Source organism: Onychostruthus taczanowskii, unplaced genomic scaffold, assembly GCF_017590055.1.
Source record: "Onychostruthus taczanowskii isolate IOZ18803 unplaced genomic scaffold, ASM1759005v1 scaffold30, whole genome shotgun sequence".
Classification (NCBI taxonomy): Eukaryota; Metazoa; Chordata; class Aves; order Passeriformes; family Passeridae; genus Onychostruthus; species Onychostruthus taczanowskii.
This window is the reverse complement of record NW_024500350.1, coordinates 6,601,512-6,885,921: the sequence shown is the minus strand read 5'-3', so window position 1 is coordinate 6,885,921 and position 284,410 is coordinate 6,601,512. Positions and strand designations below refer to the sequence as shown.

Here is a 284,410-nt window from a genome sequence, read left to right as displayed (position 1 = left end):
ACTGGAGGGGTTGTGTAGCTACATCAAGCCTTGTGTCCCAGTGGGTCACCATGAGGGTCTCTTTGCTTTGTTGTCTCCATCTAGGGATGTTTCAGCTCAGCAGAAGAACCAATATTTGAAAATATTTGCTCTTACCTCAGCACAGCAGCATGAGGCAGGAAAATCTACAGTGGGAGTTACGGAGGATTGAAGGACTAACAGCCACAAGGGAAAGGAAAAGGACTGATTCTCATCCTGAAAACCATGAAAGCCAAAAGGAGCAGTATCCATGGTGGGATTCCCTCCAAAGAGCAGCACAGCATCTCTCAAGCTCTTCCATTTCCACCTCTTTGTGGTGAGATGTCCTCAAGTTTGTCTGGCAATATGCTACCATGAGTAGGGATGGTGGAACCAGAGGTTCATCCTGATGAACCTAAATCCTGGTGTTTGCTGCCTCTCCAGGCAGAAGTATTTGTTTTTTGAAGACACCCTACGAAGAACAACTCAATTGCCATCAGGAAAATGTTATTTTTTTTCCCTCCAGACTTCACAATTTTTCAATTCCTTCAATTCTTCAGGAGAAAAGAGAGGTCTGAGTAGAGGTCTGAGTGTTCAGTGAGAGGGCAGCTGGCCTGTGTGGGATCAGCTCTGTGCTGATGCTGCTGTTCACAATCATGACTGAGATAAAGATTTTCTGTCCATTCAGCTTCAAAACACTCCAAAAGTCTTTTCTTGGAAAGAGCTGATTTTTGAAGGCAACCAGTGCAATCTGTGCATGGCTCTGATGACAGCAGACACCAGATCTCCATCAGCCACTCAAAGGATTTTCGCAAGAGCAGTAAGAGGTCAGATGTTCTCACTGGCTGTGCTGAAGGATGTTCTTCTGCAAGAGCCCAAAATCCCCAGGGAACAGACACAGAAGGAAATCCCCAACAGTGGGAGAAGCCTCAGCTGGCATTCACACTTGGATCAGCTGTCAAAGGATCCAAAACTCCATCAAAACCCACTCTTCTTGGGAAAACCTTTCCCTTCTAACTTCCAGAGTGTGGGATTTGTGTGGGAACTGCAGCATACTTCAATTTGAAGCTTGGTTTCAAGCAAAGGAGATGTGGAAGCCCTACAGACTGGGAAGAGAGAAAGCAAATAAAAAAGCATCGATTTTGATACATTTTTACTAAAAATAATCATGTTTTAAACTCCAATTGCCAGAGTTTTGGGCATTGGCTCACGGCTTGTGAATGCCTGGGACAGGCAGAAACCAAGGCAATCCCGTAAGGGAAGGGGATTGTTACCGTAGGAGCTGAGTAACTCCTGATTGGCACTGGAACTGCAGAAGTGTCACATAGCAGGAGCTGCTGCTGAGAAAATTTATGGACTCTCAGGAATCACAGATTCATTCGAGAATCCGACAATTTGTAGACAGCCGTCAAACAAAAAAAAAAGAAAAAGAAAAAAAAGCTGCAAAAACCGAGTCCAAAGTCTCCGGATCAGCAAAGGATATGCACAAAATTCCCTTTCATGTTATTATTGGACTGGGCCAGACGTCCAGACACACCGAGTTACTCAAGCTCGCTGTCAGCTCCGCCGTAAATTTATTTGGAATTTCAGGGCTACCTCAGAGGGGCAATATTGGCTTAAGGCGTTTCCATTTCAGGACCTTGTCCCACAGCAGACTGGTATAATTCTTTTTTTTTCTTGCCCAGTTTTGAGCTTTCTGAATGACTTTAGCTTCCCAAATCTTTATTGGCCACATATTCCTCTCCCAGCCTGCTCCAGCTCCGCATTGCTGCGATGCAGAGCCTGACTATTAAGTCAGACTTAACACCAGTCTGCTGTCAGTGGATGCTACTGTGCTATTTATAAACCCTCTGCTACACACAGGTATTTATGGCACTGAGTAGGGTCAGGAAGAACAAAAAATAAAAGAGGGGAAAAAAAAGAAGAAAAAACGTTCACTCCATTTTTATTAGCCCAATTCACAGCCAACCATATGGCCACAAACTGGGAGCCGCCAGCTCAGACAACTGGAGCAGCAGCGCTCCCTGAACCCTGCAAAACCCATTAGATTGTGTTAAATATGTGGATATTTATCTCTGTGCCGAGAGAGGGGTGCCAGATATTTAATAAATGATAACGAGTTCCTCCCTGAGCCCCCTGTGTTGGCCTTGTCCCTGATCCCAAGCCAGAACAGGAGGTCCTTTGCTGCCTGTGCCTCCTGTGGAGCTGCTGCCACTTCCCTGCCATTGGGCTCTTCCCCAAAAGGTTTGTTTGCTGGAATAAATCATCCTGCTGGAGATACACACTCCTGAGTGGAACAGGAAGGATGTGCAGCTGTGCCTGCAAGTGCTACTGGAGGGGAGACTGAGTCCCCCAAGCCCTCTGCTAACCATGGGATATATTTCAGAGATTATTTCATTTTGTTTTTCCTATGCGTTGTTGGGTGGTTTCTCTCCTGTGGACAGTTCCCAAAGGTAATTTGAAAAAAAAAAAAATTTATTTTAGATTTGTAAAGACTGAGGGTTTAGCCACCCACACAGATAATATTGTGCACAACCAACAGGAACTCAGATGTTTGAGGCTCAATCCATGTCCCAGCAAACCGCACATCTCCCAAGGACCTGTCCCACATCCTTAGGTTGATGGTGCCCAAAAGCTCTGATGAAGTTTTGTGGAGATCCAAGCTCTCATCCCAGATGGGAGACAGACCCTTGAGTGCCATCCCAGGAACCTCCTGCCTCTTGGAACATCTTCTGGGCTCAGGCCTTCCAAGGTGCCCATAAAGATCCTCCTCCCAGGGCTGCTTTGGGTCCCTGCCGAGCCCCGCAGGCACTCCTGGCATGGATGTTGCCTCCTTCCTGTGGCTTTCCCAAGGTCATCCCCATTCTTTTTGCATCAGTTCCCTATCTCTAAGATTAAGGTTCCTCATACCGATCTCCCCCAGAGCCTGAGTGAGGTTTAATTAATAATCCTGGCCTCTGAGGGAGTAACAAAGAGGCGGAAGGACTGGGGGAGGGAGCAGCAGTGGTAGGAAACACATGGTCACAGAGCTGAGCCACGGGCAGAAATTCCCATCAGGGAACAATGCTGCACCAGCTGGGACAGGAGAAGGTGACCTCAGGGCTTTGCCTCTCCATCGCCTCCAGCCCATTGTTCTATTGTGTCTTTCGTAGGGAGTTCAAGGGAATAAACAGCATTTTCCAAGCTGGCTTCGCCTCCGGGATGGTTTTCTCCCCTGCTGGATTTATATGAGGGAAGAAATCCAATGTTGATGCACTCAGCACCTGCCAGGGTGCAGGTTCAGCCTGGGGGTTTAGAGAGGTCCTTACCCTCTCCCCAAATGTCCTCATGTCTTGTGCTGGAAGGACACAGGAGAGAGCCAATCCCACTGAAATGAAGGTTTCTGTTCACAAAGATTCCCCAGGGATCTTCGGCCCCAACACCCCCAAACGAGGGGGATGATGGAGAGTGCAGCTCCTCTGCACCACAGCCATGGCTGAGGCACCCTCCGAGCCTGCTGGTGGTGGCAACAAGCCCAGGGATGGAGAGGAACCATTGTGCTCCTTCCCTACTTATACCCGGAGCGATTCATGTCCCCCCAACCCAGTCCCAAAGTTCCCTGATTATACTCAAGCTTTAATCTCCTTCCCGGCTGTTATTTTTGTGCCTCCTTTTGTGCTGGCTTTTCAGAGCTCCAGAAACAAAGCTCTGCAGGGACGTGGTGCAGAGAAGTCCTTTGTCACCCACAGTGGAGCAGCACCTTGGGATGAGAGCTGGGAATGGTGTCTGCACCATGTCAGAGGAGACACACAGGGAAGCCACCAAGGTTCAGTGACGGCAGAGATTGCAAGGACTTGAACCCCAAGCCATCCTGGAGGACTCAATAGCTTATTTTAAACATGTTATTTATCCCACATCCCTGTGCTATTAATCCCCTATCCATAAATACGAATTTTATGGACACCACCTCCTTGTCAGAGTGCAACAACAGACAATTTGGCAACTGAGAATAATTAAAATATGGATGTGGAAAGGAGCTTAACTCCAAAAAAAAAGGCAACAGAGGAAACCAGGAAACATGAAAGTGATCAGCAAGGAGGGAGAGTGGAAGTGGGGAGGCCCAGGGGCAGGGAAGTGAGGGGAAGGAGAAAATGGGAGCTGGTCAGAGCAGCGTTAGATGAGCCTTTCCAAGCAAAGGTTCTGCCAGCCAAAACAGCAGCAAGTCTGAAATTGGTTAGGGATTGTTTATTTATTCATACCACAGGATGTAAACTAATATAGTTAAATTCCCCCGGGAAAATAGAGCTGACTCTTTTTTTTTTTTTTTGTATGTTCAAGAATAAATTCTTCCTTCTTTCCCCTTTTTTATGAAGTTTGAGAGACTCCAAAGAACATTGAAAGAGTTATTACAGAATTCCTGCTTCTTGAGGGATGAGAAGCAAGTTGTCCAGTGGAAGAGTGAGTGGTTGTACCTTTGATATTCAGTTGTAGGACATCGATGATGCCTCATGGTTCATGTTCAGGAATGACTTTTCCACTCTGAACCACTTCATTTATTTAAGGGTTTGCTGGGCAATAGATGTGGCTGATATTTATCTGAAATAAATCCCTCTGTGCAGCAGGTTCTGCACTCTCAGGTTGAAATGTAGTTTTAGTAGGAGTTAATTGGAGAATTAATATTTACCTTCTTGGCTGCAGTTTGGAAGTGTTGAAGGTTTCACCTCCCCGATACAAAACGAAAATGAAAACAAGCTCCCAAATCACCCACTTAGGATAATCTGAATGGAACTTTATAGAAAATACAAATCCTTGAGGAGAAAATATCCCAGGACCTGCAGTTGAAAAACAAGGTTTGCAGGGTTGTGGAGGATAACCCCCCCCCACCAAGCCAGGCATTCCTCTGGCCCTGCATCCCCAACCAAAAGAAAAACTAAAAAAACTACATTTAATTGACCAAAATCCTGATTGTCTTTTCAGACACCCTTTCTTGATGTGGTTGGAGATTGGAACCCTTTTGGAAAGCAACTTGACATTTCATAGCTTAGATATTTCCTCCATCGCTTTTGACTCTCGGGCCTCAATTATTTCCACCAGGAGAGCGTTTGCCAAGCGGATGAAATTGGAAGCCGAGTGGATGTTATAAAACCCAGGTAGCTCCAGCCCCTGTGCGTGATGCTGCCTGGTGTGTTTTCTTCATTTGACTTCTCCTGACTCATTCCAAGGCTGAGCATGGCACGGGCTGTGCTCCGCAGGGAACGGAGCTCCCTCGGCATCTCCGCGCTCCTGCACACACGTGGTCAGGTGTTGGCTGGGCCTTCATTCCTGAGCTGGAAAATTTCTTATGGTTTTTGCAGGGACAAATTATCCTTCCCGGTTGTGGAGGGAAAGGAGGGGAACCATCCTGTCCTTCAACAGTTTTTGATGGAAATTGTGCTCCTGTGCCAAACGATCGCTGAAAACATTTTTAAAGGACATTTATGGGGAAAATGTTGCAATTCTCTGGCTTTTTGTGCTCTGTTTGGTTCTGCGTGGGGATGGAAAATGGTAAACTTTGAATTGACTGCAGCCACCCTGTTTTACAGCTCAGAAAAACACCTCGTGCTGTCCCACGTACGGGACATGACTGCACCAACAGAACCGGAGCTGCAGGAGCTCAGGAATCTGAGAGTTTGGCTCTGGTGGTGCTGCTCAAATATGATGGACTCTAAACTTACACTCTGAGGGGATCCTTATTTCTACCAGTGCTTAGCCTGGGACTGAGGAAGGTGAGGAATTGTCTGGTGAGAAGGAAAAACCAGCTGAACCCTCTGCTAACTCTCAAAATAGGAGATGACACAGGACCACTTCTCAGAGCAGCAGCTCTGTGCTGTCCCCACTGCCTGACCATGTCAAACTGATCCTTAAATATAAAATGCAGCTCCAAATTCACTGCAGTGGATATTTAAGAAGCCAGTGGCATTGAATGGTTGTGTGGTTCCCACCAGGAGTGGGGTGGAGATATCTGGGGACAAAGCTCATCCCACCTGCCCAGGGATCCGACATCTCCTGTTGCTGTGCATCCCACAGCATCCCACCCAAAATCATCTGGAATAACAAGATGCAGATGCCCTGGAGCAACTGTGATTTGTTTGGATCTGGCAGAGCTGATTACAGGATTGAAGGGCCCAGGGAGGAGCGAGGTCTGTGCTCTCTCCTAGGGGACTCCAGCCAAAGGCACAAGGAGTGATTTGTCTCTGCCAGCACTCAAAACTTGAGGACGTTTCTGTAGGAAGTGACAGTGGCAAAACATCCTCTGGAGCATGTAAACAGTTTTTCCTTATTCAGGATGGTCAAAATAAAAAGGGAGCTGTGTAAACATCTCCGGGCTGTCCCTGCTCCTCTCTCACTCCGAGCTGGGGAGCAGAAAGCTCTGCTCAGGAGCCAGAACATGCTGCAACTTCCTCCTGATCCACGATCCAGCACAAATACAAAACCAAATCATGTTTCCACGTAATCAATCCATGTTCTTAGAGAGGAAAAGAGCCCTTAGCAGCCGAGCAGGAGACCTTGGAGTATAATAGAGCTGTCCAAGTGCACAGGTGTGCCAAAGTGCTTCACCAACAGTGTGTGAGAAAGTATTCACATTGTTCCCAAACCATGGGAAAAACATATCCTGTTCCCATTTCTGCGCCGTGCCACTGCTGAGGCTCTGTGTATTCTGTGAGTTGTCTCCTTGCAGCCATCCCTGCCTGGAGATGAACTTTCCTTGATTTCCGAGCATTGTGCCGTGCCCAGCCCAGCACAGGTGTCCTTGTGCTGCTCCAACAGGGAACCACAGCTGTGCCAACTACAGCACTGGGCTCCTTCTTTTGGGCTGACTTGGATCAGGAGAAATAGAGGAAGACGCTTTTTGTGCTGCTCTTGAACTCTTCCCTGTCCCTTTCCCACGTGGATGCTTTGATGTGTGGATTTTCCAGCGCCGTTCCTGAGCTGCAGAGGGAATGAAGATCTTCAGATGGGGAAAGAGGGAAATGAGAAAAACCAGGATAAACTCTGAGTGTAGGAAATTTGGATGTTGTGGTCACATTTAAATGAACAACATCACGAGGGAAACAGAGAAGTGACTGTGGAGGAGAATGACAGACATTTATTGTTTAATCATCCTGAAGTGCTTTAATGTTTTTGGCTAAAGTGAGAGTGCATCAGCAATTTCCACTTGAAATATTTTGGAGATACAAGTGGCTTTCCTTTTCATCAAGAAAAGACTCGTGCAACTATTTTGATTCAAAGCACCTCATAAAAGAACAACAACCAGGAAGCAAAATATGTTTTTACTCTGAGGATGTTAAAAATCACATAATTTTGACATTTCAACCAGACTGTGGGATGGGCAGCTCCTTCCTTCGTGCAAAGGACATGGGAATAGCAGCAAGGAAATTCTACCTCAGAGTCATCTGAAAATGCCCAGGAGCTTTTTGGCAGTCCAAGATGTGCCTTTCTTGATAAGAATAATAAATTTAGAACCAAAGTATTGAAGCAGCATTTGAGTTTGAACAAATGAACTGCCTAAGCTGTAATTAAAGAAGTTTTTAGCTTCAGTTCAACCCACTGAGAGCTTCCAGCCTTTGAATTTCCCATAAGGAAAGTGAGGATACACCAGACAGGCAAAAAACCTGGAGTTTTCACAGTCTGCTTCCAGAATTGCTACAGTGGCATCACAGGAGCACCCAGCAGAACTGACGGGAGCTGTGCTAGCTCTGAGCTCAGGGCTCTTTGCTGTGGCATTGTCCACATGCCACAGGAAGTTTCCTCTCAGCTGGAGGGCAGGGGCAGAGGCCAGGTGACATCCCCAGCAGTGTGGGGACAGATCCAGCACGGGGGGGTGAGCACCAGAGTGGCCTGGCAGGAGTTTTGATGGACTGCTGTGAGATGTGACAGCAGATTTATCATAACCCGAGCCCCAGGTGGGGCCAGCAGAGAGTGGCTCTCCCTTCCTGCCTGAGGAAAAGCTTCTCCCAGCACTCAGCAGCCAGTCCTGGCCTGACTCGGGTTTCACCATTCAGATATGGAAGGCACAAGGAGGTGCAGCCTAGGCAGAGTTCACTGGAAGTTAAGGACACTCAAGTCATTAATTAATGCCCACCAATGCCAGAACTTCCTTAATTTTACAGAGATTGCAAAAATATCGTAGCAAATTAAACCTGGGTATGAATTAGAGCCCTTTTTGTAGAGCTGCTGGGGCAGTTGGTGACATTACAGAGCTGATCCAAGAGACGTTTCTATATCACAGGAATATTTTCCAGACACTGTGTTTTCCACTCCAAACCTGCAAGAGAAAAATTCAATAGAAATTCTGTCATTTGAAATTCAATAGAAAAATTATTTTTCTATTGATCATTCACTTCCAGTGACCCAACTGGGGAATGTGTGATGACCCAGCAACCCTTGTTTTCAAACAGAAATCACTCCTTTGGGCTGTCGGTTTGCAGACAACCATCACAAAACCCTGAGCAAGAGCTGACCCTGGACAGTGAGGTGATGATGGTCATCACCATCACCACTGAATCCCAGAATGGTTGGAAAGGACCTTAAGGCTCATCTCATTCCAACCCCTGCCATGGGCAGAGACACCTTCCACTATCCCAGAGTGCTCAGAGCCACATCCAGCCTGGCTTTAGACAGTTGCAGGAATATTTTATTTTTCAGGACTGTTCTTCAGATGGAAGATCTCCCATTCCCAGGCTTGACCCTTGAATAAACCCAGGCTTAGGAAAGGGGTTTTTTTGCAAGGACAATTGTTACAAACACTGGGGACAACTGAGAGCAGAGGGCTCAGTGTCCCCTCAGAGCAGAGCTCAAACCCCATGGTCTTACAGCCCCAAAGAATCCACCACCAGCCACCCTGCAGGTAACTCCCTGCCCTGGAAGGCTCCAGGATCTCAAATCCTCTGGCTGGAGAGCTGACACTGCTCAGCTCCCCCTCCCAGCAGAGTGGCAGAGTAGGGTGACAGGACCAAAACCCACCCTCAGCACCATCAGTGCAAACAGGGAAGTGCTTTGTCCCCATGACCCTGTTTTCAACCACAGGCCATTGCATAACAAGCCTTTTAAAAATAAGACTTCTTTTAAAACACCCTTTTTTCTTTTTATTTTACATTATGAGAGGCTAAGTGGAAGCAGCAATTTTTTTTTTTTTGCTGTATTTTGCTTTAAACCAATGAAACTTAATGTTTATAGCAGTCTAGGAGCTGGAAACCCAACTTGAGAAACACTTAATGTTTAGATCTACTTTGTGGTTGGAAAAAACAACTTTTTAAACGCTCCAGCAAGTGGAAACAGCCACCCCTTGTAAACAAATCTTTAGCATTAAGATATTTCTTAGCAGCGGAAAACCTTAAGTGCAGGGAGACGTTTTTGTGAGGCATTTCAAAGTGATCAGAGGCCGCTGGCAGAGCCACGCTCTGTCAGCAGGGACGTCAATGATCGATGCAGATGAAAGAGTTTCCATCCAGGATGCTTGCTGGATGTTTGTTTCCCAGTCCTTTACTGTATTACACACATCACTCACATCCACCTCGGGCTCCACTTCCAGCCCACGTTGCTCCAGTTTCGTGTTTTGGGGTCAGGGAAGTTAAACCAACACAAACAGCAAGGAGTCGGGCAGCAGGATGAGAAATATTGGTTGTTTTCTGCAAGTACAGTAAAATTTCCCAGCCGTGAGATAAAGGCTGCCAGATATTCCAGCAGTGACCTTGGAAAAAATAATACAACAACCTGCTCAGGCCATGTTTTGCCTCCAAAACCTCGTTTCAACCCTAGTCATGTGCTCTGGAGCTGCTGCCCTGCCCGTGGGTTGAAGTTCCCTGAGCTCAGCTGTGTATGGGAAGAATTTTTCCCCAAAGAAACAGTGTGGAAGTCCCATCACCAGACAGTTAAATGCATCAGACTGGCTGCCAGCAGGAAGGATGAACTCAGAGGTCTTTGCCATCCTTTGGGGTGGAAATCTGCTGCCTGGATGGGGCAGGGCCACTTCCTTGGGGAATGCTCCTGTTGGGAGCAGCTGGGATGGGACAGCACCCAGGGCTGCCCTCCTGCTGCCCCACCATGCCCTGGGTCTCCTTCTCCCTAAAGTAGCCAAAAATTGGGAAAAGCTCCCATTGATCTTTTTGCACAGCCACCAGTCACAGAAGTGGCCAAAATCTGGGAAGAGGTTGGTGTTCCCTTCTCCGAAAAGCAGCCAAAAGAGTGGGAAAAGATCCTGTTAAGGTAGGAATCCTTGCACAGCTACCACTCCCAAAAATGGCCAAGAACTGGGAAAAGCTTCTGTTGAGCTGGGAATCTTTGCCTAGCCAGCAGTCGCAAACCAGCCAAAAACTGGGAAGAGATTGGTGTCCTCTTCTCCCAAAAGCAGCCAAAACGTGGGAAAAGCTCCTCTTCCGGTGGAATTTTTGCACAGACAGCACTTCCAAAACTGGCCAAGAACTGGGAAAAGCTCCTGTTGAGGTGGGAAGTTTTGCACAGCCACCACTCATGAAATCAGCTAAAAACTGGGAAAATCTCCCATTGAAGTGAGAATTTTGCACAGCCAGCACTTCCAAAAGTGACCAAAAACTGGGAAGGACCTCTGTGGAGGTGGGAATCTTCGCACATCCACCACTCACAAAATCAGCCAAAAACTGGGAAGAGATTGGTGTCTCCTCCTCCCAAAAGCAGCCAAAAATTGGGAAAAGGCCCTGTTGAGGTGGGAATTTGGCTGAGCCACCACTTCCAAGCATGGGACGAGGTGGGATTTAGGAACTGCAGTCCCAGCACCAAAGGGATGCTGTGGCAGCGAGGTGTCCATGTGTACCTCACCCAAAGGATGTGTCTATGTGTCCCTCACCCGAAACGAGGTGCCTGTGTGTTCCTCACCCAAATGAGGTGTCTGTGTGTCACTCACCCCAAGGAGGTGTCCATGTGTTCGTCACCCAAATGAGGTGTCTGTGTGTCCCTTATTCCAACAAGGTGTCCATGTGTCCCTCACCCCAAGGAGATGTCTGTGTGTCCCTCACCCCAAGGAGGTGTCTGTGTGTCCCTCACTCCAACGAAGTGCCCGTGTGTCCCTCACCCCAAGGAGGTGTCCGTGTGTCCCTCACCCCAAGGAGGTGCCCGGTGCCAGGCGCTGCTGGTGAGGCTGGGAGAGGAGCGGTGTCCAGCGCTCTGCTCCTGCTGCCTCATTTCCTTCGAAACAATTGGAGCTTTGATCCCGTTCTGTGAGCCAGGACCCGCCGCTGTTCTCACTGGGCGCCCTCGGCAGGGCTAAAAAAAACCCCCTGAGGCACCAACAATGAGGAGGAGAAGCCGCTGCCGCTGACTCAGCCCCTGCCCCAGGTTAGGTAATTTCCTTGCATAAATCTCTTTTCAAGGAGGGCTTTAAACAGACCTTAACCAGGACCAGACTTCTCTCCCCTGAATTTGATCCTGAGGAAATACCTGATAATAAACAAATACCTTGCTGGGATCCTCAACCTTGCCAGGAATGACAGTTGATTTAAAAATCACTTTTCTTTTTTTTTTTTTTTTTTCATTTTTCCCCTTTCTGTTTTCTCACTTTATCCTGTTAAAAAAAATAACTCCAAGGAAATTGTAACCATCCAAGGCTAGGAAGGTGTTGCAGAACAAACAAGCCCCAGCAAGGGCAGTATCCGTGGTGGGATCTCATTTCAGGGCTGCATGTCCTCACTTTCCAAACACCTCCACTGCTGCCTCATGTTGGATTTCCATTTGGATTTGGACCAGCATTTGGGCATTTCCAAGATCATTTTAAAGACAACAAGGCTCATCAAGCTGCAGTGATGCATCCTGTGGGAAGCTTGGGTACCTGGGACTACTCCTTGGCTGCCCTTGAGTCTGATTTTCTAAGAAAATACATCTGAAAATCAAACTCAAGGTGTGCAAAGGGTTTTTATCAGCTGGACAGAATCCCTCTGTGATTCCAGTTTGTCTCCCTGAATTCCCCCAGTAATTTCCCATGGAAAAAGGGAAATTTCCTGCCCCAAACCTCTGTCCCAGCTCACTCCTACTCTGGCCAGTTTCAGGGAAGGGTTGAGTTATTGACCCCCATTTTTTGTGTTGTTGCTACAGTTTGTAAATTCTCAGAATATGAGACTAAGTAGACTTGGGATTATCACCATAATGACCCAATAATTTATGGAAAATCTGTTTATAGTTGGTGGCCAGCAGGGAACAGCTGAAAAGAGGAAAATACAAGGTGCAGGGAATGTGGCCGTCATTCCAGTCCTGCTCCATCTGTTCCCAGCTCAATCCCTCGAGCAGGTGAGGAGGGGAATTGCCACAGGTGAGGTCAGTTATCCATAGGCATGTGGATGTGTGGGGTTTTTACATCCCTGAGGAGTTTTCCTGGCTAGAAAAAGCTTCAGGCAAGTTCTTAATCTGTGGCTTTTCCACGAGGTATAAAGATATCAGTGCCTTCTAGTTGCTGCAGTTTTGGGGGTCTTTTAGATTCCTTTTTTTTCTGGTGATAAAAGGTGAAGTTTAATTGTTTTTTATCCATAGTTTAGGGATTTTTTTTAGTAGAGAGAAAATTTTCTGGACCTCATGTGAAAGCTGATGATGTTCATGACCCTCTTGGAAAAGCAGGCTCTTGCAAAAGAGCCTCCACTGGGGAAATGCTTCAGGAACTTGTTCTGGGATACCTGAACTGTGTCATGTGCAGTCGTGTCCATCAGCAAGGCACAACTTACATCACCTGCCAGGAACTCAGCCTTCATCTGCAGATCAGAAAATTGCCTAAATCTGTGATTTAATTGAGTCAAGTGTTCAGTTCTGACTTCCTGTGCTTAACCCTTGGATCACTCCTGGCGTTTCATGTCACAGCCGTGTCCGTGTCAGTGTCTGGGAGATACAGTTTCCTCCAACAAATGGTTTATTATTCTCTATAAGGGATTAACAGAGGTGTTTAAACCCCTGTGGTTGTATCTGCTTTGAGGATTAAGGGGATTTTGGAGCAGTGATATCACTGGGCTTCAATGCAATTTATGTGGTGGTAAAAAGACATGAAACTGGAAGGTGATGTCAGAGTGGTGTTGGGATGGGTGGGGGTGTGGGGTCTGTCTGAATCCTGTCCAGAAGTGATCCCACTATCAGGGAGGAGGAATTGGACTCTCTTTGATTTAAATCAAGCTCCCTTTGTAAATATCCACACCAGGGCCTTGACATTCAGCGGAGTTAGCAAGTTGTTCACACTGGATGGGAGAGGTAAAACCTCCCTGGCACAAACTCTGTTATGTTTCTATCAAAGATCCAGCCTTTATCCTTTGATTTGCCTCTGTCAAAAAAGATAAACCCCACATTTCTCAGATCAGTTTAATTCCCACCAGTATTTATGTATCTAAGAAGTTTCCCTGACAGTACATAAAATTAAAAGAAGAATCATTTAGGAAAAAACATATCAGTAATGTAATCCCTCATTTGGGTCTGTGCCTCAATTACATCTATTTCATTCTGACTTTCTGCCCAGGTTCCAGTGGAAAATTCTTCTTTTTTCCATTTGAAAAAAAACACCCCACTTCTTTCTCTGAAGGCAACCAAACCAGCAGAGCTTTTCTTTCTCTCTCCCTGTTTTATCCAACTCTGACACCACGGTTTTTACTTAATTCCCTTTCTCTCCTAATCTAGTTTTATACCCTCCGGTGGGGACAAAGATGCTCTTAGTGTTGTTTTAAGTTGATCGCAGCCAATTCCAGATTTTTTTTTTTCCCCCTTTCTTTGTTCACCAAAGCTCTGGGCTCAAACGTGCTGGTTTAGGAGTTGTTTGCAGTCATGGCCAGGTCTTTCCATCCTAAATTAATGTTGAGTTCAAAATGAAGTTTGTGCTTTTGAGTTTTGCCTCTTAGATGTGACAGCACAACTCTCAACAATTACTTTGCTCCCTGAGCAAGGAAACACCCAGGTTTAAAAGAACAACCACTTGCATTTCTTCTTTAATGCTTCCAAAACAAAAGAAAAAAAAAGCCGTGTTTGGATTGATTACTGTGGATGTCTCCCATAATCATTAAAAGCAGTTTGAAAGCCAAGAAAGCTCTAAGTAATTGCTGCAGGGCTGCCAGGTCTTGTCTGTGCTGAGTGAGAGGAGAGCTCGGGGTGCCTGCACTGGGTGATCTGAGCAGAGCTCGGGGGTGCTGCGAGGAAAAGCTCCACCACACCCTTTCATCCCCTCCAAAACAAACATGAAAGCAAGAAGAAGTGGATAGCTCTGCTATTGCTTTTCATTGTGCCTTTTTGAAGATGTGATATACGAAGATTTCCTGTAATTACACGCAATAGCTGGAGGGGAAACAGCAGGGGAAGACAGCAAATGAAAGTCAGAAAAATTAATTCATTTAAATCTGTCACTAAGGCCTGCATGAGCCAACCTGTAAATAACTCCACAGCTGAAGGAACTTTGTTTGCATAACTCAGCTCAAACCCCACAAAGCTGAGGGACCGAGGACTTTTCCCTTCACTCCTTGCACACGAAATGCTGTTTGAGCCACTAATATTCTGCAAAGCTTCCTCTGCACAGAGCTGAGGAGATGAAACAGCTCTCTGTGCCAGCCTAAGATTAGCACCAGAGAGATTTGGGCTCTCAAGTGCCTCATCCCCTCACAACAGGGTTCCTAAACCACACCCAGAAAACACAGGAGCCACAGGGATGGGGAGGCATCTTTATTAGGGTTGATTCAACTTTGTAGAATGAATTGTTTTATTGACGCTTCAGCAAAACATACAGAAGCAATGGATACAAATGCAACTCCAGATACAAATGCAACTCCAGATACAAATGCAACTGCAGAAACAATCCATATACACACCAGTAAAAGTCGAGACAGAGCATCCATTTACATCCAGAGCAATACATGGAAGTGCAAATACAGACCAGTACAGGGCATTACAAGCCAAATACAGGTGAACACAATGTCATTTTTGGCTGCTGAGCACCAGTTAATGACATCAGTGGTTCCTGGGACATTTCACAAAGCCAAGCAGAGCACCTTTGGTTCAGGAGATGAATCAGCACTCCCTCCTCCCTCCCAGCACCTCCACCTCAATCATCCCACCAGGATGGCTGGAGGAGGCTGTTCAGGAGCTGGTGGACCTCGAACTTTGCCACAACCATCTGCAGATGGCAGAGAATGGGAGTGGGAGAGAGGCAAAGTGGCTCCCTGGTAGCCACAGTGACCGTGTGGAGTGTTGGGGGTGGCAGTGCCACCATGGCTGGGCTGGGGACACCCCATGGGCCACGTGCCACCTTTGTGAGGTCAGGGTGTTGGTGCTCCTGGTGGGAAAGGGTGGGGAGAGCTCAGCAGGAGCAGATCCAGAGCCCTGTGCCACTGCTGGGCAGGGCAGCGGGTGTCACTCCTCTGCCACCATGGGCTATGCAGAGGGGTGGGCACCTCCAGAGGCTGCTGCCTGTCGTAGTTGAGACAGTCACAAGACAAAGCAACACACTCCATTTTCAGAAGGCGCAGACCTGCTTTTATTCTAGCATGCATGCTTTTTATGCATTCTTACAAAGCTCATACATTTTGCTCATTGGTCACCAGAGACAAACAAAGTGCTCATTGGAACAGGCAGGTGCAGGTTTCTCTTATTTCTCCTTTCTTTCTCCCTTGGTTTCTGTGTCAATTACCTTGGTAGGAAATTCTTCCAGGGTTAAACACAGATCCTCTTATCAAACTCCTCTCTGGCTCACAGAAGTGGCTGCAAAACCTCTTCCACAGCTGCCACCCACCCTGATGAGCTGTTGGATGGCTCCTCTCAATCCCATCTCTGCTCTGCATGGGCTGCAGCCCCAGGCACAGGATCAGCCCGTGGACAAACACAGGAGCTCCCTGAGGAGCAGAGCCCCTCCTGTCCCTGTGGCATGTGGCTCCTGCAGGCTCTCCAGCACCTTCTGATCATCACACAGCTGGTGCTGGATGCCTTCAGAAGGTGGGAACACAATGACAACAGGGGACATCAGCTGGTGATCCCTGTGGGTCCCTTCCTGCCCAGGATATTCCATGGTTGGGGCATCCACCGGAGCAAAGAGGTGACTTTTGGGTCAAAGAAAATGCAACCCAGAGAACAGGAGGCATGGGAGGACAGAAGGGCAATGTCACTGATTTTTGATAACCACTTTGAAGGGCTCCAGCATCCATTGCTGTTTCACAGCAGGATTTCAAAAAATCCTCACAGGAAGTTTAGGTACAGGAGGAACAGCCAGAGCCAATTTCTCTGGTATTTATCCCATGGAAAAGGCTGCTAATGCCTCATATCCTGGGAGCCTGAGCTGATCCCAGCTGGCCCAGCTTGTCTGGAGGCGTTTCTGCAAGCCTGACCTATTAATTTTTATTTATTGTTATTTCACCACAAATCCATCCCTGTCTCCTGCGAGAAGGAGGCATTTGGGCAGCCAGCACACAGGGAATGGAGAAATTCCATGGCATCTGTTTTCAGATGGGCCAGGCAGAGGTTCTTTGCTGTCAGCTTTCACTTTATTAGGTATCACCAGGAAAAATAACTTAGAAATTATAATTCAACTAAGAAATTATAATTCAACTGAAGCTCAGCCCACCAGCAGCAAAATTTCAAATATCCAGATTCTCCTGTAGATTTAGAAAAAGAAGTTAAAGGCCCTGTTTCCTTTAGTGAACATTTTAAAATCTCTAAATCTCTTGGATTTTTAATTCCAGAATAACACCTGAAGTACAGGGACAATTCTCTATTTTAATCTCAACAGTTCCAAGCACAGATTTGTTCTGGGAAAATCTGAGAGGCTGCCTCAGGCTCAGATAAGTGATGGGGAGTTGGCAACTTTGTCCTGCTAAATTCATCCTCCAAACTCAACCCAGCCATGGAGACCCCATAAATTTTGATGGGGCTGATGAGAACCAGGGGATGTTTCATAGCAAGAGGAATTCTGACTCCAACACTTCACCTCCAGGAGACAAAGAGCAGTGTCCTAAGAATAGTCCCAAAATTTTCCATCATTTAAGGATCATGTCAGCTCTGCTCAAATAGGAATAAACTTTTTAGGGTTTTTGGGGTTTTTTTGTGTCCTAAATATGTTTGACCAAATATATGTTGACAACAGCAGTGCTGCACTCACTGCAAGATTATTTCTGCTGATAAAACTCTAAAATCTTCCCCACATAAAATCTTCTGCAAGTTTGACTTCTAATGGAAAAAAAAAAGCCAGCATATTCCTAAATTTATTAAGAGATTCCTGAGTTTCTGACTGGCTTTTTGCAGGGTTAAAGGTTGATCAATATTTTAGACAACCTAAAGCCCATTTCATCTTGAGTGTGTTTGGAATGACGAGTTCCAGAGTTAATGTGGGGTGAGGGTGAAGCTGGAAAGCTGCAAGTGAAGTTCAGCTTGTTATTAGAGGGCTGAAAATATATGGAGGGAAAATCTATCATCTTCATTTTCCACATGATTTCAAAGAAAAAGAAAAAGAAACCACTTAGAGTTAAAGCTCTGAAAAAAAGATCACCTCTAATTCCAGAAGTTATGGGCCTATAAATCAGTCAAATAATACAGACCTGGCCACCAGAAAAATACATCTTTGAGCAGCAATAACTGAGAAGGGAGATTCTCTTATTTGAGGGTTGTTCATAATTCACTCTAATTGGTGGGAAAGTGAGAGCTGAGACAACTTCATTCATTCACAATTGCTGATGCTATTATTTCAGAATAAAAATAGTGGCTTTGATGAAAACCATCTGGTGTCAACAGGAGCCATCACTGGTCAAGCACTAGCTTGGGGCAGGGGGATGGTGTTTGGAACTGAAAGCTTGGGGTGTTCCAGCTCAGGTGTAAATCCCATTTTTAATAAGAATTGTGGTGTGAAGAGTCTCTTCAAGCGGCTTTGCCTGATTTTTGTGTTTTTACAGAGTTTTGAGGCCTTGGTCATGATACATTTTTGTGCTGTGGGTGACCAGGAGACAGGGCTGTGAGGAGGAGCTCCTGAAACTCCATGTGGAAATAAAGTCTTCCCAGCTGGAGTATCTTGAGCTGGATGATGAGTTTTAGAAGGGGATTTCAGCAGGGCTGGCAGGAGGGTGGCACTTTGTTAACCACTCCAGGGTCTGCTCAGCCTCCAGGATCCAGAGGAAAAAAAAGCCAGAGCTCCTTTCTCTGTGCTCTGAATGTCTCTGGAGAGCAGTGTGGGACATTCTCTGGGACTGACTGTGAGATCACAAGTTTTAAAAAGCCCTTTTTCAGAGGTTCCTGGGCTGCAGCACTCACCTGATTCTCCTCAAAAGTTCAGATCAAACCTCTCCCAAATCAAATCTTTCCCCGAGCATCCACCGGGCCTTGGAGGGGAGGGGGCTGCTCATTGACACTTTGGGTTTTCATCCACAGCCAAAGCAGGAAAAAAAGGGAACAAAACATATTAAAAAAAAAAAAAAATCCTTGCACGTGGTTTTTGTGGGAGCAGCTGGAGCCTGGGGGAGCCCATCCCAGTGGGATCCCAGTTGTGACTGGGAGCACTGAGGTCCTGGCGTGGGTGTGGGGTGTTTGTGTGAGCTCAGACCCTGCTCCCCAGCCCTGGGGGCCTGTCTGTCAGCACTGCCGTCCCATGTGTGTCCCCACATCAAAGCCCTGATGCCTTCCTACTCAGGGAAAACTAATTTCTCACTGCATGCTCTTTATTTTAGCATGTTTTTGGTGTTTGAATGACTCCTTTTCTACTTGGAGAAAGCCTGAGGGGGCTGGTTTGTCTTATCAGGAAATGAGAATGAATTTACTCGGGTGCTGTCTCATCACTGGTTCATTTTCACTCCACGGTGCCCCAGAGCAAGGGCTGAGGCTGCTGATGGAGCTGGGACAAAGCTGCTGCTCTGGGAAAGGTTCTGCTGAACTCTGCGGGGATAGAGGGACTTGTAAGGGGGTTGTTGTTGCTAGAAATGGACTCATTTTAGACAAAAAGTAGCAAAGAGTCCCAGATTTAAATATCCCAAATCAGATTGTGCTTTTAAAAAGTTTGTTCACACTCTCCTTCCCTGGCCTTTTGGAGAGATGAGGCTGGGCTGTTTGAGTGGCTGAAATTTTCAGTGGCTGCCTCACAGAATGCCTGGAGATCCCCACGGAGAGCCTTTAGGACTCTTCCCTGCTTGTGGATCCTCATGGATTTACAAACTGTTCCTGATTCATTAGACATTAGCAGTGCCAAAAGAGATCCCCAAAGTTATGGAATCATGGACTGGTTTGGGTTGGAAGGGACCATAAAGCCCATCTCATTTCACCCCTGCCATAGCAGGGACACCTTCCACCATCCCAAGCTCCTCCAAGCCCTGGCCTTGGACACTTGCAGGGATCAGGGACCCCCAAACGTGGCCCCCCTACAGATTTTAGACTGAAAACTGAAGTTACAGCAACACCAGCCCTTACTGAGCAGCAGGAGGAAACCTACAAAGTCCAGCTTTATCCAGTTTTATTTTCCTTTGGGCTCAGGTGTGCAGGCTCCCCGTGTTCCTGAGCATCACTGCCTGTCCCCAGTGATGTCACAGAGAGTGACAACAGCCAGCCCTGCACTGCCAGGGCTCTCCAACGTGGGTAAACTCAGCACCAGCTTAGTCACAGACACTAGAGCAGCCTTTCAGAAGGATTCCATTTCGTGTTCAGGAGTGAATCACAGCAGAGATAATATCCGAAGCAATTTCAGCTGGAAGGGCAGCAATGAGTGGCCATGGGCAGGGACAGACAGAAACACTTCCCCTGCTCCGCAGCTCTGCATCAGTGTTTGCTGGGTTATTTGCACAAATATGTGCAAATTTTGGTTTATTCCAAAGGGAAAGGCAGCAGCCACCCTTGGGGACAGGACTGGAGCCTCAACATGAGGGGTCTCAGGCAGAGGGGCAGGGTGGCTTCATCCAGCTCTCCATGTGCCTGAAGACATTCCATTCACAGGGAACACTGGGAATGCTGCAGTTCTTAACTTGCACATTTGTTCTTTTCTTATAAGGACTCAGAAAAATGGCTCCTCAACCATTCATCCCTCTCCATCCAGGGATAAAGCTGTAGGGGGTTTTTGGTGTACACCCACAGACCCCTGACCTGGTATCAGTTACTAAATCTGCAGGACCATCAACTTCTGGAGTTAAAAATGCAGGAAATTTGAAAGTTGCCAAATCTGTCCAAGTTTAATTCAGTTTTTTCCCGTGCACTATAGTGATAAGGACCTTAAAGAGCAGCCTGAAATCTTCCAGCTTGAGATAGAGGCTCTGCCATAAGACTTTAGAGAAAGATGGGAAAAAAAGGAGGGAAAAAAGTGAGAATGAGCCAGGGGATGAGGGAGTTAAGGGACCTGCAGCTTGAGCTGCTCTCGAGGGAGACAGGAAAGCTGCAGAGATTTGGCAATGAGCACAGATCCCAAAAATTAGCTCATAGTACATAATTATCCTCCAAGCTGCTCCTGGTGCCAACATCTTAATATCTGTGATTGTTGTGTTTTGAAGTCATGTCGGAAACCCAGAGTTTCAATCAATTGCATTCCCATGCCCAGGAGCTCCATGTCACTGCCCGTTCCACAATAAAACCTACCTGGCATTGTGTAGGGAATGAGTAACAATTCCTGTGCTGAAAGGGAAGAGGGAGAAACACCAAGAACTCTCTCAGGCGCTGAAGTCACCGGGAGCTGGCGGGGCTGGCACAGCTCAGAGCCCATGAGTCAGTCCCTTGGCTCCTCTGCCAGCCTCGTCCTGCCACTGCCACCCCACGGCCTCCCACGGCCACTCTGAGCGCTGCCCAGCCCCTAAACTGCTCCAGAAATGTCCACAGGGTTTGTGTGGAGCTGCTCAACTCCTAAATTCTTCAAAAATGTGTCCATAGGTTTGTATGGAGCTGCTCAATTCCTAAATTCTTCAAAAATGTGTCCATAGGTTTGTATGGAGCTGCTCACCTCCTAAATTCTTCAAAAATGTGTCCACAGGGTTTGTGTGAAGCTGCTCAATTCCTAAATTCCTCAAAAGTGTCCACAGGGTTTGTGTGAAGATGCTCAACTCCTAAATTCCTCAAAAGTGTCCACAGGGTTTGTGTGAAACTGCTCAACTCCTAAACTGCTCCAAAAAGGATCTGTGGGGTTTGTGTGGAGCTACAAACCTGTTAATGACCCCAAAAGTGTCTGTGGGGTTTGTGTGGAGCTTCCCAACTCCTAAAGTGCTCCAAAAAGTGTCTGTGGCATTTGTTGACTTGCAGCTTCCCACCAGGAGTGCACACACCTCCTCTAAGTCCCTTTTCCAGTGCTCATTGGAGCCATTTGTTCCTAAAAGGTTTGTAGCACAGATCCCCTCCAAACCCCAGGATTCCAACCAGCAGAGGGTACAGGCAGCCACTGCCACGCACTGCAATGCCCAAGGCCATAAAAAGAGGTTTTAGGGCAAAAAAAAAAGTGCAGGAGGGATTAATCCCCCTGTGATGGCATTGGGAGCAAACACTGGCTCATCCCAGCTTTCCTCCAGGCCCCTGCATGCAACAACCACAAACGAACAGAGCAAGTTTGGTGGCAAAATAAAAGGGAATTTTTCCATGGCACTGAGCTGGAGGTTAAAGACATTTTGCCTGCAGAGAGGTGCTGGTGACACCAAGAGCTCCCTGAGAGCCCTGGTGGGGCTGGGGCTCTGTTGAGGTCCCTCCAAGCCCCAGAGCCTCCAGGCAGCGTGGTGGCAGCTGAGCGTGTGGTCATTAATGGCAGGACATGCCTTGGGATTGAGGATTTCTTATTTTTTGTGAAGTTCCTGTTTACAGGTTGACTGGATTTCCCCAGTGTTTGAACTCCTTCCTCGTGCCTTCCCTCCGCTGCTGCTGGCACTGAGGGAGAATTCAAAAGCTTCCTCTGAGCAAATCTCTTTATTTAAACGAGCTGCTGCTGTGCCCTGCAGGCACAAACCCGACAATAAATGTCATTTTGTTGAAGGGAGGATGCAGAAAATGACAATAAATGTCATTTTGTTGAAGGGAGGATGCAGGAAAAGACCTCTGGAGGCTGGGGTCTTCTCCTGCTGCAGCAGGGCAAAATTGCTGTGCAGAACAAGAATTTGGAGACATGATTTCTTTTTCCACAAGAGAAGGAGGCTGAGCATGAGTGAGAATCTGGCTCCAGCTCCTGGTACTGCACACTCGACCTCAGACCTCCCAAAAATTCCCCAAAACTCCCCCACCCCAAACTCTTGTGAGCAGTGTAGGGAGGGAGGAGGTGGCAGCTCTGGGTTTTGTTGGGTTTTTTTGTTGGTTTTTTTTTTTTTTTTTTCTTTTCCTGCATTTAATTAGAGCCAAATCTCCAAACAGGACATTTTTTGGATCAGACCTGAAGTGTTTATTTCGCTGACCAAAACCTGGACCGGCTGTCCGTGGTATGTGTGGCATCTCACTTATTTACTCACGGAGTAAATCTGTTGATATTCCAACAGATACCGCCACAGAAGCGGGAAGTCACGATGTTCTGCAAGCTAATTAATCAATCCCTTTGCTCTGTTAGCATCCTTGAAGGAATTCTGAGGCAGCCCCAAAGCTCTGATCTTCCACAAGAATCTTCCACTAATCTTCGCCAAACCTCCCCAGCCCCAAACTCTTGTGGGCAGTGGAGGGAGGGAGGAGGTGGCAGTTCTGGGGTGGGTTTTTTGGGTTTTTTTTTGGTTTGTTTTTTTTTTTTTTTGTTTTGTTTTGTTCTGTTTTGTTTTTGTTTTTGTTTTTGTTTTTCCTGCATTTAATTAGAGCACAGCCAAATCTCCAAAGAGGACATTTTTTAATTATATTTACATTGCTCCATTAACTAATTACTCATGGTTTGGGGGTTCAGGGAGGTCCTGTAGCTCCTGCACCTGCCCCAGGCACTGCTCTGAGCAGGGCAGGGAGGGTTTCTGGGGTGGAAAAGGGTTTCTGAGGTGGGAAAGGGTTTCTGGGGTGGAAAGGTCTATTCTGTGCTTGTTGCACTTGTCACTTGGGTTTGAAGCAGTTTGAAGGTGGCTGGATGAGCTTGGGAAGTTGAAGAGGTTCAGCAGTGAGGAGGAGAAAACAGTTTGAGTAAATGGTGATGCCTCAGGATTTCAGCTGTGATATTTTTCATGTATTTGTAACCCTGCAATTTTTCAGGAGGAGAAAACAGTTTGAGTAAATGGTGATGCCTCAGGATTTCAGCTGTGGTATTTTTCATGTAATTGTAACACTGCAATTTTTCAATGTATAACTTTAAACTCGCTGTACAGTGTGAGCTGCTGCTTTCCCATTTTGGGCAGACACAACAATTCCTCTCCAGGCCTGGCAATCAAGGACACCTCACTGCCTCAGGCCTGAGAGATGGAAACAAAAGTGAGTTGGGGGAGAAAACTTGGGGTAAATGACTTCATTAGCTGAAGCTGTAATTGGAAGATGAACCCCCAACATGCAAATGGACCAAAAAAGTGTCAAAACCTGTGACCCCTTGTCCATTTTGGGTGGGCTTTGTCTGCTCTAAATGTACCTGAAGGCCCTTCAACAAATAGAACTGCTTTTTATTCCCTTAATTTTGTCTGGCTTCAGTCCCAAAAAGGCATCAATGGAGCCTTGAAAAAATCCTTTATGCCAAATCCTTTATAAAACTCTTATGTGGGAGGGTGGCAGGTAGGGCTGGCTGGGTGCTGTGCAGGCCAGGAAGGCAAGGCAGGGCACTTTGTGGGGAGCTTTGCTGGCTTTGCCGTGTCCACAGGATCACAGCATTGTCTCACCCCGTGCAGAAAGCCACCAGCCTGAGCTGCCTGTCCCAGCACCCCATGAGAGGGTGGATTTGGGGTGAAGCCCAGCTGTGCCCCAGTGCTCGGGGCCTGGCTGATCCCTGGCAGCAGAGCTGCTCTGAGGCCACGCTGTGCCCTGCCTGCACAGGGGGACAAGCAGCCTGTCCCCACAGCCCCTGGTGGCCCTTCCAGTGTCACAGGGTGGGACAGGCCCTCACTATCACATCCAAAAATATCCTACAGACCTCCAGAGCCTCGGTGACTTCACAGGAGCCACCACAACGCCCGGGGTCTAAATCCTTGCCTCTCAAAAGCTCTGTCCTTCACAAATGAACACGCTTTTGTTTGCTCCATGCATTTCCAAGAACCGTTTCTGTTCAATGGAGGGTTGAGTGGTGCTTCAGTTTATTTTTACTGAGTGGCTCCAAGCCCTGGAGTGGCTCAAGCCTGTTGTGTGTTTGTCCTTCCTCGATGCCATCGGGGCAGCAGATGCTTTGCAAAGAGCTTTAAAGACTTTTATCCGCTGCCACAGAGGAGTTTGAAAGCTGCAGAGGCCAGGCAGGGCTTGAAGAACATCCTGTGCCATTGTATCCCCTTTATCTTTTCCTGGGGTTCATCTTTATACCCACTGCTTCCCCCAGTTCAAGTTGTTTGAACTTTGGCTGTGAAGAGCAAAGCCAGGGCAGTGGGAGGGCAGAGCTCAGGGCCAGCTTTTATATTTTTCATCTATTTGTAATCCTGCAATTCTTCAGTGTGCAACTCTAAACTCCATGTACAGTGTGAGCTGCTGCTTTCCCGTTTTGGGCAGACACAACAATTCCTCTCCAGGCCTGGCAGTCAAGGGCCCCTCACTGCCTCAGGCCTGAGAGATGGAAACAAAAGTGAGTTGGGGGGGAAAACTTGGGGTAAATTACTTCATTAGCTCCAGTCACCCTCTGGGAAGTGTCCAGGTTGTCACAGTACTGTCCCCCAGCTGTGCCCTGGCTGTTTCCTCTCTGGCTGCCCAGCACCCTCATGGCCTCTGGAAAAGGGGCTTCTCTAGGGGGGAAAGGTGGTACAGAGATCCTTGAAAGAAGGGGGACTTTTAATCCCAGAGAAAATAAAATCCATCCAGTTGTGTGTCACTCTTTTCCTCCCCTTCTCCTCTCTTGTCCCTCCCCAATTATTTTCTGTCTGATGACTTCACAGGGAAGGCCCTGATGAGTTTTATTTGTCACTCCCAGACCTTTATTGACGGCAGGACTGGTGGATTAATGAACAGCACTGGTGAGTCCAGGCTCCACAAGATCTCATCAGTTTGCTGTTTCCCAGCAGATTTATCCCATTGATTCGTGTTTGCCTGGGGACAGGGAGAGCTGGGCCAGACCCCAGAGCCATGTGGGAATGGGAGGTGCTGGTTTCACTGGGACAGACAGAGGACAGCTATGCCCAGGGATGTTCCAGCAGCTGGGCTTGGGGTCCTGGAGGAAATGGAGCTGTTTGGAGGAAAATCCACATGGGATAAGCAGCTTTCCCTGGTGAACGGAAGAGTTAATCCAGCACTGACATCCCTGCTCCTGTAAAGCAGCTCTGGGTGCTGCAGATTGTTGGGAGCCTCCTTCAGTGACAGCAAAGTCCAGTGAGTGAATGAATGAATGAATGAATGAATGAATGAATGAATATAGCTTTTTTATTTGCTGTGTGTGCCCGTGGGCTTGCTTAGATAACACCCACATTTTCAGTTATATTCCTCATCCACACAATGAAACTTTAAGCCAGGCTTGGTGGAACTGCTCCGTCCAGGACAGGGATGTCTGAGGTTTGCTCTTTTTTAATTCCCTGAAGTGAAACCAAGTTATTTGGTCTATTATTTATTTTGGTTTATTATTGATTCTGTTATTTGGTTTTGGGTATCTGTCCATCCTGGTCAAGATGCCCCTCTGGAGATGGAGCCCAGCCCCTGGTGAGATGTTTGCAACTCCGAGTCAGCAGGGAAGCACCCAAAAAGCTGAATTTGCAGCCATTAAAAGGCCATGGGGAATCTTCAAAACAGGAAAAACAAAAGAAAAAAAAAGGGAAAAAAGTGGGCACTAAACTGGAGCAAAGCCTGGCTTAGGTCTGAGGAGCCAGGAGCTCCTGCCCAGCACCACCGTGCAGATGGGAACAGTGCAGAATTTTTTTCCTGCTAAGGGCCATGTGAAAAGCTTGATTTTTATTCTGCCAAAGACAGGATGGGAATCCTCTTATGAGGATTAAACGTTCAGGGAAAATAAGATAGTTCTTTTCTAAGAAAAGCTGTGCACTTGGCTTGTAATGCAGGTAATTAGCTATAAAACACCAGGCAGCTAATTCCACTGCCTGGGTGAGGAGCAGACAGAGGCAAATTTGGTGAATTTGCTGTGATTTGAGTTCAATCTCTCATACCTAACTCTTGATTAAGTTCGATTTTCCTGATAGGATTATCAGTTTAGCCCTTTATTCTGCTCCTGTACAATCTTTCCCAAACTGCTCAGCTCCTGATCCTGTGCATCACTTGCTGGTCAGCACAGAACATACTTTTGGCCAGAGGCCAATGCCTTTTCCCAATGACATGGGGGAAATTTGGATTTCACCTCGATTACAGAATCTCTGATTCGTTGCATAATGGAGATTTGATCCTCTCCTGGAGTCAGCTGAGCAATTTCCAAGGGATTACAGCTGGATCCCCCACTTCTTTGATTCTGCTTCCAAGACAGAGTGGACTTTTATGGGGTATAAAATCCAAACACCAGCTCTATCCTTTGGATTTTGCTGCACAATCCTTCCTGTGTGTCGGTGGAAGTGCTCTGCGAGGGGTGTGGAGCCTGTGGTGCCTTTTTGGGGATGGTAAAACCATGGTGAAGGGAGGTGACACAGTGCCCTGAAAACCAAGAGACAAGGCCCAGCAGAGCGTGGTGGCTCCTGTGAACGCTGCCCCACTTCGCTTCCTGCAGACATCACCTCCAGAGGTGGCAGATGGCCTTGCCAAGACACCCTGGGTGACAAGGACAGATCTCCTGTGGGAGGAGGAGGAGGAGGAGCAAGGCGTGCTTGCTCTGAGCCTGGAAGTGCTGAAACCATCTCATGCAAACGACATTGTGCACTAATTTATGTTAATTAGCTTATCAGCCGTGCTTCCACCTCTCCTCCAGAGGCAAGAACAGCAGGGACAGGTGCAGGGTGGGGTTTGGGAGGGGTCTGGATGTGCCGTCCCTTCACAGCCCCACGGGGTGCTGAGGAGGTTCTGTCCCTCTGCATTCTGCGGATCAAACCCTTGGGAGCAGAAATCCGATTTTTCACAGACCAAGTCACTTCTGGAAACTGGGGAAGCTAGGGGTTTTTTTTTCAAGGAATGGTGTCTGAAATGAGGCTGCCTCGCCAAGGGACGTGTTCCTAGCTCATCCTAACTCCAGGCCAGCGCACCTTATCCCATCCCTGCCCTGCTGCCCTGAGCTTTTCCCAAGGTGGATCCAGAGGGGTTGTGTAACACAGCGGAGCTCCAAGGTTAAGAGGAAGTGCCAAGCTAAAAAACTCCTCTGAGAACACCAAAGTCCATCAAGCACTTAACGGGCAAGTCCATACAACCCTGGAAGTGAAAGCTTCCTCCTAATCTGTGCCATGATTCCCTGAGTGCCCATCCCTCTGGCAGCCACTGGCGTCACACGGCCACCGATCAGTCACCAGGAAGAGCTGAGCACTTGCTGCAGATACACAAACGATGACAGCAGATGCCCACAGTGCCTTTGATCCCTGCTCTGTGTTTAGTTTAGGGAGTTTATTCCTCGGCTCAGTGGCACTGGGGAGGCCTGGCTGCTGCTGGTGGTGACAGAGGAGCTATGGGCGCGCAGCCCGTCCCAAGGACACGCACTAAATAACAAGAGACTGTGCTGAAAACATTTCCTGCCTCAGCTCAGGGCTCTGGGAGTGACTGTCTGGGAGTCATTTGGAGGAACTCTACAAGCAAGTGCAGAATCAGCGTGTAACTCCTCCAGACTCGGTTTGTATTTCAGTTCCCAGCAGACACTCTCATCTCCCGGGAAATTTGCAGTCTGCACAGAGAATGTGGCACAGTGAGAAGGTTTCCAAGGAATATCCTGCCATTCAGCAGCTCCTCAGTGCATCTATTCAGCCAGCAGCCAAACCACCCCTCCAAACCCACAACTGGGGGTCTGAGTGTCTCTAAGAGCCCTCATGGACTCCCCACCCCAGGTTTAAAGCAATCACTCAGCTCTCAGTTCAGCAATTCTAGCTGAGCTACACATTTCCAGGTTGGCAAAATGAGGTGCTTAGCCGAGATTTGCTCTGCATGGGTGTCTCATCTACATCTATACACACACACAAATTTACCAGCTTCCATGTGCTAAATGCTTTCTAAACTCTTGCCTGACAAGGAGCTGGCTGGCTGAGCTGCGAGCAGGATTCCTGTCTGATGGCTGCTTGGTGTGTGCCAACAGCTCCCTCTGGGTTTTTTGTCCAAGATTTACTTCAGTCTCAGAGAAAAAAAAAAAAAAAAAAAAAAAAAAAAAAAAAAAAAAAAAAAAAAAAAAAAAAAAAAAATCGAGCAGTGCCTTTGTTCCCAGTAGAATTTTTGGCAGCGAGAGCCCCGAGCATGACCCATCGGGGCTGCTCGGTCTTTACATCAGCCCTCGGGGCCAGCACAACCTGGGGAGATGAGATGAGCTCTGTAATGGAAACTGCCGTGCCTTTGTCTCTGGGAAAGCAGCAAGTGTCAGTCTTTGGGGCACAGAGGTTTTTTGGGAAGGTTTTTTGCATCCCGAGCGGAGATTCCTGCAGCTTTCCAGGGCTCCATGGAGCCTCCAGTTGCATAACCCTGACAGTCTGTGCTGGAAGGCTCTTCAAATTCCCCCTCTCCTGCTAAACACAAAGCATCAATGACCTCAGTCCTTGGCTGTCCCATCCATCTCCAGCAGCAAATGTTAGAGGGAAGAGCATCTCGGAACCCCTCCCATAATTTATGAACTACCACAGCTGATTTTACAGCTACTAAAACACAGCAAAGCTCCAAACAACAGCTGGGTGAGCTGACTGAGTGGGGAAAGGGAGCCAAAAGTAGGAGGCACATGGATTTGGACAGAGGTGAGCACCAGGCAGAGGCTGAGCTGCAGTCCTGCAGGCCAGATTTGAGGGCTGACACATTTATGCTGAATTTCACCAGCTAAGGATCTGGTACTGTGGGTTTTTTACAGCCACCAGTGTTGATAGAATCAGATCTCTGATAAGAAGTGGCTGCTCCATGTCTTTGTTCATTGGAACTGGAAAGAAAGAGCTGACCAGTCTGGAAAAATTCTGTGGAGTCTGGTAGAAATGGGACTGAGCTGCCATGGAAATTTAATAGAGTCATATGCAGAAATTACTGTAAATAGTTGTAGAATTTAATAAGTGCTTTTATGCTTCCTGTTGGGTTATTTTTAACACTCTGGTAGAATTCCATAGTGGGATATGGTTATGTATTAAATTTTAACAGTTGTTTAAAAAAAGAAGCTGTTGAACAGTATCATTTTCTATTAGGTTACACAGGATGCCTCCATTAGGAGTGCTTTTCTGCTTCCAAACAAAGCCTGAACAGATTTGAACACTGTACATGAGCAAAATAATCCCAGCTCAGGGAAGATATTAATGAAATCCAGGCTGAAAATATGTGCAGGAAGCTGCTGTAATGTTTCTATTTCCAACTTCAGTTCACACAGGTGAATTGAAGAGCAAAATAAGGTTCACCACATCCTAATTGTATTTGGGGGCACTGTCAAACCCCTGAACTCTGAGATTTCCCTTAAGGAAATCTTTTTGATTCCTATCTTCTTTTGTGATCAAGGAGAAGTTTTCCTGCAATTTGAGCAGGCTGGATACATTTCATGCCTTTTTTAATCTAACCCAATATGGTCCAGATGAAAATCCTTCATGAAGTTCAGTGATGAAACTGGGTAATCTTTCACCCTGTAGGATTTATCCTCCAGGAAAACATCTGAGTCTGCTGTGAAGATGTCCATGGCTTCTGTCCCCTGGTTGTGTGATTAATCACTGTGGTTTCTGCAGGACTAACATGGTCATGTCTCATTAGCTCCCCTTGGCCACCACACATTCATTAGTCAGGCATCATCAGACCAGCTCTGGTTTTAAGGACTGCAGGAGGTTTGCACAAATCCTGCCCAACTTCTCCCAGAGTGCTGGGGAATGGTGGTGGAGTTCAAGTCCCTGTGGGAAAGGGGTGAATTGTTCTCTTCACGCTCATTAGCTGAGCGTGCCAGGATGAAGAAACACTGAGGAGGATGTGGTCAGCTGCAGGGGTCATGGGAGCTGATCCCAGTGTTTGGGGTGGTGGATTCTGCCAGCATTCAGGCAGAAGAAGATTTGCTGATGAAAGAGGAAAACTAAGGAGAAAATGTCCAGGTGGAGGTGTCACCATGTCATAGTTGAGACAATCAAAATACAAAGCAACGCACTCCATTTTCAGAAGGCTTCAAACCTGGTTTTATTCTTGCATGCATGCTTTTTATGCATTCTCACCAAACTCATAAATTTATGCTTTACTCATTGGTCAGGAAAGACAAACAAAGTGCTCATTGGAACAGGCAGGTGCAGGTTTCTCTTATTTCTCCTTCTTTCTTTCTTGGTTTCTGTGTCAACGACCTTGGTAGGAAATTCTTCCAGGGGTAAACACGGATCCTCTTATCAAACTCCTCTCTGGCTCACAGAAGTGACTGCAAAACCTCTCCACACCACCACACCTTCAAGGTGTCACCACCCTGTCCCTGAGCCTTGACACATCAGGAGCTGAGTTTCTCTTCCACGGGAACTTCTACTTTGGGATGTGGATTTCTGAGCTGGCTCCTCCCAGCCATTCCCAGGCCATGCTCACGTGCCCTGGGCAGGTTTGGTGCCTGAGCTGGAGGTTCTTTAGGCTGGAAAGGAGAGGACATCACATGAGAGATGGGCAAGTGCAGGGATGTGTGACCAGAGTTTTGACTTCTCCAGGGAGCTGCTGCAGTGCCGTGGGCCATGCAGACATTTTTACGGCTGCAGATCCTGTCTCCATTCATTCCTCATGTTGGGACTATTCCTTCTGACTCCACTTCCTTATCTAAACACGTTGTGTGCTGACCAATCCAGACAGGGTGTTCTCTTTTTTTAGCTCCAGAAGGAAAGGCTCATGAAATGCATTGCCAGTCTAAATCATTCCATGACTTGCCTACATTTCAAATTAACTGGAGGAATATCAACAAACACAATGGCAATTCCTTTCCAATTCCATCTCCTTCAGCCAGTCTTTAACCCACTTATCAGACACTTGTTATTACAGAAATAATCAGGAGAAGAAAATACACCAGTGCTGAATCAACACTACTGGGCTTTTTTTCCCCCCATTTTTCTTCCTCTTTTTTTTGTACTCGTGTAACTCCCTGGGTTTCTGTTGGACACACACCAGCCTGGAATTGCAAAAACACAGCTGGCTAGAAACATCACATCTTATTACAGGTTATCAATTCTTCTGTGCAATAAACACATCTGACAATTAGCAGGGAATTGATGAGTGACTCAGATTACAGGAGACTATTTTTTCCTATTTTATGCCTAACAGAGAGGCTTGCAATACAGGCTGGATTTGCAGAAAATGCAAAATGCTGCTAAAGCCATTAGCATTTCTTATAACCAAAATGACAAATGGTCTTTACATTAATCTCAAATAACTTCTTTAAAGCAAGGATCAGGAAAGAATTTTCCTCAGAAGGATATTGCTGCTCAAATGTAGAAGGGCTTCCATGGGGCTTTCTCACCTTCTGTGGGATTGATGGGCTTGAAAAAACCACTGGTCTGACTTCCTTTGCTGATCCTTCTGCTAAAGAAAATCATAATATTGCAAAGTCTGCATAGACAAAAGACTGAACCACGCTGTGACTCAGAGTGTCCAGTAAACCCTTTGGAGTAATAGTGCAATAATTCAGATTTAATTTGTTCAGCTCCATGTCTTGCTGCAATTAAACTGGGCTACTGTGGCCAGCTGGCTTTTTTCAATTCCAGCCCTTTATTTGGTGGGGGAAGATGCCAATGCCAATCACAACTCTAGAAAAGTCTGGAAAATAAGTTCTGAAGGAGGTTTTTGAGGAGGAAACTGTTTCTTCCCTCTTCCCAAAGGTGAGACCTCCGCTCACTGCAATCACAGTGAGTTCTATCACAGAACTTGAGTATTTGATTTTTTCTGTGGGTTTGGGCTGGTTTGGGGGGACTTTTTTTGGGTATTTTTTCTAACCAAGAGGTTTTTTCTCTTCATGCAAGCTAAAAATTTTTCCACTCACAACCTTGTCCTAACTTTGTTTTTCAAGTGCATTTTTCCCCTCGTTTTAGTGCCCTCTGTCCCCAGCTGGGGCAGAGATTTGCTGTGGCCATGGGAGAAAAGGGTGCAGGTGACACTGACGAAAGAAAACAGCAGAAGAAGTAAATTTGGTTTGACCAGCAGCAGGGTGCAGGTGACACTGACGAAAGAAAACAGCAGAAGAAGGTTTGACCAGCAGTATGAAAATGCCCCACACATCCGTTAGTGAGTGAAACAGATTTTTCTGGCAACTCTCCCAGTTCAAAATTGAGCTGGGTGGGGATTGGTTGGGTTGTTTTGCCCATACTTTGGAAGAAGAGCAGTTTGGGATTATGGAGGTTTGCTGATCACAGTGTGAACAAGGGAATACTCAGAGGGAGGGTCAGAGGGGTGGTGCCATAGCTGGGTGGGCACAGGGCTCAGGTCTGGTCAGGAAGCTCAAGCTGCAGCTTTAGGATGTTGCTGGTGGGGGTAAAAAGTCACTGCCTCTGCTCATCAATGCTAAATGTGCTGGTTCTCCTTGAGACTTCAGGGTGTGTTTCACACTCCAGCAGGAGAGATGCAGTCTTGGGTTTCCTGCTGTCGGGATGACCCGAGAGTCCCTTTTTCCCAACCTGCCGGCTGAAGAAAGAGTCGGGATTCTTCAGCTCACTTTCACAAGGTTGTTTATTATCTATTATCTAAAATATTTTCTCTCAGACCCACAGAGGTCTGATCTGCTGGTCTGTCAAGGACACACTGCCTGCTCCTGGGCTAGTGTCTATATTTTATACTATGAGTTACGTATACTTTATTTATCAGTATTTTCCAATACCTATTGTCTATGTTAGGCTGTCTACTTCTACTTCAGGCCTGTCTAAATGTGCCACCATCACCAAGAAGGTGGAGGCTAGGAAGAAGAAGGAAGAAGCATAGAACAATTCCCATATCCCTCCATCTTGTCTCCTAGACCCCCTATAATAAAATCCCCAAAACTCCATTTTTCACCAGGTGATTAATTCATTATTACTCTACTTAAACTTCTGTGACTTGTGATTCTTCATACAAGGTTGGCAATTTGCTCCATGGGTTAAGATCGAAATCCCAAGTATCTCTGGCTTCCTTCCAGGGGCACATATCACCCAGGGCACCCAGAGAGGTGTCCTGGGTTCCAACATGCAGCCCAATTTCCCCACAGATTCCCATCCCTGGAAGTGTTCAAGGCCAGGCTGGTTGGGGTCCTGAGCAGCCTGACCCAGTCAGTCCATCCCTTAATCCCTTAACAAGGCAGTGCTTCCAACGCAAACCATTCCATGATTAATGAGTTATTCTCACATTTCTAAGCCTGGTTTGTGTTTCCTTCAAGGTAACATTCAGAAGCTTAAAAGAAGATGCCTTGGTTTGCATTTGCCACAGATGCAGAAAACCAGGGGGGAAAAAAGCACATGTGGAGATTTCCTACAGCTCAGCTGATGCACAGCCACTTGTTAAATCCCGGGAACTTGAAATCTCTTCCTGGCAAATGAATTACAGCTCTGCCTGGGCTGGCAGGGCTTTAGCAGAACACAATGGCACTTCAGAGCACTTAGTGAGGGTTCATTAAAAAATAGATCCAAATTATATCATGCAGGAAGTACGTAGGATGGAACAAAGAGGAGTGGGTGAAAAGCAGAGGTTCCCAAATCGATGTGTTTTGGGAAAATCATCTCCAGGTTCCAATCACCATGTCAGCTGAATCGTTTGAGCTGCCTTTGTGTGCAAAATCATGCAGGAAATCCCAACAAAGCAGAATTTCTCGTAAGACTTCTGGTGCATCAGCCCTGTGGGCCGAGCCAGAAGGAAACCACAAAAACAACTGCTCTCTTTGCTGCGTGGCTACTGCGAGTCCCAGGTGGAAGCTGAAGATGAAATGTGTGTGTGAGAGTGTCCAAACACTGCAGGGCTTTCCAAAACCCTCCCTCTGGATGGAGAAACAAGCACATGACAGGGGCAAAGGGTCCATCTCTAAATTATGCATTGTTCTCTCTTCAGCTTGGCTGGAACTGACCCAGTGACTTCACTTATTTAAGAATATTTTCAAACATTTCCTATAGGTCTTGGATCAGGTATCACTCTGGAACATCTTTAAGGAAACTTTAGAGCTTTTATACACTTCCTTGAACAATGGATTCATTTCTTCGTTGTTGCTGTGAAAGGGGTTTCTGCTGAATCTGAAATGTATAAACAGTGAGAAAAATTGGCTCTAAAAGGTCTTTAAAGGTAATTTATATTCAAGGCATTGGTTAAGGAGTCGAATTGGCCCATCCACACCTTTTAGAGGACTGAAATAATAAAGGTTAAAGACCAACAACAGTAATACAAGATGGATATTTAAGTCACAACTAAATGTTATTGGTGTCTTCTGAATGTTTGGTGCACATAAATTAACAGTTGGACTCAGTGATCGTAAAGCTTTTTTCCAGCCTAAAGGATTCTCTGATTTTCAGCTCTCTCTCTCTCTCTCTTACAGGATTGTCTCAAAAAGTCACAGCCTTCCCCTCCTGGGTGGTTTCTGGGCACACTTGAGGTTTTCCCATCACCAAGGAAGGAAATCTCACCCACTGACATCAGGGATTCTCTGTCCCAGGGGAAAGCAGAGAGGGCAACACCAAAACCCTCAATTCTCCTGCCCGTGGTGTTCCCACCACTGAGGAGGCTAGGGGTAAGCAGAGCTCCCAGCAAGGTGTCTCAGCACCACAATTTCCCCTTTTTGCAGTCACTTCTCCCTTTTCTGAATCCTGGTAAAGTCCTTGGCAAAGGAGCACAACACCCTGGAAGAGTTTTTGGCAAAAGCTCCAGTAGAAGAGTTAATTTTCTGGGAGTGAAGGGTGTTCTAATTTGCCTACTACCTCTTTAACTGGATGAGTTTCCAACTAGGAAATGTTCTTGGTACAAATTATGTATGTAATTTTTTAAATTTCCTAAAATCCTCCTGGGAAATAATTTTCTCAGGTCTCCTCAGCAATGTTTTTTATCCTATTTTCACCAGATTATGAAAAAGAGAGATGCCTGCAATTTCTGGTTTCTTTAGGGGCAAATTTAATCTCTTTTGTGAAGTTTATAAACTTCCCAAGTCTGTTTTAAGTCCTACCCTGTAGTCTTTAAAAAATTTACTAATTCTCATCTACCAGCAGCATTTCTTGGAGAGAGGAATCAAAAATTCCCAAGCACAAGAGGAAAAATGAATAAGAATAAAGAGCTTTTTACAGATGAAAAGCGGGGAAGTAGCACAAAAATTGGATAGGGTTAAAAAAAGGTGTTCATGCCAAGGATCTTGTCTTGTTGTCTTCCTCTGCAAAATCTCCAGAAAACTGCTGGCACCACATGAAACTCGCCGTGAGGCCGCGGCCGAAAGCGACGAGGCTCCGCTGAAATCCAAGTCCTGCTCCAGTTTTTTTTCCAGGGTTTGTGAGAGCGATTTCCCTTCCACCTGCTGAGCAAACAGGATAGCAGTAAAATATTTCCTCTGAGTGACTCACAAATCTGTCGGAGGTGATGAGGCCCGTTGGGAGCTGGATGATGTCTTAAATAACGATTTGCTTTTCTCCTCCTGGCCAGCGGCGCTCGCCGGGCTGGTAACACAAGCTGCATTCCCAGGCTGTGCAAAAGCAGGGAACCAGGGAATGTTCTGTTGTTGGTTGCTTTGCTCTCAGGTTTACAGCAGGCATCTGCAGCTCGGTGGGATTTGGGTTGCACAAAAACAAAAAAAATCAGGGGGAAGACTGCAGGAGTTTAATGATGTGCTGCTTTTACAGCCTGAAAATATTATCTGAATTAATAGCCCAAAATTCCTGCTAGGAATGGGCTCTGCTGCATGGAACATGGGGTTTATCTGCTCAAAAGCTATTTTAGTGGGGGTTGTTTTACCATTTCAAGGTACTGAGGGATGAAGGCTCCCCAGCTCTGGGAGCAGGCACTTTGGAAGTACGTGATCCAATCTATTCCCAAAGGGAAAATCAAGGGTTTGTGTGGCCCAGCAGAGCTCATCCCATGTCATCCTTGGGGCAGCTCCTCTCTGACTGTCAGACCAAGCTGCTCCTCCTGCTGACAGCCACAAACCCAGGAGGCTCCAGCAAACCTCACCCGGAGCCCTTTTATTTTTATTTCACTTCCATAAAGGCAAGACACCAACGGAAGATTAAAGTGAATTATTGTGTGCTATGGGTTTCGGAAACATCCTTCTGCTTCCTTCCTAGGTCATGCTCAGCCCTGTGGGTTGGGACTGCAGGCTCTGCTCCCATTCCCAGCCCGAGCCCTTCCCATTCCCATCACTGCTCTTCCCAATGTGTCTCCCAGTGCGTTTCCAAGGGGAAATTATTAACTCCAGCCATCTATAGAAAGAAATTCTTCCTATTTAAAGATACCCCCGACAAAGCTGAGTGGGAAAAAATGGCTGCAATTGAAATAGGCTGCATTTTTCCCAAGAAGTTTTTGTGTTTTCCATGAAGGATAAAGAGAAGTTTCTGCAGAATATTTGCAATCGTGCTCCCATAATTGCTTTTTGAAATTAATATATCCACTGCTTCTCCACTTGAAATTAAATCTCATGTATCCAATGGAAATATTGATTTCTAAACAGTCGGAGTGCGAAATTAAAGCATGAACTGGAGGTGTAGTGAATTAAAGAAAAGGGTTATTTAGTTACACAGTAATTAATATTTGGACTTGTATTTAACTGGTGATCTGAAAACAAGGTGACACTTATGAAGATTCAGGCTGAAAACAATTTGGGTTTATTTTCTTTTGTTTCAGAAATGTATTGAGGACTGAAATGTTTATATCCTTCTCATTTTCCACTCTTGCTGAAGCATTTAAACCAAGGTGAAACAAGAAAAGAAACAGCATAGGCAAATTTCAGAGCACAAGATTAATTACAAGGCATCTGTAGCTTTTTTTTCCCCATTCTCTAATAATCTACCCTGGACTATTTTGGTGTAGTTTTCCCTATGCCAGCAGATTCCCACTGAATTTACCCAAAGACATCTGAGTTCTTAACTCACCACTGGCCTCAAGCTGCCTGGGAGCCAAATGGAACCAGTTCTTTGCCAGTGGGGCCAGGTTTGTTAACAAACTTTAACAGTGAGATCCTGCTTTTTCTTTCCCTGAAATCATCATTTTACCAATGGTTGGACTTGGTGGTCTCAAAGATTCTTTTCTGACCTAGTTAATTCCGAGATTCTGTGATAACACCTCCAGGAGGTTTTTTGGGTTTTTTTGGTGGTTTTTTTTTTTTTTTCCAGGCATCTCTTTGGGGGATATTCAGGGGAAAGGCTCCAAATCCACAGCAGGAGGTTTCAAAGTTGATTCCCATCTTGAGGCACTTGCAAAGTTAATGTCAGGGATGAAGCTGTTCCCATTCACATGCAGACAAACCTTTCCCACCCTAGAAACAAAAAGAAATGTTTTCAGTTTGCATATTTTCAGCTTCCATGGCATGGAAGGTGAATGTAATGGGGGAAAAGATGAAAACTGAACGAATTCCTACCAGGAACAGCTGAAGCTGTCAGGATCTGGGCTGGGGAGGATGCTCCAGCTGACAAGTGAGGCTGCAGAACTACAAAGATTTATTGTGCTCCAAAACAATTCCTGTGCTTGCTGAGCAGAACTGCTGCCCCGAAGTAGCTGCTCTCAGAAATATTTTCCATCGTGAGCTCCAAGTGCCTTTTCTTGCCCAGATTCCATCAGTACAAAAAGCCCCAGGATTTATGTGCCTGTCACTTACCTTGGGGGGTGACCTGATGGCCCGAGGTACAGGTTTTGTGGGGACAAGAGTGAAGGGGTGCAGAGAAATTGGGGGAATTGAGGTAATTGGGGGAATTGAGGACTGGCCCATCCTCATGAGAGCAGAGATGCCCAGGTGTGGGGGGCATCAACCCCACCAGGTTTTTTTCAGACAACTAAAGGCAATTTCAGCAATTTTACATCACCTCCTACACTTGATAATAGCCTAAAACCAGCAGATTTTGGGTAATGATGGGGAGACTCAAAATCCTCATTCTCTTTTCAAATGCAGGTGCCCAAAATGAATGAGAGACAATTTCAGCTTCAGAACAAAACTATTTATTTATTGTCAGGCAGCTCCTGACCTGCAGCTCAGCAGCTGGAGCTGATGCACCTAAAAGCCATCACTACCTTGTTGATGGGGATACTTAAAAGTGAAATTAACCTTATCTGACTTCAGGGTGTCTCAAAGCTAAATGAGTAATCCTGGGCTCATGCCCTGGCCTCCTTTTATATTCACTGAAGAAAACCAGACATCACCAAAATTTCCTTGTGTGCACGAGTCTGAGGATGAGACAAAAAATCTGGGCTATAAAGGGAGCACAGATAACAAGCCCAGACTGTTCCAGTGGCCTATTTATAGGATTTCAGGGACAAATCAGGGAAATTACATTGTTGTGGCAGTAGAAAACTCCAAATAATGTCTTTGTCCCACTGGCCATCACCTCCTCCTGCTGACAGAGGTGGCCTGGAGAGGACAGGAGGGACAGTGACAGAGGATGGCATGGAAATGAGCCAAGGGACAAATGGCAGAGGCTGCTGTGATGAACAGGGCTCGGAAACTCATGAATGGCAAAGGAAAATGTGGCTGCATTAGAGATAAATGAGTGTCAGGAGAGCTGAAATTGCAGGGGGAGAGTGAAGGTCCCTGCCTGGAGGGGGGCACAGGAGCAGGAGCTCGATGGAGCAGGTGCAGAGGAAGATGTGGGGCAATCAGAGAGGGGGAGGAGAAGCTAAAATAGCTTTGTTTAGGCTAGGAAAAGCAGGAAAAGACTAGGAAAAGCAGGAAAAGGCTAGGAAAGGGATTGCTTGCTAAAAATAGCCCAGGTAAACCCCCAGGGAAGGGAGAGAGTTATTTAAGCTAGAGGACAATGTTGGCCCCAAATCAAACTGGTTGTGAGTAAATAGAGGGGGGAAACATGCAGAGGTTTCTGAGCATCACAGGAAAGATGTTCTGAAGCAACTTTCCAGTCCCAGCAGGAACCTGAGCACTTCTAAATCTGTCAGAGCAGGAAACGGATCTCTGTGCCAGGATAACTTCAGATCTCCATTCACATTACTCAGGCTTGATTTAATCTTGATTTTGTCAATGACAAATTTTTGCCCTGAGTGGGAAAATGGGAGTGGACAAAGCTTGTGAGGCTGTGGTTGAGAGCTTGTCTGAGGGCAGCTCCATTCCTATGGATGGGAAAAGGGCTGGCATAACTGGGACATCCAAAAGTGACATCCTACACCTTTCTACGTCTCCTCATTACTGCCTAACTCTGTTAATTGGTTGGGGGTTTTTTTGTTATCTAACCTTATCTCCCTCCCCGCAGTTTAAGTAGATCAAATAGATCATTAGATTAATATTGGCTAATAGACCTTTGCAAAAATTGTGATTTTTTTTTTTGTTGTTGTTGTTGTGTTTTGGTTTGTTTTGTTTTGTTTTGGGTTTTTTGGGGGTTTTTTTGTTATCTAACCTTATCTCCCTCCCCGCAGTTTAAGTAGATCATTAGATTAATATGGGCTAATAGACCTTTGCAAAAATTGTGATTTTTTTTTTTTGTTTTTTTTGCCTGGCTAAAAATGCCATGAAATCTCCTTGGGAGAAACTTCAGTCAGCAAAGAAACAACACAAAAGCAACACTGGGTTGAATATGAAACTTCAGCAAATGGGGAAACTGAGGAAACAGGGTTCAGTTTTCGTGTGCTTTAATTATCCCTTTCACATAGCCATAAATGGAGGAATTTGATAGTGACACAGGAAAAAGCTACATTCCCACAAAACCTTTGGTGCACATGTTCCAGCAGCAGTGGGTGAGGATAAACCAGGGTGGTCTCTCATTTTGGGATTAGGCTCATATGGGATTTTGGCTTGGCTCTGAACCCAGTGAAATGTCCTATTCTAGACCAGTTTGCAGAGAGTTGCATTCCCAGTGTTACAGAGTTTTGCCAAACTGTTTCCTATTTAAATCTTTATACCTGAGGGAAATGGTGCAAGACTGACACTCAGCCCTTAAATTGTTAGTACTCCAGGAACAGAATTTTCTTGCCATATAGAAGAGATTTCACCCTGTGGCCCAGTAACCAATAAGTGATTTTACTAAAAATACTTCCATTTAAATAGGAATTCTAGAGGAGAGAGAAATGTGTCATTTCCTTTTTATTCTGTTTCTTGTTCAAAAGATCAGATTCACACTACCTGAAACTTCTAATTTAATCAGAGTAACCTTGAGTCATTCACCACTGAATTGACCAAAGTGCAGCAAAGCAAGAAAAAAGCTTTTTCCCAGCTGAAAATGAGTGAAGTGTCCATCTCAGCCCCTCTAATCAAGGGCAGGCTAGGCTGGCAGCACTGAGAGGAGGAAGCAGCCAGGTTTTGTCCATTAATGCAGTCTATGACCCCAGTGATGAAGAGCAATAACCCTGTCATCCTAATTAGGAGTGTCTGAAGTTTTAGCTTTCATATTTGCCCCATTCTGTACTGCTCTGGTAACTCTGAACTCCATATAAAGTGTCAGCAAGTTCTCCTCACAGCTCAGGCACACAGAACAATCCTTTTCCAGCTCAGAACCAAGGACACCGCTGCAGCTTCAGCCCAAAAAGACTCTGAACTCCATATAAAGTGTCAGCAGCTCTCCTCACAGCTCAGTCACACAGAACAATCCTTTTCCAGCCCCAGAACCAAGGACACCGCTGCAGCTTCAGCCCAAAAAGTGCAAACAACAAAAAAGCCCAAAAGGCCCAAAAAGTGCAAACAGGGAATTGAGGAGAGCAACCTGGAGGATGGGACTGCAGAACCTGGAGCTGTGATTGGACAATTAACCCCAATATGGAAATGGACCAAAACTTATAAAATTGTGAAAATTCGTGACTCTGAGTCCATCTTGGACCTGGGTGTAGCCCTGGCTGGGCTCTTGTGCTGCCCAAGGTGGATCCTTTGAGGCCTTTTTATAAATCCCTGCTTTATTCCTTTAACTCTGTCCAGCCTCTGTTCTAGGTAACCTCTCAAGACTGAGGCCTTTTTATAAATCCCTGCTTTATTCCTTTAACTCTGTCCACCCTCTGTTCTAGGTAACCTCTCAAGATATCAGGAGGGCAAAGAGAACCTGTGTCAAGTTTATCATCACCATCATCTTCTTCTTCTTCTTCCCTCATGCTTCACCCTGAACCTTCACTCCCAAACACCCCACGACAGGTGATTATCAAGGGCTGATGAACAGCCTCTCTCCTCTGGAAATTCTGTGTTTAACACGAGCTCATGGCGTGTCCCAGCAGTTGCCCTGGGAGCCCTCTCCATCTGCCACATCCTAAGAAAACCCATTTGTGAGAGCAGGAGCCGAGTGAACTTGGCCACAGTTCTCAGCCAGTGCAGGAGAGCATTGCCAAACGGGGAGAAAAGTGCATCTGATTCTCCTGCTAAGGCGTCCAAGGAGGGCCACAAAATTATAGCTCCAACTATAAACAGAATGAGTACATTTTGTTCATTTTCCTGTTCTCTGCCTAATCGATGCAATATGAAGAGCTGCTATCAGTGCAGAGTTATACAATCAGATGGCAGCAATAAAAAGGAACGTTAGCAAGTCTGGGCTATCATGGGAGGTTGACTGCAGGAAGCAGTTATAAAACAAGGCCCTTTAGATCTGTTTAGATGAGAACATCAGATTCGTGACAAAGTCATTCTGATGTCTGCCTGCCCACTTAATACTCAGCTAATGGACATCTGCATGGAGATTTACAGGGGCTGCCTGGCCCAGGAACAGTGCTGAGGGTTGTGGATGCACAGACAGGGCTCTTTGTGCACCTTAAACAAGACATGCCTTACATCCAGCAATAAAACCTCCATATATCCATGAGTTCCTGTTATCTCTACAATATATCATGTGCAGAACTGGATAATTGTTGTCTGGTTTATTGTTTCTTGTTCTCTGAGACTCCTGGAAGGTTTTATTGGGGTTTTAGCACAAATCAGAGTGCAGATTCACAGACTTGCAAGTCTGTGGCATGAGGAACACAGTAGGAACACTGTAGAGGGATAAAGCACAAGCTGGGCACCTCCAGCAGCTGTCAGCAAGGAGCCTTTGCTGCAGTCTTTTGTTCTTTGGTAGCTGAAAAGTTCCCGGTTCTTTGATGCTCCTCAGACTGGTTTTCTTCTCTTCCAGCCACCACTCCACTGGTATCTGCACAATGCACTTGGAAAACCCAGGGACTATCAAAAATGAGAGCTGTAAGGCTTTAAAAACAAACAGACATTTCACCTGTCTCCAATCAGCCCCTTCTCAGGGCTTGGCTTTGATTTCCCCAGTGCAAAAAAAGAAACGGAGAGGATTTTAATTTCCTTGGCTCCCCAGAGCAGCATGAATGAGGCTGCAGCCTTGCACTGGCCTTGTGTTATTAATGGGCTCCATGCTTGCAAATGTCTCATTCAATATATTTGCTCCAAGTGCTTCCAAAAAAAGGGGGGAAAAAAAGAAGAAAGCAAACCTCAGGTTTCTGGGCCTAATGTATGTGACCTGACAGCATGAATACATTAGATCTTCCCCAGAAACACACAATTCCAGACTGTGCACTGGATCTCCAGCCTTTTTATCTTCATCTCAGCTCTAATCAATGTGCTGGCAACGAGCCCTATTTTCCTGCCAGTCCAGCTCAGGCTTTGTCTCCCTCTGACAGAGTATGACATTCCTGCTTCCAGAGTGCCTGCGAGCTGGGAATGAGTCTGAGCTCCCCGTTCAGGCATCCCCAGCACCTTTCCAGCAGGAGTGATTGCTTTTCTGCCCAGTTTCTTGGCTCCCCCAGCCCTGTGCAGGCACCAGGAGCTGTGGCTCTGCTGAGGGCTCTGAGGATCTCATCCATCATTCCCCATTCCTAAAGAAGGGCCTGAAATCCAAACCCCAGACCTATGAGCTCTCAGTTGTCTTCTTAAAGTTCAGGCAGGTGGTGGCATTTTCCCACTCCATGTCTGGTTTTCCCTTCCCAAGCTCTGGTTATCTGTAAGCCTTTCAGATCCTAAAAGGAAGAGCTGGTTTATATTATGGGCCTGGACAGTGTCTAACCCAGGAGGGCCCCACTTTGATTAGGGTCCCTTGTGACCACCGTAATACAAGCCCTGCTAATAAAATGCATTTGAATCAGAAAAAAAAAAAAAAAAAAAAATGCAGTGATGCTCCTTTTCCTGTTAGTTCCTAACTTGGGAAGGCCTGGGGGAGGTGGGATTTTCAGCCAGAGGTGAGCTGGCCCGACTTGACCCATCCCAAGCCTTTGAGTTGTCCTTGCAGTGCTGCAAGATGAGCTTAGCAAGAGCTGAGCTCATCTGTGCAAAGCCTTCTGTGCACATCCAAATGTGCCACATATTTGCCTTCCCAAAGCTGGACCTGCTTCTGTTAACAGCAATTAATCACTTTACAGCCAGTCTTTTATTATTATGAAGGCAGCAGATGTGTTTCCATTAATAGGTTCCCGAGTGAGCCTTATCCAGCATCGCTGATACTTTAATGAAGAAGATTATGTGGCCTAAACAGACTTTTCATTTGCAGCATCCTCCCATTTCTATCTACACTTCCCACTGAGCAAACAAACCTGAGTGGGAATCTTGTTTCGGGCTCAGTTTCAGCACAGAAGATAAACTTGCTGCCAAATAATAAAATGTGTCCTCTGGTTTAATGTGATTTGTAAGAGCTAAACCTTGCCCTGCTCTGCTGGCAGGGCTCTGAAACCAAACATCAAGCACAGAGATGTCTGCACCCTGCTGTGGGGACTCAGAGCTCTCTGCTGCCCCAATTAACCCCAAAATCTGAGCCAGGAGAGGGCAGGCACTTGGCTCCCCAGGGATGTGTCTGTCTCCACAATATGGGAATTTTTCAAGCATGCTGGTTGCCGTTAAAAACTCATCACTTCTGACAGTGGCTCAGACCTAGGAAGTTGTTGGGTGCTTATAAAATAGTCCCTAATTAATGACAGCAATCATGAGGGTCACCAAGGAGTACCATGGGAGGTTTCTCAGGCCAAGAGGATGTTTTATGTTTTCCAGCATTTTTCCTTTGCAAGGTCAGACTCTGCAATTGCTTTTGCTCCCCTAAACCATTTCTAGAACCAGATCCCTTCATCCCACATGGCTTCTTCACCCATTTGTTGCTCAGCATTCTCTTTAACTTATTGAATTTTCATCTTTAACTTGGATACTAAAAGCAGAAATAAAGAGGCTACACTGCTCCTTAGTAAATAGAGGAGGCAGTCCCTTGTGCAACACAGAAAAAATCCTGTGCATTTCAAACAAGTGCTCTGGGATTCCAAAGGAACACCTCCATTGTATAAATGTATAATTTTAAAATCCAGAAGGATCATTACATAAATTCTATAGATCTGCCCCTGCTCTGTGCAATAAAGGATATTAAAGCATGTCATGTCTGCAGGAGGGAGCTCAGCCCCTCAGGGTGGAGGATTTATCTGCTGGACAGTGACAAAGTGGCCTCCGTCCCAAAGGCAAGGTGGCAGTGCAGCCACAGTGAAATCCCAGGGGATTGTTCAGCTCAGCAGCAGCTTTTGGGTCCCTGCACCAAATGCTTGAGGTCTGACAGAATGGAAAAAGGATGAACTTTCCTTCACACCCACATCCAAACAACTGTACCATGAACAAACAGAGATAACGAGGCGACGACTGCCCCCCAGCCTTGTCTCTTTAAACCAAACCAAAACAAAGCGCTGCCTTTTTAATTTGAGCCCAATTAATTTGAATAAAGTGAGGAAATCACATCTGGGCTGTGGCTGCTCCAGAGCTCCTAACCACAGCCTGCGTGAGGTTATGTCAAGGACTTGCTTGTCAGCTTTGCTTTAACTCACATATGGGACCAGGGAGGAAAGAAAACCCAAGAGTTTTTACTTTCTGCAGTAAAAGCCAAACTAACATAAAATGAGATTAATGGCAACAGCAGTGACTGCTTTCATTTCCCAGTGAACTGTCTCAATAGTACCAGTAATCAAGATCAGGTTGGCTTTCATTCTTTTTTTTTTCTTTCTTTCTTTCTTTCTTTCTATTTTTTTTTTTTTTTTGGATAAAAAAACAACTTTTCATCAGAGAAAAGAAAAAGAGATACTTAAAATACATAGACACATCTGTTCTCCCATATTAACAACATTACGTCTTTCTCCATGTGATGCATAATGAATCATCTCAGTGTGTTTTGCTTTATAGTTTTTTACAAATCCAATTCCTTGTGACTTTTACTGTAATAATAATATTTTCCAATTCAACAGTACCTTTCATTTTGAGTTTCTCAGCACTAATGAGAAGAGAAGTGTGCTGAACCTATTGAAACAGCTTGAAAAAAGGAGGCACAGCTGTAATTACCAGAAATTGAATTTGTCTCCTAATGGGGAGAATAGAAAAGCACTTACAGCTCTTTTTCTTAGGCAGACATATAATTTTCACTGCACCCTGCTCAAAGGAGCCGGTGTTGTCAGCTCCCTTTGGAATGCTTGGAAACACAAGGCTTGGAGCACCTTACAATTTGATTTTTTTTTGTTACTTCTTAAGATTTAAATTACATGGATCATGCATTATGGGCAGATCATACTTCTCATTCAAGCCACTGCTGGATCTGTGTGATAAGCAAGGGGCAGAAGTTCTGCTTCCATCCACCCATGGAACCATCCATGGAACCATCCATGGAACCATCCATCCATTCCTCTATCCATCCATCATCCATCCATCCATCCATCATCCATCCATCCATCATCCATCCATCCATCCATCCATGGAACCATCCATGGAATCATCCATGGAACCATCCATCCATCCATCCATCCATCCATCCATCCATCCATCCATCATCCATCCCTCCATCCATCATCCATCCATCCATCCATCTCTCCATCCATCCATCCCTCCATCCATCATCCATCCATCCATCATCCATCCACCCATCATCCATCCATCCATCCATCCATCCATCCATCCATCCATCCATCCATCCATCCCATCCATCCATCCATCCATCCACATCCATCCATCCATCCATCCATCCATCCATCCATCCATCATCCATCCACCCATCATCCATCCATCCATCCATCCTTTGTGGAGATGGTGTTGAGGCACAGAAATGAAAATCCAACATCTCCTCCCTGCTCTGCTGCCCTTTGGATGCCCTCAGGCACCACATTTGCCTTCATGGCCTTGCTCAGAACAGCTCTGGGTTTTCCTGATGCTCCTCATGGACCAAAATTACATCCATTTTTTCTTTTCCTTCCCCATGGCCACTTGGGAAAGGTGATCTGAGATCACTTTTCCCCAGTGAATTTGTTAAACTGAGCCAATCTCCAATTCAAACATGCAGGTTTAGAGGAGATTGATACTCCTAAGGAGGTACCAAACCATATCTGAACCCTTCCAGCCTGTGAGAAACCTCAAAACTTGGGCACATACGTGGGGTTTATAGGAATTGTTAACCTCATTTGGCAGCAGTAATTAACATTTCTTTGAAAGACAGAGATCCTGAGACATCAGACAATGTGTCTGAAATGCTGCTTGAGGACAAAAGTCTTGTTTGTGTTTGCTACCAAAATCCAACAGAAGCAAAGGAATGTTTTCCACAGCAAGGAATGGGAATGATGGCTCTTTTTTAAAATAAAAAAAAATCAAAAGAGAGAAGAAAGAGCAAAAATTCTTGATTCAATTAAGTTCTTAGTCATGTAAATAGTTGGGAGTTTCCACAAAGTAATGTCTTTATAGCAGGATGTCAATGCAGTGTATAATTAAAATGTAAAAAATGTAGGAAGTTGGCCAAGCCTTTGATTACAAACAAGATTTTCCTAACCCACCCATGACTTGGCATTTTGATCCCAAAATTTATCAACAGGAAAAGGTGATGATTTCTTTTTCTGGACTGAAATGGAAAATAAGTTAGCTTGTAGAGAAATAAATCTCGTTCACAAACTTTATTTGCTCACTACAAAAGCTTTTAGCATTTGATCACACTTTAGAAGGAGAAGGATTTTCTGGAAAGGGGGTTTGTTTTCTTTGATTGGTTGCTTTATATAATACCTGCTTTCTATTGTATAATATGAAAGGCAATGGAAGGCAAAGAGCTTTTACATAACAACCATTTAATTAGAGTAATTTAATTCAACTTTACTGTGCTGTACCAAAATGATAACAAGACTTTGGCAGCAAACATCAGCGTTGAGCACAGAGGAATCCCAAAATATCATGGAACACTCCCCAGTGCTTTAACCAGCACCCCTAACAACTTCATTCTCAAACTTTGGACAGCTTTGTTATTATTTACACTCTGCACTAAACTGGAAATTTAATAAAATCCTTGACAGGAGGTGGTTGAATGGGTTGATAAATGTAGTTTTATGTTATTATATAAATGCAGGATCATCAAGCAGGGTCAAACAGTGGGAACACCACAATGTCCCACCCAGAAACTCTAAGTCCAGAGCTTTTCCACAGATTTGAAGCACTGAATGAGGATGAATTTTAAAATTCAATGTTGTCTTTTCCTTTATTACCTTTACCCTTGCATTAAAGCAGCCATTAATTGGAATATTGTAAGCTGCAAATCTTCTTGCTCAAAATAGAAAGGGTGAGCAGCAAGGAAAAGTTTTTTAAACTCCATATTTTGTTTATTGTACAGCTCCTTTTGTTATGGTCAGGTCTTAGGGAATTGCAGAAAGACAAATCCTTTTCTGAGCTCTCCAGTGTCCTTTCACCATGGACCTCCTGCCAAAAAATACCTTTTGCCAGCATTTGCTACTCAACCCCCTTTGAGCTACAAGCTGGGCAAAGAGAGACAATCGATAATAAAATCTACCCAGAGATCAACAGCTCGGCCAGCTGGGGAATCAATCCTCCCAATGGTCACTCCTGCTTCCCCAGTTGGGTTCTGCCACATGAAGGAAAGAGGAAAAGTTGGGCACAAATCTCACCCTCCTCACTGCAGAGTGGGAAGTTCAGCACCCCTAAAATGCCCCAAATTTATTTCAAATTTGAGCCTCCAAATCTGTCATCTCCAGTGCAGAGTCTCAACTCAATGTCTTGTTGATCATGTATTTTGCTTTGTAGCACTCTGTGGAGTCCAGGCTTTACATTTTAAGCATAAATAGGTAAGATCAGTAAAAGTTCACATAGCATGTGGTCCCCGATTAGTCATTCCCAAACAGTTGGGGCTACAGATTTTCTCAACCAGGTGTCTTTAGTACAAGGCACATTCCTCTCTCTTTTTCTCGCTGTGATTGCAACGCTCGAATTTTGCAAAACACAAGCTGTGCAATTTCATCAGAATTTATTTGGTACGAGGCAGCTGAAAAGCAGCATTATGCCAAGAAAATGCAAGGAGAGAAGAATTCACAAGTCATATATTGTGCAGCTACACTTCTCAAAGGGTATTTGTGTGTTTTAGTGGAGCACCAAGCATGTTCGTGTCTTTTATGACAGAATAAAGCATTCAGCAGCCCATGATACAACTATTCAGACTGCTGGCAGCAACCAGCCAGTTTCCACTTCTTTGAGTGCAAGATTCAGGGTGTGGAAACTTTCTACTTCCTTGGAAACTCTTCTGAAAATGGGTTTTCACTCAATTCAGCCTCTAAGTGTTTAAGAGGTGACTGAAATTCTGAAAGTGGACGGGCTGTTTTAGTGCCATTGGCAACCTCGGGAAGTTTCTCACTATGTGAAGGGAAAGGAGGGGAGAAAAGTGGGGGAGAAATCTGTGTTATTAAAAAATCTAACTCAGGATTTTCAGTGAGTGCCTTCTCTCCCTCTCCTTCTCTCCCTTTGAAAAGCAGGAGGTGAAAATAGCAGGATACTTTTCACTTCCATGTATTATTCACCCTCTGCATCAAAATTTCTACCCCTGCACTTGGAGCTCCACTTTCTGCTGTTGCTCAGAGCTGCTGATTCAGTGAGATTGGCCCAATGCTTGATTTAACACAAAAAATTACACTTGAGAAAATTCCCACCACCATCCAAGCAGCAGGGAAGATTTTGCCGAAATATACGTCATGACTTGAAGGATATTCCCAAAGAAAGCAGTGATGGGACATCCTTAATGGACCTGGGGTAGAAAATCCCCCTGGATGGGACTGATTTCACCCAAGTTTATAAATTTAAAGTTAATACCTATTTACAGCCTGTTGCAAAGCTCTGGAGTGGCTGATGGTGGGAGCTGGCTGTGTCAGAGGGTGATTCATGCCCGATGGGGTGAATCACCCTCTGGATGCTCCTGCCATTCCCTGCAGCCACGGGCGGAGCTGGGATGATCTGGGCTGGCTCTGGAATGCTCTGCTGGGTGGGCTGGGAGCTGGCACAGCCTCGTCTCCCCACACTCCCTGGTGTGAGAGCAGGAGGAGCTGGGTGCTTGCTGGTGTGTCATAGAGCAAAGAGGTGACCCAGAAATAACAGAGATGGAGAGCGATGGAATATCCTGAGCTGGCAGGACCCACAGGATCATTGATCCAGCTCCTGGCCCTGCACAGACACCCCAAACACTCCTGGAGCTCCAGCACCTCGGGGCTGTGCCCATTCCCTGGGAGCCTGGACAGTGCCCAGCACCCTCTGGGGGAAGAACCTTTTCTGACATCCATCCCAACCCTCCTGACACTTACTATTCTCCCTGATAACAGAGAAAACTCGTGAAACCCGTGTTCAAACCCGTTTCTCTGTTGCTTCACTTACAGCTGGCTGGAGAAAGCTTCTATCAGTGACTTGATCTATTTTTGTGTAGTATTCAACAAGATGGTCATAAGCCTGTATGAACTTTCTGCCAGGATAAAATAGTCCAATTTGTATCTCCACTTCACTTTTGTCTCTACATATTGTCCTGATCTCACAATTTTTTTTCCACTCCACTTTTAGATCACAGCATTCCTTACCTTTGGGCAACCTTCATTATACAAGAAAAAAATAGGACTAAACAAACTAACCTTGGGGCGATTAAAGAAATAACTCTATTCCCAATGGAAATATCTGAAATTCCTCAGCAATACCATGAGAAACGAGTCTTGAATGTGATCTGATTTCAGAGGATGATTCATGGTTTCTGACTCAAGAGAAGTTGTTGATTGCAGTTTAGGTGTCTCATCCTAAACAAAGAGATACTTTTTATTTTGGTACTTTCTAACTAAACAAATTCTTTTTTCTTTCCATGTTGTCAATATATTGTGAATATTCATAGCTGAGGAATAACACATGGAAAATTCACATTTCTCACCGAGCAGCCAAAGGAGACGAGGCAGGACCTAAAGCACTGGGGGGAGTTTGCCATGAAGCTCTTCCTGGGTGGATTTAGGGACAGCAAAGCCTCTCAGCTGCACGCTCTGACCTTTGCTTTGTGTTTGCTACATCATGTTTTGCTGTTGTTGCTGTTTTCATGGAAGTTCTTGGAACAGCCTGTGCATTTCTCAGGGCAAGGCTCCTGCACGTGCCATGACAGAGCATTCCCAGCATCCATGGAAGGGACAGGGCCAGGACAGAGCATTCCCAGTGTCCATGGAAGGAATGGGGCTGCTCTTCTACCCTCGGGGAAGTTCTTCTTGGTCCTCCCGGGGATTTATTCACCCACTGGCAGGCCTGTGTGAGGAGCTGGGTGTGTGGCTGGGTCACTCCTCCCTCAATGCCAGTGCTGTGTTTGCATTCCAATTCCCACATGCCCATCAGCTGACAGATTTCCAAGAGATTTTCTTCTTGTTTGGTCATTACACGGACTTCCTTCATCGCAATTCCATCCAGCTGTTGGTGGGACTTGTGTCTTTTGGTGTGAGTGTGGCCATACAGAGTGAGCAGAAAGCAAATGCAAACTTAATCCTGCATTTATCCATTTATCCTAATTCCCATTTTTTCCTGCAGATTTCCAGCAGTGGATGGAAATGAGAGGGAATTGGTTTGTCCTTTGTGTGGTGGCCCTGCCACAATGGGGACAAACCTCATGAGCCACCTCTGAGCTCAGGCACCCAAAGCAGAGGGAGCCTGTCTAAGCTGAGCTGTGCTGAGTTTTAAAGCAAACTGGGAGCCTGGGATGGCTCTGCCTTGCTGCTGGGAGGGAACAAGGATATTAAATTGTGAATATTTCACCATTGTTATCTACAACAGCACAGCCACGCTCACTGGTGTCAGAACGCCGCAGCAGGAGGAAAGACTTTTGAATTATTAATTCCTGAGGGCTAATTAATAGGAAGGATGCTGGGAAAGCCAGCAAGCAGAAGTTCAAAGCCTGCATGTTTGTAGCAGTGAGCAGCCATAACCTGGCCTGGGATTTCAGGCAGCCAATGACACCCTTTGACATCACAGTCACATCCAAACAATGCTCCAATAATGACACAAACACACCAACCTGGCACTGCAGAGCCTTTGTTAGCAGCCGGAGACAGATAAAAGAATTTGATTTATAATGGATTTAAAAAAAAAAAAAAACAAAACAAAAAAAAAAAAAAAAAAAAAAAAAAAAAAACCCCCAAAAAAAAAACCACCAAAAAAAAAAAAAAAAAAAAAAAAAAAAAAAAAAAAAAAAAAAAAAAAAAAAACCCCAAAAACAAACAAAAAGAGAAATAAAACAAAAGCTTCTTGCCGGCTGTTGCATCTCCCTGAGCCAATTCAGTGCACGACACAGAGAAGATTGCCCAGGCTGAATTTCTGATTTCAGACTTGTCTTTTTTCTGACATTTGCAGCTGAAATCCAGTTGAAGATGCTGTTTCCCCAAGGCAGAGATGTTGCTGCAGTTATTCCCTTTTGAGCCCTGTGCTGGTTCTCTGCCTCCCAGCACAGCTCACCCTGCCCAAGCCGTGTCCTGCCTGCAGCATCCCCTGGCTGCTGGGCCTGCAGCTCACCTGCTGAGGGATGGGCTGATGGGATCCCCATCCCCACACTTCCCAACATCCCTCTGCCAGCCCTGAGAGGGACAAAAGCACAGCAGCTGCCAACTGGCCTCACGTTTGGAGGGCTGACATCCAGTTGGCACCCAGCGGTTCCTCACGCTGGAACAGGAAGAGAACTCCCTGCTGCAATCACCCTCCAGTTTCTGCTGTTTACCCCAGGAATAAACTCATTGCTGCTGTAAAACCCCCTCCCATCGGGTCCAGGAGGAAAGCATGGAAGGCAGGAGTGTCAGCCAGTTGGTCAGTGGCCAAATCACTGGCCAGTGGCCAACTGGCATCCCATGTTTTACTCTCAGTGGAGGAGGCCTCGTGGGCCTGGCTGCAGATCACCTGCCTGGCATTTCCTCCTGTTTATCCTACAAAAACCCCAAATGTCACACCCTGAACCAGTGTTTCCTTGGTGGCCTAGCAGAAATGTGGTAACCAGGACAGTTCTTCATTCTCCCACTGAATAAAGTAAATTTATTTGAGAGTTAGGAGCAGGGCCTGAAGGGAAATTCCAGCAAGCTGGAGAAGGATCATTCCCATGGAGATGCACAGGGGACATCTCTCAGTGACTCAGCCCAAAATGTCACCTGCCACTGTATATCTTGAGCCTTTTTCCTTCTTCTTCTCTATTTGCTTGCAGGGAACGTGGCAGGGGATGGTCCCAGCCCTGGGTGTGTGCTGGGGGTTCACCAGCCAAAGAGAAAAAATCTTGCAGCTCTTCATCCCTACCTTGGCTTTGCTGCCACGGATTGTCCCTGAATCCTTTTGGGAAGGGGCAGACTGGTTGGTGAGCCCAGCTGGGAGCAGAATCCTGCATCCCTCGCAGCTCTCCAGCACTCTTACACCCATCCCATGCAGGGCAGGCAGCCTGGATGGAGCCAGCCCTTCTCTGCAGGAGGATCCTGAGGGCTGTCTCTTAATTGCAATGCACTCCATAATCACTCCTCTATTTCTGTCTTTCCAAATCCTGCTAGCAGTGTCAAAGCCCGTTTTGGGCATGGCAGTAAACACCATTTGTTTTTCCCTCTCAGTGTTGCTGTCCCAGCAAAGAGGAGTGACAAGGGTGAGTCACCATGGCATCTGCCAAAACATCCTGGGAAAAGTGTTTGTCTGGAAAGAAGAGGAACCTTGACCCAGGGGAGGTGACAGGATCCTTCAGAGCCTCTCCAAACCCGTAGGAATGGAATATTCCAGCACGGGTGGACGGTGATAAGCAGCAGAAAGCAGCTCAGTCCCGAGCTGTGGAGTGCTCCACTCCTGTCTGGCAGATATTAGCAGCTGTATCAGGTTGCATGTCTGACTTTTCCTCTTTTTCCATGAGGAATAAGCTCAGCAGCTCAGGTCCCCACGCTCAGCCCAGCTCTAGGCTCAGCTTTACCCTGGGGCTGCCCCACAGAGGGGTCCCTGTGCCCCTGGCCCTGGTCCCATTTGTCCCACATGTCGGTGTGACAGGTGAGTAATGCCATGGTTAACTCTCACAATTAAAAGGCAAATATTATGTATTTATTAAGAGAAGTTTTATAGATTTATAGTTGTGTTTTACCCCTACACCACCTCGCCCCCACCTTGTGTTGTTATTATGGGGTGGCCTGGGTTTGGGACTTTTGGGAGGGCAACAGCTGACCTCCAATCAAAGTGATCTCCACCAGTGGACAGTGAAGGAGGAGTCAATTGCCCCAATTTTGGGGGGGGGGCTAAAGGGTTAAAAGGTGAAACCTCCATTGTGTGGATGAGCACATGGTGGGGAAAATCCTCTGCTCCCAGCACTTCTCTATTCAGTCTTCTGTTGTATTATTTTGATAAAACTTTTCAATATTTAGAAGTGAGTATCATTTCTCACATGTGGGACAGCAAAGGGCTCACAGAGGGGGCTGTGGGCAGTAGAGTGGCTCCTGGTGCAGTGGGAAGGATGCAGCAGGGCTGCTCTGGGGTTAGAGGCCAGCTGGAGAGGTCTCTGTGTAAAACAATGTGGAAAAGTGCAAGGATTCACCAGTTCTGTTTCTATAGAACATTTCAGCCCTTTATCAGCAGCCTTTCAGAGCTGGGGTGATTGTGAGGTAGGCAAAGGAGGGGAGGGCAAAGCCACAGCTCCTAAACCCTCACCCTGTGCACGCACCCCCAGCACATCCTGGACAGGGACACAGAAACCTTGAAACTGGGAAAAAGTAACTAGGAAAATAAACATTTTAACAAATCCTAATTTCCCAACTCCATTAACCCTAAAAATGCCTCTGCCTCCTTGTCTCACTTGTTCTTAAGGCTTGCAAACATTTCCACCTGATACTTTCTCTTCATCAGATGTCTGTGTTCCACTTAACCCCCCCAGGACCTGTGTGCAGGACTGGGAAGGGTAATAGCAAACAGATTACATACTTAGCAATAGACTAAGCACAATTAGGCCTCACATTCCTCTCACTCCTATAAATAACTCTCAGTTTCCTCTCCATGTCTGCAAATTTCATTAGTATGATGGAAAGAAAAGAGAAACACACACACACACACCCCAAAATTGCTTTTCTTGCAAAGCCCAGAGTTGATCTCTCAATCAAAGGTTTTGTTCAGCCTGGGGGAGGAAGGGGGGAGTTAAACCCACACCCCCACCAAGCCTTGGGCCACGTGCTCCTGGCCATGAAGGGAAAATTCTCTGCAGATGGCTGAGGAATTCACCTGCAAGAAATAACAGAGAGAAAAAAAATCCCCCTCTTTGCTGGGCTGTGCGTGTGCAACCTGCAGCTTGGGGCATCATCACCCCTGCTTGTCCTTGATCCCAGAAGAGTCAGTATTATTCCCAGGCCAAAGCCATCCCTCAAACACCTCCAAGTGTTTCCTCTTTGAGGTCTCTGCCTGAATGGGAGTGTTCCCACTGGTGGGTTCAGGTTGAATTTCAACAAGTAAAGACGGAAAATGGAGAGGATCCTAAAACAGTGAAATTGTGAATTTTATTCTCTATAAAGGACACAGCAGTTCACTGAACAGTCAAGGTTTTCAGGTCTTCATCATCTTCCCTTCCCTCAGTAGAGACCCCCTGAGTAACCTCTGAGTGCAGGTAAGTACAGGCTGCAATTGCAGGGGGGCCAAAATTCTTCTGTCCATGGGACCTCAGCTAAGTTATTAAGGAACAATTCTTATTAACTGCAGGGAGAAAAAAGAAAAGAAAAGAAAAGAAAAGAAAAGAAAAGAAAAGAAAAGAAAAGAAAAGAAAAGAAAAGAAAAGAAAAGAAAAGAAAAGAAAAGAAAAGAAAAGGCTCAGACAGGAGTGTAAAAACCCTTGAAAACTTGCTGTGGTCAGCACTGTGATTGAATTGATAAAAGAAGTTGGAGGTGTTTCCCTGGGTCTCAGGGCTGGACTGGCTGCTTTGTCCAGGGTAGCTTCAGATTTGGCAAAATCCGAGGTGCAAGGTAGCCTGGGCAAAAGGAGCTCTGGCACCTGGAAGTGTGAGAATGTGGGAACTCAGGGGATGTGTCCCAGGAAAGGGTACCTGAAACTCTGCTCTGACACAAATCTCAATTGTAAATGGCTCTTGTAATGTTTGGCACGAGAAAGAATTGGAGAGTTACACCAGGAAAAAGCTCTTGAAAGGCAAAATTGGTATTTTCAGCTCCCACTGTGCAAGGATGAGCTGGGTGGAGTTGTGCCCATGTCAGCCACTGCCACCTGTGCCACACCATCCCTGCCCTGCAGCAAGAAGTGACAGCAGGGGCACAGCCAATGCCACCACGCCCTCAGCCTGCATCTGCTAATCTGGCTCTGCTCTTCTGGGCATCCTCCTCCCTAAGGCATGGCAGAGGTGGGAAAGAAATGAGGTGCTGAGGGATTTTTCCCCTTGACAGCAGAGACATCTCTATTTTAATTTCTATCTCTTCTCAGCTCATGTTAGTATTTCCAAGTATGGTGCATAAATAATAAAACCCATGGAGTTCAATTAATTATTTGCTCTTTTTTTCTAGAAAAGGTTTTTTCCCTTTCTTTCCCCTCCCTTCCCACACCCTTCTACTTTCATCTTCTAAATAAAGACCCTATAAGAAATGATGGGCAGTAATGAAACAAAGTGATAAAGTAAACCTCAGAAGAGAAAGAATTGGCTATTGCAGCAGCCTTTTTACACTTGCAGGGCCAATAGGAAAAAACAAGGCCTGTCAGACATGTAAAGCAATCCAGGAGACATTAAAAGAACCTGCACCAGCTGAATGTAAGGCTCAGACAATTGCCTAAGTCTGTGTTTAGGTGCTGAATTGTGGGCACCCCAAGCACCTGTAGGGAGATGTTGATAGACCCTTCATGGTGTGTCAGTGTTTGAATTTAGGGCTCCTCCTGAAGCCAGTGCCAGCCCCCAGAGCAGGGCAGTTACTCACTGATCTTCTCCCATTTTGGTCTCTCACGTCAGAGCCTCAGAGACCCAATTTACTCCTGGTGCTGTTATCTGCCTCAGATGGGGAGAATTTCATTAAATTCCTAACAAAGTGAAATAATTGCCTGGCTTTTCTTGCCGCCCTCAGCCCATTGTTGTTTTAGTCTCCAGTGGCTGGAGGATGTGAAGATGGAAAGATCCAGATGAATCTAAGGAGTTAAAGGTTTGGGAGAGCCCATTGTTCTGACTCGACATTTAATGAGTTCTACCCCAACCCATTACTTTGCCTCATCTCTTCATTGCTATCAGCAGAAAAGTGTCTGCAAATAATCGTGTCCCTGTCCTACAGCCCATAATGAGTTCATCCCCATGCAAAAGAACTGTTATCTCTGACAAAAAAAAAGCCAAATTGCTGCCTGCCTTTAGTGTGAAGTCCCAATCAACAGCGTTTAGTAAATGAATCACATGGGAAGCCACACTCCCAATATCTTCTTGTTATTATTAGAATGGAGGAGAAGAATTGAAGATAAAGTTTGATTCTACACAATAGGAAATTATTATAGAGAGGGAGAGGGGCCGGCCTGCTATAGAGATAGAGCCAGGTTGGATGAGGAAACACTTTATATTTCCTCTCCCTCGAGATCTGGGTGCACCTCCCCCAGATTGGCTGGAAAGAAACAGGTTTGAAGTTGTCACTCAACACTCATGGAGAGGAGCCCTCCCTTTTCCAGATGGAATGCTCGCTGATACTGTATTTCATCATGGAATGGGCTGAAAGGAATCCTACAAGTCATCTTGTAGGGTAGAACAGGAGCTATTGTCTCAAGTGCCTTCAATCCAGACCCAGAGAAACCAATAGAGTGACCTGAACCATTTCCTGAGCTCTGGTGGCCGCAGCTCCATTCTCACATGTGGGGAAAGGGCTTGCCCAAGGTCCCTTTGGCAGGAGCTGCCAAAGCCACCACCTTCCTGAGAGCATCTTACTCTGGAAAGGGATGGATAGCTCAGGGTACACCCGACGCTCACGCTGCCGATGGTGAGTGCTGGTTGATGGAAAAAAGAGCAGGAGAGGTTCTTGGCATGGAGTTCCAGCTGTAGTTTATTGCCCCCACACACTGAAGAGTGCAGGAACACAGAAGCAGTGACACAGGAGGGTTACATGGGTTTATATGGGACAAGGGAGGTGGAGCATCTGGTCTGAGGCCAATGGGTAAAGGGAGCAGAGGTGGGGTTATAGGGTAACAACCAACTGGGATCCAGGGGAGGAGCTATCAGCTGACGAGTGTCTGCAAATAATCCTGTCCAGGTCTTACAGTCCCTGCAGGTAGGGAATGCAGACTGAAAGCAGGAGTGGGGAACCTTCCAGAACTGGGGAGGAGAAAAGAGATGATGTAACTGGGGTTATTAGCATAAAAGTACAAGGAAATGTGGGACACCTTCCAGAACTGGGGAGGAGAAAAGAGATGATGTAACTGGGGTTATTAGCATAATAACGGGTAACTGGTGTTATTAACATAAAAGTACAAGGAAATGTGGGAGAGCATCTCTTTGGGTCACATTATCCTAAAGGTGTGTGTCTTCCCATGGCATCCCTGCCTCAGCATCTCCTTTGGAATCCAGGGATGCAGCAGGTCCCAACTCCTGCTGACCACTGCTGGGAGTGCTTTTCTCTTTGCCTGTTTTTGGGAAGCATGAAATGGCAAAAACAGCCAAGGGTCTGTCCACAGACAGTGGACAGAGTTGGGAAATACAGGACTATTTCTCCTAGAAAAAAAAAAAAGTGAATTTCTGTTGTGAAGGATGTGATCCCTGTCACTGAACTGAGTCATCATCATTGTCCCCGCCCTGGGGCATCCCCTGTGTGTGGCACACGTGTGGTCCTTGTCATCTCCCATGAGGATGATGTTGGAGTTTAGGGATACTTTAGGAGCACAAAACACTTCCTTGTGAAGTCTTAATCTGCCTCTGCCTCGAGCACTGCAATCAATACAAAGGAAAATAATACTTTTGTTTTACTAATCTTCTGTAGGCTTGGTAAAATATATAATAGGTTCCATTAAGGCCGAGTTAGTTAATTACTAGGTAGGAAATCCAATATCTTCTCAGGGTTATTTTCCAGTTGTCATTTTGCAAGAGAATTTTTGCTTTGACGTCATTACGAGACAAAAAACACTCTGTGGACAAAAGAAACCACAAATCAGGGGGGAAATACATCAATATTGTTTTTCTTATAGCCTGCCACTCATTGGGTGGAATTTTGTGCAATATTGTGAGCCTGCCTCTGGCAAAGCTCCGTTTCCAACCCAAATGTGCAATAATAGGAGACAGCTCACGGAGCCATTCCTGGAAAAGCTTTGCAGACTTTGCAGGTCCTTTCAGGGCCACCTTCAGGTGCTGAACAGCGCCTCAAGGATCACTTCTTGTTGAGGAAAAAATAAAAATATACATGGAAATTTTCATGTTGGAATTCAACATCAGCATTTAATTAATTTTCTGTAAATTCCATTGCATCCCCACACAGGTGTAAATCAGTTCCATGTCCTTCCTTGGTTAACAAGGATATTACCATTACCAGGATGCCATCCTTAGAGCAGAGAGGTAATTATGCTCATTAATATTAATCTGATCACCCACTGCATCTATTTTCCTGCTTCAGCAGGAGCTGAATTAAAATGCAAACTGACTTTAGCAAGGTTTCTAATCTGATTAATTACTATCCAATTTATTTACATACAAAGCCATAAAAGCACCCATCAAACAAAAATACCTGGTCATTTGTTCTGCATGGTTTTGTGGAAGTGCTGACTGTAAAAGTTCCTGCTAAAAAAAATCCACTATTCTGTTGAAATCTGCAAGGCTGAGGTGGAAGTTAAATATAATTTAATGTTGGGGTTTTTTTTTTCCTCTGGAATTTTGTTTTGGAAGAGAACCTGAGGGAAAAAATTCTGACAATGTCAAAATATTCTGTTTTGACTATTTCAGAACAAAATGTTTAGAGTTTCCTGTTCAGGATGGATTTTGTTTTGAATTTTTTGGTTTAGTTGTATTTTTTATAATAAATACATTATATTGTATTATAGAAGGAAAAGTTCAAGAGCCATAATGAAAATAAATGGTTTTATCTGCAGAAAACATTTTCTGGAGTGTTTCTGTGGAAAAACGTGATTTTGGAGCTTTGCACAGAGTCTGGTTTGCAACAAAAGCTGGAGGCTGCGTTGGCCTTGAAGGACTCAGCAGGGAGAACCCGGCCTCATCTTTCACAGTCCTGCTGAAGGACCCACCAGATCATTTTTGTCAGACTCCCAGCTCGGGTTCAAAGCTGCAGGTGCTGTTTTATGAAGGGTAAATTGATGGAGAGTGGCACGTTTGCTTGGCTTCCTTTTCCCACCAGATTCCTTCAGACTTACAGGCAACGATGACAAATGATGAAGGAATAAACAAAGTTTGTGCACTTGTCCACAGCCCCATCATGGATGGGATCCTTCACCAGCCTGTCAGGCATTTGTGACACAGCTCAGGGATAAGGGAATTCCCTCCCAAGGAGACACATTACAATTACAACAGCTTTTCAAGAGCATTAATAGAATCATGGAATGGTTTGGGTTGGAAGATACCTCAAAATTCATCTCATTCCATCCAGCTGGAGCACCTTGGAGCTGTGGAGCTGCGTGGGATGAGCTCCAGGCACCTTCTCTGCAGACCTGCCCAGAATCCCTGGTTTATTTCCTGGGAAATGCAATCAGCTTCTCCCATGCTGGCAGGAGCGAGCTTCAGCCTCAAACTGGAAACCTCCCAGGCTGCGTGGGATGAGCTCCAGGCACCTTCTCTGCAGCCCTGCCCAGAATCCCTGGTTTATTTCTTGGGAAATGCAATCAGCTGTGAATCTGAGGCTTCTCCCACGCTGGCAGGAGCGAGCTTTAGCCTCAAACTGGAAACCTCCCAATGAAGCTTCCAGCTGGGTTGGTTCTTTCCCCGTGGAATTCTCCCTGTGCAAAGCTCTCTCCCCTCAGATGGAGCTGTGTGGATGTAGATGTCAGGAAAATTAATCCACAAACACCAGAGGTTTATGTCCAAAAAGGAGACAGAGGAGTCCTGTAACTTTATTCAAATAAAGGGAGAGGCCATAGGGCATAGTCTGGGAATTTTTGGAGGATGCAGCCTCCTTTTTATCCCAATTTCCCAGCCACATTTCCCTCTCTCTTTCCCCACTGGGTGAGGTACTGGAGAGGTTCAGACTTCCCAAAACACCTGATCTCAGAGATTCCCCTCTAATGTATAACCCTCCCTTTTCATTTCTAATTCTTATGGAATTTAGGGTTTTCCCCATTGTTTCTTTCATCTTTCAATATCCCATTTCATTCATCAGCAGACCTACAGTTTGTAAAGGCAAATATCTTTTTCCATTCATCGATCAGTGGAATCCTTCCCACTGTTTCTTTTCTCTCTCCGTGCTGGTTTTATCTACCAGCAGATCCACAGCTGGTTTGTAAAGACAAATCTGTCATTCCTCTCATGGATAACTCACAGGAATCGCTATTTTGAGTTTTGTGCCCAAGAAGACATAATTTCAGTTTGCTTCAAGGAGTACTGAGCACCTTCAGGGATCTGTCTCTCTATGGGACACTGATGGGCTCCCCAGGAATGCTGCTGCTCCCTGGATCCCTCTGCAAGGAACTCTGGGGCAGTTGATGAAATTCCTTCTTGTTTTTGGCAGAGTCGGGCTCAGGCCGAGCCCCTGCACCTCAAACACACAGCCCATCCCCCCTGAGCCCCTGCTGAGGGTTCATCCATCAGCCCCACATCCCATCCTGTGCCCCACATCCCATCCTGTACCCCACATCTCATCCCTGAGCCCCACATCCCATCCCCAAGCCCCACATCCCATCCCTGAGCCCCACATCCCATCTTGTGCCCCACATCCCATCCCTGAGCCCCACATCCCATCCCTCATCCCCAAATCCCATCCATTAACCCCACATCCCATCCCTGAGCCCCACATCCCATCCCTCATCCCCAAATCCCATCCATTAACCCCACATCCCATCCCCAAGTCCCAAATCCCATCCATTAACCCCACATCCCATCCCTCAACCCCAAATACCATCCATTAACCCCACATCCCATCCCTCATCCCCAAATCCCATCCATTAACCCCACATCCCATCCCTCAGCCCCACATCCCATCTCTCAACCCCACATCCCATCCCTCAACCCCAAATCCCATCCATTAACCCCACATCCCATCCCTCATCCCCAAATCCCATCCATTAACCCCACATCCCATCCCTCAGCCCCACATCCCATCTCTCAGCCCCTCATCCCTGAACACCTCCACCTGCTCAAAGCCACCCCAGACCTCTGGGGAATCCCTTTGATTTGGGATTGCCTCCATCCCCTCGGAGTCTGGGGTTGCCTTTGCAGCACCCTTCTGTCATCTCCTCTCTTGCAGCCTCGTCGCCTCAATGGGACTGAATCCTGAGAGGGAAACATTTGGGAATTGTTATTTTGGGCTGATTTGTTCAGCTGTGGCCTCAAGAGCTGCCACAGAGCTGCCCCCTCTGTGTAGTTGGGTTGAGGAGGGTTTGCCACATTCCACATTTCTTTAAATGATTCCGTAAATAGGTGTCAACCCCCACATAGCTTTCATAAGAAAAGAAAAACATGTTTCAACACCGGGGTTTTTTCTTCTTTCTCGATTATTTTAATGTATTTTCCCTCAAAATTACAAAACAAACAAACAAAACAGCACAGTAGTTTCAAACACTTCATCAGGAAGACATTAAATCATCAGTTCATTCAGGTTGGTAAATAATGGGGAATTACAATTTGAATTTTGTGCCCAGCAAGACATAATTTTAATTTGTTTAAAGGAGTCCTGAGCACCTTCATTTTCCAAGAGCATTTCTGAAAAGTCAGGCCTGAGAGAGGTCAGCCTGGATTTCCAAAATTCAAGAAATCTAAATGAGAAACCAGCTTAAATCGTTGGTGTGCAACGCCTCAGGCACCTTCCCTGCTCCTCTTCTTATTTCCCGGAGCTCAAACTTGAGTGGAGCTCATTATCTGCCTTAATCACCCATAGAATCACAGAATCCTTTTAAAAGGCAGAACCAGCAAACAAAAGCAGCTGGAAAGAAGATTTCAGGCATCATAAAATGCTGAAATTACCAACGGTTTTCAATAAAGCTGTCTTGATTTAGGATTTCTCTTTCAAAAAACTGCACATTTTGATTATTCCTGGGATATATTTAAAAAAAAACAAAACAAAACAAACCAGCCCAAACAACCGATCTTGATGGTATTTTTGTCAAATATTTCCATTCTTTTTCCAAAGGAAATGGTTGATTTTATAACTGCAGATGCCTCTTGGTGAGCTGTTCAAGAAAAATCCCAAGATTTTTCCATTCATTAGCCAATCCAGGCTCACTCTTGCATCCACAGAAAGGTGTTGCCATCATAAAAGTGGGCCACAGTGTTTGCATTTTTATGATGTTTTCATAATTAGCAACTTTCTTCTCTGTCCCTCTGGTGACTAATTAAAAAGCAGCTGATCTTCGATGGAAACTTTAAGAACATCCTGTTTTGAGATTATTCTGCTGCTGTGGCCCATATTTTCTGCTTTTTTTAAAGCTGAGGATAATTCTACAAAAAATAAGCTCGTTGTTGTGTCAGGTGGGACGTGGTGCTGATGAATTCTGGTGCTGTCATGTTCTGCATGGCGCCCTCATCAGATGTCAAAGTTGCACCAGAATTTCTGCACTCAGGACATCTCTGTGCATGAAAAAGTGAAACAAATTATCCAGGTGTGGAAAATACAGCTCTGAGGACACCCCATACCTGACAGGCTGGCTAAAATAACAGCAAGAGATGGGGATTTTTTGGTGTTCCCTCATTTGTGGGGATTAATCTGAAATAAAAATGTTTCCACCAAGAGGTGCCTCTTGTTTTCCAAGCCTGGAGGCTCCAGCAGGACCCCCCAGTCCTGCATGATGCCAAGAACCCCAAATATCTCATGAGGTTCCTCTGAGGTGAGACAAACCTGCTTCTCACCTCGTACCCATGGTCATCATCATCATCACCATCTTCATCATCAGACCCTCTTGCATTTGAGAGGAATGACAGATTTGTCTTTACAAACCAGCTGTGGATCTGCTGGTAGATAAAACCAGCACGGAGAGAGAAAAGAAACAGTGGGAAGGATTCCACTGATCGATGAATGGAAAAAAAGATATTTGCTTTTACAAACCGTAGATCTGCTGATAAATGAAGTGGGATATTGAAAGATGAAAGAAACAATGGGGGAAACCCTAAATTCCATAAGAATTAAAATTTAAAAGGGAGGGTTGTACATTAGAGGGAAGTCTTCATATCAGGTGTTTTGGGAAGTCTGAACCTCTCAAGTACTTCATCCAGTGGGGAAAGAGAGAGGGAAATGTGGATGGGAAATTGGGAGAAAAAGGAGGCTGCATCCTCCAAAAACTGGAGACCCCAGGGGAATGCCCCATGGCCTCTCCCTTTATTTGAATAAAGGAAAAGGACCACTCTGTCTCCTTTTTGGACATAAACCTCTGGTGTTTGTGGATTAATTTTCCTGACACATTGGATCCAGTGGGAACTGGGGTTGAAGGCCCTCTCCAGAGGAGCCTTTCTGCCACCTCAGGTTGTAATTTACATCCCTAACTCCAGCCCTGCAGCGCAGACCTGATGGAAGCTGCTCATCCCCAGACCCCACATCCCTGGAGAGGATCCCTGTTTGGTGGGAAATGAGAGGAATTTGTCATAAATTTGGATGCCCTCCATAGAAACACTTCCACAGTGTTATAAATGCATATTATAATACTGACTTTTTGCAACTATTAAAATACATTTTACATGTGTTATCGGGAAAATTAATCCATAAAAATCAGAGGTTTATATCCAAAAAGGAGACAGAGAAATCCTTTTACTTTATTCAAATAAAGGGAGAGGCCATGGGGCATTCCCCTGGGGTCTCTCCAATTTTTGGAGAACACAGCCTCCTTTTTATCCCAATTTCCCAGCCACATTTCCCTCTCTCCCTATTGGCTGAGGTACTTGAGAGGTACAGACTTTCCAAAATACCTGATCCCAGAGATTCCCCTCTAATGTATAACCCTCCCTTTTCATTTTAATTCTTGTGGAATTTAGGGTTTTCCCCATTGTTTCTTTCATCTTTCAATGTCCAAATTCATTTTTCAGCCAATCTACAGTTTATTTGTAAAAGCAAATATCTTTTCCATTCATCAATCAGTGGAATCCTTCCCACCGTTTATCTCTCAGTGCTGGTTTTATCTGCCAGCATATCCACAGCTGGTTTGTAAAAACAAATCTGTCATTCCTCTCAATGTGGAGTTAAAGTAACTTTGTTCTAAAGATATAGATTTTATTTCTGTTGTTAATTAGGCTTAGACATAATAGTAAAATAGCTGATATAAGTGTTAAAATACCTGCTTGGATGAGATAACATCCAATAAACATGAAGAAAACACCTACTACAGATACAGCAACTATCAGCACTCCCCATGTGAAGAGAGTGTGGGCCAAAACTAAAACTGATAATAAAAAAACCACGAAAACCACAACCAAAAAATACACATACTCTAAAAAAGCAGACCCAAAGAAGAACCATACTAAACAGTTCCTAGAATACATAAGCTAGTTAAAAAAAAAAAGTTTACTATTCGTAAGATCTATGAATATGCAACGGGCTGATGTAAAAGAAGAAATAGTTAAGGGGTGTCTCTGAAGATGTGTGCTCTTGGCTGAGTGCCAAGATGCACCTGGCTGTAATAACCTTTACTCTATAATCCTTATCTCCTATTATCCTTTATGAAACTTTTTTAAATTTTCACAAGAGAATAAACATGTTTTGCACACATGGGAATGAGAGGAGGGCTGGTGGATCCATCTGTGAGGAGCAGGGGGAATTTGTGCTTTCTGCTCTGCCTGGGTTCGGCTTTCACAGCTCCACCGCCTGCCAAAACGACAACAAAACCAAACAAACCACCCCCAAAGAAGTTGTGGGATCACTCCCGAGTCCTTGGGCTGGGAGGTAACTCAGTATTAAAGGAAGAACCCAAAACTGACAGGTCCCACCCACAGCCCTTTGCCTTTTCTGTCCTCGTGGATTGTTCACTCCCCAGAGCTGATGGCATTCCCAGGTTACACGTGATGCTAAATTGCTCCAAAACAGAGTTAATGTCACCTTTTAGCTCTGCAATTCTCCTGCAATTCACCCCTTGGAGCTGGGACTGTCTGTCTGTCTGCCAGGCAGAAAACAAGACGTGGGCAGAGAGTTTGTTTTTCCCACTGGGTGACAAATTTCGAGACTTCACCACTTCTCCTTCGCTCTGCTCGCTCCTCCAGCTATTTTTGGATTCTCTGGTGTGGCTGTTGCTGCTTTCTGGCCAAAGCTGCTTTGCAAATGACCATTTCCCCGTGTGTTTGCTGAGTGTAAACATCTTGCAAAACAGAACTTCTGCTTCCAGCAGCTCTGAGGAGCAGCAGAGGAAAGGGGAGTTGCTCAGAGCCCGGCTGGTCTTGTAATAACAGCAAAGAGATTCTCAAATTAGAAATCTGGCTGCAAGATTTCAGTGTCTCGGGCTACTGGAGCCGTCAATGAGTGAGGAAATAAAGAAGAGATGGAAAAAATAAGTCCTGCAGACACACAAGAAACACTTCAGAACTGCACTGAGCATCGTGGTGGGATATTTCCTGTTTTATAGGGTAAGGAAACGTTGGTATCCCCCTTTAGCAGCCCCATGGGGAGGGGTATCCCAAATTCACACTGCTGGGCTGCTGATAAAACAAAAAAGAAGTCTCAGTTCAGTCCTTCTTTGCAGCCAGCCTGGATTTTCTGGATCTGCAACACCAGCACTGCCTTTGCCCAAACATCTCACCTCTCCCACCTGCAAGGGCAGGGTTTGCTTTCCTGCCTTTGCAACCACTTTCAGAGAATACTTAAAAATACTTAGAATTTAAAAATAAAAGCCAGGTTCTGCCAAAAAACCAGGTGTCCCCTCATTAATTCCCCATCACAGGGATTTTACAGCAAGTGACGGGACAATGAACACATGGGAAAACACAGCGCTCTGATCCTGCATTGTTTCTTATATTTTTATATCGATAAACACTGACTCACCTTCAACAACGTAATCCAGAGACAATCAAGGGAAGTACGTGGGGAATCTCGTGATCTTTGCTGACTTTGTTTTGTTTACGACCCCAAAACACCACAAAAGACAAATCCATGAGTGTGTCCCGTGTCTGCAAAACGTGGGCTACAAATGGGAAAGAGATGAAAAACCAGGGAGAGCCTCTTCCTTGACACTGGAGCTGCAAATGTTGTGGGGCTGGAGTTCAGCATCTCAATCCTGCACGCACTGTCCATTTTTTGTGGCTATGACTTCTTTCAGAGAGTGAAAAAAATACATGTTTTTCCCATTTGTCTTTTTCTTTCCCACCAAAATGCTGTGTCTCATCTGAAATGCTGGGAAAATGCTTTTCTGACTTTTAAAGGAAAAGTTATGGAATCAGCTCCAAAGGGCCCAGCCGTGTTCACAACTGATCAGCATCAAAAGGAACATTCTTCTCATTGCACTGCTTGCTGTAAAGGCACCAATATTCCAAATTTTCAGTGGATCTCTGGGCATTAAGAATGTGTCCTGAACAGCATTTTGATAAAAATCAACAGAGAAATGACACTAAAAATACTGTGCAGCCACATGTCCTGAGAAAACGGTGATGGGATCTCAAGCTTCACACCCTGATGGCTTTTGCAGGGAATCAGGGAGGATGTCCTGAGCTGCCAGACCAGCAAAGGTCAGGAGATCATCTCTACAAAGTGTAGACACAGGCAGGGATGCCCTACATGGCAAATCCTTCCTTGCAGAAGTATTGCTGGATATGAAAACTCTCCTACACCCCCAAAAAATCAGTGGGAATTTCTTGTTATTCTCACTGAGAGCTGGATATTACCTAAAGCTCCCCAAAAATAATTAGAAGTGTTCTCATTAAAAAGGAAAGAGGGAAAAAGGCATAGCTTGTCCCATGGGCTCTGTGGCTTGTATGCTGTGTGAAATCTGCCAGGATTTCATCTCTTCAGAGCCTTCAGTGGAGCTCAGATTCCCACATTCCCACGAGGCTCAGGGGGATGAGATGGAAGCACTTGGACACCCCAGCCAAGACTGACTGGGCAGCTCTGAGGGGGATTTTTGTGACAACAAGGCCTGGACGAGATGTGGTGATGGGGAAGAGTCAGAGCAGGGGCTCCCAGCACTTTTTGTTGCAAAGCAAAGCCTGGGCAGGGGCTGGGTCTGATCCCTGTGCCCAATCCATGAACTCCATAAAGTGCTCCATGTGCCCTGTGACCCAAGTGCCAGTGGAAACTGCAGCCAGCTCTTGGTTCTCCTCTTTCCTGGAATATTGTCCCTGCTCAGGGCCTGCCTCTCCTTGCCCAGGTAGAGGAAGGACCCCAGTGAACCCATGGAGGTTTACCTGCTCTCAGACTACAGCTCAGCTGCAAAAGCAGAGCCCTCACCGCCCCTGTGGCAGATGTTTTTCTGTTCCTACTTTTACCTGCTCTTCCAAGAAAAGTCACTTCTCTCTTTCTCTTAATTTTCCTTTCATCACGCACAAACATCCCACCCAAATTTCTCTATGTCTCTTTTTCTTTTATTTTCTTTCTTTTTTCTTAGTTACCACACAACAAAAACGTTTCTCTTCCACTGATTTTGTCACTCAGGCAGAGCAAACCATCGCTCCTCAGTGCATCCCCCAAAAGCCAGAGTGGAGTGACTCAGGCAGGGTTTTATTCAAACCATTTGTCCTGTGGTCAGAGCAGATTAAAGGCAGATCAGGTTGCCCTGGGAGCAATGCTGGGACAGTGAGAGTGAGAGATGTTGGCACTTGCTCCTCAAACCACAGGCAGCTCGCGTGACTGCGGCTTCCTCTGGCCTCTCCTGCCTCCTGGAAGTGCCATTTCCATGTGGGAGCACCTGTGTGCCCCTGGGATGGGGCAGCAGAGTGTCCCTGGTCACAGGTGAGTGCGGGGCACTGCTGTGTGATGACCCCAGGGTGGCCACTGCACTGCAGGGATGGTCAGGGCACTGCAGGGATGGTCATTAAAGATCAGGGATGGTCATTAAAGATCAGGGATGGCCACTGCACTGCAGGGATGGTCACTACAGGTCAGGGGTGGCCACTACAGGTCAGGAATGGTCAATGCACATCAGAGGTGACCACTGCACACCAGGGGTGGTCAATGAAGACCAGGGATGGTCACTGCACACCAGGGATGGTCAGTGCATACCAGGGATGGTCACTGCACATCAGAGATGACCACTGCATGTCAGTGATGGCCACTTCACACCAGGGATGGCCACTACACACCAAGACAGGCAGGTCAGAAGGAGGAAAGGCTTAAAAAGCACATTCAGCTCCCTCCCCATTCTGGGGTACCTACAGTTTTCTTGCCCTGCCTCATCAGCAGAAGGGTTGACTCAGTCTGAGAGTGTGGGTCAGGCCCACCAAAGGTTTTGGGGTGAAAATCCAAAGCCTCCTGGAAGATCTGAAAGAAAGTTCATGTGATGAGCTGGCTGTTCTGTGCAGAGAGGTCCCTGCTGGACCACGAGGATTGGAGAAGGATCCAGCAGGGTTTAAATTGATTTAATAATTCCTGTTACAGTGTCACCCCATGCACTCGGTGCAGACATGGAGGGAGGTGAAAGACAGTAAACCCCAAACCTCTGGAGCTTCTCCTGACCTTGATTTCACACTCTGGAGTGCTCAGGGCTGGTCCTGAGCCCTCTGCTCAGCTCCCAGCACCCCGAGCCAGGTTCCTCTGTGCCAGGAGATTGCACCACGGAGCAGCCTGGGGATGGAGCTGGCTCAGAAAGAGCCCAGCAGCAAAAGAACATTTGGTTTAATTTTGAGGAGCATCATTTCCCTGATCTGGCTCACAGCATGTGCCAGCACTGGAGGAGCAGGAGCTGCTGCAAAGGCAGGGAACCGGGCAGGGAAACACCTTTTGCTGCCATCCCTGCAGGTACCCACAGCCTCCCCGAGCTCCAGGAGCTTTAACTTCATTTAGAAATTTAATTTAGGGCTTTATTAGCTCTAAACAAAGCATTTAAAGCCCTGAGTCTGGCAGCAGATGGTCAGGGTCTCTTCTGGCTCTCACTGAAACACAACGCATAAAACCACAGAAAGAGAATAAACACAAACCTGCAGTGGGAATTGCTACAACTTGTCCCTTTTTTGTGGCTAGAAAGGACATTTCTAGGGGTTTATATATGTTTTAATCTATTTATATCACACTGGAGCCTGGCTACCTAAGTCCAGGCAGTGCTTATGCCATGCACCAGAGATTTATACAAAACCTTTCTCCCAGACTGACCAATCCAGCAACTCATATAAACAATCACTTCCCCCATATTAGAAAAAGATGTTGAAGGCTTTGATTAAGTGCCTCATCTTCCTGAATCCCCCCTTTAGATCCAGGGCATGGGGTTGCAGTCTGGGATGCATTCTGTTAATGCCAAATCAACTCATTACCCAAATCCTTTGAGAAACAAAGCCTGGCAGCTTTGCCTGGACTTTTATTATGGATTACAACTCTTGTGATCAGTTAATCCAAGAAATTACTCAGTTCTTCCAGTTGACAAAGTCAAAATATGATTGCTCTTCAAAGAATGCAAACTCGGAGGAATTAATCTCTTCATCTCGGGGATTTAATCATTTTTCACTAATTTCATACCAAAATATTGCCATGTGTGGGCTCTATAAATCTGTCTCACCCTGTTAGCAGTTACTTTCCCCAGATGCTTTGAACTTTGAGAAAAAGTTGCTTAACCAAAAAAACCACAGCTGCCACATGTTGTAATTTCCTCTTTGGGGGCATCTGGTGCTGTCTTTGCAGAAGTTCTGCCAAATTTTCCCCAGGACTTTTTCTCTATTTGTTGTATTTCTCAGTATCTTTGGGATTTCTCCATATCTTTGGGATTTTATCCCAGAACACAAAGCTGTGTTGTCAGCACCTTCCCAGCCCCCCTCCCCCGAAAGATGCAGTTGCATAAACTCAGGTCTAGATTCAACATTTAGCAAAGAAATTAGATTTCCCAGCCCTTTGAACTCTCCTGGACCTGTTTTCCAATGATTATTGGGTGTTTGTCTTTTTGCCTGACCAACATCGGTGTCAACTTCGGGCAAAACGGGGGGGGAGAGGTGGGGGGGGAAGGGAGGGAGGGAGGAAAAACTTCAGTGAGACAATAAATTAACAAGAAAAAGAATAAAAGGTCATGATGTCAAATTTACCTTCATGTTCCAGTGCCCAAAATTTCCCCTTGTGCCTGTGAAGCGTTTCTCCCGACTTCAAAGGCATTATTTTGGGAGGTGAGTAGGACTTGGCCCCAATTCCTGATGACAAACATGGACATTCCTTGGGTGACCTCTCAGCCCAACACTTCAAAGGTTTTGCTGGAGTTGCACCTACAAAGAATTTGTCTGGAGAGGCACAAAAGCTTCTCCATTGTAGAAGCTGCAGGCACCTGCCAAAATACACAAAGCAACAAGCAGGAGGTGGGGGAAGATCCCTGGGCTCTCAAAAAGGGGTCTTTGAGGTGGAAAGGAGGGGAATTCCCACTGGGAAAAGCAATGTGGGAGCCCTCTGGAGCTCCCAGCTGCCATGGGAAGTGGGTATCTGGAAAAGGCCCTGGAGATGGGTTGAGATCCCATATGGAGATTGGGAACAGTGATTATGGGGTCCTGATGGCTTTGGGGTCTCCAATGTGCACTGGGAATGCTGCAGGAGCCAGGGAGGTGCACTGGAAGGTGCTGCCTCCCTCTAACTCCCTTTAACTCCTTAAACTCCTTTTAACTCTCCAGGAGAGTTCAAAGAGCTGGGAAATGTATTTTCCTTGCTAAATGTTGAATCTAGAGCTGAGTTTATGCAATTGCATCTTTCAGGGGGGTTGGGAAGCTGCTGAGAACATGGCTTTCTTTTGTGGGATAAAATCCCAAAGATATGGAGAAATCCCAAAGATACTGAGAAATACAACAAATAGAGAAAAAGTCCTGGGGAAAATTTGGCAGAACTTCTTCAAAGACAGCCTCCCTCTGAAATCATCACCATGAAAATCTCCCCAGAAGTTGGTGTTGCAAAGCATAATTTGCACGAACAAATTCCTTGGGAATTCTGGGAGCTCCTCACCACAAACTGCTCCTCCTCCCTAGCACTCAGCACTGCTGGAGGCTCACAGGTGCTCCAGAGGTCACTGCTCTGCTCTCTCCAGCCCAGAAGTCTCCCTGATTTTGGGGAAAGAGGAAAAGTTTGGCAGGAAAGGCTCTCCAGCACCACCATGGGCTCCTCAGGTGAGTCCCAGCATCTCCTGCTTGGCCTCGGGCAGCATGTGCCCAGGTGGGACCCCATAACAGGAGAGGTGACACAAAGCACTGCGCTCCCACCCAAACCAGCTCAACTGCTCTGATGTCTTGAGAAGGCTGAGCTGGAGCAGAGGCTGGACAGAGCTACAGAATAAAGCAGGGATTTATTCAAAGGATCTCCTCCATGGATCCACCTTGGGCAGTACAAGAGCCCAGCCAGGGCTGCCCCCAAGATGAACCAAAATGGTCCCAAAATGCATGAGCGCTCACGGGGTCTCTCCCTGGGATCAGCTCTGCTCCATTTGCACATTGCAGTTCATTGTCCAATTCCAACTTTAGCCCATCCAGTCCCATCCTGCTTGTTTTTCTCTCTCCAGCCCACGTTGTTTGTGCTCTTAGGCTGAGATTTGGATCATTTGTCCTTGGTGCCCAGCTGGAGCAGGAATTGTTTTGTCTCCCTGCTCTGTGCAGAGAGCTCACCATCCCCTGATGTGAGCCCAGACCCACACACTAAACAGCACAGAACCTGAAAAATAGAAAAGCTGAACCTGAGGCTTCAGCTCCATCTCTTGTGTAGATTGCAGTAAGAAATTTGTTTAAATAACTCCCCATTTCCAGGTACCAGGTACCAACCTGTAGCAAGGTGCTGTTTCCAAGGAAATTACAGCACAGTTCAAGCTCCAGCAGGAATCTTGACTCATTGTTTTCCAATTGCTCTTGGGGAGCTCTTTTACTGTGTGCCCATCTAAAAGTTTATTCTCCTCCTGACTAATATGAGCAGCGAGTGACTGATTTTATTTGGCAGACATTGCTCATTTCTCCCATTGCTGTTTTTTTTTTAAACTGGCTTTTTTGGGGGTTGTTGTTTCTTTTTTCAACACAGATAAAACGAGCTGAGTCTGAATTTCGTTTTGCTTTCTGCAGCTTGGTTTTAAGTGGAAATCTTGTCATCATTGCTCTCCCCTGAAGACACTGAGAGAGGAGCATGAGTAAGCTGAGTTTATCACCTCCTTCCTGCAGAGCAGACGTGGCTCAGGTTGTCAGAACACGGAGAACTGGGAGATAAAACATCAGCCTAAAAGTAAATGTTTGATTTTTCCTCTTAGATTACACTGAAAGGAATCATTCTAAAAAAATACCAACCAAAAAAACAAAAACAAAAAACCAACAAATAAAAAACAAATTTGGTCTAAAATCTGCCATGGATCAAGAGGAATTTTCAGGAATGTGAACATGCAGGGCTGAAGGGATGGAAGAGGAGCAATCCTGGTTGGCTGTGGTCCTTCTCTCCTCCTCCTCACACACCAGGGGAGCCACCACTCACCCCACGCCACAACCAACTCCAGGAGTAACAGAGGATGGATCTACATTCCATAGGATCCCAGAATACCCTGTGCTGGGGTGGACCCTCAAGTCCAGCTCCTGGCCCTGCACAGACCCCCCAACAACCCCCCCCCCCGTGCCTGAGGCATTGCCCCAGCATTTTCCTTGGAGTTCCAGTTGTTTTCCACCTTCCTTGGTTTTATGGCCTTGCCTGGGGTTGTTCCTCTCTCCCATCAAGGCTCGTGGGCAGGGTTTGTAGTGTCTGTGCTATTTAGGGCTTGGATGGAAATTCCCATTAGGCACAGAGGGAATTGTGAAACATCTCCAGGTCCCCTGGGAGTGGCTCTCAGCACAATCCCAGGTTCAGTGCCTGTGGTGGTTCTGCTCTGGGAGCAGTGCAATATCCTGTCGGAATGGCAGCAGGACAGCTTTGCAAACACATCATCTCATGGAATTCCAGCGGGAAATCTGAAAAGGAAAGAAGGGAAGAAAGGCCAACCCAAGCTCCAGGAGGTCAGCACCACCAAGAGCTGCACCCTTCACAAGTAATTCCTTAGCAGTGTCCCTGATTTCCTTCATTAATGATCCATTTGACTGCAATTTGCAGGAGCAGAACTTGGTAATAGAATTAATCTTTGACTGTAAAGGAACTGCTGTGAGGCTGAGAAAAATTCACCTTCTGGAAAGTGCTTTGTCTTGTAATGGGCTGCTCTGCTCATATGTGCTCTAATTCCAGTGTAAAGAGGAAAACCATTTGGAAGGGAATGTTATTCCTCAGGGCTCCCTGTTGGAATTCATGTCACTGCAGAAGTTATTATTGTAATAAAAAGTAAAAATGAGTTCTCAAAATACACTCGAGCCTATTATTCAGGACAGCCTGGAAGCAGAACCTTAATGTTAAGCACATGCATGGATCAGTCTGAAGTCAAAGCAAGGGGATGGATTGAGGGGAGCTCTTTTCCTGACTCAGGACTCCACACTGATCCTCCAGATAATATAAAAAGAGAGGCATGAGCTCATGGGGAAAAAAAATCCTGATCATATTAAATCAGTGGTAAATTGCCCTTTACCATATTGCAGCCCAGTTTAGGACAGTGTAAATGATTGTGTTTGTTTATTTTTTGGTTTTAGAACCATTTCTGGGCCAGCTGTGAAGCCAGGCATGCACAGGGGCACTGCACCCCTACACCCCATCCCACTGCATTTCCAAAGGGATTCAGCTCCACCTTTAACATTTGGTTGATTTTCCTCTTCTTTGGGTGAAGGTTCCTCCAGTCCCTCTTGCTCTGATGGTTAAAAAACTTCCCCACTGCACCCAGGGTCAGTTTTGCCCTCTCCCATAGTTTACAGATCCTCCCATTATTTGTAGGTTCATCCAGATGTTCTTTTACATCTTTAGAGCCTTCAGTGCACAGGGATGAGCCAAAGCAGCCTCTCCTGTTTTCCTGTTAGGGAGGAGATCCATGTCCCACTGACATAAGTGACCTCAAGGGGAGCATGAGAATCCCTGACATTTAAGGAGCAAATGGAGGGAAAGCAGAAATGCAGAATATGTGGCAAATATGGACTGAAATTCTGGAATTTCAAATCAGATTGTTCAGCAGATTTCCAAAGTGAAGCAGTAACTCCTGCAAAACATGTTAACAAACCCTCTGTATGGCATTCCTCATTTAAAAAAACACCAAAACAAAACTCATTCTGGGGTCGGCACTATGTATCTGGTCTTTTATTTGGTTCAATTTCCAGCAGCCTGAATTCAGGGGGGAAAATTGTAGCATTTTGAGAAGATTTCCCAGTTGTGGAGAGCTGTGAAGAGCCAGCCTGGTGTGCAGGGACAGCTGGTGCCACCCAGGCCAGGAGAGCTGCTCTGATAAACCCAGCAGGCAAATTTCTGTAATTAACAATGAAAAGACAATAACATCCACAAGATATGCCTATGCAAACTTATTCAAGGCTTATTAAACTATGTATAAATTAAAGCTGATTTATAATTATATATAAATTAAAATAGCTGATCTCTAAGTGAGATCTGGAAATTGAGATGCAAAGTAGAGGCTGACAGCAGTTTTCCTTTTGATTTTTAAACACAGGGGGGTTTTTAATCCTTCCCCACAAAGTCAAAAAAGCCACCACCCCACATCTGCACCTGCCAGATCTGTAGGATCCACGACCTGTCCTGCTTTATCCTCAGATCCACTGTGCACCAACCATGGACAGTGCCAGGAACACAGCTCAAAGAGGAATTTCTCCTCCTCCCCATCTTCTCAAGGCTCACTAAAAGAACTTCATCAGGGAAAAGTCAGGAGTGAAGTGTCCTTCCTTCCTCCCCTGCAACTTGTCGAGACACTTGAAGGAATTTTAGGAAGGCAAACTCACTCTGAGCATCAGCCTGGCGGAGGCGGAGAGCTGCCAAGTTATTATTGCAGCATTTTGTTATTATTTAATAGGAAGCATCCCAGACATCTTAACAAACAGGAGTCCCTTGCGGCTCTTCTGCTCAGGATTCCTTGGATCCTGTGACTCAGCACTTTATCCTCACAGAAATGGTGTGAAAAATACGACTGGAAGTTGCTTCCTGTGAGTCAGCACTTTATCCTCCCAGAAATAGTGTGGAAAATACGACTGGAAGAGGCAACAAGCAGCATTCATAGATGAGAAGAGCTGGGGGCACTCGTCAGGAAAGCCTTGGTGGGTCCTGTGGGGCTCCCAGACCTGTGGGATTGTCCTTTCCAACACAAAATTATCCATCCCACTGCCCACAGGAAAGATGCTGCTCCCACTCCGGGTGACCAGGATAACAAATCCTCCTGGAGGGGGGCTCCAATGCTTTCCCCAACCTCCTCATGGTGGCCACATGAGGGCTGCAGACTGGTTTCACACCAGCATTTGCTGACAGCAAAATATAATGGAAAACATTTCCGTGCAACAGTGCCGACCACATCCTAATTGGCATTTTGTGTAACCACCCCCGGGATCATCAGATTCCAATTTAGCAAAACCAATCAGTGGTGCTCCAGGGGTGGCACTGCTGCCCTCCCTGGCCCCCAGAGCTTGTCCCTGTCCAGCCCTTGGGTTGGAAGCCTCGTGGTGGTGGCCCAGGGACAGGTCTTGTGGCTGGATCCCAAGGAAAGGGAAAAGAAGGAATTACAATTCAGTTCAGTCCACTGCAGTTGGCCATCCCTGGGGTGTCAGTGGGTGTTGGGAAGCCTGGAAGTCTCTTGGAGACTCTTCAAGAGCAGCTGGGCCTGGGATCCTTGGACTTTCCATCTTAGATCATCCACAGGATGATCTATGGAATCATAGAATCATGGAACAGTTTGGGCTGGAAGAAACCTTAAAAAATATCTTGTGCCACCCACCCTGCCAGGGGCAGAGGCACCTTCTACTGTCCCAGGCTGCTCCAAGCCCTGCCCAACCTGGCCTTGGACATTCCAGGGAATGTCCACATTCCCTGCAGCAGCCACAGCTTCTCTGGGCAACCTCAGGGCCTCCCCAGCCTCCCAGGTAAGGTGGAAAAAAGGAAGGGGACAGGACGACCTGGCTCTGGGGACAGGAGGACACGCCCTGGCAGTGTCACTGCCCATCCCAGCATCTCAACCACCACTAAAATCCCACCAGAGATGTTCCTCTCACAGACAACCAAAGGGAGAGCTCAGCTGGTCCTTTGTGAGTGTCCTCAAAAAAAAAAAAAATTTCAAACTCCAGGAGCCTCCTCTTTCTCCCAAATACTTGCTAGAGAAGTACACAGAAAAACAGAATTGAATGAAATGATTTCTCACACCTTATGAATATTGAAATATGAATATTTACATCACACTTCAGCTTTGAAACTTCTGAGCCATTTCTATCTAAACACCATTTTTGGCATAAAATACTGGGCATTTTCTACCTTGTTTTTTGTTTTATCTTTGCAATAGCACCCAACTGTAAAAACCTTCATTGTAATGCAAATCAGGGATGGATGAAGCAGCAGAGAAACTTTTGCTCTCTTTTTGAGGACTTTTGTCCCAACTTTTGCTCCCTTTTGCTGGCTGGAATAGGCAAGGAGGCACTTTGAGTCCCACTGGTGTTTTTCCCAAGCATTCCCAGAATTATCCCTCAGCCTTCTGCTCCGTGTTCTGAGATTCAGAAGCAAAAAAAATGACAATACAGGAAGTTTTGGTGGATTTTCCTTCTGTTGAGCTGTTGTGGGTCTGCTGTGCTCCTCCTGAGCTCTCGAAGAGCCCGAGAGGTTCATTTTCTTCCCTCCTCTCCAGTTCTGCCTCTCTATTCCAATCCAGGGCATAAAAACACAACCAGTCACACCAGAGAAACATTAAAAAAAAATCCAGGATCCCTCACTGGGGCCACAGGAGGAGCTGGAGCTGGAGCAGGACAGAGCGTGCAGCCACCAGCCAGGGTGAGAAAGTAGGTCCAAGGTGATCAGAGTGAAAAACAAACCCTCCACGTCCCATCCCATGCCATGCCACGCTGGGGTTGTTGTTTTCTCCTTGGAGGTTGCTCAGGAAGTTTGCAGCAGGATACGCCGCTGACCTCTGCTCCGCTCGCGAGTCGCGGTAACGCCGCGCTCACCTTCTCTCCCACCACAAACAGAACGTTTCCTCCCTGGGAATCTGGCTCTGCCTGCAGGTTTCCTGTGCTGGGCAGCAGTTTAACCCTTTGGGATGTCCCATGTCCCAGCTGGTCCAGTGGGATCCCTTAGGGAAGAAGCTTTGATTGGGACATATTGGCTGACGGGAATGCTGTCCTCAGTTATCTGAGCTTTGTGGAGAGGAGGAAGGAATAAATGGTGAAAAATAAAAGTTGTCTGCTTTTGTTTTTAAAATTAGTCAAAATTCAGGTCTTTGTGGGGTGCTCTGCTCTTGCCATGACCAAAGAGTCCAGAATATTGGAGAATGCATTCCAAAAACATGGAGACTCTACCATGTGGATGGTCCAAAATCCCAAAAAAACTCTCTTCCTGGTGAGGAATCCTCTGGAAGGAGCACAAGTGAGTCTGTGGGAAAGCCCCGGCTTTGTCCCAAGAGATGCTCTGTCCAATGTGCTTATTTCAGCCCCAAATAAGCTTTGTATTAACGATGAACAGCTTGGAAGGTGGAATTCCCATCCTACAGGTACATTCCAGCCCCAAACATCTCCTGGAAAGGAGGCAGGAGTTATTCTTGCCCTCCACCTCTGCAGCACTTGCCCTCGCTGGGTCCATCCAGGGATGGATGGTTGGAAGAAGCAGTGGGACAGCCCAATCCCGGGGACTCTGGTGGTTCCTACTTGGTTTAATTCCACTTTGTAGCTTGGGTGGGGCATGGGGGACACAACAGCAGCTCGAAAACAGGCTCTGGAAAGAGCGACTCACTTGCTGAGCCATTGAGGATGTTGTTTATATGTGAGATCCTGTTTTCTTCCTTCAGCAAAGTGCTTCTCCTCCCAGGTGCATCTCCCGTGGCTCCCCGGGGCGAGAGCAGCTTCCTGCCGGAGTGACCCCGTGGGAGAGGCCGGGATCAGCCAGGGCAACAAGCCCCTTGTCCAGGGGAGAAGACCCCCACCAAGGGTGTTGGGCTGACCAATGTGAGGTGATAAACAAAGCCCCCCTCACCTCCATAGTGGGGAGAGCAGGACCTGGGTTGAGCACGGTGTTTTTTGGGGCTCTGGAATCCTTCAGACTCCCTGGCAACGGCTCCAAGTGTTGGGGGAGCTCAAGGTGGAAGGGGCCATCACCACCACAAAATCCAACACTGCCTGGGCAGCCCTTGGAAAGCCCTCAGGATCCAGGTGTGCAGTGGGATTTTCCAGAGAACACCTCAAAATGACAGAAGAGAGGACACTCTCCAGCACACACCTGCAGGAGCTGCTCTGCACAGTGGGGGTGGCAAGGAAGAAGAAGGAAGATGCTGACTCAGGGGGACAGACCAAAAAAATGGGATATTCCTGATTATACTCCAAGAGTTTGGAGAGGAGGCATGAGCTCAGGGAGGCTGTAGTGACACACACGAGGACATGGTGGTGTCACCATCCCAAGGGTGTCCAGTGATACCCTGGGGGGATACCCAAAAATTTCCCCCACCTTCAGCACCTCCCACTTGCTGGAGACACTGCCTGGTCTAGCACGTTCCTGGTTACAGGAGGGGAGGACAGGGCCTGGCAGAGCAGCAGCTGCCAACATGGGAATGTTTGAACAAGGAGCGAAACCTCATTTAAACAAATAAATAAACAAGCTGACATCCTCCGGGCCCAGGTTTATGATAATAAAAACAGAGCACACAGCTTGTGGGAGGAAAATACATCGTGTATTTTCACATCTCCCGCTTCCTCCGAGACCGTCGCAAGAATTTCCTCCGAGTCCATCGCTTCCTCCTGACATTTCTGAGCTCACAAATCCCTATCTGAGCCCTAGTGCCCTCTCCTTGGCGAGTGACGCAGGAAGAAGAGCCTTTGAAGGATCTCTGTCAGGCAGATTTTCATGGCTTTGAGGTGCTGGAGGCAGGACATAGAAAAAGCAGAGCTGGGGATGGGCACCCAGCACGTCCCGGCCTGGGGGTGTCTCCTTTTTCCAGCCCTGGAGGTCTGTGCAGAGCAGCACTGGGCAGTTTCATTTACCCACATGATGGTGTCCCCCAGCCAGTCTTCCTGTTGAATTCCAAGGAATTTTGTGTGGAATCATCATGGAATGCTTTGGGTTGGAAGAGATTTAAAGCTTCTTGTTTCAGGGTGGGGGCACCTCCTACTAGACCAGGTTGCTCACAGAGGTTCTGAAAAAAAGAAGCTGCAACTGGGACCTGCACCTGCACCTGGAGCTGAACCAATTCCATCTTTATTTTTAAATAAAATCCTCTCTTCCAGTTTGCAGTGGAGGAATGGACAGAGACATCTCCCACACTGATAATGTGGGGTGTAATCAGGAACTGAGTGCAAAGCCGTGGTTTAGGAATGGGCAAAATTAGGCAAGAAATTTGCAGGTGTCACAAATAAACCCTGGGAGAGTTTAGTGTTATTTCTGTGTGATTGTGCTTAAAATGCTTTCAAAAATGGCGGTGAAGCATTTTCCTGGTGTTCAGATCTTTGAGCAGTGCTCAGTTGTTTGCACTAAGTTGTGAATGAGCTTGGGAAACTAAATCTAAGAATTCAGTAAACAGGTTATGGAGATGGGAGCTGGGATATCCTGGAAAGCCCCAGCTGCCCTGAAAAGGAAAAATAAAAAGGGAAAAAAAATGTGAAAAAAAAAAGTCACAAGTGCATTCCAGAGTCTTTTAAATGAAGGTCAAGTTGCCCCAACTCTGGCTGCAGCCAAGGCAATTTTTTTCCTAAGGATCAGATAATTTAGGCACCTCTGCCCTAAAGCAGTGACCTCCAGCTGTCCCCAGGGGCCATGTCCCCAGGGCAGTGCCATCCACACCTCAACAGCCCCGAACCTGAGAGTGAGCCCCAGCAGCACTATCACGGGGGAAAAAATAAAGTCACCTTGGGAAGAGAATGCTTCCCATTTTTTGGCTCTCAGAGGTGTCAAAGGAAGCAATCTGACGTCGAAGGGCCGGAAAAAAACAGCTCCTTGGCTGATGTTGGTGCTGCACGGCGAGGTCACTCCACAAGCTATCAGTGGCTTAAAAATAAATGCAGCGTGGAGGCTGCCATTCAGCCATATCCTGTATCCGAAAGCTGCAAGCAGGAAGAAACTGGAATGACCTTCCCTCCCCCCCGCCCCATTCCCATGGTTTTTTTTTTCTTTTCCATGCTCCTGGCTGTAAATCACTGAAATTTCTGCGCTCCTGGCTGTAAATCACTGAAATTTCTGCGTTGCAGAGGTTGAAAGCAGCCCAGGGAAGGGCTGCCGTGGGTGGTGCCAGGCTGTGTGTCCCCTCCCGGGTGTCCTGCACGGGGGTGGGAGCAGGCACGGAGCTGTGGCAGGGAGATGTGACAGGGGACGTGCTCCCAGGTGTCCCCAGGGGGTTGCTGCGTGCAGTTTGTGTGTTGTCTGCTTGGACACCTGGGCTGGAGGCCGAGCTGAGCCTGCACGACAGCTCTGGGCACGGATGGAGGGCGGTGCTGGGGTCACCATCCCTCGATGGTTAGAGAAATGTGTGGATGTGGCACTGGGGGACAGGGCTTAGATGTGGCCTTGGCAGTGCTGGGTGAGTGGTTGGACACAATAATCTGAATATCTTTTCCCACCCAGTGATTCTGTGATTTGATGATGATGATGGTGATGGTGACCAGGCCCACACCCCTTTGCTGCCTGCAGGGCGAGTTCTCAGACACGCACAGGGGAAAAGAGAAATTCCTCTGTGGAATATATTTAGTAGCTTCTCCAGCAGATTAAAAAGACATCACAAACCCATCAGTATTGTCCCAATGTAGCCAGTCCAGGCAGGAGTCACTCACACAGAGGATGAGACGTGGGAGGTGAAGCTGCTGGGGACACAGGCGATGCTCCCTTGCTCCAGGAGCAGCTCAAGAAATGCTGCAGCAGCTGCAGATCTGGCCCTGTTCACTCCTGGTCTGTGTAATTCACCTTTTTTACTCTCCTCCCTCCTCCAACTTCCATCAGGGATGGGAAGGAAGCCCTGAACGAGGAAGCTGGGGCCGGCAGGGGTAGGAGCAGACCCCTCTGGGAAAGGAGCTCCCAGACAGAGGTGTAAGATTTTGGGTACTTTAAACAGTCCTTGGCCAGGTGATCCTCACCTGAGAAGACCCCAGGGTCCCATTTCTGCTCCATCACCCAGGAGATTTTGGAAGAAGCCCCACAGCCAAACTGGGAGCTCTGTGGGAATGGGGTGCCCAAGCTCTCTCCTTGCAGTAAAATCAGAAATACTGTTTTTTTGCCCTGCACTTCCAGGCTTAGTGAGGCTTCCCCAGTTAATGCGAGGGATGTCCATGACAGGGATTATCGGGGGAGCCTGGCCATGCTGAAAAGTTGACACCAGCATTACCAGCATTACCAAACTGTTGGAGGCTTCTCCCCACCACAGCAGCACAGCTGGGGTTTTATTGAATCAGGGCTGTTAAAACTCCTGCTGTCCCTTCTGCACCCTGCTCTGGTCCTTTCCAAACCCTGTCAGTCCTTTTTGCACCCAGCAGCAATGATGAGAATCACCAAGGTAAAACTCCGTGGGCAGAAAATCAGCTTATGAAACCCGTTTACATTTTCTCCTGAGAAACTTCAGAACACAGGAAAGAATCGACACCCAAACAGAGAAAGAAAGAGGAAGAAGATTTATGTCTCCTCTGCTGAGAGGATCAAAACCAGCCGTGATGTAATCTGTGATGGAGCCCACAATCCCCTTTTGATGTCTGCAGGAAGGAAAGAAGATGCTGAGAACTTTCTCAGCTCTCTGGACGTTATTTCCACATCCAAGGTCAGGAGGTGATGGAAAGAAAAATAAAGTCCCACTGGGAAATGAGGAGTTGAAAGAGCCCTTTCCTCCCCTGGGGCTGCTGGGCAGGGGCAGAGCTGTGCCCAGGGGTGGTGGGATGGGTGGGTGAGTGGTGGGATGAGTGGGAACCACAACCCCATTCCCAGCAGTGCCAGTGGCTGTGCAATACCTGCACAGTTGAGGAGCCTTCAAACAGCTGTGGAAGTTCACAGAGGGATTTGGGAAAGCAAAATGTTGTGGCCACAGGTTGACCTGAGTGTCCCCTCCCAGAAGAGTGTGTGATCCCACCACGCCACTCCCAGGGAACCCCTAAATTTAGACCCACCAGCTGTGAGAGGCATGAGAGGTATTTAGGGGCTATAATTTTAGACAAAGCATAATAGTGAGATATATTTAATTGTGTTCTGTGGGGTGCTGAGCCATGCCAAGTATTTTCCATGGTTATTCCTGTAGATCTTGACATGAATGAGCAGCAGCCACGGCGATCCCTGGGCAGAGCCTGCAGCACGAGGGACGGGGGGCAAAGCTGAATTTTGCATTTCACCCCAGCTGGGCTTTGTGAGGGAAGCACTCAGGAATCCACTGGAGCAAGGAAAAGAAAAATCCCCCTGCAAAGGCCAGGTGTGAATCCCCAGCAAGGCTTCAGCCCCAGCTCTTCCCAAATCCCCCACCCCTGCAGGATGAGCAGGGCAGGCATTGGAGTGGTCAGAGCTCCCCAAACCCAACTTCCCGAGCTGTCCCAATTCCCTCCTCTTGTCCACCTCCCTTCTTCTTTTCATCTTCTTGCATTTCAGAAGGGAGAGGAGGAGAAGGAGGAAGGGAAGGGTAATTTTGACTGATGATGAGGAAACAATTTGGTGTAACTCGAGCCAGTTTTTTGTCAAACACTCAGCACCCAGCATCATTTTCCCCAGCCTGGGGAGGCTCATCTTACCCTACTACCTGGAGGGTGTTTAACCTCCCTCCATCCCCCCAGCAGGTCAGAGTTTTCCAGACATCGAAGGAAAGGGGAAATTTGTGTTTTGGGTTGGTTTTTTTCTCATTTGTCTGTTTTCCAACACCACTTGTCCCCTCTGCCTCGGAGTACTTGTGCTGACAGGAGAAGACCAAAGTGGAGAGAGGAAAAGGCTGGAGAGCTACAGCTGCACTGGAGGGACTTGATGCAGCTCTAGGAATGGATTTAATAAAAGACAGGACAGAGGGATCAGAGATCAAGAGCTGGTCCAGCCCACAGGGTAAGAAAACTCCCTTTTTGGTCTCATTTTGGCATCTGTGGCCCCTCTGGTTCAGCTCCAATGCTCCCCTTTCGCTCAGAGGTGCTTTAGTCCCCCAGCATCTTCTCAGTGATGATGCCCAAGGGTGGAAGCTCCCCCAGCCCCACTCTGGCCATCCCCAGGCCTCACTCCATGTTCAGAGCTGGATGGGAACAGTCTTGGCTGATAAAATCTCATCCAGGAAGGTCTGGACCGAAAGGTGAAGCAGCTCAGAGGAAGGACAGCAGGAAGATAAGAGTCACTGCCAGCTCCTGAGTCACAGGTCCAGGCAAGATGATTGCCTGCATTATGAATAACACCCCTTCCTTGGCTGACTAAAAAAGGATTAATTTTTAAAAACCCAACTGATTTTTATTATTAATGTTCTACCTGGGTGCCTCACGCTTGCAAATAAAATGAATTTGCGTTGGTTTCACATTTATCTTCAAGTGGTTTCACATCAAGTGTTACAGAGATAAAAAGTGGCCTGTAAAGAAAACAGAAGTTTTTAATATGTTTGCCATCAGATGGTTTCATGGGCATGTTATTTTCAACCCATAGAATCTTATTATTTTCAGGTTTTATGTCTGATGCCTGTTTAAAATACAAAAATTTGGAATTTGTTTGGGTTTTTTTATGATTTGGGACAAATAGAAGTACACAACATCTGGTAAAGTTGTGTGAGCATGTGGTTCCAACCTGCCTCAGAGCAGTTGCAAGTGTGTTCTGAATATTTATCAGGTATTCTAACCCAATTATTCCCTACTAGTCAATAAAAAAGGAATTATCCCAACAGCTTCCCTGTCACGCATGGGATCACAGCAAAATTAGGAAGTAAGAGCCCATGGTTAATCACTCCAAATGCTTCCTGGGTGTTTTACAAGGCACCTTTTCCAGGCAGAAATGACATCCTGGATCCTCCGGGCCAAGGAAAAGGTGACAGGACCACACCAGTGTCACCTTCCCGCAGCGCTGGGAGGGGCACGAGCCTGCCACGCTCCCCAGCCCGTGCTCCTGTGTCACAGAAACCTCTGGGAAGGGACACAGCCAAGAGGATTTAGGACCTGAACGACTTCTGCAGGTCTGGGCAGACGTGCTCCTGTCTCACAGCCAACAGGCAGGAAAATTGAACCCGAACCCCTCGCGCTAATCCCGCTACGGAAAAAGGGTTTGAGCAGGGAAAGCAGAGAGGGGATGGGCTGAGCGTTTAACTGGAGCACAGGGCCAGCAGAGATGGTGCCTTTTTGAGCTACCTAAAAACAGAAGCCAGACAAAATTCAGAAAATAAAAAGCAGTTTTATTTATTGAAGGGCCTTCAGGTACATTTAGGGCAGACAAAGCCCACGCAAAATGGACACGGGGTCACAGGTTTTGACACTTTTATAAGTTTGGTCCATTTGCATGTTGGGGGTTCATCTTCCAATTACAGCTTCAGCTAATTAAGTCATTTACCCCAGGTTTTCCCCCCCAACTCACTTTTGTTTCCATCTCTCAGGCCTGAGGCAGTGAGGTGTCCTTGATTGCCAGGCCTGGAGAGGAATTGTTGTGTCTGCCCAAAATGGGAGAGCAGCAGCTCACACTGTAAATGGAGTTTAGAGTCATACACTGCGGAATTACAGGATTACAAATAGATGAAAAAATATAAAAGGCAGAACCCTAAGGCATCAGGGATGACCTGGACAACGGCACATTTGCCCTGCAGGGCCCAGGGGGTGACAGCAGTGCCAGGCAAGGCCGCGGTTCCGAGGAGGTGCGGGGGGAGCCCTGCAGGACAGCGCTGGGGGCTGAGGGCTCCTTGTCCCCGTGGGCTGCTGCGGTGGCTGTGAGAGCAGCCCCTCTGTCATCACCCAGCTCCGTTTGCTCGGGCTGCTCCCTTTCCTGCCCCAGCCCCATCCCGGGGCGCTGGGATCGCTGTCAGAGCCGCTGCTGGCCCGGGGGCCTCTGCTCAGACCCCTTCCAAGCACAATAAAAGCCTCGACCACCAGCCCCAGAAGTCTCTCCTAATTAAAGGCTTTAGGGATGGATGTTCCAAGAGCCGCCGAGCTCCGGTGGAAGCGGGACAATGTAAACACCTCGGGAAACGCCTCGGGTTCCAGATGAGCTCCCCACACAAACCCCCGACCCACCAGAGCAGAGCAGCAGGGAAGGCCGTGCATTGGCCCTTGTGCTGCTCAGACACCAGAGAAGTGGAAAAACTCCTTCATTCCTGATTATTCCTGATCAGCAGAGGTCCAGAAATTTGGCAGCTGGGAGCTTTTTTCCCTCAGCTTTTGTATGTGTCTATTACTGTTATTCATTCCCCTCCTGAGGCACCAAACTCCTTGCTGTAGGATGGGTTATAACACCTAAAAAGCAAAAGCTGTTCTTGCCCTGTGGGCAGCAGGGATTGGAAATATTTGATCTACCTTTTCAGTGATGTCCAGGGATTTTCCTCTCTGAGGGAGGCTGTGCCCTTGGGCATCAGGGGTAATCCATGACATTATGGTCCATCAGAGAACACTGAGGCTGGTTTTACACTCATTAATTAAACCTCACGTGCTGCCTGGGGGGTGGATACAGGCAATCCACCTCAAATTAACCTGGAAAAGGTGAATTGGACCTCAAAGATGCCCTTCCATTCCTGCCCAGCTCCCCGATAAGCTGGGACCAGGTTGTTCCTGCTGGTGCCATTCCCTCAAATCTGTCACAGACCACACAGGGGAATCAAGTGAGCAACACCAAAAAAAACCCCTCCTGCCTATATCCATCATCTCCTGCTTCCCTTCTTGCTTTTCTTAGCATCCAGAAGAAAGAAAGGAAAAAAAAATTTAAAGGCAACCTGAAACCACTCCACACTCCCAATGAGAAAATAAAAATGGATGTTGCAGGCTCATGTGTTCTATACGTTTCCAAATATTTCCATCTGCTCCTGAAATTTCCATTAGGAGTTGCCAAAAACTCTTACAGAATTGTTAACACGATGGTAAATTTAGATTCTTTTTATGGAGAGACGTTTCCCCACCCTCATAAAAGTCTGGTATCAATTTGTCCTGTCACTGATAAGCCAGAGAGGTATTGCTGGATTTGCCCTTTTGCTCCCTAGGATGGGATCAGGGAGGAGAGGCAGCACCCACATTTTGGGTCTGGGTCTGTCCCCTCCATCCTCCTGGTGTCAGCACGGAAATACCTTCCAAGGAAACCACCATCCCCAGCTGCTCACCCCACGGATTGTTCTTCAGTTTGGAAGCTCCCAAAGGAAGGTTGGAGGCTGTTGAGGTGTCCTGCCCATCCACAGCAAGAGCCTGATTAAAATCTTGGTGTCAGGTTTCAGATCCTGATTGAAATCTTGGTTTTAAGCAGCAGGTTTCAAACCCAGATTAAAATCTTGGCGGTAAGGAGCAGGTTTCACGCTCAGAAGGATGCAGGGCAGGAGTGAGGAGTGACTGGACAAAGGGAATGGCTTCAGACCCACAGAGAGTAGGGTTAGATGGGATACTGGGGAGGAATTCCTCCCTGTGAGGGTGGTGAGGGGCTGGGATGGATTTCTCAGAGCTGTGGCTGCCCCTGCATCCCTGGCAGTGTCCAAGGCCAGGCTGGAGAGGGCTGGGAGCAGCCTGGGATGGTGGAAGGTGTGGGTGGAACTGGGTGATCTTTAAGGTCTCCTCCAACCCAGGTGAGTCTATGAGGGCATCACTCAGGGGTGATGGAAACCCTCAAAAAAACCTCAGGGTGAGGTGAAGAAAGCAGGGAGAGGTCTCAGCATGCAGGGAACACTCTCATGAATATTTCCAGTTGCTGTGACACATCCAGAGCTGGACTGCTTCACCAAGTTTGCTTCAAACACTTGTTTTTTCAGTGAAACAGGGCATTGTCTCCTGTCAGAAAGGGCCTTTTTGGCCCTCTTGTGCATGCTCCACCTGGGGAATTACCAATGGCATCACTCAGGGCTGACCAAGCTGTTGCTGGAGTTCCTGAGGAGAGCACAGCGAGTGCTCTGCAACATTATTTTAAAGCACCCACTCCCTGCCACCATTTAATAATAATCCTGTTCCCACAGAAGAGCAAATTAGGGCCATTTTCCAGAGGAGAGAGTAAAGATTCAGAGCCCACACAAAAAGGCAGAAAGCACCAGTCCCTCTGGGCTGATGTGGAGAATCCATGGAGCCTGAGCCTTTCCCAACCTCTTTTTGTTCCTCCAGACAACCTTGTGTCTCAGCCAGGTGAAATGCCTGCTCTGCCCGAGCTCCTGGGTGTAATCAGATCATTTTCCTGACCTCCTGGCAGAGCTGCCCCATTTCCAAAAGCATTTCTCCACATGGAAAGAGATTTTTCTCCCCTCCAGTATTCCCAGGCTGTTGTGCCAGGCTGTCCCCTCCATCTCCCAGGATTAAAAATGCTGCCCCAGGGCTGAGAAGAAAACCCCAGCAGAAAATCCCCTCAGAGATGCCTTTAGGTATGAGAAAGCCCAGCTGAAGTGGGATTGCTGCATGGACATTGTGAAGGCTCTCTAAAACACTCAGGGATGTTATAAATCACCACCCAATTAATTAATCTGAGTTTTACTCTGCCTTGAAGAAGGAGGGAGAGCTGCCAGTCTGGATTCTTTCTCCTGGGGGAACAGCACAACAATGGGGTTAGGGAAGGGGAATTAAAATGCCTAATTTCTTTTTTTTTTCCACTTTTAGGATGCATTTTGCCCATCTCCCAGGTGATTTCTCCACTCAGCTCCTGGCACCACACGAATTCCAGGGCTGGGGACAGGCTGGGAGGGTGACACGGAGAAAGGAGCCCTTCCCACTGAGAGGAAACCCACCTGATATGCCTAATTTCTTGGAGATTTTTTGGGTTGGTTTTTTTTTTGGTTTTTTTTTTTTTTTTTTTTTTGGTCAGGGTTGGGATTAAATGTGCTAGAGGGTATTTCTTGTTTGGATTTAGATGTTTTTCAGTTTTTATCTATATTACAGGTTCACAAATTATGAGTTCTACAGTACTTCACTCTAACAAATTAAATGGAGTTCCATCTTTCTCTCTACAAGTTTTTTTAAGGATAAACTGTCCAATTAAGAAATTACACTTACATTATTTTTACTTTTAACTGAATAATTAACTACTTGTGTATTGCAATATGGAGTTTTTTATCTAATTACATAACACTAAACTGACGAAGAAGAAGGTGAAAAAGAAGGTGAAGAAAAAAGAGTAGCTTCGGCTTTAAAATTTCTATCTTGCCTTATATATATAATATAATATAATATAATATAATATAATATAATATAATATAATATAATATAATATAATATATTAATATATATATCTATAATATTTTATATATGTATATATTACTCTATTCTAAAAGCTTAAACCCTAAGTTTTCTACTATGTGGTATTGCACACTTCTATTCAAACTCCACAGTTATAATCCCAGTTCTATAATTTAGGGTGGCCCGTGCTGGCAGGGGGAGCTGCTGGAGCAGCTGCTGTGGTTGGTCTGCGCATCCCGGCCGCTTGCTCCACAGCACCTCCAGCCCCCTCCTCCTCCTCCTCCTCCCGGCGCCCGGGGCTCTCAGGCAGAGACATCAGGAATAAATGTATTGCCACCTGCAGCCTGCTCGGGAAAGAGCTGCTGGAATCAGCCCTGCAGGCTGCTCTGACAACCTGCTGCTTCCAGATCCCTCGGATTGTCAGGGATGATGGGCATCAACGGGTTTCATCGTTGTAGGAGTTAATTATTTTGTTTTATTTCTAATTTTGATCCGTGCCCAGAGATGCGAGCTCGGGGGAAACAGGGGAGTTTCCATCTGGTGATGTTATTTACAAGCTGGGGTGGTGTTATTCAAACCTCAGTGTAAAAAAATGGGGTTAAGATCTCCCTTGATTTTAATGTTCCTTTTTATTTTGAGATCAAAACTTCCTTGTTTTCAGTGTTAAATTCACCCGGGATCCACAGCAGCCTCCTCAGCTCTGCAAAGATGGGAGTGAGTGTGTTTATATGTATTTTAAGTAATTTTACCTTTTAAAAATGTAATGTTATGAAATATTAACAGTTAAAGTATCAGTGACTGTGCTCTTAGCCAGATCTGCTTTGTTGGTTTTTTTAATACATGTAGGAAAAAAAAATCTTATTTGCCTGAAGAACACGTCAGAACTTGAACAGATGGGAGTTTTTACCAAAAGGAGACTGTTTTGTTCAGACATCATTCCCTTTCCAAAACCTCAAGTAAAGTTTTATATCTTTCAGCAAATCTTGGAGTGGGATTATAAATTCAAAATAAAAATACAGAAATTTCCTATGGTGAGCTTATAAATGCCAGTTTACAACATTTTCTGGTGTCTTAATGAGAGCCATGTGACCAAAGCTATATATTCTAGGAAATAGCCAAAAGGCACATATGCTTTTACAAGCCCATTTTTAAATGTAGAGGACTGATTTTCACAGTTTTAACACAAGAGGTTATTATCCTTTTTTAATTAAAAAATTACTGGGTTATTCTGGGGGGTTTTTTTCCATTTTCAACAAGCTCTGCACTGCCAAAGAGAATCGAGTCCTGTCTCCAGAGACCCAGTGCAGTGCAGGGATGCTGATATTCCCCTGGCAGATTCCAAAATCCCAAAGTCACCCATTTTCCATGCTGATATTCCCCTGGCATCTCCCCAAATCTCAAAGTCATCCATTTGCTGTGCTGATTTACCCCTGGCAGCTCCCAAAATCCCAAAATCACCCGTTTTCCCCAGGCAGATCCCAAAAACGTCACCCACTTTCCCCTCAGTGTTGCTTTGGTTGTGTGAATGTAACACCAATGACGATTTTGTACTGCAGCATCATTAAACCATATTTATTTTACTTAAACCCTGCAAAATAAGACAGTGACCCTAATGGAACATAATGGTGTCAGTGGGGGAAGACTCGGGGCTGTTCCTAAACCTCTCCAGCTGTAAACTGTCAGTTTTGGTGTCACAGCAGGGCTGAGCTCTCTGCTCCTCACAGCCCCCAGCCCCATTTCTGCTGTCAATAGGGATGTTTGTCCCTATTGAATGCCCCGTGATGGGTTGTAGCCTCCAGCCATCCTCCCTCCCCATCCCCAGCTCTGGGAAAACCAGATGAGGCCAGGCACTAAAAGGGTGGGAGGCTCCTCTGGCTGAAGACACAGAGGTTCCCTGTTGTTGGAGTTCTGGCTGCTGAGAATTGGAGACTTTGTGTGCTGCCAGGCACTGACCCCCAAGAGAACACTGCACTGACCTGAGGCCATGGAGAAGCTTCCAGAATGGAATGATGGAACCGGGATTATGGGTGTGGAGTTTGGATAGAAGTGTGTGATATCACAGGGTGGAAAACTTGGAGTTTGGGGTTTAGAATATAGTAATAGATATAAGGCAAGATGGAGGTTTTAGGGCAGAGGCTGCTCCTTCTTCTTGTCCTTCTTCTTCACCTTCTTCTTCCTTCTTCATCTTCTTCCTCCTTCTTCTCCATGGGCTTGGGTGGTTTTGTGTACTTGGACAGAAAAGTCCACATTGTGGACTTCAAGTGATCAGTTATTGGGTTAAAAGTGAAAGTAATTTAGGTGTCACTTCTTAATTGGACCGTTTAGCCTTAAAAGACCTTGTAACAAGAGATTGTTGGCCTTGTTAGTGAAGAACTGCAGAACTCACTGCCTGTGAGACTGTAACCAACACCCTGTAATATTTCCAGTGGAGCTTCCAGGGCACACAGGGCACACCCCAGTGGGGTCCCAGAGGGGGTTCTGTGTCTTTATGTCCTAAATGTCAGCTTCAGATTCAACTAAACCCATCAGCTGCCAGCACTAAGGTTGAGCAGGAGGAAACTCACTGGGTCAGGCTGAGCAGAGGTGCAGGAATGTCTCTCAGCCCAGGATGGCTCCTTGCTGGATTGGCTCTGACTGGGATGGAGTTGACTTTTTATTCCCAGTGGCCACTCTGGGGCTGTGTTTGGGGTTTGTGCTGAACACAGGGTTGATAACCTGGAGATGTTATTGTTGAGCTGTGCTTGCAGTCGAGGTTTTTTCTGCTCCTCACCCCTCCAGTGAGGAGGCTGGGGGGGCACAAGGAGCTGGGAAGGGACACGGCCAGGACAGCTGACCCCAAGTGACCCCAGGGACATCTCTGGCCATCCCAGGCCATCCATGTCAGGCTCAGGGGATAAAGGAGGAGGAAGGGAGGACATTTGGAGTGATTGCCTTTGTCCTCCTGTCCTGGGGATGGCTGGGCCCCTGCCTGCCATGGGAAGTGGGGAATTAATTCCTTGTTCTGCTTTGCTTGCATGTGTGACTTTTGCTCTAATTATTAATCCGTCTTTATCTCAGCCCAAGTTTTCTCAGTTTTACCCCTCTGGTTCTCTCTCTGGTTCCCTGTGGGGCCGAGCTGCTGGGGCTGGGGTTAAACCACCTCATCTGGAAGGAGCCACAGCTGGAATCTGTGCTGGCGCCTGGAGTCTCTGAGTGGACCACGAGATCAGCACGTGACCCCCAGACTGTCCATAGGAGCCTTCAGTGGCACCAATTTAATCGTTAAATATTTGCATGTTTCCAGTTAAAACTGAGCCCAGGAGACTCTGCAAGCCTGGGATGGGCCATGGATGTGTCCTGTGCTCCCCTCCAGCACTGCCTGGTGGGCCAGGGAAGCTCTGGCTGTGCAAGAGTTAAGGGCTGGGGGTTGGGAATTAATTAACATCTTCCATCTTCATCTGATCTCAGGTGGATACTTAATGTTTTTGTCTGCAGAGGTTTATTTTCCTCCAGATTGATTGGATGAATTGTGTTCCCAGAGATCAGAGAGTTCAGATGGCAGAGGATCCTCTTACCAGAAGATGAAAGCCAACATAATCAACTGCACAACTTCAAAACATGCAGCTTGTTCTTGTTGGCTGTGCCTAAGTTTTCCCTGCAGAGAAGCTGTCGACAATGATTTGATATCAATCCAGTAACAATCCCTGGTTTCTAATAATAATTTGCACTTCAGTAGAAATGTTCATGTGAGGCTCTGAGAGCATTTAGCAGATGGTCATTAGTGAAGCTCCCCAGTTCTCCTGCGAGGAAGAGATAACAATTATGAGCCTTGTTTTACAGATAGTGACATCGAGGTGAGGCACTGAAAGGTGAAATAACTCTCCTAATTTTCCATAATGAGCCAGTGGCAACAGATCCATGAATGAAACCCAGGCATCCTGCTGCGATCACTCCACAAACCCTATATCCTTATCTTTCACAGGAAAACGTGGTCAAAGAGATGAGCCTGGAAAGCCAAAAGCAAATGACTCAAAGGCAGGATTCATGACACATTTCTGGAAATAAGGAATTAGGTCTGGGTCAATAAATAACTGGGAAACCAGGGGGACGCAATCCGAGAGGCATGTGAAACGAGGATGGATGGAAAAGAAAGAAGATAATGGAAGGGAGGGGAAGGAAAACAGAGCAGCTCTGACTTTTTATTTCCATTCTTGGTTTCAATCAGCCTTGTAAAATTAAAGGTTAGGCTCTGAGAGAAAGGAGAAAGCTCTATCTGCTCCCGTGGGGATACATCCAATGGGTGAGGCTTCAAACTGCCTGTAACAAAACCCTCTGATGGCTCCTCACCCTGCAGCCAGGTGCCAGCTGTGGGGACATTGCTTGTGTTTCGGTACCTCAGAGGCCATGGGGAGGGCAGGGAAACGGGGCTAGAGCTCTGGGAACAGCGACTGGAGCTCTGGGAACAGCGGCTGGAGCTCTGGGAACAGCGGCTCTGCCCCGCGGCATCACCCACCAAACCGCGGCGGGGCTGGAGAGCGCTGCGGGCTCAGCCTGGCTGGAGGTGCGAGGGCTGGAGCTCTGGAGCTAATTTTAGCTTCCACCTGCACCGGCTTTGCCTTTCTCAGCCAGCAGGGCTGCCCTGCCAGCGCTGAGGGACTGGCTGGTGCCCCGAGCCGCCCCGCGCACACGCCGAGGGGAACGCGGCCCGACTGTGCAGTTTATAAAACAGCCAAGTGGAAGCCAAAAGACTTGAGTCTAATCCCTCCAGTTAAGTCATCTAGATTCCTTCTCGCCACCAGCCATCTGATCTCAATCAGCAAATCTTGGCCTTCCTCTCCTGACCCAGCGAGCGCGGTGCTGAGGCCTGAAGTAATCTGCATGCAAAATGCTTTAGTAATGATTCCTCCAGGAGGGGCTGCTTTGATTGTTATTTCCCAAAAGCCCTCCAATATGAAAGGGGGAGGCAAACAACAAAGGTGGCTTGGTAATGTTTGCCATCAATAATTTGTCAATGCTCTGTAATGTTCCTCCATTTATTTTCAGTGCCTGTGGATTATAGAAGCCTATTGAAAGAGACCTATTTGTATGCATGCCTTAGAAGCAATCACTGGGTATTAAATGGGATGTGCTTTCAGTCTGAAGGTGCTTCCAATTGTCTATTAGTGGGATTCAGCAAGTAAATGAAATGGAATTAAACATCTGTGTCTTTAACATCAATAAACTGCATCACCTTTGGGTGCAGTGTATGTTTCAAAAACGTTGCAGGATCTTCACAGATTTATAAACTCACAGAATGGTTTGGGTTGGGAGGGACCTTAAAGATCATCCAGTCCAGGGACACCTTCCACTAATCCCATGTGGCTCCAAGCCCTGTCCAGCCTGGCCTTGGGGACTTCCAGGGATCCAGGGGCAGCCACAGCTGCTCTGGGCATCCTGTGCCAGGGCCTCACCACCCTCATAGGGAGGAATTCCTTCCGAAAATCCCATCTAACCCTACTGTCTGTGAGTCTGAAGCCATTCCCACTTGTCTAATCACTAATATTGATTTCACCATCCCTCCAAGCACTTCCAGCACCTGAGAGCCAGAACTGGAACCAAAAGTGTGCTGGAGTGGTAACACCAGGAAAATATGGGAGAGCAGCAGTGATGTCTAACGGGCAGGATCTTGACTGGAAAGACTTGGAGAACCTCAGCCACGAACACACCCATGGGTGCTCGTGTTGCAGGTGTCCCTCAGGGACACAAGAGCTTGGTGGAAGCTGCTCAAAGGCAGCTGGTTGGTGTGAGAACTGGGATGGGGATTCTGGAATGCTCATTAGCATATTTGCACTCTGGAACCCAATCCTAGTGCCCATCCAGGAGGGCTCCCAAAGGAGAGGAGAAAAGAGAAGATGAAGAAGGGCACTTCTGTTCAGCCCCAAGGACCCCAACTTTCCCTCTTCTCTTCCTCACACCTCAATTTTCTCTGTTCTTTTCCTCACTTCCCTGTGATGTTAGTTGGGATAACGCAGGAATGACTTCACAATTTCATACATGGAACAGGCAGGGGAGGCAGAGGAAACAGGATCTGCCATTTTCAACCCAGATAATCGCATTACAAAGCCCAGCACGGTTTTCATTATTGTGCCGTGTTCAATCAACCTCCATCCCAAAGGTGCACACGGATCTCAGGCTATTCCAGACTTTGGCAGCTGCTTCACTGTACTTGCTCCTTTTTATTTATTTTTATTTTTTTTTCCATCTTGGGGCTTTTAAATTGATGGGAGGCTGAAGGCAAGAGCTGATGCATTGTAGATGACAACAAAAGAGGCTCCATAAAATTGCTTTTGGCATCTCGTGTGCGTTCCGTCTACATCTTATAAATTACTGCTGCATTACAGCGATAAAAATAGGTTAGTATTTGGAATTGATTACAGTGAGATAAAGCCCTAATAAAAAAAAAAGCACTGATGCATAAATATTCTGAGCATACAGGGGTAATTTGATTTGATAAAATAAAAATATGGCTCTTAATTTCTTCCTTTTAAACAGAACACACACGCACGTGCAGCGCAGGGAGAGCTTCAGCAGCTGTTCAGTTCAGGATTCTCAGAAATGGGTCTGTGCCTCTTGCAACTCTTCCCTTCAGACATTTTTATGGCAATCTCTGCATCACCAGCATTCCCACTGCTGGGTTATAGTATTCCTGCTGCAATCCCAAAGTGTTCAGCCCAGGCTCTGTGCTTCTTCCAGGTGATGAACATTGATTTTCCTCACACCTCAACTTTTCCTGCACTCTTCCTCCCTTCCATGTGACATTAGTTGCGACAATGCAGGAATTACTTCACGATTTCATACATCAAACAGGCAGGGGAGGCAGAGGGAACAGCATCTGCCATTTCATCAACACAAATAATTGCCTTACAAAGCTGCATTTAAAACCTGTGCCCGTCAAAGCTTTTTATTAACCAGGCTGGTTCTGTGGAGTTCACTGTGCAGCACATCAGCTCTGCAGCCAGTGCTCTCGCCCTCACTGGGACTGCAGGATCAGCAGAGGGAGCTGGGATATTGTTTTCTGAGTTCTAACATAAATGGAAGGATAATTTTATTTACACGAGGAGGAGGGAAGCGGCGATTCATGTTTCAGCACGACCAGCCCAACACGCTTCACTCCAGCAAAGCGGTTTGGCTCACACAATAAACCCAGGGAGAACACTGGCCTTGCATCAGGACAAAAGCACGGCCTGAGAGCCATCCTGGAAAGAAAGGCAGGTAACAGCAATGGGGCTGGCAGGGGAATGCAGGATGCAGGACCTGGGGAATCGCAGCAAAGCAGCACATCTGTTCTGCAGCCCAGCAGCTGTGCCCAACCCTTGGGCCACACTGCCGGGAGGTGCTGAGCCTCCAACCCAGCAGAGCCCAGCCCCAGAGCGATGCTGGGCATGGGGCTGGGTCCCCTTGAACCCCTGGAAAAGCTGATTTTTGGGAGGGTTGGGGGCAGGAAGCCGCTGCTGCCGTCCCTCCGGGCCGTGCCTTTGATGTGGGCTGGACGGGATGTGGCTGCGCCTGCTCCCGCCAGCCCGAGCAGGGAAAGGGAAACCAGCGGCAGCAGGGCTGACAATTATCCTTGTCGAGCAGCTTGAGCATTCCTGAGCTTTCAGTAATGTATGATAAGCTGTTGGGAGTAAGATGATCCCCAAAAACCTCCCATGGGAACGGCAAAAGCAGCCCAACACAACTGGTAGCACTTCCACTGAGGGAAACACAGGTAGGCTGAGAGAACGTTACTTTTAAATTTCATTTATTTATTTTTGTGTACATTTCCCGTAATTCGACTGACATACCATTGCTATAAAGATGCCCTGCTCTTTGAATATTTCCATCCAAGACCACTAGTTTCAAGTGTGGTTATGAAAAGTCACGGCAAACATATGACTGGAAAGAGGTGGTTGGTTTTTGACTTCCAGGCAGTTGTTTGAAGCATTTCAGAGATGCACACGATATTCAGCAGAACACACGCACGCACAGTGCTGGGTTACACACACGCACACGCACACACACATCTGGAAAACTGTTACAGTGGTTGAAGTCTCCAAAAAGGTGTACTGTCCCCTCTCAGCAGCAGTGAAAAACCTCTGAGTATCCTGAGAAATCAAATCAAAGCACAGTAAAGAGGAGTAACTTATCCCATCAGAAGGGTTTGGGGTTGTTTGGGGATTTTTTTTCAAGCAAAATGTATTTTGCCGATCTGATTGAAGTGAAGAGGGTGGGGAAAAAGAATCTGTGGCAGTGAAGGTTAAAGAATACCAGTGCAGCACGGATCCTAAAAGCATCTCATTAAAGCAACACCATGGAGTAAAAGCCTCTCAAACGTTACACACACAGTCCTGCTGTCACTCTGCTACCCCTGCTCATCTCCAGGGCACAAGGAACAGCACTGAGATGGGTGAAGGCAGCACAGGGAAGTGTTGCAGGTGGATCCAGGGGGAGGAGACGTGCAGCTGTGCAGGTGGGCAGCCAGGTGACCACGGAGGGACTCTGGAGCACAGGGACACGTCTGTGAGCTTGGCATGTCTGCACCTGGCTGGGAACGGGAGCTCGGAGTGCCCATCCCACACAGGGCAGCTCCACACCCTGGGCAAAGCCCACAGGACACTGCCAACCAGCCAGTGCCACCTCAGACCCATGCCAGTGCCACCTCACACCCTCCAAGCTGCTCTGCCTGCCCAACCACCCTCCCCAAGGCTGTGACTCGGGTGCTGCCTCAGGCTGTGGTGCTTTGGAGTCTCACAAGGAAAGAGTTCCCTCGACAAGGCTGAAAACTGAAAATCACCCACGTTGCACTGTGCTGCCTTTAACCCAACACCAGCTCTGCCTCTGCTCACTGCTTGCACCCCAGGGCTCTCCTGAGGGGCTGGAGCTGCCCCGTGGCCTGGCTGAGAGAGGGGTTGTGTGAGGTGACAGAGCCCTGCAGAGGAAACCAGCAAAGCCTGAGACAACACAAACAAACACCAAGCAATTAAAAAAAGGATGGGAGATGTGGTCTGATGTACTTCTGCCAAGAAATAAATATTTTACACTGCCTTTTTTTTTTTTCTAAAAGCACTTGCATTGTGTTTTTGTAAATCTCAAAATGGTTGAGTAACTCCCTGCACACCCCCAAGCACAACACATGCACACACACACACACACACACACACACCTCACACCCTCTAATGCACACAATTCCAGCTTTGTAGAGCTACTGGATTTACTTTGAGACAAGTTTCTTGTGCATTTGGACAATTTACTTTGAGACAAGTTATTTGCAAGAAGGCAAAGTTCATGCATGGCTTTGACAGCTCCACTTTCTCATAAATGGTTTTTGAAAAGCAGAAAGCAAATGAGGGCCAAAGCTCCATTTAAAGTTCACCTCGGATGCCTGAAAAGCATTTATACCCACATCCTTCTGAGGTCCCTGCTTTATGAACTTCTAATCAATTCCACATTCTGCTACCCAACGTTTCTTATACGTTGGGGAAAGAAAACAAACCAGGAAAAAAAAAGCAGAAAAAAAGAGAAAAACCCAGAAAAAGCAGCGTGAGCTGTCTGAAAACAGCTGCACCACAGCGCCCAGGCTGCCAGGGAAGGGCTTGAGTCACCCTCCCTGGAAGGGCTTAAAATGTGTGGATGTGGCAATTGGGGACATGGGTTAGTGGTGGCCTTGGCAGTGCTGAGTTTTTGGTTGGACTCGATGATTTTAAAGGTTTTTCTACCCTAAATGACTCTGTGGCTCTCTGATTCTGTTATTCTTTATCAGAAAGGCTGGGGAGGATTTTGAAGCTCCTTTCCAAGGGGAGAAAGGGAATAATAAGAACAAAAGCTGATGGGTTTTGAGCCCCCAGTCCTGATTCTCTCCCACACTTCAGGGATTCCCCTCAACATCCCCTAGAGAGCAGGACCTGCAGATGGATTTCTCCATTATTTCTGCAGGACACGTATCCTCCATCCCCAGAGGTGACACCTGGCTGTCCCCAGCCCTGCCTTGGCCCATCCTGACCACCCAGGGCTCAGCAAACTCCATAGAAATCTGACAGAGAAAAGCCTGGCATGAGCCTTGGACAAACCAAGTTTGTCACCAAGCAGATTTTAATTTCCAGGTGGAAAGTGGTTGTTTTCTCAGAATTCAGGGTGGTTTTAATGATGTGACACAGAGCATTTTACCAGCTAAACTGAACCCTGGTGCTACTCAATCCCCTCTCAAAGGAACAAGAAACCCACCTCGTGCTTCCCTCCTAAAAACATAAAAGTGAGCAGGTTTCTTCAGAAACCAGCAAGATGTTAAAAGAAAACTCAAAAAATACAATGTTTTAAAAACAAGATTCCTTATCCCCATCCCTAATTCTAGAGCAAACCAGGACACTAAAAGAAAAATAATCTAAGTTGCTATAAATATAATTTAAAATCATAATTAGGTGTGTACTGCCATCCCAGCTGGTAGGAGATACCACAGGGATTCCACATGGCTCTAGGGCAGGCTGGGAGATACCTTCAGCACCTCTTGGATAGTACCAGAAAGGGATAAATAATAAATAAGAAGAACATGAGAAAGAATAATCAGCCTTCCATGGGGATGGAAAAGCACAGACTTTCACAGTCAAGCAACCAAATGATGTTAGTGTTAAAAAAAATCCTAAAAATAAAGTAAAATAATGATTGCATTACAGGAGGTTGGAAAGTCTTCTCCTTCCTAACATGTTCATGTGCCCTCTTCAACACCAGAGACCACTGGGATCTGGGTGCTTTTCCATTTTTTTGCTCATATTTTGGTGTTTGGGGTTTTTTTTCCTAGCCAAAATGATGTAGAAATATTCTTGTTACAGGTTTCCCACCATCTCAATAAAAAGCAGACTTCACACTTTAAGACAGAAAGTGTAGAAACCCCATATATTGATGATAAACATGGATCTTTGCCAATAAAACTGTAAATCCTAACATTTAAGATTCTGGACAATTTTAGAGTTGTTTAGGGTTTTTTCCCCTACAAGAAATCACAAATTTTACTCCAACACATTTCCAGCTTACAAGAGGCTCCATTTAGCAGCTTCCCCTCATTGTATTGCTATTAAAAAATGCAGAATTCCAGCTCTTTTGGATGTTGTGACTATTTCCAGCAGCCCTGGCACAGGGACAGCTCTCACCAAGCACAAACCACTCAATTTACCAAAATAAAAACAGCGGCAGAGCCCTGGAAATTCACTTTACACATGGATTTTAAAGGGAATATTCAGAGCCAAATCCTGGGTTGGGGGATACTGGATTTTGAGCCCCAGCCTGCGAGAAGCCCCCCAAAAGGCAGAGTCCATGCTGTAGGTGTTTATGCAAGATTTGTGATTAAATTTGGGCTCAGTATGGATGGGGAGATCTGCAGCTGTACCTGGATTTAGGAAAATTCGATCCTGGCTCAACAGCTCTGACAGAGACTGGGATTTATCTTTAAACACAACTTTTTCTGGCTTTTACCAGGCACTTAATCCACATCTCTTCACCCTGGCTGTGCAAATCAAGGACACCTGGCCCTTCCTGACTTTTCACAGTATCCATCCTGAAAAAAAACCAAACCCTTAAAGATGCTGAAGGTTTTTGGGTGTTCTGGGACACCCCGAGATGGCTGAAGGCTCTCCTAGAGGGAAAAATCCCGAGATCTGGCAGAACCCAACACCTCCTTCCCACAATTCCTGGGGAAAATGTGTCTGTGTGAGTTTTTGGAGGCCATGGATACTCCAGGCTGCTCTTCCAGCCTCCAGACATTGGCCCCTCTCACTGAATTTATCTCCATCAACCTCCTGGAACAACTTGGTGTGTCAGGTCACAGCCTTTTGGAAAGATCACGGCCTGCTCTCATTATTTCCTCAAAAAGAATCATTATCTAAGGGCAAAACCAGACTGAATTCAAGCCTGAATTATTCCTGGAAGATAAACCAAGCAGCAGCTTTCCTGATGGGTTCAGGAATACTTGGGGTGTGTTTAGTCTTGATTCAAAAATTACACCACTGCGAGTTTCCTGGATTTAGCTAAGCCCAAAAGCGAAAGTACCAGATCAAAATACTCCGAAATAAAACTCCTAGGAAGGGTTTTCAGGTCTGGCCAACACCAGAGAGCTTTGGAAATGACCAAAAGACGTCTGAGCTTTTGAGATTTCCATCTCCACTTCCAAGCTTCTCCCGCCTTATCCCCGCAGAACCTCATGGCCGCTGGACGCTCGCCCCGTCCTTCAAACACCAGGAGGCTCCCGAGGAAGAGATTGTGGCTCATCCTGGCTGCTGGCTGGGCTGGGACACCTCAGAGCAGGGCTGCTGCAGCTCCAGAGCTGCCCAGCATTCCCAAAGGACAGCAAATGCAGGGACAAACTCCTGCAGGGTGGCTGTGCAGCTGTGGAATTTGGGAGCAGGGAACTGGAGAGGACAGGCAGCTCCTTCCTCCCCCAAAGCACTCCATGGACTGCAGGCCCCTTCCCCTTCCTGCTGGCTGCCAGTAAAATCCCATGAAAATAAAAAGATGAGAAATATTTTGACATGAAAATAAAAACATGAAGGTGTCCACAGAGGCCCAGAGCTCTCCAGCATCCCAGGGCTGCTCTGAAGGACTCATCACAACCATCCTGCAGCCCCAGCTGCTCCCTGGCTGTCCTTGGTGAACACCCTCCTCCTGCTGCCCTGAAAATGGGCTATTTTCAGCATTAAGCTGTTGAGACCACCTTGAAAGCCTCTCCTCTCTTCTGTCAGCTCCAGAGCCTCTCCCAGGCTTTTCCCTTTTTTTAAGGCCACGCAGCAGCAGCGTGCCTTGGTCACCTGCAGGTTTTTCCCTGTGGGTTTCTTTTGGGTTTTAGATTCTGCTCCCCTTGCTGGAGCTGGGGATGAGTGGGACCCAGTGCCCACAAATGTGGGCCTGAGGGAAGATGTGGGAGGGCAAGGGCAGCCAGGCTGCTCAGGCTGTGTCCTGCCTCTCCTGCTCCTCCCTGGCAGAGTGGACTGACAGCAGCTGCCCATCAGAGCACTCAATTTGTCCCCATGCCATTAAATCCACCCTTAAAGTTCACTGCACTGTGAGAGTCCTTTCCTTTTATCCAGCAATGGACCTTTGTGCCTGCAGCACTGCACCAGCAGCTCCTGGCTGTGTTTATTCATCTGCAAACACCTCAAACTGAGATGCAGCTTTTTCTGGCCCTATTTATTGCCAAAAGCCACTGTTTGTATGGAGTGGGGTTATGTGAAGGAGCAGAGTCCTTTCAGCCTTCAACAGAGCTGCCACTCCTCCAGCCACGATCCAGGAGGGAATCACCCAGCTCTGCAGAGCACAGGGCAAATTTCACATTCTCCATCTGCTCCAGCAAAGGCTGAGCTGAAATATTAATGAGGAGATCTGCTCCCTTCACACCAGAAACAATCTGGGTTTTATAGCCCGGGCAGAGGCCAGAGGAGCAGGCAAAGCTCTGGGATCCATCCTCTGCTGCTGCTTGAGGGCTTTGAAGAAAACAAGGAGCCTGGGGGCAGGACACAGAGTATGAAATGTGGATATCTGGTGTGTTCTGTGTGTTCTGTCCAGCCTTCCACTCCCCAGGCTCAGCCCCCTCCTCTGGCCATGGCCAGAGCAGAGAGAGGAGCATGCTCTAACATCAACAACCATAACATGGCAATAAAGATTAATGAGCAAAACTTGCCATTTTATGTCTAATCCATGGGGATTTGTGATAATTAATCTTTATTAGTGTGTAATAACTGTTTAGACACTAAGGACAGATTCTCAGCTGGACAAAACTGGCCTTCCTCCAGCCAAGCCAATGGAGCAGTGCCAGTTTACACCCTCCACGACCCCAGCTCTACATGAGCCATCCCATCTGTAGCAATCACAGCACTGACAGTATTTCCCCAGCAGCAGGGGCACAGAAGTGAAGGCAACTATTTGTCTTTCCCTGTATCCCAAAAAAAGAGAGCTGCATGTGTCCAGGAAGCTCAACAATAGACATGTCAATAAACACTAGGAAATTCAATGAAAAAGCAACAGCAACAAAAGGAACCCCAAGGAGCAGGGAAGTGGATGGTTTCAGAGGCAAGACTATAAGATCTGGTTTGGCAGGAGCGTAACTAAGAGGGATCTTTGGCATGTGAAAGAGTGAAAGCACCAAGACAGACTCCCAGAGTTCCTCTAACAGGAACAAGATGGAAGGGAAAAAAAAAAAAAAAAAAAAAAAGGAGCATCTTGGCTGGCTTTTCTGAGAGAGGAGTTTGGGGGTTGTTTTGAATAAGAAAGACTTATTAAACACGGGAGCTGGTGGGAATCTTGTGTGAACCACACCAGACCAGCCACTGAAGCAATGCTGTGTTGACCAAGCAGGATTTCCTCTTCCAGAACGTGGAGGGAAGAAGGGAAAAGTGCAGGTACACACATGGCTGGCAGCAAGCATGGAGAAATCCCAGTGGAGGCTGTGCCCTCAGCCCCTGGCAGCCCCTTCCCACCTGGACAAGGTGCAGCAGCACTGCCCCAGCAGCACCTGCTCAACAGCAGGGTTGAGAATTGAGATTTTTTTAGAGATTTTTTCAAGTAGGGACCCACACCTGCCTCCAGAAATGAAGTTTCACCTCTTTAACAAGTCAGAGTTGCCTCTTGTCACTGCTAAACTCATCAAAAGTCAGGGAAAACCAGAGAAATACAGTACAGAGATATGTGTGTCAAGGTTTGTACACCTGGAAGAACTCCAGGAAAGATGGGCATTGCACCCAGTGCAGCAGCATGAACCTGGTGTTTAAAAACAGTAGCCAGAAAATGCCCTCCAACTCCTCTTTCAGATTTAAGGGTCCAAAGGGCTCTTGGGGACCCAGAAAACACTTTTCACACCAGTGACACTTCAGAGCTCCAGCCATGGCAAGGCCTGCAGCACCCTGGGGATTGCAGGGGCTGTACCGGGGGAAGAGGAGGATGGACATCACACCTGGGGATCCCTGGGGATGGGCTGTGCCTCCTGATAAGCTGTGGCAGCCTGGAGGGGCCCTCCTTGCCCTGCAAACCCACCCACAGCTGGGCCAGCCCACAGCCCAGTGCTGAGCTCCCAGCAGCTTTGCTCTCTCTCTGCTCCCTGGCTTTGGGGTTCTTTCAGGTTTATGGCATTTGAGACCTGCTTCTCTAAAAATCCCAGTTTGGGGCAATCCTAAGCCCTGTGCTGTGTGAACACAGAAAACCTTTGGGAAGAACATCCCTAAGCCTCAACCCCTGGGCTGTTCAGGGGGCCAGGCTCTCAGGAAAGGTTTCCCAGAGCATGTCTGGCCAAACAAAGATCTGAGCAGCAACCAAAGGCTTTTCATCTTCACGGAGGTGCCAATTAAACAGCAGAGAGGAGAGCCTGACTCATCCTGCAGGTCTGCAGGGCTTTGAGGCACACAGGAATCCCTGGCTCTCCTCCCTGAGCTGAAGCCACCAAGCTCAGGCTTCTCTCTAAGGAATTCCTGGGTCAGGCCAAGCTCTGTGTCCACCACGAGGGATGCAGGGACAGCACTGGGCACCTCTCACAGCATTTCCCATGCTCAGACAGCTCCACACTTACTCTGGGCTGACACAAACGACTTGAAAAGGAACAAAGTCATGGAGAAGGAGCAGGGAAGGGGAGGGATTTGCTGCGTGCCCTGTTGTAATGTCATTAAAACAAAGGGATTAGAGCAGAAAGCAGAAAAGCGAGGCCTGTGTGGAGGCAGGGAGGAACCTTTCAGAGGGTTACTAGCTGCAGACAACACTGCCATTAATTCTCTATTGGAAAACGCTGGTGACATTAATATCTGCTATTAATACTGAGCCTTGACAGTGTCTCATAAATTCAACCTGTCAATTACAATGGCACTGAAATGAAGGTGCTCTGAGGTCAAGGAGATGCGGTGTCCAAATGAGACTTATATTGCAGGGGAAAAGCAGCAAAAACAATCTTGAACAAAAGCATCAGATCCATATGTAGGAAAACCAAAGGGTGGTTTTAAATGTCATGTTTTTCAAAGTGAGAATTGATGCTGGAACCAAGTCTATAAACTGGCTGGCTGGACTTTCAGCTGCAGCTGAGGACAATCAATCAAAACAGCTCTGTGACTCTGAGAAAGCGAGAGAGAGAAAACACACACACACACACCATGGAATATGAGAGGGCAGATCATGAGCCATGCGAGGCCTCTTAAAATTACACTGTGAAGTAAAACATCCTCGTGTTTCACCCGCCACAAAATATAACCTGAAAGGTTCCCCTGGGCACAGGGTGAGACATGGAGCTTGTCCTGCCCCGAGGGCTGGGCAAGGGGAACCTCCTCCCCAAACCTGCACGAGCTGTGAATGGCACCCTGATTCCTGCTAGCCCTGCTCTGCAGCCGAGGGCACAGGGATTGATAAATCCCACAAATGCTCCCCTGTCTGCCACTGCCAGCCCAGGGCAGAGCTGCAGCACCACAGGCTGTGGTGGCAGTGACAGTGACAGCCCAGGCACTGGCGGTGTCTTTGTGCGCCTCTCTGAAGTGTTGGCATGTCCCCAGCATGTCCCCAGCACGGGAGGTGCCACCAGCCCACAGCCCTGCTCTGAACACTGCCCTGCCAGGGGATCCCTTCCCAAAATCCCCTCAGACTGTTCCACCCTGCACCAGCAGAGCCTGGAGCTGCTAACCTGGCACAGCAGGGTGAGATGACATCTTGCACAGGGTAAATGACATCTGCATATGGTCAGTGACACCTGCACAGGGTCAGTGGCATCCTGTACAGGTTCAGTGACACCTGCACAGGTTCAGTGGCATCCTGTACAGGTTCAGTGACACCTGCACACAATCAGTGACACCTGCACAGGGTCAGTGACATCCTGTACAGGTTCAGCACTGCAGAGCAGGGTTCAGTGACACCTGCACAAGGTCAGTGACACCTGCACAGGGTCAGTGACATTGGCACAGGGTCAGTTGACACCTGCACAGGTTCAGCACTGCAGAGCAGGGCGTGTTTCTGGTCAGACCTGGCTCTGAGGGGCCGTGGCCAAGCGAGGGGTGGGGACGGAAGCGCGTGGTGCAGGGGCACGAGGCACTTGTGCAGCCTCCCCAGAACGCACAGGCAGGCCCCGTGGCAGGGCTGGGGGAAGGAGCCACGGGCAAAGGCAGAGGAGCTCAGGCAGCTGGGCAGGTGTGGCTCAAAGCAGCGTTAATGTGGAGCCAGCGGCCTCGCTCCGGGCTCAGCAACACTCACCGTGCCCCCTGCTCCAGACACCGACTGACCCGAGGGCAGAGGGATCTCCAGCTCCTCTCCCACCTCACCAGCCCCCTTCTCCTGCCCCTGGCTTGCAGCTTGTCCCCAGGGACCCAGCCAGCAGCAAGGGGCTCCTGGGCAGGGTGGGCTGTGGTGTCCCTGTGTGGTTTCCCAGGCTGCAGGTCCCACCTGCAGCCCAGGGCAGAGCCCAGTGCTGCTGGCTGCCTGCAGCATCCCAGCTGGGGCTGGACACAGCCCAACCCACATGCCAGCACGGGCTCCTGGCAGCGCTGGCACTCCCAGACCCTGTGGGCAAGCACGGAGGGATTGCTGCCAAAGCAGTGCCAGGAGCCCTGGAAACCAGCACTAAACCGTGCCATTTGTCACAGGTGTCACACCGTGCATCCTGTGATCCTGGCTCACCCCGAGGAGCAGAGAGGAGCTCCCGTGGAGGCCCAAAGCAGCTCATCCCCAGCCCAAGGCAGCCTCGGGCACTGCAACGCTGCTGGGCAGGTGGGCACTGACCAGGGCAGCCTCCTCCTCTTCTTTGTGCAACTCCTCTGGCAGCCTCCTTCCTTCCCTCCGGGCCTTTTGTCCCAGACATTGTCCCAAACACTGTCCCAGTGACTCCCAGAGCTCCCAGCCTGCCTCTCCAGCAGGGCAGGGGGTGGGACAGGGCTGGGAAGCTCCAGACTTGGAGCTTGGTGTCTGGAGAAGAGGTGACCACAGGGGACACCAGGGCCTTCCTCCCTGACACAGCTGAGCTGCAAGTCTTCTTATCAATTCCTTTTATGATGCACATTAAATATATTCCACATCAGGGACACTTCTCCTCTCCTCTCTCCTCTCCTCGGACACCTTTTCCCCAGCAAAGCCTTACAAGTGCTGCTTGCTGTGGCCTCATTTTGCATCATCATCATCATCATCACCACGCACTCATCCTCATATAAAACAGAAATCTATTCCATCAAGCACTTAACATAAATATTAAAATAATGGAAGGGACAAAATATAAATCTACATACAACTTCATGACTACCATAGCACCTATTACCATGACAAAGCAAATTCTGGTTCAAGGGGAAGGGAAGGGGGATGAGGAGCAAGTTAGGAAGAGGAACCTTGACGGTCATTAAATATGTAAATCACTCTTTCAAAAAAAAATTTTTTTGTTGTTGTTTTGTTTTTTGTTTTAAGGTTACCAACCTTATTAAAATTCATTCCACTAACCAGCTCGTTCTATGTCACTATGGATACCAAAGAACCCTTTAAAAAAACTCGGGCGAGGCGGGGGTTTCTCAGAATAAAACCACACCAAAACAAAACAAAACAAAACACGGCAACTTTCTGTTGGTGCTTCCATGACAAGTCCTGCCACGTGCCCCTCCCCTGCACCCACCAGTCCACAGAAGGGCAATTCTTTTCCAAGTCCAGTTCTCAGTCTCCCAGGATGAGCTTGACAAAAGAGGCGACGTCTGTCTCTTTGGATTCGTGCAGGGTGAAGAAAGGATGTTGCTGGGAAAGCAAAGAGAGAAAAACCAGCAAAGTTTATTATTCACCACACTGTGTAAAAAAGCTTTTCAGACAACACTCTAGATAGTGAAGAAGGTTTTCTCCTTAGCATCATAATATTGGGTTTTTACAGCTGAGGCAAGTGGGGGAGCACAAGAGCTGCTCCATGAACCCCTCTGGATTCCCCCCTGGCCCTGCCTCGGCTGGGAGGGCTGAGTGGGCAGCTCTGGAGGCAAGGGGAAGGCTTAGAAAACCCTCTCCATGTGCCCCAAAACACTCCCCAGACCATGGTTACCCTTCCAGCAGGAGCAGGGCAAACCTTGCTGGCTGCAGTGGTTTTCCCTCAGCTCTATCTGTGTATTTACCCTCTGGTGACTCCTGAGCCTCATTTCCTCCCTGAACTGCCCCTCCCCGCAGCAGAAGAGGCTCCTTCACCCCAGCCACCACACAGGAAAGCCATCCCAACTGGAAAACCATCCCCACTTGTGTGTTTAACTGCTTCATCCTGACCAACGTGGGGACACAGCCTGCCAGAAAACCCTGCTGACATTTCAGCACCAATGGAAAAATACGGGTGAGGAGGAAAAACACAACCAAATCCCCCCCAGAGCAACAAAACCCCTCTCAACCAGGACCAGCAATTCAGTTTGGTTGGTTCAGACACACACCAAGCTGAGACCCCATCTGAAAACCCTCAAAACCCTGCTTGATACCCACTGTCCTGGCAGATAATTGGATTTATTTGTATGGAGGGTGTCAGAGAGACCCAAAAGGCAGCCAGGGCCCTGCAGGGCTCACAGTGATTGCTGCTCTGTACAAGGGTTTGATTTCCAACCCTCTCATTTCAAGTCAGATTTTTAAAGGTAATTGGGGGTTTCCAGGGTTTTTCCAAGCTGCCCCTCAGCTCAGTTCCTGAGCTGTTTCTTGGCAGTGGCCAAGAGAAGGGAGAAGAAGAGCAAAGAAAAGAGATTTTTCAAGGTGGGCTTGAGTGGAAAGTCACCCAGGGAATAAGATGAGGCAGCTCAGAGTGGCTGGGAAGCGATCCAAAGACACACCAGTAAGGAAGAGGAAACACAATTATGTGGGAAACAGGGCTGGAATGGGCTGAGGCAAAAATCCAGACAAAACTTAAGGTCTCCCTAGGTCAGACAGTCACAGGAATTGAAGTGTCCTGAATAACTCCGAGGTGACCCCAATGTCTCGTTATTATCCCAGCACGACGTCCCTGCTTTCACACCCCACTGAAGTGACACCCAAAGCACAGCTGCAGTGACACTCAAAGATGTGCCAGGGGTGGCAGCAATGCCCTCCAGCCCTGTGCCCCAGGGTAGCCAAGGCCTGAGGCGGGCCCAGAGCCCTGTGCCAGGCAGGGTGTGCAGACCACCGCTCCTGCAGTAGTTTCATGCTCCACTTCACCTGGGGCAGGGGGTTTTTAAATGAAATTAAGCTCCCCTATCAGCTTTCCTGATGCTCAAGATAGCACAGAGTCACATTTTCCATGAGAAACCTCAATTCCACAGGAAAGCAAGGGAGCAGTCTTGGTCTAAATGACAAGTCCAATCCTGCACCACAACTTAATGCTGTAAGAGAGAGGAAAAAACCCCAACAGAACAGCAATCCTCAACCACAGGACCTCACAACATCCATGTCAGCCATAAAATACCACAGCATTGAGGTACTCTGCAGGGGTGATCCAAGAAGCTAATTCAATAGAAATGCACTCCCTTGCCAATGGGTATTAATGCTGCAGCAGACAGAGCTGCTTCAGTGAACCTCTCTTGATAAAAGGCCATTTGGCAAAGTTCAGAAGTTTGCTTAAAATATACAGATGGATTTATTCAATAATATAGCCCCCAAAAAATAAAGTTTTGTAAAAAAAGCCATAAATCTCAGGCCTCTCTTTGTTTGAAACCAGTCTGGGGGCAAGCTGTCTGTCAATCAGATTTATTTATAGTTTAATTGCATTACAGGGCCCAGCACCAAATGCCATGGGAATTATTCACTGCTTACAACTCAGGGTCATGGATTTCCAGCATGACTTGCAGGTAAAAATCACCTTAAACCTGCACCTTCTCACCTCTGAGCAGGAGGTGTGAGGTGGTGGTGGGTCTGACCCTCTGGTGGCAGAATGTATATCCCAAAAATTGTGGGGTAGGGAATATGAGTGCCTAAAGAAATCCCTCAGCAGTTTCCACCCTTAATCCAGGTGATCTTGATAACCCTGGACAGGGGTGGGAATGCAGGGTCAGGATCCTCAGAAATACAAATTTAGGCACCTTCCTGCCTTTAGAAAGCTGTGAATTGTGTGAGAGTAAAAAAGGATTAAATGTCTCCAGGAGTGAAGCACCAACTTCCTGAGCTCTCCTGCTTTTTGCCAGCTTTTAGGAGCACCAGGATCAATACCCGAAGGTCAGGGGAGAGAGAGGGACCATGAAGCTGTGGAGCCCAAGCAGAAAAATCTGTTCTTGCCAGCTGCAGCCCAGAGCTCTGGCTGGGCACAGAGCAGTGCCCTGCATTTCCCCTGTCACAAACCTTTATTGGTATTTTCCTCCTTGGTTACTCCTCAGTTATCCCTCCCAGTAAACAGTCTCTAGGCAGCAGATGAAATTCAATAACCGGAATTATTAGTCACAGACTCGTCCCTGTCCCCAGCATCCAGGAATTACTCTGCCCAAAAATCCTCCTCTCCAAAGCCCCGCTGGCCACTGGGCTCCTGCAGCTCTTGTGGAGCATCTGGGGCACTGAGGTGTTTGAGTTGATCACACAAACCCCAGAGGAGGATTTGAGCCTCTCTGATTCTTCACAGCCTCATTCTTGTCCATAACCTGCTTTAACATGTATTTTCTCCCTTGATTTCCAAAAAAGGTGGAAAAGCACCTGGCTGGGATTTCAAAGAGCATGTCTGATTTGCAGCCACCCTCCCAGGATTCTGAAGCGTCACAGTTCTCCCATGTGGTATGAAAAAAGAGATGCAAAGCATTCCAAAACACCATCACTATTGGAATCTCTGCCTTGAGCACCTCACTGTGACCCTTTCCAGCTCTGAACACAGTGCTTGATGCAGCCACACTCACCATAAGCTCTGGGTATGTTGGCCGTTCTTTGGAATTCTTCTTCAAGCTTTAATTGGGAAAAAAGAAAAAAAAAATTAGAATTTACATTCTGTCTGCAATTTAAGTAAGACCATAAAATTACACCATGACAAAAGTAAGGTTTAAAGACTCTTCAGAATAAGTTCAGCTACTCCTCCAAACTGAGGAAACAATTTAGGTCTTGAGGACAGCGACAGCCAACAGTGCTGGGTACAAGAGCTCAAGGTCCACCAAGAGACCTGGAGCCACCAAATCACCACTTAAACCACTGCCTCTTGCTGGGGACCAGGTACAACTGGGAGTTTGGGTGCTCTCCAACAGGCCAGTGACTCAGGGAAGGGATTCTGCCTGGGAGCAGTGACTGAGTGGCTGCAGAGCACGTGTCCAACTGTTTGTTTATCACCGTGCTGTTATCAGCGGGGACGGTTCCATGGGACATCCTTTTTTTCTCCTCTCCTACAACAGATGGCCCTGGAGGGTTGTAGCTGGAAGTTATTTTGGTTTCCCTCCAGCAGAAAATAGCTTTTTAAAAGACAGGACGTAATCTCTACTCACTTCCTGGCAGTGTATTTAGGGGAAAGAAACTTGGAGCAACTTGAAAAGATCTTCACACACGTACGCGGCTGTGGCGGGGAAAAGGTGTCACACTGAGCAAAACAAAAGTGAGAACCTCTGCTGGGATTTGCTGGGGCCCAGAGGAAGCAGAGGACACACACTGAATAGATATTTCCTGCTTGCTGTGTGTAGAGGGCTCGTGTTTAGTGTCATGTTGTGAATGAACAGAGGAACCTGGGGCCCATACGTGCCAATATCGCCGGCCCGAAGGTACGGGATGTGTCACATCCTCCCAGCTCAGGAGCAGCCCCAGCCCAGATGACAAGGTGAATTTGAAGGTTAGCTGTATCCAGATTTGGTGCAATTCTCTTAATTTAGACCCTCTACAAAACCAATTCATCCCCAGGTTACTAATAGCAGGAAATATGGTGATAAATTACTGAAATCTATGCAAATTTTCAGGAATGAAGAGTTATATTGGGATCTGATCCTGACTCAGATATTCCAGAGACCTTCCTGCAGTGCCTACAGCTGATCAGACTTCAGGCAGCAGATGGATAAACACAGTCCTAAGCCAGGCTTGATACAGAGTGGCTGTGACCTGGTTCCGTGTCAGAAGGAATTCCCAGACCCCAATAACACCGAACTGGTGCAAAGTTCACCATTCCAAGTCCATGCCATTCTGCTGGCAGTCAGGGATCTCCAGTGACCCTGGAGGACAGGATTTGCAAAGACAGGAATCACCATGTGCTCCCCAGCGTGGCTGTGGATGGAAATCCTAAAGCAGCCACAGCCTGACTGCAAGACACAGGGCTTGGAAAAGCAAATCCCCCAGGGAGGAACAGCCTGCCTGGCACAAGCAGGGAAACAGCAGAGCCAGCAGCACTGTGTGCAGGAACAGCAGCTGCTCCAAAGCCTCAGCGTGGGCTTGGCAAGAACGGGGGGCATCTTGGGAAAGGGTTTTTCTAAGGCAGCTCCCACCCCTCCCAGAGCCAGGGCACAGTGGGCATGGCAGGTATTCCCCAGCGTGGGTCAGGAGCTGAGCAGCTGGACCACAGGGACATGAAAACATGTTTGAACAAGACTCTGAAGAATCTAAACGTGGGTATTGAGAGTCCCCAGGCAGGAGCAGCTGACAGTCCTCTTCCTGGGGCACGGCAGAGCCCTGGCCCCAGTGCTGGCAGCTCAGAGCAGTCTCACATTTCTGTTTGTCCATCTGCCAGCCTTTGTGGCCACCACGCAGAGCCAGCAGCCACCTGCCAGCCTGGCAGGCGCGTGGGTGGCACTGCAGTGCCCGCCTGGAACACCCAACCCTGCAGGGAAGCTGGAGGGAGCCTGTGAGGGCAGGGGCTGCCTGAGCTCTCTGTGCAGCCTGCAGACAGCAGCAGGGCTGCTCCAGCCCTTTCCTACAGCACAGCCAAATGCTCCTGCTGCTTCCAGCTCCCAGGGCTGGGGAAAGCACAGCAGCAGCCCCAGGGACCTGGGAGAGGGACATAGACTGGTCAGAGGGGGCCACCATGGGGCAAAACCTGCCCTCAGAGCCCTGCCCCCTGCAGGCAGTTTGGGGCCATTGGGATGGGGCTGTGTGTGACACAGTTTGTGATAATTGGGGTTGGGCTGTATGTAGCACACAGTTTGGGGTCACTGGGATGGGGCTGTGTGTGGCACACAGTTTGGGGTCACTGGGATGGGGCTGTGGCCCAGCCTCATCCCCAGTGGGTGCAGCAGTGAGAAGCAGGTGAGCAGCACTGCCAGCAATGAGCCATGGAGTGCCCAGGTGTGCTGAGCAACCACCAAAGGGCACAGAGAGCACACAGGGCAATGCATGAACATGAGGGGTATAAAAGGTTGGGCTAAAGAACAAGAAGGGTGGATGACTGAAGCTTTCTGGTGTTACTCTGTATGGGTTGAAGCTTTCTGAAGTTGTATGGTGACACTGTGTGTTTTGAGGCTGTTTCCAATGTGACAAGTGCTGTGACATCCCCCAGACAGGATGCAGCCATTCCACACCCTGCTGCCCCTCCACACTCAGGGCCATGAGCTGTCTGGCTGCACCTGCTCACAGCACCCCTGTGCTGCTGGCATGGGAGCAATCAGGGCCAGGAGCCTCCTAAACCCTGTGTGTCCCCTCCAAGAGCCCAGCCTGCCGCTCAGACAGACCCCCAGCTGACACCAGCACTGCTGTGTGTCACCTGCACAGCGCTCAGTGAGGGCACAGGAAATGTTCTGCCCAAAACTGGAGCTCAGAGCTGCCTGTGGAGACGTGGTGAAGGTGAAGGGCCAGGGAGAGAGGGAAAAGAGGGGAAATGTTACCATTGCGAGGTAAAATCGACGAACTCTGCTGAGAACCTCTCTGCTGGGAGCTGTGGCGAGGGCTCCTCCACCACCTGCTTGAGCTGCTGGAAGGGCGTGCCCCAGGAGTCGTAGGGAAAGCGCAGGATGGCCAGCTCGATCTGCAACACACAGCCCACGCCTCAGGAGAGGGGGACACCCCACAGCCACCCCACGGGTTTGGGATGGCCCTGTGCACACCCAGGGTGTGGTTTTGTAGGCTCCACACAAATGGGGTTGGTCAGCCTGGAGATGGGAACGTTCCTAAGAGACCTTAGAGCCCCTTGCAGTGCCTAAAGGGGGATTCCAGAAAGGAAGGAGAGGGACTTTTTACATGGGAAAGCAGTGATGGAACAAGGGGGATTGGTTTTGAACTAAAAGAGAAGAGAGATCCATTAGATATTAGGAGAGAAATCTTCCTTGTGAGGGTGGGGAGGCACAGGGTGCCCAGAGAAGCTGTGGCTGCCCCTGGATCTCTGGAAGTGCCCAAGGCAAGGTTGGACAGGACCTGGAGTACCCTGGGGTAGTAGAAGGGTGTTGCTGCCCATGGCAGGGGATGGAATGAAATGGTCTTTAAGGCCCCTTCCAACCCAAACCATTCTGGGATTCTAGGATTTCCTCACCCCACCTGGCCACAGCATATTGCTTATCCTCCCCCAGCAAACAGGAGAGGCTGGAGGAGCCCCAGCCAGCTCCACAGGCAATCCCTGTCACCCCCGTGCCAGAATCCCCTGGGAAAGGCTGGCAGCCCACCCTGCACAGGGTAACTGGACTTTGGATTCCCCCAAAGCACTGCCTGGGAGCCACCCCCATCCCTGCTTTCCCGAGGGGGCCTCTGTGGATGGCTGAGTGCTGGGAATGCAACCTGCTCCATCATGCCTTAGCCCATGCTGCCATCTCCCGGCAGCTGCAGCCTCCACATCCCTCAGCAGCCAGGAGCCGACAAAGCAGCTCCCTCCAATGCTTCCCTTCCACCCTGGGGCACCTTCCTGAGCCCTTCCCCTTCCTACTCCGTGCCACCAGTATCGCTGTGGGGAGGAGAATGAACCCATGAGCCACACCAAGCCCTCGTGGTGGCCCTGGCAGCCCCCATGTGACCCTACCATGATGATCCCCAGGTGACAGCCCTGGCAGCCCCAGGTGACCCCCCCATGGTGATCCCCAAGTGACAGCCCTGGCAGCCCCAGGTGACCCTACCATGGTGATCCCCAGGTGAGCCCTGGCAGCCCCAGGTAACAGCCCTGGCAGCCCCAGGTGACAGCCCTGGCAGCCCCAGGTGACCCTACCATGGTGATCCCCAGGTGAGCCCTGGCAGCCCCAGGTAACAGCCCTGGCAGCCCCAGGTGACAGCCCTGGCAGCCCCAGGTGACCCTCCCATGGTGATCCCCAGGTGACAGCCTGGCAGCCCCAGGTGACCCTACCATGGTGATCCCCAGGCTCCAGATGTCGGATTTGACGCTGTATCCCTTCTGGTTCAGCTCTGGGTTAATTCTCTCAGGCTGCCAACAGAGACAAAGGAGGGTGAGGAGCAGGGATGCCCCCAGTGCCCTGCCCACGCCCAGGGTGGGTCTCTCAGGGTGGCAGCCCAGCCCCCTTAGCCCACACAGCCATGTCACCCTCCTGGTTGTGCTGGTTCCCCATCCTCACCAGGAAGGGCAGGCAGTGAAATGTGTCACCAGAAAGTGGCACCTGCACCACGGGCTGGGGTGGTGGAGCTGACCTGGCACAGCAGGCACAAAGGGGATGACAAGCCTCAGCTCTCCAGGACTGTTTTCACCATGCTCGAGTGCCCCACGAAGGGTGAATCCTGCACAGCAGCTCCCAGGAGCAGCCCGAGGCACACAGTCCCTGGGTGTTTTTCCTCCCCGTGCTAAGCACTACTGTCCCCACGGGGCAAATGGGAACCAGGCAATGGGGAGCAGTTCCAGAACCCTCCCCAAGGTCACAGGCAGGCAAGCAGGCAGCAGGAAGGCGTGCCCAGATGTGACCTGAGCCATGAGATCAGATCAGATCTGCCTCCCCTCCCAATGGGATTGCATCCCTTCACTTCAGGGCCACCCAAAGGAATCCCCAGGATAGGTGCTGGAGGCTGATCCTTCCCCCCAGGCTCATGTTCCTCTGGCTGCTCCCCACACTTCAGCTTCTCAACTTACAGCCATGTAGGGTTTGCATCCTGCATCCATGGTTTTAGCAACAGAGTCAACGAGGTAACCGCTAATCCCAAAATCGCACATTTTCACCTGCCCCTGCGTATTGATCAACACGTTAGAGGGCTTTACATCTGCAAAAGGAACACAGAGCACAGTCACTGTCACATGGGGTGCGGGGCCAAGGCACAAGCAGCCACAAAGGGTTCAGCAGCAGAGGGCACAAGGAGCTCAGCAGAGCCCAGTGCTCCGGGTGTGCCAAAAACCCACTGGCTACAGCTGTGGGGTGTGCAGGTGACAGCCTCAGGGGCCTGTGGTGTGCAGGTGACAGCCTCAGGGGCCTGTGGTGTGCAGGTGACAGCCTAGTGGGCCTGTGGTGTGCAGGTGACAGCCTAGTGGGCCTGTGGTGTGCAGGTGACAGCCTAGTGGGCCTGTGGTGTGCAGGTGACAGCTTCATAGGCCTGTCATGTGCAGGTGACAGCCTCAGGGGCCTGTTGTGTGCAGGTGACAGCCTTAGGGGCCTGTTGTGTGTCTGCCAGTGCCCCTTCACTCACACAGCCCCTCCCTGATCCAGGGCAGCAGCAGGAGGTAACTCTGCGTGTCACCATCACATGCCACTGCTCAGGGAATGGCCACGGACACCAGGGAGCTCACAGGGAGCAGCTCCACAGGGCTGGGGGTGGTTCTGTGGGGTGGTTCTGGGGGGTGATTCTACAGGATGATCCTGTGGGGTAATTCTAAGGGGTGATTCTGCAAGGTGATCCTGTGGGGGTGATCCTGGGGGGTGATCCCATGGGGTGATCCTGTGGGGTGTCTGCAAAGGGCTGGAGCTCTGGCAAGGCCCCACAGGTCTGGAGTCATGCCAACAAAAGGAAAAACCCATGGGGGAAGGATGTGGGGCAGGAAAGGGTGAAAGGGCTGAAGGGGAAGGAGAGAGCAGTAAACTGAGACACGGATCAAAGGTTCAGAAACCTTTGGCCTCTGATTTTAAGGACACAAAGCCCGACTGCAGTGTGAGCAGCAGCAGGAGAGTGGGAGCTGCACACCCCATGGAAATCAGGCCAGAGTCTCATCTCTCTATTGCTGCCAGATTTATCACTTCCCATCGTGGCTCTACAAATCCCTGGTGTGCTCATCAGGCTCGTGAGGGCCCCCAGCAGAAAGGGGAATTAAGGCACCCAGAGATGCCAGGAGGTGATACCCAGGGTAGCATGGAGGTGTTCTCCTGCAGAGCAGGGAACTGCTCTCTGAAATTCCAGCACAGGTGACCCTGCTTTCTCTGGAATGCTCCAAAGGGAGCAATTCTTTCCCTGCTGCCACCCAGAAACAACAGGTCACTTCCTGAAGATCCTGTGTCTCTACATGATAAAGAATTAAATGGAAGAGCTGAAACACCCTTTGAAGGATGCCAGAAGCTGTGTTTGAGCCCTGCTTATTAGAACTGTGGGTTTACAGCTCGTTAACATCTGCTCCCTAATCAGCGTTCTGCAATCAGGTATCCAAAATCCTCACCCATCTGTCACTACGCTGAAGTAAGACAATTTTCAGTGGAAATCAAACCAGTACACACAGAAACCCAGCAGCCAAGAAGGGCTTTCCACCTCCTGTAAGTGAGACAGAAGGCAGAAACTCAAGCCTCAGCCACAGGAAGAACACACCAGTGCCACTGCCTGCTCCAGCTGAACTCTGCTGCTTCCCAGGCACTCACACACCCCAGGGAGGGCTCCTCCCTCCTCGTGACAAATTGAAAATGACCCTTTAAAAATAAAGGTGTCAAGCAGCAACTGCAGATTTGCTTCTGAGTGTGTTCACGGCAGCTTTGAGACCCTCCAGAGGGGAAAACATCAGAAGAGTTTAAGGAGGGAATTTATGATTTCATTTGAGGCTGGTTTAGGTGTCAGACTGCTCTGCTGCACTGGTGCTCAGGGAAGCCCGTGGAAGGGGTGAGGATGGCTGGAGCAGTGCAGGAGGATGAGGCTGGCAGGGAGATCCCTTGTGGAGTTCTAGATATAGAACTTATACACTTTGTATATATAAAACTTTATATATATTACTATATTCTAAAACCTTAAACTCTAAGTTTTCCACCCTGTGATATTACACACTTCTCTTCAAACTCCACACCCACAATCCCAGTTCAACCATTCCATTTTGGAAGCCTTTGGAAGCTTCTCCAGGGCCTCAGGTCAGTGCAGTGTTCTCCTGGGGGTCAGTGCCTGGCAGCACACAAAGTCTCCAATTCTCAGCAGCCACCAGGGTTCCAACATCCCCTCCCACTGCACATCAGCACAGAGCCATGGAGCTGGGGAACAAACTTGGGCACAGCCTGCTCTGAGGCTTTCCAAAGTCAGTGGAAAAAAACTGAATTTCCCCCAGCTGATGAAGCACACCAGGGGGTTAGGGTTCAGATTATGGGTTGGGTAAAGCCCTTCCTCTGCCAGCCCCTCCTCCTCCCCTTCAGGGAAACACTGGGAGCAGCAGGCAGATTTTAAGGAGCAAACAGCAACTATCTCCTCTGCATGGGTTTTGCTGAAAGTCATGAGATGCTGCGGAGTATTTCTGCTGTCAAAGGCTGACTTTATCTGGGGTATTTTGGGAGCCCTTGGCAGGCTGAGAGCAGGGCAGTGTGTGCCTGGCACTCACCTCGATGGATCACGGAGAGCTTACTATGGAGATGTTCTAGTGCTTTCACAATCTGAAACAACAAATCCAGAGTCAATCACAGCTGGCAGCACCACAAGGAGGAGGAAGTGATACCTGGCTTCACCCCAGACCCATCAGGAGGGCAGGAAAACCACATCCCATGAGTCCTGCACCTTGCCAGCAGCCTGAGGTGTTGGTGGGTACCCAGAGATCTTCCTGGGGGCTCCAGCACCCTGATGAGAAGGGGAGGGAGCTGCAGGAGCCTCCCCACACCCCACACTGGGCCAGCTCTCCATCATGGGTATGGATGTGCTCATTGATGGCTTATAAACAACACCACTTCAGACCAGGCATGGAAATGGCCACATGGGCTGGCACATGGACCACCCTCTTCCTGGTGCCCACACAGCAGGGAGCTCAGGTCAGGTAGGAGCTGGCTTAGAAGAGAAAGCCCTTTCCCTGCCCTCCTCACCCTGCTGCTACTCACAGAGACTGCGATTTTCCCCAGGATGTCCTCGGGAATCGTCAGGCCTTTGTCAATGACATGTTTGTAGAATTTGTCCAGTGAGGTATCCATCAGCTCCATGCAAATCCACACATCTCCCTGGAGAGTAAAGCAAGCAGATATCCAGATATTTGAACAAAACATCTCTTCTTCCAGCCTCCTTTTCCTTTGTCCCTTTCCTTTCCTCTTTCCCCTTCCCTTTTTTTTTTTGTTTTTTAAAACCCATTCAAAGCTGTCCTGAGCCCTCTTTTCCCTGCTCTGGAATTCAGTGCTGTGCACATTCCCTACCATTTAGGGCGTCCTCTTCCCAAAGCAGAGCCATGGTGATTTAGGAGCCCAGAAAGTTATCAGGAACTGAGGCTCCCAAAGCCCAGCCAGGAAAAGTTCAGCTCTGCAGAGCTGTGCTTAAAGCTCTTCAATAAATCCTCCTTTTCAGAGCTTTCCACGTGGATGAAACCAAGCCAGGGCAATTTTAACGCTATGGGACCAGGCTGTGACCAGGCTGTCCCACAGCCACAGTAAGTGACACATCCTTAGGCCAGGACTAAAACCTCCGTGTCCAGGTGGAAATTAAACCCCTGGCACCTGCAGGAAGTGCAGGAGTGGGAATTCAGCCCCAGGAAGTCTCACCTCTCGGAAGAGTGCCCCATAAAAGGTGACAGTGAAGGGACAATCCACTGTCCTCATGGAGATATCCAGGTCCATCAGCAGCCTCTTCTGCTCCTGGCTGTTCACCGTGGCTCGGATCCGCTGCAAGACAGAGCAGGTCAGGGCTGGCTGCCCCAGGGCCTTGGCACCACACCTGGGCCCTCCCAGCACCCCTCATGCCACCCCTCTGTCACCACCTTTGTCACAGGCACATCCCCAGCCCAGCACCCACAGGGTATTTACAAGGGTATTTATGGTTTTGACCTGTCACATTCATATTTTCTGAAAAATCCCTTCACCCAGGATTTTTCTCCTGGGAAGCTGAGAAGCCTCAGAGAAAAAGGAAAACAACTCTTATCTCATTTGCTTCACCTGTGTTTTGCTCCTTTGGAATGTGGTTGGAGATTGTTTACCCACAGGTGATTGTTCCATTGGTTTTTGGTGTGAATTATTATTGTTTAATAGCTAATCAGGGCCAAGCTGTGTCAGACTCTGGAGAGAGTCACGAGTTTGCATTATTATCTTTTTAGCATTGTGTAAGTATCCTTTCTGCATTCTTCAGTATAGTATAATATAGTATTCTTTAATATACTATAGTATCATAAAATAATAAATTAGCCTTCTAAGAACATAAAGTCAGATTCATGATTCCTTCCTGCCACGAGGGTCCCCGCAAATACAATAATGACCCAATCCTTCAATATTTCGTCTTATGGACTCATGCTGCAGTGTGAGCTTTCTTAGTCAATCATGTTATGACATACAAACCTACAGTACTGCATTCTAAACCCATTGTTCACTTTTGTAACTACTTTTATTTTTTCTGTATCTTAAACTCTAAAACTCTAAACTTTCTTCTTCTGAACTTAATGTGTCTCTGCTTCAAACTATAAATCCACATTATCGCTTCTAGTACTCAAGTTTGGAAGCCTTTTCCAAGCTGTCAGATCAAATCCTGGGTTTAATTTTAAGTTTTGGTGCGTGAGCACTCAGGGGTGTTCTCACCACTGGTGGTTTTGCTCTTGCCTGCAAACACCACTCTTTGTGCAAGAGCCAAAAGAAAGAAGTGGCTTGGGAGAGGAGAAAGGAGCACAAAATCAGATTCTGAGCTGGTGGGAAGCTGGGATTTTTGGAGTGCAGTTCTGTTCCATCAGCAGGTTTTGGGCACAAGAGAGGGCTCCAGAGCCCGTGGGTTCCCCATGGCTTTGGAAAAGGGGCATTTCCCAGTGTCCCAGGAAGAGATGTCCTTGGTGTGAAATACCTGGAGACCCTTGGCTGCCAAACACGTCTCCAGGGCAGACACAGGTCACACACACCTTCCAGGCTCCCAAAGCCACCCGAGGTCACTTATGGGCCAGAATCAAACTGCTCAGCACCACAGAGAGCCTGAGTGCTCCTACCACGCCCTGCTGAGATCCTCCATCCCTTCAGAGAGGCCTTTGGCAGTTTGGTGAACCCCGAAGCAAACAAAAAGACCAAATGTAGAGCACAGGGGTCCTGGGACCTGGCCCAGCCAGCACCCACAGCAAAATCTACCCACAAGTGAGGAGCAAAGAGTTTGCTCAGAGCTTCCAGATCTTTTTCTCCTCCTCTGAAAGGAAACTAAAATTCAGCCAAGCAAAAACTGGTCCTTCCCAAACTACAGTTTTTCCCATGACCATTTCCCTAATCTCCAAATTTATGAGTCTAAGCTGTTGTTATGAAAACTTTTCATGATAGTATCTACAAGCCTGCCATGAGTCAAGATCCCACTGCGGCAGGCAAAATGTGAAAATCCCAACACAAACTTCCTGTTCCAAGGAGACTGAGAAAGTCCCAGATGAAGAAGAGTCTCTTGTGCAATTAGATATATTCTTCTTTATAATTATGAAAGGAATCTGAGGGGCTACAGCAGAAAAAATACATAAATTTAAATGTATATTTTTAAAATTACGGTGTATTGAATCCTAGGCAAACAGGAATATTGTGAATAGCAGGCAAAATGTGAAAATCCCAACACAAGCTTCCTGTTCCAAGGAGACTGAAAAAGTCCCAGATGAAGAAGAATCTCTTGTGCAATTTGATTTATTCTTCTTTATAATTATGAAGAGAATCTGAGGGGCTACAGCAGAAAATAATATATAAATTTATATGTATGTATATTTAACACGTGTAATTTATATGTAATTTATATGTATGTGTATATTTTAAAAATTATGGTGGTTTTGCTCTTGCCTGCAAACACCACTCTTTGTGCAAGAGCCAAAAGAAAGAAGTGGCTTGGGAGAGGAGAAAGGAGCACAAAATCAGATTCTGAGCTGGTGGGAAGCTGGGATTTTTGGAGTGCAGTTCTGTTCCATCAGCAGGTTTTGGGCACAAGAGAGGGCTCCAGAGCCCGTGGGTTCCCCATGGCTTTGGAAAAGGGGCATTTCCCAGTGTCCCAGTCTCCTACAGCACTAGAAATGATGCTGTATTGGATCCTAGGCAATCAGGAGTATTGTTGAAAAGGTGAACAATGTGTTTGATGCACCACAGCGCTGGAGCACCCCGCTTTTAAACCACTCCCCTTTTCTTGGTCCAACACCCCAAACCTCCCCGTGTGGCAAGAGGATGAGGAAAGCAGAAAATGTCAGCAAGGGAACAAGGGGGATCCAAGAGTGCCCAGCACCCCAGAAAGGCCAGAAGCCCCCGAGGCTCACTGTACCTTCACTGCCATGATCTGCCCGCTGGGCACGTGCCGCATCTTCTCCACCACCCCGTACGCACCTCGTCCCAGCTCGGAGATGGGCTCCAGGTCATCGGCCTTCACCTCAAAGTTCTGTGGGACAAAAGGCAGCAGTGGCCCTGGGGGTTTGTGCTGTGCTGTGCTGTGACCCCCAGTGCAGCCCTGCTGTCCCCAAGCACAGCCCTGCTGTCCCCAGTGCATCCCTGCTGTCCCCAGTGCATTCCTAAAGGCAGCAGTGGCCCTGGGGGTTTGTGCTGTGCTGTGCTGTGACACCCAGTGCAGCCCTGCTGCCCCCAGTGCATCCCTGCTGTCCCTCATTACAGCCCTGCTGTCCCCAGTGCAGTCCTGCTGTCCCCAGTGCATCCCTGCTGTCCCCAAGCACAGCCCTGCTGTCCCCCAGTGCATCCCTGCTGTCCCCAGTGCAGCCCTGCTGGCACATCCTCTCCCCGCTGTGCATCCCCTCCCCAGCTGGGATAAATTCCCAGCCTTGGCAGTTTATATAGATATAAATTACATCTATTATATAAATAATAAATAGTAAATTTAAAAAATATTCAATAGTTATATAATTTATATAATATATTAATATATCTATATACCATTTTATATTTATATTTTAAAATAATGTAATATTTAATAGACAAATTATATTTTATATATTACATATCTATTATGTGTATCACATATTAAATAATAATATGCAGTATAGTTATATAATTTCTATAATATATATAATTTTATATTCATATTTATTTAATATTTATATATTTTAAATAATATAATACTTAATAGATATATTATACAGATAACATATATATTATATAAATAATAAAATAACAAATAAATAATATTCAATACTGTTATAATTTACATACATATTTATATATCTATATACATTTTATATTTATATTACATGTATATATCTTAAATACTATATTATTTAATAGATAAATTATATATATCACATATTTTAAATAAATAAGTAAATATGTATACATACATATGCATATATCCATATATATATATATATATATATATATAAAATGCAGGGAGGATCAGCCAGCACCATGGGTGGGGGCTGTGAGCTCTGAGGGGACGTGGCCTGTGGCCTGTGTCACAAAATGCCAGCCCCAGCAGGGGAAGGGTGGCAGGGACAACGCCGGGGCCATCTGGTGCCTCTGTGCTGAGGAGCATCCCGAGCAGGGCAGGCCCTGCAGGACCCTTCCTTCATGGGATGGTCTGTCCCAGCCTCAGCCCGGTGCCATGGAGTCATGGAGTCATGGAATCATGGATCATAGAGTGCTCTGAGCTGCCATGGAATCGGGGATCACAGAGTGCTCTGAGCTGCCATGGAATCATGGATCACAGAGTGCTCTGAGCTGCCATGGAATCGTGGCTCACAGGATCACAGAGTGGTCTGAGCTGGGATCATGGGATGGTTTGTGTGAGAGGGACCTTAAAGATAATCTCACTTCATCTTCCTGCCATGGCAGGGACACCTTCCACTGTCCCAGGGTGATCCCAGCCCTGTCCAGCCTGGCCTTGGGCACTGCCAGGGATCCAGGGGCAGCCCCAGCTGTGCCAGGGCCTCCCCACCCTTTCAGGAAAGAATTTCCTCCTAATATCCATCTAACCCTACTCTTTTTCTTTTGAATCCATTTCCTCTTGTCCTGTCACTCCAGGCTCTTCTCTTGTCCCTCCCAGCCACCCTCAGCTGGCAGCACTTTCAGCTCTCCATCCTATGAGGGCTGGGATAGAAAACACCACAGCAGCTTCTCCCCAGGGAATCACCTTCAGTCTTATTCCGTTTTATTTTATTTCCATCCTCTTCTGCCCCCAAACAATCACGGAAACATCTCCAGGTATTTAAAAGCTTATTTCTCCAGACCTGCAGATGGGCCAAATACCAGCTGGATTTTCAAATCAGGGAGAATTTCTTTTGTCCATCATCATTTTCTCCTACCTTTACAAAAGAGATCATTTGTATGGCCCCTGCATCCCTGCCCTTCTCCTTTCTGCCACAATATTGTGCAGCCACGCTGATAATAATGATAATAATTATTATTATTTTTCGATGTTTCAAGCCTGCCTCTGCCACTATCCCCAGCCACTCTGCTTGCTGCAAGCACAACCCCATCACTCAGTCCCCAGCAGTGGGTGAGGATGAACTGATTCCCAGGGAAAAATCACACATGGCTTCTTGCTGGCACAGCAGAAAAAACCCTGCAGCCTACACTGAGGCAGCTGGGGATGCCACAGAGAGCAGGGAGACACTCTGGGAATGTGCACAAGGAGCCCTGAGTACCATTTTGGAGTCCCAGCAGAGATTTGGGCATCTCTGAGAGCCTGACCTGTTCACCAGGAGCCTCTCCAAAAACAGTGCTCTCCTCAAACCAGCAGCAGAGCTTAAAGGAACAGGAGGGAAAGTGGCTTTCCCTTGGGATTGGGGCAGTGTGGGAATGCTGGTGCCCACCCTAAAGGAGCCTGGCTGGATAAACAGGTCACAGATCCATGGGAAATGCAAACCAAGGCGTGCCAGTCCCTGGGAGACAGCCACAGAGCTGTGCCTGGAGAGCAGCCTGGGCTCTGGGGCTGTCACTGGGGTTTGGGGTTCCCTCTGGGGCTGTCAGTGGAGTTCCTCTCTAGGGGGTATGACTGGGGTTCCCTTTGGGGCTGTCAGTGGGGTTTGAGGTTCTCTTTGGGGCTGTCAGTGGGGTTTGAGGTTCCCTCTGGGGCTGTCAGTGGGGTTTGAGGTTCCCTTTGGGGCTGTCACTGGGGTTTGGGGTTCCCTCTGGGGCTGTCAGTGGAGTTCCTCTCTAGGGGGTATGACTGGGGTTCCCTTTGGGGCTGTCAGTGGGGTTTGAGGTTCTCTTTGGGGCTGTCAGTGGGGTTTGAGGTTCCCTTTGGGGCTGTCACTGGGGTTTGGGGTTCCCTCTGGGGCTGTCACTGGGGTTCAGTGCACCATCACTCTGCACCATCCAGCCTGGCCTCACTGCTCCTGCCTGGAGCCTTTTGGGAGCCCTGGAGCCTTCCCTCATCCCTGGGACAGCAGGGGACAGGTGATTTTCTTGGAGCAGGAATTTGCTCTGCCTCCCTACTGCACCATGTTTCCACCTCCCAGCCCCTGCTGCAAATACAAAATCCAAAATGAAAGGAAAGCCTCCAAAATCAGGCATTTTAAACCACAACTGGATTAGCACTTCACTGCATAAATTACCTCACTGACACCAAGGCCTATCTTTTGCACTTCATACATTTATTGTCCAGCTTTAAAGTGCTTTTTGAATTCTGCTCTACCTTTTCCTCCTATCAAAATAGCTGTCCTGGGGTTTGATTTTTTCCCTGATATGTTTTTAATCCAGGTGGATTGGTTTCCATGCTGCCAGAATGATTTGTTTCCAGAGCAGGAACATGTACCCTGAGTTCAGCTCCTTAGGAGATGACTTTCAACATTAACAAAGAGAAATATTTTGGGTGAAGGCCTTAAATCAGCAAAGGAACTGCAGAGGAGAGTAAAACAACCCTGTCAGCAACCCCCTTGCTCGATAATGATAATTTCCAGGGGATTAGCTGCACCTCAGTGCAGCAAGGAAGGAATTTCCATGGTGGAAAATATGAAGGGAGCCCACGTGCCATGGGAGGCAGAGGGTGAGTGCTGGGGGCACACTCAGCAGGGCAGTGCCAACAGCAGCTCCAGCTGCCCACGGGGCCACGCTGGGCTCCCACCCACACAGCCCTGGCTGCAGGAGCACAAACACCAGGTGCCACTTTGATTTTTCTGCCTGCACGTGGCTCACAAGCCCCCAGAGCTCAGGAGCTCCCAAGGTGGATCTTCTCAGCTTTTATTCCTCCAGCAACTGCTTTTTCTTTCAGGTAAAATGGCCTGTTAATGTTAATTGTAACAGCTGGTATTTAATTCTCTGCCTTTTTTAGGGGGGTTGAAGTGAAGCAATCCCACAAGCAGCCAGCCCAGGGTGGTCTCTGGTCCAAGAGGTCTCTCAGTCTTACCTCCTCACCAATAGAGATGCAGGCTTTGGAGTCCAGATCTCTGGGTGGCCTGCCCAAAAAAAAAAAAGGAAAATATTTGAAATATTCCTACAAAGGTCAATTTTCCAACCCCCAAGCCATGCCCTCACACCTTCCCTGCAGCCCTGAGCAGCCTCCTGGCTCTGCAGGATCAACAGATCCACAGTCACCCTTAAAAAAAGGAAAAAAGTGACTGGAATTGGCATTTCTCACACCCAGCCTGCTCCTGCAGGATCCCAGAGGGATTCACTGTGAAATCAAGGCAGGTGGCAAGCACCAAATCTCTGCCAGCCTGCAGGAAAAGTGGATTAAATGGGCAGGAAGATCCAAACCTGCTGTAAATCATCACCTCAGTCACACAGCACAGGTTGACAGGCTAAAAACACTCAGTCCACAGAAGCAAAGAAGGCCAAGCAGGCTGGAGTTGCACAAAGGGCCTTAAAAACAGACATTCCTTCTGCAAGACTGAGTAGGGAAGGGGATGAGGAAGGGGATGAGGTAGGTAGGGAAGGGGATGAGTTTCATGCCTTGACCAAATGCCTGCTGCTCAAACTGGTGGCCAAAGTGTCACACCAGTGGAAACTGGGGGTCCATTCTGGTTTTTATCTTTTTTTTTAAATATTTTTCTTCTGCTCTTTATCTTTTTATCTTTTACTGCATCACCCAGCAGCACATGAGGCTGAATGATGAATCTCAGATGGGGCTGAGACCCCCTGGAAAATCAAGGGTTGTGAAATTATCACAGAATCCCAGAATAATTTGGGTTGGACATTAAATATAATTTAATTTAATTCCACTCCCTGCCATGGGTAGGGACAACTTCCACTATCCCAGGGTGCTCCAAGCTCCATCCAGCCTGGCCCCTGCCAGGTGCCAGCCAAGGCTGGGAGGCAGCTGGGCTTCGTGGTTTGCTTTTCATTCTGCCCCAGCGCTTGCAGACTTACGTGGAGCTTGTCTGTGGTTGCTCAAATGCTTCTTTAGGAATTTTCAGCCCAGGGTTTCTCTTCTTGCCTGTGAAACAAGAGAGAGGCAGAGTTAAAGAAAGGCACTTTTTGGTTGTTGTTGTTGTTGTTTGGTATGATTTGTTTGGGGTTAATTTGCAAAACACAGCTTGTCTATATTTGTTGAGCTCATTTAACAGAAATGCCCAGCCAGGCTGGTGGGGCAGACTCAGGGCACAGAGTTCAAACATAAAGTGCCTTTGTTCAGCAGGGTTCATTAAAACCTGCAAGCTCTGCCTGCCAGCTTGGTCCAGAAAACGGGCAAGAGCTCTGGCAAAGGCAGGCCAGGAGAACATGCAAAGGGAAAGGTATTTCTCCTTCTACACACACAGGATCCCTTCAAACACTTCTCAGATTTAAAACCATTCCAGATACAGAACTTCAAACCCTGGCAGGAAGAAACATCTTCTGAAAATTGCATCTGAAGGTGCAGATTGTGATTCTGTTTAACTGCACGTTTCATCTCCTGGTCACTCAAGTTATGCAAACCCAGCAAAAATAAAGCAAAATTCAAGTTTGGAGGCTTCAGAGGCATTTGTTTCTATTCACACTGACCAGCCAAGCTTTTCTGAGCTGGATGCAGCTCAAGATCCGAGGCAGCTCAGCTGCAGCTCTCCTGGAAAGGGGCTCCAAAGCAGCAGCCACGAGAGCCAGGCAGAGCAGAGAAACACAAGAAGCTTTTTAGGACTGCACAGATCCAGCCCCATTTCAGCATGGGAGAAAACAACCTGGAAACATCACTCCTGGCACCAAACCCCAAGGGAAACATCTGCCTGCTTGGCTGGGTAAGAAAATCCCTGTTCATCCCCCCAAAAAAGGCACAAACATCTAACTGAGATATTCAGCATTTTAAGTCTAACAATTTCTATTAAATACTCTTTTTTTTTTAAGCAGGAGTTTTACTCTCTGTTCCCAACCCTCTCTCTCAAACTTCACCTATACATGTGTGAATTTTTTTTTCCTTTTGACACATCAATAGATGCCTGTGCATCCCAGTGCCACAGGGGTGCTGGATCAAAGGGCAGGCACCCAGGATGGAAAATGACCTGTATGAATCAATTAATCAATTCAGATTAGCTTTTTTTTTTTTTTTTTTTTTTTTTAGTGTTTTGGTTTTGGAGTTATTTTGTTGCTGTTGTTGTTGTTGGGGTTTTTTTTGTTTTTTTTTTTTTTTTTTTCTTTTAGTGTTTTGGTTTTGGAGTTATTTTGTTGCTGTTGTTGGTGTTGGGGTTTTTTTTGTTTTGTTTTTGTTTGGGGTTTTTTTTAAGTTTGTTTTTTTTTTTGTTTGGGTTTGGGGTTTTGGTGGTTTGGTTTTTTGGGTTTTTTTTTATTTTTAGTGGGTTTTTGATGGTTTTTTTTAGTATTTTTTTTCTTCATCTGCTCCAAAAGATGGGATCTTGCTCTCTCCTTTTGATAAAGTCATGCTAGGATGGGGCAGGCTGCAAGAACCCAGCTGACACCTCATGGGAACAGCATTTATTGGAAACCCCTGCACACTCACTGCTGGGATTAGAAATCAACAGAGCTGTGAATGCACACAGGAAAAAAAATGGGAAAAAAAATGCCAGTTCTCTGCTCCCAGGAGCTCCCAAGTTCACACAGGAAAAGCAAAATAAAAGCAGCAAGGTCATGGAGAGCACAAAGCACAGCTCTGAGTTTTCCCAAAAAGTAAAAGCTGGTGTGTAGGGAAGCAAAAATGATTCTAAAAACCAGTGGAGGAATTCCTACAGCGAGCAGAGCAGCTCTTTGACCCTTTTCATTCCATTTTTTTGGCTGTATCCAGGAGGTAGAAGTGAGGAGCTCCAGATTCCCTCTCCAACCCAAGCTGTGCCAGGTGCACCTCAGACCTGTGGGATGTTAAATGGGAGGGCTGTTCTGGATGCTGGCACGTTAGCCAAAAAAAGGAATCAAAAATACAGGTCTGGCAGTGCAGGCAAACAAATTCCCTGCTCCTCTGGCATTTCCCAGGCTGCCATCCCAGCCACCTCACTGCATCCTCAAGGAAACGACACAGGCACAGGAAAAGCATCTTCAAACTGATTTTGCACGTGGAAAAGAAGACACAAAAATCCACCAAAGTGCCTAGGGAGGAACTGACTGCTTCTTTTAGGGCTGAACTGTCCCTGTGAACACTCAGCAGCTCCTCCTGGCAAACCCCAAGGATTCATTCTGTTGCAGTCACACTGGCATGACCAAAATCCAACAAGAAACAGGCACAAATTTGCTCTGTTATTCCCTTTTTTCCATTTTATCCTCCAAGCTTTGCTTGCACCACCCCGTGTGCTGTCCCTGAGGCTCAGGAACCTGCTGGGGGAGGGAGAAAATGAACCAGCTGGAAATGAAGGTGATTTGAACTGGACCCAGAACAGGCTGTGCAGCGTTGAATCTTATCTTGGTTCACGAGTGGTGTCAGCAGAACCAGGGAGCAAAAAGCAAACCCAAATAAACATTAAAAGCCTTTCTTCCTAGGGAAATAAAATCTGCATTTTGGGCAGTTTATTTTCCTTGTCTCCTCTTCACAGAACACAATATTTTGAAGCTTTGCCATTTTTTTGAAGCACAATCTGTCCATGCCTTGGAGCTGCCAAGGCACAGGCAGAGTTTAACATTCTTTGGGGTTTTCTTTTCAAGAAAGCAGAAAGCAACAACAGTAGCTTGAATAAGACATGGATTTCATGATGGCACCAGGAGGAGGATTGGGAAATGGGAATTGCCATGGCCAGGACTTGCACCTGCAGCAGAGGTGTGTGGATAGAGGGGGGGATGTGCTAGCTTTGTGGTTATTTAATAATTCTGGGCTGAAATCAGGCAATTTCATGGCTTTTAACTGGATCAGGCCAAATTTCTGAGCTCCTTTTGTTCCAACATGCAAAGCACTCATCTCTCCGAGCCTCTGGGGCCAAGGTCTGTGAGTGGTTTGCAGGAAGCAGCAGCAATCCTGAGCATGGCACTGCTTTAAAACCAAAATAAGCAGCAGAACCACCCCAGCAGGCTGCAGGAACCAGGATCTCCCTTCACTCCAGCATTAAGTCCAGCTCACACCACTGACTTTCTCCTCAAACAAACACACTTTAAATGCTTTTTTTTTTAAAAGGAAAAGAATAATTGGAAGTCTCAAGATCAGTTCTGTTCAATAGGAATTGCCAAGCAAGTGTCTGTCAAAATAAAATCCCCCAGTTTGCCAGAGCAGACATCGGCTTGGGGAGTATTAAAATCATCTGCACAGGAGCTCCAAACGTGGGGGCAGCTTAATAACACACAAAATTGGATGGTACCTGTTCCATGCACCAGAAAACCAGCATTTTCCAGAGTGTTTTTATGAATCATTACTATTTTTAGCTTTGTTTCCTGGACAAAACCACCGTGTGTGTTTATCTGCCGGTCTGTGTCGCTTGTGGCCCCTGTCAGCCCCATCTGACACAGAAACTGAGCTTTTGGAGATTGCAAATCTGAGAAAAGCAGGTGATTCAATGAAGGAGTCCCCAGCTCAGGGATTGAAAGATAAAAGCCACCCATGGCAGGCACCAGGTGCTCCAGGTGCTTCAGACACAGAAATAACAGCACAGGGCTCCAGCCTGGGGCACAACCCAGCACTGCAGAGCGGATTTACTGCAATCCCCTGGGATCTGCAAATAAGGAAAGCCCCAGTGAACCACCACACTCAGCTCCAAGTCTAAATGTGGCTCCTTCTGCAGAAGGTTCTGCTGGTGGCTCAGCAGATGGGATCGTGCATCTGCTCCCCAGCACCCAAAAAAAATGAATTTTCTGTGTAAACAACCCCTGGAGCCTTGCTGGCCCCTGAGCCTTCAAGCTAAAGCTCATTTGAGAGCTCTCCCTGCAATTTGGCACATGGAGACATCCACAAGCACTTGACTCAAAAGCCAAGTTTTAAGAATAATTGAGGCAGAAACAACCAAGCCTGGTTTACAGTGATGCTGGGAGACATCTCCAGAATCCAGTTTTGATAAACAAAACTTCCAGGTTATCTGACATTAAGCAGAAGCTTAAATCTACTTTATTTTAGCAAAAGACAAAAAACCTCGCAGTAAATACTGAGGTATTGGTGAAGCTTAAATCTACTTTATTTTAGAAAAAAAAAAAAAAAACAAACACTCACAGTAAATACTGAACCTGGTGCTGAAGAAGGTGCCACCTTTACAAAGCAAGTTTCCTACCAGTTCTTTCCTGCAAGTTCCCTCTCAGGATGAGAGGAAACAGCCTCAAGTTGTGCCTGGAGAGGTTCAGATTAGAAATGAGGAGGAATTTCTTCACCCAAAGGGTGGCCAAGCACTGGGAGAGGACCCAGGGCAGTGGTGGCATCACCATCCCTGAACAGATGTGGCACGTGGGGATGTGGTTTAGTGGTGGCCTTGGAAGTGCTGGGTTAATGTTTGCATTCAGTGAGCTTGGAGAGCTTTCCCACCCTTAAAGATTCCCTGATTTTGGGTTCTGATGCCAGCACTTGGCTGCAGCATCCCTGGGAGCTCCCGTGGCCCAGCACCGACCCCACGGCTCCTGCAGGGCCCAACCAACCCCGAGAAGCAAACCAAGGCTGAGAGCAAAACTGCAACAGGAAAAAGAAACCCTGACCCAATGAAAACACATCAAACACTTCCCTGTGAAGGTCTTAAAGCCAGTTCCTGAGGGAGGGGAGAAAGGACAATTCCAAGGGGCTCCTTAACCTCTTCCCACTGACAGAGCACAGGGATGGATGCTGTTAACCCCCCTCAATTAAATAGCAATATTGAAAAAGGAAACTTCAACATTTCACAGTGAAAAGAACAGAGAATAACAAAGAAAGGGAAGACAGAGGAATTTGCTGCCCACATGGGCTGTAACAGAAAATAAACTTTGACTTCTGAAGGAAAATCCCAGTCTCCAGACTTTTCACTGCAGTCAAAACCTTTTTATGATATAATCCAAAATAAATGGTTCCTTGCCACAAAAAGCTCCTATTTCCTTCAAAGGATATTAACTAGTTCTGTTTTCACCACAATTTATTATTAAAAATGTGTTCAATAGCCATGTAGCAACATTTCCTTTCAAACAACACTCTTAGGCTTATAACTTGCTGGTAAAATTTCACAGGCAGGAAATGCCTCTTTCTCCCATTTTTAAGGAGATAAAAGTGGCTCATTTACGATTCCTGTCTCTCCCAAGGATTTTTTTGTGTGATTTCTTGGAAGGTTTTGAAAGCTAAATGATCTGGTTTTCCCCTATCAACTGTACTCTTTATGTGAGCAAACTCCCACCCCAAAAATGAGGGCAACCTGGGGATGTTTGGTGGGTTTCCATGGAAGAAAAGTGAGTTTTGGCAGCTCATGGGCAGCTCCCAAGGCTCCACAGCCAAAGTCTGGCCTGATCCTGAAGTGCCACTTTGCAGAGGGACAGGACCCACGGCCATGGCTCAGGGGCAAAACTCCCAACACAGATGGTTCTGGCAAAACCAAGGAATTAAGAATATTTCTTTTGTGTCCCAGCCACCCTGGAAATGCTGAGCAGGAGAGAGCTCCTCATGCAAAGCCTTGGTGTGCAAGTGCAAAGGGCTTCTTTCATCCACAGCTCTGCTCCAGCCCACATTTCAGCAACAATGGTGGTGTGATGCTGCCAAAGAGAATTTTAAGCCTTGCAGGACACCTGGAAATATCCAAATCTCTGAGAAATTACTGGACACAAACTCTGAGATAGGACAGAGAAGGTCACCTGGAGCAACTGCTACTGTAGGTGTAGCAACCTTGTATTTAAAAATATTTTGAAAAAATGACCAAAGAAGTGAAAAAATATTTTTAACAAGTATTACAAATAATCTCATGGGTTCATTATTTATATTTGTGAATTGTTATGGCTGTCACACAGACCATCCTGGCACAGTCTGAGGGCTGGGGATGGATTTGTCCTTCTCCTTCACTCCTGTCACCACTCCCCAGTGCTCAAGGTTTGAAGCCTTTAATCCTGCCCAGGTCTCTCCCCCAAGGAATTAAATTCTCCTCCCCCACGTGGGGACATCCCAGCCCAGTGTGAGAGGAGCATTCCTGGTGTCCCCACAGTCAAACACTGCCCACTCCAGACTAAACAAGGCCCATGAGCACAGCCCAGGGCTCCCTGCCCAGCTGAAAAATTAAAATACACAGAGATAACAAAGTCTATTCTCAATGAGTGGGCCTGAGGAGAAGCCCTGCTGCTGGAGCTGTACCAGGACTCCTCCTGGCTCCACTCCAGCTGAAATGGAACGAGGAGAAGCCCTGCTGCTGGAGCTGTACCAGGACTCCTGGCTCCACTCCAGCTGAAGTGGAAATCCACCCTCAAAGAGAACACAAAAGGGGGTGCATTCCTCAAGCAGCCACTTGTGGTGGGTTTTGCAGCCACATCCCCACGTGTCCCCCCCATGTGGCATCTCCACAGTGGTTCCTGCACCACCACCTTCCTCCCACAGGCTCCAAATGGGTGAAACCCTTTGAAATTTGCCCTCTGGGCAGCCCAAGTATGGAACCAGGCAATGGATTTTGGATTAAAATGCCTGTGGGATGGAGCTGCAGGTGACAGGGAGGCGGGTGCTGGTGACAGTGGTTTGGTGACCATGGTGAGGAGGCACGAGGGAAGTTCTCTCACCCCTTCTGCCCCCGTGGTGGGTTGTGTGCCAAGCCAGGTGTTCATGTAAGCACCAATGATACAGAAAAGAAGTCTGAAAATCTGCTTTAGGAACCCTCATTAAGCCACAAAAAGAATTTAATATGTAAGAGATGTTTAAAAGCTGTAGAAGTTTCAACCAAAAGCCAAGGGATGGGATGAGGTGGATTTGTGCTTTATTTTTCTCCTTGAAACCTGAGGATGCTGCTCTCTCCTTAGCCCTGCCAGAAAGTGGCCAAGTGCCACTGGCTGCTCTTCCATCACTGCAACTGGATGTGTTGGAAGCAAATGGAGATGCTCCAGGGATGATGGTGCAGGACAGGGACATTTCCTACACCTCCTTTATCTGTGTCTTGCCTCAAGGCTGTTTGCGACAACTCCTTGGAAACGGCAAACTTGAGATGTGTTTCCTTAACAACATTTCTGGGCTGCCTGGGGAATGGAGCTGAGCCTGCCACGGTCCTGGGCCAAGGTGGCTCCCAGCTCCAGGCTTTCCTCCTCTGCTTTGGATGCCATGGAGCTGCTGGCACAGCTGGTGGCCGCTGGCACATCCAGCTCTGAGCACATCACGGCCCCACGGTGTCCACACTGCAACTCACACCTCAGTGTCTGAATTAAAGCACTATTTATTTTCCTTTCTGTCTTTAGGAGTCATATTTTGGGTCAGGCAGCAGGAAAGGCAAGAGCATTTACATGGCTGTGGTGAATTTTTCCAACATGTACCAGAAGGAGAGCACAGCAGGAAACCCTGGAACATTGGCACACCACAGGAGCAGAGGATGCTGCACTGGCATCCCATTTAAATTCCCAAGGCTCCTGAAGGGAAGAGCACAGCCTGGCACAGCCTGGGCACAGCTGCCCCACTGACCATGCACCAGCTGATCCCCAACTCCCCACGACACCATCAGCACCCACAGGGAATGTGGGGATGCAAGGCACTGTCCTGTCCCAAGGGTGGCCATGCCCAGCCCCTGTGTCCCAGCACCCAGATGTGTCCAATACCCAGATGTGTCCCAGCATCTGTCTGTGTACCAGCACCCAGATGTGTCCCAGCATCCAGATGTGCACCAGCACCCATCCCTGTCCCCAGCACCCACCCCTGTCCCCAGCACCCATCCCTGTCCCAGCACCCATCCCTGTCCCAGCACCCTTTCCTGTCCCAGCACCCATCCCTGTCCCACCACCCTTCTCTGTCCCAGCACCCACCCCTGTCCCCAGCACCCAGCCATGTCCCAGCACCCAGCCATGTCCCAGCACCATTCCCTGTCCCAGCACCCTTTCCTGTCCCAGCACCCATCCCTGTCCCAGCACCCATCCCTGTCCCAGCACCCTTTCCTGTCCCAGCACCCATCCCTGCCCAGCTCCAGCTCTTGCCCCGGGGTTTCTCCGTCGCAGGGCTGAACTCGCTGCTCTGACTCAACTCTGCAAGCTGTAATAAACTCGGGGCAGGAGAGGCTCCAAACCAAAATAGCAGGGCTGTGCAGGGAGGTGAGGTGCACCCGCTGAACCGGGGCAGGCTTGAGCAATGCCAGGGTTATTTGTGTCCCAGGCCCGGGTCAGCCCTGCTGAGGCACCCACACCGCCGAGACAAAGATCTGCAGCTTTGCTGCCAGGTAAAATCACAAGGTCAGGGCTTTGTGCCTGTCTCAGCCCAGCCTCCAGCAGGAGAAGCTCCGAACAGCAGCAGAAGAAAACGCTGGAACAAGGCAGAGCAGGGAGCTCTGCAATACGGACTCCAGCAGACTTAATCTGTGGCTCCTGCAGTGCAGACACGGACAGAAATGTCACCAAACTCAGCAAATATCAGGACCTATTTGCCACCTTTCAGCAACCTCTGTATTTCAGTAATTCAATTTTGAAGGTAATTTCCTGATTCAGGCTAATCTCTCTTACTCTGCCCATTTTCCTCTTAACACACCCTGCAAAAGGGCTGCAGGCTGCTGGGTTACTCATGACAATACTGAAACCAGAGGATGCAATTTCTTCTTGTTTATCTGCACATTTTGGTTAGGAGAGGCTGTCTGTCCCCCTGATAAGACTGCATTTCCAAATCTCAGAGGAGTTCAGACCTGCTGAGTGCAAAGCGGAAGAGCCACTTTAGATAGAGATCAGAGGTGGGATCCTGTGCTAAGACATGCCCTGGAGGGGGGCTGCAGGGACCCTGGGGAGGGGACAGGCAGCTGATACAGCTTTGGGACAATTCTGGAACTCCCCACCAAACAGACCTGAGCCTCCCCACAGCTCCTGCAGGGAGCTCTGGGACAATCACAGGCTGGAGCAACCATCCAGCAGGTTTTGTGGGACACCAGCACCCAGGGCCAGTGTGCAGATGAAGGCTGCTTGTCTGATGGAGATGATCCTGCAGGTGTGGGTGTTAAGGATCCTCTGTGTCCTGGAGAAGTCACTGACACCTCACTGAGCTGTTCCATGGGCTCCCACACTGTCCTGGATATCCCAGCTCCATGGATTCCACTTCCCAGCTGGGCTCTGCCCCATTTCCTCTACCCCACTGCAGTGCTGGCCTGCAGGAAAACCAACAGGAGAGGAAGCGGGGCCCTCAGTGCCCATTTCCACACTCAGAGATCAGCAGAGAGCAGCCACATGCTCACTCCTCATACCAATGGAGAGGTGACAACAAACAGCTTTGCCAGACAATGTCACTTCCCACTTAATGTCCCTTTCCAGACAATGTCCCTTCCCAGCCCAGTCACTTCCAGTCTGTGCAGGGCACAGCGTGGGGCCACCCGTCCTGCTCCTGCTGAGCTGCTGCCAGCACCACGCTGGCACCTGCAGATGTGCCAAGGCCAGAGGGAGCCCTGCCCTGACACCCTGCCCTGGCAGGCAGCCTGGGCATCAGCCAGCTTCCCTCCAGACAGCAGCCCAAAATCCGTGGTCCCCTAGGTGCTGATGGGAGACAGGAGAGCTTTGCCCGCCTCCAGCTTTCAGCATAGGCCACAGGAAATGGGAATATGAAAATCCCTTTTACAACACTTTGGCTGAACCCACTTGGCGTGTGCATCCAGCTCCAATGGCCTGGGGGAAAGGGCACAGCTCCCCCCAAACCTCTGTGCACACAGTGGCATCATCACCCTGCAGGAGCAGCACCTGATCCCAGGGAATTCCACCCACCAAGGGCAAGGCTGACCCCAGCAGCAGCCCTGGGGATCCCACACACCCTCCTCCCAGCTGGTGCAAGTGGAATGTTCAGCTCTCTCCTGGTTCACCCAGCAGCTCTGTGAGGAGCAGGCAGTGCCTCGGATCCATGGGATGGAGATGGGAAGAGGTGGTGGTGCACAGGATGGAGCACCAGGATGAGCACACACAAATTTCAGCCCTGATGACCCCAGGCATGGCCATGGGTGACATGGAGAATCACAAATATCCCCATGGGAAGGGACCCACAAGGATCTCACCAACTCCCAGAGCTGCACAAGCCTTGTCTGTGTGTCCCCTCTGCCTGGTGTGTGCAATGAGGAATTCAGGCAAAACCACCTCTGCTGCTGTGGGCTCTGAGTCACATCCACCAGAGAAAAGGACTTCCATGGATGAGGATTTCAGCAGCTGCCAAAGGATGCAGCCCACAAAATGCAGAATTCCATGCTTTGTCCATGCACCCTCCCATCTCCACCAGCCTGACAGGCATCAGGACCAAAGCCTCTCACTCCCTCTCACCTTCCTTTGCTTGTTTTTCCACCCAGCAACTTGACTTCACATGTGGCCCAAGCCTCCCTTCCACTCCTCCCATCACACCATCTCAAACGCCCTCAAATCCTAAAAATCACTCACAGCTGCACCACAGGGAAGCTGCAAGAAACAGAGGCAAGGTGCAGGGAAATCCTGTGGGGTCCAAGAGATGCCCTCCTAGAAGACTTGGTTTTCTGCTCCTCGGGGTCACTGGAGCTGGCTGCATCCCTGGAGGCTTCCAGCAGTGGCATGGCCACATCCTCTGCTGCTCTGGGAAAGATGTTAGAGGGATCGAGATCCCATGAGGCAACAGAGGCCACTGGAGCCTCATGGGAGAAATCCCAGCACTGGAGCTCCGGGCAGTGAGCTCCCCCAGTCAGCAGCACACCATCAATCACAAATCACAGCCCCATTTTCCCTCTGCCAAGGCCCACTGGCTTCCCTGCCTCCCCATCCCAGAGCCTGCTTTCTTCACTGTTTATCTCAAACCAGGCAGTCCACAGGAGCTGCAGGCCAGGGAAGCTGTCAGAAAGGAGCATCCAGCCCTGGCCAGGCTTTTTTTACAAGGAACTTTTCATTTTGCTGCCACTTTGTTTTCAGCCCTCGCCTGTCTTCTTGCAGTGGGAGTTTGCTGGAATCAAAACTGGAGAAAAGCTCTTGGAATTCACCCTGGGAACAAAAGGGCTTTTGTGCAGGAGGATTTGGAGGACGAGGCTGCTTTCACTGCCCTACCTCCATGTCTGTCTCCCTGTGCCAAAGAGCACCTGGCCCTGGCAGAGCAGGGGCTGGGCACAGGGCACACCTCCCACACCTCCAGCAGTGCCAGTGCAGCACAGAGGGCCAAGAGCTTCCCAAATATTCCTGCATCGTGCCTCACCCAAGCCTTTGTGCCTCTGGCAGCAGGCAGGGAGGGCTCTGCTCCCCAGGGCAGCAGCAGCAGCACCCTAAGAAGTCTCCCAGGGGACCCTGCCATGCCAGTGGGTGCTCCCCATCAGCCCCATGGATGAGGGGATGAAGCTCCCAGACCAGGATGTGAGCTCAGGGGATGCTGAGGGCTCACCCACGAGCTGGGCATCACTCCCAGTACTGCACTTGCTATTTTATATTTCCCCTTACCCACCAAGATTTCACCTCTGAACACCACTGTGAGTGACCACAGGACTCTGACCAATTCCCACACGAATCCTGAGCAGACAGCAGCAATTGTCCTGTATTTAACACAAAAGCAGATGCTCCATCTGCCTCAGCCACAAGAGCAGCAGGATTTGCCTTAAATCCATGAGACCCAGCCCAGCTACAAACACTTCTGCACTTCCCAAACCCACTGCTCCCAACAGTGAAGCATCCACCTCATTCAATTATAAATATCCTGAGTTGGAAGGGACCCACATCAAGTTCAACTCCTTTCCCCACTGCCATGTGGAGCATCAAACCCCAATTTTCTCAGGGTGACAAGATGCACTCACATCAGACACCCACAGACACAATTTAGCCCAAGCTCTCTCTCCAGTTCCAATATTGCTTTTCAGGTTTTTAACATGCTTGGTTCAGCTGGGATTTTCTCCCAGCAGATCTTGCAAAGGGATTTTGAAGCAGCCCAGTGAGAGCTCTGCAGCAGAGAACACACAAGAGACAGCAAGTCATGTCCTCCCAATAAAGTGACACAAGTGGGCAGATTTTTTTTTCTCTCTACATATTTCCACAGGGATCAAAGCCCATCAGGTCACATCTCTAAAGCAGAAGCTGAACATACAAACCTCCCTTTAGGAGCCTTTCTGCCAAAGCCTCCACAGAACTCCCCATGTGAGGTTTGAGGCTGCAGTTTCACTTACACATTCCCAAAAAGGAGACTGCTTTCCATGAGCAGATAAGCAGAATTGGGAAAAAAGGAAAGCTCAGCTTTGCCTCTGTCCCAGCTGCAGGGCAGCCAGCCTGGCAGTGCCAGCACCACTTCCCAAGGAGCCAGGGCCTGCTGGAGCTGCCAGCCGGGGGAAATGCAAATGCCTTTGGAAAAGGAAGGTGACATTGGCACCCACTCGCTGCTGCAGGCACAGCTGGGAGCGTGCTGGGCCTTGCTGCTGCTCACATCAAAGCTCAGCCTAAGCTCATGCTCCCCTTTAGGCTGGCTTAAGTGCCAGGCTGAGCAGGATCAGTGTAAAGGCAGTGCCAGACTCCTGGCTTGGCTGCAGCACCTGGTTACAGCTTTCAGCCCCAAAGGGACAGTCTGACACCCTGTCACAGTCATATGTTCTAGAAAAATCCCTTTGCCCAGGATTCCTCTCCTGGGAAGATGAGAAGCCTCAGAGAAAAAAAAAGAAAACAATATTATCTCATTTACTTCTCCTGTGTTTTGCTACTTTAGAATGTAGTTTAAAATTGTTAATCCAACAAGTAATTGTTTCACTGATTTCATGTGCATTGCTTTTACTTATTGGCCAATTGGGACCAAGCAGTGTCAGACTCTAGAGAAAGAGTCACAAGACTCATTAGTATCCTTTAACCTTCTATAAGTATCCTTTCTGTATTCTTTAGTATAGTTTAGTATTCATTAATGTAATATAATGTATTCATTAATATAATATAATAAATTAATAAATTAACCTTCTAAAAACATAAAATCAGATTCATCATTCCTTCCTTCACCTGGAAACCCCACGAATACAATAACACCCCACACAGGGACATGGTGGCTCCTCATCACCCTCCTGATGCTGCCAGTGGCACCCACTGGCAAAGCCCCATGGGCAGGTGCTGAGCCTAAAGGGGTCAGGAGGATTAAACCTGGGAGAAGCAGGGCTTGGATATCACAAGGGTGTGACTGGGTCAGGAAGGGCTCGCCTGGGGAGCTCAGCCAACAGCCCCTCTGGGCTGTCACTGTCCCCAGAGAGCATGCACACAGATTTATGCTCCAGCTCCTAATGCAGCCCCATTCCCCCCAGAGATGCTTCTGCTCACTGAGCACCTTCCCTGTGGAATCTCTGTCCTGGTGCCATCACCTACAGCAGGCTGGAATTAAATCCAATCAGGGCAATGTGAGGTACAGTTTTATTTCTGTTACTAGGGGCTCCAGACAGCCACAGAGCCTTGTTTTACCCAGCACAGATTGGGTTTGTTCAGCATATTGTAAATTTGGACATTTCAACTGCTCTGCCAGCAGATATCTCCTGTTGATGCTCTGCATGTAAAACTTGGGTGTTAAAATTTTCTGCCCATGAGTAAAGATACCTTGGGATAAAATGGGAGAAAACTGCCCATTGACTTGGTCATTCTTTGAGTTATTAAATATCAATAACTTTTAGAGCCAAATGGGAATTCCCATGGAAACAGAGGAATGTGCCACAAGCTATTTCTTTATTGAGCATCTTCACCTTCTGCAGAAGGCCCTGATGAACAGGAGGGCTGTGACAATCCACGTGCAGGTCAGAAATTAGGTGGCAACTCTGCCCAGAGTTTTCCAGAGGAACACCACAACACCAGCAGCTCTGGCATGGTAGGAAAGGATCTGCTTCCTTGCATTCTGTTATTGGGAATTCTGGCAAAGCTTCAGCCAAATATTGTGATTAAGTTTCAACATGTGAAGGTCAAGGCTTTGATTATCCTGCCTTTGTGCCACACCATCACACAGCTCTCTTGCTATTCTTTAAGGATGCAAGAGCTTACTTGCTTATTCTTATATCTCAGTTATTAAAGAACCATATTTAATAACTGGGATATAAAAATAAGCAAGTAAGCTCTTGCTTACTTTTTAGTAAGCAATTTTAACCTTTTTTTAAAGCAAATTTATAGTTCTGACCAGTGCAGAGGGGAGGAACCAACTCCTGCTCCCTCTGCTGGCAATGCCTCCAGCAAACGTGTAGGTCCTACTTAAAAAACCCCTGGGAACACCATCGCTGGGGAAAGCCACGGGAACTGCAGGAAAACCAAAGGTGTGACCCCTCTGTGTCCCCTCTGTGTCCCAGCCCAGCTCTGGGCGCTGCCCCAGCACAGGGAGCCCCTGGCAAGCACTGCCCTCCTGCTCCTGGCACTGCTCAGCGTGCCCAGGGCTGCTCTGGAGCCCAGGGGCACAGAGAGCCAAGGACTGCAGCTGCTCCACACCAGCACCGGGTCTGGGCACTGCCAACACCCGGGCAGGGCAGCTGGCACAGGGGGAGGCTCCAGGAGCTCCGGGCTGAGCAGGGCAAGGTGGATGCAGCTTCCAGGGAAGCTCCTTCAAGTTCAAACCTGTTTAAGCCAGAGGTCAGAGAGCATGACCTGCCAGCCACCTCCTTCGCTGTTTTTCCACTCAGCAACTTGGCTTCACACGTAGCCAAAGCCTCCCTTCCACTCCTGCCAACACACCACCTCAAATGCCCTCAAATCCTAAAAACAACCAGAGCTGGAAGGGACCATCAGGAACCTTGATCAGGATCATCCTGTCCAGCTCCTGGCTCTGCACAGACGCCCCAACAATCCCACCCTGTCCCTGAGAGCAGTGTCCAAACTCGCCAGTAGCTCTGGCAACCTCAGTCTGTGCCGATCCCTGGGGAGCCTGGGCAGTGCCCAGCACCCTCTGGGGGAAGGACCTGTTCCTAAAATCCATCCCAATGCCCTGGCACAGCTCCAGCACTGCCTGGTCCTGTCCCTGTCCCATAGAGCAGAGGCTGGAGCTGCACCCAGGGAAGAAACTGGAATTGCTGAGATCTCTCCTCAGCCTCCTCCAGGCTGAGGAAGGCACATTTGCTTGTCTGGCATATAAAGAACACAAGCCATTTATAAAGAACAAAAGCCTTTCCCCAGGTTTTATCATGCAATTTTATCTCAATTTGGAAAACACACTGAAGAAATGCATGACAGCACAGCACTGTGACAGACTTGTGACAGCAAGTCTTGTCCTCCCAATAAAGTGACACAAATGGGCAGATGTTTTTTCTCTCCACATATTTCCACATGGATCAAAGCCCATCAGGTCACATCTCTAAAGCAGAAGCTGAACATACAAACCTCCCTTTAGGAGCCTTTCTGCCAAAGCCTCCACAGAACTCCCCATGTGAGGTTTGAGGCTGCAGTTTCACTTACACACTCCCAAAAAGGAGACTGCTTTCCATGAGCAGATAAGCAGAATTGGGAAAAAAAGGAAAGCAGAAACAGGGAGAAAAAAGGAACCAAGAGAAGCAAGATAACATAAATCATCAACACAGATCCATTATGTCCATCCCACTTAGCAACCAGGACAAAATACATCCCAACCTTGTAAATTCTTTTATGGGTGTGCTCAACCCCAACCAAGCACATTCAGTCCCACTGAGTCCTGCAAAAAGACTCAGATGTTCTGAGTTTGCCACGTGCACTTTCAGGATGAAGATATGAAAAAAAATCCTATTTAGCCTCTCCATTAAGGGAAAAGAAAAAAATTCTTCAGCCCTTACTGTTCTAAACAGGGCCCTCCTCTGCATCAGCCCTGAGTGAACCGCAGGATTGCTCCTGCCTTTCTGCTGTGGCAATGCCATTTTAAAAAACCTTTTTAAAAACCTTTTGAAAGCAAACTGCTGGAAAAGCAACCCCCTTGGCAGGAGATGCTCACACAGGATGGACCCTAAATGAGATTATCCGAGGTAAAGCGAGGCTGGAAACGCTGGCATTGTTCTGGCTCTGTGCAGGAAGAGCCAGAGGAGAAATTCTCTCCTACTGCAGGAAGCTGTTCCAGCCCCTTATCAGACAGAAAGCTCCTGATTTCTTGCGGGGGAAGTACCAAATGTTTTTGAGGGGAAGGAAAAAAAAAAGAAAGGGAAAAAAAAAAAAAATAAAGGCATGCCTGGCTGTAAAGGAAGCTGCCTGATGACATGAATGGAGCTGAAGTCACGCTGAGAGGAAGCCTGAGGTGCTGCCCAGCTCAGGTGGCTCTGAGCAAGCGGACATTGCCAGGCCACATTCCCTTGCCGTCACCACACAGGGACCTGCAGGGGTGCAAGCCCTGGCCTCCTTCTCCCTGCCAACAATGTGAATTCAGCCTTGTCTCACTTCACAGAATCACAGAATGAACCAGGCTGGAAAAGGCCTTTGAGCTCATTAAGTCCAAGCCATGACCCAACACCTCCTCATCAACTAAACCATGGCACTGAGTGCCACGTCCAGGGACAGTGACCCCACCACCTCCCAGGGCAGGTGATTCCAGTGCCCAAGCACTCTTTCAGTGAAGAATTTTTTCAATTTTTGCCTCCAGAAATCAACTTGTTTCTCATCATGTCCGAATGCAGCATCTGTGTCACCCTCCCCAGCTGCCAGGGGCTATTTTGGGCTCTCCCTCCAGTTCTGATGCTGCTGTCGGGGGCTGCTTTGGGATGTGGGATGTCCTTCCCTGCAAAGCACAATCTGCTGTTTTGGTTCATTTATAAAACTGATTGCTTGGCAGGCATCCAAAGTTTTCTGTAGATATATCCCAGAGTTTTATTAGCAATGAACAAATTGCTGGTGTCCTTGGGAAAGGTAAGGAAGTCAGAGCCTGTGTTATTTGCCTTTGTGTTTTCTAGAGGGTCTCTCCCAAAGGGTAATTCCATGACACAGAGCAGAGCACTCTGGCTGCACAATGACCTGTAGATATGATGGCTGTCTTGGCATATTCCATAGATACCTAAAAAACTTAGATTTTAACTCTGTTCGCTATTTTATGCCTTATTTCAGCCAAGAACTCCATGTCTCAGCCTGGTTTCTCCTGGAAGATTGTTAAGGGATTGTGGTTTTCATCTCTTAGGAGTTAAAAAGCAGAAAAACACTTTGGAACAGGTCAAAACCCAACAGTATTAGAGCATTGCCTTTCTTCTCCTTTAACAGGCTACTCTGACAACCCTCTGCTTGTTAAATGAGAGAAAAATCTGTGGGCAAGCAGCGAAGGTCAATCTTGTGGTTTTTGAAAGCATTTAATTAACACAGTTAAGTACCAAGGTCTGCTTGGGAGGGAACTTCTGCATTAACCAGCCGCATCTTTCTCTTCAGAGAGGTGAACCTACAAGAGACTGACTGCAGGATTTATCCTCATCTCCCCATCCCAGACCTCAGTGGTGCTCACATTCAGCTGCAGCAGCTTCCCTGTCCTGTTGCTGATGCCAAAACGGTAAGGAAATCATGGTCAGACTTGTGTCTGCACCTCTGGCCAGACCCTGACCTCCTTCTTCAGGGCTTGGGGTGATCCCCTGCACTCTCTGTGCCTCTGACTTCTGCTCCAGGCCTTTTTGTCAAGTGCTTAAACAAATCTACTTAAGATGTAGCTTAGCCCAAAAGGGTTTTGGCATTTTGATGACAGCATGTAAAGTCCCTGTCTCTTTCCTGCGCTGCTCTCAGCTCCCACAGGTGCTCCTCTCCTTGGATAAAACTATCCCATATTTGTGCTTTAACCCTGTGCAATCACATGCACAAACCCCACAGTCACAGGCTGTCAGTTCCTTTCTAAAAGGTCACAGCATCAGCTGGTTGAGAGAAGAAATCAATCCCAGCCCTCACAAAGCTTGGATTTTATTTCTTCATACTTTTGCAGCACTGGAGACCCTAACTGCAGGCAATTAAAGCAGCCCTAGCAAAAAGGGGCTGTGCTGAAACCCAAGCTGGGAAGTGTGGCTCCAACTCCAGGGCTGGAGAGGTGCCCTGCAAGAAGGAGCCGTGCCCAGGGCTGTGCCTGGTGCTGCACAAACCAACCCTGCAGGCAGAGCGCCCTGCTTTGGCAGGGATTGTGGCAGGGATCGTTCCCCTCCTACGTGCAGGGACCTGAGGCAGTGACTGCAGCGGGGCTGCTGCACGCCAAAGATGTGAGAGCAGACAGAACGGAGCAAATCCAGGGAAAAATCACCCAATCATGGAATGGGTTGGGTTGGGTTGGGTTGGAAGAGGCCTTAAAGCTCATCTCATAACTTCCACTGTCCCAGGCTGCTCCAAGCCCTGTCCAGCCTGGCCTTGGACACTTCCAGGGGTGTCGTGGACACCTCCAGGCAGCCACAGCCTCTCTGGGCACACTGTGCCTCACCACCCTCACAGGAAATGATTTTCTCTTAATATCTAATCCAAACCTATTTCAAAAATTCAGTAATCAGTGCTGGGTTTGCCTTTAAAATATTCTTTCTCCAGTCTCTTTTGGCTCTCTGGGAAGGTTTGTCTTTGCTGGATTGGGCCTTCCGTCACTTTAGAGCTCTCAGAACAACAAAAGACTTTTGAGTCATTTTCTGTATCTGACCTTGAACTACTGCAGAAGCAATAAAACATTCACAAGAGGAATGATACCACGGAGAGAAGCTGTAATTTTTATAACTTGTTGCTTGAGTGTGGAATAAGCCCTGTGAGAAGGCAGGAGTGAGGCAGTCGGGGATCAGCCCCCACTGCAGGATGAGCACAGGCACAAAAACCACCGGGCCTGGGGCTTGCACACAGCAGCCACACGAAGCTCTGGGGCCATTTGGCACTGATAAGCGTTTTTCATTGAGTGTAATTACGTATTTTTGTTTAGAAAAAAGATTCTCCTTCAAAAGCAGCTCCCAAGTCCGTGCTGATTCAGCCTTCATTAAAGGCCTCTTCTTGCAGACACAGTCAAGTGTTGACTCCTGCACTGATTTGCTATTGCTGCCTTATCTTTGGCATCTCATCTGCAACTTCTGCTCGGTTTTTTTCTTTCTTTTTTTTCGCCCCCCCCCCACCCGTTTTCATCTGAATGCAGTAAAAGTGGCTTCAGTTCTCACGATTTTTGATCTGCCTGGGTGCAGGCTAAGAAAACCCAGCCTTGATGATAAAATTGCAGGCTAAGTAGGCTAACAAAACAGCACCAGCAAGAAACTGGATCAGCTCAGCTCAGCGTTGTGAAGTTTTCCTGCTAGAGTAGGGGAAAAAAATGCTTTTTCTCTTACAAATCTGAAACCCTACCCCAGCTGCAGAGGTTGTTTGCATTGGGCTTCACAGCACTCAGATTTTGCAGCCCAAAAAGCCACAGGCACTGCTCCAACAGCAACTGGGGGATGCAGCCAGAGCATCTCCTACCCCTGAGCTTCCCCTGATGCCATCTCTGACCCTGCCCCTCCAAATTCAGGCTCCTGCTTGAGGGTGGGATGCAGATCCAGAGGGATTTGCCCCAGCTCTGACAGCACCAGCGATGCACCAGAGGCTTCTTGGAGCTCCCAGAGAGGATGTGCAGCACTCCCTGCACTATGTCCAAAGGAAAGATGACTCAGAAATGCTTCAGCACCCCAGAGACTGTCCTGGTGGGATGAACCCTCTGTGTTTGGAATCCCCAGTTGGAAAGGATGGGGAGATTGGAAGGATGGGTTTAATTCTGGCTCTGAGGCAAGAGAAAGCCCTACAAGCAACAGGCTCAGACTTCCCCTCTCCAAACTGCTTTTCACTGAGCCAAGGCCACTGAGCAGGAGTCAGTTTTCCATTCACACTTGTCAAGTGCAGAATATTGTGGATTTGGAAGACAAAAGAAAAAAAAAAAAACAAAAAACAAAACGAAAAAAACCCCAACTTTTTGCGCAATGAGCAGCTATGGAAATTGCACCCAATGGCCTTCACCACTTGGCCACCACAGCCCATAATATCTGAGGTGGCACAGCTCCAGCCTCCTGCATCTGCTTCCCTGCTAACACTGCTCGAGCTGATAATGCTAATCCCTTAAACTATTCCCAGACAGGCCCTAAGGAAGGGAGCTAAGGAGCTCCACAGGTAATGAAACAGATTTTTATTTTCTTTAATTATAGCTCCGTCCACATCTCAAACCGAAAGAACACTCCTGCAATCTCCCTGGCCACTGGAGGCTGACTCAACATTTCATCTAATGATGCTGCCAACTTGTAAATGCACCCCAAAATGGACCCCAAAACGTGAGTGACCGCAGGAAGGGTCTCCTGGTGAGTTATTCTTGCCCAGAATTGCTTGTGCCACTGCTGCCATCCCAGCTGTGACCTGCCCTGTGCTTTCACCCCCTGGGAAGGGCAGAACTTTGCCTCTGGAGCTGGAGCAGCATCAGGAATGCAAGTTCATGGGGTGAATCCCTTGGGGCAGGGCTGGGAACCATCACAACGACCAGGCTAAGGAGCTCTGGGCCTCCAAGTGCATTTGCAGAGGGCTGGAGAAGCATCCCCACTCCTGTGCTAACAAAACTCCCACACTATTCTTCTTTTTCCAGCTTTTTTCAGGTGTGTTGGTTTTCAATCCTTTTCGGAGAGGCTTCTAGAGGTGCTGTCACAGCTCTTTTCAGAAAGAGAAAAAGCCCAAGTGACAGCAAACACAGGCATTGCTTGGGGAGAAAAGGCAATTTTTAAATAATCTTGTGTATTTTCAACCAGGGGGTCCAGAATCTCAAACCTGCTGTCACCACGTTCCACGTGAAGTGTCTCATCTCTCCAAATTGCTCCTGTGGTTTTCATGGAGCATCATTTGCTTCACCTTAGCAGCTCATGGATGTGTCAGGGGAGGGAATTCAGCCCCAAGGAAGCCCCCAGGTTTTGGTGACTTAAACACCAAAATAAAAAGGAGCCAAAATAAAAAGAAGCACTGAGGAGCCTGGCAGGAGCACTCAGCTCTCTGCTCCCTTCCTCCTGTAACTTGGCACTTTTATTGCTAGAATTGCTCCTAGTTGGAGCTTTTAAATATTAAATATGTCCTGGGTAGCAGCAGGGAGCTGCTGGCCTGAGCAGTGGTGTTGGGACATGTTGGGACATGTTGGGACCTGCTGGGACATGGGGACAGGACAAACACCTCCTTGGGGCAGAGCAGGGGCTCACCCAGGTGTCTCAGCTCTCACCTGGGCACAGCTTTGGCTCATCTCCAGCCAAATACGTTTTGCCCCAACTACATTTTCCTCTTCCCAAGCTGGGTAATTCCTCCAGCCTGGCATTGCACGAGGTTTTTAAACCTCTTTATAAACATTTGCCCCCTATTAACCCAAAGCAGGCACACTTCCAGAACTGCAGCACAGCACCTAAACTAATTCAACAGGGCACCCTTAAAAAAAAATTAATTAAGAATAAATCAACAACTCCAGTTGAAATTTGCTGCTAGTCCAGGCTTTGCTAGGCTTGCACCTGGCTGACCGTGGCACGGCTTTGCTGGCTGTGCCCTTGCCAAGTGCCTGTGTCATGGGAGTGTGTGAGTGGGGAGAAGCTGAGGTGCTGCTGATGAGGCAAAATTCACATTGCACAACCCACAGGAGCTGCTTGCAGGTTAATCCTACACCAGCAACAACCTGCCACCTACCTAGGGCTGCAAAAAACCCAACAACAAGGAATATTTCAGCTTTACAGCTGGCTCCACTGAGACTTCTGGCTGGGGAAAACATGAGTGTTTCACATAAAACTGTGGTATTTGGACTAGGTGCAGGGCCTTTGGTCAAAGTCCATAGGGTGCATGCTCAGCCAGCATCACGTGGGATGTGCTGCTCATAATCTCAGCTTCCCTTTGCAGCTGGAGCACTGAAAATTGTATTTGAAACAGGAGCCTGAGGCTTAGGTGTGAGATCAACAGGCAGCAATACTTAGTTTAAACATCATTTCAGTGTATTTATGAATCAGTGCTCTCGTGGGTACTGCTCCCCCTTCCCTTTTCTTATTGCAATGAAGAAATTTGCATATTTGCAGGTATTTTCTCCCATGTGGGCTTTGGGAATAATTCCACCCGCTGCAAGGAATTTGGGAGACTCCTGCATATATCTGCTGTCACCAGAGTCCAGATTTACAGCCTTAGACTGTGCTTGGCTTGAAATTAATATGGACTTCCTCTTCCCCCCCCCCTCCCCCCCTTCCAAAATAATATCCTATTAGTCATGACAGCCAAACGGGCTGGATTTGGGCAAGGATTCAACTTCTGAGTTCCCATTAATATCAAGGCCCTCCTGGCCAGAGCAGCCCCATCTCTGAAGGTGAGGAACAGGCTGCAGGAACCTGCCGTGCTCAGGAAAAGCTGATTTGCTAAGGGTTGCTACATCCAACAAATAGTACCAAGTCTGCAGCTTGAAAGAGGGAATGAACAAGCACAGGGTGAAATGCAGGGGTGTCTTTGACTTCAGGTGAGTTCTGTATTTGGGTGGACCCTCAGGGAGCCCAGCAGGGACAGGCAAGGTGGCTCAGAACCCTGAACACAATGCTGGAGGCATCTGCTCATTCCTGCTGCAGAAAGGGCCAGAAGAAAAGTGTTGTTTCTGAATTCCATGGGAGTTTTACCCTTTACAGACTGTGCAGGAAGCAAATCCCCCCCATTTTTTTGCATAGCACAGGTAGGGTCTCCCTGAACCAGGTGGGATCCCTTGCAGGGAGTAAGAACAACTCTGCTGCTCACATGTCCCCCTGCTACGCTGCATCAAAAACATTAATCTCTGGCAAATTCTCAGAACAACTCTGGAAAGGATTCAAAGCAGGGAGAGGGCTCAGCAGCTGGCTGGGGCTCTGGGCTGTACTTTCCAGAGCTGCTGAGGAACCTCCTGTGCAACACATGAAAGCTGATCCCAAAACTCAGATTATCCCAAGGAACGACACCTCTGCTGCAAAGCCCAGAGCTGAAACCCCTTCCTGAGCAAAAGCTGGGCCTGAACAGCTGAGCTGGGAAAAGTTATCTGCGCCAGGAATGCAGGCACTGGTGCTGCAGAGAGCGAGGAGGACGGCAAAGGGAGTCAAGAATGATGCCATTCATTGAGATCATGTTTTGTGGGTTGGCTACTTCCATCCTCCCTTTTCCTGGTACTGGGCAGGACGCAGAAGGCCCTGCTGGGGGACACTCAGCACCCCTGCAGGGCCACCAGCACAGCTCCCTGCCTGTCACCACCTCTGCACGCTCAGCCTTTGCCACCCCCAGGCTTTTTGGGGACCCCCTGTCCCCCCAAGGACCCTCCTGGCAGGGGCAGGGGGCTCTGGGTATCCCCGGGTTCAATCCTGCATTATCAAACTTCCTTGGCCCTTTGCATCGGAAACTTTTACAATTCCCTGCTCGGCTGGAAAAGATGACTGCAGCAAACCCAAATTAGGAATAAATTATACAACAACTTTACATTTTTCTTTTACAAAGGAAAACTGTGTGGCAAGAGCTGTGCAGGCACCTCCTTGCCAACGTCCTCCCTTGCAAGGGTTATTGTGGAAGGCTTAGTTTGAATAAATAAATAAATAAATAAACAAACAAACACAACACGAGCTCCAAACCCACTTTGGGACCTGCTTCTGCCAGGCCACACGCTGCCTCTCACCCCCAAAATCCCAAATATGTGCGAGGGCTGCAGGATGCAGGGAGAGCCAAGCTGCAACATCCAATCCAAGCACTTCCAAAAGCTCCAAAAGCTGCATCTGTGTCACGGGCATGGATTTTCACAATGAATGGCCGCAGCTACTCCTCCTTAAAGCTCTCCCTGTTGCATTCCCGCAGCATTTTTGCAATATTAAATTCTCCACCTCCTCCCAGCCTGCCCCCTCCCGCCCTTGCAAGGGCACAAGGCAGAGGCACTCTGGAATAAGCAGCGAGTTAAAAAGCAAAGAGCCAGTGCTCTTTGCCACCACCACGCTGGCAGAAATAAATCACCGCTGTCCCCTTCCCAAACCCCCTCCCGCTGCTCCTCGGGGCTCAACTCCTGCCCTTCTGCAGCTCCTCAACGCTCAGCTTTGCCCTTCTGCAACTCCTAAACACTCGACTTCTGCAGCTCCAAAATGCTCCATTCCTGCTGCTCCAAAATGCGTAATTCCTGCCCTTTTGCAACTCCTAAGTTCTCAACTTCTGCAACTCCAAAATGCTTGATTCTGCAGCAACACAATGCCCAATTCCTGCCCTTTTACAACTCCGAAATTCTCAACTCCTGCAGCTCCAAAATGCGTAATTCCTGCCTTTTTGCAACTCCTAAATGCTCAACTTCGGCAGCTCCAAAATGCATAACTCCTGCAGCTCCAAAATGCATAATTCCTGTCCTTTTGCAACTCCAAAATGCATAATTTCTGCAGCTCCAAAATGCATAATTCCTGTCCTTTTGCAACTCCAAAATGCATAATTTCTGCAGCTCCAAAATGCATAATTCCTGCAGCTCTCAAATGTCCAACTCCAGCCCTTTTGCAACTCCTAAACTGTCAAATTCTGCAGCTCCAAAATGCTTCCGTCCTGCGGCTCTTAAATGCTCTAGTCCTGTGTTTCTGCAGCTCCAAAATGCACAATTCCTGCAACTCCAAAATGCATAATTCCTGCCCTTTTGCAACTTCTAAATTCTCAGCTTCTGCCCTTCTGCAGCTCCTAAACGCTCCATTCCTGCAGCTCCAAAATGCTCCTGTTCTTGCAGTTCCCAAACGCTCCATTCCTGCCCTTCTGCAGCTCCCTAATACCCAATTCCTGCACTTCCCAAATGCTCCATTCCTGCCTTTTTGCACGCTCGGAGCTTGCTGGTGTGACAAACCCCACTGCTGCCTCCGACCAAAAGTTACCAAATATTAAAAGAGGGGAGGTGGGGGAGAGAAATGGGTGGAAAATGATCTCAGCGCTGGCACGAGAACAATACTTTCCCATGGAAACATAGGTATATATTTAATTCCTGCTAACTCCACTCCAGTTTCACCTTTCATCTCCCTCGCGGACTTGTTTAAAAGTTTGCTTTAACCCCGCGCCGAGCCCCGGCTGCAGCTGCTCCTCCAACACCCCCCGCTCGTTCCGGGCCGTGCCAAAGGCAGGCGAGGGGCTCGCTCATCCCGGGACAGGCTGCACCGCCGGCGAGCAGGAAACGCGGCGGGACTGCACCGGAGCTGCACCGGAGCTGCACCGGGAGCGGCAGCGGCACCGGAGCTCAACCGGGAGCTGCACCGGGGGCGGCGACCCCCCAAGCAAGGCGGGCGTGCAAACGCGCGGGCACCCGCACCCGTGCATGCACGTGCAACGTGCACCCGCGCCCGTGCACGCGCGGCTGCACGCGCGCTTGCACGCGCGGCTGCGTGCCCGGTTGCGCGTGCACCCGCAAGTTGCACAAGCGAATGCGCGCGCGCAACCCCCCCCCCACACACACACACGAGTTGCACAAGCGAGTGCACGCGCGCGCGCACGAGCGTGCACACGCATGCACGCGCGCCCGCGCAGCCCTTGCACGCGCGGCTGCACGCGTGGAACGCACGCGCGCGGAAAACGCACGCGCGCACCCACCCGCGGCTGCACGCGCGCGCGTGCACGCGCGCCGCGCTCTCACCTCGGGGCTGAGACATTGTCCCCCGGCGGGCTGGGGGCAGGGCGCGCGCACAAAGAGCCGTCCCCCGCGCGGCCCCGCCGAGGGGCGAGCCGCCCGGCGCGCGCGCGCACACACACACAAAAGATGCGAGCCGCGCGCTCCCCCCCGGAACGCCGCGCGCGCTCCCGCCTGGGCGGCGCGGGGGCCTCCGGCGCGCACGGGGGGGGGACCGCACTGCGCGCGCGCGGCGCCGCCGCGGCGCCACATGGGAGCTGTAGTCCCGCGGCCTCACACGCCCCGCTGAGGCGCCGGCAGGGGGCGCGGAGAGCGCGGCCGGGTTCGCCCGCTTCAAACCGCTTCAAATCGCTTCACACCGCTTCAAATCGCTTCACACCGCTTCAAGCCGCCTAAAACTGCTCGAAACCACTTCAAGTCACTTCAAACCACATGAAACCGCTTCAAGTCACTTCAAACCGCTTTAAACTGCTTCAAATCGCCTCAAACCGCTCTAAAATCACTTCAAATGCCTTCAAATAACTTCAAACCTCTTCAAATCACTTATAACCGCTTTAAGCTCCTTCAAACCGTTTCAAACTGCTTAAAATCTCTTCAAATCCCTTCAAACTGCTTCAGACCATTTCAGGTTGCTTCAAATCGCTTCAAAATGCTGCAAATTCCTTCAGGCTGTTTCAAACCGCTTCAAATTTCTTCTAAATGCTTCAAGTTGCATCCATTACTGCAACCACCCCTGCACCCGTGCCCCTGCCTGCATCCCTTCATCTATCACTGCATTTATCACTGCATCCATCGCTGCACCACTGCCTGTATTCCTGCCATCAGCAAGTTCTGAATCCATGTTTTTCAATTTCTCCCCTCGCAGGCAGATCAGATGGAGTGAGCTCATCCCATTGTCTTGAGACAGAAGTCATCATTTCTTATTTCAAGGTTTGCATACAGATGTACACTGTGTGAGTCTTCCGTTAGTTTTGAGAATTCTCTACAAATCCATTTCCCACACCCTCACAGTTTCAAGGCAGTATTTTCTCTAAAGCATGGAATCCTTCTTCCCCATCATTTCCTGGAGTGCTGGCCCTGTCCCTTGCTGGGTGCCAGGTGCCACCAGGTGCTCTGGGATGTCCCAGTCACACAGCACACCCTGTCACTCCAGTGTCACTTTTTACTGTTTTTCTGACGGTTTCCCTGCTCCCCCTCCCCAAAGGTGTGCAGGGATCTGGGCTCCCACTGTTTCCTAGGATTAGGGTACCCTTGCACAGTGCTCTGGGGAATTTCCTCCCGATTTTCAGGGGTTTAGGCTGAGCTGGGACGTGCAGAGGCTTGTTCATCCTGTGAGTGGTTGGTGTGTGCAGGGCTGGAGGGTGTGGGAGGCTGGGCCAGTGCTGGCAGGCTGCAGCAGGGTCCCCCCAAACTGGGGATTGTCCCCATGTGCAGCTTCCCCAGCCCTGTGAGTGCCCTGCCCGGCCCTGGAGCTGATAGGGGACATCAGAGGTGACACAATAGGAGCAGGACTGGGCTCAGAGTGGTTTGGGGTAGAAGGGAGCTTCAAAGGTCACCTTGTCCCACTCCTGCCACATTCCACCTTCCACTATCCCAGTGTGAGAAATGCTACCCACTTCCAGGGATGGGGCAGCCACAGCTGCTCTGTCTCTCCATCCTCACTGTAAAAACAATTCTTCCTTAGATCCAAATCAGGTGGTACCAAACCACTTCATTACCTTTATTGTTCCTGTTTGCTCCAGCATGGGGCCCAGCCTTTCACCTTCCAGCTTGCTCTTTACAGAGCCTTTTCTTATTAAAAGCTAAATTCTGCACACAATGTGACCAGATCTACCTTGTCCAGGTGGGATTTACCTGGGCTCAGGTCTCCAACTCTGATACGGAAGGAAAGGAGAAGGAGGGAAAAGGAAAAGGAAAAGGAAAATATCTGGCCATAACTTTCTTCCTTAGGACTCCCTGCCTACTGTAGTTTGAATTTTCTATGACTTCTGATTTATTTATTCCCCCTCCCAACTCAATCTTTCATTGCTAAGGAACACACTTGCTGCTGAGATATTGGACAAACAATTTCTGTTGTTTCACTGCTGAAAAATCTCCTCTCTGTGTCTGTAAACAGAAGGTTTGCCCTGAAATGTTATTTGTTTTAGACACGAGGTTGTTCCCAGCCTTGGTTTGATCAGGGAGCTCGGGAGGCAGGCAGAGTCATGTGCTGGGTTTGTCCAGGGAAACACAATTGGAGGCTTCAGTGTCAGTGTTTGTGTGAACACTCACTCCTGGGCCAGAAATTAACCCCAGAGCTCTGTCCACAAGCAGCAGTGAGCTCCAGCATCCCCAAATTCTCCTGCTTCCCTCTTGCAGGAGCTTTCCCAGAGGTTGTTTCCCTGTCCCATTTCTCGGTGGAGAGGGGTGCTTTCCCCTGCTCCATCTCCTTTCACAAGGAATTATTTGGAAAATTCAGATGCTGCTTACATGGGATTTTCATCTGCTACAGGTGGTGGGAAACAGGAGCAAAATTGTGTCCAGAACACCTGTGGTGCCTCCTGGTGCATCCTTGAACACCAGACCAGGTTTTGGGGCTTAAATCAGGATTTTCCCAGCATGTCATGAGGTGGGAAGGGGCCATAGGTTTTGTTTGAAGCTGTTGTGTATTCTGGATGACAGCCCTGTGCAGGGACAGACAGAAGCCCTGTTTTTTTCCCAAAACAATGCACTTTGTAAATTAAGAAATCAAGCAGAGGAACTTGGTGATCCAACTTTATGGAGCAAGAGGTGGGACAGGCTCCAGCAGTTCCTGTGCTGAAGGATCCAGTGGCTATTTCAGTTTCTTTGGTTCTGGTTTATGTTTCTGTTAGATTATTCTGCTTCCAGCCATCCCCTCCTTCATGGGAATGGGAGCTGTGGGGAAGGAAGGATGATTTGGAACAAGTGTAGAGAGGTTTGGCTTGGTCTGTCCTGTGAGAGGCAACGAGACAATGACATTTTCAAGTGTGATCCCATCCTCTGAACAGAATCTCATTAAATTTCTCATTATTTTTGAGCTCAGGTAGGGGTCAGTCCCTACAGAACAGCTAGACAAGAGAATGCAACCATTTCTTAATGTTCCTAAGGTACAGGAACAAGCTGGAAATTCAAAATAATTGGAACAATGCCCCTAAAGGCCCTGGCTGCCACGGGGCAGCAGACAAGGCAGGCTCTCTGCTGCAGAGGATGAATAAACGGCAGGAAGTTCTCCCGGCTGGGAAAAGGGACCCTCCAAAGGGATGTCTGGGGAAGGAGATGGAAGCAAAACCAAAGCAAACAGAGGGTGCAGATGCTGGGGAGGAGAATGTGGCTGGGGGAGAGAGGAGGTGAGAAACAATGAGCTGTCCTGATGGCAGCAGCACCATCTGCTCCTCAGGGTCTGAGTGCTGCCGCTGATATCCTGCATTCCTTTGTTCCCCGGGAGCTGCAGCCTGCAGGAATTTAAAGCCAAACACAGCCCCTGCAGTTCAGCCCCATCTTACCTTTTGTCTGAATTTCCTCGGTCTCCTCCTCCTCTTCCAGCCTCTCCTCTTGCAGCCCTTAACTCCCAGTTTTTCCTGAGCTGATGGATGACAACCCAGGAGAACTTGGAATTCTCAGAAGTTAAACAAACTGTTCTGCCGCAGCACACACAGGATGGGATGTTGGTAAAATCTCTCTTTAGCTGAAGAGGTGGGAATTCAGAGGATAAAATGATCCAATAAGTACATGCAGCTCATAGAAGAGGCAGAGGCCAGTAAATAAAAATGACATTCAGCTTAGTAACCAGAAGGTTTTAGAGCCATAAATCTGGCTGGACAATAATGATGAGTCAAGCATGCTCTTCCAGGAGGGGTGAGGGTGATGTTTGTGTGTGTTAACCTAAAGAGGAGGGACAGAGCTGGAAAACCAGGTAGGAATTTAATTTTTTTAGAAAAATATGCAATAAATGCACAGGTGAACTAAGGCAGCCTCACACTTCAAATCTGGGGCTGGGAGAAAAGGTGTTTTTACATGGCCCATCTTAAACTGCTTGTCCTTCCCTCTGAGCTTTGCACTCATGCTCCTGGGGATGGTTTTGTTTCTTAGAAAAAAGCCTGAAATGTTACAAGTCACATCTCTTTTTGTGGTCACCTTTTTCTGTGTTGCTGCAGAAAGTCAGAGATCCCATCCTTCTGTCTCAGGGGTTGTCACTGAGGGACAGAGCTGAGTGTGGTGGTTTTCTCTTGGCTGCTGGTGTGGGTTTTAATGCTGCAAACACTGCTGGGTTTTTAGTGTCTGCATTTGCTCCTTTGTGCCCTCTCTGTGTGTAACACATTCTGGGTTTGCTTTGCTGCAGTAATGGACCCAAATGCATCCTTGGGGCAGCTGGGAGCACTTAGAGCAGCCCTCAGCCCCAGCCCTTTTGTGTCTGTGCATTCTCAGGGGTCACATCCCGAGCTCCAGGCTCTCTGTGCACTGCCCTGAGCCTGCTCAGCCCTGCAGGGACAGCTGAGTCCTCCATCTTTTGGGGTCAGATCCATCAGCCCCTGTGGCTTTAACATTTGCAGGTCACTCACCAGGCATTGTTTGAATGCCCAGTGACTCCATCCCAAAGCCAGGAGCAATAAAGGGAATCCAAACTCTGCCCAGTCACCCACGGTCCAGCCCTGGCACCAGGCTGAGTGCAGCTCCAGGGGGGTTTAAATGACCCCAGGATCCCCAGGAATGCAGAATGATTTTTTTGAGTGTGGATGCAATGCTGGGGTCCCAGCCAGCCTCAAAAAAATTCCCAGTATGGAGTGTGCAAGGCAAGGAGAAGCCTGGATATTCAGGGACAGAAGGAGAGGCCTCAGCAGCAGCCAGGGAGAGGAAAGAAGAGGAGGAACTGATGCCTTGAGAAGGCTGGCCTAGAACAGAGGCTGGACAGAGCTACAGAATAAAGCAGGGATTTATTCAAAGGATCTCCTCCATGAATCCACCTTGGGCAGCACAAGAGCCCAGCCAGGGCTGCACCCAAGATGAACCAAAATGGTCCCAAAATGCACGAGCGCTCACGGGGTCTCTCCCTGGGATCAGCTCTGCTCCATGTGCAGATTGCAGTTCATTGTCCAATTCCAGCTTTAGCCCATCCAGTCCCATCCTGCTTGTTTTTCTCTCTTCAATTCACATTCTTTATGCTCTTGGGCCTGGAGTTTGTACCAGTTGTCCTTGGTGAAGCTGGAAATGTTTTGTCTGCCTACCTGTGAGGAGAACTTGCTAACACTTAATATGAAGCTCAGAGTTACACACTAAAGCAGCACAGAATCTGAAAAATATGAAAGCTAAAACTGAAGGCACCCTTTCCCCCACTGCAAAGATGTTCTAAAACATGGTGGAATGAGGCTGAGCAGTTCCAGTGCTAAACAAGGACAGGTGGCACCTCCGCCTGAAGGGATCTTTATTGGGATGGCAGCAGGAAACCTCTCTTTCTTTAACTGACACGGATATCTGGAGTCTGCTGCAGTGCAGAGCCAGCCAGGAGCTTTTTTAAAACAGGAAATCATATTTAATAATCCAGCCAGGAAAACCACTGGGAAGGGAACAGCTGGAGGTGGGCAAGTGGCTGCAGGACCAGGGGATGGTGCCACACACAACAGTGGTGCTGACAAAAAATACTCATTTTCTGTCACATCCCCATCAGGGAGAGGTCGCATTTCCCCCCCTCAAACTCTGCTGATTTAAAATAGGCATTTGGCTTCTTTTTTTCTGCAATCATGAGGTATTACTCATGGCCAGAGTGAATCTATGTTTGTACCCATCTGGGTGTAATTATGGCATTCTTATATGCATTGCACACAATGTATATATTGTGCACTGAACTGCTGCCATAGCTCTGTTGAGACTCTTGATGGTTCACTTTAAAGCTTGTTTTGTTTTGTTTTGTTTTTTTTTTTTTTTTTTTTTTCCCCAGAGGTTTTTAACTTCCCGTAAAAATCTATTCTGGGCTGGGACTCCTTGTGCCAAGTCTTAGGCCAAGACTGAAATCTCTTTTATGAAATTTTATTGTGAGCCAGCCTGGATGTTGTTCCAGAAGGGGGGTGAGGGCGTGGAGTAAAACCCATGTCCTGCATGGTGTGAGCAAACCTGACTCCTAAAGAACTGAATTTTGCATAATCACTTATAGGGGCGCAAAATGCTGCAATTCTCAGCTGGGTTTTAAGCCCTTTCCTTTAAATCCAGGGATAAATTGTACTTGTTAATCATGCCCTGAGTCTGAATATCAGGATATTTTTGGTGTCCAGGAGCTGGTGACTTTGACAGTGGCCAAGGACCCTTTGCAGTTTGGTGCAGCTGCAGCCTTGGAGCAGTAAACTGGAGGAATTTGGCTTTTGCACAGTTTATTTCAGCCTCTTTCCAGCTCCCAGAAAAAGGAAGGCCTCTAAATGAGGTGCTCTGAATTCCTGCTGAAGGGGTTCCCTGGCAGAGAATCTGGGCTGTAGAGGATGCAAATGCATTGTCTTTGTGCTTACCCACAGGTTTATTGATGCAAACACATCGCTTCCAGTAAATGTGGAGAAGATCTCCTCAGCCAGTGCCTGTGCCAGCTGTGTGCACAAGAAAAAGAGACCTAAACTGTCACAAGATACAGGCAAGAACAGGGCTTGAGTTGGTTCATAAGTCCAAAGGAAAATGTAAAATAATTTGGGTTTCTCTGCATTTGAATCTGAGCAATTTCTGTGATGGGCCTCTGGCTCCCAAAGGGCTCTGGAAAAGCTTTGATAAAAAAAGAAGCTGTGAAAGAGCAGCTGCAGTTTACCTGCAGCTTCTGCACCACTGCACAAAACCATTCCAGCATTCCTGGGTTTCTGAAAGGGCTGGGAAGGGCAGTTGGAGCAGGCATGCTCTTCTCATACAGAGGGGATGGAAGGGCCACATCCACCGGCCACATCCACCTGAAATCCAGTCTGAAATCCAGTCTGAAATCCCAGGGTAATGTTCCATTTCTGGCCATTTATTTGTTGCCTCCATACTGAACTTGTTCTACCCTCTTGCACAGCACAAAACCCCCCAGATTTAACTTCAAGAACCAGAGCCTGCCCTGCTGGAGGCACCTCCCTCCTGCTCTGCTCCACATCCAGCACAGAAGGTTTTCCACAGCATGAGCAGGGGTGCACCAAAGATTTTGGGAATGGTCCTTTGTGATTTTAATGCCTTTAGGGTTTTTTCTTTTTCCTCTTTACTTTCAAAAGGCTGAGTCACAGAAAGGAAGGAAAGGAAGGAAAGAAAGGAAATTCAGCCAGTCATGTTTCCTTTCTGGATGAATTAATGCATTCCCTCTGCAGTGCACTGAACTGTGCTTCCCTGATATCCTGTTTGCTGAGCTCCTGAGGTGAGAACCTGGGCACAACTTTCAATTTCAATGAAATACCCGTGGAAGGAGATCCTTTAAAGAGAAAGGGCCCAATTCTACCCGTGCTGCTGTTGTAATGCACAGAGTCCATCAGCCCAGGGTGATGAGAACTGGAAACATTTCCCTCTGCTCCAGCAGACCAACCCCAACTGCCTCAGCCTTCTTGCACCTGGAGCCACTGGAAGTTGCCATCATTTGGTGCAACTGCCTTGTGGAATTGTTTAGATCCCTGTTCCACTTAAAGAGATTAAATTCTCCTCTTTGTCTTTAAATCCTTTTGCTTGGAAGTGTAACCTGGACAGGTTTGTGGTGCAAATACAACACCCACCTGCACCTCAGCACAGACTCCTTTTGGTCTGGAACAAATTCCACCACCTTTGGCTCTTTGTATCCACAAACAGAGACGATGCTTGAGGCACCTGAGCACACAGGGCTGCTGTAAAAATTAATTAGATGCTGGTTTGAAGGTGCTTTGAAGATGAAAAGCAGCGCAGTGCTTTAGGTTTAATGGCTCTCTGGAGGTTCTCTCCCCTCGCTGCTGGCTGGGTTGGACTCTTCAGGTGCTGGTTCTGTTTGGTGTTTCCCTGGCTGTAGCAGCAGCACCCACCTGCCAGGAACATTTTAGGGGATGTTTTCCTCCCAAATGGCACAGCCAGGTGTTTTGGAGCACCCACCTCCTGTGCTTTGTGCAGACCCCTCACATTTTTTTGCTATGAATTGTCCTGGGGGGTTGTGGCTGTGAACCTCTTCAGGAGGAGCTGTTGGGCTAAAATACCCTGAACTCTGAGGAGTTACAAACGTTACAAGCAGAGCATCAAATCACAGATTCATAGAGTGGTTTGGGTTCGATGTTGCCTTTCTCCAATCTGGAAATGAAACTTGATTAATAATTTTTGTAAGGAGGTAACAAAAGAGCAGATCTCTAATGACAGCCTTCAGGAGCAATTATGGAAAGCTGTCCACAAAGCCCACCCCTACAGGGATGAGTACACATTTCTAGGTTTTGGGAAATTAGCATGATTGTTAAAAAGCACCAATGAGGAGGACAAGGGGTGATGCAATTCCCCCCACGTCAGGCCACTTCTCTAGAGCCTCCTTAGATCTTCTGGATCTCCAAGAGTTGTTCTTAGCCTTGGTTCCCAAGAACCAAGACAGCACTGGGGCCTTGTGCCCCCTGGAGCTTGGAGCTCTGGAATTTATGTTCTCTTTCTGCCTCAGGAAAGGCCATGGAAAAGTACTGAAAACAAGCCACTAATACAATAGGCTACAGAGCTACAAATATATGTGTGAAAAATACAGAGAATATATATAAAAAAAAAAAAAAAAAGGCAAAAGCCAAACCAACATCAGGAGGGAACTCTGGAGACCCTCTCGTTCCAACTTCCACTAGTCCAGGAAGAAGTAGAACATGAATATGAGCAGTTAAACTTTTGAAGTATAAACAGAGACCACAACAAAGTGACCAGAAGAATTCAGCCCCAGACAGGCTTTTATTGTGTTTAATGCTTGGGGGATGAAGATAAAAAATTTTGAGGGGTTTTTTTATTGAAGTTGTAGTTATGTTATTGTATTTACTCAGTATTCTGTTGGCAGTTATTTAATTAGAGTCCTTTGAGCTAATACTCTTGGATCTGAAAAACAGAAAAGCTAAACCTGAGGCATCACAGTGGGGCTTGGGCCTTATGAGGGCCCTGGGACCAGGCTGGGGTTTCAATCCTGGATATTCCCAGCCATTGCTGTGGGTGAAGGAGGGGATGCAAATGCTTCTGCATGGCTGAGACCTTCTCGTGCAAACAGTGCTTTTCACTTAATCCTGTGCTGTGAGATCCTTTTCTTCTTTTCAGATGAGGACACTGTGTCCTCATCTCCATTTTCCAAGATAAAAATGTGGAGTCCATGCTGTGCTTTCAGAGCTTGGTCACTGCTGTGCTGATCCTCGTGCACAAACCAACCCCAACAAGGAATTCCCAAGCCCTGCAGGGATCTGAGCAGTGAATCTGTGCTGGAGCAGGAGCTGCTGGGTGTTTTCCTGAGCATGGATGAGAAGGATTCAGGATTCCTGCTCAGCTCAGCCTCTCCCAGCAGCTCACAGGAGGCACTTAGAACATCAGAGCACGTGGGGTTGTGCTCAGACTGTGCTCCCAGTGATGGGAACAGGATGATGAGCAAACAGCTCTGTGGGGTTGATCACATCCCAAAGGCAGCAAAACGGACTCAGACCCATCCAGAAGTGACAGGGATTCCAGAGGGGGAATAACTCTGTGGGAAGCATCACAGGAACCAGCACCCCTCTGTAAATGGCAGGAATTCAGTGTTGGTATTCAGGGCAGTATTTTCAATGCTTCAATTACATTTTGGGGAATGGAATAAAATCCTGCTGACCTTGTGGATGCAGGCAGGAGCTGGGAGGAGTGGATGGAGTGAGGCAGCTCCTGCCCAGCCTGAAACCTCCCAGCACATATTTCCAGCCCCTTTCCTCTGCTCCCCACCAAGGCTGTGCTGGGAGGTGGAAGGGGGGTCTCCCTGGGGGCTGCAGAAGGGAGGGGGTATCCCTGGAAGGGGGGTTCTTCCAGAAGATGTGGTCCTCAGGAGGAGAGAATCCTTGGAGGGAGGTCACTTGGAGGAGGGGGTTACGTGGAGGATGGGGGTCCCTGGGAGGGGGATCTCTCAGAGAATGGAATCCCCAGGAAGAGGGGGCTCTTCAAGAGAGGTGGTCACACAGAAAATGGGATCCCCAGGAGGAGAGAATCCTTGGAACAGAGGTCACTTGGAGGAAGGGGTCACCCAAGGGATGGGGTAGGGGTCCTCAGGAGACGTAATCACTGGAGAATGGGGTCCCCATGAGGAGAGAATCCTTGGAAGAGGGGATCCCTTGGAGGAGGGGTTACCTGCAGGATGAGGCCCTGGAGAAGTGTCCCTGCGAGGGAAGGGGTCCCGAGCCCTCGGGAGGGAAGGAAAGGGGATCTCTGGATCGGGGATGTCCCGGGAGGGGAGGAAGGTCAGCAGCAGGGAGGGGCCGGCACTGCGGACTGGCCCGGGGGCGGGCGGGCGGCGGTACCGGGTGGACCGAGGGGTACCGGGGATACTGGGGAATACCGGAGGGTACCGGGGGGTACCGGCAGGGTTCGGTGGGTACCGGCAGGTACCGGGGGGTACCGGCAGGGTTCGTGGGTACCGGGGCTCTCCGGCACCGCTGCCGAGGGGCGGTCCCGGGCCGGGGGGCGGTGGCAGCAGCCGGGCCCGGCCCCTCCGGCTCGGGTGGGACGGGAAGGGGAAGGAGCGGAGAGGAAGAGGAGGAGTTGGGCTGCACCTGGTGCGCGTCATTACTCGCGGGTGCCGATGGCTGGGGCAGCCGAGCCGGCGGGGCTGCGCGCAGAACGGTGAGAAAACCGCATTTCCAGGGCTTTAGAGCGGGGGAAAAGGGAGATGTGGAAAGCAGGAGTGTCCTCCCTCTGAGACACGCGGGGTACCCGCGGCTGGGGCGCGGTGGGGATGCAGGAGAATGCTGGGGATGCTCAGGGATGCAGGGGGATGCTCAGGGGTGCTGGAGATGCTCAGGGATGCAGGAGGATGCTCAGGGATGCGGGAGGATGCTCGGGGTGCTGGAGATGCTCAGAGGATGCTCAGGGATGCCGGGGATGCTCGGAGGATGCTCAGGAATGCAGGAAGGATGCTCGGGGGTGCTGAGGGGTGCTGGGGATGCTCAGGGATGCAGGAGGATGCTCGGGGATATTAAGGGATGCTGGAGATGTTCAGAGGATGCTGCGGGATTCTCGGTGATGCTCAGGGATGCTTAGGGTTGCTGGGGATGTTCAGAGAGTGCTCAGGGATGCAGGAGGATGCTGAGGATGCTGCGGGAGCCGTGCGAGGACAGCCCGACCCGGCTCTGCTCCGTGTCATTCCTTGTCCCCGCAGGGGAACAGGGATGAGTCTGGAAGGAAGGGATTTGCAGCCCTGAGCAGGGCAGGGGTTCCCCTTAGGGGCTGATACAGAAGAAAATTCAGATCAGGGAGAAAATTCAGAAAAGGGAGAAAATTCAGCCCATTTTTAAAATTGCCACATAAAGCATTTATGTTATTACCCGTTGTTACAGTCACAATTTTAATAATGTAAAGAGCACAGCAGAGTTTTGCTGAAGGACCACCTCGGCTGCTGTTTTCTAGCAGCAAGATCAATAATCTCATTTTCTTGCCTTTCCGCGGGGTTGCTCACTGATGAGTTGGTTTTGCCTCGAGCCACAGCTCATTTATCTGTGGCTGACACCCCTCTTATTTGGTTTTCTTTGGGTTTTTGGGTTTTTTGGGTTTTTTTTTGGCTTGAGAGACAAGGCAAACGTGCTGTGCAGCACTAAGTCACCATGTGACCTTTAAAGTCGGTTGTCAGGTTGGTGCCTGGGGAAGGGAGGGGAGGCTTCCCGAGGATCAGCTGAGCATTTTTTAAGAAGCACTGGCATCTCCGATGGGGAATTAAAGCCCAAACCCAGCCATTCCCTTGAGATGGCTTTGACTGAGATGGCCACGAGCGTTCCTGTGTCACCCGCTTCCCACAGCAGCACAAAACGCAAGGCAGTGCCTGAACTGAGCAGGATTCTCACAGGCTGACACTATCTTCATTTTGTCTGCCATTAATCAACTAAAATGCCTTGGCAGCTTTTTCTGCTCGGCCTCTGTGTTCCTTTCTTTCATCTGGAGTTTCAAAGAGGATTGTGGTTGGGTTTTTTTCTCCCCCAAATATAATTTTTCACCCTTCAAGTGATGTTTCTTCAGTGTCCTTCATCGTTCTGTAGCCTACATGGAGGTGGCAGGTGTAATATGAAAAATTAATTAACATTCTTCAAATGACCCTTCCTCCAACCTGGCTGACGTAAATGAAAGCATGGCAGAGTTCCAATGGAGATGTGGGAGTATTTTGGGTTTTAGAAGTGGATAGAAAATAATTAGAGAAAAACAGTAACTGGCACTGATGATTGAATCTTGTTAAGTCATCTTTGCCACTTTGGGGATTTAATTAGAATATTATTTATAATTATTAATAATAATAATGTTATAATTAATATAATAATAATAATTTAATTAAAGTATTGTGGCTGAGGGAAGGGGTTGCTGGGTTAGACCCTTGTGTTGAGGAGAGACCTTGATGGAGTTTTATTCCTGCGAGTGCTCTTGGAATGTGCAAACAGTGGCACTTGCAGGGCATGCTGTGAGCACAGGGAGAAGCACAATGATTTTCATGACCTGTAAGCAAGAACTGCTGCTTTTGATTATTTTTCAAACACTCTGCTGTCACTAGGAAAGGCTTTTTGCCTGAAAATATCCAGAGGAGTTGTGCTCATTTTTCCTGCAGGGCTTGGTTACTATCCTAGCTTGGTGTTGAAGCGCTTTGTAGTTGGATTTTTTTTTTTTAAAGCGTATTTTTATATTTTTAATTTTTGAAGTAGTCTCAGTGTGAGGGCAGCACTCCAGGCTGGAGGTGGGATTCCTTCCCAGAAATTCTCTTGTAATGATTGTATCCTACATCCCTTGTGGGGTCACTGCTCTGTGGAGGACCCCAGAGCCAGCCTGGGAGTGGGAATTTGGTTCCTTTTAGCCCCTTTTTTCCTCCTCTCACCCCTCCCATGCTCAGACAGGCTCTGTGTATAAAATATTTGTGTATTTATAGTGGTGTTGATATCTGAAGAACTTCCTGTGTCCCGTTCCTCAGGTGATGTCTGTGCTCCAAAAAAAGATTTCCCCATTAAAATCCAGCCGGGGAAGGAAGTTTGAGCCATGTGGTGTCTGACAGATAACTGGGAACCCAGACCTCTGCACAGGCACCAGCAGCATCAGCCTCCTTCTGGAAGGAGTGCTGGGAGCTGGAAAGCTGGAATATGGATAAATTCCACATTCTCCACTGTGTTTTGGCTGAAGGGTTGAGGAATTACTCAGTTTCTTGTTGGAGTTCTGGATGCTGAGAATTTAAGACTTTGTGTGCTGCCAGGCACTGACCCCCAAGAGAACACTGCATTGACCTGAGGCCCTGGAGAAGCTTCCAAAATGGAATGATGGAACGGATATTGTGGGTGTGGAGTTTGAATAGAAATGTGTGATATCACAGAGTGGAAAACTCAGAGTTTAAAGGTTTAGAATATAGTAATAGATATAAAGCAAGATGGAGGTTTTACGGTGTAAGCTGGTCCTTCTTCTTGTCCTTCTTCTTCCCCTTCTTCTCCATGGGTTTGGATGGTTTTGTGTAATTGGATAAAAATCCACATTGCAGGGCACGGGTGGTTGGTTGTTGGGTTAAAACTGAAAATAATTTAGGTGTCATTTCTTAATTGGACAGTTTATCCTTAAAAGGCCTTGTAGAGAAAGACAGTTATAGCCATTTTGTGTCTTGTTAGTGAAATACTGAACTTGCCCCTTGTGAGACTGTAATATAGATAAGAAATAATAAACATCTGAGTCTGAACACAAAATACCTTTTGAGAGCTTCAGTCCTGACCTTGACAGAGGCAGAAGAGGAGCCAAAACCCAGCAGTTTCTCACTGCTGTTGCTGGAGGTGGGCTTGGGGACACCTGTCTCCTCTGAGCTCCTGGTCTTGTCTCTGTCCCAGTGTTCCCAGCTGAGGAAGAGGGAGATGGAGACTGAGCCCTGACTGCCAACCCCAGGCAGCAAAAAGGGTGGCAAAACCCAGGAGAGAGGAACCTTTGCAGCCCCCCAGCCCTCCATCCCTCCCCAGGTACGTGCAGGCATTGCCTGGAAGAACATTTCCCATTTAATTCCATTTGTTATTTTCATTTCTTTTTCCTCTCCCAAGGCCACATGCAGCACTGCTGGCTGGGGTGATGAAGAGGTTAAAAAGGGCTGAAGGAGGAATGAGTGGTGCTGGCTGTGCTCCAGCAGGGAAGGGGGTTACTCACACCCAATTGCACAGCTCGCCCCGGGGCAGCTGGCTGCTCTCCCTGCTCTGCCTGCCTCTGCTCCTGCCAGCGGCCTGGAATTGTGCTCCACAGGCGTGGTTGGGACTGGGATCCACGGGGGGAAAATGGAAATAAACCTGGCTTAAGTTAGGGCTAGTGAGTGGGCTAGAGCTGCCCTGGGGTGGAAGGTGGCTCCAAGGCATCTTGGGGCATCTTCAGCCCAAATTCCCAGATGGATTCCTAATTTCTCTCATTCCCAGTTGCTGTCATTCCCAGTTTCTCTCATTCCCAATTCCCAGTTTCTCTCATTCCCAGTTGCCAGTGTCTCTCATTCCTAATTGCCAGTTTCTCTCATTCCCAATTTCTCTCATTCCAATTCCCAGTTTCTCTCATTCCCAATTGTCAGTCTCTATCATCCCTCATCTCTCTCATTCCCAATCTCTCCCATTCCCAATTCCCAGTTTCTCCCATTACCAATTGCTCTCATTCCTAGTTTCTCTCATTCCCAGTTTCTCTCTTTCCCAATCTCTCCCATTCCCAGTTCCCAGTTTCTCCCATTCCCAGTTTCTCCCATTCCCAATTCCCTGTCTCTCCCGTTCCCTGTCTCTCCCATTCCCAGTTTCTCCCATTCCCAATTTCTCCCAGTCTCTCCCATTCCCAGTTTCTCTGTGACATGGATCAGAAAACACTAAAACACGAAGAACTAAAAGCGAAACCTTTCTGTGACAATCCCAAAACAAAACGCGCTGAGCGCTGCAACTGCCCGGCCTCAGCTTGGCAAATTATTTTGTCATTTAATAAAAAATCTGTATTTATTTTCTTCTTCAAGCAGCCCTGAAAATGGCCCCAGGTGCTCCGAGAGAGGCAGGGGTGTGGAGGCAAACCCGAGCTCTGCTCTTCAAGAATTGTCTGATCAAGTGCAGGACCAAGAAAAGCAGCGTCCAGGTGAGGGCCCGGGGCCGCCCGCACCTGGGCTGACAGCGCCCAAAGCTCAGCAAAGAGCTGAGCTTGAAATGAAAAGAAATAAAGAAATAAAGCCCACGAGGCTTTATGGTCTGCTCTCAGTTTTGGGGTGAAGTAGGCTTTTATACAAGGAGTTTGGTGATGCTTTGTTTAAAAAATACTCGAATGTGTAAGCCTTTGGATAAAACCCCTGAATATGAAATTATATCTATTTATAAATATATATATATTATATATTCACTGCTTGGGACTTAAATAACTCCCAAATCACAGCAAAACTCAGTTTTATTTTAAACTTCATGAGGCTTTATGGTCTGCTCTGAATTTTGGGGTGAAATAGGCTTTAAGAGAAGGAGTTTTATGATGCTTTGTTTAAAAAATATTCTAATGTTTAAGGCTTTAGATAAAAACTCTGAATATTAAATTATATCTATTTATAAATACATATATTATATATTCACCACTTGGGACTTAAATAACTCCAAAACTGCAGCAAAAAAGTTTTAAACTTCATGAGGCTTTATGGTCCGCTCTGAATTTTGGGGTGAAATAGGCTTTTTTAGGAGTTTTGTCAGCCTTTGTTAAAAAAATATTCTAATGTGTAAGGCTTTATCTAGATAAAAACTCTGAATATTAAATTATACATATAAAAATATAATATTTATAATTATGCATATTGTATGGCATAGTAATTGTATATAATAACATATTGTAATTATATATTATATTAATATATATGCATATATATGTTATTATGTAATATATAGTACATAATAAATAAAATTATCTAATAAATATACCATTGCATTACAATTAAATATACAATAAAAGAAATAATTTACTATTTCATAGATACAATTATTTATTTAATAAATATGCAATTACATATTATAAATATAATATTTATAATTTTATATATTTATAAATATATCATTATACTATATATTATGTAATAATATTGTATTATTATATAATATTTGTATTTTATTAATTATATAGAAATATATTTTTATATTTATAAATATATCTATTAAAAAGAGTATATTGATGAATATATTAGTAAATTATATCAGCTAGTGTATACTATATATCAGTCATTAATATTCTAATTATGTTTAAATACTATATCAATTAATGCATTAGTAAATTATATTAGTATAGTCTTTAATATTATATATATGCTGTAGTGCATATTAGACATATTAATCATATCAAATATATATATTTAAATACATATTATATAATACATCTAAAATGTAATATATGGATTTTATATATTTAAAATGTATATATAATATGTTTTAAAATATATAAATATATATATTTATTATATATATTTTTAAATATACTTGAATATTTCCAGCTCAGTGCCCTTTAAAAGCTTCCACAGCTGTTGCCACGCTGAGAAGTGAGCTCAGCTCTCCCCAAAAGATTTATTTCTCTTTTTAAAAAAATATTTATTTCTCTCTTTTTAAAAGATTTCTTTCTCTTTTCTCCTGGGTGTGGCGGATTTGATGATTTCAGATGAATTTTGAGGAAGAGGAGACCTTGCAGAGCTTGGCTGGGCTCCTTCAGTGGCTCCCAGCTTTTGTTTTGAGCAGGAAATATTCGGAGGTTTTTTGAAATATTCCATTTTTTTGGCACAGAAGGTGCTTTTCTCACTATTTTTCCTGTTCTGCTGATTCCAATGAGTACATAATGAGTTTTTTGAACTTTTGAAGCATTGAATTTTGACATATTCCATATTTTTTTAGTGCAGAAGGTGTTTTCCCAAAGTTTCTCCTGTTCTGGCTGATCCTGATGAGAATATAATGATTTTTTTTGACCCTTTGAGATACCTAATTTTAAAATATTCCATTTTTTTGGTGCAGAAGGTGCTTTTCCCTCTGTTTCTCCATTTCTGGCTGATCCTGATGAGTATATAGTGATTTTTTTGACCCTTTGAGATACTGAGTTTTAAAATATTTCATTTTTTTCCATCCAGGAGATTCTTTCCCTGTGGTTTCTCTTCTTCTGGCTGATCCTAATGAGTTTATAATGAATTTTTTTGACCCTTTGAGATACGGAATTATAAACTATTCCATTTTTTTTGGTACAGGAGTTGCTTTTCCCCCTGTTTTTCCTCTTTTGGCTGATCCTGATGAGCATGATGCACCCTCACAGGAAATATGATGACTTTTTTTTTAATATTCCAATTTTTTGGTGCAGGAAGTGCTTTTCCCTCTGTTTTCCCATTCCTGGCTGATCCTCATGAGTACATAAAGAGCTTTTTTGACCCTTTCAGATACTTAATTTTGAAATAGTTCCATATTTTTTTGTCCAAGAGCTGCCTTCCCTGTGGTTTCTCTTGTTCTGGCTGATCCTGATGAGCATGATGCACCCTCACAGGAAATATGAATAATCTTTTTGAAATATTCCAATTTTTGGTGCAAGAAATGCTTTTTCCTATGTTTTTCCATTCTGGCTGATGCTGATGAGTATATAATGAGTATTTCTGAACCTTTGAAACAATGAGTTTTGAAATATTCTATTTTTTTGATGCACAAGGTGCTTTTCCCACTGTTTTTTCCACTGTGGCTGATCCTAATGAGCATACAATGAATTTTTTTGACCCTTTGATATAAGGAATTAGAAAATATTCTTTTTTTTTGATGCAGGAGCTGCTTTTCCCTATGTTTTTCCTTTTCTGGCTGACCCTGATGAGTACATAATGAGCTTTTGTCAATATTTGAAATAGCAAATTTTAAAATATTCCATTTTTTTTTTGGTACAGGAGGTGCTTTTCCCCCGTTTTTCCATTTCTGGCTGATCCTGATGAGTATGTAATGAGGTTTTTTGACCCTTTTAGATACTGAATTATAAAATATTCCTTTTTTTTCATCCAGGAGGTGTTTTTCCCACTATTTCTCCTGTTCTGTTGATCCTGATAATTATGTGATTAATTTTTTTGACCCTTTGAAATACCAAATTTTAAAATATTCCCTTTTTTTGCACAGGAGGTGCTTTTCCCCCTGTTTTTCCATTTCTGGCTGATCCTGATGAGTATATAATGAGGTTTTTTGACCCTTTCATATACTGAATTTTGAGATATTTAATTTTTTTCCATCCAGGAGATGCTTTCCCTGTGGTTTCCCCTATTCTGGCTGATCCTGATGAGCACATAATGAATTTTTTTGACCCTCTGAAATACCAAATTATAAAATATTCCATTTTTTTTTTTGTACAGGAAGTGCTTTTCCCTCTGTTTTTCCTCTTCTGGCTGATCCTGATGAGCATGATGCACCCTCACAGGAAATATGACGAGGTGCCCAACATGGACCTGGGCCCCCTGGACCCCTCGGTGCTGCTGAATTTTGTCATCGGCTACACCCCCCCCACGGCCCTGGCTCGGGAAATCATGAAGAAAGTGGCTTTTGACAACTTTGAGGATGGTATTGAGACCTTAAATCTTCCTTTTCCCCCCTCTTATCTCCTGCTGGAACTTGTTTTTGAAGGGGGAGGTCGCTGGTGCTGTTAATAGGAAAAATCCTTTATATTTCAGAGGAGGGACTGTGGAGCTGTTGTGGATTTTTGTTTATTTTAAGGGTTTTATTGTTGGTTTTGGTTTATTTTTCTGGTTTGATGCGTGTTTTTGGATGGGTTTACGGTTTTTTTCTTAGTAATAGGGTTTTTTGGTTGGGGTGGGTTTTGCTGGTTTTTGTGTTGACTTTTTTGTTTGGGGTTTTTTTTCTGTTTTAGGCAGTTTTTTGGTTGTTTTAGGGGTTTTTTTGCTGGTCATAGGTTTTTTTTGCTGGTTTGGTGACTTTTTGCTGATTTGGGGGGGTGGCGTTTTTTGTCGGTTTTAAGATTTTTTTTTTGCTGGTTTTAGGGGTTTTTTGCTGGTTTTGGGCCCCCCAGAGCCCTGGCTTGGGAAATCATGAAGAAAGTGGCTTTTGACAACTTTGGGGATGGTATTCTGACCTGAAATCTTTGTTTTTCCCCTCCTGTCTCATGCTGTGACTTGTGTTTGAAGGGCGAGCTCGGTGGTGCTGTTAATAGGAAAAATCTGAATTTGTCAGAGGAGGGAATGCGAAGGAGTTTGGGTTTTTTTGCTGGTTTACATTTTTTTTGTTGGTTTTAGGTTTTATTGTTGCTTTTGGGGTTTTCATGTTGGTTTGGGCATAGTTTGTTGGTCTTAGAATTTTTTTTGCTGGGGTTAGGTATTTTTTTCTTGCTGGTTCTAGAGACTCTTGCTGGTTTTAAGGGGTTTTTTTGTTGGTTTTGGTGGTTTTTTTGTTGGTTTTGGGTCTTTTTGCTGGCTTTGGGGTTTTTCTTTTGCTGGTTTAGGGGGCTTTACGTTGGCTTTATAGAGGTTTTTTTTTGTTGGTTTTCCATTTTTTCTTGGTTTTAGGGTTTTTTTATTAGTTTTTGGGGGGTTTTAGCTGTTCGGGGGTTTTTTTGGGCTGTTTTTTTGGTTCTTTTTTTTGGTTTTGTGAGGTTTTTTGTTGCATTTCGGGGGTTATTTTGTTGGGTTTGGGGATTTTTTTTTCTGGTTTTGGGTTTTTTTCCTGGCAAAATATTCTGGTGCTGCCATTTCAAAGTGATTCCCATTCCTGAGGCAGCCACAAGAAAAAAAATCAGCTCTGGGGCTGATTGGTGCCTCCCCTGTGACATCCTGGGGTAACCTCAGGGGAAATTTTGGTTATTTTCCATTCTGGTGTCATGATCAAAACAATCTTTTTAATTTATTTCAATCCCTGATTCTCCTTAACACTTATTCTTTTGAAAAACTAAAACTCAACTTTTTCTTTTGAAAGCAATATTCCTTTTTTTTCTTTTCCTGTTTTCATTTTTTAATGTTTATTTTGGTTTTGTTTTTTTCCCCTGTTTGAGTTTTTCTCCCCTCTTTCGTTTTTCCTGGATTTTTCTTCTTATTTTGTTTTCTGCATATTTGTTTGGTTTTTCCCATTTATTGGGGATTTTTTTCCCATTTGTTTGGGTTTTATCCTTGTTTGTTTTTCCTGCTTCTGTTTATTTTTTTCTTTGTTTCAGATTTTTTTCCCATTTGTTTGGGTTTTTCCTCATTTGTTTGGGTTTCTTTTTCATTTGTTTGGGCTTTTTCTCATTTATTTGATTTTTTTTCCACTTGTATGTTTTTCTTCTCATTTGTTTGGGGTTTTCCCCTTTGTTTGGGTGTTTCCCTTTTGGTTTTTTTTTTTCCCATTTGTATGGGTTTTTCCTGTTTTTTTCTCTTTTTTTTCATTTTTTTTTCCCCAACACTTTCTTGCACACCTCACCCACAACAAAAACTTACTTCTCCCAACCTGCTCTGTTTCTTTTTTTAGTTTGGGATCTCTGATTCTTTTCTTTAAGCTTTTCATCCTTCACAATTACTTTGGACCCACGTCCCAGCCCCACATCTGCATCTTCCTCAGCTCCTCTTTCTCTTCCCATCCCCTGCTGAAATCAGTGACAAAAACCCCACAGTTTGGTGGATTTCTCCATCTTCCCCCCCATCCGCCTTTCCTGGGAAATCCTGGGGATAAACTGGGGCAGCCAGCAGAGGACTGGGACCTGGAAACTGTGGGAGCAGCAAAAAATGGGGGGAAAAAGGGAAAACTTCCAGGATAAATTTGGATTATTCACCCTGCAGTGCTGAGCTGAACTCCTGCAATGGCTGTTCAGGGGAATATTTCCCTCCCTGAGGCAAAAATGAATATTTATATCAAAGAATCATGGAATGGTTTGGGTGGGAAGGGGCTCCCAACCCCAAGAAGTCGTTAATGATTTTTATGTGTATTTTTAAATTTCTTTAAAGTGTTGCATGTTTTTATTCCAGGCTGTGGCAGGGAATAAATAAAAAATAAATAATTTATATTATATTAGACTCTATTATATATTTGATATTTAATAAATTCACTATAACTTTATATTTGCATTTATAGTTATAGTATATTTATATTTTAACTATATTATATTTTTATATTTTATATTTATATTATAAATTTATATATTATATTATATAATGATATTATACTTTATTCCATTATACTCTACTATATATTTAATATTCAACATATTTACTATAATTTTATATTTGTTTTTATATATGTATTTATATTTATAGTGTATTTAGATTTTTACTATATTTTATATTTATATTATAATTTTATATTTTATATAATATGATATTATATTCTATTATATTATACTCTATTCTATTATACTCTATTATACCATTAATATTTAATATATTTACTATAATTTTATATTTGCATTTATATTTTCATTTATATTTACAGTGGATTTATATTTTTACTATATTATATTTATATTTTATATTTACATTATAATTTATATATTATATTATACTATACACTAGTCTGTTATACTCTGTTATGTATTTAATATTTATTGTATTTACTGTAAGTTTGTATTTGTATTGATATTTATAGTATATTTATATTTTTATATTTTATATTATAATTTGTATTGTTTTTTGTGGTTTTTTTTTTTTGCATTTGTATTTGAATCCTCCCAGGGCTCATCACTGAGGAGTATCTGAGTGAGGAGGAGCTGGAAGAGGCGAGTTTTTTCAAACCCTCCAACTTTGTGGGAGTGGTGTTCAAGGACTCCATGTCCTACCAGCTGAGGTTCCGCGACTCCATCGCCATGTCCTCCATCTACACGGAGTCCAGAGGTAAACCTGCGGGGCAATGAGCTGCAAAGTCTTCCCAGATTTTCATTTTTGGGGATTTTTTGGCTTGGTGTAGCGTATATTGGTTTGTGGGGTTTGTTGGTGCTGTTCTCCAGGAGCGGGGCAGCTGTAACTCAATTTTTTGAGATTTTAACATGGAATTGTGGCATGGAAGGGCTTCTGAAGATGATTATTCCCTATTTAATAATAAATCCAGATAGTAATAGTAATTACTATTACTATACTAATAATAGTAATTACTACCTAGAGGTAAATCTGCAGTGGAACAAGCTGGAAAATCATCCCATATTTTCCTTTTTTGGCTTTTTTCTGGCCTGGTGTTGTGTTTGTGGGGGTTGTTGTTGCTGTTATCAGGGAGTGGAGCAGCTGTAACTCTATTTTTTGGGATTTTAACATGGAATGGCCTGCCTTGGAAGAGCTCCTGAAGATGATGATTTCCTATTTAAGAGCAAATCAAGATATCAATAGGAATCCAGAGATGAACCTGCAGGGGAATAAGCTGCAGAGTCATCCCAGATTTTCATTTTTGGGTTTTTTTTGGCTTGGTGTAGCGTATATTGGTTTGTGGGGTTTGTTGGTGCTGTTCTCCAGGAGCGGGGCAGCTGTAACTCAATTTTTTGAGATTTTAACATGGAATTGTGGCATGGAAGGGCTCCTGAAGATGATTATTCCCTATTTAATAGTGAATCCAGATAGTAATAATAATCCAGAGGTAAACCTGCAGGGGAATGAGCTGGAAAATCATCCCATATTTTCTGTTTTTGAGGGGGGGTTATCTTGGTGTGGCATGTATTGTTTTGTGGGGGTTGTTGGTGCTGTTACCAGGGAGTGAGGCAGCTGTAACTTTATTTTTTGGGATTTTAACCTGGAATTGTGGCACGGAAGGGCTCCTGAAGATGATTGTTCCCTGTTTTCCCTGCAGCCACGTGCTCCAGCCTGCGGGAGAGCTGCGAGTCAGTGACCTACTGGAGCTCGGGCTTCACAGCCCTGCAGGCGTGCATCGATGCTGCCATCATCCAGGTGAGAAACCCCCAAAACCCCCCAAAATCCCATCAAATCCCATCAAATAGGGCTGGGAGCACAGACCCTGTGAGGAACCACTGAGGGAGCTGGGGGTGCTCAGCCTGGAGCAAAGGAGACTCAGGGGTGCCCTCCTCACTCTGCACAGCTCCTGAAAGGTGCCTGTGCTCAGCTGGGGCTGGGCTCTTTCTCCAGCAGCACTGACACAACCAGAGCACACAGCCTGCAGCTGCACCAAGGGAAATACAGGTTGGATAGCAGGAAAAAGTGTGTCACAGAAAGGGGGATAAAGTTCTGGAATGGCTGCCCGGGGAGGTGGTGCAGTCCCCATCCCTGGTGTGTTTAACAAAGCCTGGATGTGGCACTGGGGGCCAGGCTTCAGTTGAGGGGCTGGGGCTGGGTTGGACTCCATGGTCTTGAAGGTCTCTTCCAACCTGGTCATTCTGTGAATTCTGTGAAAATCCCACTAAATCCCATTAAATCCCATCCTCACCCCAAGGAAGGGCTGCTTAATCTGCCTGTCAGTCCTGGGAGATGCTGTGCCAAATCCCAGCAGGGATATGATGAGAAGGCAGAAGTTTTGGGGTGAGTTTGGCCATACTTTGTCCAGACTGTTTTGTTCAGGTACCACTGGGAAAATCCCATAAAATCCCATCCTTACCCCAAAAATGACACATCCAGGGGCTGCCTGGGCTCCTTAATCTGCTTGTCAGTCCTGGGAGATGCTGTGTCTCAAATCTCAGCTGGGGTCTGATGAGAAGGCAGAAGTTTCCCTGTGGATTTGGCCATGTTTTGTCCAGGTACCACTGGGAAAATCCCATAAAATCCCACAAAATCTCATCCTCACCCCAAGAAAGGGCACATCTAGGGGCTGCCTGCTAATCCTTAATCAATCTGTTTATCCTGGGAGGTGCTGTGTCTCAAATCTCAGCTGGGATATGATGAGAAGGCAGAAGTTTTGGGGTGGGTTTGGCAATGTTTTGTCCAGGATTTCCCCAATCCCGTTGGGTTGGATTATGAGGATTTTTGTCTCCATTTGCATCCCAGAGGTGCTGAACATCCAGCACAACCCTCCTCAGAACACAAATGCTCACCCCAAAATGCCATTCCAAGCAGGGGCTGCAGAATTTACCTTATTTTGCTGCCACTATTGCTCTGCAATTTTTCCCAATTTCCTTCCCCTCACCCTGCTCATGGTGGCAGCAAATTCCACCTTTTTAAGTGACAGTAATTCCACATTTTCTCATTTTATCCCCAGGCATTCAGGTGTTTTCCAGTCTTGCTTTTGGCCTGGAATTTGGGGTCAGGAAGGTTTTGGGCTCTCCACATCTCCCCCTGCCAACAGGGGTGGAGTGGTTGGGATGGGGCTGAAAAATCAGGAAAAATGTCAAAATAACTTTTCCTCCTCTTCCTTCCAGCTGAAGACAAATCATTCTGTTTGGGAACAGCTGGATCTGACCAGAGCCATGGTTATGGGAGAGGCTGCAGTGGTGGAAATTGATAATTTCCCTCGTGCAATCATTTTAATTTACCTGGTGATTGCATTCTCCCCCTTTGGGTATTATTTGGCAATTCACATCGTGGCAGAAAAGGAGAGGAAGCTGAAGGAGTTCTTGAAAATTTTGGGACTTCATGACACTGCCTTCTGGTATGTGAGTGTTTGGTATAACCTGCTCCTTATAAAAGAAAAAAAAAAAAGAAAATATATGTAAAGAAATATTTTAAAATCTATTTCTAATTAATCTCTTCCATCCCACCCTCCAGTTCTTAATTTTTTTCAGTCTTTAAGTGAAAACAATCAAAAATTAAAATATTCTCTACAATCAAACAGAGACACACTTGCAGTACCATGAAAATATGAATATTTTAATAAGTAATCCTGCTGCATTTATTCCTGTAAAGCTACACCAGATTAGAGGGATTAAACCTCATTAAGTGTGAGGTTTTATGGAGGTTTTTAAGCATTTTTGGCTCGCTACCTCCTTTCCTAGAAGCTCATCAGGTAACCTGCAGCCTGGCACATAATTAAATTAATCCAACTCTATAATTTGAATGTGGCAAAGCAGTCTCAGCAACAGGTTTTCAGTTGTTTCCTCACCCTGATGAAAATTGGCCTGGGCAATAGAATATTTCATATTTCTCTGAAATGATGTGTTAATTTGAAATCATTGGTAGCTGAGGGGATAAAAACAGGTTTTGCTTTGCCCTTTCTGGTAGGGTTTTCACATCTGCACTGAAACAGCCACCTGGAGTGGTTGGAATGGTTTTTTTCTAGCTGTTTCAGGGGAAATGTGTCATTTTTTGCTACCTGGACACAATCCACCCTGTTTGCTGAGGTCAGAGTTGCTCCCAGACTCACAGCTCTGTTTTTCAACAGAGCAGGATTTTATTACCCTGCCCAGCAGCCTGTATTAAATTTTAAACAGAAGTCCTTGAATTATTGAAACCTACCACTCTGTTACCCTCTTTTGCCTATACCAGGAAATTAATGATGCAAAAAGTAAAGGTGAATCACCTGACTGTGCATCTTTAGCTGCCCTGGGTCTCGCTGTGTGCTGAGAACAACCCCAGGGTGTTCACAACAGCTCTTTTATTCATGTTCTGTGTACAAACAGCTCTTTTATTCAGGTTTTATTGCACACTTGGCCTTTGGTGCAGTGAGACATAGAGTTAGAAATTAACTTGAGGTAGAAGTCTGTGTGGGCTATTAAAGAGTGCTGGGTTTTGCTGTTTGTGTGGCTGGGGATTCATTCATTTTTCTGTTTTTTTCTCCCTAGGCTGTCCTGGGTGCTGCTCTACGTGAGCCTGATTTTTGTCATGTCCATCCTGATGGCTGTGATTGCCACAGCCTCGTCCCTGTTCCCCCAGAGCAGTGCCTTTGTCATATTCCTCCTTTTCTTCCTCTATGGAGTCTCCTCTGTGAGTATTCCTGGTCCTGAAAAACTCAGCCACCTGGTGCTTGGATTCTTTTATTCCCTTCCCACCTGATTTGTTCCCCTGCCAAAATATTTGTTGTTTCTGTAGGGTTGAGCAGTGCTGGGAATCTGAGCTGTCCCAGCCCTTCCTGGGGTTTTCTCCTGCTTTTAAGATGTTGTACAGGTGTCACCCATCACCATGAAAAATGCTTTTCCCTCCTGAAATAAGCTGAGTTTATAATCATCAGGTTTTGAGTTTTAAACCCTCCACAGAACCATTCTGCAGTTCAGATCCTCTTCAAAACATTTCCTGTTAATACAGAGCTTAATGCTAAGAACTTAATAAACTGACAGAGAATGATAAAAATCCATGATAAATATATTTATGTATCCAGTTGCTTGTCTGAGTTGATAAGAAGAATGGTTGGAGTCGATCTTGAAATACTTTTCCAGCTGAAAATTATTCCATGAATCTTGTGCTGTAGTGACTACACCAGGAAAATTCTATTATAAATTATATGATTGTCAGAGGCAGCTATGGTATTTTCCCCTAGTTTTTCTATACAATATTATTATTATTATTATTATTATTATTATTATTATTATTATTATTATTACTACTATTACTATGGTATTTTCCCTTAGTTTTGCCCCACAATTTCTATATTATTACTATTATTACTATTATTATTACTGCCATTATTATTACTACAGTGCTTTCCTCTCTGTTTTTCCCTCTGCCCCCAGGTTTTCTTTGCCCTGATGCTGACCCCTCTGTTTAAGAAGTCCAAGCACGTGGGGATAGTGGAGTTCCTGGCAACTCTGGTTTTTGGCTTTGTGGGCCTCAACATCGTCCTGCTGGAGGATTTCCCCAAATCCTTCGTGTGGATCCTCAGCCCTTTGTGTCAGTGCAGCTTCTTGATTGGTGTTGCCCAGGTAAATCCCCACCTGCCCTTGATGGGGGTTTAAAATAGATATTTTATTTTTAATTAAAAAAAATGCTTTTATTTTCGTAGCAGTTTAATATCCAGCGCCGTAAAGGAGCTGTTATTCTTTGTGTCCATTGTGATCTCAGTCACTTTATCATTATTTTTGGTTTTTTGCCAAGTTTTGGGGGTTTTTTTGCGCTGTGCTGTTTTGCCTTTTTGGTGTGTGACATCTTTCCCTGCAGGTCATGCACCTGGAGGATTATGAGGATGGGGCAACGTTTGCAAACATCAATGCTGGTCCTTACCCTCTCTGTATCTCTCTGATTCTCTTGGTGCTGGACAGCATCTTTTACCTGCTTGTAGCTGTCTACCTTGACCAGGTGATCCCAGGTAAATTCCTGACAGACACTGGGCACTGGGAGGATCATCCTGAAATCCTGAGCCCCCCAGGCTGCTGGCATCTCCTCCTAACCCTAACCTTAACCCTAACCCTAACCTCAACCCCAAATTCTCTGGAGAAAGGAGGTGATGCTGTTTCCACATTGAATTTTGCATTTCTGGCTGAAATAATTTATATTCTGTTAAAACTGTGAGGTGTTGAGAGGGGTTTTGGCCTGGCCTTAAAAAGATTGGTTTTCCCCTCTTTCTAGAGGAAAAACTTCCTTGCTGAGTTAACTGCAACCTCAGCCTTTCCAATTTCCTCTTGGAGGGCTGGAAATCAAAGACTGCTCTTCATCTTCTAGATCTCTCCCTGTGGCAGAAGAAGTTGAGACTAAAACACAGAATAAAGTTATTAATCTTGGGATTAAGAGCTGGTTAAGCCCCTCAGCTCTGTTCACCTCCAGCCCCTCTCTTTTCTCCCTGCCACTTTTAAGTCACTGCTCATTCAGCACTGGGGATTTCTCTGGACTAGAAGGAAATTTGCACATTTATTTAAATACTCAGCAAAAGTGAAACCTGCCAGCAGTGGGGATGGGGAATCATGGCTTAAAGGGAAATTTGGCTGATGGAATTCTCAGGAGCAGGTGGAGGCTGGCTATGGCAGGAGCTGAAAGCCCAGAGCTGAGGTTTATATCATATTATAATATAATATATAATATTTGTGGTTGGTGCTGAAAGCCCAAAGCTGAGGAATATATTTAATGTAATAGAATATAATACAATATAATTATAATATAATATATATTATAAAGATAATATTATATAAATATATAATAAATATAAAAAATTAATAACATAACAGCACTATACAATATAGCTATACAACATAGCTATATAATATAGCTATATATTACTATATGATTATATGATATTGTATTGTATTATATATGATATTATATAGTATAATCTGATACAATATGATATAGTATAATATAATTAATAATATAATGTAATAATATATAATATTTATACATACATATTTATATATAAATATATATAATTTAATTACAATTTATAAATATTTATATATATATAATATCATGTATATTACATTTATAATATATTTGTAATATATAATTACATAATACAATATATTATTATATATAATATACATATAATATATAATAATGTAATAAATATAATATGTTTATAATATACAAATTTATTCTATTTATTATATATAAAAATAAAAATATATATATTGAAATACATATAATTTAATTATGGTTTATAAATATTTATATACAATATTTATAATATTTTATAATATATTCCTAATAGATAGTTACATAATATAACTATACAATACTATATAATGTATTATAGTATACTACATGATGTGATGTGTATAATATAATATAGTATAATATAGTATAATATAATATAATATAATATAATATAATATAATAGTGGTTGCTGCTCAGGTTGCCTTCTGTCCTGTCCCCAGGGGAGTTTGGCCTGCGCCGCACGCCCTTTTTCTTCATGAAACCCTCCTTCTGGTCAAAGCACAGGAAGAACTACAAGGAGCTGTACGAGAGCAGCGTCAACGGCAGCTTGAGCTTCAGTGAGATTGTGGAGCCTGTGCCTTCAGAATTCCAGGGCAAGGAAGCCATCAGGTACAGCCCCTGCCCTGCCTGCGGGATTCTAGTGCTTCACTCCTGGCTCTGCACTGCTCACACAGCACGTGGATTGCAGAGCCCTGCTCACAGCAAACCCCCATCCTCAGGGCTGTGGAGCCAAGGATGAATCACTTAAGGAGAGGGGTTTGTTGTTGTAATCTTAGACATGGATGAGGTACACGCTGATTTTTTAACTATTGAAAGGTATTTTTATTATCTACAGGGTCCAGTTTTAATGCTGATGTTCCCCTGAGAACATGGTGGCTGTTGTTGCATTATTCACCCACCCAGAACTCTTCCCACATCATCCCTCCACCAGCTCCAGCATTTTCACTTGCCATCTTTCCATGTGCAAATTTTATTTGCTTTTATTCTCATTTTTTTTCCCAATACTCACCCTCCATAATCCACTCACCATCCTCATTTTCAGGGTGATGAGGCCTCCAAAATCATTCCTTGATTTGGTGCCTCTAGATAAACTGTCTGTTCTTTTCATTTGGAAAAACAGCGGGGCTGGAAAGAAGGTTTTTACCTCTCCTGAAAAGAGAAATATCTGTTTTCTTGTACCTGATTTTGACCAAGAGCTGTCAGGAATCACATCTTTGGAGTCCATTCTGCTGTCACCTCTTCTCCATGCCATGTCTGTGGAGTCTCCTGTTGCGTTATGCAACTGCTGGGGAGTAGCTGTTCCCTTTCCTAGCTTGGGAAGCCTCTAGAGCACTGCTCCACCATGTGAAAGAGACTCAGATTTGAAATAATGCAGTTTGTCATCACAGGAAATGCCTTAGAAGGTGACCAAGAAAAGTCTGTCCTGTCTCTTGACTTGCCTCAATGGGTTTTTAACACATCTGGTGCCACTTGGGTCTGGTTGGCTTGTTGTGATTGTTGCTGAGTGTTGGTGACTGAAAGTGACATGTAAAGGTGCTGAAATAGTTCATGCCATGATGTGTCTTCTTTCAGAATCAGCTGTGTTCAGAAAACATTCATGAAAAAGGGGGAAACCGTGGAGGCACTCAGAAGTAAGAACATTTCAGCATTTTATCTGCTGGTGGGATGCAGAGGAGCAGTAGCTGAGTTGCTGAGTGATTTTTGGGTTTCAGTTCAGGCGGGTTTTGGTTTCTTTGGAGGGGTGGGGCCCTGGAGCACCAATGCCAGCCGTGCTTGTGTGTGTCCTCTCTCTCTCACACAGTGGTGTCTAAACCAAAAATGAGCCCTTCATCCCTAAGGAAAGCCTGCTGGCATCACCCCAATTCCCACTGCCCATGTAGTGATGTCATCTCCCCTCCCTGATGTTGTCACCTCCTTTCCCTGGGTGGCTTTGAGACGTGGCCACCCCACGGTGGCTGTGGGACCGTGCCAGGCCAGTCCTGTGCCCAGACAGAGTGTGAATGTGAGCACTGGGATTGAGCCTGGGGCAGGAGCTGGCTCAGGGGCCAGGAGCCCACCCTGACCCCTCCTCTCGCTGTGCCCTGGAGCAGATTTGTCCTTTGACATCTACGAGGGGCAGATCACGGCGCTGCTGGGCCACAGCGGCACGGGGAAGACGACGCTGATGAACATCCTCTGCGGGCTGTGCCCTCCCACTGATGGTGAGTGCCACCCTGGGGCTGCCCTGCTTCACAGCCAGGCCTCAGTCTGGGTGGTTGTTCTGGTTATGCACCAGAATTTCTTTGGATAAAGTCTGAAAGAGCAATTCCTGTCTAGGCAGGGCTGTAAAACCCTCTCTGGTGATTGCTGCTTCCAGTGGAGAGTTTCCAGCTGTGTAGCAGAGATAAAGGAACCTGCCCAGTGAACAGCAGAGAACTGCCCCAGCTCTGACAGATGGGGATGGAACACACACCCCAGCCACACCTTTCAACCTGAGATACCAGCCCATGGCAGGGCGTTGGAATGAGATGAACTTTAAGGCCCACTCCAGCTCAAACCCTTGCATGATTTTGTGTTCATTTCTTTAGGGTTTGTGTCAGTCTACGGGCACAGGGTGTCTGAGATCGACGAGATGCTGGAGGTGCGGCAGATCGCGGGGGTGTGCCCCCAGGCCGACATCCACTTTGACATCTTAACTGTGGAGGAGAACCTCTCCATCTTTGCTGCCATCAAGGGCATCCCTCAGAACAATTTGATACAAGAGGTAACTCACCTGGCCAGAGGTGTTGTCTTACATGTATGTTTTTAACCTGTAGATCAAAATATCCTTGCAGGGTTTTCCTTTTGGAGGGAAATATTCCTGTGTGGTTCAGTGGACAAAGAGGTACAGGCAGATATTTAGACAAGGATAAGCCTTCAGTTTTTTTCTAAGATTAAAATGCCCATGAAATGTTTTACATCTGGCATTTAGGTCCAGTTATAGACACCATTAAACTTTGTGTGCAGGTTGTGCAGTTCAGATACAGAACACACTGGGAACCAGCAGGAGTTAATGTGAATGTTAATTGTTAACAATCTGGTTTAAAAAAATTATAGGTGTTTTTTTAAAACAAAAATGTATTTCTTGTGTTTTCAAGGTACAGAAGGTGTTGCTGGATTTGGAGATGCAGCCCATCAGGGACAATCAAGCCAAAAAATTAAGTGGGGGGCAGAAGAGGAGGCTGTCAGTGGGAGTTGCTGTTCTTGGGAACCCCAAGGTGAGAGGGATGGAATTATTCTCAGCTCAGTAGTGCTGATCCATGGAAGGCTTGGTCTCTCTTGTCAAAAGCAACTAATGTGCAAAATGCAGAAAATTTTCCTTTGAGCACCTTTTTTTCCTTCGTTTATAGTTTAATTACAATCATTTCAATCTCTCAGCCTTTGTGCTTGAGGCTCAGGTAATGGCAGCAGCCTTGGGTTTGATCTCTTTGGCAAATGAATAGTGTGGCAAGTTTTGTGTGTAATTTCTGGCAGGTAGCATTTATCCCCCAGCAGTGAAATTGTTGGATGCTTTCGTCTAAAAGCCATCCGGGAGCAGGAGCAGGAGCAGAGCCAGAGATCTTTTGTGTTGCAGCTCTGTAATTTGTGGCCTGTGAGGACGGGGACTGCTTTGAGATCTGTGGTTAAAAATGGTGTGTGTGACACTTCCTGGGGGTTTCAAAGCAGGTGTGTGCATTTAACCACCCCTGCAGAAAGAGTGAACCCATGGCTAAGTTGTGATTCTACTACATAGTTCTATTGGAAGCAGAATACAGCAGGCTGTGGCATTAATTTGTCACAGGATTTTTCCATTTGTCACAAGGGAGATGGATGTATTCAAAGCACAGTGACAAAAGCTGCCTTGTTAGTCTGGGATGTTTCCTATTTTACAGGAATTAACTGGCTGGTTTCAAACAAACCCCTCTGGGTGTGCTGGGGAGGGGTTACTGAGCTCGGGGGCCGTGGCTTTGAGCAGCCCTGGTGGTTTTGCCCCCAGGTTTTGCTGCTGGACGAGCCCACGGCGGGGATGGATCCCTGCTCCCGCCACATCGTCTGGAACCTGCTGAGGAGCAGGAAAGCCAACCGTGTGACTGTGTTCAGCACCCACTTCATGGACGAGGCTGACATCCTGGCTGGTGAGCCCTGCCCCAGCCCAGCTTCAACCCCAGCCCTGGGTTACCATTGGTGTGCAACCCAGAGCGAGGTTTGGGAGGAAATTGTCCATTTTGAGCTTCCTGACTTTCCGTTCCAGATCGTAAAGCTGTGATTTCCCAAGGGATGCTGAAATGCCTCGGCTCTTCTCTCTTCCTCAAGAGCAAGTGGGGCATTGGCTACCGCCTGAGGTAATCCTGTGTCCAGTTTTGTACCTCTTAGGGGCCATCATGCATCTCTTTTACTATTTTCTGTTGGAATCTCTGAGAAAGCATCCCTCAGAAAGATCCTTTTGTCCTTGAATTGATGCCTTGAGAAGGCTGAACTAGAACAGAGGCTGGACAGAGCTAAAAAATAAAGCAGGGATTTATTCAAAGGATCTCCTCCATGCATCCACCTTGGGCAGCACAAGAGCCCAGCCAGGGCTGCACCCAAGATGAACCAAAATGGTCCCAAAATGCACGAGCGCTCCCGGGGTCTCTCCCTGGGATCAGCTCTGCTCCATGTGCAGATTGCAGTTCATTGTCCAATTCCAGCTTTAGCCCATCCAGTCCCATCCTGCTTGTTTTTCTCTCTCCAGCCCACGTTGTTTGTGCTCTTGGGCTGAGATTTGGATCATTTGTCCTTGGTGCCCAGCTGGAGCAGGAATTGTTTTGTCTCCCTCCTCTGGGCAGAGCTCACCATCCCCTGATGTGAACCCAGACCCACACACTAAAGCAGCACAGAACCTGAAACATAGAAAAGCTAAATCAGAATGATACAACTGAAGTGTCAGGAGCAGGCCAAGCTCTAAACCCCAGTTCCTGCTGTTTTTCCAGCATGCACATCGATGCCTATTGCAACACAGAGGCCACCACGTCTCTGATCAGGCAGCACATCCCTGCAGCCAGCCTGATCCAGCAGAACCACGAGCAGCTCGTGTACACCCTCCCTCTCAAGGACGTGGACAAGTTTGCAGGTATTTTTGGGGTTCTGTGTTGCAAGGATCAGTGATTGCAGCTGGGGGTGTTTATTAAGCATGGCTTTAGGCTGATGTTCGTGATAAAGTGTCAATTCTGCCTTGATGTTTTTATATTTATTATTATTTGGTGGGGAGTCAGGGAGGGTTTCCTCAGGTGAGTGAAGGTTTTGTCACCTCTTCCAGTGAGGTGTGAGGGTTGTGGGTGCCCAACATCAAGGGCTGGGGAGATGCCTCTGTGGTGAGGAGTCCCTTCCACCTGAGCATCCCCTGGTCCTGCAGAATCACCTTCCTCTTGCAGAGGGTCCAAAGAGCAGGGCTGACCTGTAGCAGGATGCAGGAAATCCCCAAATACTTCAAAAATCCTACAACAGTCCTACAAAAACCCTACAAACTCTTCTGAACTGCAAAGAGCTTCATGTGACTGCCTTGAAATTCCATGGAGAGAGGGAGCAGGGAGCAGAGGGGAGGATTTCACTAGATGGCAGCAATTATCTGAGCAGTCCTGGGCAGGGCTCCTTGCTCTGCTCCCAGAAATAAATGGAATAAATCCTGTGTGGGAAGCCAAGGGAGCATCAATATTGATGGGAACATGTAGCTGATATTCCATAAAGACTTTTTTTCCCTGTTGCATTGGGGTTAATGATTTATGAGCTTTGCAAAAAGGCTGAGATTGAATCAATTCCCCCAAACTATTTTAGGGAGAAGCTGAGGTTGGGAACACACCTTATCAGCTGGGGCAGGAAAACCGTGCAGGGGTGAGGAGTATTGTCAAATATCCAAGTGCTCCTCCCATTTTATACATTTAAATTTCCCTTCAGCCTCACCTTGGCTCTGAATCTCCTTTTTTTTAAGTCCTGATTTCATAGGATTGACAAAAACCCAGTAACATTTTTCACCTCAGGGTGCTGTGAAGTTCTCCCACTCTGAATCTCATGTTGGTCTTCAAGCTCTGTGCCCTGTCCAACATCTCCTGCCTGGTTAACCTGCCCTTAAACACCTGGGAATTCTTATATATATATATATATATATATTGTTTATTACTTATTTTTATAGACAAAAAATGACTCAGTGATTTCATTTGTAAGATCCTTTGTGCCTGGGCAGGGATTTAGGTAGGATGAGCTGTACTGGATATGATTTTTCCAGGAGAGCTCACCTTGAACCTGCCCTGAGGAAACTTTGAGCCCAGCAGCTTCAGGATGCTGAGACAGTCTTTAGAAGCAGCACAACTTCAGCAAAACCACATTTCCTGACCACAGAGGCTGAAATTTCATGCTAAAAGGAGCCTGTTCCACCTTGGTTCTCAAATCATGACCTTCTGGTTTATTTGCCATTCCCACATTCCTGATTTTCCCACCAAGCAGGAGGTTTAGGGCGGTGTGTGATGTGCCTGAAGTGCTCTTGGCAGGTGCTGGAGCAGAGTTTCAGAGCTGCCTCTCTCCCTAGGTTTGTTCTCTGACCTGGACACCCATTCCCACCTGGGGGTCATCACCTATGGCGTGTCCATGACCACGCTGGAGGACGTTTACCTGAAGCTGGAGGTCGAGGCAGAGATTGATCAAGCAGGTGGGAAGGAGCAGGGCTGTCCCCTTGGCTCCCCTCAGTTCCTGTGGGATTGTCACTGCCAGAAGGAGGGAAAAAGAAAAAACATCCCTCACAGGGTGCTCCTCCAGCATCTGGGCATCCTTTGGTTCTCACAATGTTCCAGGCTGTTGAAACATTCAAATACAATACTCAGTATTCAACATTGTACATTCAATATTGTACATTCAATATTCAGTTCAAAACGCTGCTTAAACTCATAAAGGAGAAGGTAAAGAAGCAGGTAACTTCTGCTTTAAAACTTTTATTTTGTTTTATATATATTACTATATTTTAATATATATATTACTGTATATATATATTTTATATATATACTATATATATATTATATATAATAAATATTATATATATATTACTATATTTTAAAAACCCACACTCTAAGGTTTTTACTCTGTGATATCACAGACTTCTAATTAAGCTACACACTCATAATCTCAGTGCTATTAATTAATTTTAGAAGCCTTCTCCATGGCCTCAGCTCAAATGCAGTGCTCTCCTGGGGGTCAGAATCTCTCAGCACAGAAAGTTTAAAATTCTCAGTAACCAGGGTTCCAGCACAGGAAAAGGCAGAGAATTGGCTGGGGAGTGATTCTGGGAGCATCCAGGGAAAAACTTTTTACTGATTAATTTTTCATCTAGCCAGCTCACATCTGACTGCTTGGCTTTACAGTTTACTTGCCTTTTAAAATGCCCTTTATTTTCCTAATAGAGTTTGCTTTCAAGAAATTATAAATGTGCAGGGTAAAATTAATTTTCAACCTTTTGTGTGAACAGTAGCTGCACTTAGGGCTGAAGCAGCACAGCTTGTCTCACTTTAAATTAACTTTCAGTCCATATGAAAAGTTGGGACTGCTTAATATTACTCCAGAATGAGTCAGTTGTTTTTTTAATGTCAGTTTTGAATAGTTTGAGCTGTTCTAATTGTTCTGGAGCTTTCTGTGTGATCCAGAATTATTAGTATGAGTAAATATATGTATTCTGTAACTGGAATGGAAATTGCTCCCTAATTATACTGACTGCACAGAGTTTCTGTGTGTGTTTAAGAGGATTTAACAGCTGGATCTGCAGGTGCACACACAGGCCAAGGGATGGAACTGGGGCAAATCTGCACCTTTTGGTGGCAAAATTATGAATCATCAAATCCCAAGGGTGACTGGGACTGGGGCTGCGCAGGGAGGTGCTGGAGCCTCTGCAGTCTCTGTCCCTGGAGGTGTTGGTGGGCTGGATGTGGCCCCTGGTGCCAGGGTCTGCTTGGTTACAGGCTGGGCACAAGGATCTCAAAGGTCTTTCCCAGCCTTGTTCATTCTGGGGTTTAAACCACCAGGGTTTTCCAAGGAAATGCTCCTTTATTTCTGCTGTGTCAGCTTGAAGTGTCTGCCATGGGTGTGGTTGGGCTGCAGCAGGGTCACTGGCCTTGGGGTTAAATTCATGGATGGGGATGGGATTGGGTTGGGATGGCATGGAATGGGGATGGGATTGGGGTTCAGTGGGATGGGGATGGGGAGGGATGGGATTGGGATGGCTGGAATGGGATGGGGATGGGATAGGATTGGGATGGAATGGGATTAGGATGGGATTGAGATTGGGATGGGATGGGATGGGATGGGATGGGATGGGATGGGATGGGGATAGGATTGGGATGGAATGGGAATTGGGTTGGGATGGGGATTGGGAGGGATGGGATTGAGATGGGGATAGGATTGGGATGGAATGGCATAGGATTGGGATGGGGATGGGGATGGGCGAGGTGACAACAGGAAGAGCACGGAGTCTGGCCCCTGGCTCCCCCTCCTGTCCCATTTCCACCCCCAGCAGTCAGGGCATCACCTCCCTGGGTTTTCCCTGCCCCGTTTCAGATTACAGCGTGTTCCACTCACAGCAAGCACAGGAGGAGATGGACACCAAGTCCCTGGATGACATGGAGCAGAGCCTGCTGATGCTCTCCGAGGCCAAGGCACCAGCCATGAGCAACTCAGCCCTGTGGAAGAAGCAGGTTTCCACCATAGCCAAAGTGCACTTCCTCAGCCTGAAACGGGAGAACAAATGTGTCAGAGTTATGTGAGTATGGGGGTCCTCCTTTGTGTGGGAGTCCCAAAACCTGGCTGAATGGCACCAGGGAAAGCACATCCTGTCCTTCATTTTTCCTCATTTAAAAAACAGCACGTGTGAAGCTGTAATTTCTGTCAATAAATGGTTTTTTGGGGGGTGAGGGAGATGGTTTTTTTTAATAGCATGCACATAAAACTGGGTTGACTTTCACTGAATTGTAACAAACCCCAAACTTTTATTTCTTTCAGGTTGTTGCTTTTCCTCATTTTCCTTGTAGTTCAGATTTTGTTGTTTTTCATACACCACATCATCAAAAATGCTGTAGCTGCTATCAAACTCTCCCCAGATTTGTACTTGCTGAAGCCTGGAGAGAACTATCACAAGTACAGGAGTCGGCTCCTGCTGCAGAACTCCACAGGTGGGGCAGCAGATCTGTCTCCACCTCTCCTTCTCCCAGGTTTTGGGGTTGAGAATGAACTTTTTTCTTGGTATTAACCCTGATGAAGAGTTTCCAAGTGCCCAGGGGTGGTAAATTGTCAGTTTGTGCCATGGGGTTTGATTTGGAGATCCTCCTCCCAGCTCTATGACCTTGTTCTTGCTGTGTCAGAAGATGATTCAAGTGAAAGAAATGGCCAGAAACATTGAGATAAATCAACATGGAAATTCTGGTGGAAAACATCAGGGAAAATCCCTTTTTGTTTCGACTGAGGATGTTTTAAAAGTGCCCAGCAGGAACCCAGGCAGTAGAAACCAGCACCTGCTTGAGCTGTGCATTGATAATTCTTGTAAAATACTCCAGGCTGCTGAAGAGGAGGGATTTAAAAGTCAGGGAGATGTGGCACTCAGGGACATGGCTTAGGGGTGGGGAGTGGCTGGATTTCAGAATTCACAGAGTCACCAGGTTGGAAAAGACCTCAAAGACCATGGAGTCCAACCCAACCCCAACCCCTCAACTGAACCCTGGCCCCCAGTGCCACATCCAGGCTTTGTTAAACACACCAGGGATGGGGACTGCACCACCTCCCCAGGCAGCCATTCCAGAACTGTTCTGTGAAACACTTTTTCCTTATATCCAGCCTGTATTTCCCTTGGTGCAGCTGCAGGCTGTGTGCTCTGGTTGTCTCAGTGCTGCTGGAGAAAGAGCCCAGCCCCAGCTGAGCACAGGCACCTTTCAGGAGCTGTGCAGAGTGAGGAGGGCACCCTGAGTCTCCTTTGCTCCAGGCTGAGCACCCCCAGCTCCCTCAGTGGTTCCTCACTTTTGTGAGGTTTGTGTTCCCAGCCCCTCTTCAGCCTCGTTGCCCCCTCTGGACCTGCTCCAGCCCCTCCATGTCCCTCCTAAACTGGGGGGCCCAGAACTGGACACAGCACTCGAGGGGTGCCCTCACCAGTGCTGAGCACAGGGGGAAAATTAATTTGATGATCCTGAAGGTCTCTTCCAGTTTAAATGATTCCCTGTTGTTTTCTGTCCCCAGAGTCGGATATCAGTGACATTGTGCACTCCCTGGGGAGCATGAACATCCTCTGGGAGATGTTCAATGACAGTGATTATGTCTCAGTGGCCCCTCACAGTGCAGCTCTGAACGTGTTTGCCCTCCAGTCCAGGCAGGTAAGACACACACTGGCTGGGCTGTGCCCAAAGAGCAGCTGCTGGGGCTGCTTTGGGAAATTCTCACCTGAAAAGCAGCTCTGGAGTCATGGAATCAAATAACAGCCTATAATATTGCTTATACAAGAGGCTGCAAAGAGGAGAGGGTGGAAATATTAGCAAAATACATGTTCTTCCATAATTATAATTAAATCATTATAATGACATAATTATGTAATTACAATCACAATAAGCCAATCAAACTGTGATCCCCTTTTCTTCCCCACAAGGACACAGAAAGTCAGGAGAAATATTCTACTTCACAAGACACCTGGCAGAGGAATGTTTTATGATTTTTTTTTTAATTTATACTGACTGAATTACAATTTGACAGAAATATAATTCCATGGTGCTCTCATGTGTAAAGAAAAATCAGTTTCTTGGGCTGTACGTGTTCACGGTAACAGGAATATCTGAACTTTGGGATCATATTTAATCCCCAGCAAGGGAACTGCTTCACAGTGTGCCAGCTCTGGCTCTTGTCCCCATTTTTACTCCCTGACACTGCTGCCAGCAGAGTGACAGTGCAGCTCCTGCACATCTTTGCCTGTCTGGTTTTAAACCCATGAGCAGGATCATCCCAGAGCAGCTCCTCATGTGTTTTGTTTCCCAGACTGTAATTGTCTGGAGTGCCATTTGTCACTGCTCTGTGAAACATGCTGGGAATTTATTCCCAGGAGTTCCCTCTCTGAGGCAGGACTGATTTCCTGAATGAGGCAGTGTGTGAGAAGCACCCTGAGCAGCCCAGAGCTTCCTGCAAAGCACTTGGTTATGCAAAGATTTATCCCAATGCTCAGGTTTAATTAAGGAGAGCCCTCTCAGAGCAGAGGAATTAATGCAGCATGTATTTTTCTTCCTAGAATTATGTTTTCAACATCATATTCAACAGCACCATGGTGCATTCCCTGCCAGTTCTGATGAACATTGCCAGCAACCTCCTCCTGCGCAGTTTGAACGTGACCGAGAGCATCCAGATCTGGAGCAACCCCTTGATTCAGGTGAGCAGCTCCCAAAAAATCACCCTGGAACCCTGGGGAGAGGGCAAAGCATCCCTGGGGGGAAGGGGGAGTGCAGGAGCACCGCACAAACCAAGGGAAAAGCTGGCTGGGGCTGCCTGCAGGGTTTATTGGGGTGTGGAAGGTGCTGGCACTTTGCTCTGCCGGGGCTTGGGAAGAGGATGATGTGAAGGAATTAAAGGTTCAGTGGGGCTTGGAGCACCCCAGTCTGGTAGAAGGAGTTGGGGGTTGGGATGGGATGACCCCCGTGGTTCTTTCCAACCCAAACCATTCCGTGGTCCTGTGAATTAATTCATTATGAGTTTTTTGGAGGTTGCCTGCAGTTCTTGGTCTGTGCAGAGCTGGAGGGGCTTTGGGAGAGGAGAGGACCTTCTGCAGGAGATAAATGCTCTGAAAAGTTCTTTAGTTATTATTTATTCCTCATCTAAATACTCCCAAAACTTCCACAAGTGTTTTTCCTCCTGCTGCAGCTCAGGTGATCTTGACATCTAAAGACTTTTCATTTTAGCATTCACAGCCGTGTTCCAACTCCTAATGTAGCATTTTTTGGTCACATTCTGGCATTGAATAAATCTGATCTCTACCCCAGGATCTTCCAGACACAATTTTCAGGCTGGAGATCTATTTTGAAGCCGTGTTACTGGGGATCATCATCACTGGGATGCCACCCTACTTCGCCATGGACAATGCAGAAAACCACAAGGTAACACCCAGGTGTCCATGCAGAGAGGCACAGGGATTTAAAAATCCTGGGATTTCCTCTTTGGAAAGACCCAAAGAGGGGTTTAAAACAATGCCAAAGGTGGAGCAGATCTGAGAGAAGCTTTTCTGTGCCAAGCCAAGCTTGGCAATAATGACAGAACACAGGAGGGGATTCACAAAACATTAATTGTAATTAACACCTGATTAACTCTGTGTTCTCTTCCCCTGCTGCAGATCAAGGCTTACACCCAGCTGAAGATTGCAGGGCTCTATCCCTCAGCTTACTGGACTGGCCAGGCTGTGGTGGACCTGCCTCTGTTCTTCTTCATCCTCATCCTGATGATTGGCAGCCTCTTTGCCTTCCACTACGGCGTTTATTTCTACGTGGGCAAGTTCCTGGCTGTGGTGAGTCTGGGCCGGGCTGACAGCAGGGCTGCCTTCTTTTCTGCAAGGCTTTTATTTCCCTTACCTGATTCAGTTGAATTTCCCCCATGGATGCACAGGAAAACGCTGCTGGAGCAAAGACAGGAAGTTTTTCATAGGGAAAATGGCTCCAAGTTGGGAGTTTCATTCATAAATAAAATAAAATAAAATAAAATCAAGCAGGTTTGGGTTGGACACAGGAAGAACTGCTTCACAGAAAGGGTGGTTGGGACTGGAAGGGGATTTTAACCACCAGGGTTTTCCAAGGAAATGCTCCTTTATTTCTGCTGTGTCAGCTTTAAATATCTGCCATGGGTGTGGTTGGGCTGGATCAGGGTCACTGGCCTTGGGGTTAAATTGAGGGATGGGATTGAGAAGGGGCTGCCTGTGGATGTGACAGCCTGGTCAGAGAGAAAGAAAGCTAAATGAGTTTTCCCAGAATCGACCTGAGAAGCTTTAGAGAGCTAACAATAAACAATCATAACCAAATATTAAAAAGAGCCTACAAGTAGTGTTTTTGCAATAATCTGTTTTTCTCATAAGATTGTTTACAAATGGGTGCCTTGTTAATTAAGCTATCAAGTGAAATGTATTAATTAAATGACCAGTCAAGTCCACCTGTAGCAAACTAAGCTATAAAAGAAGAGAGGATGAAATAAACAGAATTTTTACCACTTTGCCTTCTGATCCACCTCTGACCCAGCAGTAACAGCTGCCCAGGGAGTGCTGGAGTCTCTGTCCCTGGAGGGCTCTGCTTGGTCACAGGCTCGACTCACATCTCAGAGCTCTTTTCCAGCCTTGTTGATCCTTAAACCTGCAGGATTTCCCCAGGAAATGCTCCTTTCTTCCTGCTGCCTCAGCCTGTTTGTGCTCTGTGCTGTGATGGCAGCTGCTGCTGATGGCAAGGGCACAGTGACTTTGGGCAGAGCCCATCTCTGCAGAGAGCTGCAAATGGGATTAAGTGCAGGACACCACCAGGCTGCATGTCTTTGATATTCAGAGCAGGCCTCCCTGTGATCCTGGTTGGAATTGAGAGGAATCAGCTTTTCCCAGCTGCTTTTCCAGAGTTAATCAGGTTTGGGATGTGGCTGCAGGGCTGCTTTTCTATCTACCCTTGTTTGAATTTCTACAAAAATGCCATGGTGGAGTTCTTACTATTTGGCAGAATCTTGAGGTCAGCATTTATGGGAGCCTGCGTTACAAAAAAAAAAAAAAAAACAATAAAAATGGGAAAGAGTTTAAAGGAAGCTGAAGTGGGGGGGAGTTTTTGCCTCTCCACACATTCTTTAATATGTGTCTTTAATAACACATTCTCTGTGTACCAAGGCAGCAAAATATACATCAGATAAAGTGACAAAGATAAATCCAGAGTTCTGTATCGCACTGAGGTAATTCCAGTTGATCCTTATGCATAAAAATTCCTGCTGCACATTCCCTGAGGAGCCTTTCCTGTCTCTGCAGATTTTTTGCCTGATTGGTTACGTCCCCTCAGTCGTGCTCTTCACCTACGTGGTCTCCTTCACCTTCAAAAAAGTCCAGAACACGAAGGAATTTTGGTCATTTATATTTTCAGTGGTGAGTGACTTGGCCTGGAGCTGGGATAAGTGGGAAGATTGGTGATTTCCAAAGCCACAGCAAAAAATCCCAGTTATTTTGTGGAGCTGTGTGTCCCTATTGCACAGAAAATGGGAATTTTTTACCAATGTCTCACTCACTGCCATATCCTGAGTGATAAAAGCTTTAAGAAAAAATACCTTAAATTAATTAACTTATGCTTAGAGAGTCTGAAGTGGATGAAAATGGACATTTTCCCCCTTTTCTTTGCTACAGACAGCCCTGCTCTGCACAGTTGTCACTGAGGTGTCCTTTTTCCTGGACCATTACCTGGTAACCACCATCCTGCATTATGTCTTCTCCATCTTCATTCCTATTTATCCCCTTATTGGCTGCCTGATTTGTTTCATAAAGGTAAGGGGACTGCAGGGCTCCTTTCCAGAGCCCTTGGAGGTGGCTGGGGTTGTGTTGGTGTCTTTGGGTTGGCCTCTGTAGCCACTTAACATGTGAAGATGGAGAAAAATCAACTTTTTCCTATTAAGTGAAGTGGTTTGGTTTTAAAATGGGGAAAGCAGCAAGTTTTCCATGAAACTTCCTTTCTCTGAGTGGAGGGAGCCTACAAGAAAGATGGAGAGGCACTTTAAACAAGGGGTGGAGTGACAGGACAAGGGGGAATGCTCCAAGCTGACAGAGAGCAGGGTTAGATGGGATTTTGGGAAGAAATTCCTCCCTGTGAGGGTGCCCATAGCAGCTGTGGCTGCCCCTGGACCCCTGGCAGTGCCCAAGGCCAGGCTGGACAGGGCTGGGAGCAGCAGGGGATGGAATGAGAGAGGCTTTGAGGTCCCAAACCATTCCATGGTTCTGTGATATTCCAAGGAAAACCAGGTGAGCAAACCCAGGGATGGGATGAGGGTTAATTGGGAGGGGTTTTGAGGTCTCAAACCATTCCTTGGTTCTGTGACATTCCAAGGAAAACCAGGTGTTCCTCAGTGAGCAAAGCCAGGGATGGGATGAGGGTTGATTGGGAGTGGGTGCTTGAAAGCAGGAGCAGCCCCAGGCTTTGGATGGAGCTGTTGGATTTTTTTTTTTTTGGAGAGTCTCTGCAGAGCTCAGGAAGTGCTTGAGCACCAGAGCCTGGATGAGACGAAAGCAGAGTGCAGGAAATGGAGTCTCTGTAGATGTTTCTTTACCTGACCATGCCTTTCCCTGAATTCCCAGGTCTCATGGAAAGGCCAGAGTGACAGTGGGGGATTCCACGACCCCTGGGACCGGCTGCTGGTGGCAGTTCTGGCTGTGAGCATGGCTTTGCATTCTCTGTTTTTATAGAGGGAAAATTCCCAATCTGCTGCAGGGAATTGTGGTTCCTGCTGGGATCCCCTTCTGTCCATCATCTTTATCAGTAAAGATTTGCTCTGATGCTGAGCCTGCAGCACAAGCAGAGCCAGGAAAGCTGCTGTGCCCACCAGCTCAACATCTGCTGTCCCCATAGCCTGATTAACACTGCCAGTGTTAATTCTGATTATTATGGGAATCCCTGCTGATGGAGCAAGAGCTCCAGAGCAAGGACAGCCCCTTCTCTGCACAAAAACCCCAAATAATTGCTTTTAAATCCAAACTCCTTTGGTTGTGCCTCCTCAGACCCGCTGAGCAGCATGCAATGATATATTTAATATTCTTGGCAACACCAACACTTGTGTGGTGGGGCAGGGCTGGAGCTTCTTCACTCATCACTCTGGTGGGGTCACCCCAGCATGCCCAGGGGTGACCAGGGTGGTTTCTGTCTGCCTCAGCCCTACCTGCAGTGTGTGGTGTGGCTGTTCCTGCTGCGCTGCTTCGAGCTGAAGAACGGGGGCAGGACGGTGAGAGAAGATCCCTTCTTCAGGTGAGACTCCTGGATGGTTTTTAGCCAAGACATTGTCCAAAGAAACTGGTTTTGAAGGTGCTGGTGGTGGTTAAACTGGGGTGTGCAGTGGGAGGAATAAAATCTCTTTCATTATATCCCATCAGAAATTGTTACTGAAGTGCAGAAATGGGGGGTTTATTTCCTCTCAAGTTACATCACTGCAAAATCAGGGATTTTGTAAGGATTCCCTATGTAAAAACAAGGGAATTACCATTCCCAGTGCACAGCCAGGGAGGCTGTACCCCCACAGAGAGCTCAGCAGGGAGGTGACACAGTGGCAGTCCCTGAGCTCCTCCTGCTCTGGGAAATGCCTTTGAGCCAGCCTCAGCTGAGAGCTGAGCAGGGGCCTGGTGCTGCTTTCCTCCCTTTTAGGAAATGTTTTACCAAAGCCAAGCCCTGGAAGTTCCCAGATGTGCCTCACGAGGAGAACGAGGACGAGGATGTGAAGGCAGAGAGGCTGAGAGTCAAAGAGATCCTGAGCAGCCCCAGGAGCGAGGAGGTAAAACCCAAACCCCCCATTTGGGGCTCCCCAGAGCTGCTGGGATCTGCAGCCACCTCCCTCTTCCCTGCCAGATGCCAGCAATCCTGGTCAGCAGCCTGCACAAAGAGTTTGATGAAAGGAAGGAATTTCTTCTGGGGAGAAAAATAAAGAAAGTGGCAACCAAACATGTTTCCCTCTGTGTGAAGAAAGGTTGGAGTTCAGTTGCTTGCTGTTGTTTGATTTATAAAAACAACTCTTGGAACCATTTATCTGATCTCGTGGGCAATGTTTGTGTTGTCCCTTTTTAGGAGAAATCCTGGGTTTGTTGGGACCCAATGGAGCTGGGAAAAGCACATTAATTAATATGCTTGTTGGAGAGATTGAGCCAACCAGTGGGCAGGTATGTTCCATGCCACAGTTACCCAAAAAATCAAAGCTACATTTCAATTTTATTGTTATTATTGCAAGCACTCCTGAGGGCATTTTGCTAAAACCATGCAAATGTTTTCTGCTAAAACCATGCAGAAAGAGTTTGGAAATTTGTAATATTGTGAATTAAGGTCTGGGCATTTTCCTCACAGGTTCTGATGGGAGATGATTCCTTGGGGCTGAGCAGTGAGGATGACTCTGTGAAATTCGTGGGCTACTGTCCCCAAACAAATCCTCTGTGGCCAGATATCACATTGCAGGAGCACTTTGAGATTTATGGTGCTATCAAAGGCATGAGCCAGTCTGATGTTAAAGAGGTCATCAAGCGGTGAGTAGTTCATTACAGAAATCTTTGTGCTTGAACTGAAGTTGCTTTAGCTTTTTTTATCTCCAGCCTTACTGCTTGGAAGGATTTTGGCTTTTTTTTGTTTTTTCCCCTTCTCACCTTTCCTACTGCAGTTTTTGTTTCTATTTAAGTTTGGTTTTAAACTTGGTTGAAATTCTGCAACTGTAAATTTGTAGATGAGGAGATGAAGGTTTGTCCACACAAAATTCAGTTGGGATTTTTAATTTTCATATATGTTTTTTTAAAGTTATTTTTCTAAGGTTATAAAGTACTAACAGTGACCTTTGTAGAGGCTGCAAGGATGGGGAATCCTGAGCTTGGAACTCTTTCTGTTGTCACCAAGGCTCCTCCAGGACAGGTGGCTTAGTATGGAAGCTCCAATTTTGCTTTTTGCTCTGCTTTTTTTTAAACTTGATACACAAATATTTTTAACTAAGCTCTTCAAAAGGAGCTGTTTTGCATTCTCTGGTGAGAGGGAAGCCAAACCATCCCCCTCCCAACCTTTCCCACCCGGTCCTTCCCTCCCCAGCATTGCCAGTGTTCTGGATTTAAAGGACCACCTGCAGAAGACGACAAAGAAGTTGGGCATGGGGCTGAAACGCAAGGTAAGGGGGGCTCTGGGGTCACCCTGGGGGTCCCCAGCACCCTCCCTGTCCTCACCCTGCCCCTCTGCCTTCCCCCAGCTCTGCTTTGCCCTCAGCATGCTGGGCAACCCGCGGGTCACGCTGCTGGACGAGCCCTCCACCGGGATGGACCCCAAAGCCAAGCAGCACATGTGGTGAGTGCTGGCCGTGGCTGCAGGGACCAGCCTGCTCTGGGGCAGTTGTCCCTGCTGAGCTATCCCTCCCTGTGAGCCACAGACAGGGAATAACTCAGTGGGCTGGGTTGGAAGGGACCATGAAGATGATCCAGTTCCACCCCCCTCCGTGGGCAGGGATATCTTCCAGAAAAGCAGAATAATTTCTGCTTAATATCCCATCTAACCCTGCCCTTTGGCAGTGGGAGCCATTCCCTGTGTCCTGTCCCTCCATCCCTTGTCCCCAGTCCCTCTCCAGCTCTCCTGGAGCCCCTTTAGGCCCTGGAAGGGGCTCCGAGGTCTCCCTGGAGCTTCTGTTTGGATGAACACCCCCAACACTCAGCCTGTGTCCATAGCAGAAGTGCTCCAGCTCTTGGAGCATCTCCGTGGTCTCCTCTTGACTCACTCCAGCAGCTCTTCCTGTGCTGGGAGCCCCAGGGCTGGACACAGGACTGCAGGTGGGGGCCTCACATCAGCCCAACCTGTGTGCCAGGTGCAGCACAGCTGTGTTCTCTCCCAGAACAACTTGGGAACCACAGGCTTGAAGGTTGACAGAAATCCTTAAAATAATATAGAATACAGATTCGAGCTGTGTTTAGGAAACTCAGGTGTTAATTGTTGCAGTGGGAGTGGCATTAATCCATAAACAGAGGGTCCATCCCAGCCCCCCTTTCCTACTGAGGCAGGATTTACTGTTCCCTGCCAGATGGATTTGTCCAGGGGTGGTTTGGGTTGTGTTTTGCAGGCGGGCAATCCGAGCAGCCTTTAAGAACAAGGAGAGAGCAGCAATCCTGACCACACACTACATGGAGGAGGCAGATGCTGTCTGTGACCGTGTGGCCATCCTGGTGTCAGGGCAGCTCAGGTACCCCCAGATCCCCCCTGGGGCAGGGGGCACAGGCAGCTGTGCTGATGTACTCCTCTGAAAATAAAGATAAATTTGGTACCTTAAATTTGGTACCTTAAATGAATCCTTCCCAGCCAAAAGGATCTGTTTGAGGTTAGGCTGTTCTTGAGTAAAACTTGTGTTTTTTGTCTGTAATTTATAGATGTATAGGTACTGTCCAACACCTGAAGAGCAAATTTGGCAGAGGATACTTCTTGGAAATGAAACTAAGGGAAACAGCAGATGTGCAGCAGGTGGAATATCTGCAGAGCCAGATTTTGCACATCTTCCCCAACGCCAACCGCCAGGAAAGGTGAGGTTTGACAGATAGTCAGAAAATATTGATATTAATCTGATTTCACAGCAGCTCCTTGGCACCAGGAAGGAATGTAAATAGTTACTCACAGCTTTAAAAAGAAGAGGAATAAAAAAAGGAAGGGATCTGGAAGGCAGCAGAGCCCGGGCTGGCAGGGCGGGGCCGGGAGCTCACGCAGATGTTTGGCGCGGAGGAAGCAAAACTGGATTTCTGCATAGCTGTTGCCTGACAGCTTCCTCCCGGGTCAGGGCCCCCGGGAAAGGGCTGAAACCTGCGTTTCTGACTCTCTGCCCTTACCTGGAAATGCCTGAGGTCTCTGGGGGTCTCAGCTGCAGGGTGGGCTGGCTGCTGTTCCAGCAGCAGCTCTGAGTCTGTGCCGGAGGGTTTGGCTCGGTAACTGGAGACTCCACAAAGGGCACTGCAGGCATCCAGAGCAGGATCCTTGAGGGATCATGATTGAGATCCTTCCTCAAATGTGGGAGATGGAAGGGAGGGAGGGGAGAGCTCCCTGTGCAGGGCAGGGCTGCTCCCTGGGTTGCAGGAAAGTTGTGTGATGCAAACTTCCAGGACGTGCTGGAACCTCCCAGCTCGGCTGAAATCCAAACCCTCCGGACTCTGGGAACTCCAGGAAGCAAACCTGCCATGAGTAAGCAGAATAGAAAAGATTGAATCTGAGTGGAGGAGCATGAACTTAGAACAGACTCAGGTGCTCTCAGCTGATGCCCCTGGAGCTGCATCCCTGCCCTTCCTGTGTGATTGTGACAGTCAGAATGCCTGCAGAGACCTTCAGGAAAGGAGTTCAAGCCCATTCCATGGGGTGCTAGTATTTGTACTTGGAGTGATTTTGCTTGAAGCTAAATTTGTTTTGCTTCTTTGTTCCAGTTTTGCTTCCATCTTGGCATACAAAATTCCTAAAGAAGATGTACAGTCACTTTCACATTCTTTTTCCAAGCTGGAGGAAGGTAATGAAGCACTTGCCATAAATCACACACACAAATCCTTTTGTGTCCCATAACTGACACTTCTGCCACGTGCTGTCACTCTTCCATTTCTGTTCCAAATTTCTTTAATTTAATTTTCTTTTATTGATGTTTGTCCCCAACTCTGTTTCTTGGGAAGTCAAGAGTAAGTGAAGTGTCCCTAAATCTGTTCTTATTGCTTCTTTCACCAGTAAAACACGCCTTCAACATCGAGGACTACAGCTTTTCTCAAGCAACGCTGGAACAGGTGTGTTAAATTCTGGTTTGTGAGTTTAAACCCGTTCTTTTGAGTGTAAACCCTGCCAGGTGAAGGTGTCAGAGGGCAAGGGTAGATGGGATGTTTGGAAGGAATTCCTCCCCGTGAGGGTGGGGAGGGGCTGGGATGAAATGCCCAGAGAAGCTGTGGCTGCCCCTGGATCCTTGGAAGTGCCCAAGGCCAGGCTGGACAGGGCTTGGAGCAGCCTGGGTCAGTGGAAGGTGTCCCTGCCCAGGGCAGGGGTGGGATGGGATCAGCTTTAAGGTCCCTTCCAACCCAGAGCATTCCACGATCCCATAATGATGGACCCTGTGCAGGCAGCTCATCCTCCAAGCTCTACTCTCAGACCACTGGGGCTGCTTTGGTGATGCCTGTTAGGGCATTTTTGGGAAACTAAATTCCCTTTTTGCAAAGTGAATCACATCTGCCAGCTCTCCAGCTCCTCTTTATTCCTGTTTTTCCCTCTAAAAATAAGATGCCAACTGCAGTGACTGGAAGAAGGCAAATGTGTGATATTAGTGGAAAAGCTGCTCTGATCTATTCCAAGAACAGACATTTGCTGTTCGTAGCTGGAAGGAGGATGAAACTGAGACTTTTAATTGCTTATTGTGGATTAATTATTGCTGACAATTAATGTCCTTCAGTGTTGAACTTCCCTTTCATTGTGCTCTTGAAGAAAAGAGGTGGGAGGATAGGAGTAAGGAGAAAAACCTCAAAATACTAAAAATACTAGAAATGTCTTACTCAGAGATGAAGCAATACATTGAACACTCATGAGGATTTTAACATGAGTTGTATTTGTGACCAAGGAGGTTCCTGCAAGGAGCATGGGGTGTTCTCCCTGTTTTCCAGGTGTTTGTGGAGCTGGCTAAAGAGCAGGAGGAGGAGGACAGCAGCTTTGGCACCCTGAACAGCAGCCTGTGGTGGGAGAGGACGCAGGAGGACAGAGTCATTTTCTGAGCTCCTCATGCTCCTGTTGGTGCCAGCACCAATCCTCCCTCTGCTCCTGGAGCTGGGCTGGGCAAGGACAGCTGGGTTTGGGAGCCCTGAGCCTGGCCCACCATCCTGGCCTTGGGAATAATGCCACAGGAGCCGTGAGCATCCCGCTGCTCCTCTGGCTGACCCCAAATCCTCCTCCCCTCGCTGCTGCCGGGCTCTGCTGGGCAGGAGGGCACTGCCACGGCGTCTCCTGGAGTTGGTGGCTGGTGCAGGAGCTCCCAGCTGCCTTCCCCTGGCTCTGCTGGGCAGGAGGTTGGGCTGTCCTTCAGGAAAAGCCTGTCTGAGCAGAGCCACTCTCTGCTGGAGCGTCCTGCCCCGGGGCTTTGCAGGGTCTGGCCGTGCCCGTGGCTGGGCACTCTGCCCGTCCTGCACGCCCATCCCTGCTCCTCCACCAGCCCAGCCACCCCTGCTGCTGCTTTGAAGATGCACCTGCTTAGAAGAGAGGGGGAAAAGCACTGCAGAGTCCCTGGCCCTCTGCAAGGAGGGTCCTGACCTGCACGGCCAGCTCAGCTTGGCGTCCCACCAGCCCGAAAACGTTCATCTGCAGATCAAAGCTGGCACCTGCTGGCACTGCCAGTCCTCTCCCCTGCAGCCTGGCAGCTGTGTGCTGCCAGGTGGGTGCCACTGGGGTTTGTCCTGCATGCTGGGGGGCACGGGGGGTGGACAGAGTGCAGGTGGCTCTGCGCTGTCTCCATTCAGAGCTGTCTGATTCTTGCCCTGCTGTGACAAGGTGTGTCCTGCCAGCTGCTCTCACACAGTGCTTTGGACATGGTTGCATTTTCCTTGCCAGTGCATTCATGAGCTCCAGTGTTTCCCAATCCCTCGTTGTTGTGGTTGCAGTCAGTAACACAGGGCCCATTCTGTCACCCGCTTTGTAAAACCCCACATAAAAGGGTCCCAATTCACAGCCTCACCCATAAGAAAGGTGCCTTTGGTTTGCATAGAAGCACTAAGAAGAGTAGACTGTGTGGTCCTTTAGCCTGAGATATGACAGATATATGTTGAAAAATATTTTTTTTGCTTTTTTTCTACACAAAGCTATCATCACTTTTTTTTTTAGTTTTATAAGGGGAAATTAAAGATTGTTCCCAGTTCATTTTGCTCTTTAATGAACAGACACAGAGATGTGTTTCTGTTGAGACATTGGCTTCATAAGTCATATCATTTATGTATCTTCACTTTAAAGTTAGAAAATACCTTGGTTTTTCTTGAGAAAACTCAAAATGGGTAAAGCTGGAGTTGTGTGTCCCAGCTGTTTGTAATTATCAGGCAATAATGTGTGTGATATGTCTGATAATGGTTTATCAGTGTGTTCAGCCACAATCTGTTTCCATCAGTTTCTGATATAGGGAAATGTGAACTCCTTATGCAGAAATTGACTTCCTCTTTTGTACCCATAGGTTGCACAGAAATGCACAACTTTGGGTTTGTAGTTAAAATTTGAGCCCAAGCCCTGCAGAAAGCCCTGAACATCCCAGGGAAGCACAGCCCTGGAGGTGAGGGATGAAAAGGACAAGATTAAAGCAAACTGCAGCTCCAGCACTGCCTGACAGGGGTGAAATTTGTCAGAAAAGAAACAAAAACCCCCAAATTCAGGTGTTGTATTTATTTAACCCCAGCCCTGCTGCTGGCTGGGAGCTCTGAGCTTTTGCCTTTATTTGGAGCAGTTTGGGACTCAGAATTCTCTTGGCACTTCCCCATGCAGGTGTGTACAAGTTGAGTGCATTTTTCCCAAATCCCACATTTCTTTGGTGTCTTTTTGACAGTGGTGTTTCAGCCAAGTGTCACCTGCCCATCAATCCAGCACATGCTTGTCACCTGGATTTAGGGAATTAGTGTGGCCTGCAAGCAGCCTTGGTGTCTGCCTTGAATTTATTCTTTCACTTGGAGTTAATTGTCTGTAAAATAGTTCTGTGCTGTCTGTTTCAGATGTTTCCGTATTTCCTCACATTTCAGATGGGAAAACTTTGGATTAGAAGCCAGATGAGCTCAGTTTGGTGCTGTTGTTTATCTTGGAGGAGCCCAGTGGATGGTGGCACTGGTTTTTGTGCAGCTACAGAAAGGACAGAGAATTTGGCTCTTTAAATTAATTCCCTGTTTGGGTGGGATCTGTTTGACCTGGTGACATCATGGGTTAAAGTGGGGCGAAATTCCACTCCAAAACATCACTGTCCTCATGTCAGAAGTGTTTCAAAGTGTCCTAAAATGTCTGTAATTGTCAGAATAGGGAAAAAAACAGGCAAAATTAACCAGGGAACAGCAGAGCTTGATTCCTGGCATTTGAAGCTCTTTGTTCAGCTGTTATCAGTGCCATTCCAAATCCCATCCACCCAACACACACCCAGCCTGTGCTCCCAGAGATAAACTGGATTTGGGGGGATTTGGGGTGTAAATCCAGCCGGTTTGGGTCACCATTCCCAGGTGAGCTGGTTGGAGCTGCCTTGCAGGGTTCTTGTGATGTATCCAAAGCTTGGAGATCACCTTCACTTCGTGCTCTTGTGACAAGGTTGTATTTTTCTATGGAGAGTTTCATGTGTCTGGTTTTGTTTAGGTTCCCAAGAAATGTCCTTATTTAGGAGTATCTCTGTTCAGCAAGTGAGATTTTTTGCACAGCCAACATGCAGAGCTCTGGCAGCAGAAGCAGAGGGTGTCAGCCTGAAGGTGACACACTTGGGACACTCCTCCTGCTGCTGGACCATGTGCAGCTCCTTTTACACACTTAACTTTCTTTCAGCACTTGGCTGTACTTGTAAAGGTGAGAGTTTTCCTTTCCCAGCTGGAAGTACTTCCAAAATAAAGATGGATTGGGTTGTTAAACTCTTGGCCTTCTGGTTGTTTTGGAAATTGGGATGGTTCTCAAAGCCTGGGCTGATTTTGGGGTGCACCAGAGTTTCAGGCAGAGTGTTGGGGGCCCTGGCTGTGGGCATGGCCAGGGCTCTGGGGCTGCAGTATTTACAGATTTTGAACTGAATTTGGGGGAATTTTACAGTGTTGCAACACTGGGATCTGACAGCCCAGCTTTGGGCTAGCAGTGACCCCACGGCAGCTGTGTGCTCCTGGCATGGCACATTGTCCATCTGCAGGGGCGAATTACCTCCAGCCACTGGGAAATTACCCCTGTTTAAAAAAAACAATTCATTTTTGTGCTTGGAGCTGTGCCTGAGGTGAATTCTCTGGGTGGGTGCTGGCTCTGGGGCGAGGGGCAGTGGAATGGGGGAGGTTTGGCTGAAGGTGGGACATGGAAAGTGCTCTGCAGGGATGGAGGGCATGTCTGCTCTGGCCTGTGCTCTGGGACTGCCAGCTCCCCGGACAGACCCTGCTGAGGAGGTGCAGGAGGTGATCACCTCCAGCCTGCAGCAAAATAAAAGGGGTTTGTGCTCCCTGAGCTCCTCAGTGGAGAGGAAATAACCCCAAAAAGTTTAATCTGAGCTTGGGGACAGTTCCCAGCAGTTCATACTCCCTTGTTTCTGATGGTGTGGAAGGGCAGCGTGCCATGCATTTTTTTTTTAAGCTGTAAAATTAATTTGCTCCCTTATAATACTTCTTTTAAGAGATGTCCAGAAAGTCCCTGATTTAACATGCTGAATTTCCCTTTGATAAGGGCTTCCTGGAGCTCTTGCTGTTCCTTTTTCCTTTGCTTGCCATGTGCCCCTGGAAGGGTCTGGCTCCCTTCCCAGCCTCTCTCTTCCTCCTGGCAGATACAAGGGCTGGTCCTGAGTCCCCTTCTCAGAAATCCTCTGGAGCATCTGCTTGGGGGATTTGATGAATCAGAAGAAACATCAGCATATATTAAAATATCAGCAGATATAATAATGTTATATCAGCAGATACAATAATATTAATATCAGCAGATATTTTAATATTAAAAATTAATATTTTTAATATTAAAATTAAAATAATAAGGAGATGGGGAACCCCAAGGGGTGCTTGGAGCAGGTGTCATTTTTCTGTGAAAAAGCCTTTTCTGCAGCTATTGTGCAGTCAGGCAGGGCTGGGTCACACACTGAGGCACAGGTTTTGGTCAGAAAAGTGCTGGTTTTTGGTGGTGCACTCAGATGGGCTCTCTGCAGTCACGAGGAGCCTTGCCCGTTGCTCCCCCATTGCCCAACACGAAGGGATGCCGGAAAACACTTCTGCTCCTCTCCTAAATGAGCTCATGCCTTGAAAATGAGAAAATCAGCAGCTGCAGCAGAGCCCCAGCCTTTTGTTAAGCAACAACCCTGTGGTTTGAGGCAGCTCTGCAAATCAGATGCACAATCCTCGAGCTGTGGAAGTTCCGGGGCAGTCAAATTCATTTAACTTGTTGAATTATCCCGTGGCCGTGCACCCTCCCAGCTCCTTTGCATTCCCTGGCTGCTCTGATTTCCTCACCCCCCTGTTCTGAATGCAGATCCACTGGAAAGATGTTTTGTTTTTAAACGCCCAACACGCTCCATCCTGCTTCCAGCTGTGCAGCAGCTGCTGGAAAAGCAATTAAAAGGAGTGGAAATTGGGAAAAAACCTCTCAAAACAACGGGGAGAGGAGAAAGAAGGACTAAAATCCCCTTGGTGCTGGAGTGCAGGATTTGTCTGAGCAGAGGAAGGAGCATTTGCTGAGTCAGGCTCTGGGCACGATGGGGACAAGGCAGCAGAGCTGTCCCTCTGGAGAAGCTGGGCCAGGGACAAAGTGGCATTGCCACCTCTCAGGAGTGAAGGTTCACCCCATCCAACTCTGCTGCCTGCTGGGAACATCTGCAAGAGTGGAGTGCAGCCCTCCAGAGCGTGCTGTAAACATCCCCAGGCTCGGGGCCAGCTGGTTGTAGGTGCTGTTCCAAGGTTGGGTCATCGCTCCAGAAGTTTTGGGAGGGTTTGCCCGGCTGACGTCAGCCCGGAGAGGGGCATGGCCACCGGGCTGGGCCACCGAGCTCAGCCTCCCTGGGGCTGAAAAGGGACCAGCAGCCCGGGCACCTCAGAGCTGCAGGAGACCTGGGCCCCATGGAAAACACACCAGCAGGTAAGGAGCCACAGATCTCTCCTTCTTCAAGGGGAAGATTAATTTAGAAGTAGGGATGGATGAATTCTACAAGCAGGGTTTGAGTTTTCACAAGGGGATGATGAGTTTTTCCGAATTAGTGCTTTATGATGCTGAATGCATCAAAGTTGCACCTTCCAGCTCTGTTTTCTGGTGGGCTATAAGTTCACAACAAAATATTTTACAGGAAAAGGAGAAAAATATTCAGCTTTTCTGTGTGTGTGTGTGTGCATATTTTGGTTCTCCCCAGGGCTGCAGGTGAAGAGCTGCAGGTTGAGCACTGGGTGATGATCCCTCCCTTTGCTCTCCTCCTCCTGCCCTGCTGCCACTAAAGGCATTTAAAAATACAAACCCCCCAAATTTCACTTCTCTGTATGAGCTGAGTGTTGAGCTTTGATTAAGGACAGGCTCAGAGTTGTTATTTTCAAGTTGAGAGTAGGAAAAAACAACCTGTTCCAGTCTGAGTTGGAGTGAAGTCAGTGCAAATCTGTGTCAGATTTATCAGATGCAAACACAAAAAACTGCAAGAACTGGCAAAGAGGAGGGGATGGAAAGAGCAGCTTTGCACTCTCCACGTGCAGGGATCCATCCTTGGCTCTGGGAAATGAAATTTCCTCTGGGAAGTGGGAGATGCACCATGGATTTCTCCCTTTGAGCACTGAGAGGCTCCTGCCAGAGCTCCTGAAGAGCAGCTTGATTTTAGGAACTAAAATCATAAACTCCAGGAATGCTTCAGGTTGGAAGGGACCTCTAAAAGTCTCCCAGTCCAACCTGCCTACAATGAGCAGGACATCTTCAAACAGCCCTCAAAAAGTTAAATTTATAGAGGAAAACTGTGTGAAGCGGTGCCAAAGAGGAATTCCCTGAGATAGTAAATAAAGGGATTATATGGGATGTGCTTTCCTGAGACAGCTTCTGGTAGAGCAGAGCTGCACGCAGGATCCAGGAAAAGTTATTGCAACACCTTGGCAGGGAGTTCCTGGAGAGCAGGAAGTTTGGATGCACTTAATGAGCCCCTGGAGACATCCAGCTTTACAAGTGATGCTCTTAACTGGATTAAAGTTTCCCAAACATCACTGCCTCCAGTTCTGATGTGTTTACTTTGCCTTCTGCCTCTGAAGTTTTGAGCCTCAGGCCACACAGCCTGAGGCTGTATTTTTTACCTTTTTGCTATAATTATCTAGTAGATTAATTAGATATCTAATTTAAAGTTAATAATAGCTAATATTGATGAGGTATCTGACTGAAAGTTAAATTCCACAGCCTTCGTAGGCAGCATCACTTGTTTGAATTCCTGGCTTCATATTTGGCTCCCAGTGGTATTTGCTCCTTGCTCCACGGGCAAAAAGTAAATTAAAACTGGTAGAAACTTGGTTACAATTTTCTAAAAAGTTTGAGATTTGCTCTATCATTTTAAAATTGTTTGTTGTGACTGTGGAGATTCCGTGCATCTTTTAGAGACCACCATGTTTTCCTTGTTATCCAAATACCACCACGCTTTGTTTACTACCCAAACATCCTGGGCTGAGCTGCTGCTTTCAGTTCATGACTGAAATCCAGACCTGAGGAAAAAAAAAAGAAAAAAAGTGACACTTCCTAGAAATCTCTTCCTATTTACCTTTAATCTTCAGTGCAGGCAGCAGGGAGGAAGTGTGGGAGGAAGCTTGGGCAGGGAAAGAGAGATAAAACAAGGTAAGGTAAGCCCTGTGATAACACAGGAGGTAAACTGGGATCCTGGATCCCTTGCCCCTGCAGTCCACAAATATTTAATTATTCAAAAAAACAGGCAGTGAAGGGAGCAAAGCAGTGGAACCCTTTATTAACTCCAGCTGCCCAATCCATGAAATCAGGAAGGCTGTCCAAGGGGAATGGAGCACTCTGCCTTTGAGGTTGCTTTGATTTGGGATTTTTATGATTTTCGGTTTCAGCCATTTGAAAGGATTAAACCACAAAAACATGCTGGGAGGTTCCCTGCCCTGCTCCCCTGGGAAGGGGGTGAAACCCATCACTGAACGTGCTCCTGTTCCTGCTGCTTGGCCACAGGATTAAACCTGGCGCTGAAAGAAATATCCCAAAGAAATAATCCCTGCTCAGCATTTAGGAGGATGTTAAGGAGCACATGGGTGTTCTAATCCTGCCCTGCTCTAACTGCATTAAAGTTCCCTAATATTTGGGTGAAAATAGAACAAACTGGTCTCTTCCCAGCCTGGTGAAGGCAGGCAGTGGCAGCCTCTATTTTAGGTTATTTTTAGCATCTGCCCAGTGTTTGTAACGTGATTCAGGGTCTGGTTCAGAACCCAGAGCACGTGAGCAGTGCTTTGCCAACAAACCACGTGTCTGAGGCCAGACACAAATTCACTTCCTGCAGTGAAACGTGGAAAGTGAGCAGTTGTCTGTTCCACAAAGCCTCTTTGGGATGGGGAAGGATGAGTCTGGGTGAGGAAGGATGAGTCTGGATGAGGAAGGATGAATTTGGGTAAGGAAGGATGAACCCGAATGAGGAAGGATAAAGCTGGGTGAGGAAGAATGAACCTGGGTGAGGAGTGATGAACCTGGGTGAGGAAGGATGAATTTGAGTGAGGAAGGATGAATTTGGGTGAGGAAGGATGAATTTGCGTGAGGAAGGATGAATTTGGGTGAGGAAGGATGAGCTTGGGATGAGGAAGGATGAACCTGGGTGAGGAAGGATGAACCTGTGCACGTGGAAGAGGCAGCTCAGAGTCCAGCCCAGCTCTCTGCTCCCTTGCATGATCTTGACCTATTTCCTTTCAATTTTAGTAGTCCAAAGTTAAGGAGACAAGTTCTCCCCCTTTGGCATGTTATTGGCTTCCTCTGAAGTGCTATTTAACACCCAGTGACCTGTTTTATTCTAAATTATGTCATTTTCTTTCCCATCTTAGCTGGAAAAATGCAGGGGGCATCCAAGAAAGCCTCACAAATATTTCAGCAAACCTGTGCTCTCCTGTGGAAAAATATTCTTCTGGTGTGGAGGATGAAGTCAAAAAGTTTCCAGGCAAGTGTCAGTTCTTCCAAAGGGAAATCAGGATTTCTACTACAAAGTATTTTCACGTTGCATTGTTTTTGTGTGAGGGGATGTGAGAAGGCTCAGCTGTGGTTCCCTGGGAAATGTCAGCAGTTCCTTCTTCCTGTGACACTACAGATCTGCCTCGTGACAAAGCTGGCTGCTGCCTTTTGCTTGTTGATCCTGCCCTGTGCAGAGGAACACAATGTCCAATTCATGGTTCCAGTGTCAAATTATCCACAGACCTCACTGGCTCTGGGACTAAGCAAACATGTTTTCCATCTGAAACCTTGCTGGGATTTGAAAAGCATCACACCTGTGGAACAGATCTGCCTCGTGCACAGGGGCAAGGCTGCAGGAGCTGGGCTGGGCAGTGGGGTCAGAGCTGGGTTGGAAGGGTCCTGCAGGAGCCTCCCCGATGCCTTGGAGTGGCTGCCTAAAAGAGAGGCAGGATTAAGAGGATAAAAGTGGGTATTTATTGCAGGCCTTCAATAAATTCTGACTGACCTTGGGCAGTCAGAAGCCTCTGAGGGGTACACCCATGATGAACAGTATAATGAGTTTTCCAGGCAATTATAAATCTGGTCCATTTACATATCAGGGGTTAATCCTCCAAGTACAGCTTCAGGTAATGAAGTCATTACTCCAAGTTTTCCCCCCCACAGTTCACTTTTGTTTCCATCTCTCAGGGTCTGAGGCAGTGAGGTGTCCTTGATTGCCAGGCCTGGAGAGGAATTTTTTATCTGAATAAAACGGGAGAACGGCAGCTGTGGAGTTTTAGAGTTACACCCTAAAGCAGTGGATCTGAAAAATAGAAAAGCTAAATCCTGAGCCACCAGCACTTCCCTGGGCTGCCCTCACCTCTGCATTTCCTCTCTTCCCTCCTTCCTTCCCTCCAGGAACGGGTGAAAAATGCGTATTTTATGATTGGCTTTTCGCAGATATTAGGATGAATGTTGTATGTGTTATGTTAGAAAGTTATGCTGTATTAATTTTCTCAAGCAGTGTGTTAAATATAGTTTTAGGATATAACATAAAGTTAAAATAAGAACTATGTATGTGGGATTGTTTTTAAAGCAAGGAATGAGGTACTCTACCAGATAGCAGCCACAGGACACCTAAATCTTTCAAAGAAAAAGAATTTATTGCTCTTTTATCAGAAGAAAATTACTTCTTCCCACCTTGCTCAGCCCTGATAGACACCATTAGGATTAAGAGGAAGAAGTTGATGCTGACCAGACAGAATCTTTTGTTTGGATGGAATTTATGCATCATGGATGAGGTGTATGAATATGCAACAAGCTTTTGCTTTTAAGGGTTAATCCTCTGTTAACAGGGGTCCTTTTTCAGGACCTTATTTTTCCTTATTTTGCCCAGAAAGAAGTGCCGGGACATCTGTAACTCTTTGTTTCTTGTTGTCTCATTTTGTCCTAATCCCAATTGTTGAAATTTTTATTACTCTGATTATATTACTGTTTTTATAACCATTTCATTACTATTAAACTTTTAAAAGCAAGCAATTGACGTTTTTCACAGCAACCTCGCTGGTTTTCCTGTACATCCTGTGCGACTCCGCGGGGCTGATCATGTACTGCCTCTGCCCTTCCTTCCTTCCTTCCTTCCTTCCTTCCTTCCTTCCTTCCTTCCTTCCTTCCTTCCTTCCTTCCTCCCTTCCTCCCTTCCTCCCTTCCTCCCTTCCTCCCTCCCTCCCTCCCTTCCTTCCTTCCTTCCTCTCCCTCCTCTCCCTCCTTCCTCCTGCAGGGCTGATCCTGTACTGCCCTGATCCTGTACCTGTGCATTTCCCTGCAGGAATGGGTGACCTCCCTGGTTTTCCTGTACATCCTGCGGGACTCCGCGGGGCTGATCATGTACTACCCCACCCAGGAGTTCCCCTACAAGGCCCTGGGCCGCCTGGACGACCCTGCCTTCAACGCCTCGGGGGTGACGCTCATGTTCACCCCTGCCACCAACAGCACCCGGAGAATCATGGCAAAAGTGGCTTCCAGTCCGTCACTGAGGGGTAAAAGCTCTTAAATCCATGTTCCTGCAGTGTCTAAAGTGGACCTGACCCACCCTCTTGGCAGGGAGGGACAAAAGCATTTGTCCCACTTGGTTTTTGAAGGGGAAAATTTGTGGTGATGCCCATTTTCATTGTTGTCTGAATAATCAGACAACAGCTGTGCTGGTTTTATATATTTTTTTTCTTTTTCTTTTTTCAATATTAATTATTTATTCTAATTGCAGGTATAATAATAGAAGAGGTGGAAAACGAGGCAAAAATGGAAGAAAAAGGACTTTTGGAGGAGGAAACTATTGGTGTTGTTTTTAAGGATGACTTGTCCTACACGCTCAGATTTCAAGTGGGCAGAGCGGTGTTTCCAAATGAAGGCTTTGAGCACATAGGTAACAAAATAAATGAAACCCCAGGCTTTGATTTTGCATTAAAAACTGTTCAGCTGGATTTCTGTGCTGCTGTGTCACCCCAAAGGGGTGGAGGCTGCATGTGCCAAATGGCTCAAGAAAGACATGAGTTAAAATTTGAGGGTTTGTGCCTCTAAAAGGAAAAAATATCAGAGAAAAAAGCTGTAAGAACATAAATGTCAGCCACAGTCAGAGAATCAGAGAATCCCAGAATGGTCTGGGGTGGAAGGGAGCTCAGAGATCATCCAGTGCCTTCTTGTCCCTCTCCCTTTTGTCCCTTAACACATCAAATCATGCCTGGAAAATGAGAGTTGTGTGTGCATTAATGTCCCTGGCCAGAGATTTAACACAATAAAAGATAAAAGGCTTGACTGAGTAAACCCCAACACTGATTTCCTCACACTTCGGTAAAACTCCTTTTCAACCCCACATGTCATGCACAAGTATGTATATTGATTAATATTGATTAATTCTTTTTTGAAAATTTGTTTCCACAACAGAAACCTGCTGGGATTTTTCAGCAAAGCACTGCAAAGTTCCTCTGTACTGGTATGGGGGCTTCCTCTCAGTGCAGTCCAGCATTGATGCAGCAGTCATAGAAGTAAGTGTGCTCCTGGTGGAATTTGCTGGTTTTCCCCCAGTTCTGTGTAAACTTAAAACCCAAACTGATTAAACCAAAAATAGAGGGGGGAAAAAAAACACCCCTAAACACCAAGAAAACCACCAAGCCAGTTCATTTTTCCAGCCCTAGAAGTGTCCAAGGCCAAGTTGAACAGGGCTTGGAGCACCCTAGGATAGTGGGAGGGGTCCCTGCCCATGGCAGGGGGTGTAAAAAGGGGATCTTTGGTTTGGGTTGGAAGGGACCCCATTCTGGGATTCTGTGATGCTCTGATTTTCTGTGGCCATCCACTTCTTAAATAATTAGTGTAATTCAAAATTTAAAAGAATGACAGATCATTCTCATGGCTCGAGGCAGGGAATGGAACAAGGATTTAACAGGATTTTTTTGCAAGTCAGCACAAAATATACTAATTACTGGTTATTTGCTTATAAACATAACCCTATTATTGACAAACAAATAATTTTAATGCTTGTAACCCCGTTTGTTCTCATGCTGGCTATTTCATTGCAAAAATGATATGAATTTAATTTCTGATATCCTTTAGATGAAAACCAACCACTCCGTATGGAAAGAAATGAAGTCAATTACTGGAGTTCACCTGCAAACTGTGATGAAACCTCTGTTTAAACTGGATTACATTTGGTTCATTATCTGTGCCATACTGAGCTACTGCCCATACATGCACTTTTTATCAGTTAAAGTTCTCAAGGAGAAGAAGAAGCTGAAGATATTGATGAGAGCAATGGGTCTGCAGGACATTTCCTTCTGGTAAATCTCAGAAATCAATGTGTGATTACAGGGATTATTTCATCAAGTCTAGGGAGCAGCCTGGTCTGGTGGGAGGTGGCCCTGCCCATGGCAGGGGTGGAATTAGGGGATTTTTTTTGAAGTGTCTAAACCATTCTGGGGTTCTCTTTGCTGGGGAACCTCTGTTTCCAAGCCTGTTGCTCTGAGGCAGGTTTTTAGCAGTTGTTTTGTTGCTCCTGCTCTCCCCAAAAACAGGAGGAGCCCTCCTGGTGGAGCAGGTGTGTGTGCAGCAGGGTTCTGGGTGTGGAGGAGTTGTTTGGGTGGAACAGGCAGAAACAGCAAAGAATCAACAAATGCTGGAGAACCCCTAAATGCTGAAGCAGAGGAGGGACACTGGGTCTATCCAACCTGGTGTATCTAACCCATCTGGGCATGGATATTCCACATCACTGGAAAAGCACATGGGTGAAAGGTCCTGGCTGCAGAGTCTCTGTGTCCCCCTGCTGCCATCACTGCAGCTGCAGAGATCTGGGCACGTGCCAGGCCTGAATTTGTGGAAGAACTTTTTTCCTGAGCAGTAACCGAGCACTGAACAGGCTGCTCCTTCACTGGAGATACTCCAGGCCCACCTGGACACGTTTCTGTGTCTTGTGCTCTGGGATGTCCCTTTTTGAGCAGAGACATCAACCCTCGGTGTCCCTTCCACCCTGACCCTTCCTGTGCCTCTCTGGTATTTGCACCCGCCCACTCTGGAAATTTGAAATGGTTGAAAATACAAACTATTTGAATTCATACCACTTTGGCTATGCCATGGCAGGTGTTGTCACGCTCAGGGCCAGAAATAACTGTGCCTTCCTTTGTAGGTTATCCTGGAGTTTGCTCTACACTGTGTACGTCTCCATCACAGCCAGCCTGCTGACCTGGGTCACCCTGAGTGAAGTTTTTAATCACAACAGCTTCTTGGAAGTGTATTTTTTTAATTTCTTTTATGGCATGGCATCTGTAAGTTTACATTTGTACTCTTATATAATGCACCTTTCCCCCCCCCCCCCCCCTCCAATTATCTGAAAGACTGCAGAGTTTTTTAGGGCTGGTATTATATGAGAAAGTAACAAAAAATCTCTGCTGTGATTTATTGTTATTTTTATAGGCTAGGTTTTAGGTTATTTTTTTAATATTTTTTATACCACTCCCATTATATTTTGGGAGATTCTGACTCGAAATCAGAGTAAAAGAGAGGTGCTAAAATGAGGCTGGGAGTGATTTGTCTGTCCCTATAAACCTGCCCTAAATTTCAGAGCTGTCTGCTAGACAAAGCCTTGTGCATCTGGAGGGAACAACTGAAACCCAGCTGGATCTCTAATTTTGCTCCTATTTTGATGTTGTTTTATTTTTAATTGCAGCAGAAATGCATCCTGCTAACTACTGGTTTTCTCTGCTGCAGATTCACTTCACTTTCCTGCTCAGCTCATTGCTAAAGCAGCCAAACATTTCGAGTTTTGTGGGATTTCTCCTTCACATCCTCTTTGGGGCACTGGGCTTTGTGACATTGTTTGAAAAACTGCCACGAGCTTTGGAATGGATTTTAAACCTCTTCAGTCCTTTTGCCTTCACAGCTGGCCTTGCAACGGTATGTCCATAATAAAACCAGTGCATCACAAGAGCTCATCCCCCAAAATTCTGCCAGAGAGCAGCAAAATCCACAATTTGCATCGACAGAACAACTCAGTCAACCCCCTCTGCTTTTAAAAAGAAAACTTGGCTCCAAAAAATCTAAAACAAAATCTAAAAAATCTGTGCTAAATCGTGGCAGAGATGGTTGGGCACTCAACTGCATCATGAATTTTACTGCAACAGATGTAAATCTATAAAATGAGCAGTGGGATGTGGCTGGTGGGTACCAAGGGCTGCAGGAACTGAAGGCTGGAAGTGCTGCCTTTGCAAACAGCACTCTGCAACTTCTGCATGGTTTGAAATTCAGCTTACTGAGGCATTTCTGGTGCTTGTGGTCGGAATAAACCCTTTGCCTCCGTAGAAACAGAGTTGTGGTCACGAGTGAATTGGTTTTGAGTGAAAATGGCTGTGATGACACAGCAGTAGCTCACACAAAGTATTTCTGTCTGAAGGAAATGTTGCATCTGAATTTTGCTTTTTTTTTGCTTTTTTTCCTCCCCTAGATGGTAAAGCTAGAAAAATATGGACCAGCATTTACCCCAGAGCTGTACCCTTTTTATAACCTGTACCTCATCCTGAGCCTTGACAGTGTCTTGTATTTCCTGCTGGCCATCTACTTTGATAAGGTTTTGCCTGGTGAGTGAAAATGGGAGGGGAAAAATGCAAACTTCATTGCTTTTTCTTCTATAATTCCCTGCTTTGTAGAGAGAAAGTTATCAAAGGGGTGGTGGGAGGAGAGAAAACTGCAGCCCTGCAGTGAGCTCCTGCTCCTGCAGCCCTGACCGCTGGGGTTGGAAGGGTGTTGTAGGACTTGTTCTGATTTTTTTGAACCAAAGGGGTTGTAAATGGCTGTGTTTAACCCCATTTACAGATATGCAGTTTAAATTGCAGAGTTTATAAATTCTTTTGCTCTGCTGGAAGTTCACGTTCTGCATTACCGGGGAAGCAGTGGCTGGGCTGGGCATTTATCAGAGTTGACATATGGAGGTTTTGGGGTTGATATTTCACCTTCTCTGCCTCTGATTCAGGCAAGTACGGGGTCCCATATCCTCCTGCCTTCTTCCTGAGACCCTCCTACTGGCTCAAGAGCAGCAGTGGGTACGTGGGGGTGAGAGCTGGAAGCAGCCACGACCCCGTTCTGGGCGGTGACACCGAGCCGATGCCACCGGGCTTCGATGGCAAGGAAGCCATCAGGTAAGGAGCTCCTTCTGGCAGGAAAAATACAGCTCTGCATGGATTGTTTGGCTCTAGAGAGCACAGCCACGCTGCACTGGTGACTGTGAGGCTGGCAGCTGGCATTGTGGATGAGATTAATGGAAATGCGTGAAAGGCAGGGGTTGTTCGGTGTTTTGTCCCACTCTGGAGCTGGATTTGAACATTTTTTGGATGTGGGGCATCCTCCATCTCCCTGCCCTGCACCTTCCTCTCAGCAGCGAGTCTGTTCCCCTTCCCCAGCATCTTCAAGCACAGAGTGTGCAGCAGAAAATTCTGCCCTGTCCATCCTTGCAGGGCTGGGTGGACTCGTGGCTGGCGCTGCCTTCTGGTTGCTACCCCAAAGCAATCAGAAATCTGCCATAATAACAGCTAGGTCATCACTCCTAATTAAATACCCACATTTATATCCTCCTTCACTCACTAAGTGTTCCTCGAGTTTGGCTTTGAAACCTTTTAAACAGCTTTTAGAAAAGCACAGGGCCTAATCCTGCTTTAAAGGTACCAGAAATGAATTACGTCAAGAGATTCCTTCTGCAGTTGGAGGAGATTGGGAAATGTTCCCCCAAAAGTTTTCAAAGTTTAATTTGAGGCAGAGGAAACAGTCCCCAAATTGTGATTCAATAAGTAATTGCTTACTTTCTTTTCTTTAGACTAAACAATATTAAAAAAATATACAAGAAGAACAACAAGAGCACTGAAGCTTTAAAGGGTAAGGCTTTGTAATTATTTTGTTCGTTTTTCACTAGATAAGAACCCAAAGTGTTTGGAAATGTACTGACTGTACTGAATTCTGCCTCTGGGCCTGTTAAATTATATTGTGCAATGGTTATTTCTGCTGGGTAAATTACTGGCAAATTTCTACCAGGTCGTTATCTCCCTGTTCCCTTCAGGAAAATCACTGTTTGTTATTTTTTGCAACAGCAGAAATCTCCTTAAAAGCTGTGTTTTTGCAGTGATGAACCATTCTAGAAATCCCCTCTCAAACCTCCCTTTCAAAATGTAAACTATTTTGGGCAAACTTGGGATTTTATGTCCAAATCTGCTGTCCCTGCCTGAGCTGTGTTCTCCAAGCACTTGCCAATGCAAATATTTGACACAGCCATAGTAAAGTCATTTGTTGAATGCCTTTGTTTAACAAGAACTCCAAGTGAAAATATAAAAAATTAAAAATACAAAAATATTAAAAATATCAATATGGCCTGAAAGGTCTATGTTGAGTGGAAAAAACCAAACAAACACAACCTGAACAATGCACAGAAAGACAAAGTTGGGGTTTTTTTAAAAGAAAATGAGGGAGCAAAGTCTGGCTGCTTGGAAATATGTCTTGAAATCTCACATCTTGGAAAAGCTCTGGGTTCTCTTCTTCCTGAGGACTCTTTGAGCCACACTAAAATAAAATGTTACGAACTTCGTAGAAAACTGAAGTCAAAATTCTTTAAATAATGAAGATAATTCATTTATTCCCTCAATTCAGTCAAGACATAATTCCTTACTAAGCTTAGGCGTAACTCCTGAAGAACCAACCTGTTCTTTTGGATCTGGTTTTGCCTCTCAGTTTCTGAAGAAATGTCACCTGTGGCAACAGCTACAACAGCTACAGGTCCAAGTCCACTTCTCACACACTTCCATCCTACTGTTGTCCTGTTTTTATTCCAGGTTTGTCCTTAAATATATATGAAGGGCAGATCACTGCCCTGCTGGGTCACAGTGGATCTGGGAAAACTGCTCTGTTAAATGTGCTCAGTGGATTTTCCAAGCCTTCAGCAGGTGAGATGATGGGCCTGGTTGCTGAGCTGTTGGTTTTTTCAAGTGTAAGGGGAAAATAAACAAAAAACCTCCAAGTTTTCCCTCAGTCATTCGTGCTGGGTTGTTGTCAGTGCAGATTTCTCCTTCAGCACAAGCTCCAGGGATAATGGATCCCTCATGTGTGCACCATGGTCATTTCTCCATCTGGATGACCTGGTGCTTTCCATGAGCTGCACACCTATAGGAAATATGTTTTTATTTGTAAGGGAGGGGTTTTGGTGTTCTGAAATATTTTTGAAAGGTATTACAACTTTGGGCTCTCTGGTTATTTTGCTTTTTTGGTTTTTGAATTTTTAATTTTACACTTGGGCAACATCCATGGTGCTGGAATTAATGTCAAATATTTCATTCACCCCCCCACCCTGTGCAGGTTCTGCAATGATCTACAACTACAATGCTTCTGAAATGTGGAATATGGAAGGAATGCAGGAAAGGGTTGGGATTTGCCCCCAGATTAATTTGCATTTTGAAGCCTTAACAGTGAAGGAAAACCTAAGAATTTTTGCTCACATCAAGGGGATTCAGTGGAAGGAAGTAGATGAAGAGGTTGGTATGTGCTTCTCAGCCACTGACTTCTCTTTTATGGCATCTTGGGCACTTCGTGCTTTATTGACAAAAAATGATCACCTGCATCTTGTTCTGTGGAAATGAGAACAAACTTGATTTAGTGGCAGAGTGGTTTTCCAGTACCCTCTTATCCTCATGTCATGAGTTAAAACTCAGATTTGTCTTAATTATCTCCAAGCAATGGGTAGGTAAGTTTGAAATCTTGAAGTTGTAATGTTTGTAGCCATTTAGGAATTCAAACCAGTGCTTTGGAAATGTGACTCTTATCTTGTCTTTGTGTGTTCCCAAGGTGCAGAAAGTTCTCGTCATGATGGACCTCACTGATGTTCAGGACGTTTGTGCTGAAGCCCTGAGTGGGGGACAGAAACGAAAACTGTCTCTTGGAATTGCAATTTTAGGGAATCCCCAGGTAGGGACTGGTTGTTTTTATGCACACACAACATATGTTGTTTTGGGACCTAGCTTTGCATTTTGACTTGTCACAGAGGCTGTCGTGTTTTCCCCCTGCCACTCCAGCCTACTAATTCACTTACTGGAAGGATTGGGGAATCTGGTTCAATCAGAGCCATACTTTTAATTAGAAGGGTGGTAATATTGCAGCAGGAGAAGGAACAATAAAAATGAGCCATACTTGAGGGTGCATTCTCTTCTCTGAGCAAGACCATCAAAATCATGAAACCAGGTGATGCGAGTGTGGAACTGAGCCCCGTGAACACAGCTGGTGTTGTAGTTGAGATGGTCACAACACAAAGCAACACACTCCATTTTCAGAAGGCTTCAAACCTGGTTTTATTCTAGCATTCATGCTTTTTATACATTCTCACAAAACTCATAAGTTTACACTTTACTCATTGGTCACCAGACACAAACAAAGTGCTCATTGGAACAGGCAGGTGCAGGTTTCTCTTATTTCTCCTCCTTTCTTTCTTGGTTTCTGTGTCAACGACCTTGGTAGGAAATTCTTCCAGGGGTAAACATGGATCCTCTTATCAAACTCCTCTCTGTCTCACAGAAGTCACTGTAAAACTGTCGTAGCATGGCATCCCTAAAGGGGTAATAATTAGCATTGACTCCATGGTCCTCAGAAGGCTGATCAATCACTTTATTATACTATTCTATTCTTCTCTTCTTAGTAAGAATCCCATTGCTTTTATAGACAGTTACGATACAGGTTGACCTAATTGGTCCTTTACTAAAAACACCATCATTACTGGCCAATTAAGAAACCACCCTTCGGTAAACAAATCTCCATAACACATTCCACATGTTCACAACAAAAGCTGCAGCAAATTAAGATAAGAATTGTTCATCATTCTTTTCTCTGATCTTTTCACAGCCTTCCCCAGGACGATGCCTGGGAAAGTTGTGCTTCTCTCTGTGGCCAGAGAGCTGCTGGCACATAAAACCTCTTCCACAGGCTGGGGCATGGGGAGCTCTGAGCTCGTTGTCCTTTGCAGGTGCTGCTCCTGGACGAGCCCACGGCGGGGCTGGATCCCTGCTCCAGGCACCACGTCTGGAGCGTGCTGCGGGAGCGCCGCGCCGGGCGCGTGACGCTCGTCGCCACCCAGTCCATGGAGGAGGCAGACACTCAGGCTGGTGAGCCCAGACTGGCACCCCGGGGTGCACACCAGGGGTTTCCAGGGCACAGCCCACGTGTGGGTCCCACTGTGGCACAGCTGGACGTGTTTTGTCTGACAGTGACCACCCAAGCCGGGCTGGGCAAAGGTTAAAACTGGGCTGATGTGTCCCTCCAAGGCTTTGCTCATGCTCCTCTCCAGGATAAAGCAGTCTTCTTCAGGATAAAGCACTTCCACTATATCTGGAATTGTCTCTATGTCAGTAAAATTCAGTTTATTTTCCTTTATTTTCCTTTATTTTTATTTTACTTGCCACTATTCCCATTCCTGTATTATTCCTGTGCTGCGTGGGAAATTCTCCACAAGCCCATAAGAATGCAGAACTAAAAGAATTAACCATGATGTTGAGAAAAAAGGCATTGGTTTAAAAATATTTTTTAAAAAAAGACCTTCAGGGCTGGCCTGGATTTACTCCTCTCAATTTATTATTAAAATGTCTGCAGAGTTCAGAAGGAACAGAGCGAGGTCAGTCTGCTGCACTCTTGTAAATCCCCCTAAATCCTTTGCATTCCCTCGTCCTTAGATCGGAAAGCTTTCCTCTCCTGTGGGAGATTACAGAGTGTTGGCTCATCTCTCTACTTGAAGAGAAAGTGGGGAATTGGCTACCACTTAAGGTAAAACCTTTTGTTTTGGTCATCACTCTTTTTGTGAAAAGCTTTTTATTCTCATATTTTCTTGTAGAATCTGTGTTTTTGTAGAGTTTATCTAGACAGTAATAGAAATCCTGACATTCATTTTAGAAGAGCTTTAAGGCTGCCAAAATTTCCCTGCTTTGGACAACAAGCTGCCTTTCTTTGGAGCCCAACCCTGAAAGCTCTGAGCACGCAGCTAAAATGACTTTGCAGCTGAAAGGGGACCAGAGTGAGGTGATCCATGGTGCCAGAGTGATGCTCAATGGCTTTGATGCAAAGTTGTTTTTTTCTTAGGAGTTTGATTCCTAATTCTTGGTTTAGCAGCGTTGTCCAGGATCATAATTCTTACCCTTAACCATTTTGTGTGCATGCATGGCAAAAACAGGGGCACTGCAGATGGCTGTAAAAATTCCCACTGAAGTTCTGCCCAGTTTTGGAGGTTTCCCTGTGGAAGAATCACCACTGGCTTGATACTCCAATCAGATGATGCACACATTTTTTATTTCTTATTTGACATTACAACAATGGGCTTTTTTAACAGGATGCACATAAACGACCTGTGTGACCCAGAGCTTGTGTCATCCGTGGTCAGACAGTACATCCCTGATGCTGTGCTCAAGGGGCAGAAGAGGGATGAGCTGTGTTTTAGGCTGCCTCTGGAAAACACTGACAGCTTCCCAGGTAAGAAACCTGCCCCTGTGCCAGGATTTTAAAGGAAAACCCACTGGTGTGAAAAACAGAAATCAAAGTTACTGTGACGGGAATAATTGTATTCCTTAGTCCATAATGTGTGGTATTAGGAAGCTGCATAAATATCAGTTTTACAGAAAGCCTTCAGTGCACATGCTAATATTAATAATGAAGATGAAAACTAGAAAATCCACCAGCTGACCTGCAAACTAAAATCCACTGACCCTCTTCTGTTTGCAGGCTGGTCCGTGTAAACCAAAACCACTGAATTTTCCACTAGTTACCTCTAAGGCACACAATAAATTAGTGATGACTTGTAGGTCATGGGGATTAATGACGTGAATGCTGGAACATCCAGTGCTAATTGGCTGAGTTTGTTAATTAACATCAGCTGAGTCTGTGCTCAGCACTCAGCCTGGGCTGAGCCTGGTGGTTTCTCCCGTGCAGATCTGTTCAGCCACCTGGAGAGCAGCTTCTTGCAGGGGGTGGTTAATTATGAGGTGACCAGGACCACTCTGGAAGATGTTTTCCTGAAGCTGCAGGGTGAGGAAGCCATCGATCCCGAAGGTAAAGCGTTGATCCCCTATGGAATATCTCTTGTCCTCTTCGTTTATTTAATGGCCTTCAAATTTCACATGGGGTGAAGCAATCGTTACATTTGGTCTTTAACTTCAATTTTGGTAAGTGAGGAGCGCCTTCACTCTGAAATGTTTGATTTACACACCTTGCCACTTGGGGCGTTATTTCAAATTTACATTAATAAATTTCGGTTTATATCAATATTCAGCAGAATAGCCTGAATCACTGACAAATAACCTGGTTTATTAGCAACAATACGTTAAGCAAGAATGGCATCCCTAAAGTTCCATCTAAACATGTGTTTTAATTGAATATCTAACCAATTTTGCTAAATGTCAATATTGAGAGGCCTAGAGTGGCTTAGTTGTGTCCCACTTGCCTTCAGTGAGGAACATCATCTTGGAGAAGCCCAAATTATTCTGCCTTGGCTTCCCAAAGGGTTTCAAGCATGAGGATTAAGGCTCATGTTGGAAGGGTATTTATTTACCTTTGAAGGGCTGTACAGCCCAGACCAGGAGGTGGGAAGGGATAAAGTTTGCAGAAGGCACTTCCCAAGGCCAGTGAAGATCTTGGATGTGTTGCCACACCAGCCAGTCTAAATTCACCAATGTAAATTCTATTCTGCATGAATTATGGCCCCTTTTCTCTGCACTTCTAACTCCTCTCTCTCTAAAAAATATTTTAAAAAGAAAAAACCAGTCAAAGCATCCCTCAGTTCAGAGCAGATGATCCCTGATGATTGTTTGGGATTGAAAGGTGTCCTTGGAAGGCTCTTTGTGGATAATTGCATTTCATGGTGAACACACAGGAGCGGGAGACCTCGAGGAGAGGGACCAGAACCTCCCGTGGTTCTCCAAGCAGGGGATCCTGGCCATGAGTGGGATGATGCTCTGGAGGCAGCAGGTGTGTGCTGTGCTGAGAATCCACCTGCTCAGGCTGAAGCACGAAGGAAAGTTCCTCAGGGGCATGTAAGTACAGAAGCTCCCACCTGCCATGCAGCCCCAGAGCAGCTCAGGAGGGGTTTAAATACTGCTGGAGATGTCTGGGAGCGGAGAATTAGGTGGGAAATGTTTTAAAGCTGCAGGAATAGGGACAGTGTGGACTTCGTAGGAGAACTCTGGCTTGCTTAAGTTTTAAATTTCCCCATAAATCACACAATTACTTATTGGTGGATTTCCCCTGGCCTCACTTATGGTCTGTATTTCCATCTAGATTGCTGTTATTTGGAATATTTATCCTTCCACCACTGATGGTTTTAATGCTGTTTCATCTGTGGCACAACTCCAGCAGCTGGGAAATCACATCTAGCCCGTATTTTCTTCCCACAAAAGAGAAAATTCAAAATAGATCTACAAACCTCCTCATCTTCAATGACACAGGTGAGGAACAACATGTGAGGCTGACTCACTTTCTGCATCAATGTGAATTTTATTATAATTGACAGAGCAACCTTGCAAATGCCATAAGTATATAAAGGAATGTGCATTGAGAGGTGTTTGCTTTTGAGCAAAAGCAAATGCAGTTCTAGTGATTATATAGATGATTATATGTAAGAGTAATGAACCAGGAAATCTTAAAAAAAAGCAATAAATAAACTAAGTTTGAAACATATATTTTGTTTAACCAGTTTAAATAAATAGAAATATGGGAATATATAGGAATATATATATATATATGAATATGTGGAAATATATAGAAATATATATAGGTGTATATATATATATATATAGGATATATGGGAATATATACCATATATACAGGAAATATGTGTTTGCTTAGAATCTCAGTATTTGGGGTTTTTAACATAACTCTGCTTTGCAAGTAATAACTTGTTTATATGAAACTGTTTTATTTAAAGAAAAACAGTTCCTCTAATGACTCTAATTTCTGTCCTTGACTTGATTTCAGGATCAGAAATTGAGGATTTCATTGCTGCTTTGAAGATTCAAAACATAACCCCAGAAGTAACTCCAGAGAAAAACATCACAAGCCTTCCAGATTATAATGGAGCTATAAAAATATCCCTGGAAGGCAAGGTGAGGGATATTTTTGTCCCCTTCTTTCATCCTGTACATCAACAGCATTTCCTGAGAAGTATTTAAATGAGAGTAATAAACACACCTGTGGCCATCGTATTTTCTGGAAAAATCCCCTTGCCCAGGATTCTTCTCCTGGGAAGCTGAGAAGCCTCCGAGAAAAAGGAGAACAATAATTATCTCATTTGCTTCTTCTGTGTTTTACTCCTTTGGAATGTGTTTGGAGATTGTTTACCCACAGGTGATTGTTTCATTGGACTCTGCTGTGAGTTGTTTTCACTCTTTGGCCAGTCAGGGCCAAGCTGTGTCAGACTCTGGAGAATTACAACTTTTCATTATTATCTTTTAGCTTTCTCTAAATATCCTTTCTGTATTCTTTAGTATAGTTTAGTATAATATAATATCATATCATATCATAAAATAATAAATCAGCCTTCTGAGACCGTGGAGTCAGATTCATCATTCCTCCCTTCATCTGGGGAACCCTGCAAATACAAGACGCACCAGAAAAGGGAGAATATTTTTTTTTGGTGTAAAAAGGAGTTTCAGTAGTGCTGCTCACACCTCTCAGGGACATGAAGGCCTTTTTTATTTTGACATCTCCAGAGCCACCAATTCACAGTCATGTGCAGCCCGGAGCCCATCAACTGCTTCCCTGTGCTGGTGAACATCCTCAGCAACACCTTCCTGAGGCTCTTCAACTCCACCGCGCGCCTCCGCGTCTGGAGCGAGCTCTTCTACACGGTGAGGGTCCTGCCCTGCTGGCCACCACCAGCTGGGACAGCTGGAGGGATGGGGACTGCACAGCCTGGGGGCTGGGGGAGCAGATTCCCTCAGGGCAGTGGTCCCACTGCTGGTGGTTCCTGGGGGTATTTAATGGTGATTTTTCCAAGGGTTCTGTGGGGTTTCGGTACCGTAAGGAATTTGTGCTGTTTGGAGAGGATTGGGGATTGTTCTTGGAGAAGTTTCAGGGTGATCTAGTTGTGGCCTTCCAGTCCCTGATGGAAAGATGGAGAGAGGCTGTTCACGAGGGCCTGGAGTGACACGCCAAAGGGGAATGAATGGCTTCCCACTGAGCCAGATTGGTTCAGATTGGGTATTTGGAGGAGATTGTTCCCTGTGAGGGTGGGCAGGCCCTGGCACAGGGTGTCCAGAGCAGCTGTGGCTGTCCCTGGATCCCTGGAGGTGTCCAAGGCCAGGCTGGATGGGGCTTGGAGCCACCTGGAATAGTGGAAGGTGTCCCTCCCCACAGCAGGGGTGGAATGAGATGATCTTTAAGGTCCTTTCCAGCCAGGCCAAGCTGATGAGCATGGTGGGAACACAACAGTGATCTTTGCAAACCCACCTTTCCTCAGCAATAAAAAGTTAGTCTCCATCCTCAACAATTTACAGTAACCCAAATTCTTTCTGCAAATTCTAGGATGCTAAATGTCATTATTTTTTTCTTTTTGCCTAGTTTTCTGTTCTTAAACACCACTGACTTACCATTAGTGCTCTTGCTCATTGGTGTGTCCAACCATCTCATGAGCATTGTGCCAGCCAGATTTTCCCTGGGCAGCATCAATCATGGATGACTGAATTTCTCCCCACAGGGAGAAAACCCAGAGCTGAAGAACTACATTTTTTTCGGCTTATTCACCTACCTGCTGGTTTTGGCTGCTGGTTTGCCTCCTCTCTTTGCGATGAGCAGCGTGGAGGATTACAAGGTAAAGGGCACAAGGAGTGAATGCAATGAAAAATGTGTGGAAAGCACCAGTGGTGAGGCCCTGGCACAGGTGCCCAGAGCAGCTGTGGCTGCCCCTGGATCCCTGGCAGTGCCCAAGGCCAGGCTGGGCAGGGCTGGGAGCAGCCTGGGACAGTGGAAGATGTCCCTGCCATGGCAGGGATGATCTTTAAGGTCCCTTCCAACGCAAACCATTCCATGATTCTGTGGTTTCTAGGTAGGATGATAGAAGAAAATCAGTCAGATTAGTACCAAAGTGCACTTCTCTGCATCCTAGGGGACCAGCTGGGGCTCACAGTAATGTGGATGTTAACAAAGCTTTTGAGATCTGAATGATTTAATTTTTTTTTTTCCTTTTAGGAATGATGTGGTTTTACACAGTGGTTGAGCTAAGAATTGGAAGTGCTCAGAAAGGAGAGGGAGGGAGGAGCAAGGGAATAGAGAAGGAGCAGGAATGATGTTTTAGACTCTCCCTTTTCTCATTTTTGTCATTTTTGCAGCTCCAGGCTCGCTCCCAACTGCGGCTGGCGGGGCTCTTCCCCTCGGCCTACTGGTGTGGGCAGGCTCTGGTGGACATCCCCTTCTTCTGGAGCCTGATGTGCCTCATGTTTGGACTCCTGCTGCTCTTCACCCGCATCTGCCCCTTGGAGACCCGTGCTGTGCTGACCCTGGTGAGCTCTGGGCAAAACGGGTGAATGGGAACAGCTCCCTTCCCCCATGGCACAGCAGGATTTGGCTTTAGAGAGTTTATTTGCAATGGGCTTCTCTGGGCAGGTTTTCATATATCCACTGGCACCTCCTGGTCACTGATGTCTCTCTCTCTCCAGCTCATTTGCATCTTTGGTTATGGAATATCTCTTGTCCTCTTCGTTTATTTAATGGCCTTCAAATTTCACATGGGGTGAAGCAATCGTTACATTTGGTCTTTAACTTCAATTTTGGTAAGTGAGGAGCGCCTTCACTCTGAAATGTTTGATTTACACACCTTGCCACTTGGGGCTTTATTTCAAATTTACATCAATACATTTCAGTTGATATCAATATTCAGCAGAATAACTTGAATCACTGACAAATAACCTGGTTTTTTAGCAACAATACATCAATATTGGAAATAGTTTTTCTGCTTTATTCCAGGTGAATTATGTTGCTTTTATGCACAGTGACCATCATGAAGTACTTTACTACACCTGTATGCTGATTCCTATGTTTCCCCCTGTGGGCTGGATCATGTTCTCTGGACTAGTAAGCAAAACACATCCTACTAAATTCAATAATTATCCTAATGGTGCAAACTGGCAAAGCAAGAGGCACTTCCCAAATTCCAAGTCGAAAAGAAAGAAAGAGGGAAAAGGAAACAGGAGAAGTTCCAGGCTGTTGAGTGAGAGAAGAGGCCAAGATTTGACCTGTTAATCCTTAGTTTGATTGGGATGTTTTTGCTTTGTTTAGTCACTGAGAGCTGTTACAGTGGCTGTATTTTGGCAGCAAGGGTGGGATGGGAGGGGAAGTGGGAAAACCAGGAAGGAGGAAGTGGGCTGGGAGAAAGCCAAAGACGTGGGAAGAGAGAAGCAGTGATGGAAAAGGTCAACTTAACCTGACTGATTTGAGGCCTCTGAATTTCTGTAGCCAAGGAAGCCACAACCCATTGAGGCAGTGAGAACCAGAGAAAAAATGCAGATCAAAGCTCCTTTATCCCATCCTGAAGAAAAGCTAAACATCCCTCCCTGCCACACTTGCTCTGACCCTGCTGTGAGACACACTGTGCTGAGGAGTTTTCTAATTCTCCTTTTCTTCCAGAATTTCCTCATGTACAACAATTACAGCATTTTTGAGACATGGAATTACATCTACATGCCTGTCTTTGCAGTAAGGAGGGACTTGGAGGTGGTTGCTTGGGCAGGGATGGCTGTCACTGATGCAGTGGGCTTGCACTGGGCTTGTAAACTCTCCCCATAAAGAAAGGATGGGTTTTGTAGTCAAAATTTCCCATTAAGTGTTGGCAGGGGAGGCAAATTCCAAGAAATCCTGGGCTTGTGCCTGATGTGGCCTTTGGATGCTGCAAAAATGGGACAGAGACTCAAGTGGAGCTCATGTAGAAGGCAGAGATATTATTAATGAAGTGATCGTGCCAATGCTGCTTCTGCAAAAGGATGAGAGGATCTCCCATCCCACGGGATATCTGTTGGGGTGCAGGTGGATTATCTGGGCTAGAGATGCTGTAAGAAATCAAGGCTTTTGCAAATAATCTGCATATCAGAGAGGAATGTCTGCAAAGCATCAGTTTAGCTCCTTGCCCCTGCAGACCTTTTCAACAGCTGAAATTAATGAGATGTGTCACGGCATCCCTTTATAATTAAAATTAACGGGGTGTGTTGTTACCTTGTCTCCACACAAACCTGATGAGTGTCTGCTTTTCAGCCATACATCCACGCTGTGATTTTTGCTTTCCTCCTGCGCTGTTTGGAGATGAGATATGGAGAAGCAGTCCCAGGATTTGATCCCATCTTCAGGTGGGTCCCAGGGATTCCTTGTGAGCCACAGCTATCCCAGTCTGCAGGGTGGGCTTGGAGCTGCACAGCCTCCTGACAGCAGGAGGAAAAATGTGTTATCAGAAAAATGTTTGTCAGTATGTGGATAAAGTTAGTATTTTTAATTTTTGCTATGTCCTTGAGAGGATAAAAATTGTGATTTCAGCTTTTTTTTAAAGGTTCATAGCTGAGATTTCAGGACATTTCCCTAGAGGGGGTAAATTTTTTATTATAGTTCCAAATTGAAACAGAATAATTTTAACTCCTTTTCAAAGATGTCAGTATTGCTCCAAATATGATGGAGAATTTCCCTAAATCTTCATCAGGTCAAGGTTGTCCAAGTGCCCTGTGCTTAACTGTCACCAACAACAAGTGACCAACCACCTGAGTCACATGGGAGAAGATTTATAAAATGTATTAATTACCAAACACTACCAGCTATGGGAGTTAAATGCCCAAATTGGTTTGCAAACCTGCCATGTGTATTTTAATTCTCCTTGACCAGATGATTGGCATGTCTGGAGCAGGGAATCATCAATAATTAAAGATGAAGAAAAGCTAAAGCTGGCCTTTATTTTCTCAGCCATGCCAGTGAAGTTTAGCTTTTCCTGCTGAGGAATAAATACTTGAGCAAGCACCATGGGGAACAACTCAGTGATCCTTGTGTGTCCCTTCCAGCTCTGAGCCTCTGAGCTCCCCGAGGGCAAATAAATTTTGGGTTGCGTTGGTGCTGCCAACAAAACAAATTTAAGGGACCACACTTTAAGTGTGAGCCCTGCAATAAATTTAAAACGTGGCAGCACTAAAAGTGGCATCCTCAGTAAGCACATTTCACTGCCCCAGAGGCTTGGGGCTTACCAAAAACACTTATCTGGCAAAATCTGGGCCTGGAAGGGGCCATTTCACAGGTTCCTTTCTAATGTTTGTGTCACCAGCTTCAAACTCAGCTGGCAAAAAAGTATTAAATTAAAAAAAAAAATGGGGAATTTGATGCTTTGGGACAATTTTATTTATTTCTTTCCTGCTACTGTGGTGGGTAGTTCAAGCCCCAGTCTGTGCACTGGGAGATAAATTTGAAAACTATTATGCTTATTTCTAGATATAAGTATACATTTATGTCATCTCTAATTATACTGGGAAAAAACTTATAAACACAAACCTTTTTGGAAGTAATTTCCACTGAAAGCATCTCTCCTCCTCTGTGGAAAAGGATTTGTAGAAAATTTTTAATATTTGACAGAAGGCTCACATAGTGTGTATCTGTGTGTAAATTTTGAGAGAAGAAATATTGACTTAGAAATGTTATAGAATAGACGTTGTTCAGAGAGAAATTGAACTAGACATAAGTTTTAAAAGATGGTTTTGCAAATAAGACTAGATACTTTAGAGAAATAGAATTATGAAAGATGCATTGTGGTAGGATTAGGATTGTAGTGGGGTAATTGTAGATGATTAGACATTTAGATGATTAGACATGATGGTAAGACATTTCTAATACAGTGTGGTCAAAGTTGATAGGTTAAGAAATGCTTACAGTATACTGTAATTAGGAGATAATTGGCTTCTGATTGTGATGGCATGAATTATAACATCTGCATTGTCTCACCCTTCTCATGAGACTGAAAATGGAATAAAAGTTTTTAAAACGCCTCTCGGTTACCCCATCTGTGGCTCAGAAAAGGGCTCAGTCTGCCATCCCTGCACTCGTAGGATCCAGCAGAGGAGAGAGGTGCCGCAGCAGAACAAGGAGCAGGCTGGAGAGGAGCCCCCCGAGGTGCAGGCGGAGCGCGACAGGGTGCGGGGCGCGCTGGCCACGCTGCAGCAGGAGGAGGTGACTCCAAACCCAGCCCTCTGCACTGTCTGCCTTCCATTCTCCATCATTTTCATTCCCTCATCTGCCTCTGCTTTCTCAGCTCATGCACTCACATCTTCTGGTGTGATCTCACGGTCACCCTGGCACCACAAGGACTTTAGCTGCCCCCGTTATTTTTATTCCCATCCTGCATATTTTCCTCTTTGGGTTTTTTTTCCCCTCTCTTTCATGGTTTTTTAATTTAGAAATTTTCTCTTTTTCAAAGTCCTGCTTAATGGTAAGAACAGATCAGCTGTCTCATGGTGTGGGAGGAAAATTTTTATTTTCCTCTCTGTCTCTTCATAGGACTTGGTTGTTGTCAACAGTTTGCGCAAGGAATATGAAGTCAGGACAGCCACTTCCATCTTCAAGAAAAAGAAGAAACTTGCTGTCAAAAACCTCTCTTTTGGTGTTAAAAAAGGTTCAAGTACTTTGCTGAACTCCCTGTAATATAACTGACTAAAATCTAATAGGAAGTCCTTATTTGCAGGCAATATTTTTGTTAGAATTTTCTTGTGGGCATTGAGACCTGGCACTCTGGGCTCCTGCATTCAAAGTTTTAATTTATGGAGATGAAACAACCCTTTCTCCTACTGTACTTTTAAATACTACAGAAAATACAGGGGAGAAGTCATATTACCAAGAAATATTATTAACAGTTGTTGCATATTTTTTCCAGGAGAAATCTTAGGTCTGTTAGGACCCAACGGAGCTGGGAAAAGCACAACTCTGAACATGATTTCTGGAGGTGTAGCAGTGACTGCTGGGGAGGTAGGTGGCTCCTTGGAGCAGCTGCAGAGATGACCTTGATACCTCTAAAAATAAAGGATGTGATAAGGCAAGGCAGCAAAATCTTCCTACAGTCAGGGGATGTATGGATTTTTATGTACAATCGATATTCCTGGATATTTACAGAGCTGAGAAAAAGTGTTGATTTATGCCAAGCATAAATTCTAGTGTTCATCAAAGTCAGTGTTACAGATTTAAGAGTTTGAGCAACAGGAAATCTTCAGCTGGCATTGGAAACCCATTGTGAAATGTCTCAAGCCCTGTAAGAATTGTTGACATCTAAAAAAACCCCAAAAATAACACTCTCCATAAACAGCCTTGCAAAACCAGGAAATTGAAAACGAATGTGAGCAGCGTTGGGCCAGTAACAATCCATCATTAATTGCGTGCAGAATGATTAATGGCATGTGCTGGGGGAGGGGAAATGCCATTGCTCTTACAGATTTGGGACTGAAGGTTGGAAATAGAAAAGTGTTACTAGGAAAGGACAGGCTGGTGTTGGTAATATTACCCAAAGTGAAAAAGCAGATGGAGCAGGATCACCCTGCTCATGGAGCCCCACAGTGACACTCCCAAGTGGCTGCTGACCACACAACTGCTTGCCTTGGCCAGTTGGATGGGGCTTGGGGCAACCTGGGCTGGTGGAAGATGTCCCTGCCCATTGTAGGGGTGGGGTGGGATGAGCTCCAAGCCAAAGCACCCTGTGACTGTGTGACCCCAGAACTGCAGAGCTCAGGGTCTGGGATGAAGCCCCCACTGTGCCCGGGGGCCCTGGGCTGGTGGAAGACGTCCCTGCCCATTGTAGGGGTGGGGTGGGATGAGCTCTGAGCTGCCTCCCAGCCAAAGCAACCTGTGACTGACACAGCTAGAGCCGTGTGTCTGTGCAGGTGCTGCTCGGGGGCCAGGACGGAGCCCTCCCGTGCCCAGGGGCCCTGGGCTGGTGCCCACAGCAGGACCCACTCTGGCCACACCTGACAGTGCTGCAGCACCTGGAGGCCTTCACTGCCATCAGGGGAATGAGGGAAGAAGATGCTGCTCTTGCCATCAGCTGGTAGGAAGCCAAATGATCTCATCTGTTGGTTCTCCCTCCCTCCTGAGGCAGGGAGCCTTCCAGCCTGTCTGTCGCTGCTAGAAGTGAAGGGATGGGACTGTTTTCAAGCTAAGAACAATTTATTGCTCAGATAAACATCAATCTCAGAGGCCATGAGATTTTAGAGGAGCAAGCATTTGGCCATAGCTCAAGAGTAGTCACAAGTTTCTTCATTACAAGGCAATGTAGAATGTTCTAAACCAATGGACAGTTGCCACAGGGTTTATTTTGCTTTTCTAACCTATCACCCTTACCTACATCTGATGCACTGCAAATACTTTTGTCTTATGGCTTCTGTCTCACTTTCACACAAATACTTCTATTATAACTTCTAAACTCTTAGATTACTCCATAAAACCCCACCCTTACTCTACAAACCCTTCAGCATCTTATCAATACAGTTTCCCACTTATTTAAGGCATATTCTCACCTACAGCTATAGAAATACAAGTTTGTGAATTTTCTGCTTAATATTTGTGTATTGTATTTTTGCATCAATGTAAGCTTCTTCCAAGGCTGTAGATTAAATCCTTCAGTGTCTGTGGAAGTTTCTGTTTTTCTAATTCCTACACCACCCCAATGACTCTGTGATTTTATAGGATAGGGAAGGGTTTCTCTGTTAACAAAACTGGCTCATGTGGTTAAGAGCCAACATCTTCAATGCCTCTCGCCTTAGAGAGGTGACTTCTCCTGATGAGGTCTGCTATTTTATACTGTTCCCAGTCTCTTGCCTATGAACATTGTGGCCCAAGTTTACCTGTGAAAATTCAGAAAAAAAAAATCTAACTTGTCTCAGTTCATGGCTAGATGCATGAGTAACTCACTTCTCTCATTACCTGCACTTCCTGCCTTGAATTTCTGCAAAAATTCCTCAACTTAGCATCCAAGTTAGGAGCAGAATCCCCAAGTAATCCAAGGTGATGGATATCAACCAAAACATGTCAGTGTTCCTCAGCACCCCTGACCACAGAGGTTGCACACCAAGATGGTCATTTGGGGCTTTTTCCTTTCCATTCCCCACAGCATAGGAAGGGCCTTGGATCTCCTGAAGCATTTCAAGACCCCAGCAAGGAGTTTATCTGCTGGAGAAGCCAGAAAGGTACGTGTTGGATTTGTCTTTGCTACTTCCCCAAACCCTGCTCGCTCTTTCTTGGACGTGGTGCAGAGGAAACCTTCAGCTGAGTGGGTTCCTGGCATCATTCATTTAGATTAATACCTTTTGAATCCATCCTGGCAGGATTCCCTCCCTCCTCCTCACCCCCTTTTCCCATTCTTCTGCACTATGTGCTTAGTAAGTGCCAACAACATATTAGATTTACAAGCACCTCTTCATGCCTCACCACCTACATCTTCCAGTAAATGGGATGGAAAACCACTTTCACATCTTTGGCAGGCTCAGGAGTTCTGGGGAGATCTGATTTTGAGAGATTAAAACATTAACTGAGAACACCTGAAGTGGGATTTTTTTAAAATCCCTGTTCCTTTTGTAATTTGGAATCAAGAGCTTCAGCTTTGAAATATTCACGGGTATTAAGGTGCACCAGTTTTGCAGGTAAATAAAGGAGCCCTGACCTGATGTTGTTCCCATTCCAGCTGTCATTTGCTCTGAGCATCCTGGGAGGCCCAGCAGTGATGCTTTGGGACGAGCCCTCCGTGAGCATGGACCCCAAAGGGCAGCGCTGCATGTGGTGAGCAGCCCTGGCCTGGCAGAAACGGGAATCTGGGACAGTTTACCAGGATGGGCTCACCCTCCCCATTGCAGGAGCTCTTGGGCAGGCAGAGGTGACAGTGTAGAGCTGTCTTTTCCCTTTTTCCCAATGCCCAGGGGATGGGGAGAGCTTGCTGAGCTCCTCACCCAGCTGGCAGCAAGCCCTGTAACATAATGGTCATTAATACACCCCAAAAATGACCCCATAATGGTCATTAATACACCCCAAAAAATGACCCCATAATGGTCATCAATACACCCCAAAAAATGACCCCATAATGGTCATCAGTACGCCCCAAAAAATGACCCCATAATGGTCATCAGTACGCCCCAAAAAATGACCCCATAATGGTCATCAATACACCCCAAAAATGACCCCACAATGGTCATTAATACATCCCAAAAAATCTCAGTAGGCACCAGCTGAACCCATGCATTTGGTACAAAAGACAGAATTTTTTGTTTTCTTCAGAGCAAGAGAAGAAATTGTAGGAAGTTTTCCCTTGAGTCACTCAGTGCTGGTGTTTGCTTTAGCTTTTCATCACCAGTTTACACCATCAGTGCAAAATTTGGAGGGATGCTGACATGACAAATTACAACACAGCAGTGGCATCCAGGTCATCTTTAAACAAGAAAACTGAAGTCTTAAAATAGTTCTCTTCTTTTTAATAACTTTTAAAAGCTGTTTCTAGGGAGGGAGACATAGACCAGTGTTGGAGTCTTGGATGCTGAGAATTTTAAGCTTTCTGTGCTGAAGGGCAGAGACTCACAAGAAAATACTATATTTGACCTGAGGCCGTGGAGAAGACTTCCAAAATTGATTGATAGCACTGGGATTGTGGGTGTGGAGTTTGAATAGAAGTGTGAGATATCACAGGGTGGAAAACTTAGTGTTTGAGTTTTAGAATATAGTAATAGATATAGGGCAAGATGGAGGTTTTAGGGTGGAGGCTGGTCCTTCTTCTTCATCTTCTCCATGGGTTTGGGTGGTTTTGTGTAATTGGACAGAAAAGTCCTCAATGCAGACTTTGAGTGATCAGTTATTGGGTCAAAACTGAAAATAATTTAGGTGTGATTCCTTAATTGGATAGTTTGACCTTAAAAGACCTTGTAGAGAAAGCTAGTTAGCCATTGTGTAACCTGTTAGTAGAATGCTGTAGAACTCATGACTTGTAATATAGATAAGAAATAATAAAGCCTGAACACGAAATACCATCTCTAGCACTTCAACCCCTATGTTGACAGAGGTAGAAAAAGAAGCCTGGAACTGGCAGACCGGGAGATTTTCTGTGGCTGTGCCAGGAGCTGACTGTGATCCCTCTCTTCCCAGGAGGATGATGGAGGCCTCCATGAGGAGCAGGGAGAGGGCAGCCATCCTCTGCACGCAGTCCCTGCGGGAGGCGGCGGCGATGTGCGACCGCGTGGCCATCCTGGTGTCGGGCCAGCTCCGGTGGGCACGGCAGCTGGGGGCTTAGGCTGGGCCTCGGGGTTAGTGTGGGTTAGCTTGGGCTAGCTTGGGGGTCGTTTGGGGTTGGGGTTAGTTTGGGGTTAGTTTGGGGTTAGTTTGGTTTAGTTTGGTTTAGTTTGGGGTTTGTTTGAGTTAGTTCGGGTTAGTTTGGGGGTTGAGGTTATGTTTGGGTTAGTTAGGGGTTAGTTTGGTATTAGTTTGGGGTTAGTTTGGGGGGTTTGTTTGGGTTAGTTTGGGGGGTTGGGGTTATGTTTGGATTAGGGATTAGTTAGGGGTTAGTTTGGGGTTTGTTTGAGTTAGTTCGGGATTAGGGATTAGTTAGGGGTATGTTTGGGTTAGTTAGGGGTTAGTTTGGTATTAGTTTGGGGTTAGTTTGGGGGGTTTGTTTGGGTTAGTTTGGGGGGTTGGGGTTATGTTTGGATTAGGGATTAGTTAGGGGTTAGTTTGCGTTAGTTTGGGGTTAGTTTGGGTTAGTTTGGGGTTTAGTCTGGGGGTTGGGATTATTTTGGGATTAGTCTGGGTTAGTTTGGGGGTCATTTGGGTTAGGGGTTAGTTTGGTATTAGTTTGGGGTTAGTTTGGGGGGTTGGGGTTATGTTTGGATTAAGGATTAGTTTGGGGTTAGTTTGGGGTTAGTTTGGGTTAGTTTGGGGTTTAGTCTGGGGGTTGGGATTATTTTGGGATTAGTCTGGGTTAGTTTGGGGGTCATTTGGGGTTGGGGTTAGTTTGGTATTAGTTTGGGTTAGTTTGGGTTAGCTTGGGGGTTGGGGTTACATTTGGGTTAGTTGGGGTTAGTTAGGGGTTAGTTTGGGTTAGTTTGGATTTAGTTTGGGGTTAGTTTGGGTTAGTTTGGGGTTTAGTCTGGGGGTTGGGGTTATTTTGGGGTTTGGGGGTTGAGGTTATTTTGGGGTTATTTGGGGGTTAGTTTGGGGTTAGTTGGGGTTAGTTTGGGATTACTTTGGGTTAGTTTGGTTTTTTCAATTCCTAATCTAATAGAAAATACTGGTTTGGATGCTCCCATGTGTGTAACAATCAGTTTTTTGAAGTAGCACGGATTGAAGAGCTGATGAATAAGAGAATGTACAGCCACTTCTCAGCTCCCTCAAGCCATGGATTTATTTGCTGGTTTTGGTGGTTTGAGCAATGTTTTCCCCCCCTCTGCAGGTACATCGGTTCCCTTGAGGATCTCAAAAGGAAGTTTGGCACAAGTTACCACCTAGAACTCAAAATGACAGACGTGGGGCACAGCAATGCTCTGCACACCGAAATCCTGAACCTCTTCCCCTGCGCAGCTCGGCAGGAAAGGTCAGTGCCCATGGGCTGCCCACAGCCTGGATTTGGGTTGGGATGCTCTCTTCCTCCTACTGACCTTGCTCAGTGATTTACCTGGAGCACAGTTATCCTACAAACCCCACCCCAAACTGCTCTGCTGAGTCACAAGATGAAGAATTCATTTTTTTATTACTTTTTCAGGACTTCTTCCATGCTCACCTACAAGATTCCAGTGGCAGATGCACTACCTCTGTCCAGGTCTTTCTCCCAGCTAGAAGCAGGTAAAAGGAAATAATCAGTTAAATAAGAAAATCACTTCCAAATGGTTTCTGTGGATTTGGTTTTTAAGGATGCTTTCTCCATCCCTCCGCAGCTAAACGGAATTTCAAGCTTGAGGAGTACAGCTTGTCACTGAACACTTTGCACCAGGTAGGCTGATGCAGGAGCTCCAGGCTGGGGAACTGCCTGTGGGAAAGGAAGAAGTAACCTGTGACCAGCACAAATACAGCCAGTCCATGGCAGTGATGGGGTGCTTTCCACTGTGTCCCGTTGCAGGTGTTTGTGGACCTCACCAGGGATGCAGAGGAGCACGACCTGGAGGTGGCATCCAACGGGGCTGTGGAGCAGAGACCCCTTCACCCCTGATTCCTGGAGCCTCAGTGGGAAATATTCCCTGTATTTCATCAGTGTTACTGAATTTCATCAGTGTCTCTGGTAGCTGGGATCAGCTGCAGCCCCAGCACTCAGTGACCCACATCGCAGCACACACAGCCCTGCAGGCGTTCTGCCTCACAGAGAAAAAAGAGTTATTATTTTAATAAATAAAGCCTTTATCCTTTGACACATTGATGCCTGACTCTCATCTGTGCCCCTGCCCAGGGTGGTTCATGGAGATTGAATTCCTGACCCCGAGGCTGTGAGGGACACTGGGCTGGGAAGGGAGCTCAGTCCCTGGGGAGAACCAGGAGCAAATCCCAGGGAGGCTCTGACACCTTGCTCATCCATGGCAGGAGGACACCAGGTCTCTGCCTTGTCAGCCCTGAGAATCACCCTCTGGCTGGTGGGATGTGGCAAGCAGAGCTGCTGATTCCTGGGAGAGAGGGGCACAGGGCTGCATTTTACCCAAAAAGCTGCTCTTGCTGTGAGTTCCAGCTCAGGCCAACTTGGCCCATGTCATCCCCACCACTGGGGCCAGGGACAGAGGAAAGGACTCAGCAGTGGCTGGATAAATGTAGTGAAAACTGACTGCTCTTATATCATCATCTACAAAACAGTCTTAATTAGAGTCAAAATAAGGTGTGCTTTGACCCAAAATAGTGCTGAAGAAGGACAGCAGGCTGAGCCTTGCTTTGGTCATTGGGAAGAGAGGGGGGCTCCTTACCAGCACCCACCCCTCTGTGGGTGCCTGGGAGGGATGGAGCAACTGATGGGGAGCTGGGGGCAAGCTCCATCCCCTGACCCTGTCTGAGCAAATCAGCATCTCTTCTTGGATTATCTGCCTGTCAGGGCTAGAATTAAAAAGTAAATTAATATAAAAAAAAAAAAACTAAATAAAACCCCCCTGCATTCAGGTGTTTCCCCCTGTGCCCTGTTGCCCTGTACCCCAGCACCCTCTGGCAAAGGCTGGGGACCCACTGGAGGCCAGGGGCAGTGCCATGCCATGGGATGGACACAGCAGCACGACCCTCACCGTGCCCTGAGCTGCTCTGGTTGGTGTGGGTGATGCTGGGGCGCAGGCAGGGGTGGTGCTGGGCTGGGACACAGCAGGGAGAATTCTGCAGGTGCTTTGGGCAGGCAGGGATGCGTGTCTGGGCACTGCAGGCAGGGATGTGGGCAAGCAGGTACCAGCAGGTGGCTGCCGTGGCTCACGGATGGGCTGCGCCTGCCAGGAGAAGTCCCGGAGCAGCCACCCACACCCAGAGTTCTGCTTTCCATGTGGATCTCCCGACATCAGGGCTCTGCCAAGGACGTGGGCAGGGAGGAGACTGAGATTCACTGCCTGGGACCTGGCATCTCCCCCTCTTCCCGTTAGGGTTGTTGTTTTTCCTTTTGCACGGAGGGGAGGAGAAGGTTTGGACACCCAGGAGATGTTCTGGGGACAGGTTTAACTCCATCCTGTGCCCTGACTTACTGCTCCTCTGCTGTCTGCCTCGCTCTGACACATCTGAATGGGGTTTAAATCTTAGGGGTGCTTTTATCCTGCTAGGCAGAGCAGAAGGAAGCAAAGCCAGCTGCTCCACTTTTCCAAGCCCTGCCTCTGTCCCAGCTGCTCAGGCTCCCTCCCACCCTGGGTCCCTCAGCCCTGATGATTCTGGGGATGCTGCTTTGGGCAGCCACGCTCCAGAGCCTGGGCTGAAACCAAACCCATCCCCTTTAGAAGTGCAGGCTTAGTCAGGAGACGTTTATTTCAACCTTTCCAAGATGTTTTTTAGCTGGAAGAGCTGTTGCTTTCCAGGAGGCAGCACTTCTCTGCTGCTCCTGCTCTGTGGCTGATGCCACGGGAATAGTTTGCCATCTTTTGTCCTCCCCTTCCAGTACTGTGACTTCAGCCCCTCTTGCTACACTGAGAAACACAGCAGAGTTTGCCAGAGAAAGGATTTTTGTGTGCTTTGTTGTGGGGCTTGTTTTTCTTCTCTTGGCCATCAGTCAAGAATGTCCTGAGTTAATTTTTCGGACAAGGCATCCAGCGCCTCAACAGCGATGTGCTCTGTGTGCTTCTTCTGACACAAATAAAGCTGGAGCTCTGCCAGGGAGGAAGGAGAAGGAAGCCAGGGAATAAAAGAACCCATGGTATGAGGAATGTCTTTTGCAGAAGTGCCTGAGGGGGAAAAAACGACAAAGGAGAGCTGGGATTCTCCGGGACAGTCAGCCAGTCCAGCCCAGGGAGGCTCAGCACCTCTGCTCCTCCAGGACAGGCTCTGGATTCTTCTCAAACCTTCCTGCTGAGGTAAGGCTGAAGCATTCTTCCTAAGCCTAAATAGCAAATGTTATTTTGAAGGCATGAAAGCCCCAGTAAATGATAATGCTGCTAATAACAGCAGGTGAGGGCAGGTACAACAGGGGGTGGGGCACGGGGCATCTTTCTAATAGGTTGAGTCAAGCTTAGGGGTGTTTAAAGGCAACAGAGTCTTTTAAACCTTACTCTGAGATGAAATAACACACAAATGGAGCTCAGCTTATGGCAGAGGTTTATTTCTAGTGTTTTTCAGCACCACAAGGAAGCAGCAGCTTTAGTTCAGTATTTTAAATGATCCAGCATATACGAGGGGCAGATTTCTTTCCCTACCTTCAATGTAAGGTAAAGTTTGAATTTAAAAGTTCTGTCCATTTGTGCTCTAAAAAATTCATCCTGAAATAGCACAGGAGCAAAGAAATCAGTTGTGCCACATTTCCCCCAGCTGCCCAAACCCTGCAGCAACACAGGCAGGGGGCACTGAGGGATTACCACATGAGGGACATGTGGCATGTCCAGGATGAGCTCCTGGTGTGCCACTCTTCACCCCAGGATCTCCTGGGCATATCAGCCTGCTGAGGTTATTCCATGGGACTCTCAGAACCTCCTGGCAAGGGGCTTTAGCTGTGACACAAACCCCGTGGCAGAGGTGGAGATGTGCACAGGTGGCACACAATGTCCTAATCCTCACTTCTGTGGGGTGAAAAAGCAACCATATAATAGCAAGTTTAAACCCATAGTTTCTTCAAGGAAGTCTAGAGGTTATTACACAGGCTAAATTGACATTTTTATACACCTGAGTTTAGGGAGACCATCAGTGAGGAAAAACTCTGTTTAGAGATGACAAAAGCCAGGGCAAGTGTTTGCAGCTCATTTGTTGCAGCTGCTTTTCCAGCATTCCAGTGCCTGCTGTCTCATCACACCCAGAGATTCAGCCTCTGAGGGCTGAATACAAGTATCTGGAAGAAGATAAACTCTGTCTTGCCTGTCAGCACCAGGAGGCATTGTCCCCCAGGGGAACAGGACAGTGTAAATCTTCCTTCCTTATGACAGGAAGGCTTGAAGGGATTAGGTCTGTAACAGCTCCGATTTTTCTACCTGAGAATCACTTAGGGAAGATCAGGATTTTGTTGAAAAGCAGATTTTAGCTCTAGATGTGACAGCAGAGCAGTTTGGCCATGTGAGCAGAGCTCTTTTACATGGAGCTACTGAATCCTTTTGCTCATTACAGGTCCTCATGGATATTTTATGGATGGTTAAAAGCACACGTCTCATCTGCAAAAATTTGACAGGCAGCTTTATGCTTTACTTTCAGTTCCCACCACCAGCATTAACCAGGCAAAATAATCCTTGTTTTGCTTGGACCATGTCATTTTGAGGATTCTGCCCTGTCTGTTGGAGTAACACATCAGTGCATGCTCGTGGCCACTCAGTTTTATCTCATTTTTCATTAATAACCTGCCAGTGACATCTCTCCCACGCACTTCCAAGAACTTGCTCTCTCATGGCTCTGAGTTCCCTTCAGCAGATGCTGTTTTCCACAAGAGCTCAGCTCACACCACCGCCAGCAGTTGCTCAACACTTCTTGGTGTTGAGCCTATAACACATCAAAATTGCAAGCAAAAAGCTTTTAGGGATTTTAATTTACTATATTGCTGTTTTTTCTTGGATATTGAGCCCACCCAAGCCAATTAGGTCATGTAATGTGATAGTCCCTTTTTTATTTCATCAATAAATTATGAACTCCTCCCAAATTCCCCATGCTGAAGCATGGAAGCCTGAAATTCAGATTTTTTTCAGCATTTGCTGCTGAGCTGTGGGGTTGGTGTGTGTTGAAGGTGATGAGGTCTCTTGGACCCTGTGCTGCGGGGGTGGTTGTGCTCAGCACACAACATCTGAGTTTCTTCAGCTCATTCTTGCTGTAAAAAGGGAGAAAAAGTTTCACTGCACATCTGCAAGGACTGTGCAAATAAAACCAGTTGCTGCTGGTTTGGCTTTTGTTGTATTTGAAAGCAATTTCCGAAAAGAAATTGTCTCCAGGTTCAAAGATGAAGACAGTCCAGAGGAATATAAGTGTTTTCCAGCAAATTAAAATTCTCTTATGGAAAAATGTCCTGATCAAGTGGAGGATGAAGATGCAGAGCTTTCAGGTAAGAAAAAATTAAAAATAAAACCAAAATAGTAGTTAACTACTTAGAGTGGCCAATCCCTGCATGCCCCTAGACACCAACTTATTTGGGTAAAATTAGAACTTAAAATACTTTTGAGAAGCCTGACTGGCAATGAAGACTTGGAGACTTGATTTTTTTTTTTTAATGGTGATATTTATGTCTGGTAGACTTGATTTTTTTTTTTTTTTTTATGGTGATATTTATGTCTGGCTTGTGACAAATGAGGGCACAGATGGGCTCTTGGAGCAGATGATGGGCACAATGCAGAATCTCTTCATCCCCACCTAAGAAATGGGTGTGAGCGAGTCCCTCTTATTTACATTTTAATCCCAAAAAGACTGAATTCCTCTTGTTCACATTTTAATCCCACAACGAACCTGCTTTTATGCTGCCATGAAATTCTCCTGCCTGCTCTCCCTGGTGTAGGAGTGGCTTCTGTCCCTGCTCTTCCTGGCCCTGGTGTTCATCGTGTCCTCGTCCATATTCATGATACAAACCCGGCACCCCGAGGTGCCCGCCGAGCACCTGGGCCACCTGGATGACCCTGCCTTCAATGCCACCGGGGCCACCGTCACTTTCACCCCCGCCACGGCCACCACGAGGCACATCATGAACAAAGTGGCCTCCAGCTCTGTCATGTCGGGTGGGTTTTGCTTTTTAAATGCTGGATTTTGTCATTATTGCACCCGTTGTGCATGTGCTGTGTTGTAGGAGTTCTCCAGCGTCTTTGATCAGGAGATGGCTTAAAATTCATCCTAAATCCTCCATTTTCACAAGTATTTCTTCTCTAGGATTTAAACTACATGTGAGGTCAGTGTGCCCTTCTGAACTGGAAAGCTCTGCCTTACCTAATATTCCCTAATACTTTTAAAACACATTAAAAACCATTCTTTTGAGGTGCATTTCTTCTCAGCTGGTAAAGTCTGAAGTATTTAGAGCTGCCTCCCTGGCCAGAGAGAAAAGGAGGAGCTGCAGTGCTGGGAAAGCAGAACATTCCCTCAATGCCTCTGGACGCATTTCCAGACTCACAAAATCTCATGGCAATATTTTTCTGACACTCCACAGGTATAAAACTAAAGGAAGTGGATAATGAGAGAGCCATGGAGAAAGCCTGGATTTCAAATAGGGAAACCATAGGAGTTGTATTTAAGGACAACTTCTCCTACCACCTCAGGTTTCCTACCACACATGTGATTATTCCCAATGAAGTCATTGGATACATAGGTAATACAGAATGAGAATTTCAGGGTGGTTGCCTGGTGTGGACAGGGTGGGAATAATCCACATTTGTTAAGTGCTGGAATGAATTGTGGGTGTGGGTGGTTTGGGGTTTTTTTCTTGTCATTGTCCATTTGAAGAGATTCCCACAGTGCCAGTGTATTCTTGTCATTACAATAATGAAAATTAATTCCTTTTCATTAGTGTGATGCCCTTTGCCTTGCAGACAGCTGCCATGACTTCTCCTGGAAGAGCTGTGAGAGCCCAAGGTACTGGTACAAAGGCTTCCTGTCCCTGCAGTCCAGCATTGATGCTGCCATTATAGAGGTAAATCCAATTTAGGAACTGACTGAGACATCCTTTTTTATATTTTAAATATAATATAAGAAAGGCAAACTCTGCTGTGGTAATAGCAAGGGATGGCTTTGTCAGAAAATAAAGCTGCTTTTAAAACTTAATCCAGGGAGGATGAAGCAGAATATTCCCTGTATAAATGCATCTCACGCAGAAAATAAGCAAAACACTGATCTGTTGACCTTACATTCCTTTAGATCGTGACAAATCATTCTGTTTGGGAAGAAATGGAGTCCATTGCTGGTGCTAGAATGAAGTCCCAGAGCATCTTCTTCTCCATCAGCCTGGAGTACAGCTTCTTCATGGTCGTTATCGTGATGTGCTTTTTCCCCTTCATGTATTTCTTATCAAGGAATGTCACACGAGAAAAGAAGCAGCTCAAAGAATTGATGAAGACCATGGGCCTGCAGGAGATTGCATTTTGGTGAGCTCTTTTTTAACTGGAATATGTTTGCCAAAAATTAGTCTGTTCCTGGGCACTTGAGAAGCCAGTTAATGAGTTAAAGGGGTTTTTAACTTTTCTTCAGCACTCTGTGGGATTGATTCCTGGTAGAGACAAGGAAACACAGTTGTGCAAATATTTCAGTCAGTCAGTGAAAAAACATACTTGCATTGCTTGAAAATTCATGTCAAATATTAATTGATCACTGCTTTTGTTCAGTTTCTCATCCAGAGGGTTGAGCACGGCAGGGGTGTCCTCTGCTCCCTGGGGCATTTCCTCCTAATCTGGATCACCTCTCTGTTCTGAGGATGCGAAAGAGAAATTATTGCCACAGGAAATAATTAATATTTCCATTTAAACGCTTGTGACGTGCAGATGAAGTTGTAAGCAGAGCTGGTCATTACCCCCAGGGCTGAAGGCACCTTTCCCTCCCCAGGCTGTCCTGGAGTTTGCTGTACTCCCTCTATGTGCTGATCTTGTCCTGCCTGCTGACGGCCCTGGTGCTGCGCGAGCGCTTCTACGCCAGCAGCTTCCCTGCAGTCTCACTCCTGTTCTTCCTCTATGGCCTGGCATGTGTAAGTCAGGCTTTAAAGCCGGATTTCCTCCCCACATGATTTATTACCCTGTCGATGAACCTAAGCGAGCCTTTGTGCTCAGGAGCTTTGTGGGCCACGCTGGCTGAAACGTCTGAGTGGCTTTTCTAGGTCAGCAGCAGAGATTTGATTTGCAGCCTGAAGGGCTGACAGGCTCTTGTTTGGCTACAAAAGGCCCAGTTTGAAACTCGGGTCAACCCACTAAGAAGGGCTTTAGTAGATTTTATTATGCAGACTCAGCTTAGCAGAAATCTGACCTGAAATCTGGTTCCTGTCAGATGGAAGTGCTGCTGTTAAGAATAATTATTTCTTTCAGTGGTTGAAGAAAAGTTCTGTCCTTACAGATCCACCTGGTTTTCATGCTCTGCTCCCTCTTAAGGACCTCCAAGCTTGTCAGCTCCATTGGCTTCCTCATCATCTTTATCTTCGGGTTCCTGAGCCTGGCAGTGCTGATAGAAGAAGTCCCCAAGCCACTGAAGTGGTTCCTTGGTCTCATGTGTCCTTTTGCTTTCAACACTGGCATTGCCAAGGTACGGGGGCACCACCCTGCAGCTGAACCTTCCTTCCCCTGTTGGTGGAGGAATTCCTGCCCTTAGCTCAAAAATCCAGCTGGAAAGCACCCAGGCATTTCCCCTTCCTCTGCACAGCCTGTTTGAAAGCCCCAGGTGAGCTGAGCTGTGCTGGGCAGCACAGAGGGGCTCCAACTCCCCCATCCCATTCCCCTGCTTCAAAAGCAGCTGAATGCAGACACAAGCAGGGCCCTTGGCACAAAAATCTGCTGCTGTGCACGTCTGCAGCTTCCACATGGCCCCATCCTGCACACAACAGCCCCATTATCCTTGGGGACATCAGGGACAGCATCCTTGGCTGCCCAGCCACTCCCCTGCTCCTGGCAGCAGGGACTGTGCAAATGCAGCTCTGGATTCCTGCTGCTGCTGCCCTTCCTCCATCCCCATCCTTCCTCCATCCCTGCCCTTCCTCCATCCCCATCCTTCCTCCATCCCTGCCCTTCCTCCATCCCCATCCTTCCTCCATCCCTGCCCTTCCTCCATCCCCACCCTGCAGAAATCTGTGCCAGTGCCCAGTTTTCCATTAGTCATATCTGCACAGCTCTTGCTAGCTCTGGTAATCTAATATTTCTTGATATATATTTTAAAAAAAATCTGCCTGGGAGAGGACATTTCTGCAGCAGCAGCAAAAGGGACTGACTTTGTTAATTTGCCATATGGTTAAATCAATGATTATGTAAATTATAACATTTTTGTCATGACTGTCACATAAAGGGTGTCCATATCAGGTTTTTTTTTTAACTGATCTCCTCTAAAAATCTGATCTTTTCTTCTGTTTCTGGATTGTTCTGGAAAATTCTGAATTAAAGCATTAAGATCTCTGCATGGTGTAAATTCACTCCCTTTCCTCTTTAGAAAGAAAATAAGAACAGTTGGTCAGTACTGCAGATGATTTCTGGGTTAAGAAACAGAGTTGCATCCATGGTTTGGTGGCATCTGCATATTTTTCCAGCCTGAAATTTGTTCTTCTTCCTCTTTTATTTCAGATTTTTGATTTAGAGAAATATGGAATAGGTTTCTCCTTTTCCAACCTTATGGAGGAAGCATACTTTTTATTTTCAACCTACATACTGCTGGTGTTTGACTCAGTCTTGTACATGCTGCTGGCTCTGTATTTTGACAAAATTATGCCAGGTAGGAATGATTTATTTTTATTTACAGGGATTGCATGGGCTATATCAAGGAAATGATGAGCTGCTCCTTTCTTGGACTCAAACAAAATAAGGTTTGGACTAAAAGAAATTTATGATGTCATGGCGTGACTTTTCTGTTTCTGGCACCCATCAGATTCAGAGAGTCAATGACAACAAAGTATTTAACTTTTTTATTTAATATTTTTTCTTTCTAATTATGAGATTGTAGTGTAATAACATGTAGGACAATACTTTAATTCATTACAAAAAGCACTGAATTCATGATGTAATTCCCTGGAGCCACCCTTCTTGTCTCCTCTACTTCTGCTCCAAACCTGGCGGGGGGTTGACTGGAAAAAAGCACCAATGTTGCACTTATTTGAAACTCCTAAAAGTTTAGTCTAGGACGGTGTCTTGGCTGTGCCTTTGGTTGATGTCAGGCCATCTTTTTGCTTTCCTGGCAGGCAAACATGGGATCCCAGCCCCTCCTTTGTTCTTCCTGAAGGCCTCGTACTGGATGAGGAGCAGGAGAGGCTCCACCAGGGACGTGCCCAGAGCCACAGCAAACCCTGAGGAGCTCCTTGGGGACCATGTGGAGCCTGTGCCCCCCGAATTCCTGGGGAAGGAGGCCATCAGGTTCAGAGAGAAGGGATTGCTTGTGTCTGCTTTAGGGCTCCCCACTCCTTCCACCAGCTTGGGTTGGACTTTTCTAGGCTGTTTTCACGTTTGTGAGGCTCTTGCAAAACATTTTTTTTCACAGAGAAAAATTAGAGATAAAAAGATAATTCAGACTGGTCACTAAAGGTGGGATTTAGGTAAATTTAGATTTTAAAATAACTGGGTGGGGTTTTTTTCTGGTTTTTTTTTAGTTGTTTTGGGGGTTTTTTTTGTTTGTTTGGTTTGTTTTGTTTTGTTGTGAAGTTTGTTTGTTAGTTTGTTGTTTGTGGTTTTTTGGGTTTTTTTCTGGTTTGTTTGTTGGTTTGGTTTGTTGTTGTTGTTGTTGTTTTTCTAGTGGACTTTCAATGTCCTTTAGGGACAAAAGGGGAGAATGAAGAGGGTAACCCATTGCGAAAATGTTGCAATGGGCTTGGCCTCGTCTTTGCCAGTCTTGGTGCCCCATTTTTGGTGCCAGGTTGGGATGTTCACACCTAGGCACAGAGCCTGTCAAACCTGTAAATCTCAGCTTTATTTCCCAGCACCTTTTATTTTCTTCATGCCATTTCTGTCATTGTAATTTAAGGTCCATAAAAATGTAAAAGGGCAGCAGGGAAAAGCATTTATAGAAATCCCCAAATAATAACCTCCTTACCTTCCTTTTAGGCTCCACAATATTAAAAAAGCCTACAAGAAGGACAAGAAGACAGAAGCTCTAAGAGGTATGAAAGCTGGGAGATTGATTCCTGCTAAATACAATGCAAACAGTCAGTCAATGAAAAAATCCACTTGCATTGCTTGAAAATTTATGTCAAATGTTAATTGATATGACTGATCACTATTTTGCTCAGTTTTTACTGATTTGCTGTTTTTAATAAGACTAAAGAGAAGAAATATTTTAATTTTTAAAAATTGTTTTATTTCTATATTTTCTTCTAAATACAGACCAACTCCTTATGCCTTTAAATGTTTGCAGATCTTTACCCCACTCAGCACTCTTGTGGCTAATTATTATCACTTAATTCTTGTACTTTTTGACTTCCCCTGCCTTTGGCAGTGAGGGAAAGCAATTCAAACCTCATTTCTCCCCAGACTTGATTGTTATTTTTGTTTTAGGTCTGTCTTTAAACATTTATGAGGGTCAGATCACTGCCTTGCTGGGCCACAGCGGGGCTGGAAAGACAACGCTGCTGAACGTGCTCAGCGGGCTCAGCTTCCCTTCAGAAGGTAGGAGCAGGCTGGGGTGGGGTGGCCTTGACCCAAAAGCTCTAAAGCTCACTTCATTCCCCCTCATCCCATTGTCTTGGTTTGAAAAGCCAGGTGTCTGCTAAGGAAGGCAGGATCCTCCCTTGAAACAGAAAATGTAAACCCCCTCCCTCTGAATTATTATAATTCTGAAATTAAGGGGCTCTCAGGCAAACATATGGGAGCAGGAATAACAGTTCTTTACTAGGAAAAAATAAAAAAAAATTAAAAGAAAATATAAAAATAAAAATGCAGTAATACAAAACAATCCTGCCAGAGTGAGAACAGAAGCTGCCCCCTGTGTGTCAGGGTGGTGGCACAGTCCCATCCCATGGGGGCTCAGCCCTCCTGCAGTGCCAGCTGTGGTTCTGCTGGAGCAGGGATCCTGCACAAGGCTGCAGTTTTCCTCTGAAGCTCCAGGGCTGCTGGAGATGGGCCTGCTCTCCCTCTGGGAATGCAGGGCAGGAGAAAGCTGCTCCTCTGGGAATGCAGTGGGCAAAGGCTGCTGTGCTGTTCCAGGCTCAGATTGTATCCAGGTAGGAATGCTTGGCTCCTGCCCTGGGCGGAGCATCTCCCCATGGGATGATGGAATTTGATCAGCCATGCAGGGACACTCCCTGGCCATGAACAGAAGAGAATTAATAATTTCTGGTCCACGAACAGCAGAGATCTCCTGGAGGGAGGATGGGTTGTGAAGAGATAAAGGAACCTGCCCAGTGAACAGCAGAGAACTGCCCCAGCTCTGACAGATGGGGATGGAACAAAACCCCCAGCCACATTTTGCATTTCCAGCCTAAGACACCCATTTATCCCCATGAACAGGCTCTGCCACCATATACAACTACAAACTGTCTGAAATGGGAGACAGGGAGGAGATCAGGGGGATGACCGGGATTTGCCCGCAGTTCAACACGCAGTTTGAGGTCCTGACGGTGAAAGAAAACCTGAAAACCTTTGCGGAAATCAAGGGCATCAAGTCCAAAGCGGTGGAGCAAGAGGTGAGAGTCTGTTGCCCACCATTCCACAGAGGCTCCTTTTGCACTGGGAAGCTCAGAGAATCCACCTGGATCTTCTGAAAATTGAAGCTCCAAGCCCCACCCAACCTGGCCTTGGACACTTCCAGGGATCCAGGGGCAGCCACAACTTCTCTGGCAGCCTATGCCAGGGCCTGCCCACCCTCAAAAGGAATAATTTCCTTCTGATGGCTAATTTAAATCTAAATCTACCCTAATAAAGGATGGAAGGACAATAGCTGCTGAGAATGGACATCCTTGTGCTGTTCTAGGTGCAAAAGATTCTGGAACTGTTGGATATCAGCAACATTCAAGACACTCAAGCTGAAAAACTGAGTGGTGGTCAGAAAAGGAAGTTATCCATTGGAATAGCCATGCTTGGAAACCCCCAGGTAAAGCAGCAGGCGTGGCTCAGTGACGTAGGAAACACTCAGGTCCAGCATAATTGAAACCTTGGGCATGTATTTGGCTCCAGGATTTCAGACATTTTTAAAGTGCTTATAATTAGAATGAGTAAATTTCTTAATTTCTTTTGTTTTTTTAAATTCATAACCCACCTCGCCAGCAGAGTTTTGAAGCAGACAGAGTTACCTGACCTCTGAGAGTCCCCAGAACAGCTGCCCTTGTCTGAAAGATGCCCAGGGTCCCTTGCCTTCAGAACCCCAAACCCCAAAGCCATGCCCCTGCTCCGGCAATGGGTGTGGATGCTGTGGGACAGAGAGAGAAACGGCAAGCACTTCTCACAGCGGCTTGTGAGAACTTTCAGGGAGTTGTAAGGATGTGATAACTTGTTAAGTATAAACAATCTGCAGGTGGTGTTTTTCTACTTCATCTTTCTGTTCTTCTCAAGGACGGTGTGCGAGGAAGGTGTTTTTGTTAGTTAGCCAATCAAACAGGATCCATCGTATCACTCTATTTAAACCGCGCGGGTCTCTTGAATAAAACCTTCTTTGCTTTTTCTACAGTACTGCCTCTCACTATCCCTGTGTCATTCTCGGCTCAGGAGTGACCATGGGGAATGTCTGATCCCCTCGTCCCTGCAGGTTCTGTTCCTGGACGAGCCCACGGCGGGGCTGGATCCTCTCTCCAGGCACCGGGTGTGGAGCCTCCTGCGGGAGCAGCGGGTGGGGCGGGTGATCCTGTTCAGCACCCAGTTCATGGACGAGGCTGACATCCTGGCGGGTGAGCTCTGCCTGGGGCATCCCTGTGGGATAACCCTGTGGCACAAAGCCCCAAAAGATGGCAGTGGCTGCTCTGCACTAGAAATTCCTTTGGCTTTTCCTTTCTCCAGACCGCAAGGCTTTTATCTCGCACGGGAGGCTGAAGTGTGTTGGCTCTTCTCTGTTCCTGAAGAAAAAATGGGGGATTTGCTATCATTTAAGGTATCTCCTTAAGCCACAGCAATACCTGGTAATGTGCAAGTACAAGGGGACAGCAGAATTAATGAAACCCTAGAGCATATGTCGTCAAAACAAACAAATTACCTGCATTAAAATCCAGCTCCTTTAACTGAAACAGCAGTAAGATTTAGGGCTGGGATTAGTTAATCCAGAGCAGGGAATGAATGAAGAATATTGGAGTTTTCTTTTTATGCATCCATAAAATGGTGGATAAAGTTTGTCTGGGTGGATTTGGTTTTTTTTATTCCAAACCTAAGCATCTGTGGTTTTTTTCACAAACAGGATCCATGTCAGTGAGTCTTGTGACCTGGAGAATGTGACATCCCTGGTGAAATGGTACATCCCCAATGCCATGTTCTCAGGACACACCCAGTATGAACTGAGATACAAACTGCCTTTAGAAAACGTTAATAAATTCCCAGGTAAAGTATATGAAAATAATTGAGGATTATTCATAGAGAAAAAAAAAAAAAAAAGAAAATGTGTGGAAGGAGAAATGCAAAGGGAGATATTTAACAGGAGTAACATCAGAACTTCAAAACCATCGCAGTTTGGGTTTTCCCAACAATTTTATCATACATTTAAGATCAAATTGAGCAACAAATACTTTTCTACTGTTTGTAGTGACAAGCCCTGCAGGGTAAACTTGGCCACGTGTGCTTCTGAGAGTTCAGTTCTCTTTCTGCTAAATGAAGAGACAGAGATCAGAGACAACCCCACACAACCTGCTCTGCTCCGTGCCCATTTCTCACCCACCGTGCCCATCACTTCAGCCTGACCATCCCACAGAGGGTGAAACCAGTCTGAAATGTTGTTGCTAAGCAGAAGAACACCTTCTATGAGGGATGGCTTTGGCAGTTTTGTGTTCCTCCACACCTTTGTCCTGGCAGTTCTCTGGCAGATGCTCCAGTCAGGCTGGCTCAGCTGAGCCAGAGTGATCTGGGTATCTGTGCTTATGCCTTTGTTTTATCTCTGTCCTCCAGATCTGTTCAGTGGCCTCGACAGCTGCTCTGAGCAGGGAATTATCAACTATGGAGTCAGCATGACAACCCTGGAGGACGTGTTCCTGAGGCTGGAGGGAGAAGCCACGGACAATCAAAAAGGTACAATTTACAACCCACAGCCAAAGAGATCAGTTCCTCTGCAGTAACCTCCAAAGGTGCCACTTAAACTTTCATGAATCCCCACTTAGAAGCTGGCCTTATGCAGCCACAGCTCTCTTCATAGAGGGCAGGCAGGCACAACTTCCCAAGGACATTTCCTGGGAATCGCAGCAAGGAACCTCAGAGAAAGAGAAAACAATTCTTATCTCTATTCTCTGCTCCTGTTGTTTTTGCTCATTTGGAATGTGTAATGGAGATTGTTTACCTGAAGGGATTTGTCAGTTGGATTTTGCTGAGGATTGTTTTGTTTCCTTGGCCAGTCACTCAAAGCTGTGTCCTGGCTGTCTCAGACAGTCACAGGTTTTTCTTTAGTATTCTTCAGTATTTTTGTAGTGTAGTATCTCTTTAATACAGTATAGTATTCATGTAATATAGTTTAGTTTAATAAAGCAATTGTTCAGCATTCTGAATCAATGGAGTCAGGTGCCAATCACTCCCTACACCAGGGGCACCCTGCATTCTATAATCTTAGACATAAATGTGCACCTGGAAACTCTCTGCAGATGAGCACGTCCCTGGGGAGGAGTGGGGAGAAGCAGGACCAGGATGCCCTGAGGAGGCCAGGTCAGGCTCCCTGCTGCTCTCGGACACTGGGATGGCATCAGTGCAGGGCCTGGCCCTCTGGAGGCAGCAGGTCTCTGCTATGGCACGGGCGCACTTCTTGAAGCTCAAGAGCTCGGTGAAGAACCTGCGGTCCATGTAAGTCCCAAGGGGGTTCTGCAGGAGAGCAGGACTCCTGCACAGCTAACCAGTGTGATTAACCAGAAGCCACTTTATTGTTTACATTGTGCTCTGTTTATACATTCTAACCCTACACACACTAATCACACATTTCTTGATTGGTGCCTCTACCTTGTCCATGCACTCTTCACTTTTCAGGATATGTGGTTGGTTACAGTCCAGTGCTTCACAGACTTTCACTTTTTTCACAGCCTTTATCTAGTTCTTGTGGTCTTGGCATTTTGTTTCTCTGCCTCTTCTTTCTTAACTTAGCACAATTTATGTCCTTGTGTAACCTTGATGAATTCCAGAGGGCTCTGACAAGAACCAAAAGTGGTTTGGCTGGAGCACACCACAGCCCAAGCTGTTCAAATCCATTGCTACAGGGTTATCTCCTGGAGGTCTGGAGGTGGACACGGTCACACCAGGAGGGACAACTTCCACACCCCTGTTTCCATGAGTTTGGATTAATTGATATGAGGTCTTGGCTAGGAATGATCTTGGTCATCTGCACTCAGAGGAGGGGAAGGTTTTTTCTTTCCAGTGCCAGTAACACAAAATCTCCCTTTTGTGCATTTTCATTTCTATGATGAATAATTTATGCAAGAGAAACCCATTTTCTTTCCAAAGAAAAGAATCATTTAGAAATACTGTTATGTCAAATAGAGGAAGTTTTAAAATAAGTCAGTGTGTACAGAGAGTGCTTTCAGGCTTCCTCTGCTTTTTCTTTTTCTTTTTTTCTTCTTTTTTTTTTTTTTTTTTTTTTAATTCTCTCATGTTGCCAGTGTTTGAACTCATTTGGCCCCGCTGGTGTTCAAGCTGGAGTTCCTGGTCGGGCACAAAGAGAGATGCAGATTTATGAGAAACTTGTATCTAAAGGAAGTCTGAAAGGCATTTCATAGCCCAAAAAAGTTGAGCAGTCTGGACTTGAGGTTCTCTCCCTGCTACATTTTGAATCATTTGGTGAATGATCAAAGTTTGAGAATTCTGGAAATAAAATTCTCTCTGGTCATTGGTGACAAGGCCTGAGGGAACGGCTGGAGCTGTGCCAGGGGAGGGTTAGGCTGGATTTTGGGAAAGGTTGCTCCCCCAGAGGGTGCTGGGCACTGCCCAGGGATGGGCACTGCCCCAAGGCTGTCAGAACTCCAGGAGAGTTTGGACGCAACTCCCAGGGATGCCCAGGGTGGGATTGTTGGGATGTCAGGGCCATGAGCTGGATCTCTGTGGGTCCCTTCCAAGTCAGGATATTCTGTGATTCTATGAAAATTGCAAAAGTTTTTCACAGAGCTTTGGGTAATCTGAATATCATCCACCATTTCCAGCACACAAATGCATTCTGCAGGCACTTCTGCTGAATATCTCTTTTCAGAGTGTTTATTCATCTCTTTCTTAACGCAGTTTGCTGCTCTATGTGGTTTTTCTGCTTCCTCTGGTGTTGCAACTGTGCGTGGTGGCTGGCTGGCAGAGTGTGAGTACCTGGCAGCTCTCTCCTGCACGCTACTTCCTGCCCCTGGGGAGGAAATCCTACCTGGAGACCACCACCCTCCTGGTCTACAACCACACAGGTGAGGGGAAGAAGCTTCTCCCCATCCTTCCCAGTTCTGGGTTCTTGCTGTTCCAAAGGAAAACACAGGACAGAGCAGATGGGTGAAGATGTGGAGGATCCAAGGGGGGATGAAGGCTTTAACCAGGGAGGAGGGATTGTCTTTAGAGGGCTCTGGGGGAAACCTACTGTGGCTTCAGCCACAGTGAGACCCTGGTGAGAGATGTGCAGAAAGGTATCAGAGCAGGTGAGATAAGGTGGGGACAGGGTTCTGTCCCTGCCACAAATCCAGGTCTCTATCCAAGCAATTTCAGAGTGTGGGATTTTCAAAGCAGGCATCACACTCCAGGCTCACTCATGCTGAGTCAAATTAATGGGCTGCTTCCAGAGTTTCACCTTCAACATTCCCTTGAGTGGATGTTATTTCATGTTATTCAGCCAGAGAATGACACTGGTATCTTCATCATACGGGCCCAAATGAAAATTCATTTTGTAGCACTTCAGGAGAGGCTAGGGGAAAAAAAGGACAATACAAAAATTCAATCTGAAATCCATTAACTTCCCAAAAACTAATGTGCAATGATCCAGCACACATGTGCTGGCTGATCCCCACAGTTATTAGATTTCTTCGTTTTTTGTTTGGTGGTAATGGATTTAAAAATAAAAATAAAATTGTCAAAGACTCTTTTGTTTTCCAGTTATAATTCCTCTGTTTTTGGTCCTCACACCAGGCACAGACATTGACGACTTAATCCATCTGCTCCAGAGCCAGGATATTACAGTGGAAATAGCAAAGGAGGAAAATATCACAGAGGAGCTAGAACACAACGGCGCTCTACAAGTGTTCCGCCAAGGTCAGGTGAGGATTCTTCTCCTCTCCTTCCAGTCTGCTCACAACAATTGAATAATTAAGCAAGGCACCTCCATCAGCTCTCCCTGTGGGATGGCCCTGTTGACTTTTTGTAAGGTATGAAAATTAGGAACTGTTTTGAGCAGTAAAGTCCATGCTAGGGGAGACCTTATCTCCCTGACCTTCCACCTCAAAATGTACATTTTTAGCACAGTTCCAATACCTCATAATTTGTTTTTTTAGCAAACAAGGCATAAGCAAAGCTATTTCAGGGCTGGATTTTCCTGGTGTGCTCCTTTTCTACTGCTTCCCTGCAGATGAGAAAAGCCAGGAGTTCTCACCTTGTTTCCCTGCTCTTTGAAGAGCTACAGGTTCACCGTGCTGTGCCACTTGGAGGCTGTCAATTGCTTCCCAGTGCTGGTGAATGTCATCAGCAACGCCCTGCTGAGATCCCTCAACTCCACCAGGCACATCCAGGTCTGGAGCCACCCCTTCTTCTCTGTAAGTGAAGCCAGAAGCTGTCAGAAAACCATTTAAGGTCTCACTAATTCATCAGATTTTAATGGGAAGCCTTGTAGGGCAGTCTGAACATGTAAATCCATCTTTCTTCACCGTGCCTCTGGAACCACCACGTTCGACTTCAGGAAAACCAGATTTTTCCCACGTGGGTCTCAAGGGCTGCTGGGGGGAGAGGGTGGCTGGGAGGGTTTCTCCAGGAGGTTCCTTATTCTCTCCAGCATGTTATTCAATCTTTGGCCCATCAGCTGATGGAAGAGAGAGCTCCCCACAAGTCTGGGATGGAGGAGTGGGACTTGCACCACCCATCTCTCCTCACCAGCAAGCACTTTGCATGGCTCTGCTTTCAGAAAACCTTCCCAAATTTGGTTTCAAATCCCTCTTTTTGTTCATACTGCCCTGTAATCCATGAGGAACGCAGTAAAATGAATGGTAAAATGAATTGTAGACATTTTCCACAATTGCTTTGTTCTTCTGTTTTCAGCTGGTCAATGCAGAATACTGGGATTTTATTATGACCATGTACCTCATTTATATGCTGCTGTTATTCCCTGGTTTTCCTCCTCACTTTGCCATGGGCTACACACAGGACTGCAAGGTAAATTCCTTGGAATGGAGCAGGTTTGGGCCGGGCAGAAGGGATCACAATTGCACTGCCAGAAGGATGTTTGAGTACAGAACTATGGAATCATTTAGGCTGGAAAAAACCTCTGAGGTAACTGAGCCCAGCCCTCATTGGCAGCTTGGGGTGTTTTGATCCATGAGAAGTTTTTGCAGCCAGCACAAAATATTGAAAGACAAAAGGAGGTTGAATTTTACCCTAGAATCACAACGGTGACAGTTTTGATTCCCTTTTCATTTCCTGGGGCCATTCCCATGGGTGCAGTTGGCCAACCAGGCACAGGCAATAAACTACCCTTTAAAACTTTGCTTTCCCAGGCAGGAGCTCATGCCCAGCTGAGGATCTCGGGGCTCTTTCCCTCGGCCTACTGGTGTGGCCAGGCACTGGTGGACATCCCACTCTGCTGGATCCTGCTCTTCTCCATGTTTGGGCTCCAGTTTGCCCTGAGAAACAAGATTTCTGGCATCACCTTCTTGCTGGTACATCCCATTCTGGTCCTTACTGGTTTGCTTGGAAGGGATTGAGGGAGAATATTTTGTGTGTGAGCAGCTGAGACACTGTGGGTGCAGATGGTGCTGGAACACTCTTGGTCCTCTTAGTGACCTTGTTTCACCTCCTATCCCTTGGATTTCTCCAGCTGGAAGTAAAAGGCAATAAATCTTGCCTTAATGTATTCCTTTACACCTCAGAGTAAAATTGTGGTAATTTCTAAATGCCCTGATCTTACTGTGTGATCATTTCCACTGCTCCCCTTTGCTATAGATGGGTTTCTGGTGGTTTACCTCACTCCATTTTCTCCAACAAAATTTTCTCCTTTTTTCCCTGCAGGTCACAGGGATGTTGGGTTATGGGATTTCCCTCGTTCTCTTAATCTACCTGATCTCCTTCAACTCTCGCAAAGGATGGAGCTGTGGCCTTTGGTCTTTCATCCTGATAGTGGTGAGCGCATGGTTGGATAATGCACTGCAGGGGTTGCAGACATTCTGAGATCTTGAGGATGAGCTAGATGTCAAAACAACAGGCAGAGATGTGGAGCATAAATCTGGGTGTGAGTCATAGCAGCCAATTCTGTATTAGATTTGTGTCATCGTGTTCTGTTGCCACAATCCTGCTGTGACATGGGGGAATACCTGGATCCAACCTGAACTGGTGCAGGAATGGAGACAAAAAATGAATTTATCATTCTACTTGACACCCCACATCCAAGAGATGTAAAGTGTTGGGACAGGACCCATCAGGCTAGACACTCATCATCCAATCCTGACCTGGAAGGAAGTGGATTATTGCCATGAATTGGGATGGGAATGAAGAGGATGTGATCCCATGTTTGACTTTTCTGCCTGAAGCAGCCCTGTCCCTGGGAGGAAGTCTCCCCATCTGGCCCAAAGCAGCAGCCAACCCTCAGACAGAGACAGCTGAGCATCTCCTGAGCCCTCTCTCTCTCTCATCTTCCTCAATATTTTGTCCATTTTTATAAATGCAACAGGAAATTGCAGAGCTAGACCCACACAGTTTTAAGGAGTAGTGAGTAACCCTTCCCATCAGCTGAGTCACCCTCTTGTTTTATTTTCAGGTGTGCTTTATTTCTGTTTTCATCGGGAGAATCATCGACCACCTGGGCCAGCCCATCTCCCTCTGCGTTCTGTCCCTCCTGGTTCCTGTGTACCCCCTGATGGGGCTGGTGATCGATTTTGGGATTGACTCCCACGTGAGTGGTGCTTCTGGGCAAGGAGAGGCCTGAAACACAACCCTGGGTCCTCATGACCAAAGTCTGGGAGTAACTGCACCCAAATCTGGGGGCAACTGCACCAAAGTCTTGGTGTAACTGCCCCAAAGTCTGGCGGTAACTGCACCCAAAGTCTGATGGTAACTCCACCAAAATCTGGGGGTTACTGCCCCAAAGTTTGGGGGTAACTGCACCCAAATCTGGGGGTAACTGCCCCAAATCTGGGGGTAACTGCACCCAAATCTGGGGGTAACTGCCCCAAAGTCTGGTAGTAACTGCACGCTGCAGTCTGGGAAGGCTGATCCTGGGTGGGATTTTCCAGAGTGTGTTGTTAAGCAACTCTTTCAGCTCAGATCTCATTTCCCAGCTGCTCCTTAGGGCTGGGGGTGACTTTTTGTGCATCTGTGACTTCAGATTAGGTAAAAATTCTTAATTCCTTCCATGCAGAGTCATAGAATGGAATCCTGGAATGGTTTGGTTTGGAAAGCACCTTAAAGCTCATTTCGTTCCACCCCCTGCCATGTCAGGGGACACCCCCCCCACTAGCCCACGTTGCTCCAAGCCACATCCAAGCTGGCCTTGGACAATGCCAAGGATGGAGCAACATAAAGTCAATCAACTTGGCTTGACCAATCCTAAGAGAAAATCTGAAGCCATGGATCTGTCTTGGAAAAAAACCTGGGTTAAAATTTAGAATGCTCACAAGGGCCTTTACTCCATGTCAGCTGATAGGGGTGGTGGAAAGTCAGCTGAGAATTCAACAAAACCCCCCAGATATGTGCAGCACTCTTGATAAATGATAAATTACTGAGGGGTGAAGTCTCCTCTGTCCTGTCCCACTCACCCCTTCTCCACTGGGACCCAAAGCAGAGATGTTGTCCTGGGACAGGACATCTGGAAGGAGAGTCTGGTCTGTGCACTGAGAGCTGTGACATGTTCTGGTGTAGGACCAGGGCTCCCAAAGCCAAACATCTGTATCTGCTCATCTGTTCATCTGGGGCAAATCAGAAGTTTTGCAGATTTCCAAAGCATTTCTGAATCTTACTGCATTAACCAGAATGTTACTAAAGAATTACACTTCTTCATTAAGGTTTGTTTGTTTTTTTTTATTCTTACAGATTTTCATGGGGGACGCTGAGCGATTTAGATCGGCTCCACGCAGTCATGCACTGATTGCTGTCTTTGCAGTAAGAAAACATTTAACATTGCTTTTGTTTAGGAATGTGGGTCTCCTAAAGCCCGTCCTCAGGTATGAGGATGCAGGAGGAGGATGTGGGTGGGTCTGGATACATGTTACCCTATGTGCTAGAATAATTTCACACCTTTGAAATGGGGAAAGCAAAATGAAATAAGCCCAGATCACCTCCTGCTGTCCTGTTATTTTATGAATTGGGGTTTTTCTGCCCTTAGGATTTTCTGCAGTGTTGATTACCATTAATTTAAGTGTTGGGCCATTTTCACATATTCTGTTTCCCCCAGATATTTAATAGCACTGCCACCACCTCAGTGCCAGCTGTGGTGGGAGGAAAGGCAAGGTTGTTAATGTGGCAACCTCTGTTTTCCAGCCTTACATCCATTCTGTGTTGTTCATTCTTCTTCTTCGCTTTTTGGAGTTAAAATATGGAAAAGCAGTGCTGAGACGGGACCCCATATTTAGGTTTGTATAAACACACATGCACGTATGAGATCTAAACTCCTATCCCACTGCTTCTCTTGAAAACATTGCATTTGCGTCCCTATTTTTAAATATTTTTTTTTTAATACTGGTGATCTTTTCATGACTTCAATAGCCCCTTAAATACTGCAGTGGTGTGATATATAAAACAGCTTTTAAGTTACGTAGTGCCTCCACAGGATGTTGCCTGTGCTGTGGGATGGACCAGCTTCTTTTTTTGGTAAAAAAGAGTATAAACACCATCATTATCATCACCATCCCCAACAATAACAATAACGATGATGATTTTAATAGTAATCATTACAATTGTATAAATTCAATCCCGGAGAAATTCCCTCTTGGTTTATCCAAAATGCACTGGTAGAGAACAGAAGTAAAGAACAAAATCCTAAGCTAAACCTGGTGGGTTTTCAGGATTTCCCCAAGGAAAGAAAGCAGCCAGCAGCACCCCAAGGAGCTTGAGGAGGAAGATGAAGATGTCAGAGCTGAAAGGGAAGCAGTGAGAAATGCTGTGGTGGCTCCCAGTCAGGAGGAGGTACCCCTGAGTGTTGTCCTTCTTGCTTTGTTTGATTTTTCTACCTGGTAAAACACAAACCACTGCAGCTCAGGGCTCTGGCTGTGTTGTTCTCACTGGGAAAATCAAAATTCCAAAAGTGTGTGTTCCCTGAGGAGAAGAAAGCTCTTTAAAGGAACCAGGGCAATAAAGTGTCCTGTTGCACCTCATATTTGTGGTAAACTATAAAACAAAGATCTTCAGAAGGTTTTCTGCCTTTTTTAATGGAAAAAAAATTACTGAAGGATTGATGCTAGCCAAGATAATAAATTAATCTTGCTCTTTCCTCCTCACTTTCAGAAATCAGTCATTATAGTCAGCAATCTGTGCAAGGAATATAAAATAAAGCAAGCTGGCTCACTTTTTAAGAAGAAGAAGAAAACAGCCACCAAAAACCTTTCTTTCTGTGTTAAAAAAGGTGAGAACTGGGACTGTCCTGCCAGACCTGTGTTGGACCCAGTTAATTCTCAGTTACCTGAGCAAGGACAGAGAGATCAAATCTGTTTGTTCCGTTGTGAAAACACCTTCAGTCTGGGCTTGATGTGTTATTTGTGCATCCTATTAATGGCCTGTGACTGTCCATTATTGAAAATAAAGATAAAATAAAAATCCTGCGGAGAGGGGACCACTTTAGCAGTGGCTCCTGGAAGCAATTCACAGCATCAGTTTAAGTTGTAATCTTATGGGCTCTTTGAGTGTGTATTTTATACAATAAAACAATTTATTTTATATGATCTTTGATATTAGTATGCTGCCTTTTCTATTTTTTCTTTTATGGGACTGTATATATTGATATATTTCTTGTATAGTTATGATATATTTATGATTATTCTTGTATATTTATGATATATTTCTTGAATTGGAAATAGTCTTAAGAAATTCTATGTATTGATTGCAGGAGAAGTGTTAGGACTTCTGGGGCCCAACGGAGCTGGGAAAAGCACAACTATCAAAATGATCACTGGAGAGACAACCCTGACTGCTGGGCAGGTAGGAGACACCTGGGGCAAGGGATGGGTCCATGACAAAAAACCAAACCTTGCACCTAGGCTAAGCTGTCGTTTTTATCAAGGCTGCAGTTTTTGTCAGAGCATTAATAGTGATCAGGGTTCATCATGATATTAAATTAAATAATGTATTAATGAATTAATAAGGTTATGTTGAGCTACTTCTAATTTTCATAAGCTGGTGCATCGAGTTCATCATGCTATTAAATTAAATAATGTATTAATAAGGTGATGGTGAGCTACTTCTAATTTTTATAAGCTGCTGCATCTGCCCTGATTACCATCTTTTCCTCACCTAAACCCCATAATCTCCCCTGAACCACCCCTTGGGTGGGAAAAATAGTAAAAGTAAGAAGACTTTCAGAAAGCTGTGACAGCAGACCTCAGAAACAGAAAGAGTAGAGAACTCAGACTCTGCTGCAGCTGCAGAGTCTGCAAGTAGAAAAGTTACAACAGTACAGCAAGCAAGGACATGAAGCAATAGCTTGAGTTTTAGGCTTGGCCAAGATAGACCTTCAGACTGCAGAAAAATATGCCTAACATATGAACTGGGGCTTTTAGAGTATAAAGGTAGAAGGTTTTAAGGTTTATAGTAGGTTTTAAGCTTAATACTGGAGTATTGTGTATTGTTAATAGAGAGCAGACAAGCCAGCACTGTGTGAAGCAGGTGTACGTGTGCTTTTAGTGATTGCCCAGAACAATTGCCTGTAAGCTTTAGCAATATGCTGTTGGCTAGAAAGTTTTTAATATGCTCTGTAACAAAGAAATCTTTGGTTGCTGCTGGCTGTACATGAGCTGTTGCCATCTTCCAACTGCCTCAGCCATGTGCTGAGGCTGATGCTGCCATAAAAGCCCAAGGAGCACATCCCAGTATTCCCACCCTGCTCCCGAAAAACCCCAGCCCAGCCTTGTACTGGGCAAGGCTGTGTGAGAGGACAATGCCCAGCCTGGTTGTGCAGGTGCTGATGAAGAGGGGAGATGGAGGCGGCTCCCTGGAGCAGGCTCCTGCATTCCTGGGGTGCTGCCCCCAGGAGAACCCCCTGTGGCTGGAGCTCACCCCGCAGCAGCACCTGAGGGTCTACGCGGCCGTGAAGGGGCTGCACCCGGAGGACACGGCTGCTGCTGTGCACAGGTACACAGGGAGGGTGGGCATGCTCCAAGTTCCACCCCTCAGCCTCGGGGAGGGGACCAGAGAGGCGAAATTCACAGAGGAAACCTGGAGATAAACGCAGGAGACTCAGCTGCAAAAGTGCTGTTGTGCTGTGATTTAGTGAAAAGAAAACCTCCAATTTTCCTAAGTGTGTTTGGTGGGGATAAATTCACCACTAATGCCCTTTTAAGAATGTTATCTTTAGGCAGCTTTTCGGAAATCTCTGAGGTTAGAGTTTGGCATCACAAGAAAGGGTGCTGAGCTGACACTGGCAAGGGGAATGGATTTGTAATGCTGTTGACACTGGTGATGGGTTTAGAAAAGAGCTTGTGGCTTACTCAGTGCACTCTGTTTCAAATAGTCACTGCATTTTAGTAACACAATAAATGTTTAATGAAAACAAGCAGGAGTCAAGAGCAAGGGGGGAAAAATTCCTTTTTCTTGTCATTTTGGGAACACCTGATGAGAGTATTGATTTGGAACAATAAAAATGTTCTTTTTTCATTTTCCCCACAGAATTGTGAATGCTCTGCAGCTTCAAGACTACTTAAACAAAAAAGTCAGAAAATTACCTCCTGGGATAACCAGAAAGGTGTGTTTTGGGTCACCTATAATAAGCACTGCAATGCTCAAACACTAATTAAAACTCCTCTTTCTGAGTGGAGGGACCAAACTGTGCCCTGAGCTACCCTGGAGAGCCTCGTGCAGGGTGGGGTGATGGAAATGAGCCTTTCCCAAACCCGCATTTCATAAATCAGAATTCCCATAAAGGAGGAGGTGCTGTCCACAGCTGTGTGTGGGCACAGTGCCAGGAGGTTTGGCTGAGTCCCTTCTCTGTGTCACAGCTGTGTGTGGCACTGTCCTTGCTGGGCAACCCCTCCGTGCTGCTCCTGGACGAGCCCTCCACCGGCATGGATCCCAACGGGCAGCGCTGTGTCTGGTGAGCAGGAAAAACTATAGAGAGAAGTGTTCTGAAAGTTTTATTCTGATTCTTTTTACTCTTTCTTTTAGTTACTGTTCACACATTTTTCTTTGTACCCTTTTAAAGTTTTGAGGCTGCTTTGCCTTTCTCATAATCCCACCTCACAGCAGGAAGTGAGTGCATTAGTAATTAGCCCGCACTGAACCCACCACACTCATTAGTACATTAGCCAGACAATCTCAACATTGGAGAAATCTCAAATTAGCAAACCAAAACCACTACACTGAAATGGTGTTCCCACTGTGGGCACAGGGCCACCAGCATGGGAAAGGGATGGGAAGCCAAAAGGAGATATTTAAAAATTACACGGAAAGGGTTTTACCCCATCCACAAATGGTGCTGTCCCTCACGTTGCAATGGTTCTGTTGGAAAATATATTTCTTGTCTGTCTCTAGCTCAGGGATGAGCAAGGAGAGAGAAAAACTATTTTACCTTCATCCTTTTTGCAAGATTTAGGGCAGTCCTAAATGGGATTTGGGAGAATTCATAAAGAGACTCAAATCAAAAGTATTTTTTGTCATTATTTCAAAGCATTACCATGTGCTCATTAATCCAAAGTTGCTCCATGTGAAAATTTTATTCTCATTTTAGGGGAAAGACATTTGGACGGACAGAGAACAATGATATTTCTAGGGAGTGTTAGACTTTGTTTTATATTTTTGTCCTGGTCCAGGGCAGATTTGGGAGAGAACCCCAAAGGGGTCCCTAGAAAAGCAGATTAAATTGGGCCCTCCCCCCAACCGGTTCAGGAGAAAACACCTCCTTGGAGAAAAGCGAGAAAAAACCTGTTCACTAAAAAATAGAACCCAAACAATATTAAATAAAACCTCTTACTGCTCCAAAAGAGATGACAAACTCAGACAGGTCCCCTCTGTGGGCTGTAGCTCGGCTCACTCAGTCTCTGATCAGTCCCTGGAAATGCCGCAGCCCAGGCCCGGCCCGGCAGCACAGCTGTGAGCTGCTGGTGCTCTGCTGGTGCTCAGGCCAGAGCAGGTTTAAACAGGTGCAAGAAAAGGAAAAAAGACCACAGTCCATGGAACTTCTGTGGCTCAGATAGCTAAAACTAACTAAAAGCCAAGGAGAACTCTGTCCCGCACAATCCAGGAGCAGGAATGTGGAGGAGCGAGTGCAGGGTCTGAAAACAAACTGTGCGCTTCTTCCTCCCCCTGAACTCTCTGGAACAAGCGTTAAATGTGCAAAGCTTACTATTCAGCATAAACAGAACAAGACGACTGGGGATAAAAGCATCATATAGCCAACCCCGGACAATTTTCTTTTCACTCTGATCCTCAGGAGAACAATCCGGGGTGCCCTGCAAAGCAAGGAGTCAGGAGCCATCCTGAGCACGCACCACATGGAGGAGGCAGAGGCCGTGTGTGACCGTGTGGCCATCCTGGTGTCCGGGCAGCTCCGGTGGGTGACAGTGCCTGGCAGAGCTGCAGCTCGCCCAGGCCGCTCCTCCAGCCTCCCCTGCCACGGGTGCCATGAAACGTGCCGTGGTTTCCTTCTCAGGAAGGAGCAGAGGCCGAGGTGACAATGATTTCACTGTCATCTCCGTGCCTCCCTGCCCTGCAGGTGCATTGGCTCCATCCAGTACCTGAAGAACAAGTTTGGCAAAGGATATCTCCTGGAAATCAAGGTCAAGGATGCAGAAAGCTCTGATGCTCTGCATGCTGAGGTTCTGAAGATTTTCCCGGGAGCAGCCCGCCAGGAGAGGTAACTGCAAAATGTGGGATGAGGAGTGGTTGAGTGGTTTCAACACTGCCTCATCCCTGAAAACATCCCTGGTGGGCTGGCCAGACACAGCTGGAGAGGGATGAACAGCTCTCTGTAGGGGGATCTGATTTATAATGTCACCACAGCCAGCCCTCCTGTGATCCCAGCAGCAGGACACCCATAAAGGTTTGACCCCAGAACTTCCATACAGAGCAAGAATCACCTTTTCTCCTGTTTCCTCGAGGTTCCCCTCTTTGCTTGTCTACAAGGTCCCAATGAGAGATGCCCTGCCCCTGTCCCAGTCCTTCTCCAAGCTGGAGGAAGGTAAGAGAAAATCAGGGGACTTTTGAAAAAGGCAGAACAGCAGCTGCTCATTTTCAACCCTCTTCTCATTTCTCCACAGCCAAACGAAGCTGCAGCCTCGAGGAGTACAGCTTCTCTTTGAATACTCTGTCTCAGGCAGGTGAATTTTATTTGTGCTGTAAAGGCAGGAGCAGGGACAAAAGCTGCAGCCAAACCCAGGCTGGTGCAGTGGCAAAAGGCAGCTCCACCAAAAAACTGCCTGAGGCTGGTGGGTGAGGGGTTCTCTACTGGCAAAGTGGTGGAAAATGGTTTGGCTTTTTTACTGCTGGGATTTTTCCTGGTGGGAACAAGTCTGGCTGAAGCCTCAGACCCCATTTGGTCAGGGAAGGCACACAACCAAGGAGGGAGCTGCCCATGCTCAGCCCCTCTGGGTGCCCTGGAAACAGCAGATTATTTATTGTACAAAGCTGGAAGCAAAGATGAGTCATGTTTAAGTCAATCCACTGGTGGGGAAAACCTGTATGGAAATACCTGCAGCAGGGGATGCCTGTCTGGTTTCTTCATGGAGCACAGGAGGCTCAGCTCCTGCTCCCAAAAAGCCTCTCCACATCTCTCCCAGGGCTGCAGGGCTGTGCCGCCTGCAAAGGAGCATCACAGAGAAATAACACAAGGATTACCTTGCCCATTTCAGGTGTTTCTGGAGCTCTCCCGAGAGCAGGAAAAGGACAATTTTGATCTGACTTTGGATGGGACTTTTGACTGGAAACAGCTGCAGCAGGAGGACTGTTAAATGCTCATTTATGCACTGCTCTGTATTAACCAAACTGCACATATTTACTGCCTCTCTCAGTGTACCACAGAGAGGGAAACAGGCTCCTCTCTGACACAGAAGGTGTTCTACCTGCACTCTGCAGGGCTCTCAGCCCTGCTCCAAGCTGCACTTCCAAAGCTGATCCAATAGTGCCTACCCTGGTGAGAGCTCCTGGCAAGCCAGGCAGGGTGAAGCAGGAGGACTGAAGGCTTTGCAGAAAGAAAGGTCCTAATCCATCCCTAGGAATGAAATCTCTCTGGATCTGGGTGCATCAGGGAGTCTGGACATGCTCTGCTCTCCTGGGTTCCTCTCCCACCCATGTCTGGGACTCTGCCTACAACGTGTTCTGACTGGAATTTGCACTCCATTTTCATACCCTTCCAATAAATGTCTCTGTAGAACAATCTGCAGTTCCATCCTCATCTGTCATCATTGCTGGGGACCCTGAGGAACAGCTCCAGCTGCCTCCCTGGGGATGGGGATGCTGCAGAGAGCAGGGAGATGTTTATCTGGCTCAGCAAATGCTCAGCCCTGCCCTCCCTCCACTCTGGGGCCAGTAGTTGTTGGTCCTTCCCCTGGAAACCACCCAGGTGGAGCAGAGAAGGCTCCAGGGATTCCTTCCAGCAGCTAAAGCGAGCTGGAGAGGGGCTTTTTACAGGGGCATGGAGTGGTGGGACAAGGGGGAATGGTTTCAAGCAGACAGAGAGCAGGTTTAGATTGAATATTGGGAAAAAATCTTCCCTGAGAGGAAGGTGAGACCCTGCACAGGGTGCTCAGAGGAGCTGTGGCTGTCCCATCCCTGGAAACATTCAAAGCCAGGTTGGATTTGGTTTGGAATAACCTGGTCTAGTTAAAAGTGACCATGCTCACTGCAGAGGGGTTGGATTGGGTGACCTTTAATGGTCCCTCCCAACCCTAATTATTCAATGACTTCTGCCCTTTTATCCCTGTGCCCAGCTCATTTGCAAAGGTTAAAACTGTCCCAGAAAATACTCAGTTCTCTCCAGGCAGTTCCAGTGGTGGCTGTGTTGCAATCATTGCTTGTGCACGTCCCACACTCAGATCCAAAACACATTTTGGCAGTGGGAGGACACATCTTCAGAGACACCCTGGTTGTTTCCTCTTTTTTTTTTATAATTAAAAAGAAACTTTTGTAATTGTGTTGTTTATTAACTACTTTGTGTATTATAGATTTTTATAATATAGTTGTTTATTACTTGTTTAAAGATGTTGCTTGCACAACAGCTCCCTTCCTACTCTGCACCCCTGAGAAATGGTAAATGAAGTAACCAAACGTTTGTGTCACCTGTTCACACACTCAGCCCCAGGAAATGGGGATTCTCTGAAAGGGAAGTTTTATTTGCTGCTCTGGGGGTATCAGTAACATTGGAGAACTCAAGCCACGAGCCTCCAGAGATAAATACCATTTGTATGATCTGCTGCTGTTGGATTTTTTATTTTCCTCAGCATTTTGTGGTTTGTGCCTCTGCAGCTGCTGCTTTTAGTGGGTTTGTGAAATCCACTCTGCTCTGCTTCTGTGTCCTGCTGTGACACAGAAATCTGGGAAACCTTCCCTTGACCACCCAGCATGATGGACCTGCTCCCTTTGCAGGCCTTCCCATGATGTAAAGACTCAGACAGCACCCAAAGCCCCAGCAAACAAGTCCTGTCCCAGAGAGAGCATCTCTGGAGCTGGAGAGGGAAGGAGGAATTCCTTCTGACACTGCTTGTGCTGCTGCTTCTTCCAAGGAGCCACCAGCCTTTCCTCCCACAGCTCTGACTGATTATGCCCCCTGATATTTGACATTTTCCATTGCAGAGGAAGGTGAAGAGGCAGAGCTCACTCCATCACCTCATGCACAAGCAGGAGAAGGGAAAGATCCCAGAGAGTCCCCAGAGAGGAGCTGTTGGAGCTGGGGATTTGCCTCAACCTGGAGGGAAGGGGGACAGGGCTGGTGGCAGTGCCAGCACACAGGGGACAGCTCCAGGTCCTGGCCCATGGCCAGCACTGGGAGAAAGGGGTTCTGTCACCAGCACAAAGCAGAGCTTAGCTGGCAAGAGGGAACAAACAGAAGTTTTCCAAAAGTTCATGAGGACTTAACTTTTCCATTGGGGAAAAAAAAAAAAAAAAAAAAAAAAAAAAAAAAAAAAAAAAAGATGAAGAAAGAACAAGAGAAGGGTTTCCTGGAAATGAACTGACTCCTTAAATATTCCCATTGGAGTTTGCCTCTCCCCCTGAGCTGAAGGGCTGAGGGAGAAGAGCGCCCAGGAGCTCCAGCTGTGAGAGGAGGGGCTGGCAGATCCCACTGGGGTGTTCCCTGCTCCAGCCCAAAACCAGCCCCAGAACTGCCATAATTCTGACTATTCTCCCTATTTCCCAGCCCAGCACAAGGCTCCTCTGCTGCTAAAGCTGGAGCAGAGCCTGCTGGCTGTGCCTGGGGGTGAATCCATCCTCCCAGCCTGGGCTGAACCCATCCTCACTATTGTATTTGCAGGGACCCTCATGGCAGGGAGGAATGATGAGTCTGACTCCATGTTCCCAGAAGGCTAATTTATTATTTTATGATATTATATTTTATTAAAGAATACTATACAAAACTAACTAAAGAATACAGAAAGGAGACTTACACAATGCTAAAAAGATAATAATGAAAACTGGTGACTCTCTCCAGAGTCTGACACAACTCAGCACTGACTGGCCAAAGAGTGAAAACAACTCACAGCTGAGTCCAATGGAACAATCACCTGTGGGTAAACAATCTCCAAACACATTCCAAAGGAGCAAAACACAGGAGAAGCAAATGAGATAATTGTTGTTCCCCTTTTCTTAGAGGCTTCTCAGCTTCCCAGGAGAAAAATCCTGGGCAAAGGGATTTTCTAGAAAAAATCAATCCATCCTCCCAGCCTGGGGTGAGTCCATCCTCCCAGCACAGCATCTCCCGCTGCTCCCTGCAGGAACCCAGCAAGAACTTGGCCTGACCAACAGGGAGAGTCTCATTTCTCATTCAATAATGCCCTCTTTATCCAGCAAAAGGACAAAGCACACAAAGGGCCATTCAGCAGCTGCCTCCAGCGCCGATCCCCAGGCACCATGTCCCAAATTGTCTCCCTGGAGTGACAGCGAGGAGCAGCCCAAGCCTTCCAGGCTAGGGCAGAAAAACTCACCTTTTTGGTGGGTTTTTGAGGGTTGAGGACCAAGAGAGACAGGCATGTGTGTGCTCAAGGTTTAGGAGCTTGGGGACAGTGTTTGACCCTGTGGGATTTGGGGAGCAAAGGGGTGTTTGATGTCTGGACAGGAATATTGGGGTTATCCAGGTCTCCTCAAAGCTGTGAAGGAAATCAGAATTAAATACTAATTAAGCAACACCCCTGAAGTGCAAGGAAGCAAACTCAACAAAAAGTGGTATTTCTGAGAAGTCCAAGGAGCTTCCCAAACAGCAGTGATGCAAGTTCCAAAGCATCCTGAGGCATGGGAGGAGGGGGAGGTTTGGGAAGCCAAGCCCAGGGCTGGTGTCCTGCAGAGAAATCCTGTGGTGGGTCTGTGACTTTGTGTCCTGTGCAGGTGCCTGTCACATCCCCCAGCCCTGTGCAGCCCCTCACAGTCCCCCCTGTATCTCCTTGCAGGCACCTCCAGATCCTGGAGCTCAGCTGGACAAAAACCACCCTTTGTTCCAAACAACCCAGAGGAAAAATAAACCCAAAATTACAGGAGACAGGAGTGACACCAAGGAAAAAGCTCCCTGTGTGTGTCCTGGGAGGAAAGGCACTGTGAGCAGGAGGTGTCACCTGCTCTGGGCACCTCCAGCCCCTTCAGCATTGAGCTCCTGTCCCTGCAGCACCTCTGCTCTGTCCCAGAGCACAGCCAGATGTTTTCCTGATGCCTTGAGAAGGCTGAGCTGGAGCAGAGACTGGACAGAGCTACAGAATAAAGCAGGGATTTATTCAAAGGATCTCCTCCATGGATCCACCTTGGGCAGCACAAGAGCCCAGCCAGGGCTGCACCCAGGACGAACCAAAATGGTCCCAAAATGCACGAGCGCTCACGGGGTCTCTCCCTGGGATCAGCTCTGCTCCATTTGCAGATTGCAGTTCATTGTCCAATTCCAGCTTTAGCCCATCCAGTCCCATCCTGCTTGTTTTTCTCTCTTTGTTCTCTTGGGTTGAGATTTGGATCATTTGTCCTTGGTGCCCAGCTGGAGCAGGAATTGTTTTGTCTCCCTGCTCTGTGCACAGAGCTCACCATCCCCTAATGTGAAGCCTAGCAGAAAAGCAGAACAAGATCTGAAAAATAGAAAAGCTAAACCTGAGGCATCACTCCAAGCAGCAGAAGTGAGGCAAGGCAGATGCTGGCAACTTCCATGGCTCAGAGGCCAATTCTCTTTTTCCATCCACTTCAGACAAAAGAGGAAAGGGGTTTGGATTCCGTGTCCACATGTGGAGGGGAGCAGGGTGGATAAGTTCCTCAGTCTGGGAGTGCCAGGCTGTTAAAAAAGCATCTTTCAGCTTTTATTTTTTAAAGCATCTCAGCTTGAATTACTCTGCAGGTGAAGCTGAGAAGGATTTTCCTCCTGTTCTGCTGCTTCCTGATTCATCTCAGCACCTCAAACCCCTTTGGAGATTTCCAAATATTCTCTTTAGCAGCAGATGGCTCAAGTATCAGGCAGAAGAGGACGTGTGGCTGTGGCAGCAGCCAAACCAAACAAAATATTTGCTTCAAAGCAGGAGGAAGGACAGCGTGTCCAGCTGGGAAAAGCAGGAAATGGTTTCTGAAAGAGTGAAAGAAGGGATGGAGAAGGGGATTATTGTGTAAGACATGATGTTTCAATTAGAACAGTCCTGAATGATAGCAGCAGTTCATGAACTCATGTTCTAGGCAGAGTGGAGATGTTGGATTTGTTCCTGTGCATCTCCATCCTGGCACAGACATCAGACGGTTTTATGGACAGCTGAGGGAGAACCTGGGCTGTGCATCAGCTGAGCCAGGAACACCCCTGGATGTCTGTGATCCTGGTGGATAACACTGGCAGAAGCATGGGATCAACCCCTCATGCTGTGATTTGTGCTTTTCAGAATGAGTTTTGGCTATTTGAAAATACCATTTTTTGGAATTTGGAAAGCCATCTGGACCAGTGTAGCAGCAGCTCTGTGGCCACAGAGAGAAACACAACTTTGCCAGGCATGGTACTGGGGAAGGCTGTGAGAAGATCAGAGAAAAGAATAATGAACAATTCTTATCTTAATTTGCTGCAGCTGGTAACGTGAGCATGTAGAATGTGCTACAGAGATTTGTTTACTAAAGGGTGGTTTCTTATTTAGCCAGTGGTGATGGTGTTTTAATTGGAGGACCAATTAAGTCCAGCCGTATCATAACTGTCTATAAAATCAGTGGGGTTCTTAATAAAGATTATTATTGTTCAGCCCTCTGTAATACATGGAATCAGTGCTAATTATTACCTGGCTGCTGGGGCTGCCTTACCACGACAGGCCAGCGATTTCTCTCCGGATTGGAGAGGTGGTGGATGGATGTCAGCAGGACCCTGGGCGCCAAAGGCAAACCATTCCTGTGGGTTTGGGGCTTGCTGGAAGAGGTTCCCCTGGGTTACTGTGCCTGTGAAACATCACAGGTTTGCTGCAAGAGTTGTCACTGCTGTCACATCCCTGTCTCTGCCAGGTAAATGGATTCAGCTTTAGGAAATGAAAATGCCTGTAAATAATCTGCTCTTGTAGGTGGCTAGAGAAGCTTGGCCTTTACTGTGAAACTCACTCTTTTCTTTCTTTTCTTTTCCTTCCTTTCCTTTCCCTTTCATCCCTGTAACCAGCTGAGGACTTCTCCTTTCTGCCACAGCTTCCTCCACATACAGACCTTGCTTTTCTTTGGCCTCACTGTGAGAAATTAATTTCATCTTCCAAATGCAAATCCTCTCAAGGGCTCTCAGGATGCTAAGGAGGAATTCAGAAAAAAATAACACAAAGAAGCAAATGAGGGGGGTTTTGTTTAATTATTTTTTGTTTTAATTTGAGAAACAACTGGCTTTGAATCTGCCATGTGTTTCCTTCTCAGGAGAAGATAGAAGCCTCCTGCCAACATCATGTCAAGTGCTCCACCACATTTCACACAAGGATTTGTGGTTGCATCTCACAAAGGACTGAGGAGTGAGAAATGAGCTCTAGTGAGGAAATGATTGCACAACCTCTCCTCCATCTGATTCCTTGTGTTTGCAGAACATCCCTCCCCTGCCCTGGGGCTTTCCTGGAAGCTGAGGGACAGCAGTTACAGGGCAAACAGATGGGAATGAACAGATTTTGGTTAACTTTGATATGGAAACCCAAGAACGGAAAACTGGGAGTGGAGGAACTCTTTTTGGGAGGAAGAAATCACCTTTATTTTATTAAAAACTGGGCATGGGCACAAAGTAGCAACTGTGTGATGGCCAAGTGACCAAGGCCAGGCTGGATGTGGCTCTGAGCACCCTGGGATAATGGGAGGTGTCCCTGCCCATGGCAGGGGTGGGCTGAGATGAATTTTAAGGTCCTTTCCAACCCAAACCATTCTGGGATTCTATACTTCAAAATCATCCCTTCAAGTGAAACTCAGGCAATCATTTTCTTGAGCTGCAGCCTTCCCAGCAGCAGGCCTGCAGGTCAGTGCTGCCTCCCAAGCAAACATTCTGCTCTGTCATCATAGGGTTGGAAAAAGCCTCTAAGACCAAGCCCAGCCTTTACTGGCTGATCTCTTCCTTTTGCAGCCTCTCTGCTTTATTAGAAAGGGGAAATTGCCATTTTTGAGAGAAAAAAAAGCCTTGATTTGCCATTTTCAGCTGTCTCACCTCAGCCACAGCTGCCTGGGGAGCACTCCCACAGGGGCAGGTGGGCTGAGCGTGTCCTGGGGGGAAAATGCACCTGATCCCACCTGGGAGAGATGGAAACTGCAGGTGGGATGCTCAGGGCCACCTTGTCCTTGCTGTGCCACGGATCCCTCCTGCTTTTTGTGCTGCTGCTGGATCTGCTCCTGCAGGGAAACCTCTGCGAGCTGCTGGAGCCGTGGATTCAGCTTCCATAGGGAAACTCCCGACAGCTGGGATGTGGGAGCAGGGAATGGGAGCAGCGGGGAGGGAACAGGAGCCAGCAGAGGCTCTGGCTCTGGGGGGACACGGACAGAGGGTGCCCCGACAGCTGCGGGTTTCTCTTTCCCTTCTCTCCAAACGAAACGGAGTTTGTGCCTTTTTTTGTTCCTTTGTTTTCCACGCGAAAGTAATTCCGCACAAAGGCTTTCCCAGAAAAACGATGCGAGATTTTCCTTGGCTTTCCTGGAAGTGATGAATCACCTCGTTCCTTTTTTGGGGGGTCCCGGCAGCCGGGGGGGCGCGACCCGGAGCGACATCCGCGCTCGGGCTGTGCCACCTCCTGGTGGCAGAGGGCGGTGCATCCCTGAATCCCTGAATCCCTGCATCCCTGCGTCCCTGAATCCCTGCATCCCTGCGTCCACGCATCTCTGTGTCCCTGCATCCCTGCAACCCTGAATCCTGGCATCCCCGCATCCCTGTGCCCCTGCATCTCTGCAACCCCGAATCCCCACATCCCTGGGTCCCTGCATCCCTGAATCCCCGATCCCTGCATCCTTGTCCTGAATCCCTACCTTCCTGCACCCCTGCATGTGTGCGTCCCTGCATCCCTTCATCCCTGTATCCCTGCATCACTGCAGGCCTGCATCCCTGCATCCCTCCGTCCCTGCAGCCCTTCATCCCTGTGTCCCTGCATCTCTGTGTCCCCATATCCCTGCAACCCTGCATCACTGAATCCCTTCAACCCTGTATCCCTGCCTTCCTGCATCCCTGCATCTGCACATCCCTCTATCCCTGCATCCCCACATCCCCATGTCCCTGCATCCCTGCATCCCTGCATCCCTGCATCCCTGCATCCTTTCATCCCTGCATCCCTCCATCCTGCATCCCTGCCCAAATCCCACCCCCGCGCAGGTCTGCATCACCAGGCTTCTCTGCTTTTGTTATTCTTTTGTTATTTTGTTGGCCCAGCTGAGCCAGCCCAACTTTTATTCCCCGGCCTTTTCTGCAGCTCGGCGCCGCCGCTGGGGGGCTTTGGGTCCGGGCCGAGGGAAGGAGGAGGTGGACAAGCTGCCCCACGGGTGCTGGGGATGTGGCTGGTGGCCACAGGAGTGCAGCAGCCACCAGCAGCAGCAGGGATGTTCCCTTCTTCAACCTGTCCGTGGTGGAGCTCTGACCTCACTGGTGGCATCAGAGTTTTGGGATCCTGGGATTCCCTTTGCCCAAAGGGAAATCAATATCAAATATATCCACTTGATACTGAAGGGAAAGAGAGGAAAATAAAGGGGTGTTATCCTAATATATCCCTGTCTCTCCTCCAGTGCCAGCTTCCCTGAAACGCTGCTATGCCCATGGCCGGGGGGGTGAAATTAGGTGATTTTTATCCAGACCCAAGCCATTCTTTGATTCTGCATCACGGGAAGGTATCCCAGCCCTTCCTGCTGCAGTTTGGGGTTATGGCTGTCTGCAGCCTTTAATCCCTGCTCAGCTGAGGAGAGAGGTTCTTCTCAATTGTGCCTCCATGCTGCCAAATCAGACTCTCATTTTCTGCAGTCATAACTCTCCTCCCAGCCCCACACCAAGCTCCATAAATCTGTGTCTCCTTTCCCCCTGGAGGATGCTCCCAGTTCAGGGCAAGAAGGAGCAGTTAACTGGTATGGAAAGAATAACAAAGTGTGGGCACAGATCCGAAACCAGGATTTATTTAGGAAGATTTTCTGGTTATTATCTACTTAGGAATGGAGGATTTGTCAGAACAGATCAGAGCATTTTCATCAAATCTGGCATCCTGCATGGAGTGGTGATAGTGAGAGGATGTTCCTGGGGGAAAACTCTGCATTCTCTCAGAAGTGCTTGATGCTGATGCTATTGGAAAGGGGGACAGAGGCAACGCTGAGGTAAAACCAGAACCAGCAGCAAAGTGCAGTCCCTGTCACAGTGGAACCAGCTCCAGCCTGAGCTGACCCAGCAGAAGTGGAGGGGATGCTCCCCTGCTGCAGGATGGTGCAGCCAGGCCTTGGGTTATTGTGTTATTGTGTTAAAATAAACACAAATCCTCCCCCAGCGCAGCCCCAAGTCCAGCCACATCCCCCTGGCTCAGCCACAAGGACCCACCACTCCTCTGTGTCACATCTGGGGACACAGAGCACAAACCCCCCAAGCTCCACCAAGGAACACATTTTGGATATTCAACACTGGCATTCCAGCAACAACAACGTCATCCTGAGCTGTGGAGTGCTTGGGCAATGTTTGGTTTATGAGCCAGGGTTGGAACTGCTGCAAAAACAATCCCTGTTCTTAAAAAGAAAACATTCTCTTGTAAACAAGTGGAAAAAACCCCATGTGTGTGTATGCAAAGGAAAGAGGATTGGGAAATGCCATTTCCAGTGCAGAGTGAGGCTCTGGAAGGGCAGTGGAGATGGAGAGTTCTGTGGCAGAGGGGGAGAGCCTGGGCTGGGCTGGGCTGGACTGGGCTGGCAGCACCAGGGCCGTGGTGGCCTCAGCTCCTCCGTGCTGCTCTGGTTTGTAAATAGAAATATAAATATAATAGTGAGTTATAATTAGAGTTCATCGAGTGGGGCTGGGGGAACAGCAGGGAACCTCTCCAGAAGAGCTGTCTGCAGTTCAAGCACAGCTCCTGGGCTCGTGTCTGGAGGAGAACATCCCGAGAAGCACCTCAGCTCATGGAGACAGCTCTGGGAATGAGGGGTTCACCTCTGCACCAGCTCCATGGCTGGGGCACCCCAAGGATGCTCTGTTCTCACCCCACTGTCCTTCCTGAGCAGCTGGCCTTGGGGGTTTTATCCCCAGGACTCAGAGGACACAGCCAGCTCTGCCACCCTGCACACCAGGAAGCAGCTTCCCACACCACGGAGATTTTCCATCTCCTCTTCAAGCTGCCCTGACACCTCTGGCTGGGCACAGAAAGAGGAGGGTGCTGTGGAACCCTCCCTGGCCTGAACCCCACCATGGAAAGTCAAAATGTGGGTCAGCTTTTCTGGCTCCAGTAGAAGGAGCACACCAGGTGTGTCAGGGTGGCTTTGTCTGTCTGTGTGTCCCTGCCACCCTCCAAGGCTCTCCCAGAGAGCAGCACTCAGGCTGTGCCATTTCTCCTAAAGTCATGGATTTGGGGCCATTTCTCCTAAAATCATGGAGGAGAAGCCCTTCCAATGGCATTACCTCCTGCAAGATGCACCTGAGCACATCAAGGGTTACCCTGCCTAAGCTCCTCTCTACTCCCTGATTTTCCAGCTCCTGCTTTTAAATCTTACTTTTCTTGCCTTTCTGTTGGAAGCCACATTTTAAAATCATCTATATATTACACTTTCTAAAATGCAACCCTTAATCCCCAAAACTGCACCCAGCAATGCCCAGGGATCCACGACTGGAAGCATTTCCCTGGGAATGTCCTTTACAGAGCCAGCAGGGTCAGGGGGAAAGGAAAAACAACACACACACATGATCAATATTTTTTAAAATAGGATTTGAAAGCAAAGCATGAGAAGCCTCTGTCTGGTTTTAATTTCAAATGGAAAAAAAATATGGCTATTAATACATGGTAATGTTACTCCACTGGAAGAACAAAGCGTAGATAAAACCTGCGGGCTTAATAAGGCTCAGGAAAAATCAAATTGAAAGCAAATCTTTGAAAATCTCTAGGTAATCTGTGTTCCATTTATCATGCTTTGGCAATCAGAAAGTAAAACCAGGCTTAACATAATGAGGAAAATCAAACAGGCTTTTTTTTTCCCCCCCTGCTGCTCTAAAATCCCAGAATATCATCATCACAGAAAAGGGGGGAAAAAGGAGGAACCTCTGCCCTCCTGCTGGAGCACAGGGAATTTAATTGCAAAGGTTTCTTCCTGTGTGTCTGAGAAGATGATGCAAGGCTGGAGTTTTTTGATGACAATATTTAAGCTCTCCTTGGCAACACGGAGCTGAAGCAGCGCTCCTGTCCTGAGCTGGCAGATGGAAGGCAACAACAGTTTTAACAAGCTGAAAATGGGAAAAAGCCAAAAAAACCACCTGGCTTCTCTTGACATCTCCACCTGACCAGGTCAGCAGCAGAGAACTGGCCCCAGCCAGGCTGGGGAGATGCTGAGGGCACTGGTGGGAAGGACAGAGCTGCGGAAAAAGCTGTGGGTTTGGTGATTCCAGAGCCCTGAATCATCCAGCCGCTGGAAGGGGATTCTGGCAGGCACCCCTGGGAGAGCCTGACACTGCCCCCCTGCCCAGGCACTTTTGGGGCACACAGGGGTGGAGGCCAGGGCACCAGAGCCAGGCTAATCCCAGCACTGGCCATGGCTGGGTGTCCTGGCTGTGAGCGCAGAAGGAAAGCTGATATTTGGGAATCAGGCCTCCAAAAGGCCCAGATGGAACCACTGCACTCTGAGGTGGATTCTCCCTGTCCTGACACTGCTGTTCCTCAGATCCAGACAAGCTGCCTTTTACCCCAGGCACCCCTTTTCCCTCACAGATTTCCCCACTGGAGCTCTGCTGGAACCCTGGCTGCTGAGAATTGGAGACTTTGTGTGCTGCCAGGCACTGACCCCCAAGAGAACACTGCACTGACCTGAGGCCATGGAGAAGGCTTCCAAAATGGAATGATGGAACTGGGATTGTGGGTGTGGAGTTTGAATACAAGTGTGTGATATCACAGGGTGGAAAACTTGGAGTTTGGGGTTTTAGAATATAGTAATAGATGAAAAGCCAGAGGTTTTAGGGCAGAAGCTGCTCCTTCTTCTTCACCTTCCTCTCCATGGGTTTGGGTGGTTTTGTGTAATTGGATAAAACCAACATGGGTAGTTGGTCATTGGGTCAAAAGTAAAAATAATTTCGGTGTCATTTCTTAATTGGACAGTTTGTCCTTAAAAGGCCTTGTAGAGAGAGATGGGGCTCCATTTTTAGTTTGTTAGAGTGAAGTGCTGCAGAACTCAGGGTTTGTGAGACTGTGACTAAGAACTGTAAGAACTGATAAACATCTTAGTCCCAACAAGGAATACCCTCTAGCACATTTAATCCCAACCTTGGCAAAAAGAATCAAAGAATCCATCAGACCTTGAGGAGCTGAACAGCTGTGGATGCTGAACAGACCCATAGCAACATCTTCTCCATCTGCATCCATTTCCCACTGCTTTGTCCCATCTTTGGATCCCCACAGGATGCAGAAGGTCCTGCAGGCACCACAAAACCCTTGGGTCTGGGGACACCAACAAATCTGTCACAGCTCCTCCTTGCACTCTGAGGGTGGGGTATTGAAGCAGGATGTGATGCCACCCCTGGCTTTTCCACAGTCACAATGCCACGGGTCAGGCAGGGCCTTGTAAAGCTGGACACAAACCACTGGGTGACCTCACCAGCTGCTGCTCCAGCCTTTTCCTCCCCTGTTCTTTCCCTGCTGCTTTCCTGGGAGAATCCTCATTATTTATCCCACTCAGGTCCTACCCACTTGTCTTGGTTTGAACAGACAGGTGTCTGCTTAAGGCAGGGAGGAGCCTCCCTTGGAATGGAAAATGCAAACCCCCTCCCTCCAAATTGTTATAATTTTGAAGTTAAGGGGCTCTCAGGCAAAGATATAGGACTAGGAATAACAGTTTTTTACTAGGAAAACTAGAAAAAATACAAATGAAATAGCACAAAAAAAAACAACAAACAAACAAACAAACAAACAAACAAACAAAAAACCAGTGAGACAGTCAGTTTAGGAGCTGAGCCCTGTGTGTCAGGGTGGTGGCACAGTCCCATCCCATGGGGGCTCAGCCCTCCTGCAGTGCCAGCTGTGCTTCTGCTGGAGCAGGGATCCTGCACAAGGCTGCAGTTTTCCTCTGAAGCTCCAGGGCTGCTGGAGATGGGCCTGCTCTCCCTCTGGGAATGCAGGGCAGGAGAAAGCTGCTCCTCTGGGAATGCAGTGGGCAAAGGCTGCTGTGCTGTTCCAGGCTCAGATTGTATCCAGGGAGGAATGCTTGGCTCCTGCCCTGGGCGGAGCATCTCCCCATGGGATGATGGAATTTGATCAGCCATGCAGGGACACTCCCTGGCCATGAACAGAAGAGAATTAATAATTACTGGTCCATGAACAGCAGAGATCTCCTGGAGGGAAGATGGGTTGTGAAGAGATAAAGGAACCTGCCTAGTGAACAGCAGAGAACTGCCCCAGCTCTGACAGATGGGGATGGAACACACACCCCCATTTCCAGCCTAAAACACCAACCCACCCAACAGCCCAGGCAGGCTGAACCTGCAGCTCTCTGATGTCTGCAAGCACCACCTGATTAAAACACATTAAAAAATAAAGCAGGGATATAAAACTGCCAGTTTCCCACAGAATCAAATTGAATTAGTTCAGCTCAGCCTCCCCCTTTTTCCTTGGTAATAAAACCACTCTGCAAATATGGGATTTTATGTGGGAAAGCAAGTCCTGGAGCTCACATGGGGCAGTGGGAGAGCTCACCCCAGTGAGGGATGTCCTGGGCTCTCTCTTTTCACTAACTGCTGTTTATAGGACCCAAAAATAAAACAGCAGCTCTCCATAGAGGGACAGGCAACAGGTGTGGATCACAACCATTCCTGGAGCTGTGGTAGCCTCACACAACAGCCAAAACCTTCTCCTTCCCGTCCAGAGGGAGGTCCCTCCTCTGCCCGTGCACATCATCCTCATCCTCCTCCCCTTGCACCTTGCAGGGCTGGGGAGGGTCCAGAGCAGCTGCCAGGGGTTAATGAGCAAAACATCCTGAGTAAACCTGGTTAATGAGCACCTCTCCTGCAGGTGAGGAGCTGAGATGAGAATATTCCCTGCTCCAGCAGTGCTGGGATGTGACAGCCCACCAAGGAGGGAGCTGGGAGGTGGGGAGAGACAATCACCTCTCCTCAGCTGGATCACGGTCCCAGCCAAACTCATCTGCATTAATCTTGCACTCATTAAAATCAGTTGTTCTGTTTCTAATTCAACCAGCGCTGCCAAGATCAAGAATTAAAAATTGATGAGACAGTGTCCCTGGAAAAAAAAAATTCATCATCCAGAGCAGAACAAATTTTAAAATAATCATGAAAAATGTCTGGCTGCTCCTTTGGGCTTGACACTTCCATGAGGGGTGGGAAAATGTACAAAAAACTGAGAATGTTACGCAATCATGGGAGTCCTGAGGCTGGAGCTTCCTGGGAGCAGCCCCAAAAATGGCCTCACTTATGATGAAACCCCAAATTCTGAACCCCAAAAATGGCCTCACTTATGGGGAAAACCCAAATTCTGAACCCCAAAAATGCCCTCACTTATGGGAAACCCCAAATTCTGGACCCCAAAAATGGCCTCACTTATGGGGAAAACCCAAATTCTGAGCCACAGGGGAGGGACGAGCTCGTTTGGCTCCTCTGATGCTGCCTCAGGACAAGTGTCACTGCTGAGGTGACAGCAGCCAGGCGCTCCCTGGGGACAGAGCAACACCCAGGAGGAACCTGTGAGTTAACAGCAGAAGTAAATAATGATTTTTTAAATTCTACATGAGTGACAAACTCAACATTATTTTTAATATGACCTAATTAAGGTCACCAATGACAATGGCTGGAGACAAGATGATAAACACAATTTATTTGAAGCAGATGAGAATTTGGAAAAGGCTCTCCAAGAGCCAAAACTAAATATTTCAGAGAGAGCCAGACCCTCCCAGCCCATAAAAACACCCACAAACTGCAGTGACTTTTGCTGACCCAGGCTGGAGTGATCCTGCTGAGCTGTCTGGGTCTCTCTCCACAAATCTGCTCTTTTCCCTCATTAAAAGGCACCATGTTTGCACAGTAAAGCTCAAGCAGGAGAACATGGAGCCAGGCCAACCCCAGACTAAGCCTGGGAGAAGTTTGGGATTAACTCCTTTGGAGCCAAGCAGAGGTGGCTTCCTGAAGGAGAATCAGTAAAGATGGGCTGTCAGTGATGGGAGGATTTATTTATAGCAGGCATTCATTGCCTTCAGGATCGGGATAAACAACCATTAGCTTTCAAGGTGATGAATCAAGTATTAATTAACCTGCTGGGGGGAAAAAAATAATAGGGATATTAATGTTTTAAAGGGAAGCTTCCAGCTGAGGGAAACAAAGGGAGTGAGCAAAGCTGAACTTTCCAAATAAAACCTTTTAGTGCTGGAAAGGAGCAATGGGCACAGAATAAACGAGGTGGATACTCTGGCTGGTAACTGGGAAAATATAAAACAACAACAACAAAAAAGCTTTCTTGGCATGTCTCCAGAGCTTCAGGGTGGAGAAGGGCTTGGAATGAAAATTTAATGGGCACTGGTGCCCGAGCCAACCCCTGCCAGCACAGAGCCACTCACACCCTGCAGAGTGGGAAGTGGCATTTATCACCTCCAGACAAGGATGCAACAACTGGTTTTTTGCTCTAATTTCCCTGCACGGGTCCCTTCTGGACCCTCTTGCAGTGCAAGCAATGAAAATCCAGAGCAGGAAAGCAGCAGAGTGGGCAGGACGTGCTCTGGCTGTGGCACACAGAGATGGGAGCAGCCCTTGGCCCTCAGGTCCCACTTTCCCTCTGTCCCACTCAGGAGCAGAATTTCCCTTTTTTAGGAGTTCCTGCAAAGCAGCCACGTCCCAAGGAGGCCAGCAGGGCTCAGCTCAGCACATGCACGAGCACCACAGAGAAAAGAGAAATATTTCTGGAGGATCAGACTGTTTTTACAGAGCAAAAACGCCCAAATGAGATGTGACACCAAAAACTGGACAGCAGAAAGGAACCAATTTCCTGCAGGTCCACCACAGCATCCAGCTCCCTGGGATGCCTTGGCTGCATCCCCTCTCCTCTCTGCAGCTTCCAAGGGATGTAAATCAGAAGTCTGGAGAGGTTATTCTGCAAACTGAGACACAGCTCTGCTGCATCGAGGAGGGAGGCAAAAAAAATCCTGTATTATTCATGGTTTCAGGATCAGCTTCATCTGCCTGTGCTCCACCCCTGCAAACCCAAATCTTTAGCAACTTCAAGCTCTTTTTAATTTTTTTTATATATATAAGGAGAAAAAAGCATATGCTGTCCTCCTTTTCCTGCCCATTTTTAGCTTTTTTTTTTTCCCTCTGCATATTTCCAGTTCTCTACCCACACATAGCCACACTGCAGACAAACTGTCCTAAAAAAAAATTGAAAGACATCTAAAAAAACCAACAGTAATCCAGGGGATCATGAGCTTCCAGAAATGCAAACTGACTTAGGAAACCACAAGCTCTTTCTGTTGTTGTTATTTTTTATATGGGACTTTTTACAATCTTGTTTTAAAGACTGGCAAGGGAGGAATTCTCTCTTTCCTCAGCCTGCTCTGCTCCCCTGCTGTATGCAAACATTTCTCACCAGCCTTGCTCATCTCACATTTCAGGGCAGAGCAAATGTTTGTGCATGGAGGGGGGCAGGGATGATGAGTCAATTAGACACCTCATAAAAATCTGATTTAGAAAATTCCCTCCCCGGCTGCTAGAGCAGCCACCACAGACCAGCTCAGCCCAGGGCCCCCTGGCAGACAGAGGCTGTTCCCTGCCCTGAAACATCTCTCACCCTGCTCAAATGTCACATACCATGCGGCATCTGCCACTGGAAGTGAGGGACACCCTCACAGCTCCATCAATCACACTGCCAGGAGGATTTCTGTGCTGTCCCCTGTCCCAGAATGAAGGCAAGATGTATTGCATTTGCCATCTGTGTGGCAGTTGTCTCCTGTTCAGTGGGCAGTTTTCCTTATCTCTTCCACACCCGCTCCTCCCTCAGGGGAGACATCTGCTGATAATAGGTTTTCCATTTCAGGGGAGGCTCCTGCCTTCCTTAGCAGGCACCGGTCTTTGCAAACCAAGACACCCCACTGCTCTTTCAGCTCCATGGCCTCGCTGTGCACCTGCTCATTCCCAAGCCCTGTGTCCAGCTGGTTCACTCAGCCCTGGAGCCAGCTCAGCCCTCTGAACCCTCTGCTCCTGCTGCTGTTCCCATCACTCCAGCCACAAGGAAATCCCAAGGGATGAGCCATTTGTCATCCTGATCCTGTTTTATACCCAGGCACCTTCCAGTTCCAGAAGCTGGAGGGTGGATTGAGGGATGGCACCTCCTCCTCCCCCTGCAGATGGCCAGAGCCACCTGCTTCCTTCACACTTGTCTGGGACCTGACCCAAACCACCCACCAGTGGGGTCGAGCTGGGCTGCACAGCCTCCCACAGTGCCAAACCTTCCTCGTGCAGAACCTTCTCCATGGAGCAAAACCTTCTCCACATTGAGCAAAACCTTCTCCATGGAGCAAAACCTTCTCCACACTGAGCAAAACCTTCCCCCTATAGTGCAAAACCTTCTCCACAAAGAGCAAAACCTTCTTCACAGAGCAAAACCTTCTCTCCTCATGCAGAACCTTCTCTCCCAGTGCAGCCATCCTGGCAGCATCATCTAAATGTCTCCATTCCCCATGCATGCAGTGTAATCTGAGAAATTGCTGTATTTTAAGGCAGGTTTTGATATGATGGGACTGGCCAGGTTCAGACAGGAAAATGAACAAGCAGTGCTGAGCTCTGGCGTGTTGGAGCAGCATCATTTCAAGCAGAACACAGCACTGCAATATTCATACCAGGAGACACCAATTCTGTATTAAAAAGAGCTGAATTTTTTAACTGCCCTGTAGTTTCATAACCAAGAACCCTGCAGGGTGCAGCCAAGCTGCAGAAAGCAGCACAAAGGCATTTCTGGGACTGTATACACTGAAGCCATGAGCCACAGCAGTCACAGCCACTGGGGCCAGTGGCCAGCTGGACTGGGATGAGGACTGCTCTGGCTGTGCTGATCACAGCCTGAGTGACCAAAATCACAGAGCACTGC

The 284,410-nt window shown here is 47.0% G+C and overlaps 4 protein-coding genes across 13 annotated transcripts; 3 read left to right on the top strand and 1 right to left on the bottom strand.

The window, feature by feature from the left end:
* Nucleotides 1-96,544: 96,544 nt before the first annotated feature.
* Nucleotides 96,545-152,761, bottom strand: MAP2K6 (mitogen-activated protein kinase kinase 6). Of its 2 annotated transcripts, XR_005953002.1 has the most exons (13): nucleotides 152,614-152,761; nucleotides 127,104-127,170; nucleotides 126,142-126,190; nucleotides 122,113-122,226; nucleotides 119,412-119,531; nucleotides 118,764-118,880; nucleotides 118,277-118,328; nucleotides 115,640-115,767; nucleotides 114,908-114,985; nucleotides 113,469-113,608; nucleotides 110,583-110,628; nucleotides 105,724-107,511; nucleotides 96,545-105,682 (listed from the first exon to the last, which is right to left on the bottom strand). XR_005953002.1 is itself a non-coding variant. In XM_041408986.1 (12 exons), the coding sequence occupies exons 1-12, from the start codon at nucleotides 152,627-152,629 to the stop codon at nucleotides 107,434-107,436; spliced, it is 1,005 nt and encodes a 334-aa protein (XP_041264920.1). In that variant the 5' UTR covers nucleotides 152,630-152,761; the 3' UTR covers nucleotides 96,545-107,433. The 2 variants fall into 2 exon arrangements, 1 of the variants encoding a protein (XP_041264920.1); XM_041408986.1 differs by having other exon boundaries at nucleotides 96,545-107,511.
* A 10,496-nt stretch (nucleotides 152,762-163,257) lies between these two features.
* Nucleotides 163,258-205,150, top strand: ABCA5 (ATP binding cassette subfamily A member 5). 5 transcript variants are annotated; one of them, XM_041409133.1, is made up of 40 exons: nucleotides 163,258-163,359; nucleotides 166,572-166,697; nucleotides 167,711-167,823; nucleotides 171,068-171,272; nucleotides 174,362-174,520; nucleotides 175,461-175,558; nucleotides 176,977-177,206; nucleotides 178,336-178,477; nucleotides 179,221-179,409; nucleotides 179,645-179,792; nucleotides 181,291-181,459; nucleotides 182,423-182,481; nucleotides 182,941-183,051; nucleotides 183,418-183,593; nucleotides 183,967-184,086; nucleotides 184,845-184,983; nucleotides 185,100-185,190; nucleotides 185,818-185,957; nucleotides 187,407-187,526; nucleotides 189,419-189,620; nucleotides 189,860-190,029; nucleotides 191,084-191,217; nucleotides 192,117-192,254; nucleotides 192,862-192,975; nucleotides 193,209-193,379; nucleotides 194,859-194,972; nucleotides 195,228-195,365; nucleotides 196,170-196,244; nucleotides 196,742-196,833; nucleotides 197,227-197,353; nucleotides 197,428-197,545; nucleotides 197,644-197,735; nucleotides 197,917-198,092; nucleotides 198,640-198,715; nucleotides 198,794-198,888; nucleotides 199,652-199,771; nucleotides 199,956-200,105; nucleotides 200,991-201,070; nucleotides 201,280-201,335; nucleotides 202,197-205,150. In XM_041409133.1, exons 3-40 carry the CDS (start codon nucleotides 167,719-167,721, stop codon nucleotides 202,302-202,304), a joined length of 4,947 nt encoding a protein of 1,648 aa, XP_041265067.1. In that variant the 5' UTR covers nucleotides 163,258-163,359; nucleotides 166,572-166,697; nucleotides 167,711-167,718; the 3' UTR covers nucleotides 202,305-205,150. The 5 variants fall into 5 exon arrangements, 4 of the variants coding, with proteins under 4 accessions (XP_041265067.1, XP_041265068.1, XP_041265069.1 ...); XM_041409134.1 differs by having other exon boundaries at nucleotides 167,708-167,823; XM_041409135.1 differs by lacking the exon at nucleotides 166,572-166,697 and having other exon boundaries at nucleotides 163,284-163,359.
* A 1,778-nt stretch (nucleotides 205,151-206,928) lies between these two features.
* On the top strand, nucleotides 206,929-238,262 carry LOC121338367 (ATP-binding cassette sub-family A member 9-like). Its single transcript, XM_041409256.1, is given in 39 exon segments — nucleotides 206,929-207,336; nucleotides 210,255-210,367; nucleotides 212,186-212,396; nucleotides 212,621-212,779; nucleotides 213,298-213,398; nucleotides 213,964-214,187; nucleotides 215,030-215,168; nucleotides 215,611-215,796; nucleotides 216,344-216,476; nucleotides 216,869-217,034; nucleotides 217,706-217,764; nucleotides 218,712-218,822; nucleotides 219,232-219,407; nucleotides 219,718-219,837; nucleotides 220,886-221,024; nucleotides 221,589-221,679; nucleotides 222,239-222,378; nucleotides 222,835-222,954; nucleotides 223,775-223,934; nucleotides 224,179-224,345; nucleotides 224,875-225,002; nucleotides 225,609-225,746; nucleotides 226,595-226,708; nucleotides 227,226-227,396; nucleotides 227,553-227,666; nucleotides 227,860-227,967; nucleotides 228,520-228,588; nucleotides 229,141-229,232; nucleotides 230,961-231,081; nucleotides 231,409-231,523; nucleotides 231,782-231,873; nucleotides 232,779-232,942; nucleotides 234,005-234,080; nucleotides 234,575-234,669; nucleotides 236,020-236,139; nucleotides 237,320-237,460; nucleotides 237,629-237,708; nucleotides 237,801-237,856; nucleotides 237,983-238,262. Coding segments are annotated over 39 exon segments (4,818 nt in total). The 5' UTR covers nucleotides 206,929-207,317; the 3' UTR covers nucleotides 238,073-238,262.
* Nucleotides 238,263-239,803: 1,541 nt separating this feature from the next.
* On the top strand, nucleotides 239,804-266,910 carry LOC121338332 (ATP-binding cassette sub-family A member 9-like). 5 transcript variants are annotated; one of them, XM_041409206.1, is made up of 40 exons: nucleotides 239,806-240,374; nucleotides 240,627-240,725; nucleotides 242,421-242,530; nucleotides 242,978-243,194; nucleotides 243,617-243,775; nucleotides 243,996-244,096; nucleotides 244,321-244,547; nucleotides 245,002-245,140; nucleotides 245,503-245,688; nucleotides 246,714-246,861; nucleotides 247,325-247,496; nucleotides 248,181-248,236; nucleotides 248,631-248,741; nucleotides 249,582-249,757; nucleotides 250,045-250,164; nucleotides 250,816-250,954; nucleotides 251,064-251,154; nucleotides 251,455-251,594; nucleotides 252,156-252,275; nucleotides 252,839-253,034; nucleotides 254,454-254,620; nucleotides 255,330-255,457; nucleotides 255,812-255,949; nucleotides 256,449-256,562; nucleotides 256,904-257,065; nucleotides 257,415-257,525; nucleotides 258,160-258,294; nucleotides 259,431-259,499; nucleotides 259,878-259,969; nucleotides 260,402-260,522; nucleotides 260,841-260,958; nucleotides 261,439-261,530; nucleotides 262,507-262,679; nucleotides 263,214-263,289; nucleotides 263,543-263,637; nucleotides 264,973-265,092; nucleotides 265,255-265,395; nucleotides 265,640-265,719; nucleotides 265,799-265,854; nucleotides 266,390-266,910. In XM_041409206.1, exons 3-40 carry the CDS (start codon nucleotides 242,429-242,431, stop codon nucleotides 266,486-266,488), a joined length of 4,887 nt encoding a protein of 1,628 aa, XP_041265140.1. In that variant the 5' UTR covers nucleotides 239,806-240,374; nucleotides 240,627-240,725; nucleotides 242,421-242,428; the 3' UTR covers nucleotides 266,489-266,910. The 5 variants fall into 5 exon arrangements, with proteins under 5 accessions (XP_041265143.1, XP_041265141.1, XP_041265142.1 ...); XM_041409205.1 differs by lacking the exon at nucleotides 240,627-240,725; XM_041409207.1 differs by lacking the exons at nucleotides 240,627-240,725; nucleotides 265,799-265,854; nucleotides 266,390-266,910 and having other exon boundaries at nucleotides 239,805-240,374; nucleotides 265,542-265,682.
* The last annotated feature ends 17,500 nt before the right edge of the window (nucleotides 266,911-284,410 follow it).

Bases quoted from the DNA above. Each gene is read 5' to 3' on its own strand.
- MAP2K6 (XM_041408986.1), bottom strand. The intron at 113,609-114,907 runs GTAGGGTCACCT...TGTGTGTTGCAG, and splicing joins GGAGCCTGGGGATCACCATG to ATCGAGCTGGCCATCCTGCG. The intron at 110,629-113,468 runs GTAACATTTCCC...TCCCAATTAAAG, and splicing joins GTCGATTTTACCTCGCAATG to CTTGAAGAAGAATTCCAAAG.
- ABCA5 (XM_041409133.1), top strand. From the start codon at position 167,719: ATGGCCCCAGGTGCTCCGAGAGAGGCAGGGGTGTGGAGGCAAACCCGA. The intron at 179,410-179,644 runs GTAAATCCCCAC...CTTTCCCTGCAG, and splicing joins TCTTGATTGGTGTTGCCCAG to GTCATGCACCTGGAGGATTA. The intron at 194,973-195,227 runs GTGAGTGACTTG...TCTTTGCTACAG, and splicing joins GGTCATTTATATTTTCAGTG to ACAGCCCTGCTCTGCACAGT.
- LOC121338332 (XM_041409205.1), top strand. From the start codon at position 242,429: ATGAAGACAGTCCAGAGGAATATAAGTGTTTTCCAGCAAATTAAAATT. The intron at 260,959-261,438 runs GTGAGAACTGGG...TATTGATTGCAG, and splicing joins TTCTTTCTGTGTTAAAAAAG to GAGAAGTGTTAGGACTTCTG. The intron at 262,680-263,213 runs GTACACAGGGAG...TTTTCCCCACAG, and splicing joins ACGGCTGCTGCTGTGCACAG to AATTGTGAATGCTCTGCAGC.